Source organism: Mixophyes fleayi, chromosome 6, assembly GCF_038048845.1.
Source record: "Mixophyes fleayi isolate aMixFle1 chromosome 6, aMixFle1.hap1, whole genome shotgun sequence".
In the NCBI taxonomy this organism is placed as follows: Eukaryota; Metazoa; Chordata; class Amphibia; order Anura; family Limnodynastidae; genus Mixophyes; species Mixophyes fleayi.
Genome location: NC_134407.1, coordinates 120,342,058 through 120,630,415, shown reverse-complemented (window position 1 = coordinate 120,630,415; position 288,358 = coordinate 120,342,058). Strand labels below are relative to the sequence as shown.

General features: G+C 42.6%; 2 protein-coding genes across 3 annotated transcripts; both read left to right on the top strand.

The window, feature by feature from the left end:
* Positions 1-25,068: 25,068 nt before the first annotated feature.
* SMTNL1 (smoothelin like 1) lies at positions 25,069-86,091 on the top strand. Of its 2 annotated transcripts, XM_075217205.1 has the most exons (6): positions 25,071-25,762; positions 54,890-55,042; positions 58,912-59,017; positions 81,947-82,098; positions 84,446-84,620; positions 85,887-86,091. In XM_075217205.1, the coding sequence occupies exons 1-5, from the start codon at positions 25,167-25,169 to the stop codon at positions 84,588-84,590; spliced, it is 1,152 nt and encodes a 383-aa protein (XP_075073306.1). In that variant the 5' UTR covers positions 25,071-25,166; the 3' UTR covers positions 84,591-84,620; positions 85,887-86,091. The 2 variants fall into 2 exon arrangements, with proteins under 2 accessions (XP_075073307.1, XP_075073306.1); XM_075217206.1 differs by lacking the exon at positions 85,887-86,091 and having other exon boundaries at positions 25,069-25,762; positions 81,947-82,125; positions 84,446-84,525.
* A 46,968-nt stretch (positions 86,092-133,059) lies between these two features.
* On the top strand, positions 133,060-280,096 carry SERPING1 (serpin family G member 1). The gene is made up of 8 exons (XM_075217204.1): positions 133,060-133,181; positions 133,261-133,385; positions 211,011-211,710; positions 224,826-224,966; positions 225,904-226,107; positions 228,301-228,443; positions 231,869-232,091; positions 279,622-280,096. The coding sequence occupies exons 1-8, from the start codon at positions 133,145-133,147 to the stop codon at positions 279,876-279,878; spliced, it is 1,830 nt and encodes a 609-aa protein (XP_075073305.1). The 5' UTR covers positions 133,060-133,144; the 3' UTR covers positions 279,879-280,096.
* Positions 280,097-288,358: the final 8,262 nt, after the last annotated feature.

Sequence of the window (288,358 nt, the reverse complement as noted above, 5' to 3'; positions counted from 1 at the left end):
ATTTTCACTCCTACGCTATTATTAACCTAAATAACATTCAATAACAAGCATTTCCACTAATTTACAGTGTATTCTGAACACCTCACAATATAGTTATTTGTCCAAAACGTTGCAACGAGGTATCTTTCTGGACTGCGTAGTGGAGTGTTCCCCACAATATAATAAGAAAACCATCAACTGGTCTTAATCGCACCAAAAAATGTACCTGGACTGCGTAGAGGAGTGGTCACCACAATATAATTTAAAAACCCTGAACTTGTATGATTCGCACCAATAAATGTATCCGGACTGCGTAGAGGAGTGGTCACCACAATATAAATTAAAAACCCTGAACTTGTATGAATCGCACCAATAAATGTATCTGGACTGCGTAGAGGAGTGGTCACCACAATATAATAAGAAAACCATCAACTGGTCTGAATCGCACCAAAAAATGTACCTGGACTGCGTAGAGGAGTGGGTCACCACAATATAATTTAAAAACCCTGAACTTGTATGAGTCGCACCAATAAATGTATCTGTACTGCGTAGAGGAGTGGTCACCACAATATATATAATAAGAAAACCATCAACTGGTCTGAATCGCACCCAAAAATTTACCTGGACTGGCTAGAGGAGTGGTCACCACAATATAATTAAAAAACCCTCCACGGGTCTGAATTCCAAAAAAAAAGTTTCTGGACTGCGTAGTGGGGTGGCCCCGGTACACAATTTGATACCGGGGCCACAATACCTCCTCCAAGTTCCAAGTGTAGTGTTTATAACATCTTAACACTACACTAATTCTAGCACGTCAAAACCTTTTGTTTTAAATAATGACAGGGCATTTAACTTTTGATTTAATTTATTGAATTTGTTGGCATTTTCTTTTACTTTTTGAACATGGCAAACGACTGTTGAATGGTCACATAATGCCCAAAAAATTGTTGCAAGATGGAATTGTCCTTGGGCCCTCCCATCCACCCTTATGTTGTTGAAATAGGACATGCACACTTTAACAAACCAATCATTTCAGCGACAGGGCCTACCAAACAACTGTGGCTGAAATGATTTCTTTGTTTGGGCCCCCACACCAAAAAAAAAATTCATCTCTCCCTGTACAAACTAAACAGGCTCTACTGAGGAAAGATGTCGTCCTCATCCTCAACCTCTGATTCCTCTCCCCCTACAGTGTGTACTTCCTCCTCCTCACACATTATCAATTCGTCCCCGCTGGACTCCACAACCACAGGTCCCTCTGTACTATCTGGAGGGCAGTGCTGTACTTCATTGAGGAATTGATTATTAATTTTTATAAACATCATTTTTTCAACGTTGTGAGGAAGCAACCTCCTTCGCCGCTCACTGACCAGGTTCCCCGCTGCACTAAAAACTTTTTCCGAGTACACACTGGAGGGGGGACAACTCAGGTAAAATAGAGCCAGTTTGTACAGGGGCTTCCAAACTGCCTTTTGGAGTTCTACCACGTCACTACCTCTAGTTAATTTAGATTGCAAGGCTTGTAAATACTTTGAAGATAAAAAAAGCAGGCTGCACAGACTGTGGAGCTAGAAAGTGAAATTAAATGGACCACGTTACTTTGGTGGCTATCTATGCCCCCCGCCCCGCCCTACACTTGTAGTTGAATATAAAAAAAGCAGCCTGCTTAGACTGTAGAACTAGAAATTCAAATATACAAAAAAATGGACAAAGGCAGTTTGGTATCTGTCTGCATCAGATCACCTCTCCACTAGGAGTAAAATAGAAAACTATTCAGCCGTTATATAATCTAGAATATAAATAGAAATTGAGAAAGGCAATTTGGTATCTGTCTGCATCATAATCATCCACATCCTCCTCAGCGCCAGCTACATCAATATCCTCCTCCCGGTGTACAACATTCACACCTTCATTAGCGAAATCTGTAACTGGACTGTGGGTGATCCTTCCAGCATATGCAGAGGGCATGCTGCAAATGCTGGATGGAGTCAGCTCTTCCCGTACAGTGATGGGAAGGTCAAGGTTCACAACCAACAACACCCTTGGACTCGCCTTGGGGATTTGTGATGTCATCTGTTTAGAAGGCAGAGTTCTTTGCTGTTTTGTTGTTGTTGCTGACAGCATAACTCTCTTAAATTTTTTGTAGGGGGGGGAGGAGGAGGGCTTAGATCCTTGGGTGAAGCTGGACCACTAGTCATGAACACGGCCAGGGCCTAAGCCGTTCCTTGCCACTTCGTGTCGTAAATGGCATATTGCCAACTTTACGTTTCTCTTAAGATGATTTTAAGTTTCGCTTTTTGCTATTTTTTGAGAACTTGGGCCTTTTGGATTTTACATGCCCTGTACTAGGAGATTGGGCATCGGGCTTGCCAGACGACAATGATGGCATTTCATCGTCTATGTCATGACTAGTGGCAGCAGCTTCAGCATTAGGAGGAAGTGGGTCTTGATCTTTCCCTACTTTATCCTCCAAATTTTGGTTTTCCATTATATGTAGCACAAGATACTGCAGAATGTGTGAACTTGGTAATATTGCAGACAGTACCAATTGACTTATACTGCTGGATTGGTTTTGCAAATTTAGTTATAATTATTTTTTCTTTTAATTTATTTTTTTAGTGTGTTTTTATAACTTTTTTTTTATTTTTTAAAAACTTGGGAATAATGGGTAAATAACTATGCCCTTTGAAGCACAGAGCACAGGACACAGCACCACTGGACTTAACAGGACACAGCACAGGAGCCAGCAGCACCACTGAACTCAGCAGGACAGAGCACAGGACACAGCACCACTGGACTGAACAGGACACAGCACAGGACCCAACAGCACCACTGAACTCAAAATTGACAGAACACAGCACACAGCACCACTGGACTGATACTGCAGAACACAGCACAGCACAGCACAGCGCAGCACAGCACAGCATAGCACAGCACAGAACTAAACAGCACAGCACAGAACTAAACAGCACAGCACGAGATCTACCAGGACAGAGGACCACCTAACACACCCTCCCTCTACCCTGATCAATGCCCGAGTGAAGATGGCGGCGACTAGTGGGGAATTTATAGGTTCCGAGTATCGCGAGATCCGACAACGGGATTATGACTCGGAGCCTCGCTTTCAAGTTTTCATTTGGCGCCAAAACCCGGATCTGTCTCGGATCCGACTCGGATCGGCAAGGTTCGGGTGGGATCGGATTCAGGAAATCCGAGTGCGCTCATCTCTAATTTGTAAGGCACCACAGTGCTCCCCAGCGCCGTACAGTAGGAAAGACAAGGACATACATAAAACAAGACATACGTAAAACAAGAACAGAGAAGGCAGACAAAATGAATGGAGACATGAAAACAAAGGGTATGGAGGACCCTGCATATTCGAGAGCTTACATTCTAAAGGGAAGAGGGCACAGCTGAAACAAGAGGAGCGAGTGTGGCTCAGAGTGGAGATTGGGATAGTTGTGAGGGTGCATTAGTGTGAATAGTGTTATCGAGGATAATGTCACCTTTTAAAAAGAGATAGTTTTTTCAAAGAGCATCTAAAGATTTGAAGGCTGTGGGAAAGTCTGATTGAGCATGGTAGGGAATTCCATAAGTGGGGAGCAACATGGGAGAAGTCTTGAAGGCGGGAGTGAGAGGTGGTTATCAGAGACGAGACAAGGCGCAAGTCAGAGGTAATACCGCTGACAACCTGTTTGAAAAACTAAGGGATGTCATTGCAACATGGCTTATCCTGCTTGGACTCTCCTGATGATATGTGATTTCTGATAACACCACCAATATTTTTAGAGCATTACAGTGGGGGGAATTCCATCACATTTACTATTTTGCTCACACAATCAACTTGGTGGTACAGAACTTTTTAAAAAAATGACAATGACATGCAGGAGATGCTGTCTGTGTCCCGAAATATTTAGGGTCATTTTCGGGATTCTGCAACAGCATGTAGGAGAATGCAGCAGCTGCAAGAAGAATAGAATTTGAGGGGGAATGTACTTTAGTCCAGTGAAGTAGTTACCTGTGAAGAGAGTGCAGACACTGTTAGCTTGAGTGAAATGATTCCCCTAATTAGACTTTTTGAGAAGCAGCTAGAGAAATTGAAGGAGGAAATGAAACAAAGCAAATCCGCTTTCTATATTGGAATTGTAGATTCGCTTTGCCAGGATACAAGAGTTATCAACATCTTGAAATCAGATTACTACATTTTGCCAACTGTGCTTGATCCTAGGTTTAAGAGCTATGTATTCTCTTTCTTTCCAACTGACCCAGATCTCAAGAGATGCAATGAGCTCCTGGTCAAGAATTGCCCAAAAATCGTGACAGCTCTGCCATAAAATGAACTACAAATTCCACGAGGAAGGACATAACAGGCAATTACATCAAAGTACACAGACTTCTGTGATGGTGGATTCCAGGGAGGATGAATTAGTATTGTTTGAGGATGATGTACATACTGATGAGGGTGAATATGATGACAGTGTAGATTACAGGTACTGAAATCTAGCTGAGAGAATGGAGCTACCTGATGCTGGTATGCTTGGTAATATTTTGGGTATAATGGAATCTTGGCAATTTCATTTTTTTCTTCAATAAACATTCACCTTCATTAGAGAGGTTTGTTTTTTCTTTAAAAAGGTACAATCTTTTTATTTACATTTTTGTTTCCCTGACTTAAAACCACTATACACTTGAACATAGGCTTTAGCACATGAGGTAGAGAGATTAGCATCATCCTGACTGGAGAGTGACAAGAACAATGCCTCCTGTTTCTGTATGAGCTATGGCACAGTAGAATGTTACTGGAGACTTTTAAGAACACTGACAGCCCTATTATTACAATTTCTGTTTCAGCACTGAACCCTGCCACCTCTCCTGTTTCTGAGTGAACTATGGTACAGTAAAATGTAACTGCAGCTTTAGACCAAGCCTGCCAGCCCTATTATTTCTATTTCAGCAATGACAATTAGCAATGGAGCAATGAATCTCTCCTCGTGTGTAACCTTTATAACACCGTACAATTTGACAGCTAATTCAGAAGACCAAGTGTCACGGGCACTAGGAGTCTTTACCCAGGGATTACCAGGTGATGGGCTTACCAGAGCAGTATAGATGGTTATATGGTACTCTGGTAGCGGGGTGATCACGGAACAGGAGATAGCAGATGATAGAGATGCTCGTGAAAAGTCTATGACTAGCAGCACTGGTAATATATATGTAGTAGTACACGAGGAACTGAATGGACAAAGGAAACGTGAGGGTAGTCAGTGGTCTGCGGTAGCAAGTTGTACCACTGCTATAGTGAGGAGGAATGTCCAGCAGCAACGAGGAGGTGATGAGAGCCAGCGGTCTGCGTTTAGCAAGTTGTACCGCTGTCTAGGTGAAGGAATGGAATCCAAGTGGAGGTATCCGGGGAGTCAGTGGTCTGCGTTAGCAAGTTGTACCACTGCTATGTGAAAGGATACTGGAACAGGTGACTCAGGAAACAGGGATCAGTGGTCTGCCTCTAGCAAAGTGTACCACTGAATATATATGTGAGGAGGAGCACGGGGAGAGACTGCAATACAGAGGATACACGGGCACACTGAACTTGATCCACGATGACATGCACAATATAGTAATGACTGAACAGCACTGCACAATAATACAAAGTCACAGGAACTATCCGGGCAAAAGATAACACAGTCAATGATGGCAATAGTCTCAGCGGATAGTAAGCTCCAGAGGAGAACAACTCAGTCCAGCAAGATATGCAATACACCAGCACAGTCAATGAGAAGTATGCATACCATGGTTCAGGAGCAGGCTGTCAGACAGGAGTGCAGAGATACCTGAACGGCTGGAGGCTGGCAGGATGCGAAGTCCCAGGAGGGTGAAGCGGTAATCAAGTAGGTGCAGTGCACAGGTAGGTAGACCAGCAGGGATAGCAACAAATACTCAGGAAGCAGTAGTATGTAGAACTGGACTCCTGGAGGACCCTGAAGAGTAGAGATGGTCTAGACGAGATGAAAGCAGCGAGGCGTAGATCCGATGCAGACTGGCGAGTTGACACCGGCAGGAACACTGAGAAGCACGGAGAGCGGATCAGCTGCTGCAGACACGAGTAGAACTGAGGAGTAGCAGCCAGCAGGACTCTGCAGGTACACGGAGGTAGCGGTTAGAAATCAGCAGGTGCAGCAACGATGAAACACAGGAGAGTAGAGCTGAGCTGGAACTGTTGAGCACGGAGAGCAGCAGATAGGAATCAGCTGGTGCAGTCTCGATGAAACACAGGAGAGTTGAGGTAAGCTGAAGACTGTAGTGCACGGAGGCAGCGGATAGGAATCAGCTAATACAGTCACGATGAAACACAGGAGAGTTGAAGTGGTCTGAAGACTGTAGTGCACGGAGGCAGCGGATAGGAATCAGCTAATACAGTCACGATGAAACACAGGAGAGTTGAAGTGGTCTGAAGACTGTAGTGCACGGAGGCAGCGGATAGGAATCAGCTAATACAGTCATGATGAAACACAGGAGAGTTGAAGTGGTCTGGAAACCACAGGAGAGTTGAAGTGGTCTGGAAACCACAGGAGAGTTGAAGTGGTCTGGAAACCACAGGAATCAGCAGAGCTGAATACACGAGGAAACACAAGAACACCTTCAGAGGCTCATGGGGAATGAGACTCCAAGATCAGGCCACGAGGTATGGAACTCAGGTGCTTTAAATAGGCAGTGTTGCCTGATCAGCCAATTAACTAAAGGGAACAGGTACTGAAGATTTGAAAGGGCTGCGCATGCGCAGACCATCAGGATGGTGGACGGCCACGGTTCCTAAACACACGGGAGGAAGCACTCACAGTCTGGTGAGTGACACCAAGCTTGTCAGCCCTAGTATTTGTATTTCAGCAATGACAATTAGCAATGGAGCTCTCCTCTTTGTGTGTAACCTATATAACACTGTACAATTTGACTGCTAATTTAGAAGAACAAGCTTGCCAGCCCTAGTATTTGTATTTCAGCAATGTCAATTAGCAATGGAGCAATGGAGCTCTCCTCTTTGTGTGTAACCTATATAAGTGTAAGGATGCCCTGCAGGTGTCTGTCAGCTGTAGGGAGTGTTTTGGGTGGAGGCATGCTCTGCATCGAGAGCAGATACTGTTTGGTGATGAGCTATGCTCTGCAGGTATCTTTTATGAGCAGGCACAGTCTTGGAGGGAGAAATGCTCTGTAGAGATTTTGTAGTTCTACTTTTTTATGAAGTTGCTCTACTATCTTTTTCAAAGACACCCAGGCCCTAAACTACGATAAAGCTAGACTAAGAAAATGTAATATACTGTATGTGGGTATTCCAGTGAACACACATCTGTTAATTAGCTGCTCCCCCATTTTGTGAGTGACAGCAATCTCACTCCATGATAGTGCTGAATGTGCAGCTAACCACAGGATGTGATGGCATACCATGTCTGTATTGTGCAAGGAACACGTCCATTAAGGTTTCTTCCTTAATTGTTCTAATTCCATTGCTTTTTGGAGTTTGAGTAAAAGAGTTTCAATCATTTTCTTACATTTTAGATGGTGTGTAAGTGTAACAAACCTTAATCAGACATGTTAAACCGTAAGGATTTTTGTCTCTGGAATTTCATAGCTTTTTGCAAAGTGAAAATATTTCTAATTTAAAATTTCGAAACCTAGAACTTCATGGCAGATAAGAATCACTTGGCCCATCTAGTTTCCATTATATTTTTAATCCCTAATAAACAAGAGTGTTTAAATTACTCTATTATAGTAACCTCTGCTACCTCTATTGGATGCCTATCCCACCTATCCAATACTGTTCTGGTAAAGTAATTTTTCCTCTAAACCTAGCACCCTCCATTTCCAGTGCATGTCTTTCTTTCCTACATTCCCCACTACCCACCACCTTTGTGATCACATGCACACACGCCACCATCAACTGCACCAGCTTCTTTTCTCACATCACCTTCTATGTACCAGTCTCTCTCACATGGCACTCCATTCTTACCATCCTTTCTTTACATGTCACCAAATATGCCCAACAGATTTTCTGTCATGTGCCATCCCATATGCCCATAAGTTTTTCTCTCACATTCTAGCCTGTATGCCCACAACTATATCTTATGTGCTACACTAGGCCTGGCTAACCCGTGGCTCTCCAGGTGTTGTGAAACTTCAAGACCCATCCTGCCCTGCTGCCTATCGACTGGATATCTACTGACAAAGCATACTGGGGCCTGCAGTTTCACAGCACCTGGAGAGCCATGGTTTGGCCAGACCTGTGCTACAATGAGTGGTGCAGCATGTATTATGTATGTATGTTCTGACAGCCAGTGGTGGGGTGCAGCATGTATGTATGTTCTGGCAGGCAGTGGTGGGGTGCTGTTCTGGCAGGCAGTGGTAGGTGCATCATTTATGTATTTATGTTCTGGCAGGTAGTGGTGTGGTGCAGCATATATGTTTGTTCTCTGGCAGCCAGTGGTGGGGTGCAGCATGTATGTATGTATGTATGTATGTATGTATGTATGTTCTGGCAGACATTTGTTGTTTGCAGCATGTATGTATGTTCTGGCAGTCAGTGCTAGGGTGCAGCATGTATGTATGATCTGGCAGGTAGTAGTGGGGTGCATCATGTATATATGTTTTGACAGTCAGTGGTGGGGTGCAACATGTATTTATCTATCTATGTATGAATGTTCTGGCAGGCAGTGGTGGTGTGCAGTATGTATGTTCTGGCAGGCAGTGGTGGGATGCAGCATGTATGTATGTTCTGGTAGGCAGTGGTGGGGTGCTGCATGTATATGTGTTCTGACAGGCTGTGGTGGGGTACAGCATGTATGTATGCATGCATGTATGTATGTTCTGGCAGGCAGTGGTGGGGTGCAGCATGAATATTCTGGTAAGGCAATGGTTGGGTGTAGCATGTATGTATGTTCTGACAGGCAGTGGTTGGGTGCAGCATGTATGTATGTTTTGGCAGGCAGTGGTGGGGTGCAGCATGTATGTTTGTAAGTTCTGACAGGCAGTGGTGGGGTGCATCATCATCATCACTATTTATTTATATAGCGCCACTAATTCCGCAGCGCTGTACAGAGAACTCATTCACATCAGTCCCTGCCCCATTGGAGCTTACAGTCTAAATTTCCTAACACACACACACAAACAGAGACTAGGGTCAATTTTGATAGCAGCCAATTAACCTACCAGTATGTTTTTGGAGTGTGGGAGGAAACTGGAGCACCCGGAGGAAACTCACGCAAACACACAAACGCCACACAGATAAGGCCATGGTCGGGAATTGAACTCATGACCCCAGTGCTTTCGGCCAGAAGTGCTAACCACTTAGCCACCGTGCTGCCCGTATGTATGTATGTTCTGGTAGGCAGTGGTGAGGTGCAGCATGTATGTATGTATGTTCTGGCAGGCAGTGGTGGAGTGCAGCATGTATGTATGCTCTGGCAGTGTCACACGCTGCTCATTCGGCTTCCATAGACAAAGACTGAGACATTCACCTGTGTCTCATTAACAGACTTCAAACCTCCAAGTTCTGTTCTGCGCATGTGCAGACTGATTATCTGGCTACTTCTAATTAAGATTCCTATTGGTTCCTATTTTGGCTCCAGACTTAAAAAGGCACTTCCTCCCTTTCCTCTGGGCCTGTTGATCAAGTTACCTGCCTGGTTAGGTTCCTACCTATTCTATTAACTCTCACCTGGATTGTCAGTGCCTTTGCTGTGTTGCTGTTAAGGACTATACACCTCAAGCTGCACCTGTCTCTGCTGTGTGATACTCCATGGGCTATACAGCTCAAGCTGCAACTGTCTCTGCTGTGTGATACTCCACGGGCTATACAGCTCAAGCTGCACCTGTCTCTGCTGTGTGATACTCCACGGGCTATACAGCTCAAGCTGCACCTGTCTCTGCTGTGTGATACTCCACGGGCTATACAGCTCAAGCTGCACCTGTCTCTGCTGTGTGATACTCCACGGGCTATACAGCTCAAGCTGCACCTGTCTCTGCTGTGTGATACTCCACGGGCTATACAGCTCAAGCTGCACCTGTCTCTGCTGTGTGCTACTCCACGGACTATACAGCTCAAGCTGCACCTGTCTCTGCTGTGTGATACTCCATGGGCTATACAGCTCAAGCTGCAACTGTCTCTGCTGTGTGCTTCTCCACGGACTATACAGCTCAAGCTGCATCTGTCTCTGCTGTGTGATACTCCACGGGCTATACAGCTCAAGCTGCACCTTCCTCTGCTGTGTACTACTCCACGGACTATACAGCTCAAGCTGCACCTGCCTCTGCTGTGTGCTACTCCACGGACTATACAGCTCAAGCTGCACCTGTCTATGCTGTGTGATACTCCACGGGCTATACCGCTCAAGCTGCTTGTTGTTCTCTTTTCTGGCTGAACTGTTCATGTATTAATAAAAGTATTAAGGCATTGTATGGTACCGGATCCCTGACGCATTTATTGTGATTATATTACTACCTGGATTGTTACTCTTCCCATTGATGTGTGTTGCTCTATTGTGATACCATATACCATATGCCTTATTCTTTCCACCTTATTGCTGGACTGTTCATTCTATGCCATATCTATATTACATGCTGATTGTTCACATTGCATATGATATTGCCGGTGGCTCCGCCCACCTTGTACTATGCTCCTAGTATATATCAAGACTTTCCTGTTAATTCATCCAGTCATCATTAAACCGCTGATTGTACTTTTATACTGCATCTGTCATCTGTTGACCTTCGGGCTACTACTACCACTTGCCAGTGTGTTATCATACTCTCACTCCCTGAGGATCCGTTCCTATAACACCTATTATTATTATCCTTTATTTGTTGGGCGCCACAAGGTTTCTGCAGCGCCGTACACAGTACAAACAGTAGTACAAAACAGGGTGACAAAGTACAGAACAATAAACACAAAGTACCAATGCTTCAGGAACTCCAGGAAGACATATGGAGTAAAGACAGAGCAGAAGAACCGGTATGGAGACAGGAGGGGAGGGGGCTCTGCTCATAAGAGCTTACATCCTAAGGGAGGGTGAAACAAAAACAGGCACGAAAGGGAGCCAGTGAAGCAGGGGGAGAGAAGAGAGGGGCCAGAGGATAGAGGGAGAACGAAAAGAGTGGATGAGGGTTAGGTGGCTGGTTGGTAGGCTTTAAGGAACAGGTGGGTTTTAAGTGCCTGTTTGAAGGAGCACAGGTTGGGAGAGAGACGGATGGAACGAGGGAGGTCATTCCAGTGTAGGGGTGCAGCTCGGGAGAAGTCCTGGATTCTAGAGTGGGAAGAGGTGATCAGAGTGGAGGAGAGGCGATGGTCATTGGCCGAGCGCAGGGAGCGGACTGGAGTGTAGGTGGTGAGGAGGTTAGAGATATAGGGGGCAGTAGACTGGGAGAGAGCTTTGTAAGTGGTGGTGAGGAGTTTGAAAAGGATCCTGTAGGGGAAGGGGAGCCAGTGAAGGGCGTGGTAGAGAGGGGAGGTAGAGGAGGAGCGGCGTGAGAGAAAGATGATTCGAGCAGCCGCATTGAGAATGGATCGGAGGGGGGCAAGGTGGGAGAGAGGGAGGCCAGTGAGGAGAAGGTTGCAGTAATCGAGGCGGGAGATGATGAGAGAGTGGATGATTGTTTTGGTGGCATCTTGAGAGAGGAAGGGCAGGATGTGGGCGATGTTGCGCAGTTGGAAGGCTTGGGCAAGGGATTGGATGTGGGGGGCGAAGGAGAGAGAGAAGTCAAGAGTGACACCTAGGCATCGGAGTTGGGTGACAGAGGAGATGGTAGTGTTATTGACAATGATAGAGAGGTTGTGATGGGAGGGGAGTCTGGCGAGAGGGAAGACAATAAGTTTAGTTTTAGAGATATTGATTTTGAGAAAGCGCGAGGACATCCAGGAGGAGATGGCGGAGAGGCAGTCAGATACACGAGAGAGGAGAGTGGAAGAGAGATCAGGAGAAGAGATGTAGAGTTGAATGTTGTCAGCATAAAGGTGATACTGAAGACCAAAGGAGGTGATAAGAGTACCGAGGGAGGAAGTGCAGAGCGAAAAGAGAAGGAAGCCGAGAACAGAGCCCTGGGGGACGCCAACCGGGAGAGGGGAGGGGGTAGAAGAAGAGCAAGACATGGAGACAGAGAAGGTGCAGGTGGTGAGGTAAGAGCAGGACCAGGCATGGACTGAGCCAGAGAGGCCAAGAGAGAGAAGAGCTTGCAGAAGGAGGGGGTGATCAATGGTATCAAAGGCCACGGAGAGGTCAAGGAGGATGAGTATGGAGAAGTGACCCTTGGATTTGGCTAATAGGAGGTCATTGGTAACTTTGGCCAGGGCAGTTTCAGTGGAGTGGAGGGAGCAGTAACCAGATTGGAGAGGGTCAAGGAGGGAATGGTCAGAGAGGTATTTGGTGAGGCGACAGCAGACTATGTGCTCAAGTAATTTGGACGCGTAGGGGAGAAGTGAGATGGGGCGATAATTGGCAAGGGAGGTGGGGTCAAGATTGGGTTTTTTGAGGATAGGAGAGATAAGAGCGTGTTTAAAGGAGGAGGGTACTACACCAGAGGAGAGTGATAGGTTGAAAAGGTGAGCAAGGTAGGAGCACGCAGTGGGAGAGAGAGAGCGAAGGAGGTTAGAGGGGATGGGATCGAGAGGACAGGTAGAGGGTGAGGAGGAGAGAATGAGGCTGTGAACTTCTTCGCCAGAAGTAGGACAGAAGGAGCACCAGAGTTGTTTGTTGGAGGGGGTAGGAGGGATGGGGGCAGTTGGAGAAGGGGTGGAGGAGGAGATGTTGAATCTGATGGCCCCAATTTTGGAAGAGAAAAAAGTGAACGGATCCAGAACGGATTAATTGAACGGATCCAGAGTCCAGAATACCAAACCGTGACAGGCAGGCAGTGGTGGGGTGCAGCATGTATGTATGTTCTGGCAGGCAGTGGTGGGGTGCAGCATATATTTATGTATGTTCTGGCAGGCAGTGGTGGGGTGCAGCATGTATGTATGCTCTGGCAGGTAGTGGTGGGTGCAGCATGTATGGTCTGGTAGGTACTGGTGGGGTGCAGCATGTATGTATGTTCTGGCAGGCAGTGGTGGGGTGCAGCATATATGTATGTATGTTCTGGCAGGCAGTGGTGAGGTGCAGTATATATGTATGTATGTTCTGGCAGGCAGTGGTGGGGTGCAGCATATATGTATGTATGGTCTGGCAGGCAGTGGCGGAGTGCAGCATGTATGGTCTGGTAGGTAGTGGTGGTTGCAGCATGTATGATCTGGCAGGCAGCGGTGGGGTTCAGTATGTATGTATGTTCTGGCAGGCAGTGGCGGAGTGCAGCATGTATGCATGCTCTGGCAGGTAGTGGTGGGTGCAGCATGTATGGTCTGGTAGGTAGTGGTGGTTGCAGCATGTATGGTCTGGCAGGCAGCGGTGGGGTTCAGTATGTATGTATGTTCTGGCAGGCAGTGGTGGGGTGCAGCATATATGTTCTGGCAGGTAGTGGTGGGGTGCAGCATGTATGTATGTTCTGGTGGGTGGGGTACGGCATATCTATGCCGAGTACCCCGACAACACTTACCACGACATGATGATTTCGAAGGGCTCCTTACCGACGATCACCGATGACGACTACTGTTGAAAGCGACTTGAACCAATCACTAAGGAGTAAGAAGCCAGCTCCCCTTCATGACGTCATTCACCATGGCGACGGGATTATCACTGTTGTTAATGGGGTAAGTAAGTATGTAAGTATGCGCCTATGTACAATGTACTTTACATACCCTTCTACATTGTACATAGGCTCATGTAGAAGGCGCATGTACAACTAAAAAAGCATCCATTAAATAATTAGCCCCACCTACATTCCACCACTAAATTAATAGGCTACCTCCCACCCAAATTATATTAACATATCCCCCACACGTTATAACTACATACCCCCCCTCACACGTTATAACAGTATACCTACCCTCCCTTGTTACAGCCGTTGCTGTCTCTTGCAGATCTGAACACATGGGACAGCACCTGTCACGTATTGCGCATCCCATGTGATATTTGGCTTTTACGGGCACCAGAGGCACGCAGGGGCGGGCTGGCCCGGGGGGCAGGGGGGCATCGGTCCCCCGGGCCGCTCAGTTACCAGTGCACCTGGGATGGAAAATCACCTGATTTTGACCCGCGGCCGCATAACATGATGCGCCAGCGCACAGGCGGCTGCATCACATGGCACGCGATGCAGCCGCGTCATTGGACGCGGCCGCATCGCGTGTCATGTGATGCTGCCGCTTGTGTGTCCCCTGGGCTGAAATATGCCAGCCCGCGCCTGAGAGGCAGCCACACAAGGGAAGGAAGGGAGGGAGGGACCAATCTTTAGATCCACGGCCACAGGAATGAAGTGGCTGGTCTCGGAGGAGGGACCACCAACTACCACTGTCCTGATTGTAGAATTTAGGAGCAACTATCACGGACAAGTTATTGCTGTCCATTTTGTTTGCATCAGATCTGTTAGACACAGTATGCAGAAAGTTGAAAACGTATCGCAGGATGAGAACTGTATGGTCAGTTATTAGGCAGGAGATGAGCATGGCGACAGAAATCCTATCCTCTTCATTGCTCATGTTTTGGGCCTTGTACAGAGCATCCTGGAGATCTGCAGGCACTATGGGCTCTGGTAACTCTCTGAGAACTGCTTGAGAATGCAAGCTACATCACAAGGAGGAGCATTTGATCTTCTCTATGGAGCTTAGACTTTAGCAGTTTCTGTCACACAACAGATCCAGACTTCCTGAAGAGTCCTTCAGTGTGAGCATGATTCTCCAAGTACCTATATACTTCAACCAGGAACATTCAAATATTTCTGTACTCTGGAAAACATAATTGTGGAAGGAAATAAATAGGTGCTCCAAAGAATTTTCCACTGTGCAGGACTCCTTTCCCAGACTTAGACCGCTGCTTGTTGTTCCAGTTTTTAATTTTGATCCCATATGAACGTAGATGTTGAATAATAGTGATCTTGGCCAGATTGTGATAGTCAGGAGTGTGCTTCATGCTGCTGCTGATGTTGTAGCATGGGCTTGACTGACTGCATTGATAAAGTCGAATATCGTACCAGCAGTATACCAGTCTGTCACCAACGTGCTCTTGCATAGATCAGCATCATACTTGTAAGGGGCTACCCACTACTTCTCACCCTTCACTAAAACCCTTCCTACTTCCATCACCCTTAGTGCCCTTAGATGAATATATGTACACTGCAGAGATTACGTTCCAGTACATGGTAATAAGAGCACCAAGTCACCACTAATCACTTACTGAGTTTTACCCTCCCACCATGTGACCTACAACTGTCCCTTGCCCTAGTGTCCAACACTCACATGCACAATGTAACGCTCAGTATCACTGCCCCCTGTGACTTCAGTCTCCATCCTCTGTTCACTTCCTATCACCGTTTCACTTGCTTTCCCAACTATTCCATACCTTCCCGGGTTATCCCCCCTTCCGTCTCATCCGTTTCCTCACTCTCTTTTCCGCTCTTTCCAAAGAGGCTGGCACCTCTTTGTCTGGGCTCTCAATCCTCCTGCTCTCGCTGCTGTTGCTGGGCAGGGGCAGATCTAGACTTTTCTTTTAGGGGGGCGGTTTATTGCTTAATTCTGACTCCTCCCCCTCTTTTGTCCAGACTCCTCCTGCTCTACAGTCTAAACTCCTGTAGCACCTGTTTCCCACAACACTATGTGTATCACAAATTGATGTATTTTAGGATACAAGTCTGTCAGGTTTGTTCTTCGTTTTATTTTAAGTAAAACACTATATAGCTATTAAATCATAACAATAAGAGAAACAAATAACAGATATGTCTGTCCCATTAATACACTGTGGCCCCCTTCATCACACTGTGGCTCCATTCTGTTTTGTCTGTCAGCTGCTCCTCTCTGCGAAGCTCCTCACTGACACCATCGTGATGTGATGATAACATCACAAAGGGAGGAGGACGCATGAGCGAGGCACTGTCCAATCGCACAGAAGGCGGCAGTGTGCACTGTCGGACTGGGGCATGAAGACCCATGAAATAGTGTGTGTGACACCGCAAAGCCTGAAGGGGGAGCGATTAAAGTAACAGCCCCAGTCAGTTAATCTTAGTGATTCTTCTTTCCTTTGGTACAGTGTCAGAAAGTAAGAAGAATCACTCAGATGACTGGGGCAGGGATTCTTTTTTCGTTCCAACATAATGCATGGGACACATGACGGGTTGAAATGGGATAGTGTGGAGGCAAAAGCAGGATTTCTAGTGGTGGGTTTTCACTCCATGCTGCCAGAGTTGGCATGACCAAACATCATTGGCTATCATTTTAGCCAATGAGAGACTGCATTCCAACCAGTTCCCATGCATTTTAAATACACAGACAATGCTGCATGCACTACTGTTAGGTGCTCACAGTTCGCCTTTCACAAGCACAGTAGTGTGAAGCGGGATATACTACCCAACTGTCTATGCAGCGGGGACAAAGTCCTGACTGAAAGTCACCCACAACAAGAATCAGTACAGTCCTACCTTTTCTTGCAACTCTCCCTTCCAGCTGCTGACGATCTTTTAAACTGTATATGCTTGTCTAGACCCAGAAATGTTCCCTGTTTGGGAAAAAGATAGTTAAATTAAATATGGAAAGTCTAGCAATGAGTTACCCCTCTAGGCCTCCCTCCTCCAAACTGACCTAAGGTTAAATCAATAACACCAACATTTAATACATATGCCTTCCTCCCTGCTACCAGCCCCAACATTAAATCAATAGCACCCACATTTAATATATAGGCTTATTTCCCCCCAACCTGCCCTAACATTAAATATTAGTATTTACAGTTAAAAAATATAAGTATATCACCACCAGCAGCCCCAAAATTAAAATTAAATTGTTAACACAACCATTTAATAGACAAACCTACCCCCTAATCCCCCTCCCCCCACCAAAACCAGCTCTCACATTAAATTAAAAGTCTTACCATTCAATAAAGAGGTCTATTTTCCCCAACCAGCCCCAATATCTTGATAATATCATTCACATTTCCCTGCAAGCCCAGGTATTAATTTATTAGCCCCCCCCCATTTAATAGAGACCCCACACTGCATTAATAGGACCCAACCCCAATACTCCTCCTAAAATACTTACCTGCTCTCCACATGGGATGGTGGATTTGTTCTATTCTATCTATTCTTCCCCCACCAGATTGCTTCAGTCTCTGAAATGTGAGTAGAGGGGAGGAAAGGAGAGGAGAGGAGAGAGAGGGGAACAAAATTATCGCTCCATTGCATTCTCTCCAGCAGAACTCTTTCTACATCCCCTCCCAGAACTATCCAGCACCCCAATTTTCACTGCTTCCTCCGTTCTCTGCAGCACCCCCATTCTCTCTGCTTTCCCCGTTCTCTCTAGCACCCCCATTCTCCCTGCTTTCCCCGTTCTCTCCAGCACCCCCATTCTCTCTGCTTTCCTGTTCTCTTCAGCATCCCTATTCTTTTTTGCTTCCCCCTGTTCTCTCCAGCACCCCCATTCTCTCTGCTCCCCTGTTCTCTCCAGCACTACTATTCTCTCTTCTTTCTCCATCCTCTCCAGCACCCTCATTATCTCTTCTTCCTCCATCCTCTATAGCACCCCCATTCTCTCTGCTCCCACTGTTCTCTCCAGCACCCCATTCTCTCTGCTACCCCTTTCTTTCCAGCACCCCCATTCTCTCCAGCATCTCCATTCTCTCCAGCACCCCCATTCTCTCTGCTTCCCGCATTCTCTCTGCTTCCCCCGTTCTTTCCAGCACTCCTATTACACATTCTCTCCAGCGCCCTCTGTTCTCTCTAGTGCCCCCTGTTCTCTCCAGCATCCCCCTGTTCTCTCCAGCACCCACATTCACTGCTCCCCCTGTTTTCTCCAGCATCCCCAGATACAGGGACGGATTCAGGGAAGGTGATTGCCCCCCCTAGCATACTGCCAGAAGCACCCTGCCAGGATCGAACCACCCACACACATTGTGCGCTTCTCCCTGCACCATGAACACTAGTGGCAGCGATGCGCTGTCATTCTTTAGCTGAGAGGTGTCGAGAATGAGTTGAACCTGACAGGAAGGGCTGTAGGACGACGGTCTTACAGCCCTTCCTGTCAAACATGCTGTTTGAACTATTTTGCCATTCTGAGCATAAGAGAAAGGACCATTGACATTTAAATTATGTTGGCAATCATTATTTATTGATTAAGGGGCAAAATGATTTAATTAACTTACGAGGTACAAAAAAAATCATTCTATTAAGGGGATAAAATTATTTAATTATTAAATTATTCGGACAATATGTAATGACAAATTTTGCCACATAAATAATTATAACCACCATTAACAGTCAATTTATAATATTATATTTTCACATTTCTCACTTAATATAATGCTATAATAGTGTCCCTTTAAAAAAATATATAAAATTTTTTTCTCATAAGTTAATAGTAAATTTATTTTGTTCAATTATCAATAAATAATGATTTTTTCAATTAATTGAAATGTCAATGATGCTTTCTCTTATGTTCTGAATGGCAAAATAGCTCAAACAGTATGCTGTTTGATCAATTACGCCATTCACAACCACCTCTTTCATTTTGGCCATTTGGATGGCTGTTTTGCGGCGGTTTTGAAAACTCCATCTTAGTAAATCCGGCTGTTTGTATGTTCTTCATTGTTAAAATCGGGATGGCAGTTTGTAAAGTGGTTGTTTTAAAAAATGCAAATTCTGGCCGTTTTAATGGTGGTTTGGGCTTTAGTAAATCTGACGGTTTCAAAACCGCCGGAAAAATAGCCAAAAAGCGGAGGTTTGAGCAAATCTAGCTCCAAGTCTTTAAACCTCCTGTACACTGAGTTACGCTCTCCCAAAAAAAATAGGAAAACGATGACTTTTGACAAACCGGGAGCGGAATAAAATCTGCGAGATTTTGAATTTTAGATTATTCCTAATTTGTCATGTTTTATTCTTTTTTTCTGAAATTTGGCATTTGGCATGCATGCCAAATTTCATCTTAATAGCTTTAATACTTTAAAATGTAGCCCCCCCAAACACCATGTCCCCGCTCTCACAGGTTTAACATTGCAGAATGTCGTGCCCTTATGATATATATATATATATCACACTTGCCAACTTTCTCTCTGTCCGGGAGACTCCCGAAATTCGGGTCGGTCTCACGGACTCCCAGGAGAGCAGGCAAGTCTCCCGCATCCTGCAACTGTCTTCCCAAAATAACGCGATTTGCGGTGAATCACGTCATTTTGGCCCAGCCCCGCGACAAAACGGCAATTTGTCGCTGGTGATGGGGCCAAAATTGCGCATTTGATCTCACCCCACACCCTCGCGCCCTCCAGTCACGCCACTCACCCGGACAGAACTTGCCAAAAGTAGGCAAGTATGATATATAGTGCTCTCTGAAAGATCAACTAGATGGTAACTGACCTTGATCAGTAAGTCTTTTGTACCTGCAGTTGGTTCAAACTTTTTTTTTTGTTATTTTTAAAACTAGACAGTGTTGTCCTGATTGCTGGGAAGGTTGGGGGAGATTCTGTCCACTGGGTGTCATGGTTACCAATGAAGGGGTTTGGAGGGGAGCACAGAATAGGGCAGACTAGTGCTTCAAAAACACTAGGCATGCCCCCAGGGCATGACTAGGTCCCCAGCATACCACGGCGACGCTCACATCCCACTGCTGCTGAGACAAACGTTATGAGCTATGAGCTAGTCTCTTTTTACAAAATACAGCTTTTAGTAAAAAATCTGATCCTTAGGTTGCAGCTCGTACATCAAAAAAGATATAAGGGGATTATAGTGGATTTATTAAAATTCTTCAATAAAATATGAAATCAAGTGTGTAGTGTGTGTATTTTTTTTACACTCAATTGTACAGAAAATGCAAACAAACAGGAGACATGTTTGTCCAGTCAGGTTGGAATGTTAGAGGGGAAGGGAGATAACTAATGGACAGCCTAGCGCTTTACAGTGACGTGGCCACGCCACTTATCCCGCTGCCGAGGGATGACATTTTGGGATTTATGATAACACTCTGATTGTAAAACAGAGTGGCACATTGTTGCCATGGGTTCAATCCCAACCAAGGCACTGATAGTGTTGAGTTTGCATGCAATTGCTGTATTTGTGTGAATTTCTGCATGGGTACTCCAGCGTACTCACGTTAGATTGATGAATCATGAGCATAAGAGCAATTAAGGAAAAATATGTAGCCTAACCCTTTGTGTGTGGTACAGAATTTAGATTGGAAGCCACAGGCAAATGCAGGGTTTCCACAGGGACATTTCTATGCAATTGCACCATGCATGGGAAGTGGTTATCAGTTTTGCCAGTGTTATGCTGCTCTCTAACTCCTCACCATCCACTTCAAATACAGGGGCAATGCTATGTGCACTACTGCTAGGTACACATAGCACCTCCTTCATAAGCAGAGTAGTGTAAATCAGGACATGGTCAGGAGTCAGCAGAAAGAAGTCCAGCATGCTATCCTCTCTCTCGAGTGTGGGCCTCCGAATAAATGCCCAGCTTAGCCCTATGAAGGGGAAGATTCATTTCCTGAAAGGAAGGGGTGGATGAAAAGATCTCATGTGCAGGACCATACCATTGTTTTGTAATTGCACGTAATGACTACTTACCTCCAATCTTAAAGCGCTACAAAAAATGATGGTGCTTAAGAAACACTGTATAAAAATTTTAGGTAAAGAGTATTTTTTCAGTTTGTAGGGTCAATTCTGGTTAATTTCTACTATATTAAAAATATGTAAAATGTACAAATGGGTTGAAAAAGCAACAAAAAAGTGCTGTACTGTAAAGGTGGCCCCGGGAGCCCTGGAGCCGGTGCCCGGGAAGAGGGCGAAGATGCCCACTGTTGCTGTGTCCCTGGAGGGACAGAAGATGTCCCTGGTTCCTGTGCCCTACAAGCGGGTGAAGAAAGAAGAACGTTACTTACCGATCCAACGGCGGTGAGTATGGCTTCTTTCCCGCAGGTCTGGGCAGCGGAGGAAGGATAAGCCAATCAGGGCTCACCAATTGCGGCTCACGCCCGGCCGTTTGAAAGATTGGCGCCGCGGCAAGCCAATCAGCGCTCGCGGCGGCGCCTAGTGATGAGGCGAGTATATAAATCGCCGGCCGGCTCCATTTCACCAGAAGTCCATCAGCGGAGAAGAGAGAAGGACGTTGTGGGACGTCCGGAGCGGCGGATCAAGATAAGAAGAGAACATCTATCAACAGAGCCGGAAGTGGCAGGGAGCCCTTGTAAGGGCTAGGAGCGACCCTGCCACTTATAATCACCAACGGAGACGTCGGCGAAGAGCCCTTGTAAGGGCTGAGAGCGCCCCGCCTCCGGAGCAGCAGCAGAGCCCGCGCCGAACGGGAGAAGAGGCGCCGCCGGCTGGAGGGTCTAGAAGACCCGGAATAGAAGGCAGAAGACGGCGTGGCAAGTTGAGTATCCTGCGCAGAGCAGGTAAGTACACTCAATGTTAGGTCGTGCACTAAGCCCGTGGCCATGGTCGGGCACAAGGCCTGGGGGCATGCATTAGGGGCACAAGGCCCAGGGAACAGGGCAATAGGCCCTTGTTAGGTAGTGGGCAAATAGAACAGTAACGTTGTATGGGCACAAGGCCCAAGTTAGTTAGGTAGGGGGCTGAGAGCCCTAGGTGTAAAAGGGCACAAGGCCCTTATAGTTAGATAGTGGCCCAGCGGCCATAGCTAGGAGAGGCCATAGGGCCTAGGCAGAGGGCTATAAGCCCATAGTTTTGCAGAGGCTAGTGTCCCCTTGAGTGGCAGGGCACAAGGCCCTAGTCAGTGGGCTCAGAGCCCAAGGTAGAGAGGGGGCTGAGGCAGCTGGGCAGAGAGGCCCATGGTGTGTAGGGCAGAAGGCCCTGGTGTGTCAGAGACGTGACAGCCTTGTGAGTGTAGGGCGTGGTTCTGTGTGAGGTGAGTACACTGAGAGTAGTAGGCACAGTAGAGCGGAGGCTCCTGTTGGTGCTGTAGCAACCGGCTGGTTGGCTAGCAGCTGTGTACTCCGGTGTAGTGGCTTGCCATATACTGTATATTGTTTTATTCAGTCTGTGCGCCGAATATTGCGTGTATCTTGTATTTTTGGTGTGCTACCCATTTGTTCCAGGTGCAAGACGTCAGGCCCCCATTAAAGGTAGGCTCTTGTTTCCTGTTGTTTTCCTGTACTAACCTGTACTGTGGGGACAGGTGTAGTTACCAGCTTACACATAGTCAGGGAAGAGCACACATAGTTTTCCCATCCCGTAGGTCCCTGGGGTCATGCTGGTCTCCAGAGGGGGTGACTGAGTGAGTCAGTGGCAGTGCAGCACAGCTTGATTCAGTTCCAGGGGCAGCCCATGGTTCTGCCCGAGGGTCCCAAGCCCGAGTGCAGGTTTCTGGCGGTTCCGGGTGGACGGACACGTGTTCGATATCCGGGTGAAGGCAGTCGGGCGGTTCAGTTTTGATCGGCTGTTCTGTGTGGCAGTTGACTCCCGGGTTAGTGGGCTGTTCCAGTGAGCCTCAGTCGAGCCTGGTGCATCCGGTCCTTAGGATCCGTGGGTGACCCCATAGCAAGAAGACAGTCTTCTTGGTTACGACCTGGGTGAGGGGGTTAGGAACCGCCCTCCGGAGTAGTCCGTGAACACCGGCTGGCGTTCCCCGTACTGGTTAGTGAGTAGTTCCCGTTAGTGCACCACACCTAGTTAGTTATAGTTGTTTGGTTTAGTTGCATTGCCGACCATTAGAGGGTTGTAGGGTCAGGTCGCTGTTGTAGTAAGTTTAGTGTTGTGGGTGCACATCTTAGTCTCACTGATAGCATAGAGGGAGGCTGTGTGTTCCTTGTCATCCACAGGTGTCGGGGAGGAGCAGGAGAACAGGACTGAAAGCAGGAGTGTCCCGGTGAGTATCACGCTCGATTCCCCCTTTCGGTTGGGCCCTTACCGGGAGGTGTGCGAGGTACTTGAGGCGGGACTGTTCCTGGTCTCAAGTGCCTGTAGTCCCCCGCGCCTTGGCAAGAGCAAAGTGAGGAGGCGGCAAGTGAGCTTTGACTGAGAGTGTCTTTGTTCATTGCCGTGTTCTCGGACAGCCCTTTCCTGGAAGGCACGGCCGTAATCTCTGTCTCTTTCTTAGAGGGACGTGGTTGAAGGTGACGAGGGTTGCGGTTGCTGATCTGCTGGGATCGGACAGCGGCTGGGACATCGGAAGCAGACTGGAGGTGACCATCGTTTACAAAGTAAGTTCTTCTGTGTGCGTCTGTCCTGTTCCCCGCAGGCGCTACAGTACAATGAAATGTGTTGTTAAAAGAGGTTGACATTATTGCTATTGTTTAAAAAAACAAATCTGTTAGCATTAAAACATATTTTATTTAATCAGTATAATAAGTATGTATTAAAAAAATAAAATAAAACATGTACAAACTATGTGTTAGGTACTGTTGGTGATGCTGACTGGATGGCCGTGTCATCTGTCCAATCAATTCCATTAACTTTAACACAATGCCTTCAGTTTACTTTCCAAATTAGCACACCATTAAGATTAGGTAAAGTAATCTTAAGTAATTTAAGAAAATATGCACCATACTCCGTTAAAGCTGCCAATTAGGTAAAAAGTATTTATTACAAACCAGGTGATGTTGAAGTAGGGGCTAAAATCCATCAAAGTTAAGAAATATTTTTACAAAACACATGTACCTACTTCCGTTCGGCACTGGCCATTTCTCATCTGTTTGCCGCTTTGCTTCCTGCACTTGCGGAACGCACATTACCTGACATGCACGCGTCCCGCATGAGAAATACAGTCAGCTCAAGATAGAGGACGAACAGATATGTAGGATCCATAGTCTCATGCAGTGACCTGTCAATCAATCCCAGACTGGTTCTGGGCAACTGGAAACCCCCCTTAGTGCCCCTCTGTAAGTTCCAGTGAGGCAGGGACTAACGTGAATGATTCAATATTCTCTGGAAAGTACTGCATAATATGGTGGCGCTATAGAAATAAACAATAATAAATAAAATAATATTACACAAACATAAGGAAGCTAAATATTATAATGATATGAATATTTATTGGATATTACGCATACATGCCGACCTTTATAACCTCCCCTCCCCGACATTAAGGAGGGAAAGGTCAAGTTTAGGCGTGGGGACGTGGTGATAACATTGCGTCACCGTGGCTATAATTCCCGCCTCTGCTGGGATCTGCGAGGATGTTTACTCTTTCGGGAGTCTGGAAGGACTCCCTGACATTCTGGACTCTCAAAAAAATTCTGGGAGTAGGCAAGTATGGTCTCATGTATACACCAGAGTTTCCATGTTCTACACCTGCTTAAAGGACAGCTTGTAAACATGCAGCAAGCAGTCCTCTTATTGGGAAGACAGCTTAACCTTTACAGTTGCTAATAGGTTACAAAACTATAACAAGATTAAAAATTCTATTAGACAACAGCTGAACATTGTGCATATTCAGAGATGAGTGTTTACAATGATACTACACCCAATTCTCTAAATATAATTCCACAGTTTAAGTATCCTAAATAAATTAATATAAGGGTTGTTCAAAAACGTGATGAACACACTCTAAGTTTCATATTGTGGTTAAGTGAATATATACTAATTTATATACAAAATAACAGCTTATTGATAAACACATTTGCAGAAAAGATTATATCTTATTTCTAAAGAATTTGAATTAAAAATCAGTTTTATACTTGTTCTTCACCACTATACTCCTCTCTCACCTATTTTGCTGATTACACGGTCCACTGCTTACCCTGATGAATGAAAGTTAGTGCAGATGCTACAACCTATCTCACACATACTGTACACACTAACCAGATGTTGTTCACCTTATTTTAACGCAGGATTATTTTGACAGCATGCATAAACTCATAGAACTGTTTGTGCCAGTATTTATCAGGATACCGAGGGAACAGTGAAAAGTGACATAATACAGAACTGTTTTTAGCTTTCCAGGGACAGAGAATCAAGGTGACAGCTGGCAGAGTGTGGGGGTAGCTAAGGAGGAAGCATAAAGCCAGCTAATCCTGAATAAAAATAGACACCCACCATGCTCAATGATAAGTAGGAGGGAATAAAGGCTGCAGGAGATGACACACACTTCTAAGAGCAGGCAGCAGTTTTGCTAAAAGGGCATTCTACACAGAGATGGTAGAAGAGCAGCCCCCTCTCTTAACAGAGCAACACCTAGAAGAGCTTAGTACAAGTCCCCAAGACTCAGAGGATACTTGTGAAAGCACAGTTAATGAAATGGAAGTTGGGATAAAAGATTGTCATACAACAGAGAAAACTCCTGTGTCAGTCTGCAAAACTGAGTATGATATCACACAAGATGTTGGAGATGTTAGTGTGGACCATGAAGCAGTTAAGACAGGCGACCAGATAGTCGTAACAGGAAAAGAGACATCCAAAGACGAAAGTGAGGAAACTAAAATAGGGAAAGATCCCATTAAATCTACAGGAGAGATGATGGAATCAGGGGACACAGTAAAATCACAAGGACAGGTAACTGAAAGAGAAGGAAAAATAGTTTCAGGAGAAAATGAAGCAATCACATCAAATCAAGAGAAGGTTGTAGAGGATTCGTCCAACCATAACACAGAAGAAACACATGGAGAAGAGTCAGCAAATGCCCAGATAGTATGCACTGGTGTGGATGATGAAGTTAAAGAGGAGCAACATCAACTCCGTGCCACAGAGATAGCAGAGGATGTAAATGGAGGCAGCAGTGCGCCAACAGCAAGGTAACACTCTCTAAAGCCCATGGTGTAAGCAGGCTTTTTATATACAGATATGAAAGTATATTTATAAAGAGGGCCTTTCATCTGGAAATAACTTTTGCAAATTTTACAGATCTGTACATAGCCACCTTCAGTGGAATACCACCAGGCATAGCTACTCTCTGGATACAACTGTTTACAAACGTCCAGCACTACAATTATGGAACATAGATGGTTGCCTAGGCTGCTAATGGTTGGGGTCACTTAAAAAACTGAACGAGTGCCATAACATCACTCTCCAGTGTTTTTAATGCCCCTGTGATGCCCCCACATGGAGCCTGGCTGCTAACAAGAAGGAGAAACAGCCAGCAGCTTCTAACATGTGAGGTGCTGGCTGCTGGTCCTTCATGTCAGTGTTATGCTGTGAGTGGGTGCTTGGCTAAGATGTCAAAGCCAAGCATCCCACTCCAATCCAAGGAGGAGAGGATGCTCCTTCCCCCTCCAGCCTACTAAATTTGGGGGGCGCTGCCTAGGGCATACCAAAGGTTTTTACCGGCCCTGAGTATACAGTGACCGCAGCAGAGGTGTGGACATTACATTGCTCAAGGATGTAAATGCATTGTTAAAAAGCACAAGAACAAGCTAGACATAAACAAAGCTAGGTATTTTGTAAAACTTCTAAGACAGCATTTATGAGCTAATAAATTAAAGTAATCTGAAGGTGGAAATTCCCCTTTAAACTAAAATCATGAAAGAAAGCCATAGAAAGCCTTTGTGTACTAAATTTGTATATTATTAATTTATGAACACTAAGGGGTATATTTACTAAACTGCGGGTTTGAAAAAGTGGAGATGTTGCCTATAGCAACCAATCAGATTCTAGGGGCTAGATTTACTAAGCTGCGGGTTTGAAAAAGTGGAGATGTTGCCTATAGCAACCAATCAGATTCTAGCTGTCATTTTGTAGAAGGTACTAAATAAATGAAAGCTAGAATCTGATTGGCTGCTATAGGCAACATCCCCACTTTTTCAAACCTGCAGATTAGTAAATCTAGCCCTAGGTGTCATTTTGCAGACTGCACTAAATAAATGAAAGCTAGAATCTGATTGGTTGCTATAGGCAACATCTCCACTTTTCCAAACCCGCAGTTTAGTAAATCTAGCCCTAACACTCTAAGCAAAACCCTTGGCAGACACCGTTTTGTATTCTCACAGATTAACTCATAGGATGCAGATGCACAAATAGGATATTAATGGGGATGTAATTAAACTTTCACAATTTCTAAAACAAAAGCTGGAAATGTATACAAACTGCAATAGGCAGGGTGGATTGGGAACTTAAAGTGGCCCTGGAAAAAATTATTGAAGTGGCCTCATGTGGGCGGGACCAAATCAAATGTAGTTGGAGCCAATACAAAAATAGTCGGTATTTAAAAGTACTGGAATTTGGTTGTAACAACATTTAGGAAAATCTAGATGTGATGACTTAAGACTCAGTGGGTCATTTCTAAAGCAATGCAGGGAAAAAGCTGCCAATCCTGTGTTATTACAATACATGAATCCTTTTGCAATATCTGTAACTGGTTTGTGCTCAAACTTGTTTAGTTGCCTACTAACACATCCTTCCAAAACTCCCTTCATAGAAACATATTTGACTTTGGTTAATAAATTTAACTATTATGAAAAATGTTGGCACAATCGTATTTGATCATTCCGCTAGAGCAGCATATAAGCAACTCACCACACTGTTGCATCTTTCCCTGAGATAACAGTAAAATCTGCCTCTCTATAATATATATATATATATATATATATATATATATATATATACACATATACACTGTGTCTATCAAAAAATGCATTTAAGGTAATTCTTTAATTCTTATAATAAATAATAAATGGCTTTATTGGTATTATCAAGGTGAACTGCTTTAAGCATCTGCAACAAAACACTTCTTTTGTAACAATTGTGTATGAGCTCTAAATGTGCCCAGTGATTGGGGGTGGTTTGAATTAATAACAGTGCAGGGAGCGTTGGCAGTGAGATCAGTACAGTGGGGCTGACAATGGTCTGCTGGTGATATAGTAAGTGCAAAGGAGACAGGATTAATGATATTGTCAGTGCAATGGGGAATGGCCGTATGTTCAACAAAGTGATCTGAGAATGGGACCAATGCAAGGTAGAAGGCAGGCCATGGGATAAATGCACTAAAGTATCACCAGAGCTGGATTAAGGCTTAGGAGAGCCCGGGGCACTTAAGACAGAAGGGTTATCACTTTAGACACATTTTAAATAAATTCACAGGCAAAACAGTGTGCACTACTGTAAAGTGCACGCATCTCTGTCTTCAGAAGCACTACAGTGTGAAGCAGGACATACCTCCCAACTGTCCTTGCAGTTGGACCAAATCTTGACTGTCTCGCTTAGTCACACAAATTCTGGACTGCCCTGACAGATTCAGGACAGCTGGCAGACTGTCTTGCTCTCTCCTACCTATTCTTGTCACTTTCACCACCTGTGGCTGCTGGTGTCTTTAGATCAGTTGATGCTTGTCTGGATTCTGGAATGTTGAAGGCCCTATTTTGGAAAAAAATGGATACATGAAATTTAGAAAACTCAAACCAGCACTGGCAAATCAATAACACCCACGTTCAATAATTAGGCCTCTTTCTAGCCCAAACATTTAAATAATAGTACTCACATTTAATAAATAGATCTATTTCCCTCCAACCAGCCCTGACATTAAATAATTAGTATACACATTTAATAAATTAACCTATTTGACTTCCTCCAAGTAGCCCCAGCAATAAATTAATAGCATTTACGTTTAATATATATAACCATTTCCCACAACCATCCCCACCATTAAATAATTCATATTCACATTTAATAAACAGCCCTCCTACCCAACCTCTGCCCCATATTCATTTAATAACCCTAAACCATCCCAGCATTAAATATCCCATCACCTCACCTAAAATTAATAGGTCCCAATATTAATTTAAATAGCCCCATCACCCCACAAAAAAAAAAAAAAAAGTAACACCCATTAAATAAATAACCCCGCCTACACTCAACCATTAAGGGCCTAATTCATTAATAAAGCAAAAAAATAAGTAACTTTGCACCTTGGCAAAGCCATGGTGCATTGGAGGGGGAGGCAAATTTAAAATGTGATGGCAGATTTATAGTTATGGTAGAGCATGGTCTAGATGAAATTTAAATGTCAGTGTACAAGTAAAATTATCAAGTATTTGTGTCCTACATGAACAAACAGCCAGTATTTATGTTATGTGCAAAATAATAAACTAATTTGCACCCCTTGCATTGTAACATGGTTTGTCCAGGAGAAAACTTACTCATTTTTTTGCCTTTCTTCCTTAATGAATCAGCCCTAAATGTGTAGCCTACCTCACACCCACATTATATTAAGACTCCCCCTCCTTTCCTTTACACATTTTAGTAACAAAGACCCCTCATTCCCTCGCATCTCTGACTTTTCCCCCTCATGTCTCTCATTGCTGCTGTCTAGTTCGCATTGCATCTCCTTGCCATAGTAGTTTTTTCCCTAGGTGCAGCCCCTTGCCATAGTAGATTTCCCCTAGCTGCAGCCTCTTGCCATAGTAGATTTCCCCTAGGTGCAGCCCCTTGCCATAGTAGATTTCCCCTAGCTGCAGCCTCTTGCCATAGTAGATTTCCCCTAGGTGCAGCCCCTTCCCATAGTAGTTTTCCACTAGGTGCAGCCCCTTGCCATAGTAGATTTCCCCTAGGTGCAGCCCCTTCCCATAGTAGATTTCCACTAGGTGCAGCCCCTTGCCATAGTAGATTTCCACTAGGTGCAGCCCCTTCCCATTGTAGTTTTCCACTAGGTGCAGCCCCTTGCCATAGTAGATTTCCCCTAGGTGCAGCCCCTTCCCATAGTAGTTTTCCACTAGGTGCAGCCCCTTCCCATTGTAGTTTTCCACTAGGTGCAGCCCCTTGCCATAGTAGATTTCCCCTAGGTGCAGCCCCTTCCCATAGTATATTTCCACTAGGTGCAGCCCCTTGCCATAGTAGATTTCCCCTAGGTGCAGCCCCTTGCCATAGTAGATTTCCCCTAGGTGCAGCCCCTTCCCATTGTAGTTTTCCACTAGGTGCAGCCCCTTGCCATAGTAGATTTCCCCTAGGTGCAGCCCCTTGCCATAGTAGATCTTTCCTAGGTGCAGCCCCTTCCCCTAGTAGATTTCCCCTGGGTGCAGCCCCTTCCCCTAGTAGATTTCCCCTAGGTGCAGCCCCTTCCCCTAGTAGATTTCCCCTAGGTGCAGCCTCTTCCCATAGTAGTTTTCCCCTGGGTGCAGCCCCCCTGCCCCTCACTTAACTTGTGGCGCGCAGCATCGCTCCTTAGATCAGACAGGAAGTTCCTATCTAACCGCACAGCATCGTGGGACCCCATTAAGCAACAAGCAGCCTCGCGATTGGCTGCCTGTTACTTTGCACTGGCCACCAATGTCTTTGATCGGCGCTCCCCCACCCCTCTCCCAACTAAACCAGCAACTCGACACTGCCCTCCCTCTGTGCCGAGTAGCCCCCACCCAGCGTCGGCGCGTGCAGGATGAACTTAAAAAAAAACAAAAAAAAGAATTCATTAGTGAGGCGGCCTCCGGGCCGCCTTGTCAGTGTACCGGCCTACCAGGAATCTTCCCGGTAAAGCCAATCACCAATCCGCCCCTGGCAATAGGCAAGATAAATTAATATAGAAATGACTATGAAAAACGGGAAATATATCCTTATTTTTGTCCACCTTTGAGATATATTTATATAATAATAAAGGGTATATTTAATAAGACATCCGCCCATCCTAAAACTAGATTTGCTATCGCTACATATCTTTCAACTGACAATTTATTAAGAAAATGTCACCTGTTATACTGGCTGGCAGTGGTAACGGGAGTCTTACCACTTGCCAAATCAATCCTGGAACCCTCCACGCAGGGTGAGCCAACATGCTGGCTCGGGTATACGAATAGGAACTGTAAGCCAGGACTTGGGCTTGCAGTCCTAGATTCTGCAAATAAATATTAAAATTAAAAAAAATATATTTTAATAAAGCATTTTTTCCTGTGGGAAACCCCAGCTAAAGCCTTCCTGAGATGGCATTTGCAATCAGAGGAGAACAGCGGTACTTCTCATGGGGAAGAATCGCAGGATGCACCCCGGGGGCGGTAGCCTTTACTGGCCAGGGACTTAGGGAGAAGATGTGAATACTGTTCACTCTCCCTTTAATAAATAGAACCCTAAATGTCACTATGGTGGCCATGTGAAGTTATGCCTCAATATGGCAGAAACTGACAATATACTTCCCAATTATTCATATACTGTGTTTGAAAAATACTTACAGACAGGGCTGCAACTAGGGCTATGCGAGATGTACAGTCCCCAGGTCGCTTATATGAAAGGGGGAGCAATGAATGAATATTATATATTATTTTGGTTACTATTGGCGATTTGGGAGGCGTCATATTTCCTTCTTGTCCCAGGTACTAACATTCCTAGTTACGACTCTGCTTACAGCTACTTCTTTCCACACTTCCTCCTCCATTTACACTTGTACCAGTAATACGCACATACATACCTCCCAGCATTTAACCAATAGCAAAATCGGACAAAATAAGCCCCGCCATTGATCTGGACAAGTCATTCCCCCATCTTGCACAAAACACACCTATATCAACCTGACCAATTCCTTTTGGGGGTGAAAAATGGGGACTGTCCTGCCTAAATCGGGAGAGTTGGGATTTATGCACCTATGTGACAGGGTGAAAGCTTTCCTTTTTCCCATTAAGAAAAAAACAATTTCTCTTTATTGGCCAGGGGCTCTCAGATGTAGCAGGGCATCTTGCTGAAAATGTAGAAAGGGTTTTAGATGGAATTCATTGGCAGATGATGGAGGGTGGAGAGAAATGAGCGTGCAAGTTACTTTGAGATGGTTTTCATTGCTTTTCTAACAGTCCATAAAGGGAGAGTTGGTGCTTAGGAAATTCCTTTCATGTTACCTCAGTGATGTTTATTTAATACCCAGGAGACAGTAACAGATTTGTAGGAAGAAAGTAGGCAGATCTGTGCAGCTGCTTATACTTGATATGGTAAACTTTAGGGAGTAGGAGAATTATGACATCCTTCAACACTAGCAATCTCTAGTATTTTCCTGATGATGATACCATCTCCTGAGGGGAGCAAAAGCAGTGTGCTTTTATCAGAATGCTATCTTATAACCAATCAAATGTAATACTAATATTTACAGCTTGGCCAGTAAGTCAGCCCTGTCTGAAGTTGCAAACAATGGATTGACTTCAGCAGCTGTCATTCAAAAAACATACCTAAGCCATACCTTCAACATAAGTCCCGATGCCAAGTGATTGGGTGCATTATGCCATATATATTTGTTGCTTAGCGATGTAACATTTGTCACATTGCACATTTTGAAATTGTAACATAATGAAATGCAACGCTGTTAATGAAGGCATAATTACTTGAATATGAGGATCAACTGATAGACTTAACTTGTTTGAAAGCAGAAACTTATTTTATAAGAAATAATGTACTTGATATTAAAAGTGAGCCCAGAGTTTTATTGCCTATATAAAAGTATTGTGGTTTATAGTCCTTACATGGGATGGAACTCCTTAGTGACTTTTCATAGCTTTAGAATCTAAAGTATGGTGCTAGATTATTCCCTAAACATATGCATAGTGTACACTGTACACATTCCTATGAAATTCCTAAATGTGCTTACTCTCCAATTATAGGGCAAGTAATTCTTTACATGGATCTGAATATTTTTAGTACATGCCAAATTTCTATTGTGGCCAATGCAGGTTGGCCACAAAAAGGGTTGATTCTTCTGCTTGGCCAAGCACCAAGCTATAGGATCACTGTCCAATTTGGCTACCCACATAGGTGGCTAAATTGTACAAGAGCCAGCATGTTGGTTAACGAGCAGGCAGAGGATGACCGCACACATAGTGCGTGATAGTGTGCATCTTCCAGCTGCCCTTACTAACATGCACAATAATGATTGATTTCGATTAGATCATTATAAGGCAATGTGGAGGTTTTTAGCCCATACACTGCAATATCTGGCCATTTGTCGTCAGAATAAGTATACAATGCAGATCACCCCCATTCTACTGACTAGCATATAATTTGGAATTACAAATTATTTTGGACATGGTACAAGCATTTTGGGATTAAAAGCTGCTGACAAAAGAGGAAGAAATCAGATTGGTAAGTATTTTGGGGTTTTTATTTTTAATAACTGTATGTGGTATGAATGAGGGTGTTTAGTGTATTTATTGGGGTTTTATTATTTTTATTAAAAGTGTGTGGATGTAAACTGGGTGTTGTGGTTTTGTAAACATTATGTTTTGTGGTACTACATGTCTCAGCCAGCCATGGGTGTCAGGGCATGTTGGCACTTGTGGTTCTCCAAGTGCTAGCATGCCCTGGCTGCCATAGGTATGCTGGTGCTTGTAGTTATACAAGCATCAGCATCCCCAGACTGTTTAGGGCACCCTGGCATGGCTGGGACTTTTAGTTCCACAAACAAAATGGTGTCTGTTTGTTTTTTTTCACATAAATTTTGCCGTTATTACCCTACTACCCACAGCCCACGGTGCTGAACAGCCTGGGGTTGGTTGTCATTATGACAGGGGGACCCCTGCCACATGTCCCCCTGCTATAGTGCCACCCACCCCAGGCTGGTTTGCCTAGTGTTGGTTATGTGAAAATCGGGGGAACCCCACGCATATTTTACCCCAATTTTCAAGCAAACAGTAGGCTGGCAGCACTAGGGTTAATAGTGGCCCGGCGGGGGGACCCCATGCTTTTTTTCCCCCAAACTTTTATCTGTTTTTAAACTTTTGACAACCGCGGGGACCTCTGACTGCATAGACAGGCAACGTAACAGTGATGTGTTTACTATACACACTGCTAACAAGCAGCATGCTTTGAAATTGCAGCAAATCGTCTGTAATGACCAGCGATTTTGAAGATCAGGGTAAAAATCGCAGCTTGATACATTTGACGATTTGGGGGCTAAAATCGTGGGTTATCATCCGCGATTTTAAATTGCTGAAAAAAATTAGAGCTTGATACATTTACCCCCTGGTCTTTTCAAAACTTCCTGCATTCTCTTGATTGGCTAATTGCCTGTCAGCTCTGTCTATTTAAAGCACCTGCTTCTCTACCAATTTGCCAGATCTTCAGGTCTCCTTACATGCTAGGACACTGTTCTCTCTGGCTCCTGTCTGCACTTCGGTATCCTGTGTTACCTGTTCCTCGATCAAGACCTGTGGTATCATTGCAAGAACCTCGTGCCTCATCATAAGTCCCGTTCTCAAGCTATTCACTTTCCAGGGATCCCAGTGCATCAGTTCTCTGCAGTTCACTACTTCTCAGTTGGTATCTTGTGTTACCAGTTCCACGATCAAGACCTGCGATATTGTTGCAAAAACCTTGTGCCTCATAATCTGTCCTGTTCTCAGCTATTTGTTTTCTAAATTCGTCAACACTTAGGTTCACTGCCGTTCACCTGAACCTCTGCATTTATCTTCCAGCAGGCCCGCTCCACCCCACAGTTCCATCTCACCCTGCTCTAATCCTCCTTAGAGGGCCGCGACCTGCGGCTATCGAGCAGCTAAATCCTTACTCCCTTGTTGGGATCCCTGGTGAATACCTCTCTACCGTTAGACTCCGCACCTCTCTGGGGGTCTATCTAGAGTGGGGCTTCAAGGTCTGTTCCAAACTCAGGCTCCGTGACACTAGATCACCTCAAAGGCCCCTTTTTCCAAAGTACATAGACCTAGTTTTTATAATCTTTGTAAAATAATCTTTCCACCCTTTATTTGTAAAGTTGCCTGCTTCTGAATAATTTTAAGTTCTCATATGTCTTGCTTACAGTGAGGCGTCCAAAACTGAACCACTTATGAAAGATGTGGTCTAACTAGTGGCTTATACAATGGTAGTACTAGCATCACTTGCATGCATCCCCTTTTTTATGCATCCTATGACTTTTTTTTGCCTTCCCAGACATTGATTGGCACTAAGTGCTGCTAGGGTGCTACCATTCAGTTTTCTGCAAATTAGCATATGCATATACATTTTGGACAGTCAATTAGGCTGTTTTAGACCTATTTGGTCACAAATCAACGCTTGTATGTTCAAAAAACTGCCTTTCGCTATCTACATCTTATGGAGAGCAATAGTCCAGGGGTAAATGTATCACACTGTAGTTTTTGAAAGTCAACAATATTCAGCGACTTTGCAGGGCAAATTTAAAATGGCAGTGTCTTTAAAGGCATGTTTTGACTTTCATGAGGGTGTCCTTTAAGAACTTATGCTCTGGCACTAGGAAACTGATTCAAGGATGGTGCTTTGACTCAGAGAATTCTTTACTCTGGTTCTTTTGCCGGCATGCTTCTGATGTATGCTTAAGCTTCTACCTTCATGCTAGAGATTTATACAAATTTTTTCATATTAGGAATTTCTTAGGAGTTTCCCTCATGTGTGTACGGATTTGCGTGTCCTGTCTGTAAATAAACTCTTTATCACGTTTCGTTTTTTGCGCAGTGCCTCCACCTTAGTCTGAGTACCGTAGGGTCTTTGTGGTGTAACGTTCATGGAATGAGTAACACCAGAGGGAGGTTAAGGAACCCTCTGCTACCTTACTTAATACCACAGACACACACAAATGAGACAGTAATATACCAGGCTGGTCTTTAGAACTCACACCGGCAAGTTTGATGCTAGGCCGTGGGATTCTAAAGGTTTTTTGTAAATTTTATATATCAAAAATATATCCCTTAGGTTCAAACAATGGTTATGGGGAGCTTTGCATGCAGTAAACACTGTAAGGGCACAGCAATTCATATGCAAACATTTGAAGGGTATCTAGAGAACAAGACTAACTAATACCTAACGTGCTATTTATACAGGCCTCACTAGTTCTTTAAAGATGTACCTCTATTCCTTCTAATGACTATCCTGCAATATATTCTCTAACCACGATACCTAGCACTAGCAAGATATATTAAGCACTATCACATTTGATTTAACTTGGCTATCACGTATCATACAAATGCATTTGAATATCAGACAAATGTATGCAATCATGCAGTCCTTGCTAAAAAGCAGTACAAGTACAGATCACTTCTTCTCTTTCACTGGCCAAACAGGCATCATGCTTGCAAATAGCATAGAGCAACTTCACAGTTCCCTGTATTCCTCAATACTTTGCAATCCTACTCTCCTCCAATAAACAGTTACTTTCTCCAGGTGATTTGATAAAAATGCTCCCTTGTTTGCCTTTTCTCCAACTTAACACAAATGCAAAATACAATTCACACCCCAGCTGCTCCCTCTCTTTCTATTAGGCATACGCATACAATCACTTTAGTAAAAGCTGGCTCCTCAACACACAGTTATAGGGCCACAGAAAATAATGCCAAAGAGTTTGGTGCATTTTTCCTCAATTTTGGACTCAGTTTCTATCCCCTAACTATCTTTCCCTACACTGCACCCTTGTTACTATATCACAGTCCCGCAAAAGGGTATTATAAAATATTCTTTAGGTCTCCCCACCTGTTCTCTCCCAGACTAGTAACAAAAATACTCATTCCAAGTAGATCAATAACAAGGTAAACATGGGTTATTTATCCCCACTGGTCTCCAGCATTTGTGTCTAAGATGGCTCCTCTATGCTCAGGTATCTGTTAAGCTCCCCCCCTCTCCACTGTAAAGTTTTATCCATTCTATCAGGATGTCTTTCTATTCTAAATATCTCTGTCTTGCAAACCTCTCAGACTCCTGTTACTCTCTCTCTAACAGGCTGCAGGGGACTCCCTTAGAATGTCTGTCTCCCTGACTGCCTCTCAGAATCTCCAACTGCCATTTGTAACGGCTTCTTCCCACACTCCCCCACTCAGGTTGCTGGTGCTACACATAACATATGCCCTATGCCCAAGCAAGCAACCTTATACTCTATCCTCTCTCCCTAACTCATTGCTTTCCACCATCCCCCATAGGGAAGCTTGTACATACTTTTCAACAACCTTACAGATCTTCTCAAACTTCCATGTATAGTATACTGAAAGGAAAAGTCCGACTTAGCCACGTAAGTGGAGGTTTGATTTTCCCTTTTCACTAACACCTGCTCTATGTCCAAATGTTCAATCTTATAGAGATCTGATCTAAGCTACTTTAAAGGTTGTATCTTGACCCACTTAAGTTCCTTGATTGAGGAATTGTTGGGACAGTGTTACAACTCACCTGTCCTCGCTCCGGCGCCGCGATCCTCTCTTCCTTCCGGGTCGCGGTGGCGCTATCACATGACAGGCGGGGCGGGGAATTCAAATCTGTAGACTACTAAAGTCCTGCTCTGATGCTTGGACAGCGTCAGAGCAACTTCCTATGTACCCTGACTAGGTGCTTCTCGTGTGTCTCCCGTGTACCAGCTCCTTACAGGCTTTTCAGTCATTAACTCCTTGTGTACCAGACCCAGGCTTGCTGACTACATATTATCTCCACTCCAAGTGTACCAGACCCTGGCTTGCTGACTACGTATTATCTTCACTCCAAGTGTACCAGACCCAGGCTTGCTGACTACGTATTATCTTCACTCCAAGTGTACCAGACCCAGGCTTGTTGACTACGTATAATCTTCACTCCAAGTGTACCAGACCCCGACCTGCTGACTACGAATTATCTCCACGCCAAGTGTACCAGACCTCGGCTATCCTGATCCTACCTTCCAGTTCCAGTGTTATCGTGGGCTACCTCCTAAACCCTTACCTCTAGAGGCAGACCAGTGGACCGAGACCTGCGATCCTCCGCAGCAAAGCCCATCCCGGCTTTCGGCGGTTCTTGGCGAACACCAGGGGGTTCGTTAGACTCCGCACCACCGGCCGGCCAGCGCTAATCTAGAGTAAGGCAAGTACTCCATATTCATTACTTACACTATATAATTGTTACAGTTTGCTCTGACCAAAAATATGGATACTTCAGGAGACCCCTCCCCTAGGGATTTGCTCCAACACCTATTAGGAAGAGTAGAGAAACAGGAATCCAATCAGGATCAATTACTAAAATTTTTACAGGGACTATCAGCCCGAATGGATACCTTACAAACAACTTTAGCAGCATCTGGGATGGCATCAGCTCCCGTTCAGGCTCCTCCAGCTGCTCCTTCACCTGCAGGTGCAGCATCATCTTTGCATATTCCTAACCCGCCTAAGTTTGACGGGGAACCTAAATTATGTAGGGGATTTTTAAACCAATGTGCTATACAATTTGAGCTTCTTCCTGGAAACTTCCCTTCTGAAAAAGCAAAAGTAGCATATATAATATCCCTTTTGTCTGGTCAGGCCCTAGCCTGGGCATCGCCACTTTGGGAGAGAGATAATCCCTTATTACATAATTACTCCAATTTCCTTTCTACCTTCAAGAAGGTTTTTGATGAGCCTGGACGAGTCGCTAACGCAGCTACCAGTATTCTTCGGCTCCGGCAAGGAAGCCTTTCTGTAGGTCAATACGCTGTGCAGTTTAGAACAATGGTCTCAGAGCTCCGATGGAATAACGAAGCTTTAATAGCTGCTTTTTGGCAAGGTCTTACAGACCGAATTAAGGACGAATTGATTTCCCAAGAACTCCCTACTTCTTTGGATGACTTAATCTCCTTATGCATTAAAATTGATCTTCGCTTCAAGGAGCGATCCTTAGAAAAAGAACAATCCCGGCGTGGCCCCTTTCGTCTCGCTCCTAGTTTCCAGACCCCTGTTCAGCCTCTGGAAGAACCCATGCAGCTAGGAAGAACCCGCCTCTCAGCTGAGGAGAGAAAGAGAAGGTTCAGGAACCGGTTGTGTTTGTACTGTGGCGAGGGGAGTCATCTTTTGAGTACCTGTCCTAAGCGTCCGGGAAACGACAGAACCTAACGTTAAATAGGGAGGTTTCGTTAGGCTCTTCTGTTCAGATCCTCTCTTCTTTCCACAACAAAGATTGTCTTATTATTCCCTGTGAAGTAGTGGTAGGTTCCAAGGTCCACCCTTTTTCTGCATTATTGGATTCCGGAGCAGCAAGCAATTTTATTTCTTCTACGGCCATCTCTCAATTAGGCATTCCTACCCAGCCCTTAGAGAGGCCCATCTCCCTGACCGCTATTGACGGAGGTACCATTTCTGGAGGACATATTCTATTCAGGACCATACCTTTAACTTTCAGAGTTGGAGCACTTCATGTTGAGACCATTTCTTTTTTAGTAATTCCTAAGGCTATTAACTCCTTGATCCTTGGCCTGCCATGGCTTCGTCATCACTCTCCTGGAATAGACTGGCATACCGGTGAGATTCTTTTCTGGAGTCCGGTCTGTCACAGCAATTGTTTGACTAAGGTAACCCCTGTTTTTTCCAAGATCAGTGCTCAACTGGGCAACCCCCAACTATTGCCAAGTCATTACCAAAGTTTTTCAGATGTCTTCTGTGAACAGGAAGCTACTAAACTTCCACCTCATAGGAGTTGGGACTGTGCTATTAATCTTCAACCTGGTAAACCTATTCCCCGCGGACGCATTTTTCCCTTGTCTGTTCCCGAAACCAATCCAGTATCTGAATACATTCAAGAAAATCTGAAGAGAGGATTCATACGGAAATCATCATCTCCAGCAGGGGCAGGTCTTTTCTTTGTAAAGAAGAAGGATGGGGGCCTTCGCCCTTGTATTGATTACCGTGCCATCAATTCCATCACAGTGAAAAACAGATATCCACTGCCCTTGATCTCTGAGCTCTTTGATCAAATAAAGGGGGCCTCTATTTTTTCTAAGTTGGACCTAAGAGGTGCAGACAACCTAATTAGAATAAAGGAAGGGGATTAATGGAAAACAGCTTTTAATACACGGGATGGACACTTTGAATATTTGGTAATGCCCTTTGGACTGTGTAATGCTCCTGCTGTTTTCCAAAACTTTATGAATGAGATCTTCCAAGATTTACTCTACCAATTTGTAGTTATCTACCTAGATGACATCCTTATATTTTCCCCAGACCTCGCATCTCATCGCAGACATGTAAGAGTAGTATTGAGCAGGCTTCGGAGATATCAATTATTTTGCAAACTCGAAAAATGTGTGTTTGAACAAAATAATCTTCCCTTCCTAGGGTATATTATATCCAAGACTGGCCTTCAAATGGACCCATCTAAGCTTAAAGCCATCCTGGATTGGCCACAACCATCAGGCCTTAAAGCTACTCAGCGATTTCTAGGGTTCTCTAATCATTATCGACAGTTTATTAAGGGTTATTCTTCATTAGTAGCTCCCATTACAGCCCTCACTTGTAAATCTGCCAATCCTAAGATCTGGACTTCCGAAGCAGTGCAAGCCTTTAAGGACCTCAAGACCTTATTTTCCACAGCTCCCATCCTTTTTAACCAGACTGTCAATGGCCCTTTTTTGTAGAGGTGGACGCATCCTCCGTAGGGGTCGGAGCGGTATTATCCCAGAAAGATTCAGGTGGCAAATATCATCCTTGTGGATTCTTTTCTCGCCGGTTTCTACCTGCAGAGAAGAATTATGGAATCAGTGATAAGGAGCTCTTGGCAATCAAATTGGCCCTCTCTGAGTGGAGACATTTACTGGAGGGTGCTCAGTTTCCGGTAACAGTATACACCGATCATAAGAATTTACTTTATCTACGGTCTGCACATTGTCTAAACCCTCGTCAAACCAGATGGGCTCTCTTCTTTTCACGCTTCAATATCAATATTACCTTCCACCCAGGCTCAAAAAATGTTAAAGCGGATGCCCGTTCTCGCTCATTCGATGCTACCGATACCGAAGCTTCAGAGAGAGACAAACCAATCTTGGATACCAACTGTATATTGTCCTTGTCCCCATTGACCGAGAGGAGTTGTCCTCCAGGGAGAACCTTTGTAACCCCACCCCTCCGTGTTAAATTGCTACATTGGGCTCACTCTTCCCTTTTTTCTGGACATGCGGGGATGCGGAAGACCTGGGAATTAGTCTCCTGAAAATATTGGTGTTCTACCATACGCAGGGATGTTAAGTCTTTTGTCTCTGCCTGTTCGAGATGTGCCCAGCATAAGATTCCCAGACAGAGACCAACCGGTCCACTCATGCCTTTACCTGTTCCAAATATTCTATGGTCTCATATTTCAATGGATTTTATTACGGACCTGCCAAGTTCTAAGGGACATACCGTCATCTGGGTCGTCACTGACCGGTTTTCTAAGGTAGCACATTTTGTTCCCTTGAAGAAACTCCCTTCGTCTCCTGTGTTAGCGGATCTTTTTATTAAAGAGATATTTCGACTTCATGGCTGTCCTGCACACATAGTATCTGATCGTGGGTCACAATTTGTATCTAGATTCTGGAGAGTCTTTTGCCAAAAATTAGGAACCAAACTGGATCTTTCATCTGCATATCATCCCCAGACTAATGGGTTGACTGAGAGGACTAATCAAGAATTGGAGAAGTTTCTAAGGTTTTACATCTCTGCCAATCAAGATAATTGGGTTGACCTCCTTCCTTGGGCAGAGTTCGCTCACAACTACCATTTCCATGAAGCAGCCTCCAATTCCCCCTTCTTTATCTTGTATGGTTGTCATCCCAGGCTACCAGCCTTCTCTTCTGTTCCTCACTCAGAAGTACCAGCGGTGGACTCTCTCTTTCGCAGGTTTTCTAACATCTGGGATCCAGTGAAAACCAGCCTGAGGAGATCCGCGATCCGCGCTAAGAAGGCATATGACAACAAGAAGAGGATAGCTCCTCAATTCATCCCAGGGGACAAAGTGTGGTTATCCACCCGTAACATCCATTTGAAGGTTCCTAGCAAAAAAATGGCTTTTAGATTCATCGGCCCTTTTGAAATATCCAAGATTATCAATCCGGTGGCCTTTAAATTAAAGCTTCCTTCGTCATTACGTATTCCTAGTGTCTTCCATGTGTCTCTCCTTAAACCTGTAATTAACAATCAATTCTCTACTGAAGAAAGGCCTCCAACTCCTGTGGTCATTCAAGAACAGTCTGAGTTTGAAGTAAAACAAATTTTGGATTCCCGTCGGTCAAGAGGAGTTCTGTAATTTCTAGTGGACTGGAAAGGATACGGCCCCGAAGAACGTTCCTGGGTTCCTGCTGCTGATGTGCATGCTCCACGACTTCTACGAGCCTTTCATAAGAAATTCCCCACCAAGCCGGTTTAGGTGTCTGGAATCCACCTTTTTTGGAGGGGCTTACTGTTACAACTCACCTGTCCTCGCTCCAGCGCCGCGATCCTCTCTTCCTTCCGGGTCGCGGCGGCGCTGTCACATGACAGTCGGGGCGGGGAATTTAAATCTGTAGACTACTAAAGTCATGCTCTGACGCCTGGACAGCATCAGAGCAACTTCCTATGTACCCTGACTAGGTGCTTCTCGTGTGTCTCCCGTGTACCAGCTCCTTACAGGCTTTTCAGTCATTAACTCCTCGTGTACCAGACCCCGGCTTGCTGACTACGTATTATCTCCATTCCAAGTGTACCAGACCCCAGCTTGCTGACTACGTATTATCTTCACTCCAAGTGTACCAGTCCCAGGCTTGCTGACTACGTATTATCTTCACTCCAAGTGTACCAGACCCAGGCTTGCTGACTACGTATTATCTTCACTCCAAGTGTACCAGACCTCGGCTATCCTGATCCTACCTTCCAGTTCCAGTGTTATCGTGGGCTACTTCCTAAACCCTTACTTCTAGAGGCAGACCAGTGGACCGAGACCTACGATCCTCCGCAGTAAAAGCCCATCCCGCCTTGCGGCGGTTCTTGGCGAACACCAGGGGGTTCGTTAGACTCCGCACCACCGGCCGGCCAGCGCTAATCTAGAGTAAGGCAAGTACTCCATATTCATTACTTACATTGCTATATAATTGTTACAGACAGGGCCTACATTTTCTGGAATTACCCAAACAAAACTCCACTTTGGATTGCTGTTTTCCAAAGGATCTCTGCTCTAGTGATTAATATGGTCCCTTTTACTCTGTTCCACAGAGTTCCCCTTGATTGGAGGAAAGGGTCTAAGTATGTGGTTGGCCGTATACCCATCAGCTATGCAAGTCAAGTAGCATATAAATCACCTTCAATAGAATAACAATCATTGCTAAGTTCCATTCTGTCATGTTCTTTTCTTGCATGATACGTACCACCTTGAAGGTCTTTTGGTGTGAGTTGTGGTCAGGGCCCAAGCCAGTATAGCCAGTTTTATGTGTAAGATTTGCGACCCCGATTTATTGGTATAGATCAATGTGTATGTTAATTCTGCCATTTTTTTATGATCCTTCGTTGTTGCTGTGACTTATGCCTCATTTTTTCCCTTCTGTATCCTTGTCTCTGAAATGAAAGAGCAATGAAAGAAAAAAAACAACAACTACCTGAGGTATCCTCATCATATGGTTTTCTCTAAAATTGGCAGTAAATTAAAATTACTTTTGGGCGGTAGACTAAAAGTGTGAGAATTTTAACAAATTAAGGAATATGTTTATCGCAATTTTATCACTAATTTCTGCCTTCGCCACTTTTTGAACATACTATTTTTGTATTTATTGGCTGACTAAGTTTTATGTACCTGGGATCAAATCCAGAAATGTAGGAGCTATAAAAAAAATTATTACCCAGTTTATAGGAGGGCAAATCCAGGAAGAAAATATTGCTGTTCTTTCCTGTACAAACAATATAAATCAAAAGAATAAACAGCACTATGAAATGCTCCCCTGAATATAGTTAATTAAATTATGTAACCTGAAATACAAAAAATATATGATATAATAACTAAAAAATAATATGTAATAGATAAATTGACCCATATTCTAGAAAATTGGCTTGACAGAGAAGAATGAAAACAAAAGAATTATTACCTCACTTAGAATTCACACAAACCTTAGAAACATCACAAATCACAACTTATTAATCAGATCCATTGCTAGTCTTATGACTTTCTTAAATATGTTTGACGGCACTTATAAAATAGCTTTAAGGTTGGTAATAACTGTTTCCAAGACAAATATAATGCACAACACAACCCAGTCAATCCCTGATAAATACTTGACTCCAAATGCACACAAACAGATAATAATTGCTCACTCCTTGGAATCGCATTCAGTTATCCGGTGTAGCCTGTAATTGGGAGACACACTGTTGCACAGCTTTAGTGAATTGAACAGTACTTGCTTGGAGCAATGGCCACTTTTCTAATATTACTGATATATTGCCAAAAGTTTAAAGTTAGTATCCAACCTTATATTAATAATCATAGATGTAAATATATAGTAAGTGCCAGAGTCTTTGCAATATGGGAGCTGCGGTCAGTTCTCCCCTGACGCATTTCGTTCACCACTCTGAACTTTTTCAAAGCTAAATAACATTTCCTAGTTGTGCCATTATATAGGTGAGGGAGATAAAAACACATCTGCTCATCAATTAATCCACCCCTGTGTCATCATTAGGAAATACAAATTGTGATGAAAATTATGTAACAATGCATTTCACTACCGACATTAGTAGAATATGTATATCATCAAGTTTTGGATTTTAAAACATGTCATGCTACTTGGGATGCAACCAGTCCTCCTGTGCATTTTGTGATACTTCCCTCACTGCCTGTCCTTATTCTTGCACAATTGGAGGTGTACTGTGATAAGGAGAGTATGACATTACACATATACTGTATATCACATTAATAACCACTTGTCCTCCACTATAGCCTGGATATATATCACCACTCTCTCTAATTTTGTTCGGCATAGCCAAAACTTCATACTTTATATAGACTTGTTTTCTGTCATCTTATCTCTCAACTTAGCTGCCTGCCAATTAAGAGTGCTCATCCCAAGTTCAGCTTTAGCCCTTTTTTAGACAGAGAGGATTAGAAAGACTTGTGATTTGTATATGTATTATTATTATCATAGATTTGTATGGCGCCACAGTGCTCCACAGCATCACGTAGTAGGGAAAACAGGACATAGATAAAACAAGGACATACAAGGCAGAGAAAATAAACGCAGACATGAAAACAAAGGGTATGGAGGACCCTGCTCATTAGAAACCTTACATTCTAAGTGGAAGAGGGCACAGCTGAAACAAGAGGAGCGAGTATGGCTTAGAGTGAAGATTGGGACAGCTGTGAGGGTGTATTAGTGTGAATAGTATCATTAGGGATAAGGTAAGCTTTATAAAAGAGATGGGTTTTTAGAGAATGTTTGATATTTGAAGGCTATGGGAAAGCCTGATTGGGCATGGTAGGGAATTCCTTAAGTGGGAAGCAGCACGGGAGAAGTCTTGTAGGCGCGAGTTGGTTACCAGAGACGAGACAAGGCACAGGTCATAGGTAGATCTAAGAGGGTGAGAGGGAGAGTATTTTGATATGAGATTTGAGATCTACGAAAGGGTGATTTTGTTGAGGGCTTTGTAGGTAAGAGTGAGTAATAGGATTCTGGAGGACACAGGTAGTCAGTGTAGGTATTTGCAAAATGGTACAGTAGATGTGGAGCATTAAGAGACGAATATCAGTCTTGCAGCAGCATTTAGGATGGATTGAAGTGTGGATATATGGGTGTCAAGAATGCCAGATAGCAGGAGGTTACAATAATCAAGACGGGAGATGATGAGAGAATGGATAAGAGTTTTGGTAGCATGTTGAGTAAGAAAAGGGTGTATTCTGGCTAGGGATGTGCACCGGCGACTTTTGAGGTCTCGTGTTTTGTGTTTTGGATCCGGATTTTCGTTATTTTTGGGGTTCGGATTTGTCTCGCAAAACACTTGACGAAAGGTCTCGGTTCAGATTTAAGGTTTTGGATTCGGATTTTTTTGGAAAAAAACATAAAAAGTTTAAAAATCAAGTTTTTGGGCTTATTTTCACTCCTAGGCTATTATTAACCTCAATAACATTCAATAACAAGCATTTCCACTATTTTACAGTGTATTCTGAACACCTCACAATATAGTTATTAGTCCAAAACGTTGCAACAAGGTATCTTTCTGGACTGCGTAGAGGAGTGGGTCACCACAATATATATTAAAAACCCTGAACTTTTATGATTCGCACCAATAAATGTACCTGGACTGCGTAGAGGAGTGGGTCACCACAATATATATTAAAAACCCTGAACTTTTATGAATCGCACCAATAAATGTACCTGGACTGCGTAGAGGAGTGGGTCACCACAATATATTAAAAACCCTGAACTTTTATGAATCGCACCAATAAATGTACCTGGACTGCGTAGAGGAGTGGGTCACCACAATATATATTAAAAACCCTGAACTTTTATGATTCGCACCAATAAATGTACCTGGACTGCGTAGAGGAGTGGGTCACCACAATATATATTAAAAACCCTGAACTTTTATGATTCGCACCAATAAATGTACCTGGACTGCGTAGAGGAGTGGGTCACCACAATATATATTAAAAACCCTGAACTTTTATGAATCGCACCAATAAATGTACCTGGACTGCGTATAGGAGTGGGTCACCACAAGATATATTAAAAACCCTGAACTTTTATGATTCGCACCAATAAATGTACCTGGACTGCGTATAGGAGTGGGTCACCACAAGATATATTAAAAACCCTGAACTTTTATGATTCGCACCAATAAATGTACCTGGACTGCGTAGAGGAGTGGGTCACCACAAGATATATTAAAAACCCTGAACTTTTATGAATCGCACCAATAAATGTACCTGGACTGCGTAGAGGAGTGGGTCACCACAATATATCTTAAAAACCCTGAACTTTTATGAATCGCACCAATAAATGTACCTGGACTGCGTAGAGGAGTGGGTCACCACAATATATTAAAAACCCTGAACTTTTATGAATCGCACCAATAAATGTACCTGGACTGCGTAGAGGAGTGGGTCACCACAATATATATTAAAAACCCTGAACTTTTATGATTCGCACCAATAAATGTACCTGGACTGCGTAGAGGAGTGGGTCACCACAATATATATTAAAAACCCTGAACTTTTATGATTCGCACCAATAAATGTACCTGGACTGCGTAGAGGAGTGGGTCACCACAATATCTATTAAAAACCCTGAACTTTTATGAATCGCACCAATAAATGTACCTGGACTGCGTATAGGAGTGGGTCACCACAAGATATATTAAAAACCCTGAACTTTTATGATTCGCACCAATAAATGTACCTGGACTGCGTATAGGAGTGGGTCACCACAAGATATATTAAAAACCCTGAACTTTTATGATTCGCACCAATAAATGTACCTGGACTGCGTAGAGGAGTGGGTCACCACAAGATATATTAAAAACCCTGAACTTTTATGAATCGCACCAATAAATGTACCTGGACTGCGTAGAGGAGTGGGTCACCACAATATATCTTAAAAACCCTGAACTTTTATGAATCGCACCAATAAATGTACCTGGACTGCGTAGAGGAGTGGGTCACCACAATATATTAAAAACCCTGAACTTTTATGAATCGCACCAATAAATGTACCTGGACTGCGTAGAGGAGTGGGTCACCACAATATATATTAAAAACCCTGAACTTTTATGATTCGCACCAATAAATGTACCTGGACTGCGTAGAGGAGTGGGTCACCACAATATATATTAAAAACCCTGAACTTTTATGATTCGCACCAATAAATGTACCTGGACTGCGTAGAGGAGTGGGTCACCACAATATCTATTAAAAACCCTGAACTTTTATGAATCGCACCAATAAATGTACCTGGACTGCGTATAGGAGTGGGTCACCACAAGATATATTAAAAACCCTGAACTTTTATGATTCGCACCAATAAATGTACCTGGACTGCGTAGAGGAGTGGGTCACCACAATATCTATTAAAAACCCTGAACTTTTATGAATCGCACCAATAAATGTACCTGGACTGCGTATAGGAGTGGGTCACCACAAGATATATTAAAAACCCTGAACTTTTATGATTCGCACCAATAAATGTACCTGGACTGCCTAGAGGAGTGGGCACTGGGCACCACAATAAAATATATAAAAAACCTTCAACAGGTCTGCATTACACTACACATACGGCTGCTCCTCCATCCTCTCCATCATATACATGTTGGAGTTTTAGCGTGTGACAACCTCTTGTTTTTGATAATGTCAGTGCATTTTGAATATTTTTCAATTTGCCCCACACCACTGAATGAACTTTATCTATGATACGCATCTATCTATCTTGACTGCGTAGTGTGGTGGCCCCGGTACACAATTTGGTACCGAGGCCACAATATAATTAAAAAACCCTCCACGTGTCAGAATTCCACCAAAAAAGGGTATGGACTGCGTAGTGTGGTGGCCCCGGTACACAATTTGGTACCGAGGCCACAATATAATTAAAAAATTGGGCATCAACAGTCAACGTTGTTTAATATCTGATACACCTCTATCTGGACTGCATAGTGGAGTGGCCCCGGTACCCAATTTGGTACCGGGGCCACAATACCTCCTCCAAACATGGTACAGACAATTCGTCATTGAGATCCCATCAAGTATGTTAAAGACAGACAGGGTCGAAGTGTTATTCGTTGACTTTGTAAACCCAAAAAACTGTCCCTGTTGCACATAGTCGTGCAATGAAGACTGACTTTTTCATTTAAAGGCACGATCTTTCAAGTGTAGTGTTTGTAAGTCTAAGTCATATTATACTTTTGGTAAAATTGGTTTATTTTGTTCCTCTTTATGGTAATTAGTCATAGAATTAAAGTATGAAATAGAATTAAAGTATGAAATAGAATTAAAGTATGAAATAGAATTAAAGTATGAAATAGAATTAAAGTATGAAATAGAATTAAAGTATGAAATAGAGTGGTATAGAGTTGTAGTGTGGTATAGATAGAGTGGTCCACACAATATAATAATAAAACCCTCAACTGGTCTGAATTCCACCAAACAAGTATCTGGACTGCGTAGTGTGGTGGCCCCGGTACACAATTTGGTACCGAGGCCACAATATAATTAAAAAATTGGGCATCAACTGTCACCGTTGTTTAATATCTGATACACCTAAATATGGACTGCACAGTGGAGTGGCCCCGGTAGTAAATTTGGTGCCGGGGCCACAATACCTCCTCCAACTTCCAAGTGTAGTGTTTATAAAGACAGACAGCGTCGAAGTGTTATCAGTTGGCTTTCTTAACCCTAAAATTGTCCCTGTTGCAAATATTCGTGCAATGGACAGTTACTTTTTTATTGAAAGACTCAAGCTTTCAAGTGTAGTGTTTATAAAATATAAACAACAATACAGTAGTTTTAGAGCACGTCAAAAACTCTTGTTTTAAATTATGACACGGCATTTTACTTTTGGTTTAATTTCTTGAATTTTTTAAAATTTGGTTTTACTTTTTGAACATGGCAAACGACTGTTAATTGGTCATATAATGCCAAAAAAAAAGTTCCAAGATGGAATTGTCCTTGGGCCCTCACACCCACCCTTATGTTGTTGAAATAGGACATGCACACTTTAACAAACCAATCATTTCAGCGACAGGGCCTACCAAACAACTTTGGCTGAAATGATTGGTTTGTTTGGGCCCCCACACCAAAAAAGCTATTCATCTCTCCCTGTACAGACTAAACAGGCTCTACTGAGGCAAGATGTCGTCCTCATCCTCAACCTCTGATTCCTCTCCCCCTACAGTGTGTACTTCCTCCTCATCACACATTATCAATTCGTCCCCGCTGGACTCCACAACCACAGGTCCCTCTGTAGTATCTGGAGGGCAGTGCTGTACTTCATTGAGGAATTGATTATTCATTTTTATAAACATCATTTTTTCAACGTTGTGAGGAAGCAACCTCCTTCGCCGCTCACTGACCAGGTTCCCCGCTGCACTAAAAACTCTTTCCGAGTACACACTGGAGGGGGGACAACTCAGGTAAAATAGAGCCAGTTTGTACAGGGGCTTCCAAACTGCCTTTTTTTCCTGCCAGTAACAATATGGACTGTCTGACATGTCTACTTGGATGGTGTCAGCAAAGTAATCATCCACAATTTTTTCTATTGTGACAGCATCCAATGCAGCGAGAGTAGACATGTCTGCAATGGTTGGCAGGTCCTTCAGTCCGGACCAGATGTTATCAGCATCCCCGCCAGTGCCTCTTTTGGGAAAACTGAGCTTTTTCCTCGCAGCCATAGATGTGGAAGAAAATGAGGGTGGAGCTGTTGGCATGTCACGGTCCTCTTCAGAGGACAATCTCCTGACCAGCAGGTCTTTGCACCGCTGTAGACTTGTGTCCGCCGGAAACAGAGACACAACATACGCTTTAAACCGAGGATCGAGCACGGTGGCCAGAATGTATTCCTCTGACTTTAAAAGAGTGACCACCCTCGGATCCTGGCAAAGCGTACGAAGGGCTACATCCACAAGAGCTACATGCTTGGTGTAATCGCAATGGCTTACCAGCTCCTCCCTCACTTTCTCCAGCTGCTTCTGCAACAGCCTGATCAGGGGAATGACCTGACTCAAGCTGGCAGTGTCGGAACTGACTTCTCGTGTGGCAAGTTCAAATGGCTGCAGAACCTTGCACAACACGGAAATCAGTCTCCACTGCGCTTGACTGAGGCACATCCCCACTCCTTTGCCTATGTCGTAGGTGGCTGTGTAGGCCTGAATGGCCTTTTGCTGCTCCTCCATCCTCTGCAGCATATAGAGGGTGGAGTTCCAGCGCGTCACAACCTCTTGTTTGAGGTGATGGCAGGGCAGGTTCATGCTTTTTTGATGTGCCTCTAGTCTGCGGTAGGCACTGGCTGAATGCCGAAAGTGTCCAGCAATTTTGCGCGCCACCGCAAGCATCTCCTGCACACCCCTGTCACTCTTGAGGTAATGCTGCACCACCAAATTAATGGTGTGGGCAAAACATGGGACGTGCTGGAAATTGCCCATATTTAATGGCCGCACAATGTTACTGGCATTGTCTGACACCACAAATCCCCATGAGAGTCTAAGTGGGGTAAGCCACTGGGAGATAATTTCCCTCATTTTCTCTAATATGTTGTCAGCGTTGTGCCTCTTATTAAAGCCTGTAATACACAATGTTGCCTGCCTTTGCATGAGCAGCCATTTTGTAGATGCTGCTACTGATGCAGCTGTTGCTGTTGCTGCGGAAGGGGATGCATCTACCCAGTGGGCTGTCACAGTCATATAGTCCTTCGTTTGCCCAGAACCACTTGTCCACATGTCCGTGGTTAAGTGGACAGTGGGTACAACCGCATTTTTAAGAGCACTGAGGACACTTGATCGTACTTCTCTGTACATTTTTGGTATCGCCTGCCTAGTGAAGTGGAATCTCGAGGGGATTTGGTACCGGGGACACAATACCTCCATCAACCCTCTAAATCCCACTCCACTGATGGCGGACACCGGGCGCACGTCTAACACCAACATTGCAGTTACAGCCGCAGTTATACGCTTTGCAATAGGGTGACTACTATCGTATTTTGTGGTCATGGCAAACGACTGTTGGACGGTCAATTGTTTTGTGAAAGACTTAGCGGTCTTAAGACTTCCCCTCTGGGAAGATGACCGACTAACAGCAGCAACAGCAGCAGTGGCAGTAGTAGGCGTACCGCTGCAGGATTCCTCGGATGAATCCCGTATTGAGGAGGACTCAGTCTGGCTGCTGACTTGGGCTGCAGGACTGAATCTGATGGAGATTGTGGAGGAAGTTGACGAGGAGGGTGTTGCTGGTGTGTATCCAACTGGACCACGGGATTTAGGTGTCCCTGTACCGATGAGGGTCCTAGCCCCAGTTCCTGAACTAACCACTGAACTATGAAGGTTATTCAGGTGACGTATAAGGGAGGATGTTCCTAGGTGGGCAAGATCCTTACCCCTGCTTATTTGAGCTTTACATAAGCTACATATGGCCATACATTGGTTGTCTGGATTTGGATAAAAATAACTCCAGACCGAAGAGGTGCATTTTTTGGTCTTCTGACCAGGCATGACGATGGGCTTTTTCATCCCATGGACATCAGCTGTTTCCCCCCCTGGTGCCTCATTTACAATAACCACATCACCATCCTCATCATCAAGTTCCTCCACAGCGCCAGCTACATCATCAATAGCCTCCTCCCGAGCCACCTCTTCCCGTACAGTGATGGGAAGGTCAGGCTTGACAACCACCAACATCCTTGGACTCGCCTTGTGGATTTGTGATAATTTCTCTTTAGAAGGCAGAGTTGTTTGCTGTTTTGTTGCTGACAGCATAACTCTCTTCAATTTTTTGTAGGGGGGGGGAGGAGGAGGAGGGCTAAGATCCGTGGGTGAAGCTGAACCACTAGTCATGAACACGGGCCAGGGCCTAAGCCGTTCCTTGCCACTCCGTGTCGTAAATGGCATATTGGCAACTTTACGTTTCTCCTCAGATGATTTTAAGTTTCTCTTTTTGCTACTTTTTCTTAGCTTGGGCTTTTTGGATTTTACATGTCCGGTACTACGAGATTGGGCATCGGGCTTGGAAGACGACGTTGATGGCATTTCATCGTCTATGTCATGACTAGTGGCAGCAGCTTCAGCATTAGGAGGAAGTGGGTCTTGATCTTTCCCTACTTTATCCTCCAAATTTTTGGTCTCCATTATATGTAGCACAAGATACTGCAGAATGTGTGAACTTGGTAATATTGCAGTACCAATGGACTTATACTGCTGGATTGGTTTTGCAAATTTGGTTATAATTATATATTTATTTATTTTTTTTTAATTTTTTATTTTTTTTTACTTTTTTTTTATTTTTTAAAAACTTGGGAATAATGGGGAAATAACTATGCCCTTAGAAGCACAGAGCACAGGACACAGCACCACTGGACTGAACAGGACACGGCACAGGACCCAGCAGCACTACGGAACTCAGCAGGACAGAGCACAGGACACAGCACCACTGGACTGATACTGCAGAATGTGTGAACTTTGTAATATTGCAGTACCAATGGACTTATACTGCTGGATTGGTTTTGCAAATTTGGTTATAATTATATATATTTTTTTTAATTTTTTATTTTTTATTTTTTTTTACTTTTTTTTTATTTTTTAAAAACTTGGGAATAATGGGGAAATAACTATGCCCTTAGAAGCACAGAGCACAGGACACAGCACCACTGGACTGAACAGGACACGGCACAGGACCCAGCAGCACTACGGAACTCAGCAGGACAGAGCACAGGACACAGCACCACTGGACTGATACTGCAGAATGTGTGAACTTTGTAATATTGCAGTACCAATGGACTTATACTGCTGGATTGGTTTTGCAAATTTGGTTATAATTATATATATTTTTTTTAATTTTTAATTTTTTATTTTTTTTTACTTTTTTTTTATTTTTTAAAAACTTGGGAATAATGGGGAAATAACTATGCCCTTAGAAGCACAGAGCACAGGACACAGCACCACTGGACTGAACAGGACACGGCACAGGACCCAGCAGCACTACGGAACTCAGCAGGACAGAGCACAGGACACAGCACCACTGGACTGATACTGCAGAATGTGTAAACTTTGTAATATTGCAGTACCACTGGACTTTTACTGCTGAATGTGTGAACTTGGTAATATTGCAGTACCAATGGGCTTATACTGCAGGATTGGTTGTGCAAATTTTGTGGTAATTAAAAAAAATTAAAGTAGTTTTTGGTATTTTTTTAAAAAACTTTTTTTTATTTTTTTAAACACAGGGGAATATTGGGGAAATAACTATGCCCTTAGAAGCACAGAGCACAGGACACAGCACCACTGGACTGAACAGGACACAGCACAGGACCCAGCAGCACCACTGACCTCAGAAGGACAGAGCACAGCACACAGCACCACTGGACTGATACTGCAGAACACAGCACAGCACAGCACAGCACAGCACAGAACTAAACAGCACAGAGGACCACCTAACACACCCTCCCTCTACCCTGATCAATGCCCGAGTGAAGATGGCGGCGACTAGCGGGGAATTTATAGGATCCGAGTATCGCGAGATCCGACAACGGGATTATGAGTCAGAGCCTCAGTTTCACATTTGAATTTGGCGCCAATACCCGGATCTGTCTCGGATCCGACTCGGATCCGCAACGTTCGGGTGGGCTCGGATTTCATAAATCCGAGTGCGCTCATCCCTAATTCTGGCAATGTTTTTCAGGTGGAATCAACAGGACTGGGAGAGAGTCTGGATGTAAGGAATAAAGCAGAGGGCAGAGTCATGTGTGACACCAAGGCAGCAGGCTTGCGAGACTGAGGAAACTGTGGTGTTATTAACAGTGAGGGAGATTTGAGGGGAAGTGGAGACTCTGGCAGGAGGGAAGATAATAAGCTCTGTTTTGGATATGTTGATACATCACACCTACTTCCCTGTTAAAAGGCTACTCGTGAAAAGGAACATCATGAACACAAAGCTGAATTGCCCCAGGCTAGAACTATGCCAAAATCAACATATCCATGTATAGGTGTTTAATCTGTAAAACCACTGGCGAAGTGTGTAATGTGCTCTCCAACTACTATCTATATAAACTTCTAATTAAAACTGAATTGGGCCAGGATTACATCCTCAAAATTCCCAGTAGAAGAAACGGCATAGTTCAGGCCATTCCCCCGGTCACCCCAAGCCACATCGATTTAATGCAAGACTGCTCCCTCTTTTTGGTGGACCTCACCCATTTTGGACATCGGGAGTTGGCAAATATGAGAGGATATCCTTACAAAAGAACTAAGGATCAAATAGGGTTAGAGGTTTTCATAGGTTAGAAAATGTGCAGACTAGATGGCCAAGTGGTTCTTATCTGCTGTCAAACTCTATGTTTCTATATACCAATTTTAAGATTGTGGTTTTAAAAATGACCGAACTAAACTAACCTGTTTGTGGCTTTGTCTAGTAAATGGCAACTAATAACATTTTGTTTAATGTCTTTAAATGTTAATGAATTTATTATATAAAAATGTTGACATTAGCATTCATCTGTTTTAAAAACTTCATTTAAAATCACATTATTTTTTATCGTTTAATTCCTCATTTAAAACACAACTCTAAATACTGAGGCTATGCAATATTCCACATTGCTAATCTGCTCTTTTTTTTAATCTTATTGTTAGTGCTGTAAAGGAAGACATCACTCCTACTTCCAGTAAAGAGGCTACTCGTGAAAAGCAACATCATGAACGCAAAGCTGAACTGCCCCAGGCTAGAACTGTGCCAAAATCATATGGGAGAGCCACAAAGAAAGACATTGCAGAAAAGTTTGGAGGGTGAGTAACTATAATCCAGAGGCCACTGAAGTGTTCAAAGGTAATTTGAGCATTTTTTCTTCAGCTACAAACAGAAACCTGTCTCATTTACAGCATATATGACAGAGCAGATGTAACACATGTCTATTTACAAGCAGGTGGATTTAGGGAGACATTTTATTCAGCCACTTAGCAAATCATTTTTTAGGAATGAGTCTCTGTCTGTCTAGTATTGCTCAGGGTGTAGGACATAAAAGCAGTGAACAATAACTCATAGCAAATAAGCCAGCACCTTACAGCCTTCACAGTCTCTGTCAATACTTTCAGAATTCATGAAAAACCACCTTCAAGCATACATGCTCACTTTTAAGATGTCTCCGGGGGAGAGGTCATGTGACATGGGCTAGGAGGAGGGCGTGGTGACATTTGGCGTCACCATAGCCCTGCCCCACCTATAGGAAAGCCAAAATTCGCGGCATTGAATGGAGGGGGCGGATTGCCATGTTAGTAGGGAGGTTCTTCTCTAGCTGAGTAGGCAGAGTTTTAGTGACAGCTTTGTAGAATTGCTGTGCAGAGATGCACTGTGTGACTCGGTTGATTCATACACTGGGACAGAGCCAGTTATTTCACATTATTGAAAATGAATGTATTCTTAGATTTTTTTACCTGCATGTGACCTCATTCTGTCACTATCCTAAAATGTGGGAGGAGCTTTAGAAGTGTAATTTGGTGTGGAGGTAATTGTTTATTTTTTATAATAATGTCAACTTAACATTGAAAAATGAATATTACCTCATTGTTCCATATCTGTATTTTTTTTTGTTTAGTGGTCCTTTAATGCTAACATATGGTCACATATGCTGACATATGGATAAAGATGTTGGTATTTTATAACCAGAAATATAAAATTTACTTTGCTGAAGCAATGATGGAAAGGGCTTTAACATAGTTTACTTTTCCAAAGGATGTAATTAACCTAGATGAGGTGTGGCCAACTGTGGTGAAACGAGGTATTATTATCACCTCAACCAGTCTGCACCTCGTTTCTCACAAACTGTGGACTATAAAAAAATACTTTTTCTAGCCCTCTTGTTCCCCATATTTGTCAGTCATATTTATACTTGTATATTTTCTATTTGTAAGTAGTTAAAATGTCTGCCAGCATGGCTTTCTTATCTTGCAAACTAGTCCATTGTTTCAGCCTAGGCAAAATGATTATTGTCCACCAGTCCTGTATAAATGTACATTACACAGGAGGTCTCTTGTCTTTGTTTAGCTGTGTGTCTGTGTGTGTTAGCATAGGGAAAAGGTCAACAGATAGATGACTACATTATATATTTAAATGTAATGTATCTGAATTGTATCCTTACTAGTTTAAAAAAACTTCTGCTGTATAGCCACAGAGCAATACCTGTCTCTAATTGTATCTAGAGCAAATTATCTGCTATCTGTGAAAAGGTAAACACAGAAAAGGACCAATCAGACAGGTCCTGGAACTCCAAGGAAGGTAATTTCTGTCTTTAAATACCAACTCCAAAGAACAGCAAATTGGCATTCACTACCCAGTGATAGCTGAAGTTAGGCTGGCATTGAGATCCAGATCTCTGCCCAGATAGGAAAGGGACAATCGGTCCCTGGAGTACTGCCTTTGCCCTGATCTACCTGTCCAGGTCTTGGGGAGCTGTGTGTCTGCCAAAAGCTGAGTGACAGTGACTCAGGACCACTGCCTTTGCTGGTAGCCTTAAAGGAGAGAGGGGGAGAAGCTTAGATGGATAGACAGCAGTCCCTGAGAGTGACTAGGATACTGGTGAGGTGTTTTTATTATACCCTGTATGTTGCCTGTGCGGACTGTGGTGTTATTTGTTGCAGGTTATTATTTAAAGATGTTTATTGCTGTTTGGTGCTACCATTTTGTTAAATAAATGTATTTATTTTATTTTGGATATTTGCCTGGGTGAATTTGAACCTTGGATAAGTTCCCAGTAGGCCACCCGTGCGGCACAGTGGGTTACATTAAACCAGGTATCTTCACAACAACCACTCAGAGACAAGAGACAAAAGATATCTATAGATACGCAAGGAGCCAACTTTACCTTATAAATGTATGTATATACATATTCACAGTATAAACACATTTTTTCTCCAAGAGAGTGAAAAGATGGTATATACTGAAGTATAGCTTTATATGGAAACATATTATCCAATTGAAAACTACTAACATCATTCAGAGGGAATGCTCATTGGAATCTAATTTCTTTAATTTTTTTCTCCTTTTACTTGTTCAATTAGAAGAGCTTCTTATTCAGAAGAACTCCAACTTAATACCACCAAAAAAGAGTAGTTGTTGGGTCAGAGTTCTTCTGAATAAAAGGAACTTCCTATTGAACAAGTAGAAGGAGAAAAAAAAAATCATGACATTATATTCCTATAAGCAATTCCTTTTGCGATTAAGTGAGTGTTTTTCAATTGGATAAATATGGTCTCCTCCCCTCTCTCTCTTACATCAATTCATGTACGAATGCAAATGACACTTATGACAGCCTACAACTTGACAGGCAGAACGGGGGAAGGAAGAGGTGGACTAACGTAGGTCATGTACAGTAAGGGCGTGCTCAGGGCGTTCCACCTCAGATGTGGTTGATTCATGCCTAAGGTTTCTCGTAAGTACAATTTCACTGTATCATTTGCACCAACTACAGAGCAGGTAAAAGTGCCGACTGATAGTGATGAATGACATGGCATAGTCTTTGTTTTAAAAAATACATGTTTGTGTGCCACTAGATAGCACAGTACATGTTATGCAAATAAGATAGACCAGTGGTTCCCAAACTGGGTGCCGCGGTTCCCTGGGGTGCCGCGCCGATCTCACAGGGGTGCCGCGACCAAGGCCGGTGGTAAGCAAAGCAGGGGACTACTTGGTAACTATTTTGGCTTAGGGGTGCTTTGAAAAAATTATGGAGACCCTAAGGGTGCCTCGAACTGAAAAAGTTTGGGATCCACTGAGATAGACTATAAAAATTCATTAAATGTACAGTACTCATTAAAAGCATCTTTATTTATGTATTAATTGTTGAACAAATATTGAATTTTTCTTTTAAATCCATATTTGTATTAATGATTATATTGTTAAGAGTTGTTCATTTATTTTATAATATAATTTTTTTGTATGTTGATGTGACCTTATATGGCATATATGCTTGTGTGTACACTGCAGTCTGTTCTGTCTGTCTACTTAAAGCAAGTACCGTTTAGGCAGAGCATACTCTTCGATTTGAATACGGTTAGAACTATGCTCAAGTTATGTGCACGCAAGTTGGTGAATCAGGCCCCATATGTATGTGTACTGAAATTCAATTATTAACACAAATTGAAAGGGCAGCAAAGAGAAATGTGGTCCTCATGGGTGTAAAAAACTAGTGGTTCTAGTAAAGGAAATGGATTTTTATCTAAGACAACTACCTTTGACAAATAATAGAAGAATCAATTAGAGGGGGAGCTCTCCTGGACTGGTAAGTACCCAAAACTCTGTTAACAACTGGCACAATTGTAAGCATAGCCATCCATTAAGCTACATAGCCTCCCACCTAGGGACCAGTGAGCAGTGAAGAGCCTGGATTACCCTGACATGTTTTTATGTTTTGCTTTTTAAAAATTAAATAAAATGAAAAAAAAGAAGGGGGTGAAGGGGGTTCAAAACAGTATGTTGCCTATGGCTCAATGGAGTCTTAATCTGGCTAAACACATAAATCTATCATGCATTTGATCTATTGTGGGTTTTTCTGATTTTTTTTTTCTTTGATTCTACTATTTGAAATGTATTATTATTTTTAAATAAATCTTTAATGGTGAGTACAGAAATAGGTTGTCAAGTGATGTAAGGTTTCTTGCAGGGTGGCCACTTCTGGGATTCGTGTGCAAAGATCGACAAGCTGTGGTGCAGGTGCTGTGAAGAATATGCTGCTAGAGTGGTGCAGGGCAAAGACTCGGGGGCGCGAGGTGAGAATTTGGAAAAGTATTTCTGCTACAATCAATTGTGATCAGATTAATGACAATTACAGTCAAAATAAAAAAGTGAAAAGCTTGTGTGGGCTTACCAAGGCAGAATGGTTAGTTGCTTTAGTGAGTGCTTTAGTCATGGAAGATAAGATAAATTTGTTTTCATTGGTATGAGAGATGGTAATTGTCGTGAGTTAATTGCTTCTAACCCTCCATCCCTTTATCCCCCCACCAGAGTTAACAGATCCAAAATGTCCACCAATCAATGCATTTTGGACAGATAAAATTTGTCCACAATGTCTGACAACAGGGCTGATCAAAATGTGATGGGTTCTGACATGATAATTGGTGGAAAATCCTGCTGCTCTGTGAATGTACTGCAATCCATTTATTAACCCCACTCACAAAAAGCCCAAATATATGACAATTGTCAATCTACAGGTGTTGCTTAATTGGCCAGTTTCAGCTGCTTGGCAGTGGAAGTGTGGACAGCTTAACACCTGCACAGTGTTGGAAAAATCACATACGGTGTGTAGGGTGATACTCTGAGATCTGTACAGTATCGTCCTGCATAAGTAATTCCACACCAAAAATCTAAATCAACGGAAAGCTACATACAAAAGGTTTTTTCTCCACTTCATATTCATGTTGCAGTCATTTCTTGTTCCCCTCACCATATTCCAATTCCTTGACCACTTTGCTCCCTGGCTCACTTATATCTGACCTACCTGTTATACTATATGGTTTCAACCTCCCCATTGACATCCCCGCCAACAAAACTTCTTTTGATTAATTCCAGCTTAGGTCTCTACCTACCAGTAAATTGGATATTTCCCTGATCTTTACTTCTCCCACTTCTACTCCATCTCTAGTTTCTCTAACTTGGCCTTCTTGTTCTCTGACTGCAACCTCCTTTATTTCAACGTCAAACTTATCTCATGCTACAACCCACAATCAAATCCATATGCACAGAGTGACACCTAAATACTCTCAACCCTATCCACTAATTTTCACTAAAACGACTAATCTTTCCTATAACAAACCTGCCCTACCCTAATCTAACGTCCTCTTTCTACAGCAACAACTCACTGCGTGAAGCCAAACTTCCAGTTCTCTGGGGTTTTAAAGCATGCGCAGTAGCACAATTCGGACATAGTCCCTCTGCCTCACTTCCGCCTCCATTAGACCACCGGGAATCATGCTGCGGTTGACATAGCAACATAGGCAAGGGAGACGGAGCTCCATATAGTAACACTTTTGACCCAGTCTCTCTCTCCATCTACCGCCCTATTACTCTCCTCCAAACTACTTGACCAACTTGTGTACAACTGCATTTTCAACTAGGGATGTGCACCGGCGACTTTTGAGGTCTCGTGTTTTGTGTTTTGGATCCGGATTTTCGTTATTTTTGAGGTTCGGATTTGTCTCGCAAAACACTTGACGAAAGGTCTCGGTTCGGATTTAAGGTATTGGATTCGGATTTTTTTTGAAAAAAACATAAAAAGTTTAAAAATCAAGTTTTTGGGCTTATTTTCACTCCTAGGCTATTATTAACCTCAATAACATTCAATAACAAGCATTTCCACGAATTTACAGTGTATTCTGAACACCTCACAATATAGTTATTAGTCCAAAACGTTGCAACAAGGTATCTTTCTGGACTGCGTAGAGGAGTGGGTCACCACAATATATATTAAAAACCCTGAACTTTTATGATTCGCACCAATAATTGTACCTGGACTGCGTAGAGGAGTGGGTCACCACAATATATTAAAAACCCTGAACTTTTATGAATCGCACCAATAAATGTACCTGGACTGCGTAGAGGAGTGGGTCACCACAATATATATAATAAGAAAACCATCAACTGGTTTGATTCGCACCAATAAATGTACCTGGACTGCGTAGAGGAGTGGGTCACCACAATATATTAAAAACTCTGAACTTTTATGAATCGCACCAATAAATGTACCTGGACTGCGTAGAGGAGTGGGTCACCACAATATATATAATAAGAAAACCATCAACTTGTTTGATTCGCACCAATAAATGTACCTGGACTGCGTAGAGGAGTGGGTCACCACAATATCTTAAAAACCCTGAACTTTTATGAATCGCACCAATAAATGTACCTGGACTGCGTAGAGGAGTGGGTCACCACAATATATATAATAAGAAAACCATCAACTTGTTTGATTCGCACCAATAAATGTACCTGGACTGCGTAGAGGAGTGGGTCACCACAATATATTAAAAACCCTGAACTTTTATGAATCGCACCAATAAATGTACCTGGACTGCGTAGAGGAGTGGGTCACCACAATATATATAATAAGAAAACCATCAACTGGTTTGATTCGCACCAATAAATGTACCTGGACTGCGTAGAGGAGTGGGTCACCACAATATATTAAAAACCCTGAACTTTTATGAATCGCACCAATAAATGTACCTGGACTGCGTAGAGGAGTGGGTCACCACAATATATATAATAAGAAAACCATCAACTTGTTTGATTCGCACCAATAAATGTACCTGGACTGCGTAGAGGAGTGGGCACTGGGCACCACAATAAAATATATAAAAAACCTTCAACAGGTCTGCATTACACTACACATACGGCTGCTCCTCCATCCTCTCCATCATATACATGTTGGAGTTTTAGCGTGTGACAACCTCTTGTTTTTGATAATGTCAGTGCATTTTGAATATTTTTCAATTTGCCCCACACCACTGAATGTACTTTATCTATGATACGCATCTATCTATCTTGACTGCGTAGTGTGGTGGCCCCGGTACACAATTTGGTACCGAGGCCACAATATAATTAAAAAACCCTCCACGTGTCGGAATTCCACCAAACAAGTATCTGGACTGCATAGTGGGGTGGCCCCGGTACCCAATTTGATACCGGGGCCACAATACCTACTCAAAACATGCTCCAGACAATTCGTCATTGACAGACCCCAGACAGACAGGGTCGTAGTGTTACTGTTTGACTTTGTAAACCCAAAAAAATGTCCCTGTTGCACTTGCACATAGTCGTGCAATCAAGACTGACTTTTTCATTTAAAGGCACGATCTTTCAAGTGTCAGAAAGAGAGAGAAGACACAGGAGAGGAGAGTTGTAGCTGGGGACCTGGGGTGGAAGCTCCCAGGCTCCCCCAGCATTGCCTGGAAGTCTGAGCGTGGTGACTGAGCCAGGGCAAGGAATGTGTGCCCTGGATGAGGGGGAGAACTCCATGCCACTATAGTGAACCCAAGAGAGAGGGGGACACTGCACATGGAAGAGGCCCTGGAGTGAGGGCTGCTACAAGAGGCATGGTAGCTGTAGTGTCAGATCCTGAGGCTGAGAGTACACAGAGTGACGTGTCAGAGCACAGGAGACATTATCCCCGCAGAGGAGGGATGAGCTGCAGTTGAGAGGTCTGCTGTTGAAATAGGACATGCACACTTTAACAAACCAATCATTTCAGCGACAGGGCCTACCAAACAACTTTGACTGAAATGATTGGTTTGTTTGGGCCCCCACACCAAAAAAGCTATTCATCTCTCCCTGTACAGACTAAACAGGCTCTACTGAGGCAAGATGTCGTCCTCATCCTCAACCTCTGATTCCTCTCCCCCTACAGTGTCTACTTCCTCCTCATCACACATTATCAATTCGTCCCCGCTGGACTCCACAACCACAGGTCCCTCTGTAGTATCTGGAGGGCAGTGCTGTACTTCATTGAGGAATTGATTATTCATTTTTATAAACATCATTTTTTCAACGTTGTGAGGAAGCAACCTCCTTCGCCGCTCACTGACCAGGTTCCCCGCTGCACTAAAAACTCTTTCCGAGTACACACTGGAGGGGGGACAACTCAGTTAAAAAATAGAGCCAGTTTGTACAGGGGCTTCCAAACTGCCTTTTGGAGTTCTACCACGTCACTACCTCTAGTTAATTTAGATTGCAAGGCTTGTAAATATAAATACTTTGAAGATAAAAAAAAGCAGGCTGCACAGACTGTGGAGCTAGAAAGTGAAATTAAATGGACCACGTTACTTTGGTGGCTATCTATGCCCCCCCCCCCGCCCTACACTTGTAGTTGAATATAAATAAAGCAGCCTGCATAGACTGTAGAACTAGCAATTCAAATATACAAAGAAATGGACAAAGGCAGTTTGGTATCTGTCTGCATCAGATCCCCTCTCCACTAGGAGTAAAACAGAAAACTTTTCAGCCGTTATATAATCTAGAATATAAATAGAAATTGAGAAATGCAATTTGGTATCTGTCTGCATCATAATCATCAACATCCTCCTCAGCGCCAGCTACATCAATATCCTCCTCCCAGTGCACAACATTCACACCTTCATTAGCCAAATCTGTAACTGGACTGTGGGTGATCCTTCCAGCATATGCAGAGGGCGTGCTGCAAATGCTGGATGGAGTCACCTCTTCCCGTACAGTGATGGGAAGGTCAGGGTTCACAACCAACAACACCCTTGGACTCGCCTTGGGGATTTGTGATGTCATCTGTTTAGAAGGCAGAGTTCTTTGCTGTTTTGTTGTTGTTGCTGACAGCATAACTCTCTTAAATTTTTTGTAGGGGGGGGGGGGAGGGCTTTGATCCTTGGGTGAAGTTGGACCACTAGTCATGAACACGGGACAGGGCCTAAGCCGTTCCTTGCCACTACTTGTCGTAATTGGCATATTGCCAACTTTACGTTTCTCCTCAGATGATTTTAAGTTTCTTTTTTTGCTGTTTTTTGAGAACTTGGGCTTTTTGGATTTTACATGCCCTGTACTAGGAGATTGGGCATCGTGCTTGCCAGACGACGTTGATGGCATTTCATCGTCTATGTCATGACTAGTGGCAGCAGCTTCAGCATTAGGAGGAAGTGGGTCTTGATCTTTCCCTACTTTATCCTCCAAATTTTTGGTCTCCATTATATGTAGCACAAGATACTGCAGAATGTGTGAACTTGGTAATATTGCAGTACCAATGGACTTATAATGCTGGATTGGTTTTGCAAATTTGGTTATAATTATTATATATTTTTTTTTTTTTTAATTTTTTATTTTTTTTTACTTTTTTTTTATTTTTTACAAACTTGGGAATAATGGGGAAATAACTATGCCCTTAGAAGCACAGAGCACAGGACACAGCACCACTGGACTGAACAGGACACGGCACAGGACCCAGCAGCACTACGGAACTCAGCAGGACAGAGCACAGGACACAGCACCACTGGACTGATACTGCAGAATGTGTAAACTTTGTAATATTGCAGTACCACTGGACTTTTACTGCTGAATGTGTGAACTTGGTAATATTGCAGTACCAATGGACTTATAATGCTGGATTGGTTTTGCAAATTTGGTTATAATTATTATATTTTTTTATTTTTTTTTAATTTTTTATTTTTTTTTACTTTTTTTTTATTTTTTACAAACTTGGGAATAATGGGGAAATAACTATGCCCTTAGAAGCACAGAGCACAGGACACAGCACCACTGGACTGAACAGGACACGGCACAGGACCCAGCAGCACTACGGAACTCAGCAGGACAGAGCACAGGACACAGCACCACTGGACTGATACTGCAGAATGTGTAAACTTTGTAATATTGCAGTACCACTGGACTTTTACTGCTGAATGTGTGAACTTGGTAATATTGCAGTACCAATGGGCTTATACTGCAGGATTGGTTGTGAAAATTTTGTGGTAATTAAAAAATATTAAAGTAGTTTTTGGTATTTTATAAAAAAAATTTTTTTTTATTTTTTTAAACACAGGGGAATATTGGGGAAATAACTATGCCCTTAGAAGCACAGAGCACAGGACACAGCACCACTGGACTGAACAGGACACAGCACAGGACCCAGCAGCACCACTGACCTCAGAAGGACAGAGCACAGCACACAGCACCACTGGACTGATACTGCAGAACACAGCACAGCACAGCACAGCACAGCACAGCACAGCACAGCACAGCACTAAACAGCACAGAACTAAACAGCACAGAACTAAACAGCACAGAACTAAACAGCACAGAACTAAACAGCACAGAGGACCACCTAACACACCCTCCCTCTACCCTGATCAATGCCCGAGTGAAGATGGCGGCGACTAGCGGGGAATTTATAGGATCCGAGTATCGCGAGATCCGACAACGGGATTATGAGTCAGAGCCTCAGTTTCACTTTTGAATTTGGCGCCAATACCCGGATCTGTCTCGGATCCGACTCGGATCCGCAACGTTCGGGTGGGCTCGGATTTCAGAAATCCGAGCGCGCTCATCCCTATTTTCAACTGCCTCTAACTTTCCTACACACCCTTCACTCGATTGGCTTTTTTAAAAATATTTCTTTCCAGGTTCACGTTTTACCTACCCAACTGCTCCTTCAGCATCCCTACCCCTGGCACATCCTCCACTATACTTCCACTATCTGTTGGCATCCCATAAGGTTTTGCTTTTGGTCATCTGTTTTCCTATCTTTCCACCGCTTATCTTGGTGAACTTATTTACTCATTCACCTCCAATACCACTCTTCGCTAATGACACCGAAATCTGTCTCTCCTTTCCTGACCTCTTCCCTACTATTGTTGTAGGAATGATGGGTGTTATCTATCCTAATAATAATAATAAGCCAAAGTTTACCAATAACTAATATGATTAATTATTGGGGCATAATGAAGCGAGAGCTACTCATGCAACTCCTTTCTTTGGCTGGCTTCTATACCGCCCAAGTTTAACACATCTATTAACCTCCACATACAATAGCTCACAAATCTGTGTTAGTCACTATATCCAAAGTGTTCTCAACTACATTAGAATGTATTACAATTATAGACACACCATCCATTCATCCTTTCTCTGTTATCAGAAACACATAGACAAACATAGGATACAAAATCTTTTACTTTACAGAGATAACTCAAATCATATATACAGTACATATAATCCTTACATACGGTACATTACAGTTTACCAGGCAAGATGTTACTAAACCACCGTGAGAAGTGAGTTCACAATTTAAATCCCAGTATGTGACTTTGTTACCTTTATATTTTAGTAATCCTTTATTTACGTATGCATGTAACTACAGGGATCCTTTAATGTGTATGTATATATGTGTGAAATGTTTATGTATAAATATAGAAGTAATGTGTTTTTGCGTGTGTGTGGCATCAGTCTTTCTTCTCTGTGTACTCGTTTCTATATGTTGAGAGAGCGAGCAAGCATGCATGAGTGCATGTGTGCATGTGTGCATGGAGAAGGGACTTGAGTGAGAATGTGAGCATGTTTTATCATGTTGGATAAGAGAGCGTGTGAGAGCACATGTGTGTGAGGAGAGAACGAGTATGTGAGAGAGTGTGTGTGAAGAAGGATAGATAGGATTAATATAAAAACTTATTGCAGGTGTTAGACATTCAGGGTTAAACTAACAGTATTGCAGAATTATGGTTACTGTATTACATATTGAAGATAGTATAGGGTTATATTGAAGATATCATAGTGGTAATAAAAACAGTGCATTGCAGCAGAACAGTAAATTGCAGATAGTATAAAGTTATAATGCAAGGAATAGTTAGTGAATATTGCAGAGTTAGCACCAAGTAGCGTGGAAGCGTGCTGAAGATGCAGAGTGTACAGGGAAGCATACTAAAGGCATTCTGGAAACAGCTAAGTGTTTTCTGTAGTGCAGTGGTAGAGAGACTGGATCTTATATAGCTTAGGACCAATTCTCCCAGCCTGCTCTGGTGACCTTTACCGCCCCCTCAGATGCATATTGCTAAGAGTGAGGATTCATCAAGCCTTGCTGTTCTCATGTGACCTGTTAAGTATGAACCGGCATCCGGGCAGTTCATATTCTGCACATATGCGGCACATTGCACGTGCTCAGGCTGCAGTTTGTAGCTAGCGGCCATTAAGGTTGTCATGGCAATAGTGTTTCTGGGAACCGTCTCGGGACCCTTGAGGTTAGCTTTGGCAGGGATATAGTGGAAACTGGGAGGCCGAATGAGTTTCTTGCTCATAGGGGTACCTTGATTCCTGTATACCAGACGCTAGGAGGAGCAATACCGGACTGGACTCCGTACTGGAATATTCAACTGGAATTTGGACCTGATGGACTGGAACCTGGACGTGGGAACAGGGAGGGCCGGACCCCACGACCAGAGACTCAATACTGCCAAGAACTCAGAAACTCAGAGGAATATAGTACCACAACTGGGACTGGGAAGAGTCAGAACTCAGGCAGAGACTATACTGGGGGTGGCAACTTCCTGAACAGAATAAACCTGGAGCTGGTCCTGGACAACTCAGAACTTAAAACCTGAGGTAGGCCTGGAACTGGAAGTCGGTACTCCGAGACACAGAGATGGCTCCAGAAAGTGGATGATTCAGAACAACAACCTGCTACCCCAGATAGCCAGTAGGAGAGACAGGAATAGAGTGATGAGAGGAGGATCCACACAGGAAGTAACAGCTGGAAACTATACACGAGCAGATAGAATGAAGGTGATTCCACACGAGAAATAAATAGCCAAAGTCTTTATTTCAGCAAGCAGAGTGAAGCTGAATTCACAAAAAGGGTTAATGGTTTAACGTTTGTATCACAGCAAGCAGAGTGAGGCTGAATTTTGACAAAGGGTTACTGGTTTGAAGTCCATATAACAGCAACAAGATGAAGCTGAATTCACACAGAGGGTTAATGGTTTAAAGTCCATATAACAGCGACAAGATGTATCTGAATGTACACAAAGGGTAAATGATTGAAGTCCATGTATTAGTAACAATATGAAGCAGCAAACAAACAGCAACTGTGGTAGTCTGGAACCAGGAACTAGGAAAGTGTTGCACTGGCAATTTGCTGAGTGTAGGAGGAGATCTTATAGTTTGCAGAGGAAGCTAATTGGTGAATTGGTGGAAGAGATCAGGTGTTCAGACTCAGCAGGATGTTTAATAAATGTCTCACCCAAGATGGCAGCCTCCAGTACTAGCAAATAGAAGTCACACTTGTTCCAGGATAGAATGCTACCTTCGGCCAAAATGGAGATGTACGGTGATATGGTACCGCCGAGTGGTGAAAATAGGACTAAGACCCCGATTTGTGACAAAGGTACTCCCTCCTGGATTTCTGTGTCCTAAACTTCGCTCACTGTGATGATGTCATCAGGGAGAGGCATGCCCACACACTGGAGCTGCATTTCTGGAGCACCGTCTCAACTATCTTGCATGACCAACTGTCTTTTTTACTATCTCCACATAAATGTCCTCGTTCTAAATAAAGTTGAACATAACCAAACAGAGCTTATCATCTCTCTTCCTCGCAGAAACTCCACCTCCATTCAAATCTTACTCACTGTCAGCAACACCTAATTTTTTTCATCTCTCAAACCATATTGCCTTTGTGTCACACTTGAATCTGCTCTCTACTTTACTTGTAATATTCTTATGATACACATTTGTGTTACTCAAGATGCAACCAAAACTCTTATTCATTTTTTAATTATCTCCCACCTTGACTACTGCAATCTCCTCCTATCTGGCATTCCTCTGTCCTTTCTATCCCTGCTTCAATCCATCAGAAATACCATGTCAAGACTGATCTTCCTCTCTCCACTCCACATCCAGTACACCACTCTGATAAATCCTTACTATAGCTCTCCATATCCTCCAAAATCAAGTTACTCACCCTTTCCAACAGATCCTACAACACCACCATCTTTTCATACATCTCAAACCTCATCTCGAAATACTCTCTGTCACAATACTGTTAAAGTTTTTATCCCAATGTCCCCCTAGAGTGTCTGCCCTAGCACACATTATGACTGTGTATTCCGTATGTGTGTTTTCATTCCCATAGCATGTCTGTGCTCACCCCCATACTGTGTTTGAATATTAACTTTAAGATTGGTAATATATGATATTAATAATATATAATATATATTGTATTATGTTATCTATTATACTGTAGGTGAGGTATTCCTATTAGTCTGATGGCCTCCTATTGTTCACTTATGCCAAAGGAGTAAGTCTATGTGTATTCCAGATCTGTAGACACATACATCAATAATTATGTTATCAGGTAGACCAGACTATTGTTTAACAGAAGCTATCTTTGTTTACCTAAACAACAGGAGATCTAGCTATGGTTAGCGTCCCCTCCTCTGTTAAAATCTAGTCAGGCAAGTGTTATGTTTAAAACACAATAGAGTGAATAGTCACCTTTACATTATGATGTAACCATTTATAAGGAGTGTGTATATTTTAACCTGCTATTTACAATGCTAGTAAACCACACGTTACAGGCTAAAAATGAGAAACTGTAATATTGTGATTTTTAGCTACATCTGTAGGCAAACAAGATAATGTTTAGTAGTGTATTCACAAGCCAGACATGGTGGCTTTCTGTGTCTGATTTAAGCACCTTAATTAGGAAATGTGTATTGTATTCCTATGCCTGAATATCCTAAGACCCAGCAGACAGTAAACACACCCCTACAGCCTGAGGCTATTCTGTGGGAATAAAAAAGAGCAGTGGAGTGTCATGGGGGTTAATGGAGGAAAGATCAGTCTGGTGTAGGAGGCTTGGTTCCTGCCAGGTGACGGAGGACATAGATCGGGAGAAGGACTGGGAGGACCCTTGTTCCTCTTCCTTTGAATAAGTAACCCCAGGTCTTGTGAATCTGTGTGCTCGCCAAAAGAGAGGTGACAGTGAAGCCAGACCACTGCCCTGCTGGCAGTCACTGGGGCTATAGTCGCCTATAGTCGGATTTCCCAAGGTGGCCATAATAGGACCGGTATTGTATTGTATGTTCTACTTTTATGTCCATTGTGCATACCTGTAATTGTTACTCCTGTACATATGCTTGTTTTGTGCCTGTTGTTGCTGTTCCATTAATAAAAGCTATCATTGGTTAAGTTGGATATCTGCCTGGGTGTAAGTATTTATTCACATACAGGGGAACTCGGTAGGTTGTTCAGCCTTGGTAGATACCGTTCCCTCATACTCTCTCTCATGCCTTCTTAGACCTACCTCTGACATGCGCTTTGCCTAATGTTTTATTACCACCTCTCACTCATGCCTACAAGATTTCTTCTATGCCACTGCACATGTATCCGATTCCTTACCAAGCCCAATCAGATTCTCCCCAGCTTTCAAATCTTTCAATACTCACTGAAAACCCGCCTTCTAATTAGAACAACTTAGTTCACATTAGTACAACTTCACGACTGTACCACTCTCTACTCTGAGCTATACTTGATGCTCTTCAGTCAACTATACCCTTTTCCAACTCAATTGTAAGGTCTCTTATGGCCATCCCTACCATTTATTTTAATGTCTGCATTTATTTTGTCTACTTTGTATGTCCCTGTTTTACGTATGTCGTGTTTCTCCCACTGTCAGGTGCTATAGAGCACTGTGGCACCTTACATGTAAAGTAAAATAATAATAATATTTCAGTACATGCACAATAGATTGCATTGTTGCTTTGGGGTTGATTCTAGCCAGGGCAATATCTGCTTGCTGTGAAATCCTGCTGGTACTGCATGTACACTTTCTTGGGCTGCCAGGCTGCAGTGTGATACCCCACTCGCTGTTGCCCTCCTCTTTAGCTCTGTCTATGGCGTTGGTGTGGCATCCAAGACCAGATGGTCCTCTGAAAACTCAGATATTTAATACAGGTTGTGTGGAGTGGACACTAGTGGTGGTGCAGTGCAAGATGTTTAAAATAATTAGAGATGGTCACTGACCCCCGTGTTTTGGTTTTGGATTCGGTTTTGGATCTGGATTACCGTCGCGTTTTGGTTTTGGTTTTGGTTTTGCAAAACCGCCATTGCGTGTTTTGGTTTTGGTTTTGGTTTTGTTTGGTTTTGTTTTGCTATTTTTTTGGAAAATCCATGTTTTTGGGCCTAAATTAACCCAATTTAGTGCTCCAACTGTTTTAGAGACAAGTAATCTAATTGTTGAGGTAATAAATCATCCAAAAAAACAGTTTAATTCTTCGTTGGTAGGCCTATTCTACACACAAAACAGATTGTCTTCCTCTCCATTTATGCATATTGGCAATGCAGCCATCGTCTTTGAATGTATATTACACCCTACACTTATAGTTAAATATGTAAAGAAATGGAAAAAGCCAGTTTGGTTTCTGTCTCTCAAGGCCCCCCTCCACTTGTATAAAATACCAAAAAATTCAGCCATTATAGACTGTACAATATTAATTGACATGGAGAAAGACAGTTTGGGGTCACTCTGTCTCTCTAGGCCCCCCTCCACTTGTATAAAATACCAAAAAATTCAGCCATTATAGACTGTACAATATTAATTGACATGGAAAAAGCCAGTTTGGTTTCTGTCTCTCTAGGCCCCCCTCCACTTGTATAAAATACTAAAAAATTCAGCCATTATAGACTGTACAATATTAATTGACATGGAGAAAGCCAGTTTGGTTTCTGTCTCTCTAGGCCCCCCTCCACTTGTATAAAATACCCAAAAATTCAGCCATTATAGACTGTACAATATTATGAAAAATGGACAAAGCCAGTTTAGGGTCACTCTGTCTATGACACCCTACCCTTAAGGATAAATTGCCCTAACAGCAGCCTTTCAAGATGGTATGTGATATGGAAATGCCACAAGTCCCTTTCCTCTTTGGGGGTAGATTGCACCCTACACTTACATAGAAAGTTTTAAAAAGATGTTATCAGCATCATCTTCAGCTTAATCCTCACCCTCATCAGTGTGTACGTCATCATCACAGACTATCAATTCATCGCCGCTTGAATCCGCCATTAGAGAACAGTCAGTGCTTGGATGTCTTGGATGGTGAAGGCCTTCCTCGTGGAAGATGTAGTTCATTTTTATAAACATCATTTTCTCCACATTTTCGGGAAGTAACCTTCTACGGCGATCACTGACTAAGTTCCCTGCTGTGCTGAACACTCGTTCAGAGTACACACTGGAGGGTGGGCAGCTTAGGTATTGCAAAGCAAGTTTGTACATGGGTTTCCAAATGGCCTGCTTTTCTTCCCAGTAAGGAAAGGGACTGTCTGACATTTCCATATCAACTACCTCTTGAAAGTAATCCTCCACCATCCTTTGCATGTTTATACTCATATTGGATGGAGTTATGGGCAAAGTGACACATTTTTTTGAAAAATCCTTCAAACCAGCCCAGATGTTAAATTGTTCTGGTCTGCCCCCTGTGTCTTCCCTGCTTCTTTTTTGGAAATTTAATTTTTTACGAGCAACAGCTTGAGAAAGTGAAGGAGGACACGTCGTCAAGCCGAGGCCCAGTTCAGCGGCCAACTTGCTGAGCAATAGCTCCTTGCAAAAGTTCACATCTCGCTCATTTACAAGTAAAGACTCAATGTAGGTTTTAAACCTTGGATCAAGCACAGTGGCCAAAACGTACTGATCCGAGTTCAAGATCTTAATAACTCGAGGATCATTGTGAAGCGAATTAAGTACTTGATCGACAAGGCCAACATACTTTGCTGAATTGCTTGCTTTCAGCTCCTCCTTCATTTTATCAAGCTGCTTTTCCAATAGTCTAATTAAAGGAATGACTTGGCTCAAACTAGCAGAGTCTGCACTGACCTCACATGTCACAACTTCAAATGGTTTCAGCACCTTGCACAGCACTGAAAGGATTCCCCACTGTGCAAGAGTGAAATACATCCCCCCTCCTTTCCCAATGTCATGACTTGTGCAATATGCTTGGATGGCTTTGCGCTGTTCCTCCATCCTCTGAAGCATGTACAGGGTGGAATTCCACCGAGTTACCACCTCTTGCTTAAGTTGGTGGCAGGGCAAGTTAAACTGCTCTTGGAGCTGCTGTAATCTCCTACATGCTGTGGCTGAATGCCTGAAATGGCCTGAAATTTTACGGGCCACCGAAAGCATCTCCTGCACCTCACGGTTATTTCGTAGGAAGCTCTGCACCACCAAGTTGATGGTGTGAGCAAAACAGGGAATATGTTGGAAATCACCCAGCTGTAATGCTCGCACTATATTGTTGGCGTTATCTGAAATGACATACCCTGGGGAGAGTCCGAGTGGTATAAGCCATGCATCAATCACATCTCTCAGTTTGCGTAACAAATTGTCAGCCGTATGCCTGTTAGTGAAGCCGGTGATACAAAGAGTGGCCTGCCTGTGACAAATGTTACGTAGTGGTGTACATGCTGCTGCTGTTCCTGCTGGTGAAGGTGAATGACCAACCCAGTGGGCTGTCACAGTCATATAGTCTTTGGTTTGGCCACTTCCACTTGTCCACATATCTGTGGTTAAGTGAACAGTGGGCAGAATGGCATTTTTCAGCGCAATCTCTACATTTTTACACACTTTTTGGTATAGTTGTGGAATAGCTTTACGGGAGAAATGGTGTCGCGATGGAATTCTGTAATGCGGACACAAAACCTCAATTAACTGTGAAAAACCAGCTGCGTTTATTGTGGAGATTGGACGCAGATCTAACACTAACATTGCAGCCATGGCGTCTGTGATTCGCTTGGCGACTGGGTGACTGCTGTCATATTTGCTTCCCCTCGCAAATGATTGTTTCACAGTTAATTGCTGAAATGTAGGACTGCTCATTTTATTAACCTGCCTCTGGGATGACGATTCACCCCCAGCAGCAGCAACAGCAGCAGCAGGACTAACGCTTTCTTCAGAGGAATCAATAATAGTGCCGGAGTCATCCAGCCTTAAGTGGGATGCCGGGCTAACTCCGAGCGCTACTGAGGATATTGATGAGGATGGTGTGGTGTGTGTATTTTGTAGCCGTCGGTATGTCGGTGAGCGGAGGGTCTTAGCTGATGAGGGAGTGCTTGTATTCTTTTGGGAAGAACTTTCAGCTTTTCCCAACACTTTGCCATGAACTCTCGTTAAATGGCGTAACATAGACGAGGTTCCAAGATGGTTAAGGTCCCTCCCTCGACTGACTGTGGCTTCACATACACTACAAATGGCTATACAATTGTTGTCTGGATTTGGGTAGAAATAATTCCACACATAAGAAGTGGATTTTTTTGTTTTATGCCCAGGCATGACAATGGCCTTTTTCTTGTCACGTGCCAGAACTGCTGCCACTGGTGCAGGAATTACACAAACAACCTCATCCTCATCAACATCCTCATTAGCGCCCTCGTCGCCTACACAAATCTCCCCCTCATCCTCTTCTAATTCCAAAGTGGCATCCTCAATTTGGGTATCACCGGCTACACTCGGGCTATTAAGGCACACATCAGCAGAATGCTCACGATTAGACATCCCACTGTTGGATGGACTCTCCACAGGGATTGTTGTCATTTGTGAATCAGAGCAAATATTCTCCTGTAATGCCTCACTGTTATCTTGCAGCTCGGCTTTGACGCGTAACAGTAGTTGTGCACCAATTGTAGGCTGGGTAACTTTTTGGGATCTGCCACTAATAGCCAAAGGTGAAGGCCTCATTCTCTCTTTGCCACTGCGTCTGTAGAATGGCATGCTTGCAATTTTTTTTTTATCGTCACTTAACTTTTGCTCAGTTACACTTCTTTTTCGCTTCAATACAGTAAATTTTTTTTTGGTTTTTGTTTTTTGCACTAGTTTGAAAACACTCTGTTGTTTGACATCGCCTTGGCCAGATGACGTACTGGGAACACTAACATCAGGACTGGTGACAGAACCTGGTTGCTCATTCAGATCATATGTGGACTGCTTTGAATCCATTCTGAGCGCAAACCACTGGGGAGTGCTAAAAATTATTTAGTAGATACTGCTGACAGATATGACTTTTGACAGCCAGAAATATTAATGCACAATTAGGGAGGACACCCCAAAAGCACTGAGGAGTGCTAAAAATTATTTAGTAGATACTGCTGACAGATATGACTTTTGACAGCCAGAAATATTAATGCACAATTAGGGAGGACACCCCAAAAGCACTGAGGAGTGCTAAAAATTATTTAGTAGATACTGCTGACAGATATGACTTTTGACAGCCAGAAATATTAATGCACAATTAGGGAGGACACCCCAAAAGCACTGAGGAGTGCTAAAAATTATTTAGTAGATACTGCTGACAGATATGACTTTTGACAGCCAGAAATATTAATGCACAATTAGGGAGGACACCCCAAAAACACTGAGGTGTGCTAAAAATTATTTAGTAGATACTGCTGACAGATATGACTTTTGACAGCCAGAAATATTAATGCACAATTAGGGAGGACACCCCAAAAGCACTGAGGAGTGCTAAAATCTATTTGGTAGATACTGCTGACAGATATAACTTTTGACAGCCAGAAATATTAATGCACAATTAGGGAGGACACCCCAAAAGCACTGAGGAGTGCTAAAAATTATTTAGTAGATACTGCTGACAGATATGACTTTTGACAGCCAGAAATATTAATGCACAATTAGGGAGGACACCCCAAAAGCACTGAGGAGTGCTAAAAATTATTTAGTAGATACTGCTGACAGATATGACTTTTGACAGCCAGAAATATTAATGCACAATTAGGGAGGACACCCCAAAAGCACTGAGGAGTGCTAAAAATTATTTAGTAGATACTGCTGACAGATATGACTTTTGACAGCCAGAAATATTTATGCACAATTATGGGGGACACCCCAAAAGCGCTGGGGAGTGCCAAATATGAAGAAAAAATAATAAACCTCTATCCTCCTCTCTGCACTAGCGATTTTGGTTAGAGCAATTGCAAGAACAATATTGTATTCTCTGTCCCTGCTCTAATTAGCCTATGACTACACCCTGCTCTCTCCCTCTGTCAAATGGCGATGGATTGCTGTGGAGGCGTGTATTTATAAAGTTGAAGTATCGCGAGAACCGAGCCCCGAGATCCGACGACGTCACAATGACGTTCGGCCTCGATTTGGATTCGGAATGGGCGGGAGAGTACTGCTCAGCTCGGTACTCGGATACCCAAAGTTCGGGTGGGTTCGGTTCTCGGAGAACCGGACCCGTCCATCTCTAAAAATAATATTGAGTTCCAGGCCATCTCAGTTCAAATAAAAGACAACATTTACTCTCACTGCTTAACGCCAACTCCTCCAGTTCTTTAGCAGATGTTACATGCTACTGGTGTTGATCCCCCTATGTATATCATCCCTTCAAGAGGCTTTTCATTTATTGCAGCCTCATGGTATCTGCTGAGTACCCCCCTCTGTCTTAAAGGGGCTCTTTTGATTCTTAGGCATCTAGATTCCCTAGTGGAGTCTAAATCCTCTCAGCATTTGCAGCCTCTCAGAATCTGCCGCACCCCCCCCCCCCCCGCTCTGAATCACCCAAAAAAAAAAAACAGAGTATTATGATTCCTTTCTCTCTGGTGCTTTCGAGCTGCACCATAGAACAAGCCTTCACCAATTATAAAGACTACCAAATCAGCACCTCTCTCCTACAGCTTCCCCCAAATTACCTCGCCTGCCTTCACCGACAGGCAATACACTGCAGCATGTATGTACTCCCCATTGTTTTGTCCAGTGCTCTTGTTTCCCCCCCATTGCTCAAAGACATCCTGGTTGATTATTTTGATTTTCATCAGTTTTTGCCCTGGTGTGTGGATGCTTGTGTGTCTATAGGAGAATGTAGACTCCACAGGAGCAGGAACTGATGTGAATAAATAAACATTCTCTGAATATAAAGTTCTGCATAATATAATGGAACTGTATATAAAAAAAGGACAATAATAGTGAAATGTAAAGTTTCACCTGCCCTTTTCAATCAGATGCTGCAGAATCACTTGTGACTACCAAGTGAAAGTGTTGCAGGCCACTTACATTTAAACTTTATATTTATTATACATTAGAGTTTTCTGTAGGTTAGAGTATACTAGACCAAGATTCATTTATGCCATACCCGTGTATACTATTTATATGCAATACATTTATCATGCCTTTTCCTGCGCAATGATGTCACAAAGCATCCTTCCTGACACCAATACACTACAAAAAAATAAAAGCCCTGGGATAGTGGTAGGCATTTTAAAAGCCTTAATCTACCACATACTGGCCCTTACTGGATGGGGTACTATTGTTGGAAAGAAGGAAGTTCCCTCTTTCAAGCAGAGGTGCCCCATACCAGATATTGTCTGTTGATCACTTGTACAAATGTATATCCAAAAAAAAAGAAAAAAGTGTTAATTTTTTTCCAGAAGACCTTCAGCTATTTAGCAAGGTATGGCAATACCTGTTAGGTAAACTTTTGGGAAAAGTTATAAACATATTTTTCATACATCTTGCGCAACTTATATTTGGTAGATAATTTATTTTCCTCGCTATTGTTCCACCTTTTGGAACTAGTGTGCCTTATACCCACGACACTCAATTAATAGCCACAAAGCACCCCAGCATTAAATAGATAGCCTAATCACCCCACCTTAAGTTGATAGACATTACCATGACCCCACTATTAACTTAAATAACTCCCACTATTAAATAATAAATTGCCTCCACCTTTAGATTAATATCTTCCACCCACTATTAATTTATTACACTTCACCGTCACCATTAAATGAATGGCCCAGACTCCATCCTCATTACAGTAAGAGCCCTCCCTCCCTACACATATACATTGTGAATTTCAGTGGCTGACTCTTCTGTCTGCTTCTTTTGTTTCCTGCATATATGGGGCAGCGCGCATGTCAGATGGTGCACCCGACAAGTGACATGCCATCAGTGGAGGAGACGGTGTGGACACATACAGTGGGAAAGGTAGATTCAGTCACATGCAGCAAAGGGGCTGCTCTCAGTGGTGGGACCAACCAGCCAAATATTCTGTCCGGAGGGGGTTTTCCAGGCAACTGGAAATCCCCACTTAGTGCTTGCCTAGCCAGAGAACTTTTAAAGTGTGCCGCTTTAACCTTTTTGCCAACTGGAAGCACTGGTGGATTTCATGGTTCAAGCACAAAGTAAAAGGATGTAGTGTTTCAGATGTCTCCATTCCACCAAGGTCAACTTCATGCCCAAAAATTCTCTGTTACCAATGGAATCAGCAGATGAGAATTTCTTAGAGGAAAAGCCAGAGGTACTTGCCAGATTTATCTTTTTTGGGACAAGACTGCTCAAACTCCAATTGAACAGGCATCAACTTCTTGGAAGCTAGGTTAAGAAATATCAGAAAGACGTAATACAGGAGCTGTAGAACAACGCTGTCTCTAGACACTTAAATGTTGCTAATGTGTCTAGTGGCCAAGTTAGAGAAATAGGGAAACTGATGGAGAAAGAAAACTTACTACATTGGAGATAACTTACAAAGCCAATAAAGCGCTGATAAGCTTGCAGACCAATTAACTGTGACCATTTAAAAATAGCAGACACTTTCACAGTAAACCATGACCTAGGTTAGGTTTATTATGAAACACATTTTCAAGCTTTTTGTAAATCCATATTCATGAAACCACTGGATATTTTACGTGTGCGATATGAGACCAAGGGGTATAGTTACTAAAACATCTGAAAAGAAAAAGTGGATGTGTGACTTGAAACTAGAGATGGTCACTGACCCCCGTGTTTTGGTTTTGGATTCGGTTTTGGATCTGGATTACCGTCGTGTTTTGGTTTTGGTTTTGGTTTTGCAAAACCGCCATTGCGTGTTTTGGTTTTGGTTTTGGTTTTGTTTGGTTTTGTTTTGCTATTTTTTGGGAAAATCCATGTTTTTGGGCCTAAATTAACCCAATTTAGTGCTCCAACTGTTTTAGAGACAAGTAATCTAATTGTTGAGGTAATAAATCATCCAAAAAAACAGTTTAATTCTTCGTTGGTAGGCCTATTCTACACACAAAACAGATTGTCTTCCTCTCCATCTATGCATATTGGCAATGCAGCCATCGTCTTTGAATGTATATTACACCCTACACTTATAGTTAAATATGTAAAGAAATGGAAAAAGCCAGTTTGGTTTCTGTCTCTCAAGGCCCCCCTCCACTTGTATAAAATACCAAAAAATTCAGCCATTATAGACTGTACAATATTAATTGACATGGAGAAAGCCAGTTTGGTTTCTGTCTCTCTAGGCCCCCCTCCACTTGTATAAAATACTAAACATTATAGACTGTACAATATTAATTGACATGGAGAAAGACAGTTTGGTTTCTGTCTCTCTAGGCCCCCCTCCACTTGTATAAAATACAAAAAAATCCAGCCGTTATAGACTGTACAATATTAATTGACATGGAGAAAGCCAGTTTGGTTTCTGTCTCTCTAGGCCCCCCTCCACTTGTATAAAATACTAATAAATTCAGCCGTTATATACTGTACAATATAAATTGAAATGGACAAAGGCAGTTTGGTATCTGTCTGCATCAGATCCTCTCTCCACTAGGAGTAAAATAGAAAACTATTCAGCCGTTATATAATCTAGAATATAAATAGAAATTGAGAAAGGCAATTTGGTATCTGTCTGCATCATAATCATCAACATCATCATTAGCGCCCTCGTCGCCTACACAAATCTCCCCCTCATCCTCTTCTAATTCCAAAGTGGCATCCTCAATTTGGGTATCACCGGCTACACTCGGGCTATTAAGGCACACATCAGCAGAATGCTCACGATTAGACATCCCACTGTTGGATGGACTCTCCACAGGGATTGTTGTCATTTGTGAATCAGAGCAAATATTCTCCTGTAATGCCTCACTGGTATCTTGCAGCTCAGCTTTGACGCGTAACAGTAGTTGTGCACCAATTGTAGCCTGGGTAACTTTTTGGGATCTGCCACTAATAGCCAAAGGTGAAGGCCTCATTCTCTCTTTGCCACTGCGTGTGTAGAATGGCATGCTTGCAATTTTTTTTTTATCGTCACTTAACTTTTGCTCAGTTACACTTCTTTTTCGCTTCAATACAGTAAATTTTTTTTTGGTTTTTGTTTTTTGCACTAATTTGAAAACACTCTGTTGTTTGACATCGCCTTGGCCAGATGACGTACTGGGAACACTAACATCAGGACTGGTGACAGAACCTGGTTGCTCATTTAGATCATATGTGGACTGCTTTGAATCCATTCTGAGCGCAAACCACTGAGGAGTGCTAAAAATTATTGAGTAGATACTGCTGACAGATATGACTTTTGACAGCCAGAAATATTAATGCACAATTAGGGAGGACACCCCAAAAACACTGAGGAGTGCTAAAAATTATTGAGTAGATACTGCTGACAGATATGACTTTTGACAGCCAGAAATATTAATGCACAATTAGGGAGGACACCCCAAAAACACTGAGGAGTGCTAAAAATTATTGAGTAGATACTGCTGACAGATATGACTTTTGACAGCCAGAAATATTAATGCACAATTAGGGAGGACACCCCAAAAACACTGAGGAGTGCTAAAAATTATTGAGTAGATACTGCTGACAGATATGACTTTTGACAGCCAGAAATATTAATGCACAATTAGGGAGGACACCCCAAAAACACTGAGGAGTGCTAAAAATTATTGAGTAGATACTGCTGACAGATATGACTTTTGACAGCCAGAAATATTAATGCACAATTAGGGAGGACACCCCAAAAACACTGAGGAGTGCTAAAAATTATTGAGTAGATACTGCTGACAGATATGACTTTTGACAGCCAGAAATATTAATGCACAATTAGGGAGGACACCCCAAAAACACTGAGGAGTGCTAAAAATTATTGAGTAGATACTGCTGACAGATATGACTTTTGACAGCCAGAAATATTAATGCACAATTAGGGAGGACACCCCAAAAACACTGAGGAGTGCTAAAAATTATTGAGTAGATACTGCTGACAGATATGACTTTTGACAGCCAGAAATATTAATGCACAATTAGGGAGGACACCCCAAAAACACTGAGGAGTGCTAAAAATTATTGAGTAGATACTGCTGACAGATATGACTTTTGACAGCCAGAAATATTAATGCACAATTATGGGGGACACCCCAAAAACACTGAGGTGTGCTACAAATTATTGAGTAGATACTGCTGACAGATATGACTTTTGACAGCCAGAAATATTAATGCACAATTATGGGGGACACCCCAAAAGCGCTGGGGAGTGCCAAATATGAAGAAAAAATAATAAACCTCTATCCTCCTCTCTGCACTAGCGATTTTGGTTAGAGCAATTGCAAGAACAATATGGTATTCTCTGTCCCTGCTCTAATTAGCCTATGACTACACCCTGCTCTCTCCCTCTGTCAAATGGCGATGGATTGCTGTGGAGGCGTGTATTTATAAAGTTGAAGTATCGCGAGAACCGAGTCCCGAGATCCGACGACGTCACAATGACGTTCGGCCTCGATTTGGATTCGGAATGGGCGGGAGAGTACCGAGCTGCTCAGCTCGGTACTCGGATACCCAAAGTTCGGGTGGGTTCGGTTCTCGGAGAACCGGACCCGCCCATCTCTACTTGAAACCAGGTATCATAAATAAAGATATGTATTGCAATAGCGTCTATAATCTGCAAGATTACAATGCTATAGTGTAATGTTTGGAATACATATTTATACAGCAACAAGCTTTGAGTGTGCCCTGAATTAACAACTTCTGTGATGTCAAGATTGTGAAGAACTGAAATGATCATTGGTAGATGGCAGTTGTGTTTCAAGCCACCAAGCTCAAACAAAATATTATATTCTGCAATAGCTAGGCAGATAAAAGACAAAGGTGCCTTATCAAGTGTCATGTGGACAGTATTTTCCAAGGAACTCAATGTTTTCACAAACACTATGCTTCTGTGCTGTGGAATCATATACAGCCTTCACTAACAGATAGCACACAAGTAAAAGTATACTATGTATCTAAAACAACTAAATAGTGCTTAGCACAACAATATATTGTCACTTATGCCTAATCACAGAAACAATAGACATGGTGCAGAATTACATTATAAGCTTACTGTTAACTTGTAACGTTCCTCATCACTATGTTTTCTGTTTTTGACTTTTAGGGAGTAGACATACAGAATTTCTCAAGCAGTTGGAGTAATGGGCTTGCATTCTGTGCCCTTATTGTGGCCTTCTTCCCTGATGCGTTTGACTACGACTCTCTTGACCCCAAGAACAGAAGACAGAACTTTCAGCTTGCATTCAGTACAGCAGAGTGAGGAAGACAGATTGGAAAAGAGTGGTAGGGGTAGCATGGTGAAGAACATAAGGGACAAGAAGAGGAGATGATTGGGAAGAGAAGACTGAGACTTAATGTGGCCATGTAGTTGGAGATCCAGTTGTTTGGCCTTGTCACTGAATGGCAACATCTGTCTCCAAGTTGGCCACAATCTTAAGGGTGGCTAGGTGAACAGAGCTCTCCTTTTATCAGTCAAGCTAAATGGTGCTTTCGGCCAATGAACCTATGAATAGCGGTAACTTGCTGACTGCTAAAGTGGTCACTGGAAGGTTACAAAGATGGTGATACTTTAAGGTGGACACACAGATAGAGTTTGTCTGCCAATTTGTTTGATTTATACCAATTGGTCTGAAATTGTAAAGTATATAGAGCTCCACCAACTACCATATAGGTCTCAAACCATTTCAAATTCTTACATATATTAATTTAGCCCTTGCTGAAATAGAGTAGAACAGTTATTGTTGCCATTATGGCAGTGTGCTGTCATGGGCCTACTACATTAATGGAGCCCCATGGTATCTAGTCATTTAGCCTGACCACCTAGCAGTTACATTTGTCCAGTCTGTCCAAACTGGATTCAGAACTGACTGTTCAGAGATCAGATCAAGCTACTAAATGTCAACCTGTGTGGCCTCCTTTAGAAAGAAATTACTTATTTTTTATGATATCAACATAACATCCCCATTATCCTCTATCTCTTGTTATCATTCTCCTTATTATTGAGTTAATTTATACCTATGCTATTAACATTGCACTATTATCCATGTTCCATCTCTCTATCTATGAATCAATCCAATTTATCATATATTTCTCCTCTGTTAAATTCTCTTATTCTTTGTTCTTCCTGCTCCACCTTTATACTATCTGCTCATCACGTTCCTCACATTACAACCATTTGTTCCTGCTTATTAAAGTACTACATATGTATACATCCACAAATACAAGCACTTTGTGTCATGGAAGTGCACATTACAAACTTCATCAATACCGCATTAAGGCCTCAGACACATAGGTGTCACAAGCCCTGACATGCAGTATTTGTGTTCTATTCATTGCATTAAGATCAGGATTAACTTAGTTTCACACAAAGGGCAAAACCGCAATAAATTTTTACGATTTAGTGTGTGTTTTAGAAAATGCGAGATCTGAATTGAGATTTGGCACATAACATATCATGTTTTAAAACAGCACAGTTTGAAACCGCTGGAGAGATAGCTCAAACCATTTGCTCTTTGTACGTCTTGCCTATCAGAATAGAATAAAAAGTATACATTTAGTTAAAGAAAAAAAATGCCAGATCAGACATCTGGGGGGCAGGGGATGTGATCCTTATTGGGTTCCTGCACCTGGAGAGGCCAATGCTGAATAGCACTAGGCCCCACCTGGTACCGCTGGCCGGTTGGTATTAGGGTAATATTAATAAAATCGCAGAGCCCCCATCCATAGTAATAAATTAGTAATGCTCGCAGTAATAGTAAGTCATTTAGTAGTGCCCCTATTCATTGTAAATAAATTAATAGTACCCCCATTCCTAGTATAAAAAATCGTAGTGCCCACATAATGCTCTAAATAAATTTGTCCAGCTTTAAAAAAAAAAAAAAAAAAAAAAAAAAAACTACCGCCATAATAGATACTTAGAGATGTCTTCTGTCTCTCTTGGTGTCATTATCCAATGGGAAATGAAAATATCCCAGATAGAACAATGCACTCGATTTGAACTGAATGAAGGTCCGGTTGCCCGACTAGTTAATAGCCAGGCATCCAAACTGGAGCAGTCTCTTATCTTGTCTTATATAATATATTTACTAGGAATTGGAAAATGTTATTAATATTGTCCTGGTACCCACTGGCCAGGGGTATCAGGAGGGGCCCAGTGCAATTCAGCACTGGGCTGGGCCTCTCGAGGTACGAGGGACTGAAACATTGCGATTTGTGGCTGAAAACCACATGATGCATGACGGTTTTAAAACTGCAGGAAAATAAACAAACTATGCTAAGTTTCCAGACAAACAATTAATAATGTAAAATACAGCATGGGTATAGAATAAACTACTATATTTATGTCTGTGTTCCATCCATGTGTACAAATTTTCAGTTTTGACGTATAGGTCAATGATCAAACTCAGTCTTCAGTTCAGCTCTCACAATTCTGAGGTGTGTCCAAGGTCTAAACGGCAAAGTATTTTTCATATAGGATCAACTGTATTATATGTGCTATTTTTCTACAATGATATCGTTTCTATTGTCCTTATTTAGGGTCTCATACTGCTAGACCTCCTGTTCCTAATAACAACCACCTCTTTAATACTCACTTCTTCTCCAGGAAGCATGCAGACTGCCCCCCTCTTCTGGATGTGGAGGACATGGTCCGTATGAAGGTGCCAGACTCTAAATGCGTTTACACCTATGTGCAAGAACTGTACCGCAGTCTAGTGGCTAAGGGGCTGGTTAAAACCAAGAAGGCATGAGCTTACCAAAGATGTACAAATAAATATGAGGTAAGAACTCATTACCCTTATACATTAATGATCTGAATGTAACACATGCTTGAACTATAACCAAATTATAGATATAGTGGTCATTTTAAAAAAATGTTAATAAAAAGTTACAGACAAATAAGTATGTCCCTAGCAAAATGCTAGCTAGGCCTGGTACCCTGTAAGGCTAGCTAGCATAAGCGCAGAAGGGGATTATGGTGATTATAAAAGAAGTGGGGATTACTTTCTTGCTGACTTCTGAGTGACAAGTAGACTCAATTTATCTTGAAAATGATATTAAAATGGAACTTGGATCCATAAAGGACATCTGTGAGCAACGGAGTTTATAGGACGTGCCAAATCAACAAAGCACATCAACAAAGCAACTTTAGATCACTTTACTGCATGACAGAGATCAGTAATAGCTCATTGTGAAGTGGGAAATAAGAGAGTAGACTGATAAGGAAGTCACATTTATAGATGAGAGTTAGAAAGTATATGGGATCAAGGTATATTTATTAATCAGCGTTGCTATATAAATAAGCATAGACACAGGGTAATTGAGAAGTCCCGGTGACTTTTGGAAACTAGTACTTACTGTACAATGCCAGGTACACATCATTACAGAAATTTGAATGTCGATTAAAAAGTGTTGGGATAATTTGGTAAACAGATAACAAGGGAGATGGGACCAGCGTGTTTTCCATCGCCCATTGTTCTCTTGTCTCCATTACAAGCCTTTCCTTGCTTTCTTGTTAGCAGCAGTACCATCAGCAGCACATCACCCCCTGAACAATGTCTACTAAAAATTTTGCATTCAATTTATTTTTATAAGGTAAACAGTCCATTTTAATATTGTAAAATTCAAGATTCAGCACCATGATATGGATTCATTTTGACCATTTCATTGTGCTGTTCTTAACGAAATTTGGCTCCTGATGATAATTTAAGTAGAAATGTTAGCTGCTTATTAGCTGTCCCTTTTAGCAGATTGTTGCCCATATTAACCCATATTAGTAGATTGTACATCAGAACAGTCAATAATGTGATGTTCATATGCACAGTCACTTCTTATAGGGGGCAACTACAGTAGTATAACATCTATTAGCACCAGTGGACTAGCACTATGTAGCTGCTCTGTGTTACTATAAGAACCCTGTATACTCACACAAGATATATTAAATAGTAAAGAAGCTATCTCCACTGCCCATCCATGTGCGAGACTCCTTCTTTAGATATGATTTATGTAATAGCACTTAGTGATAACAACCCTTTTTCTTTGCACAGGTTTCATAAACATGGAACTTCATATAAAAGGTCTCTTCAAAGACGCATAAGCAGTCTGCCAAGTTGTCAGATTGCCGCCTCTCCGTTCTTAGAGAAGGACACAAAGTAAAAAACGCATATGCAGTAGAGAGAACAAATTCAGTGTTCATGTCTTGTCTGCAAAAATAGCTTTATTTTTAAATAAAAATATGTCATGTAATGTTGATCTCAGTGTGGAGTGTGGACTTTTGTCACATGGAACATGATTGTGTACTGCTTTCCTTCGATCTGGCTGAATGACTCTCCTGAGTGGGTAGTGGAATATATAGCATCCATATTCCACTTGTCCTGTGGCAATGCTGCCACTTACCATTGGTCACAAATTTGCCCTCTTTGGAAAGAAATGCAGAAGACACTAAGCATCACCCTACACAAACGCGTTATTCATTCTTCATATCCTCAGCCACTACTTCCCAATACTGACTTATCATTCCACATAAACAACTTGCAGTAACGACATTCTCCAATACAAGTCCTATTTTATGGTTTACCATTAATCAGCAATTATTCACTTCTTATGGAAAATGACACAAGATTGTTGTGAATTACTAATTTACCATGTTGTTTCATATTACCATGTTTCAGTATACGTTGGTCATCTACACAGTATTAGTTTCCTGGTAAGGGACTCCACAATTTTACCTCTCTCATATCAATTATTACTGTTATCCCACAGCTGGCATACCTCTTTCAATGTTCTAGTAATTTGATTCCCAACAGACAGCCTTTATCTCCATGCCACACCCTCACTTACTCTCTATGTCCTCCTGAGAAGACATTTACTATTAAGCGGTGGGCTTTAACTCCTCGTATCCTTTACAGGACACCTGGTTACCTAATGATGTATGAATCCTTTAATACAAAGAAGTAATCAATTGTGGTGTGGAAGTGGAAAGGAATAAAGGAACATACACTATAAGCCTGTAATTTGTCATCAAAATCCATAATTAGGTACTCCCGTGTGTAAAATTGTCACAATGTGTGGTAATGTACATATTTGGAATTCATATTTTCTTTTAAAGCAGCATTATCAATATAAAATGACTGCAGAATGGGATGGGGGGCTCAGTGGTGAGTGGGACGATCAATAACATTCATCTACAAATGCAGGATTTGTCAAGCATACTTGTCAGTGAATGCAATATTTTTTAGATAGAAGTAAGCTGGTTCTTCGCAGTTATGAGTGTATGCTGAAAAGTTGAGAATCATCATAATGCATGTAGTAGCAATAAAATAGCTATCCATGGCTTGTTTGTATTTTAAAAATGCAGGAATACTTAGTATGTGGTCATTAATATTGGTAAATAAGACAATATTAGGTAATTTATTTGAGCAGAAAAGGTGGGGACCCTGTGTCGGTTCAATTATCTTATTCAAAGGGGTTATAGAGTTAAAATAATAAAAAGAGAACCCCCACCCATATATAACCCCATAATGGCACTGTATATAATTTTTCTCCCAGCTCCAAGCCTGAATGATAATGACCATGTCTGACAAGATCCCCAATTGAAAAATTTGATGTTATGATGCACTCTACTGTACCTAATTTTATATAGCTCATTATAGTAAAACCTAACACAGTTTATGTCTTTGGCAGAAGACCTGCATATTAACACAGGTCTACAGACCTATTAAATTTGTTGTCATGCAGGCTTGGAGCAATGCTGGATCACATAATAGGTAAGATAAATAAAAAATAAAGGACCATTTTGGTCATAAAGGGGGAGGGGAGGTGGAGGGAAAGCAGTTTAACTTAACTGGAAAATATTTTAGATTAACCAGTTGGAAAATTTTATTTTCAAACATTTGTAGCTCTATTCATATTCACAGAAAAAACACGTTGTCTGATCACAAGCAATGCATACTTAGAAACTAGGTATCACCCGAAACAGAGTTTATCCTAGCTAATTTCCTGGGTATATGCGGGTATTAGGGCAAATATCTGCTGCAATTATTTTTTTTTTTAGGCATCTCCCTTTATGCCCCTTCTCACTGCTACACAGGGGCAGACTGACGAGGAGTGGAAAGTAATGGTTCTTGGGAACAACACATTTGTAAAAGAGAATTATAATAGATATTGCATCTGTGAAGCTAGTGTCCTACAAGTGTTTGTTTTCCTGTTGCAATTCTTCTTGAAGAAAATATAACTGAAATACATTCATTGGTGCTTCAATGGTGACATTTTTCAGCTATTTTATTTCCCTGGCAAATGCAATTAAGCCATACTTGCCTACTTTTTGGGACAAGTATAGGGTCATGACGATGCAACTTGTGATATTGTGATGCGCATCATCAAGCAGCGGAGGCATGCCCCGCCCACTTCATACTAAGGAGGGAGCCCTACTCTGCCAGGAGTCCAGGGGGATTACCAGAAATTCTGTATGCTCACTGACATTCCAGGAGAGAGGGCAAGTATGATTCAAACATGCTCATTTAAAATGAGTGCAGTGGTTTATCCTGCGTTACAGAAAAGAAAGGAAGAAATATTGCCCCATTAAATGATTGTAATGTAGAGATACTGCAGAGTGCCCCTGGAGGAAAAAATTTGTCCTATCCTGATTTCCCCCATTATAAATTCATCCCTTCATTTTACAGCACTGCCCATTCATTTGCCAACCAAATATACTTCAAATCACTTATATCCACTCAGTCTTCTACCCACATTGCCTCTTTGCCAACTTCAACTCACTTCTCTACCCTTTCGCACCTCCTCCCCATCCTCCTTCACAGCCCATGATTTTGCCACCTACTTCAAAGAAAAATCTACACCAGTCGATAAGATATTGTCTCATGCCAAATTCCACCCACTCTAGCCACCTTCGCCTACACTCCCCAATCCAACCACAATGCATTCTCTCCAGTAACAGAAGACAAAGGCTCTGCACCCATCTCATCTTCTACAACTTGGCTCTTTGACCCTATTACCTACAAATTTCTCGACTCCCTCTCCCCCACTGCATGCCCACCTCAAGCTCACCTCTTTAACCCTGTCTCTCTCCATTGCCACTTTTCAATCCTCCTTTAAAGATACACTCATCTGTCCAATTCTAAAGAAACCATCTCTCAATCCAGCCTCTTTCTCCAACTATCAAACTATTTCTCTCCTCCACTTGGCTTCCAAACTACTTTAGCGACTGGTGTACAATTGCCTGTCTAACTTTCTCTCTTTTTTGCCCCCAACATTCCACTGATACTGCTCTCACGAAAGTAATCAATTATCTACTTATAGCAAAATCTGTGGGCGATTTCTTCATACTCAGCCTCTTGGACCTCTCTGCTGCTTTTGACACTGTTGATCATTCTCTTCTACACAACCTTCACTCCATTGGCCTCCATGACACTGTTCTTTCCTGGTTCACTTCTGTCATATGCAAGCAAATTTTTAGGCATAAATCTGCAAATAGGTGTTTGTGAATTACGTCCTAGAAATAGTGTGACATGGTTCTCTTAGAAGCTGTTAGATCAAGGGGTTTTGTGTATGTTAAACCACCCAGAAGGGGCTGGTAAATAAGGATAGCACCTTATACCATTTATGGCAGGACGCAAATGTCTTTGAGGAAGGCCTTTGAGGATATCTCTTGCAAGACAATGAAATCTCACACATGTTTGGGAGGCCCTAGACAGGCCGACTGCAGAGACTGGGTTGTATGTTAATGACAGATTCAAGCTGAATAAGGGCACAGGAAAAGATCATATCATTTTCTCCAATATCATACATACCAGAGGCATGTGTGGTATGCAGATGAAGGGAAACGTATGACCTGTTGTGTGGAGGTAAAATCATGTTTGTAAACCATACTGTTGCAAAGTTAGGACGGTGTAAAGAAAACTTGACTTAAAGGTATTCAAACAGCAAAGTCATAAGACCCTAATTTGCATTCTCCCCCCTGTTGGTTCTGACCTCACAGGAAAGGGGGCTGGGGGGGGGGGTCCTGTAGCTGGGTTTTAAAACTGTACTGAAAATGTAACTCCTGGTTCTCTCTGAGGGAGTCAATTGATGAGGTTTCATTTTTTTCCTGCTTCTCCCGGCAACAGAACCTTGATTAAAACTAGAGATGGGCGGGTCCGGTTCTCCGAGAACCGAACCCACCCGAACTTTGGGTATCCGAGTACCAAGCTGAGCAGCTCGGTACTCTCCCGCCCATTCCGAATCCAAATCGAGGCCGAACGTCATTGTGACGTTGTCGGATCTCGGGACTCGGTTCTCGCGATACTTCAACTTTATAAATACACGCCTCCACAGCAATCCATCGCCATTTGACAGAGGGAGAGAGCAGGGTGTAGTCATAGGCTAATTAGAGCAGGGACAGAGAATACAATATTGTTCTTGCAATTGCTCTAACCAAAATCGCTAGTGCAGAGAGGAGGATAGAGGTTTATTATTTTTTCTTCATATTTGAGACTCCCCAGCGCTTTTGGGGTGTCCCCCATAATTGTGCATTAATATTTCTGGCTGTCAAAAGTCATATCTGTCAGCAGTATCTATTAAATAATTTTTAGCACTCCTCAGTGTTTTTGGGGTGTCCTCCCTAATTGTGCATTAATATTTCTGGCTGTCAAAAGTCATATCTGTCAGCAGTATCTACTAAATAATTTTTAGCACTCCTCAGTGCTTTTGGGGTGTCCTCCCTAATTGTGCATTAATATTTCTGGCTGTCAAAAGTCATATCTGTCAGCAGTATCTACTAAATAATTTGTAGCACACCTCAGTGCTTTTGGGGTGTCCTCCCTAATTGTGCATTAATATTTCTGGCTGTCAAAAGTCATATCTGTCAGCAGTATCTACTAAATAATTTTTAGCACTCCTCAGTGCTTTTGGGGTGTCCTCCCTAATTGTGCATTAATATTTCTGGCTGTCAAAAGTCATAACTGTCAGCAGAATCTACTAAATAATTTTTAGCACTCCTCAGTGTTTTTGGGGTGTCCTCCCTAATTGTGCATTAATATTTCTGGCTGTCAAAAGTCATATCTGTCAGCAGTATCTACTAAATAATTTGTAGCACACCTCAGTGCTTTTGGGGTGTCCTCCCTAATTGTGCATTAATATTTCTGGCTGTCAAAAGTCATATCTGTCAGCAGTATCTACTAAATAATTTGTAGCACTCCTCAGTGCTTTTGGGGTGTCCTCCCTAATTGTGCATTAATATTTCTGGCTGTCAAAAGTCATATCTGTCAGCAGTATCTACTAAATAATTTGTAGCACACCTCAGTGCTTTTGGGGTGTCCTCCCTAATTGTGCATTAATATTTCTGGCTGTCAAAAGTCATATCTGTCAGCAGTATCTACTAAATAATTTGTAGCACTCCTCAGTGCTTTTGGGGTGTCCTCCCTAATTGTGCATTAATATTTCTGGCTGTCAAAAGTCATATCTGTCAGCAGTATCTACTAAATAATTTGTAGCACACCTCAGTGCTTTTGGGGTGTCCTCCCTAATTGTGCATTAATATTTCTGGCTGTCAAAAGTCATATCTGTCAGCAGTATCTACTAAATAATTTTTAGCACTCCTCAGTGTTTTTGGGGTGTCCTCCCTAATTGTGCATTAATATTTCTGGCTGTCAAAAGTCATATCTGTCAGCAGTATCTACTAAATAATTTTTAGCACTCCTCAGTGCTTTTGGGGTGTCCTCCCTAATTGTGCATTAATATTTCTGGCTGTCAAAAGTCATAACTGTCAGCAGAATCTACTAAATAATTTTTAGCACTCCTCAGTGTTTTTGGGGTGTCCTCCCTAATTGTGCATTAATATTTCTGGCTGTCAAAAGTCATATCTGTCAGCAGTATCTACTAAATAATTTGTAGCACACCTCAGTGCTTTTGGGGTGTCCTCCCTAATTGTGCATTAATATTTCTGGCTGTCAAAAGTCATATCTGTCAGCAGTATCTACTAAATAATTTGTAGCACTCCTCAGTGCTTTTGGGGTGTCCTCCCTAATTGTGCATTAATATTTCTGGCTGTCAAAAGTCATATCTGTCAGCAGTATCTACTAAATAATTTGTAGCACTCCTCAGTGTTTTTGGGGTGTCCTCCCTAATTGTGCATTAATATTTCTGGCTGTCAAAAGTCATATCTGTCAGCAGTATCTACTAAATAATTTGTAGCACACCTCAGTGCTTTTGGGGTGTCCTCCCTAATTGTGCATTAATATTTCTGGCTGTCAAAAGTCATATCTGTCAGCAGTATCTACTAAATAATTTGTAGCACACCTCAGTGCTTTTGGGGTGTCCTCCCTAATTGTGCATTAATATTTCTGGCTGTCAAAAGTCATATCTGTCAGCAGTATCTACTAAATAATTTGTAGCACTCCTCAGTGCTTTTGGGGTGTCCACCCTAATTGTGCATTAATATTTCTGGCTGTCAAAAGTCATATCTGTCAGAAGTATCTACTAAATAATTTGTAGCACACCTCAGTGCTTTTGGGGTGTCCTCCCTAATTGTGCATTAATATTTCTGGCTGTCAAAAGTCATATCTGTCAGCAGTATCTACTAAATAATTTTTAGCACTCCTCAGTGCTTTTGGGGTGTCCTCCCTAATTGTGCATTAATATTTCTGGCTGTCAAAAGTCATATCTGTCAGCAGTATCTACTAAATAATTTGTAGCACTCCTCAGTGCTTTTGGGGTGTCCTCCCTAATTGTGCATTAATATTTCTGGCTGTCAAAAGTCATATCTGTCAGCAGTATCTACTAAATAATTTGTAGCACACCTCAGTGCTTTTGGGGTGTCCTCCCTAATTGTGCATTAATATTTCTGGCTGTCAAAAGTCATATCTGTCAGCAGTATCTACTAAATAATTTGTAGCACTCCTCAGTGCTTTTGGGGTGTCCTCCCTAATTGTGCATTAATATTTCTGGCTGTCAAAAGTCATATCTGTCAGCAGTATCTACTAAATAATTTGTAGCACACCTCAGTGCTTTTGGGGTGTCCTCCCTAATTGTGCATTAATATTTCTGGCTGTCAAAAGTCATATCTGTCAGCAGTATCTACTAAATAATTTTTAGCACTCCTCAGTGCTTTTGGGGTGTCCTCCCTAATTGTGCATTAATATTTCTGGCTGTCAAAAGTCATAACTGTCAGCAGAATCTACTAAATAATTTTTAGCACTCCTCAGTGTTTTTGGGGTGTCCTCCCTAATTGTGCATTAATATTTCTGGCTGTCAAAAGTCATATCTGTCAGCAGTATCTACTAAATAATTTGTAGCACACCTCAGTGCTTTTGGGGTGTCCTCCCTAATTGTGCATTAATATTTCTGGCTGTCAAAAGTCATATCTGTCAGCAGTATCTACTAAATAATTTTTAGCACTCCTCAGTGCTTTTGGGGTGTCCTCCCTAATTGTGCATTAATATTTCTGGCTGTCAAAAGTCATATCTGTCAGCAGTATCTACTAAATAATTTGTAGCACACCTCAGTGCTTTTGGGGTGTCCTCCCTAATTGTGCATTAATATTTCTGGCTATCAAAAGTCATATCTGTCAGCAGTATCTACTAAATAATTTGTAGCACTCCTCAGTGCTTTTGGGGTGTCCTCCCTAATTGTGCATTAATATTTCTGGCTGTCAAAAGTCATATCTGTCAGCAGTATCTACTAAATAATTTGTAGCACACCTCAGTGCTTTTGGGGTGTCCTCCCTAATTGTGCATTAATATTTCTGGCTGTCAAAAGTCATATCTGTCAGCAGTATCTACTAAATAATTTTTAGCACTCCTCAGTGTTTTTGGGGTGTCCTCCCTAATTGTGCATTAATATTTCTGGCTGTCAAAAGTCATATCTGTCAGCAGTATCTACTAAATAGTTTGTAGCACACCTCAGTGCTTTTGGGGTGTCCTCCCTAATTGTGCATTAATATTTCTGGCTGTCAAAAGTCATAACTGTCAGCAGAATCTACTAAATAATTTTTAGCACTCCCCAGTGGTTTGCGCTCAGAATGGATTCAAAGCAGTCCACATATGATCTAAATGAGCAACCAGGTTCTGTCACCAGTCCTGATGTTAGTGTTCCCAGTACGTCATCTGGCCAAGGCGATGTCAAACAACAGAGTGTTTTCAAATTAGTGCAAAAAACAAAAACCAAAAAAAATTTTACTGTATTGAAGCGAAAAAGAAGTGTAACTGAGCAAAAGTTAAGTGACGATAAAAAAAAAATTGCAAGCATGCCATTCTACACACGCAGTGGCAAAGAGAGAATGAGGCCTTCACCTTTGGCTATTAGTGGCAGATCCCAAAAAGTTACCCAGCCTACAATTGGTGCACAACTACTGTTACGCGTCAAAGCCGAGCTGCAAGATAACAGTGAGGCATTACAGGAGAATATTTGCTCTGATTCACAAATGACAACAATCCCTGTGGAGAGTCCATCCAACAGTGGGATGTCTAATCGTGAGCATTCTGCTGATGTGTGCCTTAATAGCCCGAGTGTAGCCGGTGATACCCAAATTGAGGATGCCACTTTGGAATTAGAAGAGGATGAGGGGGAGATTTGTGTAGGCGACGAGGGCGCTAATGATGATGTTGATGATTATGATGCAGACAGATACCAAATTGCCTTTCTCAATTTCTATTTATATTCTAGATTATATAACGGCTGAATAGTTTTCTATTTTACTCCTAGTGGAGAGAGGATCTGATTCAGACAGATACCAAACTGCCTTTGTCCATTTCAATTTATATTGTACAGTATATAACGGCTGAATTTATTAGTATTTTATACAATTGGAGGGGGGCCTAGAGAGACAGAAACCAAACTGTCTTTCTTCATGTCAATTAATATTGTACAGTCTATAATGGCTGAATTTTTTAGTATTTTATACAAGTGGAGGGGGGCCTAGAGAGACAGAAACCAAACTGGCTTTCTCCATGTCAATTAATATTTTACAGTCTATAATGGCTGAATTTTTTGGTATTTTATACAAGTGGAGGGGGGCCTTGAGAGACAGAAACCAAACTGGCTTTTTCCATTTCTTTACATATTTAACTATAAGTGTAGGGTGTAATATACATTCAAAGACGATGGCTGCATTGCCAATATGCATAGATGGAGAGGAAGACAATCTGTTTTGTGTGTAGAATAGGCCTACCAACGAAGAATTAAACTGTTTTTTTGGATGATTTATTACCTCAACAATTAGATTACTTGTCTCTAAAACAGTTGGAGCACTAAATTGGGTTAATTTAGGCCCAAAAACATGGATTTTCCCAAAAAATAGCAAAACAAAACCAAACAAAACCAAAACCAAAACCAAAACACGCAATGGCAGTTTTGCAAAACCAAAACCAAAACCAAAACACAACGGTAATCCAGATCCAAAACCGAATCCAAAACCAAAACACGGGGGTCAGTGACCATCTCTAATTAAAACACATCAATTCTGTGTTTTATCCTTTTTATTTTATAAGAAACAATTGCACTATATTTGTCTGTCTTTTATTATCTTTTTATCTTAAGCATTGTGGATGTATTTTCCATATTAAATTACACTTAATAAGTTCAAGTCTCTGTGTTCTTACAAATTCACACGACAGTTTGGTCCAGACGCTACCTAATTGAAACTGTGCAAACCTTGTGGTTTATGTGAACTCTGATTAAAGTGACTTGTGCTAGATTAATGCTAGGGAGAACCGAAGGCTTCCTAAATAAGAGTGTCAGCTCTTGTCCGAAAAACCTTGGTGGTGGTAATTAGTATCGCAAAGCTAGTGTGTGGCATAGATAGGGAAGGATTTAATCATTTTAGACAGACCAGGTGGTTGTTGTTTGGTTAACCCTGTGTCACATAAGCGTCACGCAGACTCAGGTGAGTGCTGTTCGTGACAACTTCCTACCTATCAAAGCACTCATACAGCGTTTCTACCTCTGGTGCATACTCCCCTCCATTCCCACTATCTGCTGGGGTCCCACAAGGTTCTGTTCTCAGCCCTGTTTTTTTCTCACTGTACACCTTTTCTCTTGAGGAACTACTTTGCTTTTGCGTCTCCCAGTACCACCTATGCTTGTAAACAGTTGCAGTGGTGTGCCAGGGCTGTGGTCTGTAAGGGATAGGTGAGGGGTCGTGGTCTGTAGATCTGGTTGGTTCTTTGTTTCTAGAACTAGGGTTAGAGAGGTAAAATCGGTAGTTAAGAGATAAGTTGTTATCAGGGTTTAAATATGGATGTAGATCAAGATGGTGTAGTAGTGCTGGAGGATTGGGGGGAAGTCTAGGAAGGGGTAAAGGTAAGAGGGATGAAATGTTTGGGTTTGTATTGGGGTGTGGTGAATTTATGGGGTATTGGCGGGTGGGAAAATTTAAGGGTGTGGATGTGTCTGAGACTAGTAGGGAGAGATTGGTAATTAGAATAAGCTGTTGGGGTAGGTAGTGTGAAGCAGAAGTAGTGTGAAGGGGAAGAGTGTTTTACATAGTGACAAATTGGAAGAAGTGGGCTAGGGTGAAGTATTGTATTATCGGTATTAGATGGGGTGGATTTAATGGGATTTAATCTGTGTATTTGTTAAAGAACAAGGTTAAGATAGTGAGATAGTGGATGAGACACTTATGGTACATTAAATTGAATTGAGAACATGTTCCTTGGCAAACACCATGTGCTACACTGTTACACTGTGAACATGCTCTTAAAAACTATTGTCCATTAAATATATTGTGTCATGTAGGGTAACACTTATTTTAAAATTTTTGACTGCCATGTTTTATTGGTTAGGAACCTACAAAATCTGTGTATATTTATTTTTCTCTTTGTTCTATCAATGTAGAGCACAATGTAGGGCACTATGTGTCCAGTTGATCTGCAAATAATGGCTCTGCCAAGAGATGGCAGTGTGGTTGAAAATTCTGCAGTTAAACCTTTATTTGTCATGTAAAAAACATTCTGGCATTAAGTATCTGCTAACGACTGATCAAGGGCAGGCTGGGCTGGGGGGCTGGACGGCATATGCCTCCCAGTTCAGACCCATAGTGGGCTACCATGGGCTGGGCCACTGGGCCACCTGCATTTTTCCCCTTTAAAATGTTCCTAATAGGCTGCTAAGTCGAGTTTTGTTAAAATTTGCCAGCCCTCCTCTGTGACTGATCCACTATTAACAGGTTTCAGTTTAAAGATCACTTTTTTAATTGAGACACCATTTGAAACAACACTAAACATCTGTGGATAGTTAAGATGCTTTTCTGAAAAGTTTTCTGTAATCTAATTCTATTTTTGTGACTTAGTCCTCTTATAATATTTATATCTATTATTATTATTATTAATATTAGGTTACAACAAAGAAAGGGTACAATCGATCCTATACAAAAGAGTTTACAATCTATAAAATAGGTTTTTTTTTGTAATTATTAAAATCAAGAATCGGTTTTCCCTATGATTTAATGACTATATTTTAGCTAACTAACACAGCAGGGAGTTTAACAATGCAGAGTATATTTGATATCAAAGCAATCTAGCAGTGAAAAAACCAAGAGATGAAACCAATTAACGTGACTTTTATGGAGTATAAGGTGTAGGACATTACACAAGATTTACACAAGTTTAGCTCAGTCGCTTTTTATCAATCATTTACTTATACAGCTATTTACAAATGGCTTTGCAAATATTGGTGAGAAAGGGACAAAAGTAAAATGAGAAAACATCAGTACAGTATGCTAAGCTCAAAGTCTCATATAGCAGGGAAGGGAGAGAAATCCAGTCCAGAAAATGAAGGCAGATTATAGACAATATTCAATGGTTGGATATTTCAATGTTAACATCTACAGCTTGGCAACAATCATCTTTAATAACAGAACTGCATATGTAACATTTTCCATTTTTTTATGTTCAACAAAAAGTATAATAGACCTTCTAATGGTTTCATTTTCATCCAATATAGACTATTAGACCTTCAGTATAGTTACAGATTCAGGACCTGATTTAGAGTCCGACGCAAGTCCTTCTGTTCAGCGTAAAAAATACTTTTGGCCAAAGATCCGTCTCAGTTTGCACTCCGACTGAGACGGCTTTCCCCGTTGCACCTCTCTGCAGAGCGGTGGGACAGGGAAGGTTTTTTAAAATGTAATTATATGCTTTACAGGGTGCTATGCACGATACACTTGCACGTTGGCCCATAAGGCAGATAAAGAGGCGTGTTTGTGCAATTTGCACAGTATTCTAAGTCGCACGGATCTAAATATCTGTGCCACTCTAAATACTGTGTAAATTACAAGATGCAATTTACACTTACGATTTCAGTGTAAATTGCGTTCGACTCTAAATGAGGCCCTCAATGAGGTCAAGTGATGTGATAGTATTTCGCCCTCAGTGTACTTGCAGTTGCAAAGTAAATATAGCGGCATTTCTGATGTAGGCCCCGCCGGGCGCCTCAGTACTCCTTGAGGGGTATTCAACATTATGGTTTGGGTTGTCTCACCTTATCCTGATTTTTTACAGCACAATACTTCCACCTGAGACGATCTTTCTCTTCAGAATTGTGGGTACTTGCAGGGTTGTCTTGGAAAACCGTTACCTGACTCTGTAAACAACTTGTAGGAAGACACGCACACACTCACAAGTAAAGGGGCAAGCCATTTAGCAGTATTATTGAAAAGGGCTAGAGCCTGGGCAGTGAATAACAAATTGTTAAACTCTGAAACAGTAGTAATGGAAAAGGGGCAGAGTGATATAACTGTAAGATGGATTTTCAGTAGTAGTAATAAAATGCAAACACTTGTATAATGATATTCTTTGAAGCAGTACAATGCCAATAACTAAATACAAACTACAATATATGTAAAATACAATAGAAGATGAATTATATTAAATATGTAATATTACTTTAGAAGACAAAGTGTAGACAATGAGGCTGCAGCTTGGATATTATAACTGGCTCTTTAAGTATGGTAATGCACCCAGCTCACGGACAGGAAATTACGTAATCTTAAACTGTAGATAGGAGGGTCTCGTGTTTATTAAACGATTTCCACTCTGTAAATACCTATGCATGTGCTCCTAAAGCAAAGGGATTAAATTCTAGCAATATGGGCAGGATGGAGAAGCTAACACAAAGGGAATGTGTACATCTTAGACAAACAATGTACTCGGAATATGAGGCCGCAATAACAATTTTTCAAACTTAATAGTGTTAAGGAATGTTATAAATTTAGAAGAATATCTCTAACACTAGATACCTCACAAAATGCAGAAAACAGTGATAATGGGTGTAGTAGTATACAGACTGCAGCCCCAGTATAGAAGTTAGAATAAGATGGGTTTTTTTTGGTGTTACGCAATATGTTCAAGTGTGGGGATAATGAACATTCATCACACCAAAATAAGAAGGAGTTGTCTCAGCAGAGTAAGCAATGCAAGGGAGTACCTGTGTTCATGGACAAATAGCTCTGGGTGTTGTGTACTCCAATGGTAGTGAAGTTACTCAGAAATGCAGCATACACTGATTCTCCTCACCATAAGGAACTGTGATGGGTGTAGTAGCAATACCAGCAGCTGGAACCTGAAATAATGGCAAAAAGACAGGAAAAGCTGCAGGCATTTGGACACTGTCTGGATATCTGTGGTGAGCCTTCACTTTCAAAATTAAATTGGATTGTTGTCTGTCTCTCTCTTCCGCTGGATTGGTATCTGGTTCCCTATGTTCAGCGGGGTTAATATCTGACTTTCTCTTTTCTTCTGAGCTAGACCTGGCTCCCCCTTTTTATCTGGCAGCTTGTTCAGGACTCTTGGCAAATTAATCCCAGTCTGTGGCAGACACCCTTATGGCTTTGGCACTTCATCATCATCATCATCATCATCACCATTTATTTATATAGCGCCACTGATTCCGCAGCGCTGTACAGAGAACTCATTCACATCTGTCCCTGCCCCATTGGAGCTTACAGTCTAAATTTCCTAATATAGACACACACTCACAGACAGACTCATACAGACAGACAGAGAGGGAGACAGACAGGTAGAGACTAGGGTCAATTTTGATAGCAGCCAATTAACCTACTAGTATGTTTTTGAGTGTAGGAGGAAACCAGAGCACCCGGAGGAAACCCATGCAAACACAGGGAGAACATACAAACGCCACACAGATAAGGCCATGGTCGGGAATTGAACTCATGACCCCAGTGCTGTGAGGCAGAAGTGCTACCACTACGCCACCGTGCTGCCCTTACCTCTGAAAGTCTTGCATCCAACTCTAACAATCTTGCAGCTCTCCCTGATAGATTGGCAGCTTTAGTGACTAGACTTGCAACCTTGTCTGTAAGGATTGCAGCTTTGTCAGTATGGCAGCTTTTTCTGTAAGACTGGTGGTTTTGACTATAGAATGCAATGCCCTTCTCATTTCTCATCTCGTCTCAAGATGGGGTATAAGCTCTCTACTTTCCTGTCTGGCTCTAGGATTCTCATACACACAGTACTCATACGGTCCATGTGTTCTTTTCTTCCCGGCTGTCATAGTATCCAAATGCTGTATACACTATCTGCTTCCCTGTGTAGCTCCAGGACTGTCAAACATGCAGCAGTCACCCTTACTATGTGTTTCTCCCTCCTCTGCAGACTCAGCAGCTGTGCATGCACTTGTAGTTATGAATTAAGTAGAGAATCCTTGCAGTCTTATGACAGATTGCTGATTTAGCTATGAATTTAAAATTTCCCAGCTAATTACATGACACATTCTATATCACAGCAGGTCATTCACTACATATTTATACATTTGCTCCCTCTGTACGCCTTCCTGAGGTCATCTGATGTTCACTTGACAATGTCATGATGTGAGCAGGGGTATAGAAACAAGTAGACCAGTAACTGAGTTTGATAGAAAACGGTCCTACAAGAGCACAGAGTAATAATCTGAGTCTTCTATCAAACTGATGATGGAAGACTGTAGCGTGAAATGCAGCCCTACATGAAGCACTGCATGAAGTAATACTTAGAAATGGGTAGATAAAGGATTGTTATTTTTTATCATTCAAATGTCTACAGACCTCTCTGAAACAAAAACAAAGTTAGAAATTGCATGCCCTGTATACAGCCTTTTGTCAAAGACCTGTTCTGTGTTGCTCATGTTTTGATATAAAACTGGCCTATATGGCCATGTTACCATCCTTGTCATATACTGTATATATTTCATCATCCACTCTAAGTTTCATGTCTTGCTGGAATTAGCTAATGTGGTGAGTTTTCTCTTCAAGATGTTGGTGGAACCCTGCTACTTTGTTCTAACTCAGGCATGGCCAATCTGTGGCTCTCCAGGTATTGTGACACTACAATACCCATCATGGTTTGCAAGTCGATAGCCAGCCAATAGCAAACATGGTATACTGGTATTTGTACTTTCACAACACCTGATAGCCACAAGTTTATCAGGCCTATTCTAAATAAAGTAGATACATGTAAATGCATTGAGAGGTAATTGAAGTACCCCCAAAATTGTGCAATGCATTTTTATTTTTAAGGTGCTTTCTACTAGGCTCAGAGCTCTTCATCTTCTGTATCTCTCAGTCTATTGTGTGATTATGTTAGTGGGGGCAAAGCTGCCTGTGACAGGGAAAGTGGGATCTATTTAAGAAAGGGCACAAATCACAGAGTGGTAATGTGAGGCTGCTATTCAACTGATTATGGAAGATTGTGGTGTAAATGCAGCTTTAAATGAAACAAGATAATACATCCAACTTATTCCACTAGAGGTGGCCTAAATTGGGATTTTTTTTTACGAGATGTATTTACTCTATACCCTTTGTCTCTGTTTGGATGTGTATCTGTTTGGTTTTTGTGTTATAAACTAAAAAAGAATGAAGAGAATGTGACAAAGACCAGTACCACAATAACTTATTCAGAAATCCTAATTTTCTTACAAGTTTTGTTGTTGTTTTTTTAAATACACAATAGAACAAACTGAGCAGCCATCTGACGAATCATCAGCCTTCACCAATCAGCTTCTTTTTTTATCTATCACAAATCAAGCAACACCTCTTGTAAGCAGACAGACTTTATGAAAATAAGGTGGATCAATTCAAGCAAACGTTCAAAAGCGATTCAGTTACAAACACGCAAAACTGTGCCTGGCACAGCACAAGTATCATTTGTATCTATTTTTGGACACATGCATCAGATTTTATACAAAGAAAAAGGATTTTAAAGTAAACGTGGTATCATCTCCTGGGGTATAAACAATTTGTTTTGATGGGTATAGAAGGGCAGATGAGGGCATCTAAACTCCCACATATGTCTGCACCAGTATTTTATCCTATGCCATGTAACCTCTTTCTTCAATATTTCTGTAATTTGTAGTAAAAAGTAAACAATAAATCATGTGATTCTCATATTGAGAAATAGAAATATGTAATCTTCATATGTTTGCAATGTTTCTAATAATACCATCTTATTTTACTTTCTCCTTTGTCAGTTTTTCCCCTTTCTCCCCAATAACCTGGGTCAGACACGGAATAATGAACATGGTTTCAACCCTTCACATCGCACTTTGGTCCTGGGTATATCCCAGGTAGCCGCCTTTCACACTAGAATCGTGTCTGCCCTGCATTGTCAAGTTGTCATTAAAAGAAGACAGTAGAGGCCAGAGCCGTAACTTAGAATTCTAGCGCCCTGGGCGAGAAAGACAAATTGCGCCCCCCTAGCCCTCAATTTTAACCAAATTAACCTAAAATATTCCTAAATTGAGCCCCCCTTCAGCGTTGCGCCCTGGGCGGTCGCCCCTGTCGCACAGCCCTAGTTACGGCCCTGGTAGAGGCTCATACGTAGCAGAGGTCAATGAGCTGTTTTTAACAGAATCCGGTTAGGATAACCCGGGAACACCTTTCAGACCGCAGCATATCCAACATGGGAATAAACCTGGTAGCTACCAGGGACGTGGACATGGGGGGTTATCCCCAGGTTCATGTCTCTGTGTGATTTAAAGGGGTATATTTATTCATACTGAGGAGGAAAATAGGAGGGTGCTTTCCGAATACTAATATCATACACTACCACAAAAAACAAAGAACAGCAGTATTCTTCTATGGAGGCACTCAGATTCCTAATCACTTATTGTTTATATGTGGCTCAAATGCTATTACTATTAAAACTTCTTCACTTTATTATCTTTGTTTATCCATTCAACCCCATCTAAAATTTTGCTGCAAATTTATTACACAATCACAAGTTAAAATATAGTTATTGAAATAAAAGAAAAGAAAAAGAAAGTGAGCTCCCCCTTTCCTTACCAGTGCATTTTCGCAAACTATTTTGATTTATACTGAAGACCTGATTATTTATTTTCCATAAAGAGATCCTATGTAATGAATTGGGGAGAGTTGTCTACTATAGAATAGTTCCAGTATTCAGATCCCTTTCTATTACACATTTCATCAGTGATTAATCAAGATTCCCAGTAGTACAGGGCTGGGTATGTTGTAATAAATTCTCTTTTACTTGTTAATACATTAGTATGGGTATATAATATTGATTTGGACTGTGACAGTTACCGGTACTTCTATTAACCATTAACTATTGTAGAGTTCAAAAAATTCCGAAAGTGCATATAACTAAAAATGTCCTCCTATCCTTTAGATTCTTATTGTATAATATATATATTGTTTGTATCAAACTCTGTGCTACCTTCATAAATATCCAAAACACAGATTTTTTTTCTCTGTCCTCAGAAAGTCCAAATGATTATAATCAATGTATATTATAATGAATTTGAGCCCATTCATTAAGATAAACGTGTGGGGTATGTAATTTGTTATTTTCATAATCACTTTTCATCCCATGTAATCCTTATTCCTTTATTCCATTTTCCAATGTGGGTATGTGGTGCTATTTGAGAGTATTACTGTTGCATTTTATCTACAAACTTCTTGTTACAAGGTATCATTATAGTTTGGAATTTATATACTGTTTCACATTAAATATCAGTCCAGATCAGGGCGTTTATTGCTGATGGTGGAATAAAGGTATGAAGGTTCCTATATATGCATCCAAACAATATTTTTTCAAGATATGTTTCATTAAATGAGATTCGAAGTGTGGAAACGCAGGAGGTGTTCCCTGTTTTCCAGGAGGAATTTTTTGTTCATGCAAAAAGGATTTGATTTTATACATCCTATTTTTAATGAGATGCCCTTTACACCTTACAGAACATTTTAATAAAACATTTAAATACACAAAAATGACACACATATAAAGAGAGTGCCAATGCCCCATGAAAAATTTAAGACATTACTGAACTGAGCAGCAGTTTATGAGAAAAACAAGTAAAAGTTTAAATAACTTAAGGGAGTGGTAGTAGGTTAGATGGTGAAGTTACATTGTTATGTTTTTGCCAAATCTTTTACAGGGGCAGTTCTAATAACTAGAAATTGGGCATGCACTTGAAATGTGCTTGGTGGACAAATAGGGGAGTAACAAATGTCTCAAATTAGCACATCAATGAACATGCAAATATGAATTATTAGTAACATTCAGTGGTCAGGCTCCCTATATGGATAAATTATAATCTTTTCCTGCCAGGGACTAATCACCTGCCCATATCAACTATTGTTGGGTCTGGTGGAATATTTCTGGTGACTTGATATCTCTAATAAGCAGAAGAAATATGCAATCAGATAAGGGACATTCTAATGCAGGCAAAGAATAGTTGGACAGAGCAGGAAACGGCAGGTGACAAGCAGCGATGGTCAAAGTTCATGAAAAAGTCAACAGTGAGGAAGCAATAATGTTTGTAGCTCTGAAGTAAAGCAGCATACCTAGTAGCAAAGTACTAAAATTGGTCAAAGACTATAAAAATAGGTTTAAGCAAATACAGTCAGAGTCTGAGATTATCACAAGGAATGAAAAGTGTTTCACTAGTCCACATAACAAATTTTGGGTAAGTGCCTGGAGGTGTCACTCTAGCCTCAAAAAAACAGATTGGGGCCCCATTATCAGAAACATCTAGTATGCCATGTGCTGCAAACAGCTATTTAAATCATCATCATCATCATCATCATCATTTATTTATTAATATAGAGCAACTATGTCCGCAGAGCTGTACAGAGAACTCACTCACATCAGTCCCTGCCCAGCAGATAACCTACTAGTATGTTTTTGGAGTGTGGGAGGAAACATGAGCACTGCTAAAATGGCCACAGCAGATGTTTGAAAAGAGATTAAAATTGCTTGTGACCATTTTCAGTAATAGACCAGCACTATGAGGAAGTTCTTTGCTTGGAAAAAAACAACAAAACCTCTATGAAGTCTGCATCAAGTCTTAGTAATCTTCTAAGGGAAAACTGGTGCTGTTGACAAGAAGTCTGGCAAGTATCACAAAGATGTAAAACACGACTAGGATAACTGCATCTTCCTTCAGGTATAGCTAGTTAGCCTCCACAATACAAACTTGAGCAAATAGTGCATGTTTACAGCTTGATTATGGTGGGTAGCATGGAGGCACAGTGGTTAGCATAGCTGCTGAACAAACCTGGGGTCACATGTTCAGTTCTGACTAGGGCCCTATCTGTGTGGAGTTTGTATGCAGTGTTTGCATGAGTTTCCTTCCTCAGCCAAAAAACATAATGATAGGTGTCACAAACACGCTCCCAGCTGCCGTTACTTTGGGGTGATTTGCTGTATGTGGTCACATGATTCCAGCCCGCAGTCTCTCTTTACCTATTACACAGGTTATAGATCTACTGGATTGCCCCAAACAGCGGTCACACCTCACACACTTCAGGTTTGCCACCACCTATTGAATACGGGCAATAGGACCCCAATATCCTGTCCCACACTGGCACACAAGGCTTCTAGCTGCTCATCGACTAGCAAGATCCACACCAGCAAGCAAAGGGGTAACTCTTCAAACCTCCAGACTGTTACACAAATATAAATGCAAGCACATCTAGCTTGTTAATCAAATGTATCAACAAATCACACACTAGCAATCAAAGGGTTAACTTGGCCAAGCTATTTTCTTTTTAACAGGCTAATAGATTTGTTAGAATATCAAGGACACAACATATTAAATTTTAGATTTAATATACAAGTATAGTGCATACAGATATAAAAATTAATTAATAAACAATTAATAGATTGACATACACAAGCAAAACAATTTAAAATAGAAGGGTTACATTCAGAATAGCACTTACTTGAGTTGCATAATCTGTGCCATGGAAATTGGCTAGATGGACAGCTTATCAAAGTGAACTGATTTCCCCAAAAAGTCTGACCCTTTTCTTTAGCTGGTCTCTGCCTTTAAAAGACACTGCCACACCTCTTTCTACCCCCAGGGGTTTGTGGCTTGTGACACTTTTTTCAATCACCATTTGCATGTTGCCTGATTTACTGACCAATTCTACTATGGGATCTAAGTTTTCTGTGGAGCGTCACACAGATCCCATTTTATCATTAATGAATCCCATATGACTCTGTCCATTTTTTTATACCAAACACGAAGAAATTTTGACACTGTGACAGACCTTTTCCAAAGATATGTGATTTTAGCTGTTCCCAGATACCACTCGTACCTGTCACTCACAACCCTGGGTGATTTGTGCTCCTCAGTATGGAGTGACACCCGGAATTCTGGAATCGCTGCAGGGGGAGCAATGGTTGCAGGAGGTGGTAAAGAAAATGGCTGCAGGGGGAGCAATGGCTGCAGGAGGTGGTAAGGAAAATGGCTGCAAGGGGAGCAATGGCTGCAAAGGGGGTAGTGAAAATGGCTGCAGGGGGTATTTTAAAAATAGAGCAGCTTTGGGGGGCATAATCTCATGATTGTGTGGCGGTTACATGGATGCTCTCTGTGGTCTCAGCAAGCACTAGGGGCCTGATTCATTAAGGATCTTAACTTAAGAAACTTCTTATTTCAGTCTCCTGGACAAAACCATGTTACAATGCAAGGGGTGCAAATTAGTATTCTGTTATGCACATAAGTTAAATACTGATTGTTTTTTCATGTAGCACACAAATATCAACTTTAAATTTCAGTGTACAAATAAACTAACAAGTATTTTTGTGCTACATGATAAAACAGTCAGTATTAAACTTATGTGCAAAACAGAATACTAATTTGCACCCCTTGCATTGTAACATGGTTTTGTCCAGGAGACTGAAATAAGAAGTTTCTTAAGTTAAGATCCTTAATGAATCAGGAGCTAGAATAATAAATATTAGTGAGATGGGGCTGATAGAGGTTTGTATTTGATTGACCACAAATGTTCAGATATTGCTTTTATATGCCTACAATGGGGTACTTTTAGCAGGCCATAATGGAGTATTTTGTTTTAACTAAAGGGCGCAATCATTCAGGGTTTAACATTTTGCATTATAATAAATATTTTGCATTTTCAAAACAGGACTCCAACTTTCCAGAAGCCAGCGAGAGGATAACAAAGCTGCAAGAGAGAAGAGCAAGAATAGGTAAGAGACAATGGCACAATCTGTCTAAATTTGAATGCTGGAGAATACACCTGAACATTCATATTCAGGAGTATTCCTATACACCTATATACTCGGGGGGGGGGGGGGGGGGGGGGTGTATTAGCCTAAGGCGGCCAGAACCCTTAATCAGGCCCTGTGCACCACTGGTCCCAGTATATAATTCTTTATGAATGGCCGGTGCTAAATCTGGCATTAGAGTGACTACACCCCTTCTGGACTCACAAAGACGTGTTCACTCAGAGCAAGTTAAGGGCTTCTCCGAACAAAAGGGCCAAGAGACAGGTTACTTTGAAGGGGGCTTTAACCTGTGGCCAATCAGCGGTAGCACCGTATGTATTAGTCACAGACTGCAATGCTCTCCTGCCAAAGCTGTCACCTTTAACGGACTCACAGTCCACCTTAAAGTGACCAAACTAAAGTCCCCAACCACCAATATATTTGCTCTATAAAAAGCTTTAGAGGTTCAAGATGATAAAGTAGGGACTCATTGACTATGTTAGTGTCATCCTTATGATAAATATATTACCACGAAGTAGGAGTGTAGGATAATCGATATATGCAATAAAATAATGCCAATATGAAATACCTATGTCTTGTTTAAAATACTATATAATATGTTCTAATCTTCCTACAAAAATCAGTTAATCAGTTTAATAAGCCTATTTATTCACATGATAAAGAACATAATAACATAATAAAGTTAGTATCTATTGCTAAAAACAAATCCCAAACGGGGGTTCCTAAAATCAACCATTCAGAAGATCAAAGCAAAAAAAATAATAATTTGGCATAAAAATAATTCCAATAGATTCAACGTATATAAATAGTCCAAGGTTGACCACAATATAAATACAAATCAAACCGTAAACCACACTCAGCTTCCAATAGTGGATCCAGTAAAATAAGCGAAGGTTTGTGCAAATAACAATATCTTTATGTCCAGTTCAAAAATTTCCGATTTTCGTGTTCAGTTAAACAAGATGAATAAATCCAATTGGGATCTGTACATATCCAGCATATCTGCGGTTTATAATGGTAGAATCCTAGATGTGGTCTCAGAGTCTGGTGTTCAATATACAATAGTTGTAATTCTCTTTAAAGTGCACCAATAACAGTGAAAGGTAACAGGGATGCTTGCTATTAGCAGTCCGGGTGCTTTTCGGCTGGGTACTCAGATGTCAGCTCCCACAGGTTGTGGTTGATCAAGTTTGCTGCGTGCATTCCACTGTGGAACGCATGGGCTGACATCTGGATACATAGCTGAAAACCACCCGGACTGCAATAGGAGGTATCCCTACACTGTTCAGTTTTTTCCTAGTGTCCCGCCATAGGGATTTCATGGGCATCTGATATCAGTTGCGCGCGAAAGCCACGTGGTACCACCAGTTGAACTTGTTCCCAGATTGGTCTATCCCCATCTACCTTCCTAGCTACACGGTACAACAACCCTTTATGCCAGGTCACACTCCCCACCTTCATCCCTGGAAGGCCACTGCCAGCTTGGCTCCTCATGGCTTCCAGCGAGGGATCAGAGAGCTGAGTTACCCTGAACTCTTCCCTGCGGCCCTCACTATCGTCTAAGTCAGAATACACTGCAGGGAGGTCAATGTTGGGGTTACTAAGGTCAATGTTGGGTCAGTGAAAGGGCGGTCACTGTGGTAAGCTATACTCACCGCCGGAGCTGGCATACTGCTAGGGACAGAAGCATCACCGGGCACCCCCACAAGATCAGGTTGGCAGGAGACAACATACTCTCGTAGTCTTTCCAGAGGCAAAGAGCTGGCTGTTACCTAAAGAAATAGCAGATGGAGTCTTTTCCTCTGGGCTGACTGAAGCTGTGATTGTTGGCGATGGCTGTTGTCTAGCAGCTGTGGTCTTTTACTCTGGGCTGGATTGTGCAGGTGTAAATACTGAAGACAGTAGTCAGGCAGCTTGGCTCCGGGTAATGGAGTTGAGAAATGCAGTCACAATTCCACCCCCAACATCATTGCCCAAGATAGCATCTGTTGGGAGGCCATCCATAACAGTGACATCTTGCGACAGGCACTTCTTTCTTCAGTACATCTGCCACAGTAACTTTAGCAATGCGACCCTGCAATATTGCAGAAGGTTTAATAAGATGGGGGCTCACTACAGTTATGGAGGTCTCTGAATCTCTCAGTCTCACTCCCTGCAGGGTTCCCACTTGGGCTGGCTGCAGGTTTCTCCACATATTTTTGGGGGTTCATTTGGACACACAGGTGACTCTTCCCTCCAAAATCACCTTCAGACACGCTACACTCCGTTAGGCTGGCAGGGGTGGAAACAGTCTCTAATGGCTCACCTTTGCCAGTTAAGCAAGTCAGCCAAGGCTCAGGATTCAGATTAGGGGCACAAGTCTAGGGTGCTGGGGCTGTGGGACAGTCCATCCGCAAATGACCGGTCTTCCCGCAGCTGTAGCACTTTCTCTCCATCCGGGGCTCTGGTGGTCTCTGATAACTCCCAGGAACAGGGCGGGGCGGTGGCTGGCGAGGGGTACCCGAAGGGTTAGGTACTTGCTTTTGGGGGTGAGTAGAAGAGGGGTGTCCCCGATTGTACAGTCCTTTGGTGTTGGCTGCACGCCTGGCACTTCTGCCAGTGTGGCCTCACTGTCACATACTGATCCGCCAACTGTACGGCTGCTGCCATGGTGCCTGGCTTCCTGTCCAGCACTCATTCTTTCACCTCCAGTGTGCACTGGCGGTGAAACTGTGCTTGGCACATCAGATATATTATATTAACGCATCCATGGTCTAGGCACCTGCTCTGCAAACCCTCTTCCTGGCAGACTCCCGCAGCAGGTTGGCAAACTCCTCATGGGTAGTGTGGATGTTCTTGGTAAGGTCCTGGAACTTCAGACGATAGGTCTCTGGGGTAATAGTGTACCATTTAAGGAGTGCCCTTTTCACTATATTATAGTTTGCACAGTACTCAACAGGCACTCTACGGTAGGCCTCGATTGCGCGTCCTTGAAATGTTGGCACAAGATGCTTGACCCATTACTCTCAGGGTACAGGGTGTAGCCTGCAGGTCCTTTCAAATACCTGCAAGTGCTCATCAATAGTCCCAACACAGTCCTCAAATTTAGGGCAAGGTAGAGATCACAGTCCTGATCCCATAGGGGCTGCTTCCCACCTAGGCTACATGGCTAGCACTGTTCCCACATGACGCCATGCCTCAATGACCTGTGTGCCCGCAGCTGCAGTCGCATTGTCCCCTAAGGCCGCCAGCTGGATCTTTATCCCGACGTCCCTGCGCTCATCATAAGACAGAGGGGCTGATTGTGCGGGTACAGTCTCATGAGTATGGGTCTCTGCAGTCTGGGGATCTGGTTCAACTAATTCCCAGTTGTCATATGGGCCATTGCCCTGGCCACTGCCACCATCAGTTTCCTCCGCCTGGGTACCATGCTGTCAGCGCCATTCCCTCAGCACCTCTCTCATCTCAGCCCTGTTTGGCGAATGACTGATGTCAATGCCCTTGGCACTGCACAGAATCTCATGGTCCGCCCTGGACACGTTGATGTAATCAGACATCCTGTGCGTTCTCCTGGCTGCAGTTATTCCTCTCCTGAATAACTCAGCTCTCTGGACTGGTGTACGAAAAGCCACCTTGGGTTATCCCACCACTTGCCACCAGAAATCTGTGACAGGATGGACCGCCTATATCACCCTGCCTGTTGTTGCTGGGAACCAGCTGGGCTTAATTTGCCACCATTCCCTTTCTGTATCCGAAATGCGCCCTCTAACCGCAGTAGGAGGGGCTTAAGCTGCTGCCATCACTGGACTCCTTTACGGTATCCAGAACCGCGATCCTTCTTGGTGTCGCTGATAGTGTACCCCCTTGCTGATGCACCTAAGGCTGGAACGCCTGACTTCTTCCTATAGAACAGGGTTGCTGTGGATGGATAACCACTGGCCTATCACACTGGCCAGAGCTGCTAGGTAGCAGACAGGGCGGTGGTACTGGAAAGCTGGGTCCAAACCTCAGAACAGCCAGAAATGGTTTTGATTTTGGTCTAACCTGTAGGTCACAGGAAATACAGCAGGGAAGAAGTTGACAAAGCAGGATCTTGAAGCAAGTGATGTTTATTAGCTCCAGTGTCCTGATAAGGACAGTTCACAATGGTTGAAGGCACCGGAGATCAGAAAGTCAGATGGAACAATAATGATACATTTCAGTACAAACCAGTACTGTTTTATACAGTTTTGGACACAGCCTCCTGAACTCTTTGCTGGCCCCAAGAAGTCTGAGTTATTATTACTATCAGGATGCAATATGTTTCCCCAAACATGGATTTAAATGCAATTTATACTTCACAAAATTTACACTTATCTGTGATATCCTACATCAGATGCTGTTTACAATGTTCAGACAGGTTCTAACATTCTGGACAAAAGGCCACTCAGGAACAACAGTAACAACCTCCTGTGGTGCATTTAGACTAAAAAGGACATGTTGGTTACTAACATGAATATTATTATTATTATTATTATTATTATTACCATTTATTTATATAGCGCCACTAATTCCGCAAAGCTGTACAGAGAACTTATTCACATCAGTCCCCCATTGGGGTTTACAGTCTAAATTCCCTAACCCACACACACACACACACACACAGACTAGGGTGAATTTGTTAGCAGCCAATTAACCTACCAGTATGAGTGTGGGAGGAAACTGGAGCACCCGGAGGAAACCCACGCAAACAAGGGGAGAACATACAAACTCCTTACAGATAAGGCCATGGTCAGGAATTGAAGTCATGACCCCAGTGCTGTAAGGCAGAAATGCTAAGCACTTAGCCACCGTGCTGCTAATTAATAGACTTAATTAGCCTAAATGAGGACTTCCTCTTAAAGCTACACAACAGACTTCCTCAACAAATACTTATTGCATTAGACATATACCTCAGAAATGAATGCCTTTTCTATACAAAGTGCCACACGATACAACAACACCAGTACATCTGCAATCATATAAATAAGCGCACTGCACTATTTCCGTTAAATAAATTTATACAATAAGCTATTTATAATTGTTCCAATTATATTACAGATTTAAGCTGTGGCTGGAAGTCATCTCAGTGCTACTTGGTTTCTTTTGCAGAAATGCAATTTCTGGATAATGACAGATTGTAATGGAGAAATGTACAATCTGATTTAGAGTAATGAGGTAGCGTGGCCCAAATCTAAAATGTAGTGCGAAAACAGAGCTGGTCAGTATGTACCTTGAACATGCAACTGCATGCAGTATTTTCCCAGCATGGAAAAAAAATTGCCTTTGCACACCTTCCAGTGAAACTTAGTTTGCTCAGCTGCAACTTCTGCACCTATGTAAAATTTGCACCATACGCTAAATCAGCCCCCAAAAGTCTATGTTTTTGAAATAGCTGAAGTAGTTCGCAAGTATATGAATACAAATGTTGTAGCGCCAAAGATTATTATTAGCAACACTGTCCTTTGCTGCTCAGAATTCTCTGTTGAGCAAATTCTTCAAAGCAGAACCTTTTTTTATCTGTTGTCAATGTACTCTGTGTCTTAACGAACAGCTGTAACCCATCCTTGATGCCACAAATGTGTTTGGTCCCCTGTGGAAGTTGTGCTGGAATAGCATCTGCTTCAATTTTGCACACTGATAATTATAATATCTATATATCTATATCTATATACATATATATATACACACACACACACACACACACACACACACTATACTACGGGAAGATAATAAATCATACAAACAGGAGGAAGGAAATAAATGCAACAAGATCACAGAGTAGAACATATACTATATACCCAGAACTACAGCTTCTTCTTATACACAACACATACCCTTACTGGAAAACGATTACTGAATTAGAGTACTATTTTGGGACCAAAGATGTAGATATATAATAATAATAATATATTGGGTCTATGCACTGGCCAGCCACCTCACAGCAGTGGTGAAGTCATACTTCCTGTCACCTCTGTTGTCACAGATTCATAGTGTGGAGATCATTCATCATTATGAGCTACTTGACTTTATGCAAAGTGGGACTTCCCAGCTCCTCCAATACCAATTAGTTCCAGTTCATTCAGGGGTATGCATAGCTTGAGGAGGATTATTGTGCAATACATAGCAAGAAATCATCATCGACATCATCACCATTTATTTATAGAGCGCCACTAATTCCGCAGCGCTGTACAGAGAACTCACTCACATCAGTCCCTGCCCCATTGGAGCTTACAATCTAAATCAAGAAATGGGTGAGCAATATATGTTCATCAGTTGGGGTTAACTCTGTGCAATACATTAATCAGCAACAGTTGGGGGGACATCTCTATGCAATACATGAAGATACATTTTGGTGGAGGTATCTATGGGCAATACCTTTGCCAGCAATATATGACTGGCAATAAACTGTTTCTCTGTCCAATCTATATGGCTGGTAAGTGGTATTTATGTGACTAGAAATGAGTGGGTGGGGGTTGATGTGATTGTGCAATATATAACCAATAATTAAGTTGAATCTTTGTGCAATATAAGTATACCAACTGGAGGGAGAGCTTATGTGCAATATATTGTTGCCAATGAGATATTAATGGTTGATGACATTTCTGTGCAATATATCATGACAATGGAGTTTCTCTCTACTGTTACCTCTCCTACCAGTCACATGGTCCCACCATGTGACACATGGGACTGTGTCACACCATCATTACCATACTAGATTTGGGCATTTGAACTAAATGGGCCTGTTGGCTTGGCTACCTGCTAGCATGTTTGTTTATAAAGAGGTATAAAAATGTACAGTTGGGTCTGGCCTATAGTATATATATTTTTGCCATATCGTGAGCATTGCATATATACATTTTTGGTGATGATGACATCTTTGTACATTAAAGAACAAACATTCATATTCTTTGTCTTGAATATACTACTGTAACTATAAAATTATATTATTTTTACTACAGCGCACATTCACTTTTATGTATAATATGTACATCCTGTATCACCATGCTGTAATAGGAACTTCAAATGTCAGCAGAAAATGTATCTGACTGTTGTTCAAAGTGTATACTACACTGATTGAGGAACCCATGGCAATTCTTAGGGTCTTCGTCATATTTAACTGGTGTGGGAAGAAAGAGTCTGGACGGAGCAGAGTGAAGCATTTCTTACTGGGTTGGGTGGTTTATGAGTTGATGGTTGACGAAGGATACCTGCAATGTATCCATGCGCGTAAACTAATCCTGCAGGAATCTCAAAATTTGCCCCTGGTTAATTTTTTGCCGCTCGATGTGCTCAGCTGTGACTTTGTATACCACTGTAATTTAACACATTAATACATTACAGCCAAACAATGTAAATATATATATCCATATTTGAGACTACTAAGTGATGAAGTGTCTTATAAAAAACTTGCTAAAGATCCTACAGTAGTTTTTGTTGAGGAGCTGAAGGTTATATTATATGAGGCGCTAAAACTTAATATACTTACTCGTGATGAATTTCAATTCCTCTTGCAGGAATCACCAATAATCCCAATTTTCTATCACTTGCCTAAGGTGCATAAATCTCTAGAGAAGCCTCCTGGGAGGCCCATTATAGCAGGGATAGGTTCTCTTACATCTCATGCTTCACAGTATGTTGATTTCTTTATTAAGAAATACGTGAATCATTTACCAGCATTCCTGAAGGATTCCACTTCTTTGTTACAACTTTTGGATGGGATCCAATGGGAACCCAGTTTCAAATGGGTAACGGTAGATGTACAGGCCTTGTACACTTCCATTGATCACACCAAAGGGATAGAAGCCATCAATAACTTTCTGCAATTAGATAGTGATTTAGATGATCGTCATAAAGAGTTTATATGCAAATTAATTGGGTTCATACTATCTCGGAATTATTTTAAGTTTTTGGACGAATTTTTTCTGCAAATCTGCGGGACGGCGATAGGGACAATATTTGCCCCTAGTTTCGCCAACCTTTTTATGGGTAAGTGGGAAATGGACTACATCTTTGGTGAAAATAACCCCTTTGTTGCTAATATTATTGTCACTCACCAGACTGTGAGTGCTTCTTCCCGTGTGTTTAGGAACCGTGGCCGTCCACCATCCTGAGGGTCTGCGCATGCGCAGCCCTTTCAAACCTTCAGTACCTGTTCCTTTTAGTTAATTGGCTGATCAGGCAACACTCCCTATTTAAAGCACCTGTTGTCTATCCTCGTGGCCTGATCTTGGAGTCTCATTCCCCATGAGCCTCTGAAGGTGTTTCCTCGTGTATTCAACTCTCCTGTGGTTTCCAGACCACTTCAACTGCCCTGTGGTTTCCAGACCACTTCAACTCTCCTGTGGTTTCCAGACCACTTCAACTCTCCTGTGATTTCCAGACTACTTCAACTCTCCTGTGTTTCATCGTGACTGTATTAGCTGATTCATATCCGCTGCCTCCGTGCACTACAGTTATCAACTCACTTCAACCCTCCTGTGTTTCATTGTGACTGTATTAGCTGATTCCTATCCGCTGCCTCCGTGCACTACAGTTATCAACTCACTTCAAACTCTCTTGTGTTTCATCAAGACTGCTCCAGCTGATTCCTATCCGCTGCCTCCGTGCTCAACAGTTCCAGCTCATCTCAACTCTCCCGTGTTTCATCGTGACTGCACCTGCTGATTCCTATCCGCTACCGCCATGTACCTGCAGTGTCCTGCTTGCCGCTATCCTTCAGTTCTACTCATGTCTGCAGCCAGCCGATCCGCTCTCCGTGCTTCTACAGTGTTCCTGCCTGTGTCAACTCGCCTGTCTGCATTGGATCAACGCTCCGCTGCTGTCCTCTGTTTGGATATCGCTTCTACTCTTCAGTCATCTCCCGGTGACCAGTCCTATATACTACGGTCTCCTGAGTATTGTTCCATCGTTGCTGGCCTACTTACATGTGCGCTGCACCTACTTGGATACCGCTTCCATTTTCCTGGGACTTCGTATCCTGCCGGCCTCCTGCCGCTCAGGTATCTCTGCACTCCCTTCTGACAGCCTGCTCTTCTGAACCACGGTATGCATACTTATCATTGACTGTGCTCGTGTACTGCATACCTTGCTGGACTGAGTTGTTCTTCTCTGAAGTTGCCTATCCACTGAGACTATTGCCATCATTTGACTGTGTTACCTTTTAGTCTGGATAGTTCCTGAGACTTTGTATATTTGTGCAGTGCTGCTCTGTTATTACTACTTTGTGCAAATCATCGTGGGATCAAGTTCAGTTTGCCAGTGTATACTCTGCATTACATTTATCTCCCCGTGCTCCTCCTCACATATATATTTCAGTGGTACAACTTGCTAGAGGCAGACCACTGATTCCTGTTTCAGTATCCTTCCATATAGCAGTGGTACAACTTGCTAACGCAGACCACTGACTTCCCGGATACCTTCACCTGGACTCCGTTCCTTCACCTAGACAGTGGTACAACTTGCTAAACGCAGACCGCTGACTTCTATCACCTCCTCGTGGCTTCTGGACATTTCTCCTCACTATAGCAGTGGTACAAATTGCTACCGCAGACCACTGACTACCCTCACGTTTCCTTTGTCCATTCAGTTCCTCGTGTATTACTACCTATATATTACCAGTGCTGCTAGTCATAGACTTTCCACGAGCATTCTCTACCATCTGCTGTCTCCTGTTCCGTGATCACCCTGCTACCAGAGTACCATATACCATCTATACTGCTCTGGTAAGTCCATCACCTGGTGATCCCTGGGTAAAGACTCCTAGTGCCCGTGACAGTAAGACCAGGCCATGACAGACCCAGATTCGGAACCTACAGCTAAAGAGATGCTGCAGCATCTGGTTACCCGTGTGGAGCAACAGGATGCTCGCCAACAGCTGTTACTACAATGTTACCAGGTGTTAGCCTCCCAAGGAACATCTGGACAGAATGTTACAGCTAATGTTGAAGCTCCTGTGCTTTCCTCCGTTTCCCCAGTGCCATCCCAGGTGTCTACGGCTTCTATGCTTCACCTGCCTACTCCGTCAAAGTATGATGGAGACCCCAAAACTTGTAGGGGTTTTCTCAACCAATGCTCAGTTCATTTTGAGCTCCAACCTCAAAATTTTTCTACCCATCATTCCAGAGTGGCTTCTATCTTATTTCATTGTTTTCTGGACAAGCTCTGGCTTGGGCTTCCCCTCTGTGGGAGAGGAACGATCCTGTATTACAAGATAGTGCCAAATTCATTTCTATGTTCCGAAGTGTATTCGATGAACCAGGTCGTGTGACCTCCGCTGCTTCCAGCATTCTCCGTTTACGTCAGGGTTCTCGTACAGTAGGCCAGTACGTCATTCAATTTAGGATATTAGCCTCTGAACTTCAGTGGAACACTGAAGCATTAATTGCCGCCTTCTGGCAGGGGCTCTCCGATAAAATTAAAGATGCACTGACTACTCAAGAGCTACCTACGTCATTAGAAGATTTAATTTCCCTCTGCCATCGTGTAGACATGAGGTTTCGTGAAAGGGAATCTGAAAAAACAACTTCAGTTAAAGCACCTCTTCGCTCAACCCCTCAACTTTGTCCAGCTTCATCTCCTGTGATCCCCATGGAGATAGGACATTCCAAATTAACTTCTGAGGAGAGGAACCGAAGAGTAAAGAATAGACTTTGTATCTATTGGGCTGATTCCACACATATGCTCAATTCTTGCCTTAAGAAATCGGGAAATGCCAGGCCCTAACTAGTTCTGGAGAGGTGAAGTTAGGGTCCCTGGAGTCCTCTCCATGTTCTACGAAATTAAAAGTCTGCGCTTTTGATGTTACGATTTCCTTTGCTACCAACTCCTTTGAGTCCCAAGCACTGATTGATTCTGGAGAAGCAGGAAATTTCATTTCTAAATCCCTAGTGAATCAATGGTCCCTACCAGTGATTACTTTGAAAACACCGATTACTGTGACTGCTATAGATGGATCACGTCTCATCAATGGTCTCATCACCCAGAGTACGTCCCCAGTAACGCTTCAGATTGGTGTGCTACACCATGAAGAGATTTCGTTTTTAATTCTTCCTGTTACAACAAGTCCGATTGTTTTAGGCCTTCCAGGGCTTCAATGTCATTCTCCCCAGATTGACTGGCGCACTCCTCAAGTTACGTCTTGGGGAGCTGAATGTCATCATCGTTGTCTTTCCCAAGTCATTCCTCTGAAAATACAGCAATCTTCCATCTCATCTTCCTCACCGGGACTTCCTCAGTATGCTTCATTTGCCGATGTTTTTGATAAAGCTCAGTCTGAACGTCTTCCTCCTCATCGTTCATGGGATTGTCCGATCGATCTTCTCCCTGGCAAGACTCCTCCTAGGGGTCGGGTGTATCCACTTTCGTTACCTGAAACTCAAGCTACATCTGAATACATCCGAGAGAATCTCCAGCGAGGTTTTATTCGACCTTCCACCTCTCCCGCTGGAGCCGGGTTCTTCTTCGTGAAAAAGAAGGATGGATCACTACGCCCCTGCATAGAATTTCGTGGACTTAACGCCATTACTATTAAAAATCGGTATCCCATTCCTCTGATTACTGAGTTATTTGATCGCATTAAGGGAGCTCGGATCTTTACCAAGTTGGATCTTCGTGGTGCCTATAATTTAATTAGAATCCGGTCCGTTGACGAATGGAAGACAGCTTTCAACACCAGAGATGGGCATTATGAATATTTAGTAATGCCTTTCGGGTTATGTAATGCCCCCGCTGTTTTCCAGGGCTTCATTAATGAGATCTTTCGGGACTTGTTATATATATGTGTCGTTGTCTACCTGGACGACATATTGATCTTTTCACAGGACCTGCCTTCTCATCACCAACATGTGGCAGAGGTTCTTTCCAGACTCCGGAAAAATTCATTATTCTGCAAACTAGAAAAATGTTCATTCGAGTTGCCCCAAATTCCATTTTTGGGTTATATTGTCTCCGGAGCTGGTCTACAAATGGATCCAGAAAAGGTGAATGCTGTGTTACATTGGCCCCAGCCAACTACTCTTCGTGCCATTCAGTGTTTTTTAGGTTTTGCCAATTACTATAGACGCTTCATTCAAGACTTCTCGTCCATTGCATCTCCTATTGTGGCCCTGACTCGTAAAGGGGCCAATACTAAGCAATGGTCATCTGAGGCTCTCCAAGCCTTTCAATTTCTTAAAGAGTCCTTCTCCTCTGCTCCCATTCTTCGACAGCCTGATGTGACACTTCCCTTCTTCCTAGAAGTAGATGCCTCTAATGTTGGCTTAGGAGCCATTCTCTCCCAACGATCGGAGCAACAAAAATTCCATCCTTGTGCCTTTTACTCTCGGGGTCTTCTGCCTGCGGAGAGGAATTACACTATCTAGAGGAGTGGAGATACTTGTTGGAAGGAGCTCGTCACCCTGTGACGATTTTCACGGATCATAAGAACTTGTCATATCTACAGTCTGCCCAATGCTTGAATCCTCGTCAAGCAAGATGGTCTCTTTTCTTTTCTCATTTCGAATTAATCATAACCTTCAAACCAGCTGCCAAGAACAAGAAATCTGACGCTCTATCCCGAGCTTTTGTGACGTCCTCTGACGTTGAAAAGGTTTCCAACCACTCTATACTAGACCCCAAATGTATTTCGCTGGCTGCTTCTTCCACTAAAGTGCTACCATTTGGGAAGACCCTCGTGCCTCCTACTCTTAGGAGGAAAATCCTTTCGTGGTTCCACTCTTCTCGTTTTTCTGGACATGCTGGTGAACGCAAGACCCTTGAGATTCTCTCTCGAAGTTACTGGTGGCCCTCAATGAGAAGAGACGTCAAAGAGTTTGTAGCTGCTTGTGAATTGTGTTCTCAGTTTAAGTCCTCCCGCAGAACTCCAGCGGGTTTGCTTCAACCACTACCCATTCCATCCAAGCCCTGGACCCATATTAGTATGGACTTTGTTACTGATCTTCCGCCTAGTAAAAATTGTAATACTATTTGGGTAGTGGTAGACAGATTTTCGAAGATGGCTCATTTTGTCCCTTTGTCTGGTTTGCCTTCCTCATCTACTCTGGCTGAACATTTCGTCAAGGAAATCTTTCGTATTCATGGATGTCCGTCTGAGATTGTGTCAGATAGAGGAGTACAATTCGTTTCCAGATTCTGGCGGGCCCTTTGTAAAACCTTGGGCATACGATTAGCACTCTCATCTTCCTACCATCCTCAATCAAACGGACAAACGGAAAGGGTCAATCAAGATCTTGAGACCTTTATAAGGATGTTCTCATCAGCCAATCAAGACAACTGGGTAGAATTGCTTCCCTGGGCTGAATTCGCATGTACCATGAGTCATCTTCCAAAACTCCATTCTTTGTGGTTTACGGTCACCATCCGTCTTTTCCGGGATTTCCTGCCCTCCCTCCCACCCAAGTTCCTGCTGTAGAGACTGTTTGTCAGACCTTCAAAAATATCGGCTCCTCCTTCAGCACCTCAGCCAGTTCAAGTTCATCAGGAGGAAGATTTCGAGATTACTCATATATTGGACGCAAAAATTTCGCGAGGAGTTCTTCGTTTCCTCGTTCATTGGAAGGGCTTTGGTCCTGAGGAGCGTTCATGGATCAAAGCTGAAGATCTCAATGCTCCAACTCTTCTTAAGAAGTTTTATTCCAAATATCCGGACAAGCCCGGTTCTGTGCCCACCTTTAAAAGGGGGGGGGTACTGTCACTCACCAGACTGTGAGTGCTTCTTCCCGTGTGTTTAGGAACCGTGGCCGTCCACCATTCTGAGGGTCTGCGCATGCGCAGCCCTTTCAAACCTTCAGTACCTGTTCCTTTTAGTTAGTTGGCTGATCAGGCAACACTCCCTATTTAAAGCACCTGTTGTCTATCCTCGTGACCTGATCTTGGAGTCTCATTCCCCATGAGCCTCTGAAGGTGTTTCCTCGTGTATTCAACTCTCCTGTGGTTTCCAGACCACTTCAACTGCCCTGTGGTTTCCAGACCACTTCAACTCTCCTGTGGTTTCCAGACCACTTCAACTCTCCTGTGGTTTCCAGACTACTTCAACTCTCCTGTGTTTCATCGTGACTGTATTAGCTGATTCCTATCCGCTGCCTCCGTGCACTACAGTTATCAACTCACTTCAACCCTCCTGTGTTTCATCGTGACTGTATTAGCTGATTCCTATCCGCTGCCTCCGTGCACTACAGTTATCAACTCACTTCAACCCTCCTGTGTTTCATCGTGACTGTATTAGCTGATTCCTATCCGCTGCCTCCGTGCACTACAGTTATCAACTCACTTCAAACTCTCTTGTGTTTCATCAAGACTGCTCCAGCTGATTCCTATCCGCTGCCTCCGTGCTCAACAGTTCCAGCTCATCTCAACTCTCCCGTGTTTCATTGTGACTGCACCTGCTGATTCCTATCCGCTACCGCCATGTACCTGCAGTGTCCTGCTTGCCGCTATCCTTCAGTTCTACTCATGTCTGCAGCCAGCCGATCCGCTCTCCGTGCTTCTACAGTGTTCCTGACTGTGTCAACTCGCCTGTCTGCATTGGATCAACGCTCCGCTGCTGTCCTCTGTTTGGATATCGCTTCTACTCTTCAGTCATCTCCCGGTGACCAGTCCTATATACTACGGTCTCCTGAGTATTGTTCCATCGTTGCTGGCCTACTTACATGTGCGCTGCACCTACTTGGATACCGCTTCCATTTTCCTGGGACTTCGTATCCTGCCGGCCTCCTGCCGCTCAGGTATCTCTGCACTCCCTTCTGACAGCCTGCTCTTCTGAACCACGGTATGCATACTTATCATTGACTGTGCTCGTGTACTGCATACCTTGCTGGACTGAGTTGTTCTTCTCTGAAGTTGCCTATCCACTGAGACTATTGCCATCATTTGACTGTGTTACCTTTTAGTCTGGATAGTTCCTGAGACTTTGTATATTTGTGCAGTGCTGCTCTGTTATTACTACTTTGTGCAAATCATCGTGGGATCAAGTTCAGTTTGCCAGTGTATACTCTGCATTACATTTATCTCCCCGTGCTCCTCCTCACATATATATTTCAGTGGTACAACTTGCTAGAGGCAGACCACTGATTCCTGTTTCAGTATCCTTCCATATAGCAGTGGTACAACTTGCTAACGCAGACCACTGACTTCCCGGATACCTTCACCTGGACTCCGTTCCTTCACCTAGACAGCGGTACAACTTGCTAAACGCAGACCGCTGACTTCTATCACCTCCTCGTGGCTTCTGGACATTCCTCCTCACTATAGCAGTGGTACAACTTGCTACCGCAGACCACTGACTACCCTCACGTTTCCTTTGTCCATTCAGTTCCTCGTGTATTACTACCTATATATTACCAGTGCTGCTAGTCATAGACTTTTCACGAGCATTCTCTACCATCTGCTGTCTCCTGTTCCGTGATCACCCCGCTACCAGAGTACCATATACCATCTATACTGCTCTGGTAAGTCCATCACCTGGTGATCCCTGGGTAAAGACTCCTAGAGCCCGTGACAATTATATTCTACCGCAGATATATAGATGATATCATTTTGATATGGGATGGCACTTTACAATCTCTGAAGGACTTCTTGTGCTATATTAATATGAATGAACTGAATTTGAGATTCACATCAAAGGTTAGTGATACAAATATAGAATTCTTAGATTTAGATCTCCGATGTGAGGGTGATAAGATCCATACAAAAACATTCATTAAAGAAGTGGACTCTAACAGCTATCTACATTATGATAGCTGCCATCTTGTTAAGTGGAAAAATAATATTCCTAGATCTCAGTTTAATCATGTTAAACGGAACTGTTTTGATGAAACTGTATATAGAGAACAATCACATGTTTATGCTGAAAGATTCAGAGATAGATGTTATCCTGAGCAGATCATCTTGGATGCGCTATCTAAAACTGATGGTATAGAGAGAAATGATATGCTGGTGTATAAAAATAAGAATGAGAAAGGGAAAAATGAAATTGTCCCATTTATTACAGAATTTAGTAGGGACGAGAAGAGGATTAAATCGGTTTTAAATAAACATTGGAAACTGATTCTTATGGATCCAGTTTTGGGTTCTATGGTTTCACAAAAACCGGATATTGTATTCAAGAAAACTAAAAATCTGAAGTCATTGTTAGCACCTAGCCTTCTGAGAGATGCAAAGGGTACTAAGGAAACCTTCCTAGCTGAACTAGGGAAAGGTGCTTACAGGTGTAATAACCGTAATATGTGTAGATTATTATCTCCTCTTAATAAAACTTTCATGGATTCCTCAAATCAAAGAGAATTTAAAATTCAAGATCGAATTGACTGTAAAACTACTTCAGTCATCTACTTATTAGAATGCCCTTGTGGTAAGGTATATGTAGGGAAAACTAAAAGGGCTTTAAAATTGCGCCTCCAGGAACATGTGAGGGCTATTAAAAATAAGTCCGAACTACATACTGTTTCTAGACATTTCCTTACATGTCATAATGCAGATCCGAGTGGTCTGAGGTTTAAAGGCATTGAACACGTGGTGTTGGGTGCACGTGGTGGAGATTTGGCTAAAAAACTTGAGTAGTAGAGAAATGTATTGGGTCTATAGACTTGACACTAGCGCCGAAAGGCCTAAATGAAGCTTTTGAAATGACATCTTTTCTCATCTAATGGCCTTTTTTGAGGTGTTTTTGATGATATGCTATTAATTTTCTCCTTTTTTTGTAGGTCAATTCTGCTTTAATATGGGTAATCATACAATCGGTATGATTGATTCATGCCCTTTGTTTGTGTATTATTAATTGTTATGCTATCTTGATACTATTATCCTACCCTCATTATGTATTTTTGTGTAGTTAGGAGCCATATGTATTAGACAGGATTGTGTTGCTTGATTTTCACTATCTTGTGATTACCATTTAATTGACTATATAAGATTAAGTGGATTTATTGTTATTTATTCTCATGTCCAACAGTACTTTGAGCCCTTCCATTGCACAGTATGTGTTTTTGTGTAGATAGGAGTTATATGTACTAGATAGGGTTGTATTCTATATGTACCCCATTGTGATTGTTATTCATCTCCTTGAATATGTATGATTAATTATTTCCTTTGGCTATTAATAGTAATGGAAAGTGGTTCCTCCTTTTATCTAGCTTTGTCTCGCTACTTGTTTATGACACAGGTCATTGCATGCGCTGTTATGCGTTTGCACTTGTTCCAGTCTTTTTTCAGTTGCTTGTCAATCTTTGCAACTTTATTTACATTGTCCGCCGACCGGAAGTGAGATACCGGAAGTGAGGTATCGCGCTTGTTGGACTCCGCCCATCTCCCGACGATATCCTAATTAGGAGGATTCTCTGTCTATTTAAGATCAGCGTGGATGTACTAATCTTATCCCTTGAGAAAGTCTTTATTGAAAGGACGAAACGCGTTGGAAATTCGTTTTGCACGCTGTTCCGGACTGGTGCATCAGTGTGGTTTTACTGGCTAACTTTGCCCTGCATGCTGTTTCATCTTTGCACGAGAGACTGGACAGATAAGCTGTTTTATTTTGTGTTTATACGAGCATATTATACTTAAGCTGCATTTGAGGCTATATTGCCTCTTTTTGTATTAAAATTTTCTATTACATTTCACTTGTTGTGATGGTATTATACTATATTGGCTTCTTTTTGAGTTCTAGCCAATTCAAAGTGGTGCTATTATTTTGGGAGAAGACCCTGCTGGAGTCAGGACGGTACATTACAGCGGTCCGTTACAGACCACATTCATGTGAAGGTCTATGAGCACTTATTCAAGGCTATTTGAATTTGAATTTCTGGTACGGGAATTGCACATTTGTGGACTATCCCAAAGATGTTATACATTTAATGCACTATGTTGGCGCCCCTTTCTCTTTTTGTATTTTATTAGGCTGATACCTGCAGATAGGTGTTGATTGTATTGGGAGCTGCCATCTCATGTACTGAGTATACAAATTATTTTTTTGTCACTATCACTTTGTGGTTGCACACTTATAAGCGCCTGTGTAGCTTAGAAATTTGGTGGGTATATATATATATATATATATATATATATATATACACAAATTCCTACACACTATAGCCAGTAGGACAACATCTTGTATTAAATGGGGCATGGAATCAAAAGGGAAATATCATATTGAAATGTTAAAAGTGTATATATGTCTAATAGCATGTAAACATATAGGTAATAAAAATACTCTTAACTCTCAATAAGTCCGTTCATTTTATTCAGAGATGCATGAGTTGTAATTCTAAAATTGTCCATTATAATCTGATTGTAGCTGTGGCCTTCAATATGTAGGTCACACTATTAATAACTTAAATACTTATTGCTTGGAAAACCATAGAGATGTTCTGGAGGGATATGTCTTGCACCGTGTCACAACACTTCTATAATAAACATTCAAAGTAACCTAGCACTCTAAAAAGGTACACTTGCAATCTTATGTTAAGTTCTTTTTGCATACATATGACTGTAAATAAGTTATGGCAACATATGACTGTTAAATCATATAATGCAAATAAAGGCAGTGCTATAACCTGGAGAGGTCAATCTACAGTCATCCAATCGGAGGCATTTAGCTAGTGGTACTGATTGTCATTATTATTATTATTCTTTACTTATATGGCCCCATAAGGTATCCGCAGCGCCGTACAAAATACAAAAATACAGTATAGACAGTATACAGACAGTATACAAGGGTACAACAGTACAGAGTAAAATGAGGATAGCCCAGATTTCAAAATCTCCAAGCATAGCAAGTACAGTGGTGTAAGAGTAGAAGAAATGGTACTGAAACAGAAGGGAGGAGGGCCCTGCTCATATGAGCTTACATACTAAGTGGAGGGGAAACAGACAGCAGGAACATGGGGAGTCAGTAGAGGGGATCAAGCACAAGAGGAGACAGGAAAGTGGGAGGTGGTAAGAACAAGGAAGGAGAAGGTTATGTGGATGGCTGGTAGGCCTTGAGGAACAGATGGGTTTTGAGCTCGTTTGAAGGAGCCAAGATTAGGGGACAAACAGGTGGAGGGAGGAAGGTTGTGCCAGTGGAGGGTGGCAGCATGGGGGAAGTCTTGAATTCTGGCATGGGATGAGGTGATCAGTGCAGACGAAAGGCAATGGTCATTGGCCGAATGCAGGAAACGGGCGGGAGTGTGGATGGAGAGAAGGTTAAAGATGTAGGTGACAGTGAGAAGATTAAAGAGGATTCTGCAGGGGAAAGGGAGCCAAGGAAGAGGAAGAGCGGCGTGAGAGAAAGATAAATCTCGCAGCCTCATTAAGAATAGAGCAAAGAAGGGCGAGAAGGGAGGGGGGAGGCCGATGAGGAGAAGGTTACAGTAATCTAGAGAGGAAATAATGAGACCATGGATGATGGTTTTGCAAGCATCCTGAGAGAGGAAGGGCTGGATGTGGGCAATATTCTGTAGTTGAAAGCCACATGATTGGGCAAGGAATTGAATGTGGGGGGCAAAAGAGCAGGAAGACTTGAGGGTGACAGCAGAGTTGGGGAACATCAGAGATGGTGGTGGTAGTAACGGTGATAGAAAGTTGATGGTGGGTAAAAGATTTAGAAGGAGGGAAAACAATGAGTTCAGTTTTCACAATGTTGATTTTGAGAAAACGTGAAGACATCCAGGAGGGGATGGTGGAGAGGCAGTTGAAACACGAGAGGGGGGGGGGTCAGAAGAAGAGATGTAGAGTTGAATGTCATCGACATAGAGGTGGTACTGGAGACCAAAGGAAGAGATGAGATCACCCAGGGAGTTGGTTTGCAGTGAGAAAAGAAGAGGACCGAGAACAGAGCCCTGAGGGACTCCAACAAGGACGGCAGAAGGGGGTGAGGATGAGTCAGGAGTGGAAACAGAGAAGGAGCAGTTGACAAGGTAAAAGGTGAACCACGTCAGGACAGTGCCAGAGAGGCCAAGAGAAAGAAGGGTCTGCACAAGGAGAAGGTGGTCGACAGTGTCAAAGGCCACAGAGAGGGCCAAGAGAATGGGCAGGGAGAACTCGCCCCTGGATTTGACCACATGGAAGTCATTCGTAACTTTGGCCAGGGCAGTTTCAGTAGAGTGGAGGGAGCGAAAACCAGATTGAAGGGGGTCGAGGAGGGAGTTAGCGGAGAGGTGACTGCAGAGCCATTTATAGTCAATCCTCTTGAGTAGTTTGGAGGCAAAGGGGAGAAGTGATATGGGGCGGTATTTAACTAGAGTGGTGGTGTCAAGGTTAGGTTTCTTAAGAATGTGGGAGATAAGGGCATGTTTGAAGGAGAAGGGTACAATGCCAGTAGAGAGTGACAGATTGAAGAGGTGTGCAAGGTGGGAGCAGGCAGTAAGGGAAAGGGAGCGAAGGAGATGAGAGGGGATAGGATCCAGGTGGCAGGTAGATGGAGGAGAAAAGAGATTGAGAGAGTGGACTTCATCACCTGTTGTGGGGCGAAAGGAGCACCAGAGTTGGTTATTGGAGGAAGATGGTACAATGACAGTGGCTGGAGTATGTGACAAGGAGATCTCCAGTCTGATAGCCTAAATTTTGGAGGAGAAAAAGAAGGCGAAGTCAGTGGCAGAGAGGGAGAGCGGGATGGGGGGGAGGGGGGAGAGGAGAGAGTTATCAGTGAATGATGAGTTGTCTTCATTAAAATCAGTTTGTATATTTGCACCAGACATCCAGCACATGCAAGTGCTATGCCTGATGGGTGTATATGCATTTCCATGCATGTCTGTATGAGTGGCAATAGTTGCACTGCATTAGACCATGCCTTCCCTCCTCCATTCTGCCACTCTCTGCATGTGTCAGATGCAATCAAATCTGCATATGCACTTTGGCATACCACCTTCTTTTGTGGGAATGTGCAGTAAGGAGAAGTATAGTTTAGACTAAACAAATGGGTGTAGGTCCATGGCAGCATTAGCCCTATTATATTCAGATACAGTACATGTACCCTATGCAAATGTACAGAGTTCCTGCATATAGTATACATGCACTTTTTTTTCCAAGTTTATTTAATTTGTATTCTGTTTTCACAGCATAAACTTCATAAACATGAGGTGCATGTTTGTAAATGTAATGCTAATTATGATGGTTACATGTTCCCACTAGATCCTGGCTGTCAGAGAGTAAAGTTTTATTCCTAGCCCTCAGATCATTGAACACTGTGTTGTATGCTGGTCTCATCTAGATTTTTAAACAATAGTCTCATCACCATGTAATACCACCAGGGCTGCCATCAGGGGAGTACATGGAGTACAGCAGTATGGGAGCCACCTGCCCTGGGCCCAAACAAATTTAGTAAGAGAGAGGGCCACCGCAGTCAATTAAGGTAGGTAGCGGGCAACATTTCTAGGCAGCAGCTGATCCTAGGATGTGAGAGGTTTTGGGGGGGGGGGAAGATCACTGCGCGTAATTAAGGCTGCGGCGGTGGGTCCCCTTGAATGCAGCATGTCTGCCTCCACTCCCAAGATATCGGGCCCCGCAGTTACCACCATTTATTATTTTTTTTTTTTATAATTCTTTATTTTAAATGGTCAAGCAATACAAGGCATGCAAAATACGAAATCTGAAAGTTACAGTGTGCACATAAAAAGACATTTACATTGTAATAAAATCCAGGAAAGACGTCCACAGGGAACTTGAGATGTAAACTGACCAATTTTTTATGTTATTTCTTGCTTTACCTTACATAAAACAGACAATACAAAAATAGTTTGGGGAGGATAAAGGGGGGATAAGAGGGGGGAGGGAAGAAGAAAGACCACAAAAGCTAGGCAAGAGTGCGGTCAGAAAGAAGATAATGAGAATGTGTTAGAAAGTCAAGGGCTGGTAGAGCAGGAGCAGGGTCCCACTCACCACACATGGGCCACCACGAGGCTATTAAGTGTCAGAGGGGAACGTGCTCTCCGCCGTTTGCCATGGAGCCCAAACTTGGTTGAAAGCGTAACCTCTGTCGTGTAAGTGGTAAGTAATCTCTTCCATTGCTGCCACATGCCAGGTTTGTTTTTTAAGGGCCGAAAAAGATGGAGAAGAACTGCACTTCCAGTTGAGTGCAATAAGGGATTTGGCGGCTGTGAGGATGTGTGCTGTCAATTTTTTAGAAAATGTATCAAGATCCGGGGGAGGGTAACAAAGGAGAAAGATCCAAGGGTTCTTCGCAATTGGAGTCTCAAATAAGGTATTGATAAAGCCGTGGATCGCATCCCAGAAGGGAGCAATAATTGGACATGTCCCTTTAGATATGTATCATAGATCCCTTGTGGCCACACCCCCGCCAGCAGTCAGGCGACGAGGAGAGGAACATTGTATGAAGTCGGGTGGGGGTATAGTACGAGCGATAGTAAATTTTATAGGATGTTTCTTTTAGTCTGGTCGATATAGAGCTTTTGGCTATCCCCAGTCTCATGTCCTCCCAGGCCTGCTCATCCAGCGGAGGGCCGAGATCTCTCTCCCATTCAACCTCATGGGGAGCTGAGAGTGAAGAGTGGAATCAAGAAAGATACTAGAACGCTGTGATATCATACCTTTAGACATGGGGTGAAGTTTGCATAGGTTCTCAAATGGACTGAGGGGATGCAGTAAAAATGTGGGTGGCAGGGATCGCAAAAAATGGCCTATTTGGAAAAACTCGAAGGGGCTAAGCGTCCGGTCTGGGGAGTGAGACTGAAGCTCAGCCAGTGGAAGCCACTGACCTTGTTTCGAGAAGTCTGATGGGAATTTAGTCCAGAGATGGTGTCTCAATCTAGAGAGGCCAGGAGGAAATATGGGATTGAACCAGATGGGGGTCAGGGGAGAGAGGGCAGATGTGCATTTTAATTTGAAGGAGTAAGAGTCCCAAACCTTAATGTCAAATTTAATGGTGGGAAGGAGGCCCCAAAGTAGAGTCAGATCAGGGAGGGCAATATGCGCCGCCTCCAGGTCAAGCCATGACATGAAATCTGAGGGGGCATATGATGCAACAATTTGGGAGAAGTGGGAAGCCAGGTAGTAAATCTTAATATTGGGTAGACCCCTACCACCAACGGGGATAGATTTCTTCAGGACAGCAACCGAGTACCTTGGAGGCCTATGATTCCAGATAAACCGAGTAAGGGCCTTCTGGAAATTGGATAGGAGGGTAGCAGGGACAGCAACTGGTAGGGTTTGAAAGAGGTACAGCCATTTGGGTATGATATTCATTTTTACTGCAATGATCCTACCCAGCCAGGAGATAATAAGGCAGTTCCAAGAAGCCAAATCAGATTGAGTTTTGGAGAAGAGAGGTGGGAAGTTCTCTTGGTAGAGGAGATCGTATCGGGATGTGAGATAGACTCCCAGATATTTTATTTTCCTAGTCTGCCATTTAAATTTGAAAGAGGACAGTAACACTTCGACCTCCTGGGGGGGGAGACATGGAGCAATAGGGCCTCTGATTTTGTATAATTTATTTTATAGCTAGATACGTCACCATAGGCATGAAGAACATTATACAGGTTGGGGAGGGAGATTGCTGGTTGGGAAAGTGAAAGCAGGACATCGTCCGCAAAACGTGAAATTTTAGAGTAGATGTCCCCCACCTGAACACCATAAATATTAGAATTATAACGGATTTGAGAGGCCAATGGCCTCAAGAGCCACCTTCATAAAGCCCCAAGAGATCCTATCGAACGCTTTTTCAGCATCCAGAGAGAGGATTATAGTGGGAGATCTCCTGGTGTTTGCAATGTCTATAATACCAATGGCCCTTCTGGTGTTGTCCCTCGCCTGGCGCCCCGGAATAAATCCCACCTGGTCGTAGTGGATCAACGAGGGGAGGAATTGCCAGAATCTTAGTGAAAATCTTTAGATCCAGGTTGAGAAGGGAGATGGGTCTGTAGCTGGTACAATGAAGTGGATCCTTTCCATCTTTTGGGATCACAACAATTCTAGCTTTGAGCATTTCGGGTGGGAAGGGGGTTCCTTGAAGGACACCATTGTACAGGGAAAGCAGGTGGGGGGCAAGCACACTCGAAATTTTTTTATAATAAGCTGCTGTAAATCCATCTGGGTCTGGGGATTTTCCATTTTTTTGTGATTTAATAGTAAGCTGAATTTCATCTAATGTAATTTCCTCGTTGAGGAATTAGAGGGCCTGTGGGGACAATTTAGGAAGTTTAGATTTAGCAAGGAAGTCTGATATCAACGAGGCGTGGGATAGAGACAGGGGGAGATGGAACATTATAAAGGGCGGAGTAATATTTCTGGAAAGCCTCTCTGATTGCAGCAGGGTCATGGAGGAGCTGGTTATTAGAATCACAAATCGATATAATATTTTTGTGGGTCCTTTCTGAACGAAGCCGTGCAGCGAGAAATTTATCCGCCGTATCCCCCTTTTCTTAGAAGGATTGTCGGAGCCATTTAAGGCATTTGGCTACCTGCTTGGAGAGAAGAAGATCTAATTGGGCCTTAGTCTCCCGGAGGGCTAGCAGAATAATGTTATTAATTTTAACTGGAAAAAGTGACACAGCAAATATCTGAAAATGTGTTTTGTTATTGAGGTTCAACTCCAAAGCAAGCAGCCATTTTATGTTGCTTTACAAGCAATGTTAAGAAAAATAAAAAATGCTGAGATCACTTTAATTATTGTGCTTAACCAGACTATTTACAAAGTAATGCAATGACTAATTATCAACAAACATCCCAATGAAATATTCACTAAAGTGCATATATATCAAACTGTTTTAGTCTTTCAGTTATAAATTCATAGGTTCTACTAAATACATTCACTCAAGCTCAGGGCCGGATTAAGGGAATGGAGGCCCCTGGGCTAAGGGCGCCTCCATTTCACAGTGAGGTCCCCAATGTGAGCCACCCGCTCCCCCCCAAGCGCTTACCTGTCACTGTAGTCCTCCGTCCCCGGCGCGCTGTAAGCTCCTTACTGAGGAGATCTCGCGAGAGTTCACTCGCGAGATCTCCTCAGTAAGCAGATTACTGAGCGCCAGGGACGGAGGACTACAGTGACAGTGCTCAGCAGCATTGATCAGGCTGGGGGCGCCCCCGCCCCCGGACTGATCAATAATGCTGCTGAGAACTTTGAAGGGCCCCCTGGATGCCCGAGGCCACTGGGCTATAGCCCAGTTAGACCTCGGGTTAATCCGGCCCTGCTCAAGCTCCATAAACATCTCAATACAGAACTCTTGTATTTCCTGGACTCTGCCAGAAATCAAATCAGGCTGACTGCAAATGAACCTGAAAATGGTTTGTATAACCCCATATAAACTGAAAGTTAAGTAGTTCACGTACACTAATTATTATAAAGCATGGTTTATTATAATAATAAATAGGGTGTATGCTATTCTAAATAAAGACAAACAGGCACATTCAGTGCAAGTGGAGTTTAATCATGATTTAAATAATCAGACTCAAAAGAGCAACAATCCAGAAAGAGGAATGTTGGCTCAAAAATAGGACAGCTGGGATTTATACATTTATGGAAAATTTTTAAATAATAAGTGCTTATACTTCTCCCTGCATACAGAAAGAACCTTTAAAAATGGACTTAGAAGGATTTAGTTAAACTCTCTCTGTTCAGTAATAAACAAGGCACAAAGTGTTACAAAGTTGCTTTACAATGAACCTAAGATGAAACTAAAAGAATCAAAACAAAGTTTGTGGTTTTGGAACACCGGGGGAGGAACTATTCAGTAGTCAGTGAATTTACAGGAATTTGAGAGAATATTTAACTATTAATCTCTATATCCCAGCCAATGAAACTCTGTAAATATAAGCTTGTATCACTGATTTGGGATGATATGTACACTGTTTTTAAGAGATAACACACAGAGTGAAGAGGTACACACAAGACTATATACATAGGCCTGCTGATGATCATAAAGCTTACTTCAACCCACATTAACAGAGGTAAAACTCAGATACATTAATACACTGTTGTCAATCTAATGAGAACTGTACTGAAATTAATACATTTTCTCTTTTTCAGAGATTTATTGTTTTACCTCTACAATGCATCTTTTCATCGGTGTCACTTTTCTTCTTGCAACTGCAATCCCTACGCCCCATTCAGCCCAAGCCGAGACTGATCTCAGCACAGTGCAAACAGCAAAGGTCAGAACTATTCAATATATTTATTAACATATATAGAAATTGTATTTGATCTTTAATGAAAGGGAGAATAAAGCTACATTTCTAAATGTCTATCGAGGTACAAAAGGTAAAACATAGAATATGTCTCATCCTCCTTTTATATTAATGGCTCATTGTCATGAAAAAATTATTTATCTTAATAATGTTTAAATTCTTTTACCACTGTGCTTTCAACTACATCTGCTCAAACTTTGTTTTTAGCATTATCTATACTTTCAGTAAAATTATATTTTCTTATATTATTCCCAAACTTTCTACCCACCAGTTTTAGACACTATCCTCTTGTTTTAGAATTTAATTTATGCTGGAAAAAGTTGTTTGCTGAAATTATGTTATTATGTAGGCAAGTATGTGCTGTTGTCATTGCTTTGAGTGGCTCCCCTCCTGTGTACTTCAGTACTTGCAGACAAGAGAACTGATGTACATAGAAACAAATACTTCCTACATCACAGTAGAATAAATAAATTTACAAGTAGAAAATATAGATGGGAAAAGGTGGTCATTGTTGTTGGAATGGGATTTCATGATGCACTAGTTTTTTGTTTTGTTTTTTAAATGTATATATTAGAAACCAGTAAGTGATTTAGTACCAACTGTTTCCAATCCAAATACACAATAATCTTTAATATATACATGTTTGGTTATTGTTTCCAGTTATCATTGATAAAGTCATGTATCCCACAAGTTTATTGGATCACTAAAACGTGGGGCCTACTGTCACATCCCCTGGCTTTTGCTAGCCACTCATGGATGTACCGCAAGCAGAGTACCTGATCCCATTGGAGGGCTGGTTTGTGAGTGGCTCTGGGACTAAGAAATTCTGGATTGCATATAAGTCAGAAAAGATTTCCTGCAGATCTCCATAGCAAAATAAGAGAGTGTAATCATAGTTAAAAGAATAGACAAGGTTAGGTCAGGTAGTGAGATAAATTAGGCAGTAGAGAAGGCCTCATTGTTAGCTTTAGTCAAACCAGTGGTTGAAGTGAAAATATAATAGAATCCCTCTGATCCGAAACGCGTTGGTTGAACGGAGAGGCGTCTTCTTAGGACTATCTGGGGATCCATTCTAGCTGTTTGAGAGTTTACTGGAATCGGATAAACCAACTTTTCCTCTCACCCTAAATGCTGTTTGAATCTTCTGTTGTGGTACACTCCTAGAAGCACATCAACCTTTGTTTTTATATTTTATATATTTTAATAAATGATATCATGCTACGAATTTTTTTATCTTTGTGATTATGTTTTCACCGTTGGAGTGTTTTGTGGAGGAAGATATCGCCTTTACCATCAGATGTGATTAGATGTGCTGTGTTTCAAGAATTCATCTTGTTAGCCTATTCCCTGCGGGGACCCCCTCACGTGGCTATATTTATCATCTGGCCACCTAAGACACACTTGGAAGAGGGATAAAGTCCCCAGGGCCACTTTAGAGATCTTTTATCACTCTGTTGGGACAATATTGCTCTATGTATTTCTCTATGTGTTACAGTGATCCATTTTCGTGATGCTGGCATTCATGTATATGTGATCCATCTAGCGCCATGAGCTATACTTTTTGTCTATGTATATGTTTCTATTTGAGAAGCAGGTGGCTTCTTTTGTGTATCTTAGGCAGCTCCTTGGAAATACATCAGCGCCCATGCTTGATATAATTCTGTTTAGAAGTGAAAATATAGATGTGGCAGTAGGAGAAGGGGCGTTATGGCATACTACCATATAGCAGCCCACTTCAAGCACTGAGTCAAGCACTAGCATCGCACCAGAAACCATGGAACAGGACCTCTAATTAGGTAGTTAGCAAACCATACTTCCGAGATTAAAAAAAAACCTAAACAGGTAGAGGATGACTGAGGTGAATGTGAGTCAGCAATGTTATTTCATTCCTCTACTGATTTCTATGGTTAAGAGGCTTGCCTAGCAGGTTAGGTCTCTGCATTTGCTTCCTGTCACTGTGATCAGAGTTTGTGCTAGAGAGTGGAAAAAGAACCTTGTGTGTAGATACAAAGAAACATGACAACCTGCGTTCACAAAAATATGAGCAGATCTAACACATGGTGAGTAAGAGAAGCAAGTCTGTTGTATAAAATTAACCACCACCCTACCTCCTAACGACCTACAGCATGAAATCTGCATGGGCATTGTTTGGGGAAAGCACTCAATAACCTGGGGGCATAATAATTTTCAGATTTGAACCACAATCTTTCCTCAGGACCTTTCTAGAGTACAACATGGAAACATGGTGAGTATCTAAGGGTGAAAGGTAACCAATTCTGTACTCACTTTAACTTTGGGCTCCTATGTCTTCCAGGTTTCCCATGACAGCATGTTACATTTCATACTCTAAAACTGATGCATCAGTTTTTCTGCCCTATCCAGTTATTTTGTATGTTCAAGGCTACACCATGATACCAATTATTAGCGTAGGGAGCTCTGTCCTTATCCCTGGCTAGAAGAGCTGTACTACTGAATAAAGTCCATGCCTATTGGCCAAGTTAATTATAGCCTTAATTGGCAGACTCAGTGCAGTCTACATCATTTTCCAGTTTGGCCACCCTGCTAATATCACCCCATATGATTGGTCCAGTCATTCAATTACCTATTTGAATTTATGGCAGGAATGTAAATTGCACTTGGCTCTATATAAAACTGGTTAATAGCCCAAGCTAGTGTGTAACCTTCAAGTTGTGTGTGTAACAAAACAGCTCACATAATAACTAGATGAGCAATAAACTCCATCTACATTAAGATCCGGCTTTGTTCTGGTGAGAAGGCTGTTCTACTGACTTCCTGTCAGATTAACTAACTGACTCTGATCCATTCATCGACTGTCCTCATTGAGCCCTGCCTTCTGTCTTAGTGCTCTGTTCAGGGAACTGCTGTCAAATTTTAGCAGCCTATCTTTAAGGAAAATAATGCAGGTGGCCCAGTGACCGAGCACAAGGTAGCCCACTATGGGAATGGCATATGCCCCCCTGTCCCCCAGTCCAGCCTGCCCCTGATTTAAACAGATACTACAACAGGTACACACTACCTGGAAGTATAAGCGTTTCATTTACCCCCTATGACCGACGCTGCAGAACCCTTGTGGTGCCTTATAAATAAATCATAATAATAATTTTGGTTGACATTTGCACACAGTTAGTGACTGGTTTTACCAAGCAGCACCTTTAGGAGTGATTAATGACAACAAGCTGATATTTAGTGAACCCACATAGAGCATGGTGGACGATTGTGCGCGGCAAAAAAGCCCATTCCATCATACACACACAAAAAAAGCAGACTATATGGTCTTTTCTTTTCATCCACTAAATTCAATGTTTTCTATTTATTTTGGTGTTCACAAGGTGGCACCATCATTTCACACACCAATCATGAGCACAACTTATTTTCCGCAAACACAGTGTTCTTGTTACCAAGAATTCAGCACATACATGAATGTACTTTCATTAACTAGGTTGAAGTGGCAGGGTAGAAACCTCCAGTACTGAAGTTGGGAGACAAAATAAAGTTTTTCATTTTACAGACAACTTTCTTAAGTTGCTTTTTTGCTTAAAACTCTTCCTCTCTCTCTTTCTCTGCAACTGTCTCTCTATACGCTTTTTGTGCTATACAGCTGTCCTTATTTTATCTTACTTTTTTCTGCCTGTTGAGTGTGTTCTTTCTCTCACTGCTTCCCTCTAAACTGCTCTATGTTTTCTACTTTATAATTGTTTTTGTCTTTGTTCCCTTCTCTTTATCTCCTGTATTGTGTCTTACTTTCTCTGCCTCTTAGCACCTTCGATTTTTTTTCCTACTCACTCTACACAATCCCTTCTGCTCGTTCAATTAAGACAAGAGCACGGGGAAAACAGCATCCAGACCCCAGAGCTGTGGACATAATGACGCTTATTCAATTAGGAAAGTAAAGCAAAAAAAGGGAGAACGTTTGCTCCTGGTAAAATATTGTTACAATGCAAGGGATGCAAATTAGTTTATTATTTTGCACATAAATTAAATACTGGCTGTGTTTTCATGTAGTACACAAATACTTCCTATCTTTATTTTTACACTGAAATTTAAAGTTTATCTAGGACATGTCCTTCTCCAAATATAAATCTGTCACTATATTTTAAATTTACCTCCCCTCCAATGTAAGATGGTTTTGCCCAGGTGCAAAGTTACTCCTATTTTTGCTTTACTTTTCTTAAAAAAATCAGGCCCTATGTGTTCTTCTAGTACCTATTCAGAATTCCTTTTCATAGAATGCAGCTCTATAAATAAACAGTTCCCTCTGTGAAGGGAGTCGTGAAATTACTTCTCTTTATATGTTGACTTCAATTGGTGGTACGTTTGGAGCAAGTCTTTAACAGCTCAACATTCCAAGAACACTTTCCCTTCCATTAAGTATGATGTGAGAGCAGAATGCTATAGGAATGTTTTTCTGCTTCAGGACCTGAAAACACTGGTTGCTATTACCAAGTAAATAGAACTAAAAACACAGTTACTGTGACACATGATGTGCAGTTTTTGCTTATGGATATTGTATTTAGTTCAGATAGAAACATTAGGCAAGTAAAAGCAGAAGATTAATGTTTGCTATACTAGGACTGGCGTCTGCAGTCTGGAAATAAAGTAAATATGATGCATGAACATTTAACATTTATGGAGCACTTCTGTGTTATGATGGAGAATAACCCTTTACAATGTGCTGAATTATGAAGTGTTGCTTCAGAGAAAGACATTTAAAGCACAAAAAGAAAATGAATTTAAAAATATTGTGGTCAGTGTATAAGTGGGGTGCTTGGTCTGCCTGGAGTGGACAATTTGACAACAGAAGAGTATGATCATATAAACCAAGTTCCACATGAAACACTTTGTGGTATTTGGAGAAAAATCAATTGCTGGAAGAAATAATTATGTGATTTAAAATAGCAGTGTTATAAAATACATGTGTTCAGAAATTATTAAAATACTACAGAATTACCTGTTTTCCTTAAAAAAAAAAAAAAGGAAAGAAAGAAAACTCATGTGGTCAAGAGGAAAACATGAGAAAGATTGAATAAAAATAATGTCTTGAAGTATGTTTGTAATAAAGGCTCTTAGAGGAGTGTTTTGCAGTCCTAACAAGAGAAAGAGCCTGCCCTAAAAACCTGTGTGAAAGTATTCTGATTGCACCAAAAAAAGAGCAATAAGTTGTGGTGTTGAATCAAAAACTTATTGTAAGTCTGCAAGAAGTAGAATAAATTAGAGCATGTTTAAAGAAAGGCTAAAGCAAAATAAAGCGCACATCAGAGAAAGTAGCATATCAAACCCTGATATTGAAAAAAATACACTCTTTTTCAATTAACTCACACACCCCAAGGGGGGAATTTAATTCCCCCCAGAACATCGCTGTGTTAAACATATTGCCATTAATATGGTAAATGTAATGCAGACTCCTGCTCACGGTACTTATGCGCACTATTACTGTAGTAACGGTAATAGTGCACAGGCTGCGTTACTTTAGTCAGTAACGCGTCCAATTAAATTTTCCCCTCAAGAGTGCTTTGAAAAAAAAAGAGAAATGCATCACTTATTGCAGACTCATGCTGAGTGGGTAAAAGAGAGAGAGTCTGCACAAGAGAATGATGGAGAAATCTGCAAGAAAGATAAAAAAGTTATATAAATATGAAGCACCGGTAATAAAATTGGTTTGGCAAGATGCCATGAGAGAAGGCCGAGCAGTCACATATCGCATGCTTAAGAAACACGGCTTCATCATCATCATTTATTTACATAGTGCTGTACAGAAAATATTTGCCACTCACATCAGTCCCTGCCCCAATGTAGCTCACAGTCTAAATTCCCTAACACACACACGGGCTAGGGTTAATTTTGTCAGCAGCCAAATAACCAACTAGTATGTTCTTGCAGTGGGTGAGGAAGCAGGAGCACCCGGACAAACCGATGGAAACACGGGGAGAACATACAAACTCTACACAGATAAGGCCGTATTTGAGAATCAAACTCATGAACCCAGCACTGTGAGGCAGATGTGCTAACCTCTGGGTCACTGTGTTACCTCGCCACCAAGGAGCCTCACAGTCATCATGGAGAAACTTCCTAATGTGAAAAGAATTGTAATGAGAATTTGAGAAATTCCAATCACAAAGATAAACAGCTGTTAATTTTGCATATGAGAAATGAAATGCAGCTTGGAGAGCTCAGAAAAGGGTCAAGTGAGGTCTACGTATGTCTGAGACAGCAGAGTTCCAGTAGAGACCAGGAACCGAGAGACTAGAGTTCTCAGCAGATTAGTTGCATATGTGTTAGAAAGTGTTGATGAAGTAAGGCAGTGTCCTGAATGGGGGCTAGGTGTTTATTATTTTCAATTTGTGGTCTGCTGTGAATGAAAGCACCTTCATGTTTAAAAATTTTTTGGCTGGAGACCCCTAAATGGCGCCCAAACACTGCACCACTGACTTAGGCTGCATGCTTTGAGTCACACGGCGCTCATTCTGCTCACAACCGAAGACCGACACGCTCACCTGTTCCTCATTGATTTTTACTTCAGCTGCTGGCGTCCTGGCTTTGGTTTTGCACATGCGCAGACTTCTAAACCTTTGTATCCTCTGCATGTTTTCCATTGGCTATCAGCTTGGCTCCAAACTTGAAAAGGCATTTTTCCTCAGTGCCTGTTGATCAAGTTACCTGCCTGATTAGACTTTGTCTTGTCTCCTGAGCGTTCACCTTGGATCCTCAGTGCCTCCTTGTCCTCGTTACCTTGCTGGCTGGACTGTTCACGCTGCACTTGTCTCTGCTGTGCTGCTGTACTACAGGCTGTACTGCCCAAGCCGCACTAGTTCCTGTTATCCTGCTGGCTGAATTGTTCACCCTGCATCTGTCTTCACACTGCCATTTGGCTGAAGAGTTTACGCTCCACCTGTCTCCATCGTGCCGCTGGCCAAAGAGCTTACACTCCATCAGTCTCCACTGGCCCGCTGACCAAAGAGCTTGCACTCCATCTGCCTCCATTGTGTCTCTCTATAACATCATATCTTCTTACTCCCCTAGAGTCTCACCTGACACTCCTGGTAGGTGCTGCGGTCTGCGGGCGGACGCCGCTAAGTCCAAATCACCTTGCGGTGGTCACTGGTGAATACCATCCGTCCGTTAGACTCCGCGCCCTGCTGGGCAGACCCAAGAATCCAGGTTACCAAACAGTGACAGTATCAACAGGCTATGATGGATTCTACTGGAGAGCCTTCTGCCAAAGACATGCTTCAACATTTACTTAACCGACAACAACTCCTTCAGTGTTTGCAAACACTTTCTTCCAGAATGGATTCTATTCAAGTTGCTGCTTCCACACCTCCTGCTGTCATTCCAGAGCCCGAACCTCCTGTTCTCGAGATACCCGCCAACTCCACCTCTACTCTTTGGATTCCTTCTCCTTCTAAGTTCGATGGGGACCCCAAGATTTTAGAGGTTTTCTCAACCAGTGTTCGATTCAATTCGAACTACAACCTCAGAATTTTCCTACCCAAAAGGCTAAAGTCGCTTATCTAATATCCTTGCTTTCTGGTCAGGCCCTGGCCTGGGCTTCTCCCCTCTGGGAGCGGGATGATCCACTCCTTTCTGACAGTGCTGCCTTTATAGTTGCATTTTGAAAACATTTTGATGAGCCTGGTCGTGTTACATCTGCTGCATCTAGTATCCTTAGACTATGCCAGGGGTCATGATCCATGGCTCAATACGTCATCACTTTTTGCACTTTGTCATCCGAGTTGCGGAATAATGACCTTTTGGCAAGGACTATCCGATAAAATCAAGGACGCTCTGGCCTCTCAGGAACGTTCTGTGCCTAGGACAACACCTAGTTACTGTTCTTCAACTTCTGAGGATGAACCTATGCAACTAGGACAGTCATGCTGGAGTCCAGAGGAGCGCAACCGAAGATTTAAGAACAAACTGTGTATTTATTTTGCCGATCCGTGTCATATGCTTAACAACTTCCCCAAGAAGTCGGGAAACGCCAAAGCCTAATTTGCTCCGGAGAGGTCAGATTGGGTAATATTAAATCCTCTCCTCAGTCCAGTTTACCTAAGGTCTGTTCCTTCCCCATTACATTGTATGGCCCATCAGGTCCCATCCATTTCTATGCCTTATTGGATTTAGGAGCTGATGGGAACTTTATTTCTCTTTCCCTCGTGTCTCAAAGTTCTTTGGCTACATCTTCCCTAGAGCATCCTGTTTCTGCTACTGCTATTGATGGATCCCGTATCTCCAACGGTCTTATCAAGATCAGCACGAAGCCTATCCTTTTGCAAGTAGGAGCACTACATAAAGAGATGATATCTTTCCATGTTTTACCGTCCTCTACCAGTCCGGTCATCTTGGGGCTGCCCTGGCTCCAACAACATTCGTCTCAAATGGATTGGTCTACTTCCTAAGTCTTATCCTGGAGTCCAAACTGTTTTCAAAATTGTCTTTCTCGTGTTCACCATCTGGCCTCTACTAGCATTTCGTCAGAAGTCAAGGATGATCTTCTTAGAAAGCAATATTCATCATTTTTGGATGTTTTTGATAAAACCAGTTCTGAACACTTTCCTCCTCATCGAGCCTGGGACTGCCCTATTGACCTTCAACCTGGTCAAATTCCTCCTCAAGGCCGTGTGTACCCCTTATCGTTGCCAGAGACCCTAGCCATGTCTGACTATGTTCAAGAGAATCTCCAACGTGGTTTCATCGACCTTCTTCTCCTGCCGGGGCCGGATTCTTTTTCATTAAGAAGGACGGTTCTCTCCGACCGTGTATTGATTTCAGAGGCCTTAATGCTATAACGATTAAGAACCGATATCCCATTCCACTCATTACTGAACTCTTTGACCATATAAAGGGGGCCAAGATATTTACCAAGTTGGACTTTAGAGGAGCCTATAATCTTATCAGAATCAAAGCAGACGATGAATGGACAACGGCCTTTAACACCCGTGACGGCCACTATGAATATCTGGTGATGCCCTTTGGTTTGTGTAACACCCCAACGGTGTTTCAGAGTTTTGTTAATGAGATTTTTAGGGACCTCCTCTATGTCTGTATTGTAGTCTACCTAGATGACATCTTGATTTTTTCTCAGAATATCCAGTCACATCATCTTCATGTGGCAGAGGTTCTCTCATGACTCCGCAAGAATCAACTTTTTTGTAAACTTGAAAAATGTTTGTTTGAACAACCACAGATGTCGTTTCTTGGCTATATAGTTTCTGGCACGGGACTGGAGATGGATCCGGCGAAAGTGCGAGCCATTATTAAGGGGTATTCTACCATTGTGGCACCCATTGTGTCCCTTACACGGAAGGGCGCCAATCCTAAATCCTGGCCTCCGGAGGCCCTAAAAGCCTTTGAATTTCTTAAAGAAAAGCATTCTCTTCAGCACCTATTCTTCAGCAACCCAACACCTCTCAACCGTTTTTTCTTGAAATTGATGCCTCAAATGTAGGAGTAGGGGCTGTTCTTTCTCAAAAAATCTCATCTTAATCAGTTTCATCCCTGTGCGTTTTTTCTCCAGGAAATTTCTACCGGCAGAGAAAAATTATGCTATTGGAGATAAAGAGTTACTTGCTATTAAAATAGCCCTGGAGGAGTGGCGCTATCTGTTGGAGGGAGCTAGACACCCCGTCACTATTTTTAAAGATCATAAAAATCTTCTGTATTTGCAATCTGCGCAGTGTCTAAATCCTAGACAAGCTAGATGGTCTCTTTTCTTTTCTTGTTTTGATATCCGTAGCACATGTAAACCTGGAGAGAAGAACAAACGTGCTGACGCCCTATCTCGGGCTTTCAGTGTTGATGCTAATAAGGAGGAAACATCATCTCATCCTATTCTGGATCCCAAGTGCCTACTCACATCTACTTTGACTACTGTCTGTTCACCACTGCCTGGGAAGACTTTTGTTCCAGCTAATCTTCGGAGAAAACTTCTAACATGGACTTTATTACCGACCCACCCCCTAGTAAGAAACATAACATCTGGGTTGTGGTAGATCGGTTTTCAAAGATGGCTCATTTTATTCCACTCATTGGCCTTCCTTCCTCCTCAGTCCTTGCTGTGCAGTTCATTAAGGCGATCTTTCGATTGCATGGTTACCCCGCTGAAATTGTCACGGATCATGGCGTCCAGTTTGTGTCTAAATTCTGGCGAGCCTTGTGTAAACTTCTTGGCATCCAATTGAATTTTTCATCTTCCTATCACCCTCAGTCTAATGGACAGACTGGGCGCGTTTATCAAAATTTGGAGACCTTCCTCAGAATATTTTCCTCTGCTAATCAAGATGATTGGGTATATCTTCTACCTTGGTCTGAATTTGTACATAACAACGCACTTCACGAATCAACTTGTGCATCGCCCTTTTCGATTGTTTATGGCATCCATCCATCCTTTCCTAAGTTTACTTCCCTCCCTCCCACGCAGGTTCCTGCCGTTAATACCTTTCAGTGCAGATCTGTGTCAATTTGGCATCAAATAAGGAATTGTCTCAGGAAATCTTCTAAACATTATAAGTTTGCGGCTAATAGGAAACGCCGGGCTACACCTGCTTTCAAGATTGGTGATAAAGTATGGCTTTCTACAAAGAATATTCGCCTCAAAACTCCTTGTATGAAGTTAGCTCCTCGATTTATTGGCCCCTATGCCATTTCCAAAGTCATTAATCCAGCATGTGTTAAATTATCTCTACCAGCCGCCCTTCGGATTTCTAATTCCTTTCATGTCTCGTTGTTGAAACCACTGATCATCAACCGCTTCTCCTCTACCCGTACTTCCTCTACGGTGCCCAATGTTCATCTGGATCAGGAGTTCGAAATTAAGCAGATTTTGGATTCAAGATTCTGTAAAGGAGGATTTAAGTATCTAGTAGACTGGAAGGGTTTCGGTCCCAAGGAGTGCTTCTGGATCCGCGCAGCGGATGCTCATACTCCGATTCTTCTTAAGAACTTTCACAAGAGATTCCCACTGAAGCCGAACCCAAGGTGTGCGGTGCCCACCTTTAAAGGGAGAAGGTACTGTCAAACGGCGCTCATTCGGCTTCCACAACCGAAGACCAACACGCTCACCTGTTCCTCATTGATTCTTACTTCAGCTGCTGGCGTCCTGACTTTGGTTCTGCGCATGTGCAGACTCTAAACCTTTGTGTCCTCTGCATGTTTTCCATTGGCTTGGCTCCAAACTTGAAAAGGCATTTCCCCTTTCTCCTCAGTGCCTGTTGATCAAGTTACCTGCCTGATTAGACTCTGTTCACACTGCACTTGTCTCCGCTGTGCTGCTGTACTACGGGCTCAACCGCTCAAGCTGCACCTGCCTCCATTACCTTGCTGGCTGGACTGTTCATGCTGCACCTGTCTCCGCTGTGCTGCTGTACTATGGGCTCAAGCAGCACCTGCCTCCATTATCTTGCTGGCTGGACTGTTCACGCTGCACCTGTCTCCGCTGTGCTGCTACACTATGGGCTGTACTGCTCAAGCTGCACCTGTCTCCGTTACCCTGCTGGCTGGACTGTTCACGCTGCACCTATCCTCATTGTGCCGCTATACTGCGGGCTGAATTGCTCAAGCTGCACCTGTCTTCGTTACTCTGCTGCCTGGACTGTTCACGCTGTACCTGTCTCCATTGTGCTGCTACACTACAGGCTGTACTGCCCAAGCCGCACTAGTCCCTGTTATCCTGCTGGCTGAATTGTTCACCGTGCATCTGTCTTCACACTGCCATTTGGCTGAAGAGCTTACACTCCACCTGTCTCCATCGTGCCACTGGCCAAAGAGCTTATACTCCATCAGTCTCCACTGGCCCGCTGACCAAAGAGCTTACACTCCATCTGCCTCCATTGTGTCTCTATATAACATCATATCTTATTACTCCCCTAGGGTCCAGCCTGACACTCCTGGTAGGGGCCGCGACCTGCAGGCAGACGCTGCTAAATCCAAATCACCTTGCGGTGGTCATTGGGGAATACCATCCGTCCGTTAGACTCCACTCACTGCTGGGAGTAGCGCCAAGTTGGGGCAGACCTAAGAATCCAGGTTACCAAACCATGACACTTTGTTTATAAAAGAGGCTCAAATTTATGTGACCTGTTGGTCAAAACAGACTACACAATTAAACCCATATCTCATGCCACGCACAGGCTATCAGTGCGCTGACTGTGTCAATTGTTAAAAATCTCATCATGTGTCAAACGTTTACACATTCCAATATCCATCATAGAGAGTCAGGAATCAGTACCCCCCTGCCCCCCCCGGTCCAGCCCGCCCCTGAGTTTTGGAATCATTCTGGAGCCAGAATGCAGACTGCACTGTCAGAGCTGGATTAATAGCAAGGCTGAAGCAAGACTGTAAACTGCTGGAAACCAGGTTGGCGTGTGAAATACAACATTGCAATGGCAACAGGTAAGGGCTCCAGAAAGTCCTTTTATAGTTGTTGTTGATTCCTGATTGGAGACTGTGGGGAAAATCAAATTAGATCTATCTTTTCAAAACATTGGGATATACTCAGAAGAGATCCTATATTGGGTACTTTATTACCTGATAAACCAGAAATTAATTTTTATAAAAGCAAAAAATTTAAAAGATCTAATAGCACCAAGCGTGCTTCAAAAAAAAGAAAACTAATCTAATCTTTTGGAATCCAAAGATAGTATTAAATGCAATAACTGTAGTATATGTAACTACACAAGTGTCATTAGTAAGGTATTTTATAACTTTGACAATAGTAAAAGTTATAATATTAAAGATTTGATGAATTGTGTTTCATCATCAGCATTTTACCTTTTGGAATGCACTTGCGGTCTGAGATATGTGAGAAAAACCAAAAGATTATTAAAACTGCGGATTCAAGAACATGTAAGAAATCTAAAAAATAAAATAGCGAGTCATACTGTGTCTAAACATTTTCTGGATTTTCCGAAATGTGTAAAATTTATGGCCATTGAACACGTTGTATTGGGCCCGAGAGGGGGGGACATCCAGAAAAAATTAGCACAACGGGAGATGTTCTGGCTCTACAAATTGGGCAAATTATCTCCTCAAGGGTTAAACGAGGGTTATGAGGTAGTCCCATTTTTATAGATAGAGCCCAATATATAAGAATTGCGTCGATGTCCCAATATTTATGGACTTGACTGTATATATATATATATATATATATATATATATATATATATATATATATATATATATATATATTATGATTCCTCCCCCATTTATGGAGGTTCCTTAAATTATTTGCTGGCTTAATTGACAATTCTTCATTTGAAAGACCTGGAAGTAGCTCGCGGACATACCCCGTAATAATTGCGACCATACACATTCTGGGGAATGCAGACCTCTGCCGTCCCTGGCATAAATTGTCACTGCAGCAACACAAAGGGGGTACATTTATGTGGATACATTTGTTATAAATGTAAGTGACAACATTGCAAGGAATATACAGTGTTTTTATAAAGGATAATGTGATATAGATATTTTTTTCCTCATTTGGCTCTCTGGGATTTCAAACCTTTTAATAAGAACACTACAAACCATGTCAGTTGGAGAAAGCTGCAATCTTACTGATATATGTGGATTGAGAGAATAAGATTGTATATGAAGGCTCATTCTTTTTCTAACATGTGAGTGACATGAAGTTTAATTTTATCCAAGAATATTATTGTCAACAGGACTCTATGGGGGGTATTCAATTGTCCGCGGGTTCGAGCGCGGAAAAACTATTACCGTTAATATGGTAATCTCTCGCTGGATTTCAGCTCGCAGCTCCCTGAGCTGCGAGCTGAAATCCAGCGAGTAAATCCCGGGTAATCCTGGGTAATCCTGCGCGGACCGCAGGATCTTCGGCAATCCCGCGGACAATTGAATATGCCCCTTTGAGGAGTCTAAAAACGACATGGGGATAATTTGTTTAAAATGGATATATTCACTTGTGGATTTATATTTTGGACTGTCCATGAGACCCAAATGAAGGAATAAAAGCAGAAAATTTGGGAACTTCATACGAACATTTGAAAAAAATATTATATTAATGACTTAGCTGGGTATTCACAAAGTGTATAATATATTATAAGTTGGTATTTAAGGATATAAGAAATACCCAATGGCCATTTCAGTACACCTATGGTACCTTTATCAATGACTGCTGTATGTGTAGAAACTAGGGGTGTGCACCGGCCACTTTTGGGGTTTTGGGTTTTGGGTTCTGATTAGCTTGAGGTTTTGGGTTCTGATTTGTTTTGCCAAAACACCCCACGAAAGGTTTTGGTTCTGATTTTGGGTTTTGGGTTCTGATTTTTTTTTTAAAAAAAAGCATAAAAAGTGCTAAAATCCATATTTTGTTTTTTTTTTTCACTCCTACACTATTACTAACCTCAATAACATTCATTTCCACTAATTTCCAGTCTATTCTGAACTAGAGATGAGCGCACTCGGATTTATGAAATCCGAGCCCACCCGAACGTTGCCGATCCGAGTCGGATCCAAGACAGATCCGGGTATTGGCGCCAAATTCAAATCTGAAACTGAGGCTCTGACTCATAATCCCGTTGTCGGATCTCCCGATACTCGGATCCTATAAATTCCCCGCTAGTCGCCGCCATCTTTACTCGGGCATTGATCAGGGTAGAGGGAGGGTGTGTTAGGTGGTCCTCTATCCTGCTATATCTCGTGCTGTTCAGTTAAGTTCTGTGCTGTTCAGTTAAGTTCTGTGCTGTGCTGTGCTGTGCTGTGCTCAGTCCAGTGGTGCTGTGTCCTGTGCTCTGTCCTTCTGAGGTCAGTGGTGCTGCTGGGTCCTGTGCTGTGTCCTGTTCAGTCCAGTGGTGCTGTGTCCTGTGCTCTGTGCTTCTAAGGGCATAGTTATTTCCCCAATATTCCAAAGTGTTTAAAAAAATAAAAAAAAGTTATTTAAAAAAAATACAAAAAAATAATTACATTTTTTTTTTTAATTACAACAAAATTTGTACAACCAATCCTGCAGTATAAGCCCATTGGTACTGCAATATTACCAAGTTCACACATTCAGCAGTAAAAGTCCAGTGGTTCTGCAATATTACAAAGTTCACACATTCTGCAGTATCAGTCCAGTGGTGCTGTGTCCTGTGCTCTGTCCTGCTGAGTTCAGTAGTGCTGCTGGGTCCTGCGCTGTGTCCTGTTCAGTCCAGTGGTGCTGTGTCCTGTGCTCTGTCCTTCTGAGGTCAGTGGTGCTGCTGGGTCCTGTGCTGTGTCCTGTTCAGTCCAGTGGTGCTGTGTCCTGTGCTCTGTGCTTCTAAGGGCATAGTTATTTCCCCAATATTCCAAAGTGTTTAAAAAAATAAAAAAAAGTTATTTAAAAAAAATACAAAAAAATAATTACATTTTTTTTTAATTACAACAAAATTTGCACAACCAATCCTGCAGTATAAGCCCATTGGTACTGCAATATTACCAAGTTCACACATTCAGCAGTAAAAGTCCAGTGGTTCTGCAATATTACAAAGTTCACACATTCTGCAGTATCAGTCCAGTGGTGCTGTGTCCTGTGCTCTGTCCTGCTGAGTTCAGTAGTGCTGCTGGGTCCTGCGCTGTGTCCTGTTCAGTCCAGTGGTGCTGTGTCCTGTGCTCTGTGCTTCTAAGGGCATAGTTATTTCCCCATTATTCCCAAGTTTTTAAAAAATAAAAAAAAAGTTATAAAAAAAATTAAAATTAAAAATTAAAAAAAAAAATAATTATAACCAAATTTGCAAAGCCAATCCAGCAGTATATAAGCCCATTGGTACTGCAATATTACCAAGTTCACACATTCAGCAGTAAAAGTCCAGTGGTACTGCTATTACAAAGTTCACTGATTCAGCAGTGTATAAGTCCAGTGGTACTGCTATTACAAAGTTCACTGATTCAGCAGTATAAGTCCAGTGCTACTCTCCTGTGCCACATATAATTTTTAAAGGCTTTGCCGAGTGTGTGTGGCTTAGGGGTACGCTCTCTTGTGCTACATATAATGGAAAACCAAAATTTGGAGGATAAAGTAGGGAAAGATCAAGACCCACTTCCTCCTAATGCTGAAGCTGCTGCCACTAGTCATGACATAGACGATGAAATGCCATCAACGTCGTCTGGCAAGCCCGATGCCCAATCTCCTAGTACAGGGCATGTAAAATCTAAAAAGCCCAAGTTCTCAAAAAATAGCAAAAAGAGAAACTTAAAATCATCTGAGGAGAAACGTAAAGTTGGCAATATGCCATTTACGACACGTAGTGGCAAGGAACGGCTTAGGCCCTGGCCCGTGTTCATGACTAGTGGTCCAGCTTCACCCAAGGATCTAAGCCCTCCTCCCCCCCTACAAAAAATTTAAGAGAGTTATGCTGTCAGCAACAACAACAAAACAGCAAAGAACTCTGCCTTCTAAACAGATGACATCACAAATCCCCAAGGCGAGTCCAAGGGTGTTGTTGGTTGTGAACCCTGACCTTCCCATCACTGTATGGGAACAGGTGACTCCATCCAGCATTTGCAGCACGCCCTCTGCATATGCTGGAAGGATCACCCACAGTCCAGTTACAGATTTGGCTAATGAAGGTGTGAATGTTGTACACTGGGAGGAGGATATTGATGTAGCTGGCGCTGAGGAGGATGTTGATGATTATGATGCAGACAGATACCAAATTGCCTTTCTCAATTTCTATTTATATTCTAGATTATATAACGGCTGAAAAGTTTTCTGTTTTACTCCTAGTGGAGAGGGGATCTGATGCAGACAGATACCAAACTGCCTTTGTCCATTTCTTTGTATATTTGAATTTCTAGTTCTACAGTCTATGCAGGCTGCTTTATTTATATTCAACTACAAGTGTAGGGCGGGGGGGGGGGGGCATAGATAGCCACCAAAGTAACGTGGTCCATTTAATTTCACTTTCTAATTCCACAGTCTGTGCAGCCTGCTTTTTTTATCTTCAAAGTATTTATATTTACAAGCCTTGCAATCTAAATTAATTAACTAGAGGTAGTGACGTGGTAGAACTCCAAAAGGGAGTTTGGAAGCCCCTGTACAAACTGGCTCTATTTTTTAACTGAGTTGTCCCCCCTCCAGTGTGTACTCGGAAAGAGTTTTTAGTGCAGCGGGGAACCTGGTCAGTGAGCGGCGAAGGAGGTTGCTTCCTCACAACGTTGAAAAAATGATGTTTATAAAAATGAATAATCAATTCCTCAATGAAGTACAGCACTGCCCTTCAGACAGTACAGAGGGACTGTGGTTGTGGAGTCCAGCGGGGACGAATTGATAATGTGTGAGGAGGAGGAAGTACACACTGTAGGGGGAGAGGAATCAGAGGTTGAGGATGAGGACGACATCTTTCCTCAGTAGAGCCTGTTTAGTTTGTACAGGGAGAGATGAATTGTTTTATTGGTGTGAGGGCCCAAACAAACCAATCATTTCAGCCACAGTTGTTTGGTAGGCCCTGTCGCTGAAATGATTGGTTTGTTAAAGTGTGCATGTCCTATTTCAACAACATAAGGGTGGGTGGGAGGGCCCAAGGACAATTCCATCTTGCAACTTTTTTTTTGGCATTATGTGACCATTCAACAGTCGTTTGCCATGTTCAAAAAGTAAAAGAAAATGCCAACAAATTCAATAAATTAAATCAAAAGTTAAATGCCCTGTCATTATTTAAAACAAGAGGTTTTGACGTGCTAGAATTAGTGTAGTGTTAAGATGTTATAAACACTACACTTGGAAATTGGAGGAGGTATTGTGGCCCCGGTATCAAATTGGGTACCGGGGCCACCCCACTACGCAGTCCAGATACTTGTTTGGTGGAATTCAGACCAGTTGAGGGTGTATTTATTTTATTGTGGACCCGGTATCAAATTGGGTACCGGGGCCACCCCACTACGCAGTCCAGATACTTGTTTGGTGGAATTCAGACCAGTTGAGGGTGTATTTATTTTATTGTGGCCCAGGTATCAAATTGGGTACCGGGGCCACCCCACTACGCAGTCCAGATACTTGTTTGGTGGAATTCAGACCAGTTGAGGGTTTTATTATTATATTGTGGGGACCACTCTATCTATACCACACTACAACTCTATACCACTCTATTTAATACTTTAATTCTATTTAATACTTTAATTCTATTACTAATTCCCATAAAGAGGAACTGCCGCTTCTATTTAATACTTTAATTCTATTAGTAGTTACCATAAAGAGGAACAAAATAAACCAATTTTACCAAAAGTATAATATGACTTAGACTTACAAACACTACACTTGAAAGATGGTGCCTTTAAATGAAAAAGTCAGTCTTCATTGCACGACTATGTGCAACAGGGACAGTTTTTTTATTTACAAAGTCAACCAATAACACTTCGACCCTGTCTGTCTTTAACATACTTAATGAGATCTCAATGACGAATGGTCTGTACCATGTTTGGAGGAGGTATTGTGGCCCCGGTACCAAATTGGGTACCGGGGCCACTCCACTATGCAGTCCAGATAGAGGTGTATCAGATATTAAACAACGTTGACTGTTGCTGCAAAAATTTTAAATAATATTGTGGGGAACACTACACTACGTAGTCCATAAACTTTTTGGGTGGAATTCAGACCTGTGTAGGGTTTTTTAATAATATTGTGGTGACCCACTCCTCTACGCAGTCCAGGTACATTTATTGGTGCGAATCCTACAAGTTCAGGGTTTTTATTTTATATTGTGGAGACCCACTCTTCTACGCAGTCCAGGTACATTATTCGGTGCGATTCATACCAGTTGATGGTTTTCTTATTATATATATTGTGGTGACCCACTCCTCTACGCAGTCCAGATACATTTATTGCTGCGAATCATACAAGTTCAGGGTTTTTAATATATATTGTGGTGACCCACTCCTTTACGCAGTCCAGGTACATTTATTGGTGCGAATCATACAAGTTCAGGGTTTTTAATATATATTGTGGTGACCCACTCCTCTACGCATTCCAGGTACATTTATTGGTGTGAATCATACAAGTTGATGGTTTTCTTATTATATATATTGTGGTGACCCACTCCTCTACGCAGTCCAGGTACATTTATTGCTGCGAATCATACAAGTTGATGGTTTTCTTGTTATATATATTGTGGTGACCCACTCCTCTACGCAGTCCAGATACATTTATTGGTGCGAATCATACAAGTTCAGGGTTTTTAATTTATATTGTGGTGACCCACTCCTCTACGCAGTCCAGGTACATTATTGGTGCGAATCCTACAAGTTCAGGGTTTTTAATATATATTGTGGTGACCCACGCCTCTACTCAGTCCAGGTACATTTATTGGTGCGAATCCTACAAGTTCAGGGTTTTTAATTTATATTGTGGAAACCCACTCTTCTACGCAGTCCAGGTACATTATTCAGTGCGATTCATACCAGTTGATGGTTTTCTTATTATATATATTGTGGTGACCCACTCCTCTACGCAGTCCAGGTACATTTATTGGTGCGAATCATACAAGTTCAGGGTTTTTAATATATATTGTGGTGACCCACTCCTCTACGCAGTCCAGGTACATTTATTGGTGCGAATCATACAAGTTGATGGTTTTCTGATTATATATATTGTGGTGACCCACTCCTCTACGCAGTCCAGGTACATTTATTGCTGCGAATCATACAAGTTGATGGTTTTCTTGTTATATATATTGTGGTGACCCACTCCTCTACGCAGTCCAGGTACATTATTGGTGCGAATCATACAAGTTCAGGGTTTTTAATATATATTGTGGTGACCCACTCCTCTACGCAGTCCAGGTACATTTATTGGTGCGAATCATACAAGTTCAGGGTTTTTAATATATATTGTGGTGACCCACTCCTCTACGCAGTCCAGGTACATTTATTGGTGCGAATCATACAAGTTGATGGTTTTCTTATTATATATATTGTGGTGACCCACTCCTCTACGCAGTCCAGGTACATTTATTGCTGCGAATCATACAAGTTGATGGTTTTCTTGTTATATATATTGTGGTGACCCACTCCTCTACGCAGTCCAGATACATTTATTGGTGCGAATCATACAAGTTCAGGGTTTTTAATATATATTGTGGTGACCCACTCCTCTACGCAGTCCAGGTACATTATTGGTGCGAATCCTACAAGTTCAGGGTTTTTAATATATATTGTGGTGACCCACGCCTCTACTCAGTCCAGGTACATTTATTGGTGCGAATCCTACAAGTTCAGGGTTTTTAATTTATATTGTGGAAACCCACTCTTCTACGCAGTCCAGGTACATTATTCGGTGCGATTCATACCAGTTGATGGTTTTCTTATTATATATATTGTGGTGACCCACTCCTCTACGCAGTCCAGGTACATTTATTGGTGCGAATCATACAAGTTCAGGGTTTTTAATATATATTGTGGTGACCCACTCCTCTACGCAGTCCAGGTACATTTATTGGTGCGAATCATACAAGTTGATGGTTTTCTGATTATATATATTGTGGTGACCCACTCCTCTACGCAGTCCAGGTACATTTATTGCTGCGAATCATACAAGTTGATGGTTTTCTTGTTATATATATTGTGGTGACCCACTCCTCTACGCAGTCCAGGTACATTATTGGTGCGAATCATACAAGTTCAGGGTTTTTAATATATATTGTGGTGACCCACTCCTCTACGCAGTCCAGGTACATTTATTGGTGCGAATCATACAAGTTCAGGGTTTTTAATATATATTGTGGTGACCCACTCCTCTACGCAGTCCAGGTACATTTATTGGTGCGAATCATACAAGTTGATGGTTTTCTTATTATATATATTGTGGTGACCCACTCCTCTACGCAGTCCAGGTACATTTATTGCTGCGAATCATACAAGTTGATGGTTTTCTTGTTATATATATTGTGGTGACCCACTCCTCTACGCAGTCCAGATACATTTATTGCTGCGAATCATACAAGTTCAGGGTTTTTAATATATATTGTGGTGACCCACTCCTCTACGCAGTCCAGGTACATTTATTGGTGCGAATCATACAAGTTCAGGGTTTTTAATATATATTGTGGTGACCCACTCCTCTACGCAGTCCAGGTACATTTATTGCTGCGAATCATACAAGTTGATGGTTTTGTTATTATATATATTGTGGTGACCCACTCCTCTACGCAGTCCAGGTACATTTATTGCTGCGAATCATACAAGTTGATGGTTTTCTTATTATATATATTGTGGTGACCCACTCCTCTACGCAGTCCAGAAAGATACCTCGTTGCAACGTTTTGGACTAATAACTATATTTTGAGGTGTTCAGAATACACTGTAAATTAGTGGAAATGCTTGTTATTGAATGTTATTGAGGTTAATAATAGCGTAGGAGTGAAAATAAGCCCAAAAACGTGATTTTTAAACTTTTTATGTTTTTTTCAAAAAAAATCCGAATCCAAAACCTTAAATCCGAACCGAGACCTTTCGTCAAGTGTTTTGCGAGACAAATCCGAACCCCAAAAATAATGAAAATCCGGATCCAAAACACAAAACACGAGACCTCAAAAGTCGCCGGTGCACATCCCTATTCTGAACACCTCACACCTCACAATATTGTTTTTAGTCCAAAAGGTTGCACCAAGGTAGCTGGATGTCTAAGCTAAGTGACACAAGTGGGCGGCACAAACACGTGGCCCATCTAGGAGTGGCAGTGCAGTGGCAGACAGGATGGCAGTTTGCAAGAGTTTGCTAGAGGTGCAAGATGGAATTGTCCTTGGGCCCTCCCACCCACCCTGATGTTGTTGAAATAGGATATGCGCACTTTAACAAACCAATCATTTCAGCGACAGGGCCTACCAAACTACTGTGGCTGAAATAATTGGTTTGTTTGGGCCCCCACACCAAAAGAGCAATTCATCTCTCCCTGTACAAACTAAACTGGCTCTACTGAGGCAAGATGTCGTCCTCATCCTCCGATTCCTCGCCCCCTTCAGTGTGTACCAGTGTGAACCTTGCACAACACCGAAATCAGTCTCCACTGCGCTTGACTCAGGCGCATGCCCACTCCTTTGCCTATGTCGTAGGTGGCTGTGTAGGCTTGAATGGCCTTTTGCTGCTCCTCCATCCTCTGCAGCATATAGAAGGTGGAGTTCAAGCGCGTCACTACCTCTTGTTTTAGTTGATGGCAGGGCAGGTTCATGCTTTTTTGATGTAGCAGGAACAGTGAACGTAGTTTAATATCTGATACTAATATTTCTGCACTGCAGGAACAGTGAACGTAGTTTAATATCTGATACTAATATTTCTGCACTGCAGGAACAGTAAACGTAGTTTAATATCTGATACTAATATTTCTGGACTGCCTAGTGAAGTGGAATCTCGACGGGATTTGGTACCGGGGACACAATACCTCCATCAACCGTCTAAATTCCACTGCACAGATGGCGGACACCGGACGCACGTCTAACACCAACATAGCTGTTATAGCGGCAGTTATCCGCTTTGCCATAGGATGACTACTGTCGTACTTCGTGCTCATGGCAAACGACTGTTGGACGGTCAACTGTTTGGTGAAAGACGTAGCGTTCTTACGACTTCCCCTCTGGGAAGATGACCGACTACCAGCAGCAACAGCAGCAGCGGCAGTAGTAGGCGTACCGCTGCAGGATCCTCCGGAAGAATCCCGGATTGAAGAGGACTCAGTCATGCCGGTGACATGGCCTGCAGGACTATCTCTGATGGAGATCGTGGAGAAAATTGACGAGGAGGGTGTTGCTGGTGTGGATACAACAGAACCAAGGGATTTAGGTGTCCCATCTAGGAGTGGCACTGCAGTGGCAGACAGGATGGCAGTTTGAAAAACTAGGCCCCAAAGAGCACATAATGCCAAAAAAAGAGTTGCAAGATGGAATTGTCCTTAGGCCCTCCAACCCACCCTGATGTTGTTGAAATAGGACATGCGCACTTTAACAAACCAATCATTTCAGCGAAAGGGCCTACCAAACTGTGGCTGAAATGATTGGTTTGTTTGGACCCCCCCAAAACGAGCTGGCAATGAAAAAAAAGAGGTGCAAGATGGAATTGTCCTTGGGCCCTCCCACCCACCCTGATGTTGTTGAAATAGGACATGCGCATTTTAACAAACCAATCATTTCAGCGACAGGGCCTACAAAACTGTGGCTGAAATGATTGGTTTGTTTGGGTCCCCACACAAAAAAAGCTATTCATCTCTCCCTGTACAAACTAAACTGGCTCTACTGAGGCAAGATGTCGTCCTCATCCTCATCCTCTACTTCCTCATCCTCACACATTATCAATTCGTCCCCGCTGGACTCCACAACCACAGGTCCCTCTGTAGTCTCTGGAGGCCAGTGCTGTTCTTGATTGAAGAATTGATAATTCATTTTTATGAACATCATTTTTTTAACGTTCTGAGGAAGCAACCTCCTTCGCCGCTCACTGACCAGGTTCCCCGCTGCACTAAAATCTCTTTCCGAGTACACACTGGAGGGGGGACAACTCAGGTAAAATATAGCCAGTTTGTACAGGGGCTTCCAAACTGCCTTTTTTTCCTGCCAGTAAAAATAAGGACTGTCTGACATGTCTACTTGGATGGTGTCAGCAAAGTAATCCTCCACCATTTTTTCAATAGTGACAGCATCCAATGCAGCGACAGTAGACATGTCTGCAAAGGTTGGCAGGTAATTCAGTCCGGACCAGATGTTCTCAGCATCCCCGCCAGCGGGTCTTTTAGGAAAACTGAGCTTTTTCCTCGCAGCCACAGGTGTTGAAGAAAATGAAGGAGGAGCTGTTGGCAAGTCACGGTCCTCTTCAGAGGACAATCTCCTGACCAGCAGGTCTTTCCACCGCTGTAGACTTGTGTCCACCGGAAACAGAGACACAACATACGCTTTAAACCGAGGATCCAGCACGGTGGCCAGAATGTATTCCTCTGACTTTAAAAGAGTGACCACCCTCGGATCCGGGCAAAGCATACAAAGGGCTTCCTCCACAAGAGCTACATGCTTTGTTGAATCGCAATGCTTTACCAGCTCATCCCTCACTTTCTCCAGCTGCTTCTGCAACAGCCTGATCAGGGGATTCACCTGACTCAAGCTGGCAGTGTTGGAACTGACTTCTCGTGTGGCAAGTTCAATCGGCTGGAGAACCTTGCACAACACGGAAATCAGTCTCCACTGCGCTTGACTCAGGCGCATCCCCACTCCTTTTCCTATGTCGTAGGTGGCTGTGTAGGCTTGAATGGCCTTTTTGCTGCTCCTCCATCCTCTGCAGCATATAGAGGGTGGAGTTCCAGCGCGTCACAACCTCTTGTTTGAGGTGATGGCAGGGCAGGTTCAGCCTTTTTTGATGTTGCTCGAGTCTGCGGTAGGCACTGGCAGAATGTCGAAAGTGTCCAGCAATTTTGCGGGCCACCGCAAGCATCTCCTGCACACCCCTGTCACTCTTCAGATAATGCTGCACCACCAAATTTATGTGGGCAAAACATGGGACGTGCTGGAAATTGCCCATATGTAATGCCCGCACAATGTTACTGGCGTTGTCTGACACCACAAATCCCCAGGAAAGTCTAAGTGGGTTAAGCCACTGTGAGATTATTTCCCTCAGTTTCTCTAAGAGGTTGTCAGAGTTGTGCCTCTTATTAAAACCGGTGATACACAACGTTGCCTGCCTTAGAATGAGCAGCCATTGTGGAGATGCTGCTACTGATGCAGCTGCTGCTGTTGCTGTGGAAGGCGATGCATCTACCAAGTGGGCTGTCACAGTCATATAGTCCTTAGTTTGCCCTGAACCACTTGTCCATATGTCCGTGGTTAAGTGGACAGTGGGTACAACCGCATTTTTCAGAGCACTGAGGACACTTGTCCGTACTTCTCTGTACATACCGGGTATCGCCTGCCTAGTGAAGTGTAATCTCGAAGGGATTTGGTACCGGGGACACAATACCTCCATCAACCGTCTAAATCCCACTCCATTGATGGCGGACACCGGACGCACGTCTAGCACCAACATAGCTGTTACAGCCGCAGTTATCCGCTTTGCAATAGGGTGACTACTGTCGTACTTCGTGCTCATGGCAAACGATTGTTGGACGGTCAACTGTTTGGTGAAAGACATAGCGTTCTTACGACTTTCCCTCTGGGAAGATGACCGACTACCAGCAGCAACAGCAGCAGCGGCAGTAGTAGGCGTACCGCTGCAGGATTCCCCGGAAGAATACCGGATTGAAGAGGACTCAGTCATGCTGGTGACATGGCCTGCAGGACTATCTCTGATGGAGATCGTGGAGGAAGTTGACGTGGTGTGTATACAACAGGACCAAGGGATTTAGGTGTCCCTGGACTGCTGATGGTCCTAGCCACAGGTCCTGAACTAAACACTGAGTGGTGAAGGTTCTTCAGGTGACGTATAAGGGAGGATGTCCCTAGGTGGCCAAGATCCTTACCCCTGCTTATTTGAGCTTTACATAAGGTACATATGGCCATACATTTGTTGTCCGGATTGGGATAAAAATAACTCCAGACCAAAGAGGTGGATTTTTTCTTCTTCTGACCAGGCATGACGATGGGCTTTTTCATCCCATGGACAACAACTGTTTCCCCCCCTGGTGCCTCATTTAAGATAACCACATCAGCATCCTCCTCGTCAAGTTCCTCCTCAGCGTGAGCTACATCAATATCCTCCTCCCGGTGTACAACATTGACACCTTCATTACCCAAATCTGTAACTGGACTGTGGGTGATCCTTCCAGCATATGCAGAGGGCGTGCTGCAAATGGTGGAAGGAGCCACCTCTTCCCATACAGTGATGGGAAGGTCAGGCTTCGCAACCACCAACACCCTTGGACTCGTCTTGGGAATTTGTGATGCCATCTCTTTAGAAGGCAGAGTTGTTTGCTGTGTTGTTGATGACAGCTTAAGTCTCTTAAATTTTTTAGAGGGGGGGAGGAGGAGGGCTTAGATCCTTGGGTGAAGCTGACCCACTAGTCATGAACACGGCCAGGGCCTAAGCCGTTCCTTGGCACTCCGTGTCGTAAATGGCATATTGGCAAGTTCACATTTCTCCTCAGATGATTTCAATTTTCTGTTTTTGCTAATTTTAGTGAACTTTGGCTTTTTGGATTTTACATGCCCTCTACTAGGAGATTGGGCATCGCCCTTGGCAGACGACGTTGATGGCATTTCATTGTCTATGTCATGACTAGTGGCAGCAGCTTCAGCATTAGGAGGAAGTGGGTCTTGATCTTTCCCTACTTTATCTTCCAAATTTTTGTACTCCATTATAGTTAAATCTCTGGTACTAATATTTCTGGACTGCAAGAACAGTGAACGTATTTTAATTTAGCAGTACTAATATTTCTGGACTGCAAGAACAGTGAACGTAGGTAAATATTGCAGTACTAATATTTCTGGACTGCAAGAACAGTGAACGTAGGTAAATATTGCTGTACTAATATTTCTGGACTGCAATAACAGTGAACGTATTTTAATTTAGCAGTACTAATATTTCTGGACTGCAAGAACAGTGAATGTATTTTAATTTAGCAGTACTAATATTTCTGGACTGCAAGAACAGTGAACGTAGGTAAATATTGCAGTACTAATATTTCTGGACTGCAAGAACAGTGAACGTAGGTAAATATTGCAGTACTTATATTTCTGGACTGCAAGAACAGTGAACGTATATTAATTTAGCAGTAGTAATATTTCTGGACTGCAAGAACAGTGAACGTAGGTATTGCAGTAATAATATTTCTGGAAAAGACAAAAAGTTGCGCAGAAGTACCTAATAGAAATTGAATAATACAATCTCAGAAACCTGTACAAGGTTCATATATCAGATATAAAAAGCCACAAAATTGTGGTATGGCATATATTGTGTATACGCTAGCCCTTCTAAAATAAAATAAAGATTCCGGTAAATCTCAATTGAAAACAGACCGCATAACCACATGGAAATGCATATGCATACATATATTGTAATGTTACCCAATATACCTATCTATCACCAGCTGGTAAACGTAATTGGGATATCTACACTTTTAGATCCTGTAGGGTATTAAGAACAACAGAGAAATTCTCTCTTCAGAGATTAACTAAAAATAAAAATAAAACATTACATGTACATGCAGAACTTTTCTTTTTGGAGTTAGATCTTCAAAAACTGTCCTCACTTTAGATGGTATCCAGTGAACAGACAAATGGAGATAATTGAATAATATTGGTAATCAACAAGATGAAGTCTCTTGCCGCAGTCGCGGCTAGAATACAATTACGATCCTGTATGTAGAACCACACTATGTGTGTAGAATATCCAACAGAGGCACAGCTTCTTACCGCTTCAGCGGCTATTAGATATCAAATACCACATACCTCCGGGAATAGCAACAGTTCCGTAATTACGGATCAAACATAGATAATATCCGGTAAACAGACAAATGGAGATAATCGAATAATAATGGTGGTTATCAGTAAGATAAAGTCTCTTGCCGCAGCTGCGGCTAGAATACAATTCCGATCCTGTATGTAGAACCACACTATGTGTTTGAAGCATCCAACGGAGGCCCAGCTTCTTACCGCTTCAGCGGCTATCAAAAATCAAATAACCACATACCTCTGGGAATAGCATCGGTTCCGTAGTTAGGATCAGCTGATGACGAGTGCCTGTCAGCAATAGCAAAGGTAAGAACACCTTACCAGAGAGCGGGTCCAGGTAAAAAAAATTCCTTTGGTGCGCACCATAAATCCGGATCCGAACACACAGCATGCGTGTGAATGGTTGGTTCCACTGATGATAAAGATTCCAGCTCGATAATAGCATTCAGATTACTCGGGCACTTAGAATGTGGCAGGCAACATAAGACAAGGTGACGCGTTTCGTCTGATAGACAGACTTTTTCAAGCAGTATTAACCCATCTGGATAGTTGCCCTTTTTAAAGGGAGTATTCCTTCATCTAATTACGGTCATCTGTTGAGATCTTTGGAGTCTTAAAGGTACAAATGTCCTTTATTGCACTTAAGAAGAATGCATATAATTGTCCGATCTTTTCATGCATATAAATGAATTCATATATATAGGAAGTCAAGGATTATCCTCATACTAGTGAATACATAAAAAGAGAGAAAGTGTGCATAACTCCTAATATATGTAAGAGCATGTAAAATCATAGAATCCTCAAAATAGAATTCCTAATAATACAAATATACACTATTTAAATCAGTATGGGAAAAAACAGAAAATTAAAACATATATGCATGCATATATAGCCCAAATCAGATGCATATGCAACTAACATACACGCATATGAAATAAAATAATAAAAATAAAAAAATATATGTACTTATAAAAATAAATATAAAAATAAAAATAATACTAATAATAATAATAATAATAAATATAAATATAAATTAATACATAAATTTAGATGTAGGAATCCCAATCATTGAATTCTAAGGTTTCATTCAAACCTTCTGGATATAGGGTTTGTAGTTTGAAAAACCATGACACCTCACTTTTGCATAATTTCTTATAACGGTCCCCCCCTCTTTCTATTCCAGTTATCTTCAAACCCTTCGGATTATTAGCATGTAATTCTGAGAAGTGCCTAGATACACTGTGTTTCATATAGCCCTTCATGATATTTTGTCTGTGCTCTCTGAATCGACGATTTGGATCTTAAAAACGAATGGGAAAAGACTCTAGATTTATGCTCTATCAATTTGATGAAAATCCTTATTAGATATAGGGAGAAAAAGATTAAGAAAACTGTAGATGAGATTGAGGCTGTTAAAATTACTGTAGCCCAACACAAAGACTGTCCAGACTTCTCAAAGAGGGACATAGAAGTAAACAAAAAAGTACAATTATTTGAAAATGAAATCTTAAGTAAAAATAGACAAAAATTTTCCAGGGATCTGGAAGATTATCAAAGAGGGACTATTAAATCCTATAATAAGAAAGTCTTTAAGGAGGTACCTCCTAATACCAACTATCCTAGAAGGACGCTAGATTCTGGTAGAGAAAGGATTAGATCTCCCTATAATAGATATCCAAGGAGAAGTTCACCTGAAGTTAGTGCTAAGCATAGTCCTAGAGAGAGAGATAGGGATAGAAACTATAGAAATCTACGAGATAATGATTATAAAAGAACTTCTGGTGCCCAAGATCGTCCACCAGATAATAATATTGAATCAAGGAATCTAGGTGCGAGACCTAAATCTTTTTCCAATGGTTATAAACCACATTTTTTAGAGAAAACCAATCCATGGGAGACTTTTCAACATCGAAATTGATTCGATGCCCTAGCCCCGAGAACACCAAAACGCACAAGAGAACACGAAGAAAGAGAGGGGGGAGGGGACCAAAATAGAATCCAAAAGGTATCAGAGGATGTAAAGGAGATTTTTAATTTGTCTACAAAAATTCTAGACAATGGCCAATTGCAGTTACTGAAGAAAGGTCTTTCATTTGCTCCCAGTACAAATCCTAACTTGTTTGATCTATACACCGAACTGAACAGATATATTAGAACCTTATGTCGACAGAGGTACTTTGCATCAAAAAATCTGATTAGAAAACGCACAGAAGGTTCCCCCATATGTCTAGATGTTCATGACGATAGGGGGTTGGAAATCTTAGAGGATCTGTGGAAAGAAAATAATGTTCTAGATGCAACTATTTGTGATCCTGTAGCCCTTTATGATGTTAACTATAAGAAAAATATCAACAAATTTAAGAATAAGTCTGAATTTACCCTGTTCATCTATACAATTATTTTACAAAAAAACACGGGATGAGTTTAAGATATTGTGCAGCAAGTCCCTTGGGAGAGAGTTAGGGAGAAATCATTTATCTTTACAAGAAAGAAAGGCTCTCTTCTCCCTACAAAATGATGTCTCAGTGGTTATTAAAGCGGCGGACAAGGGAGGAGGGGTCGTGATTCTGGATAGGGACGATTATTATACAGAAGCCCTTAGACAACTTAAAGATACCGAGTTCTATAGAACTTTGGATAAAGACCCCACTACTTCTTATACAAAAGAATTGCAGATTTTGTTGAGTCGAGAACTATCGGAGGGTATAATTACTAAGGATGTTCATAATTTTCTTGTCACTCACCGGACTGTGAGTGCTTCTTCCCGGACATTTAGGAACCGTGGCCGTCCTCCATCCTGAGGGACTGCGCATGCGCAGCCCTTTCTAAACCTTCAGTGTATGTTCCTTTAACTTAATTGGCAGATCAGGCAACACTCCCTATATTAAGCACCTGTGGTCAACACCACGTTGCCTGATCTTGGAGTCTCATTCCCCATGAGTCTCTGAAGGTGTTCCTGTGTTTCCTCGTTTATTCAGCCCAGCTGATTCCTGTGGTTTCCAAACCACTTCTACCCCTGTGGTTTCCAAACCACTTCTACTACTGTGGTTCCCATACCACAGCTACCCTTCTGTGTATCATCGTGACTGTGAGCTGATTCCTATCCGCTGCCTCCGTGCACTACAGTCTTCTACCACTTCAACTCTACCATGTATTATTGGGACTGTTAGCTGATGCCTATCCGCGGCCTCCGTGCACTACAGTCTTCCATCCACATCCACTCACCTGTTCATCATCGTGACTGTTAGCTGATTCCTATCCGCTGCCTCCGTGCACTACAGTCTTCAACCTGCAACTCGTCTGTGTTTCATCATCGTGACTGTTAGCTGATTCCTATCCGCTGCCTCCGTGCACTACAGTCTTCAACCTGCAACTCGTCTGTGTTTCATCATCGTGACTGTTAGCTGATTCCTATCCGCTGCCTCCGTGCACTACAGTCTTCAACCTGCAACTCGTCTGTGTTTCATCATCGTGACTGTTAGCTGATTCCTATCCGCTGCCTCCGTGCACTACAGTCTTCAACCTGCAACTCGTCTGTGTTTCATCATCGTGACTGTTAGCTGATTCCTATCCGCTGCCTCCGTGCACTACAGTCTTCAACCTGCAACCCGTCTGTGTTTCATCGTGACTGTTTGGCTGATTCCTATCCGCTGCCTCTGTGCGCTTCAGTCTTCAGTTCTTGTCAACTCTCCCGTGTTTCCTTGAGACTGCTGCCACTATTGCTATCCGCTACTCTCCGTGATCAACAGTTCCAGTTCAACTCTGCTCTCCCGTGTCCCATCGTTACTGCACCTGCTGGTTGCTATTGGCTACCTCCGTGTTTCCGCAGAGACCCGCTGCTGCTACTCCTCAGCGCTACTCATCCATCTACTGCTGATCCGCTCTCCACGCTTTCCTGTGTTCCCTGCTGGTCTACCTACCTGTGCGCTGCACCTACTAGACCACCGCTTCACCCATCCAGGGACTTTGCATCCTGCCGGCCTCCTGCCGTTCAGGTATCTCTGCACTCCTGTCTGACTGCCTGCTTCTGAACCACGGTATGCATACTTCTCATTGACTGTGCTGTGTATTGCATACCTTGCTGGACTGTGTTGGTTCTCCTCTGGAGTTTGCTATCCGCTGAGTCTATTGCCATCATTGACTGTGTTATCTCGTGCTGGATTACTTCAAGAGACTTTCTATATTGGCAGTGCTGTTCAGTCATATATACATATATATTGTGCATATTACTGTGGATCAAAGTTAAGGTGCCCGTGTATATCTTGTGTTGCAGTCTCTCCCCGTGCACCTCCTCACATATATATTCAGTGGTACAACTTGCTAGTGGCAGACCACTGATCCCTGTTTCCAGTTTCACCTGTTCCAGTATCCTCTCACATAGCAGTGGTACAACTTGCTAACGCAGACCACTGACTCCCCGGATACCTCCACTTGGATTCCATTCCTTCACTCTGACAGTGGTACAACTTGCTATCCGCAGACCGCTGACTCTCATCACCTCCTCGTTTCTGTTGGACATTCCTCCTCACTATAGCAGTGGTACAACTTGCTACCGCAGACCACTGACTACCTTCACGTGTCCTTTGTCCATACAGTTCCTCGTGTATTATTACCATCATATTGCCAGTGCTGCTAGTCATAGACTTTCCTGAGCATCTCATCATCTGCTATTTCCTGTTCCGTGATCACCCTGCTACCAGAGTACCATATTACCACCTATACTGCTCTGGTAGGCCTATCACCTGGTGATCCCTGGGTAAAGACTCCTAGTGCCCGTGACAGTAAGATCAGGCCATGACAGACCCAGATACGGAACCTACCGCTAAAGAGATGCTGCAGCATCTGGTCAGCCGTGTGGAGCAACAGGATGCTCGCCAACAGCTGTTACTTCAATGTTACCAAACGTTAACCTCCCAAGGAACATCTGGACAGACTGTTACAGCTAATATTGAAGCTCCTGTGCTTTCCTCCATTTCCCCAGTGCCATCCCAGGTGTCTACAGCTCCTACGCTTCACCTGCCTACTCCGTCAAAATATGACGGGGACCCCAAAACTTGTAGAGGTTTCCTTAACCAATGTTCAGTCCATTTTGAGCTCCAACCTCAAAATTTTTCTACCCATCGTTCCAGAGTGGCCTATCTTATCTCTGTCACGGGCACTAGGAGTCTTTACCCAGGGATCACCAGGTGATAGGCTTACCAGAGCAGTATAGGTGGTAATATGGTACTCTGGTAGCAGGGTGATCACGGAACAGGAAATAGCAGATGATGAGATGCTCAGGAAAGTCTATGACTAGCAGCACTGGCAATATGGAGGTAGTAATACACGAGGAACTGTATGAACAAAGGACACGTGAAGGTAGTCAGTGGTCTGCGGTAGCAAGTTGTACCACTGCTATAGTGAGGAGGAATGTCCAACAGAAACGAGGAGGTGATGAGAGTCAGCGGTCTGCGGATAGCAAGTTGTACCGCTGTCTGAGTGAAGGAATGGAATCCAAGTGGAGGTATCCGGGGAGTCAGTGGTCTGCGTTAGCAAGTTGTACCACTGCTATGTGAGAGGATACTGGAGCAGGTGAAACTGGAAACAGGGGTCAGTGGTCTGCCACTAGCAAGTTGTACCACTGAATATATATGTGAGGAGGTGCACGGGGAGAGACTGCAACACAATATATACACGGGCACCTTGACTTTGATCCACAGTAATATGCACAATATAAATGTATAAATGACTGAACAACACTGCCAATATAGAAAGTCTCTTGAAGTAATCCAGCATGAGAACACAGTCAATGATGGCAATAGACTCAGCGGATAGTACACTCCAGAGGAGAACCAACACAGTCCAGCAAGGTATGCAATACACAGCACAGTCAATGGGAAGTATGCATACCGTGGTTCAGGAGAAGGCAGTCAGACAGAAGTGCAGAGATACCTGAACGGCAGGAGGCCGGCAGGATGCAAAGTCCCTGGATGGGTGAAGCGGTGGTCTAGCAGGTGCAGCGCACAGGTAGGTAGACCAGCAGGGAACCCAGGAAGGCGTGGAGAGCGGATCAGCAGTAGATGGATGCGTAGCGCTGAGAAGTAACAGCAGCGGGTCTCTGCGGGAACACGGAGGTAGCCAATAGCAACCAGCAGGTGCAGTAACGATGGGACACCGGAGCAGAGTTGAACTGGAACAGTTGATCACGGAGAGTAGCGGGTAGCAATAGTGGCAGCAGACTCAGGGAAACACGGGAGAGTTGACAAGGCTGAAGACTGAAGCGCACAGAGGCGGCGGATAGGAATCAGCTAAACAGTCACGATGAAACACAGACGGGTTGCAGGTTGAAGACTGTAGTGCACGGAGGCAGCGGATAGGAATCAGCGAGCAGTCACGATGATGAAACACAGACGAGTTGCAGGTTGAAGACTGTAGTGCACGGAGGCAGCGGATAGGAATCAGCCAAACAGTCACGATGATGAAACACAGACGAGTTGCAGGTTGAAGCCTGTAGTGCACGGAGGCAGCGGATAGGAATCAGCTGGCAGTCACAATCATGAACAGGTGAGTGGATGTGAATGAAAGACTGTAGTGCACGGAGGCAGCGGATAGGCATCAGCTAACAGTCCCAATGATACAAGGTAGAGTTGAAGTGGTTAGAAGACTGTAGTGCACGGAGGCAGCGGATAGGCATCAGCTAACAGTCCCAATGATACAAGGTAGAGTTGAAGTGGTTAGAAGACTGTAGTGCACGGAGGCAGCGGATAGGAATCAGCTCACAGTCACGATGATACAGTAGATGGTAGAAGTGGTATGGGAACCACAGTAGTAGAAGTGGTTTGGAAACCACAGAGGTAGAAGTGGTTTGGAAACCACAGGAATCAGCTGGGCTGAATAAACGAGGAAACACAGGAACACCTTCAGAGACTCATGGGGAATGAGACTCCAAGATCAGGCAACGTGGTGTTGACCACAGGTGCTTAATATAGGGAGGTTGCCTGATCTGCCAATTAAGTTAAAGGAACATACACTGGAGGTATAGAAAGGGCTGCGCATGCGCAGTCCCTCAGGATGGAGGACGACCACGGTTCCTAAATGTCCGGGAAGAAGCACTCACAGTCCGGTGAGTGACAGTACCCCCCCTTTTAAAGGTGGGCACAGAACGCCTGGAACCGGGCTTGTCCGGATTTTTGGAATAAAACTTCTTCAGAAGGGCAGGAGCATTAAGATCTTCAGCTTTGATCCATGAACGCTCTTCAGGACCAAAGCCCTTCCAATGAACGAGGAAACGGAGGACTCCTCGCGAAATTTTTGCATCCAATACCTCAGTAATCTCGAAATCCTCCTCCTGATGAACTTGAACTGGCTGCGGTGCTGAGGGAGGAGTCGAGAAACGGTTGATGATGAGAGGTTTGAGCAAGGACACATGGAAGGCATTGGAAATCCGAAGATTCTTAGGAAGAAGAAGTTTAACACATACTGGATTGATAACTTGAATGATCCTATATGGACCAATAAAACGAGGGGCGAATTTCATAGATGGAACCTTCAAACGAATATTTTTGGTAGATAACCAGACACGATCTCCAATTTTTAGTGGTGGAATAGCCCGCCTCTTCTTATCTGCGAAAGACTTATATTTATTAGATGTCTTCTTTAAACAGGTTTTGACCTGAGACCAGATATTTTTGAAGGTCTGACAAGCAGTCTCCACAGCAGGAACTTGGGTGGGCGGGAGGGCAGGAAATTCCGGGAAAAGACGGATGGTGACCGTAGACCACAAAGAATGGAGTTTTGGATGATGACTCATGGTACATGTTGTTATGGGCGAATTCAGCCCAAGGGAGCAATTCTACCCAGTTGTCTAGGTTGGCTGAAGAGAACATCCTAATAAAAGTCTCAAGATCTTGATTGACTCGTTCCGTTTGTCCGTTAGATTGCGGATGGTAAGACGATGAGAGAGCTAATCGTATGCCCAAGGTTTTACAAAGGGCCCGCCAGAATCTGGAAACGAATTGTACTCCTCTATCCGACACAATCTCAGACGGACATCCATGGATGCGGAAGATTTCTTTAATGAAATGTTCAGCCAGAGTAGACGAGGAAGGTAAACCGGACAGAGGGACGAAATGGGCCATCTTCGAAAATCTGTCTACCACTACCCAAATAGTATTGTGATTCTTACTTGGTGGCAAATCAGTAACGAAATCCATACTAATATGGGTCCAAGGCTTGGACGGAATGGGTAGCGGTCGCAGCAACCCTGCTGGAGTTCTGCGGGAGGATTTGAACTGAGAACATAAATCACAGGAAGCAATAAACTCTTTGACGTCTCTCCTCATTGAAGGCCACCAGTAACTTCGAGAGAGAATCTCAAAGGTCTTGTGTTCACCGGCGTGTCCAGAAAAACGAGAGGCATGGAACCACGAAAGGATTTTCCTCCTCAGAGTAGGAGGCACGAGGGTCTTCCCAAATGGTAGCATTTTGGTGGATGAAGCAGCCAGAGAAATACATTTGGGGTCTAGAATAGTATGGTTGGGAACCTCTTCTACATCAGAGGACGTCACAAAAGCTCGAGATAGAGCGTCAGCTTTCTTGTTCTTAGCGGCTGGTTTGAAGGTTATAATTAATTCAAAACGGGAAAAGAAAAGAGACCATCTTGCTTGACGAGGGTTCAAGCATTGGGCAGATTGCAAATATGACAAGTTCTTATGATCCGTGAAGATCGTCACCGGATGGCGAGCTCCTTCCAACAAGTATCTCCATTCCTCTAATGCAGCTTTGATGGCCAGCAACTCCTTGTCCCCGATAGTATAATTTTTCTCTGCGGGCAGAAGACCCCGAGAGTAGAAGGCACAAGGATGTAATTTTTGTTGCTCCGAGCGTTGGGAGAGAATAGCTCCTAAGCCCACATTAGAGGCATCTACTTCTAGGAAGAAGGGGAGTGTCACATCAGGCTGTCGCAGAATGGGAGCAGACGAGAAGGCCTCTTTGAGGATTTGAAAGGCTTGGAGAGCCTCAGATGACCATTGCTTAGTATTAGCCCCTTTCCGAGTTAGGGCCACAATGGGAGATGCAATGGATGAAAAGTCTTGAATGAAGCGTCTATAGTAATTGGCAAAACCTAAAAAACGCTGGATGGCACGAAGAGTAGTTGGCTGAGGCCAATGTAGTACAGCATTTACTTTGTCTGGATCCATCTTCAGGCCAACTCCGGAAACTATATACCCCAAGAATGGAATCTGGGGTAACTCGAATGAATATTTTTCCAATTTACAGAACAACGAGTTTTTCCGTAGTCTGGAGAGGACCTCTGCCACATGTTGGTGATGAGAAGGCAGGTCCTGTGAGAAGATCAATATGTCGTCCAGGTAGACAACGACACATACATATAATAAGTCCCGAAAGATCTCATTGATGAAACCCTGGAAAACAGTGGGGGCATTACACAGCCCGAAGGGCATTACTAAATATTCGTAATGCCCATCTCTGGTGTTAAACGCGGTCTTCCATTCGTCACCGGAACGGATTCTAATTAAATTGTAGGCACCATGAAGATCCAACTTAGTAAATATCCGAGCTCCCTTGATGCGATCAAATAGCTCAGTGATCAGCGGAATGGGATACCGATTCTTGATAGTAATGGCGTTGAGTCCACGAAAATCTATACAAGGGCGTAATGATCCATCCTTCTTTTTGACGAAGAAGAACCCAGCTCCAGCGGGAGAGGTGGAAGGTCGAATGAACCCACGCTGGAGATTCTCCTGTATGTACTCAGATGTGGCTTGAGTTTCAGGTAACGAGAGAGGATAGACCCGACCCCTGGGAGGAGTCTTGCCAGGTAGAAGGTCGATCGGACAATCCCAAGAACGATGAGGAGGAAGACGTTCAGACTGAGCTTTATCAAACACATCGGCAAATGAAGCATACTGAGGAGGGAGTCCCGGGGAGGAAGATGAGATGGAAGATCGCTGTACTTTAAGAGGAATAACTTGAGAGAGACAACGATGGTGACATTCAGACCCCCAAGACGTAACTTGAGGGGTGCGCCAGTCAATCTGGGGAGAGTGACACTGAAGCCATGGAAGGCCTAAGACAATCGGACTTGTCGTAACTGGAAGAATTAAAAACGAAATTTCTTCATGGTGTAGTACACCAATCTGAAGGGTTACTGGAGACGTACTCTGGGTGATGAGACCATTGATGAGGCGTGATCCATCTATAGCCGTCACAGTAATGGGTGTTTTTAAAGTGATCACTGGTAGGGACCATTGATTCACTAGTGATTTAGAAATGAAATTTCCTGCTGCTCCGGAATCAATCAATGCCTGTGACTCAAAGGATTTGGTAGCAAAGGAAATCGTAACATCAAAAGCGCAGACTTTAGATCTCATAGACAATGGAGAGGACTCCAGGGACCCTAACTTCACCTCTCCAGAACTAGTTAGGGCCTGGCATTTCCCGATCTCTTAGGGCAAGAGCTGAGCATATGCGTGGAATCAGCACAATAGATACAGAGTCTATTCTTTACTCTTCGTTTCCTCTCCTCTGAAGATAATTTGGAACGTCCTATCTCCATGGGAATCACAGAGGATGGAGCTGGACGAAATTGAGGGTTTGAACGAAGAGGTGCTTTGACAGCCGTTGTTTTCTCAGACTCTCTTTCACGAAATCTCATATCTACACGATGGCAAAGAGAGATCAAATCTTCTAGTGACGAAGGAAGCTCTTGGGTAGTCAGTGCATCTTTAATTTTATCGGAGAGCCCCTGCCAGAAGGCGGCAACTAATGCTTCAGTGTTCCACTGAAGTTCAGAGGCTAAGATCCTAAATTGAATGACATACTGTCCTACTGTATGGGAGCCTTGTCGCAAACGAAGAATGCTGGAAGCAGCGGAGGTCACACGACCTGGTTCATCGAACACACTTCGGAACGTGGAAATGAATTTGGCACTATCTTGTAGAATTGGATCGTTTCTCTCCCACAGGGGGGAGGCCCAAGCCAGGGCTTGTCCCGAAAACAATGAGATAAGATAGGCCACTCTGGAACGATGAGTAGAAAAATTTTGAGGTTGGAGTTCAAAATGGACTGAACATTGGTTAAGGAAACCTCTACAAGTTTTGGGGTCCCCGTCATATTTTGACGGAGTAGGCAGGTGAAGCGTAAGAAGCTGTAGACACTTGGGATGGCACTGGGGAAACGGAGGAAAGCACAGGAGCTTCAATATTAGCTGTAACAGTCTGTCCAGATGTTCCTTGGGAGGTTAATGATTGGTAACATTGAAGTAACAGCTGTTGGCGAGCATCCTGTTGCTCCACACGGCTGACCAGATGCTGCAGCATCTCTTTAGCGGTAGGTTCCGTATCTGGGTCTGTCATGGCCTGATCTTACTGTCACGGGCACTAGGAGTCTTTACCCAGGGATCACCAGGTGATAGGCTTACCAGAGCAGTATAGGTGGTAATATGGTACTCTGGTAGCAGGGTGATCACGGAACAGGAAATAGCAGATAATGAGATGCTCAGGAAAGTCTATGACTAGCAGCACTGGCAATATGGAGGTAGTAATACACGAGGAACTGTATGGACAAAGGACACGTGAAGGTAGTCAGTGGTCTGCGGTAGCAAGTTGTACCACTGCTATAGTGAGGAGGAATGTCCAACAGAAACGAGGAGGTGATGAGAGTCAGCGGTCTGCGGATAGCAAGTTGTACCGCTGTCTGAGTGAAGGAATGGAATCCAAGTGGAGGTATCCGGGGAGTCAGTGGTCTGCGTTAGCAAGTTGTACCACTGCTATGTGAGAGGATACTGGAGCAGGTGAAACTGGAAACAGGGGTCTGTGGTCTGCCACTAGCAAGTTGTACCACTGAATATATATGTGAGGAGGTGCACGGGGAGAGACTGCAACACAATATATACACGGGCACCTTGACTTTGATCCACAGTAATATGCACAATATAAATGTATAAATGACTGAACAACACTGCCAATATAGAAAGTCTCTTGAAGTAATCCAGCATGAGAACACAGTCAATGATGGCAATAGACTCAGCGGATAGTACACTCCAGAGGAGAACCAACACAGTCCAGCAAGGTATGCAATACACAGCACAGTCAATGGGAAGTATGCATACCGTGGTTCAGGAGAAGGCAGTCAGACAGAAGTGCAGAGATACCTGAACGGCAGGAGGCCGGCAGGATGCAAAGTCCCTGGATGGGTGAAGCGGTGGTCTAGCAGGTGCAGCGCACAGGTAGGTAGACCAGCAGGGAACCCAGGAAGGCGTGGAGAGCGGATCAGCAGTAGATGGATGCGTAGCGCTGAGAAGTAACAGCAGCGGGTCTCTGCGGGAACACGGAGGTAGCCAATAGCAACCAGCAGGTGCAGTAACGATGGGACACCGGAGCAGAGTTGAACTGGAACAGTTGATCACGGAGAGTAGCGGGTAGCAATAGTGGCAGCAGACTCAGGGAAACACGGGAGAGTTGACAAGGCTGAAGACTGAAGCGAACAGAGGCGGCGGATAGGAATCAGCTAAACAGTCACGATGAAACACAGACGGGTTGCAGGTTGAAGACTGTAGTGCACGGAGGCAGCGGATAGGAATCAGCGAGCAGTCACGATGATGAAACACAGACGAGTTGCAGGTTGAAGACTGTAGTGCACGGAGGCAGCGGATAGGAATCAGCCAAACAGTCACGATGATGAAACACAGACGAGTTGCAGGTTGAAGCCTGTAGTGCACGGAGGCAGCGGATAGGAATCAGCTGGCAGTCACAATCATGAACAGGTGAGTGGATGTGAATGAAAGACTGTAGTGCACGGAGGCAGCGGATAGGCATCAGCTAACAGTCCCAATGATACAAGGTAGAGTTGAAGTGGTTAGAAGACTGTAGTGCACGGAGGCAGCGGATAGGCATCAGCTAACAGTCCCAATGATACAAGGTAGAGTTGAAGTGGTTAGAAGACTGTAGTGCACGGAGGCAGCGGATAGGAATCAGCTCACAGTCACGATGATACAGTAGATGGTAGAAGTGGTATGGGAACCACAGTAGTAGAAGTGGTTTGGAAACCACAGAGGTAGAAGTGGTTTGGAAACCACAGGAATCAGCTGGGCTGAATAAACGAGGAAACACAGGAACACCTTCAGAGACTCATGGGGAATGAGACTCCAAGATCAGGCAACGTGGTGTTGACCACAGGTGCTTAATATAGGGAGGTTGCCTGATCTGCCAATTAAGTTAAAGGAACATACACTGGAGGTATAGAAAGGGCTGCGCATGCGCAGTCCCTCAGGATGGAGGACGACCACGGTTCCTAAATGTCCGGGAAGAAGCACTCACAGTCCGGTGAGTGACAATCTCATTGTTTTCTGGACAAGCCCTGGCTTGGGCCTCCCCTCTGTGGGAGAGAAACGATCCAATTCTACAAGATAGTGCCAAATTCATTTCCACGTTCCGAAGTGTGTTCGATGAACCAGGTCGTGTGACCTCCGCTGCTTCCAGCATTCTTCGTTTGCGACAAGGCTCCCATACAGTAGGCCAGTATGTCATTCAATTTAGGATCTTAGCCTCTGAACTTCAGTGGAACACTGAAGCATTAGTTGCCGCCTTCTGGCAGGGGCTCTCCGATAAAATTAAAGATGCACTGACTACCCAAGAGCTTCCTTCGTCACTAGAAGATTTGATCTCTCTTTGCCATCGTGTAGATATGAGATTTCGTGAAAGAGAGTCTGAGAAAACAACGGCTGTCAAAGCACCTCTTCGTTCAACCCCTCAATTTCGTCCAGCTCCACCCTCTGTGATTCCCATGGAGATAGGACGTTCCAAATTATCTTCAGAGGAGAGGAAACGAAGAGTAAAGAATAGACTCTGTATCTATTGTGCTGATTCCACGCATATGCTCAGCTCTTGCCCTAAGAGATCGGGAAATGCCAGGCCCTAACTAGTTCTGGAGAGGTGAAGTTAGGGTCCCTGGAGTCCTCTCCATCGTCTATGAAATCTAAAGTCTGCGCTTTTGATGTTACGATTTCCTTTGCTACCAAATCCTTTGAGTCACAGGCATTGATTGATTCCGGAGCAGCAGGAAATTTCATTTCTAAATCACTAGTGAATCAATGGTCCCTACCGGTGATTACTTTAAAAACACCCATTACTGTGACGGCTATAGATGGATCACGTCTCATCAATGGTCTCATCACCCAGAGTACGTCTCCAGTAACTCTTCAGATTGGTGTACTACACCATGAAGAAATTTCGTTTTTAATTCTTCCAGTTACGACAAGTCCGATTGTCTTAGGCCTTCCATGGCTTCAGTGTCACTCTCCCCAGATTGACTGGCGCACCCCTCAAGTTACGTCTTGGGGGTCTGAATGTCACTATCGTTGCCTTTCCCAAGTTATTCCTCTTAAAGTACAGCAATCTTCCATCTCATCTTCCTTCCCGGGACTCCCTCCTCAGTATGCTTCATTTGCCGATGTGTTTGATAAAGCTCAGTCTGAACGTCTTCCTCCTCATCGTTCTTGGGATTGTCCGATCGACCTTCTACCTGGCAAGACTCCTCCCAGGGGTCGGGTCTATCCTCTCTCGTTACCTGAGACTCAAGCCACATCTGAGTACATACAGGAGAATCTCCAGCGTGGGTTTATTCGACCTTCCACCTCTCCCGCTGGAGCTGGGTTCTTCTTCGTCAAAAAGAAGGATGGATCATTACGCCCTTGTATAGATTTTCGTGGACTCAACGCCATTACTATCAAGAATCGGTATCCCATTCCGCTGATCACTGAGCTATTCGATCGCATCAAGCGAGCTCGGATATTTACTAAGTTAGATCTTCGTGGTGCCTACAATTTAATTAGAATCCGTTCCGGTGACGAATGGAAGACCGCGTTCAACACCAGAGATGGGCATTACGAATATTTAGTAATGCCCTTCGGGCTGTGTAATGCCCCCGCTGTTTTCCAAGGCTTCATCAATGAGATCTTTCGGGACTTATTATATGTATGTGTCGTTGTCTACCTGGACGACATATTGATCTTTTCACAGGACCTGCCTTCTCATCACCAACATGTGGCAGAGGTCCTCTCCAGACTACGGAAAAATTCATTGTTCTGTAAATTGGAAAAATGTTCATTCGAGTTACCCCAGATTCCATTCTTGGGGTATATAGTTTCCGGAGTTGGCCTGAAGATGGATCCAGACAAAGTAAATGCTGTATTACATTGGCCTCAGCCAACTACTCTTCGTGCCATCCAGCGTTTTTTAGGTTTTGCCAATTACTATAGACGCTTCATTCAAGACTTTTCATCCATTGCATCTCCTATTGTGGCCCTGACTCGGAAAGGGGCTAATACTAAGCAATGGTCATCTGAGGCTCTTCAAGCCTTTCAAATTCTCAAAGAGTCCTTCTCGTCTGCTCCCATTCTTCGACAGCCTGATGTGACACTCCCCTTCTTCCTAGAAGTAGATGCCTCTAATGTGGGCTTAGGAGCCATTCTCTCCCAACGCTCGGAGCAACAAAAATTACATCCTTGTGCCTTCTACTCTCTGGGTCTTCTGCCCGCAGAGAAAAATTATACTATCGGGGACAAGGAGTTGCTGGCCATCAAAGCTGCATTAGAGGAATGGAGATACTTGTTGGAAGGAGCTCGCCATCCGGTGACGATCTTCACGGATCATAAGAACTTGTCATATTTGCAATCTGCCCAATGCTTGAACCCTCGTCAAGCAAGATGGTCTCTTTTCTTTTCCCGTTTTGAATTAATTATAACCTTCAAACCAGCCGCTAAGAACAAGAAAGCTGACGCTCTATCTCGAGCTTTTGTGACGTCCTCTGATGTAGAAGAGGTTCCCAACCATGCTATTCTAGACCCCAAATGTATTTCTCTGGCTGCTTCATCCACCAAAATGCTACCATTTGGGAAGACCCTCGTGCCTCCTACTCTGAGGAGGAAAATCCTTTCGTGGTTCCATGCCTCTCGTTTTTCTGGACACGCCGGTGAACACAAGACCTTTGAGATTCTCTCTCGAAGTTACTGGTGGCCTTCAATGAGGAGAGACGTCAAAGAGTTTATTGCTTCCTGTGATTTATGTTCTCAGTTCAAATCCTCCCGCAGAACTCCAGCAGGGTTGCTGCGACCACTACCCATTCCGTCCAAGCCTTGGACCCATATTAGTATGGATTTCGTTACTGATTTGCCACCAAGTAAGAATCACAATACTATTTGGGTAGTGGTAGACAGATTTTCGAAGATGGCTCATTTTGTCCCTCTGTCCGGTTTACCTTCCTCGTCTACTCTGGCTGAACATTTCATTAAAGAAATCTTCCGCATCCATGGATGTCCGTCTGAGATTGTGTCAGATAGAGGAGTACAATTCGTTTCCAGATTCTGGCGGGCCCTTTGTAAAACCTTGGGCATACGATTAGCACTCTCATCTTCTTACCATCCGCAATCTAACGGACAAACGGAACGAGTCAATCAAGATCTTGAGACTTTTATAAGGATGTTCTCTTCAGCCAACCAAGACAACTGGGTAGAATTGCTTCCTTGGGCTGAATTCGCCCATAACAACATGTACCATGAGTCATCATCCAAAACTCCATTCTTTGTGGTCTACGGTCACCATCCGTCTTTTCCGGAATTTCCTGCCCTCCCGCCCACCCAAGTTCCTGCTGTGGAGACTGCTTGTCAGACCTTCAAAAATATCTGGTCTCAGGTCAAAACCTGTTTAAAGAAGACATCTAACAAATATAAGTCTTTCGCAGATAAGAAGAGGCGGGCTATTCCACCACTAAAAATTGGAGATCGTGTCTGGTTATCTACCAAAAATATTCGTTTGAAGGTTCCATCTATGAAATTCGCCCCTTGTTTTATTGGTCCATATAGGATCATTCAAGTTATCAATCCAGTATGTGTTAAACTTCTTCTTCCTAAGAATCTTCGGATTTCCAATGCCTTCCATGTGTCCTTGCTCAAACCTCTCATCATCAACCGTTTCTCGACTCCTCCCTCAGCACCGCAGCCAGTTCAAGTTCATCAGGAGGAGGATTTCGAGATTACTGAGGTATTGGATGCAAAAATTTCGCGAGGAGTTCTCCGTTTCCTCGTTCATTGGAAGGGCTTTGGTCCTGAAGAGCGCTCATGGATCAAAGCTGAAGACCTTAGTGCTCCTGCCCTTCTGAAGAAGTTTTATTCCAAAAATCCGGACAAGCCCGGTTCCAGGCGTTCTGTGCCCACCTTTAAAAGGGGGGGTACTGTCACTCACCGGACTGTGAGTGCTTCTTCCCGGACATTTAGGAACCGTGGCCGTCCTCCATCCTGAGGGACTGCGCATGCGCAGCCCTTTCTAAACCTTCAGTGTATGTTCCTTTAACTTAATTGGCAGATCAGGCAACACTCCCTATATTAAGCACCTGTGGTCAACACCACGTTGCCTGATCTTGGAGTCTCATTCCCCATGAGTCTCTGAAGGTGTTCCTGTGTTTCCTCGTTTATTCAGCCCAGCTGATTCCTGTGGTTTCCAAACCACTTCTACCCCTGTGGTTTCCAAACCACTTCTACTACTGTGGTTCCCATACCACAGCTACCCTTCTGTGTATCATCGTGACTGTGAGCTGATTCCTATCCGCTGCCTCCGTGCACTACAGTCTTCTAACCACTTCAACTCTACCATGTATTATTGGGACTGTTAGCTGATGCCTATCCGCGGCCTCCGTGCACTACAGTCTTCCATCCACATCCACTCACCTGTTCATCATCGTGACTGTTAGCTGATTCCTATCCGCTGCCTCCGTGCACTACAGTCTTCAACCTGCAACTCGTCTGTGTTTCATCATCGTGACTGTTAGCTGATTCCTATCCGCTGCCTCCGTGCACTACAGTCTTCAACCTGCAACTCGTCTGTGTTTCATCATCGTGACTGTTAGCTGATTCCTATCCGCTGCCTCCGTGCACTACAGTCTTCAACCTGCAACTCGTCTGTGTTTCATCATCGTGACTGTTAGCTGATTCCTATCCGCTGCCTCCGTGCACTACAGTCTTCAACCTGCAACTCGTCTGTGTTTCATCATCGTGACTGTTAGCTGATTCCTATCCGCTGCCTCCGTGCACTACAGTCTTCAACCTGCAACTCGTCTGTGTTTCATCATCGTGACTGTTAGCTGATTCCTATCCGCTGCCTCCGTGCACTACAGTCTTCAACCTGCAACTCGTCTGTGTTTCATCATCGTGACTGTTAGCTGATTCCTATCCGCTGCCTCCGTGCACTACAGTCTTCAACCTGCAACCCGTCTGTGTTTCATCGTGACTGTTTGGCTGATTCCTATCCGCTGCCTCTGTGCGCTTCAGTCTTCAGTTCTTGTCAACTCTCCCGTGTTTCCTTGAGACTGCTGCCACTATTGCTATCCGCTACTCTCCGTGATCAACAGTTCCAGTTCAACTCTGCTCTCCCGTGTCCCATCGTTACTGCACCTGCTGGTTGCTATTGGCTACCTCCGTGTTTCCGCAGAGACCCGCTGCTGCTACTCCTCAGCGCTACTCATCCATCTACTGCTGATCCGCTCTCCACGCTTTCCTGTGTTCCCTGCTGGTCTACCTACCTGTGCGCTGCACCTACTAGACCACCGCTTCACCCATCCAGGGACTTTGCATCCTGCCGGCCTCCTGCCGTTCAGGTATCTCTGCACTCCTGTCTGACTGCCTGCTTCTGAACCACGGTATGCATACTTCTCATTGACTGTGCTGTGTATTGCATACCTTGCTGGACTGTGTTGGTTCTCCTCTGGAGTTTGCTATCCGCTGAGTCTATTGCCATCATTGACTGTGTTATCTCGTGCTGGATTACTTCAAGAGACTTTCTATATTGGCAGTGCTGTTCAGTCATATATACATATATATTGTGCATATTACTGTGGATCAAAGTTAAGGTGCCCGTGTATATCTTGTGTTGCAGTCTCTCCCCGTGCACCTCCTCACATATATATTCAGTGGTACAACTTGCTAGTGGCAGACCACTGATCCCTGTTTCCAGTTTCACCTGTTCCAGTATCCTCTCACATAGCAGTGGTACAACTTGCTAACGCAGACCACTGACTCCCCGGATACCTCCACTTGGATTCCATTCCTTCACTCTGACAGCGGTACAACTTGCTATCCGCAGACCGCTGACTCTCATCACCTCCTCGTTTCTGTTGGACATTCCTCCTCACTATAGCAGTGGTACAACTTGCTACCGCAGACCACTGACTACCTTCACGTGTCCTTTGTCCATACAGTTCCTTGTGTATTATTACCATCATATTGCCAGTGCTGCTAGTCATAGACTTTCCTGAGCATCTCATCATCTGCTATTTCCTGTTCCGTGATCACCCTGCTACCAGAGTACCATATTACCACCTATACTGCTCTGGTAGGCCTATCACCTGGTGATCCCTGGGTAAAGACTCCTAGTGCCCGTGACATTTCTTTTCATGCATCACCCTATCACACCAGTTTTTTATTATCTACCCAAGATTCACAAATCCCTCACCACACCTCCTGGGCGTCCCATTATCTCTGGTATTGGTTCCCTCACATCTAATTTGTCTTATTATGTTGATCACTTTCTCCAGGATTGTGTTGTCTCGCAGAGATCTTACCTACGAGATACCATGCACTTCTTGAATTTGATTCAGAATATAATCTGGCGTCCAGGTTGGGGGTTCTTGACACTGGATGTCCAATCACTATATACACACATTCCCCATCAGAGTGGTGCACAGGCAGTTAAAGAGGCTTTAACTAAGAGAGGTGAGATCTCTGGGAGATATCTTGATTTCATTGTTGATGCGATTTTATTTATACTTACGCGCAATTATTTTTTGTTTGAGTCAGTGTATTATTTACAGATACTTGGAATGGCCATGGGCACCAGGTTTGCCCCTACCTTCGCCAACATATCTATGGGGGCGTTGGAGGATGACCTCATTTGGGGTTGCCCCTATGGGGCAAACCTGGTGCTCTATGGCCGTTACATAGATGATTTATTTATTATTTGGGATGGAGGTGCTCAATTGGCCTCAGAATTTGTTTCTTTTCTTAACACTAACACTTATAATTTATTTTTCACTCACCAGTTCAGTTGTTTTACTGTGAATTTCCTAGACATTACCCTGACGATAAAGGAAACTAATAATAGAATTATTTCCAATAATTATAACAAACCTGTAGACTCCAATACGTACTTACATTATAAAAGTGGCCACTACAAACCATGGATCAGAAATATCCCCAAGGGACAATTATGTAGGATTAGAAGGAACTGTACTCTTAAGAATGATTATGAAGTACAAGCTAATAAAATGCAATTGGAGTTCTCTGAGAGAGGATATCCATCAGATCTGTTAGAAGAGGCCAAAGAATATGCATCTAAACTAAAACGAAGCAAATTATTAGTCTCAAAAAACAAAATTCAATCTGATGATTCCACTAAACAGAAAGGTTTTGATAATTCTCTCATTTATATTTCAAAATATAACAATAAATCTCATTTGGTTTAAGCGTATCATAACGAACAACTATAAAATTCTACACCAGGATAATATTCTGAGTAATATCCTGGATGAGACTCCAAGAGTAGTGTATAAGAAAAACAATAACCTAAAAAACTTATTAGCACCAAGTGTATTAAGATCTAAAAAAAATGATCCAATAAACAACGGAAAGATGACTGCTCAATCCTGGTTACCATCTAAAAATCCAGGGTGCTATGGTTGCAATAAGAATGTTTCTTTAACATGTGATTTTATTCAGAAAGCGGTTACCATCAATAGGTCCACAGTGAATGAATTGGTTTTTCCCATCTCACAATATATCAATTGTGAGACAACTTTTGTTATCTACGTACTGGAGTGCCCTTGTGGACTCCAGGACGTGGGTCGCACTACTCGCTCTCAGAAAAGTCGATTCAGAGAGCACAGACAAAATATCATGAAGGGCTATATGAAACACAGTGTATCTAGGCACTTCTCAGAATTACATGCTAATAATCCGAAGGGTTTGAAGATAACTGGAATAGAAAGATTTGATCCCACAGATAGAGGGGGGGACCGTTATAAGAAATTATGCAAAAGTGAGGTGTCATGGTTTTTCAAACTACAAACCCTATATCCAGAAGGTTTAAATGAAACCTTAGAATTCAATGATTGGGATTCCTAGATCTAAATTTATGTATTAATTTATATTTATATTTATTATTATTATTATTATTATTAGTATTATTTTTATATTTATTTTTATAAGTACATATATTTTTTTATTTTTACTATTTTATTTCAGATGCGTGTATGTTAGTTGCATATGCATCTGATTTGGGCTATATATGCGCACATATATGTTTTAATTTTCTGTTTTTTCCCATACTGATTTAAATAGTGTATATTTGTATTATTAGGAATTCTATTTTGAGGATTCTATGATTTTACATGCTCTTACATATATTAGGAGTTATGCACACTTTCTCTCTTTTTATGTATTCACTAGTATGAGGATAATCCTTGACTTCCTATATATATGAATTCATTTATATGCTTGAAAAGATCGGACAATTATATGCATTCTTCTTAAGTGCAATAAAGGACATTTGTACCTTTAAGACTCCAAAGATCTTTTATATGGAGTGCTGGTCCCCAGTCTTGTTTGACAGGAAGTTATGTGTAACTAAGATACAGAAGATGGTAAGTTTTTTTGCACACCTTAAATAACGCCAGGCTCAGAATTTTCTGATGATAAAATTCCAAAAATCAAATATTTAAGATTATATAATTAATTATATCACTGATGAACTCTGTCATTGTTAATAACAATTACAGTTCCACAAAGTAAATGTAATCAGTATAGTGGAATAATCCATCTTGCCTGCTGCAACAAATCTGAATTACATAGTGCTCTGTTGGCTCTTCAGGGATACAGCAAGACTTCATAGCTGTGAATTTCTTTTTTACTATAAAAGTGGATGGTAGAATGTATTTCGACTTTATTATTGTTGATGTCATGTCATCAAAATCTGTGTGATTATGAGCTTTATACTCAGTGTTATAGGGGTTATGTAATACATAATATTAATGCTGATTTTAGAAATAATAATATTCAGTGAGGTTTGGGCTTAATGAAGATTCCTTGCAACCCTAGTAGTGAAATATTTTTCTTTGTTTTTTATTTTTTCGATATAACCTCAAAGAGTGGATTTAAAGTCCCGATTTGAGTGCTCTGTCCCACCTTCCAGATAAGGACAGCTTTGTTGGGAAGGTTTGTACATTCACTGCTACTCTGCGTGGCAATTAAGGTGCTTGGAGTTGAGGGAAGGAGAGAACAGGGCAGCATAGCGATTCAAAAGCGCTAGGCATGCCCACAGGTTACGGCCATGTCTCGATCGTGACGGGACACTCGCCATTGTAACCTGGACACGCCTCCTTCCCCGACACAGGCTATCCAAATGTTGGGAAATATGCTATTGGGAATGTGCATAAAAATGCATGCATAATGGTTTGTGGCCCTCCGAGCCATCACCTGCAGCTCCCAGCTTATCTTGCTTTATTACTTGTAACTCTTGTTTAAATAGCCTGTTGATATTATGTTTTTACAGATATGTGTCTATTTCCTTGAATAAATGTATTGTTTTGACTTATTACTGAGATTAAGGGTAATGTGTGGCTCTTGAAGTGTATCAAGTTGAATATCACTCGTCTATATAGTGGATTCATTCAGGCTATACAGAAGATGAGGCCAGGGCCGCCTTCAGCAATCATGGGGCCCAGTACGGGGCTCCCGTGTCCCCCAGCCCCCCCCCCCCACGATGAGCGCCCATCTTATAAGCAACAGCAACACATACTTACCTGGGGTCCTGTGGTCTCCACTACTCTGTCTTCTGCCTGTGACAGCCAGATCACATGATTGCAAAATCCTCCACCCCTGCGACCGCATCCTGAGGCCTTACTGTCACGGTGACAGCCAGGCTGAAGACAGAGTTGCGGAGACCACCGGGGCCCCAGGTAAGTCTGTGCTGCGCTGTTGTACCGGGCCCCCTGGTGAGCCCGGGCCCGGTACAACAGTACCCCCCGTACCCCCCCTGATGGCGGCCCTGGATGAGACAGTAATGATTATGCAGTAGGAATGCTAGTGTCTATACAGTGGATTCACAGAGGCAGGGACGAATTGGGAACTTAAAGTGGCCCTTGAAAAAATTCTTGAAGTTGTCTCATGTGGGCATGACCAAATAAACTGTGGGTGGGGCCAACACAAAAGTAGGTGGAGTTTAGAACTTAGAATTTGGTTGTAGTAACATTCAGGTAAACCTAGATGTGATGACTTAAGACACAGTGGCTCATTTCTAAAGCAATACAGGGAAAAAGTTGCTAGTCCTGTGTTATAAAAATACATGAATTCTCTTGTATTATCTGCAATAGGTTTATGCCTCTGTGCTCAAACTTGTTTAGTTGCCTAATAACACATCCTTCCAATAATACCTTCATAGAAACATATCTGACTTTGTTTTTAATAAGTTTAACTATTGCAAAACATAGAGCAGCATATGAGCACCTCAACGCACTGTTGCATCTTCCCCTGATGTCAAGAGATGCAAACTACCAGCCAAACTTCTCTCTTTAATATACTATAATGTGTACTGTGTGTTTAAAAAGTGCATTAAAAATAAGCCTTATAATAAATGGCTATCCAGTGCGATCCCCACAAAGGTGAAATACTTCAAGCAACTGCAAGAAAACACTTCTTTTTTTTTAACAATTGTGTATAAGCCCTAAATGTGCCCAGTGATTGGTGGTGGTTTCAATTGATAATAGTGCATCGAGGGATGGAAAACAATGGCATAAGTGAAGGGGAGAGCTATTACAAGGCCTTGCTAGTGATATAGTAAGTGCAAAGGAGGAAGTATTAATGATATTGCCAGTGCAATGGTAGAAGGCAGGTAATGGAATCAATGCAAGAACCACTAAAGTATCAAAAGAGCTGGAATAAGGCTCTGGGGGGGGGGGCTGGGGCACTTAAGACAGGGGGTTATTTTAGATACATTTTAGACAAATACACAGGAAAAACTGTGTGAACCACTGTTAGGTACACGCAGCTCTTCCGTCACGAGCAGTACAGTGTGAAGCAGGACATACCTCCCAACTGTCCTTGTTGTCGGACCAAAGCCTGATTAAGCGAGACAGATGCCCAAATTCAGGGCTGCCCCACAAGATTCCGGACAGTTGTCAGACTGTCCTGCTCTCTCCTACCTGTCAGTGTCACTTTCACCACCTGTGGCTGCTGCTTTCTTTAGACTGGTTGCTGCTTGTCTGGATCCTGGAATGTTGGGGGCTCTATTTGGAAATGAAAATGGGTTCATAAAATTTAGAAAACTCCAACCAGCTCTGGCATAAAATCAAAATAGCACCCCCATTTAATAATTAGGCCTCCCTACAGCCCCAACATTAAAAACGGGATTTATACTTACGATAAATCTTTTTCTCTGAGTCCATCTGGGGGACACTCCTTAACCATGGGGTTGAGTCGGGGAGAGGAGTCTGGCACCCAAAGAGTTAACTTTTTTCAACTGACAGCATATCACCCCCGCCAATTCCCACATACCTCAGTTTGATTACAAAAGCCATTAGGAAGATAGGCCAATCAACCAAGACACACCACTCAACAGAGGGGGGAGTGGAGACAAAACAACGAAAAGAAGGGGGGGGATCGGAGTGTCCCCCAGATGGACTCAGAAAAAAAGATTTATCGTAAGTATAAATCCCGTTTTCTCTTTCATCCATCTGGGGGACACTCCTTAACCATGGGGACTTACAAAAGCAATCCCTCTGAAGGGTGGGACCGCTCTGATCTCCTTGCACGCAGAACACTACGGCCAACGGAGGATTCCCCAGACGCAAATATATTAAATTGGTAGAATTTCGTAAAGGTATGGACCGAGGACCAGGTGGCTGCTCTGCACAGCTGGTCCGCCGTGGCTCCATTACAAGCCGCCCAAGATGCCCCAACTGACCGGGTAGAATGGGCAACAATATGTTTCGGCACAGGGAGATTAATACTTTGAACATAAGCCTCCCTGATAGTCAGGGTAAGCCATCTGGCAATAGTTTGCTTAGATGCTGGCCATCCCCGTTTGGAAAAGTCAAACAACACAAATAGAGTCTCTGTCTTACGTATCTTTGCAGATCTCTTAACATATATACGTAATGCCTTCACTACGTGCAAATATTTATTTGTCTTTGTTCCAGGAGTCTGAGGGTCCTCTCTCTACGGGACCCTGTAGGGCAGGTTTTACCTGCAGCCCCAAGGCCTTGCTAGGACGTCCCTTACCAGTGGATCCCTTGTTCTTGCGCAGAACTCTGGGACTTCCCTGTCTTTTGTTCGGTTCTTGTCCAGCGACCACCAGCTGAGGACCTACCTCCTCCACTGGTACCTCGAACACGGGAATGCTCCTCTGGGATGGGACCCTGCCCAGGGTAAGGTCGCGAAAGATGTCACCATCTTTCCCAGCAGCTTCAAAGACCTGGCTACTGACAGCCTCTTGTCTGACAGGATCCTGCCTGATTAGAGGATCTGTGGAAAGAAAATAATGTTCTAGATGCAACTATTTGTGATGCTGTAGCCCTTTATGATGTTAACTATAAGAAAAATATCAACAAATTTAAGAATAAGTCTGAATTTACCCTGTTCATCTATACAATTATTTTACAAAAAAACACGGGATGAGTTTAAGATATTGTGCAGCAAGTCCCTTGGGAGAGAGTTAGGGAGAAATCATTTATCTTTACAAGAAAGAAAGGCTCTCTTCTCCCTACAAAATGATGTCTCAGTGGTTATTAAAGCGGCGGACAAGGGAGGAGGGGTCGTGATTCTGGATAGGGACGATTATTATACAGAAGCCCTTAGACAACTTAAAGATACCAAGTTCTATAGAACTTTGGATAAAGACCCCACTACTTCTTATACAAAAGAATTGCAGATTTTGTTGAGTCGAGAACTATCGGAGGGTATAATTACTAAGGATGTTCATAATTTTCTTTTCATGCATCACCCTATCACACCAGTTTTTTATTATCTACCCAAGATTCACAAATCCCTCACCACACCTCCTGGGCGTCCCATTATCTCTGGTATTGGTTCCCTCACATCTAATTTGTCTTATTATGTTGATCACTTTCTCCAGGATTGTGTTGTCTCGCAGAGATCTTACCTACGAGATACCATGCACTTCTTGAATTTGATTCAGAATATAATCTGGCGTCCAGGTTGGGGGTTCTTGACACTGGATGTCCAATCACTATATACACACATTCCCCATCAGAGTGGTGCACAGGCAGTTAAAGAGGCTTTAACTAAGAGAGGTGAGATCTCTGGGAGATATCTTGATTTCATTGTTGATGCGATTTTATTTATACTTACGCGCAATTATTTTTTGTTTGAGTCAGTGTATTATTTACAGATACTTGGAATGGCCATGGGCACCAGGTTTGCCCCTACCTTCGCCAACATATATATGGGGGCGTTGGAGGATGACCTCATTTGGGGTTGCCCCTATGGGGCAAACCTGGTGCTCTATGGCCGTTACATAGATGATTTATTTATTATTTGGGATGGAGGTGCTCAATTGGCCTCAGAATTTGTTTCTTTTCTTAACACTAACACTTATAATTTATTTTTCACTCACCAGTTCAGTTGTTTTACTGTGAATTTCCTAGACATTACCCTGACGATAAAGGAAACTAATAATAGAATTATTTCCAATAATTATAACAAACCTGTAGACTCCAATACGTACTTACATTATAAAAGCGGCCACTACAAACCATGGATCAGAAATATCCCCAAGGGACAATTATGTAGGATTAGAAGGAACTGTACTCTTAAGAATGATTATGAAGTACAAGCTAATAAAATGCAATTAGAGTTCTCTGAGAGAGGATATCCATCAGATCTGTTAGAAGAGGCCAAAGAATATGCATCTAAACTAAAACGAAGCAAATTATTAGTCTCAAAAAACAAAATTCAATCTGATGATTCCACTAAACAGAAAGGTTTTGATAATTCTCTCATTTATATTTCAAAATATAACAATAAATCTCATTTGGTTTAAGCGTATCATAACGAACAACTATAAAATTCTACACCAGGATAATATTCTGAGTAATATCCTGGATGAGACTCCAAGAGTAGTGTATAAGAAAAACAATAACCTAAAAAACTTATTAGCACCAAGTGTATTAAGATCTAAAAAAAAATGATCCAATAAACAACGGAAAGATGACTGCTCAATCCTGGTTACCATCTAAAAATCCAGGGTGCTATGGTTGCAATAAGAATGTTTCTTTAACATGTGATTTTATTCAGAAAGCGGTTACCATCAATAGGTCCACAGTGAATGAATTGGTTTTTCCCATCTCACAATATATCAATTGTGAGACAACTTTTGTTATCTACGTACTGGAGTGCCCTTGTGGACTCCAGGACGTGGGTCGCACTACTCGCTCTCAGAAAAGTCGATTCAGAGAGCACAGACAAAATATCATGAAGGGCTATATGAAACACAGTGTATCTAGGCACTTCTCAGAATTACATGCTAATAATCCAAAGGGTTTGAAGATAACTGGAATAGAAAGATTTGATCCCACAGATAGAGGGGGGGACCGTTATAAGAAATTATGCAAAAGTGAGGTGTCATGGTTTTTCAAACTACAAACCCTATATCCAGAAGGTTTAAATGAAACCTTAGAATTCAATGATTGGGATTCCTAGATCTAAATTTATGTATTAATTTATATTTATATTTATTATTATTATTATTATTAGTATTATTTTTATAAGTACATATATTTTTTTATTTTTATTATTTTATTTCATATGCGTGTATGTTAGTTGCATATGCATCTGATTTGGGCTATATATGCGCACATATATGTTTTAATTTTCTGTTTTTTCCCATACGGATTTAAATAGTGTATATTTGTATTATTAGGAATTCTATTTTGAGGATTCTATGATTTTACATGCTCTTACATATATTAGGAGTTATGCACACTTTCTCTCTTTTTATGTATTCACTAGTATGAGGATAATCCTTGACTTCCTATATATATGAATTCATTTATATGCATGAAAAGATCGGACAATTATATGCATTATTCTTAAGTGCAATAAAGGACATTTGTACCTTTAAGACTCCAAAGATCTTTTATATGGAGTGCTGGTCCCCAGTCTTGTTTGACAGGAAGTTATGTGTAACTAAGATACAGAAGATGGTAAGTTTTTTTGCACACCTTAAATAACGCCAGGCTCAGAATTTTCTGATGATAAAATTCCAAAAATCAAATATTTAAGATTATATAATTAATTATATCACTGATGAACTCTGTCATTGTTAATAACAATTACAGTTCCACAAAGTAAATGTAATCAGTATAGTGGAATAATCCATCTTGCCTGCTGCAACAAATCTGAATTACATAGTGCTCTGTTGGCTCTTCAGGGATACAGCAAGACTTCATAGCTGTGAATTTTTTTTTTACTATAAAAGTGGATGGTAGAATGTATTTTGACTTTATTATTGTTGATGTCATGTCATCAAAATCTGTGTGATTATGAGCTTTATACTCAGTGTTATAGGGGTTATGTAATACATAATATTAATGCTGATTTTAGAAATAATAATATTCAGTGAGGTTTGGGCTTAATGAAGATTCCTTGCAACCCTAGTAGTGAAATATTTTTCTTTGTTTTTTATTTTTTCGATATAACCTCAAAGAGTGGATTTAAAGTCCCGATTTGAGTGCTCTGTCCCACCTTCCAGATAAGGACAGCTTTGTTGGGAAGGTTTGTACATTCACTGCTACTCTGCGTGGCAATTAAGGTGCTTGGAGTTGAGGGAAGGAGAGAACAGGGCAGCATAGCGATTCAAAAGCGCTAGGCATGCCCACAGGTTACGGCCATGTCTTGATCGTGACGGGACACTCGCCATTGTAACCTGGACACGCCTCCTTCCCCGACACAGGCTATCCAAATGTTGGGAAATATGCTATTGGGAATGTGCATAAAAATGCATGCATAATGGTTTGTGGCCCTCCGAGCCATCACCTGCAGCTCCCAGCTTATCTTGCTTTATTACTTGTAACTCTTGTTTAAATAGCCTGTTGATATTATGTTTTTACAGATATGTGTCTAATTCCTTGAATAAATGTATTGTTTTGACTTATTACTGAGATTAAGGGTAATGTGTGGCTCTTGAAGTGTATCAAGTTGAATATCACTCGTCTATATAGTGGATTCATTCAGGCTATACAGAAGATGAGGCCAGGGCCGCCTTCAGCAATCATGGGGCCCAGTACGGGGCTCCCGTGTCCCCCAGGCCCCCCCCCCCGATGAGCGCCCATCTTATAAGCAACAGCAACACATACTTACCTGGGGTCCTGTGGTCTCCACTACTCTGTCTTCTGCCTGTGACAGCCAGATCACATGATTGCAAAATCCTCCACCCCTGCGACCGCATCCTGAGGCCTTACTGTCACGGTGACAGCCAGGCTGAAGACAGAGTTGCGGAGACCACCGGGGCCCCAGGTAAGTCTGTGCTGCGCTGTTGTACCGGGCCCCCTGGTGAGCCCGGGCCCGGTACAACAGTACCCCCCGTACCCCCCCTGATGGCGGCCCTGGATGAGACAGTAATGATTATGCAGTAGGAATGCTAGTGTCTATACAGTGGATTCACAGAGGCAGGGACGAATTGGGAACTTAAAGTGGCCCTTGAAAAAATTCTTGAAGTTGTCTCATGTGGGCATGACCAAATAAACTGTGGGTGGGGCCAACACAAAAGTAGGTGGAGTTTAGAACTTAGAATTTGGTTGTAGTAACATTCAGGTAAACCTAGATGTGATGACTTAAGACACAGTGGCTCATTTCTAAAGCAATACAGGGAAAAAGTTGCTAGTCCTGTGTTATAAAAATACATGAATTCTCTTGTATTATCTGCAATAGGTTTATGCCTCTGTGCTCAAACTTGTTTAGTTGCCTAATAACACATCCTTCCAATCAGTGTCGGACTGGGGCATGAAGGGCCCACCGGGGAACTGCAACGCTAGGGGCCCACCATAGGGGGTGTGGCCAGTCATCATAGAGGCGAGACTCGACGCTAGAGGGGGAGTGGTCAGCCCACGAAGGACAGCTAGCACCATAGTGTAGTATATAATGAATGCAGTGTGTGTATAAAGAGTACACAGTCTGACCTGCCCCTTAGATTGGGCAGAACAGTCACCTAAATCGGGATTGTCCCACTAGACCAGGCTTGGCTAACCTGTGGCACTCCAGGTGTTGTGAAACTACAAGCCCCAGCATGCTTTGCCAATATATAGCAGCTTATTGCTGGAAGGGTGTGCGGAGACTTGTAGTTTCACAACACCTGGAGTGCCACAGGTTAGCCAAGCCTGCACTAGACTCAGAATATTTGACAGACTGTCCTACCTGTTCGTGTCACTTTTACCCCCTGTAGCTGCTGGTTTCTTTAGTTGCTGCTTGTCTGGATCTTGGAATGTTGAGGGCCCTATTTGGAAAAAATAATGGGTACATTTAGAAGATTCCAACCAGCCCTGGCATTAAATCAATAGGACCAACAATTAATACTTAGGCCTTCCTCCAGCCCCAACATTAAAGTTATATTATTCCCATTTAATAAACCTATTTCCCTCCCTCCAGACAGCCCCTGCAATAAATCGCATTTATGTATAATACGTATAATAAATATACCTATTTCCCGCAACCGTCACTGCCATTAAATAATTCATATTCACATTTAATTAAAAGCCCCCAAAGCACCCCATCTTAAATTAAATTGTCCCACCTTCACCCTACAAAGAAAATAGCACCCATTATTTAGCTACCACCTACCACATACACATTACATTGCCACAAGCCCGCTGTGCCATCACACACACATTACTGTGCCCCTTAATCACCATGCTGGGCCTCTTTATGATCACACTGCGCCCTCCATGCTGTTTTTGCCCCCCCTTCATCACCCTGTTTCATGCTGCTTTTGTTCCCCCCTTCTCCTGGCCCCCCTTAACTCTGCCTTCATGCTTCCCCTTCACGCTCCCCCTTCACTCTGCCTTCATGCTCCCCCTCCACTCTGCCATCATGCTCCCCCTTCACTCTGCCATCATGCTCCCCCTTCACTCTGCCTTCATGCTCCCCGTCCACTCTGCCATCATGCTCCCCCTTCACTCTGCCATCATGCTCCCCCTTCACTCTGCCTTCATGCTCCCCCTCCACTCTGCCATCATGCTCCCCCTTTACTCTGCCATCATGCTCCCCCTTCACTCTGCCATCATGCTCCCCCTTCACTCTGCCATCATGCTCCCCCTTCACTCTGCCATCATGCTCTCCCTCCACTCTGCCATCATGCTCCCCCTCCACTCTGCCTTCATGCTCCCCCTCCACTCTGCCTTCATGCTTCCCCTCCACTCTGCCTTCATGCTCTGCCATCATGCTCCCCCTTCATGCTCTGCCATCATGCTCCCCCTCCACTCTGCCTTCATGCTCAACCTCCACTCTGCCATCATAGTTTGCCTTCATGCTCCCCCTTCATGCTCCGCCATCATGCTCCCCCTTCACTCTGCCATCATGCTCCCCCTTCACTCTGCCATCATGCTCCCCCTCCACTCTGCCTTCATGCTCTGCCATCATGCTCCCCCTTCATTCTGCCATCATGCTCCCCCTCCACTCTGCCATAATGCTCCCCCTCCACTCTGCCTTCATGCTCTGCCTTCATGCTCCCCCTTCATGCTCTGCCATCATGCTCCCCCTTCATGCTCCCCCTTCACTCTGCCTTCATGCTCCCCCTCCACTCTGCCATCATACTCTGCCTTCATGCTCCCCCTTCATGCTCCCCCTTCATGCTCTACAATCATGCTCCCCCTTCATGCTCCCCCTTCATGCTCCGCCATCATGCTCCCCCTTCACTCTGCCTTCATGCTCCCCCTCCACTCTGCCATCATACTCTGCCTTCATGCTCCCCCTTCATGCTCTGCCATCATGCTCCCCCTTCATGCTCCCCCTTCATGCTCTCTTCTTTCTTCCATTCCCTCACTTACCTTTTCTATCTGATTCTTTCTTCTCTTCTGTCTTCTGTCTTCTGTCTGCGGCGCTCCTCACTGAATGTCGGGCGTGATGACGTCACGCCCGGCATTCAGTGCGCACGGAGCCGGCGCCGCAGACACGCAAGGTTTTTTTTTGTTCTTTTTGTCTTCAGTTATTCGCTCCCCCACCAACGAAGAGGGGAGCGATCAGGGTCGGGGCCTACCGGGGGATAGACCGGTCCCCCGGCGGGCCAGTCCGACCCTGCTTCCAATAATACCTTCATGGAAACATATCTGACTTTGTTTTTAATAAGTTTAACTATTGCAAAACATAGAGCAGCATATGAGCACCTCAACGCACTGTTGCATCTTCCCCTGATGTCAAGAGATGCAAACTACCAGCCAAACTTCTCTCTTTAATATACTATAATGTGTACTGTGTGTTTAAAAAGTGCATTAAAAATAAGCCTTATAATAAATGGCTATCCAGTGCGATCCCCACAAAGGTGAAATACTTCAAGCAACTGCAAGAAAACACTTCTTTTTTTTTAACAATTGTGTATAAGCCCTAAATGTGCCCAGTGATTGGTGGTGGTTTGAATTGATAATAGTGCAGGGAGGGATGGAAAACAATGGCATAAGTGAAGGGGAGAGCTATTACAAGGCCTTGCTAGTGATATAGTAAGTGCAAAGGAGGAAGTATTAATGATATTGCCAGTGCAATGGTAGAAGGCAGGTAATGGAATCAATGCAAGAACCACTAAAGTATCAAAAGAGCTGGAATAAGGCTCTGGGGGGGGGGGGGCTGGGGCACTTAAGACAGGGGGTTATTTTAGATACATTTTAGACAAATACACAGGAAAAACTGTGTGAACCACTGTTAGGTACACGCAGCTCTTCCGTCACGAGCAGTACAGTGTGAAGCAGGACATACCTCCCAACTGTCCTTGTTGTCGGACCAAAGCCTGATTAAGCGAGACAGATGCCCAAATTCAGGGCTGCTCCACAAGATTCCGGACAGTTGTCAGACTGTCCTGCTCTCTCCTACCTGTCAGTGTCACTTTCACCACCTGTGGCTGCTGCTTTCTTTAGACTGGTTGCTGCTTGTCTGGATCCTGGAATGTTGGGGGCTCTATTTGGAAATGAAAATGGGTTCATAAAATTTAGAAAACTCCAACCAGCTCTGGCATAAAATCAAAATAGCACCCCCATTTAATAATTAGGCCTCCCTACAGCCCCAACATTAAAAACGGGATTTATACTTATGATAAATCTTTTTCTCTGAGTCCATCTGGGGGACACTCCTTAACCATGGGGTTGAGTCGGGGAGAGGAGTCTGGCACCCAAAGAGTTAACTTTTTTCAGCTGACAGCATATCACCCCCGCCAATTCCCACATACCTCAGTTTGATTACAAAAGCCATTAGGAAGCTAGGCCAATCAACCAAGACACACCACTCAACAGAGGGGGGAGTGGAGACAAAACAACGAAAAGACGGGGGGGATCGGAGTGTCCCCCAGATGGACTCAGAGAAAAAGATTTATCGTAAGTATAAATCCCGTTTTCTCTTTCATCCATCTGGGGGACACTCCTTAACCATGGGGACTTACAAAAGCAATCCCTCTGAAGGGTGGGACCGCTCTGATCTCCTTGCACGCAGAACACTACGGCCAACGGAGGATTCCCCAGACGCAAATATATTAAATTGGTAGAATTTCGTAAAGGTATGGACCGAGGACCAGGTGGCTGCTCTGCACAGCTGGTCCGCCGTGGCTCCATTACGAGCCGCCCAAGATGCCCCAACCGACCGGGTAGAATGGGCAACAATATGTTTCGGCACAGGGAGATTAATACTTTGAACATAAGCCTCCCTGATAGTCAGGGTAAGCCATCTGGCAATAGTTTGCTTAGATGCTGGCCATCCCCGTTTGGAAAAGTCAAACAACACAAATAGAGTCTCTGTCTTACGTATCTTTGCAGATCTCTTAACATATATACGTAATGCCTTCCGTAAGTGGAAATATTTATTTGTCTTTGTTCCAGGAGTCTGAGGGTCCTCTCTCTACAGGACCCTGTAGGGCAGGTTTTACCTGCAGCCCCAAGGCCTTGCTAGGACGTCCCTTACCAGTGGATCCCTTGTTCTTGCGCAGAACTCTGGGACTTCCCTGTCTTTTGTTCGGTTCTTGTCCAGCGACCACCAGCTGAGGACCTACCTCCTCCACTGGTACCTCGAACACGGGAATGCTCCTCTGGGATGGGACCCTGCCCAGGGTAAGGTCGCGAAAGATGTCACCATCTTTCCCAGCAGCTTCAAAGACCTGGCTACTGACAGCCTCTTGTCTGACAGGATCCTGCCTGTCCACTCCATCTAGGACCACAACTTGTCCTGTGGAGACAACCTTCTGCTGCGTACCAAGTCCCTCACTAGTCTCAAGAAACTCATTCTTAGACAAGGGATTCTCTGTGACCCTTTCAGACTCTAGAAGTTCGGTCATAGACTGAACTCGTCTAGCCTTACCACCCTGAATGGGTGTGACTAAAACCTTTTCCCTTACTGGAAATTCTAAGCCTGTATAGCTTCGTCTGAACGAAGCAAATCGACAGCCCTGAGCTCTTTCTGATTTGACAGAAGCCAGCGAGGTAATTTTTTCCAAAACCTGAGGTGAGCTGATCCCATGAATTCTATCACGATATTCTGGACCTACTCGTCTACCGAGGACCCTGTCTGCTGCTGGGCAAACCCAAGCAGCCATCCTCCCACCCCACCCTCTGGAACCAGATGTGGGTGGTAGTCATGCCGCTGGTCTATCTGGCAGCTTGGCGGAAGAAGCTCTCCGCGCCACAGGGGCAAAGGATGACCTTCCCCTACGGGACTGTCTCCTGGATTCCACGGCCCCTGGATCGGTAGTCTGGCCTCTGCCAGACCCGCCCCCGCCTAGCCCTAGGTCTTGGAGTATTTACAGGCAAGGACGTCTTCTTGCCCCCTGAAGCCTGTAAAATCCAAGAGTCTAATTCTGGACCAAATAACATCCCACCCGTATACGGGATGGATTCTAATAATCGTTTAGACTCTGAATCCGCATTCCAAGCCCTTAACCATAACGCCCTTCTAGCTACTACAGCTGTAGCTGAAATAGACGAAGCTATGGAGGCCGAATTATGGGCCGCTTCATACACATAGCCTGCTGCCTCCCTTAGCTGCATGGCCAGAGGCAGTAAATCTGAATCCTGCAAGGCAGACTCTAACTGCCCTGCCCAGACTTCCATGGCCCTAGCTACCCAGGTAGAGGACAATGCTGGCCTGAGGCTAATACCGGCGGCCGAGAAGATCGACTTCAGCAGGGATTCTAATTTCTTGTTAGTCGCGTCCTGTAAGGTCGCTGACCCAGGTACAGGTAGTGTAGTCTGACGAACCAATCTCGCCACAGGTGTATCTACCTTTGCCACCTGTTCCCAACGGGTCATATCCTCCTCCTGAAGGGGATACAATACGCCAAACTTCCTTGGCATAACCCTGTTTGCAAGCATAAATAAAATGCATCAAAGAGCCAAGATTGATGGGGAAGAAGGATGAGGATAGGATGTAGTGTTAAAGATGAATAATAAATATGCTGCAGAGAGCAGGTAACATTGATAGGACTACTTGCAGAGGTTTGTTTTCAGGACATATTTGAATCTTTAAAGGTTAGGTTAAGGTTAGGTTTGGTTAGTTTGATTGGAGGAGGCAGTGCATTCCAGAGTATAGGTTTTGCATATGAGAAATCTTGGAGTGGTGGCACAGAAAAAATGTAGTGTAGGACATTGGCAGATTGATGAGCACAGGGAGGTAACTAGATCCTGGAAAATGGAAGTCAATGAAGTGACTCGAGGAGAGTGAATGCATTAGAATGCATTAGTAAAACACTAAGGAAAATCAAATTGGCAGAGGCATTCAATATAGATTAAAGTGGTCAGTTTCATTGATGGAGGAATGATTAGTAAGTGGTTACAATAGTCAACACAATGAGAGCATAGTTAGTGTTTTAGTTGTGTGGTAAAGGCAGCTGTGAGACATATTATGGAGATGATCCTGCAGGGAATTTAATGCCAAGAGAGAAAGATAGTTCACAATCAATTATTACCCCAAGGTAAGGCTGATGGTACGACTCACAGGGGTAAATTTACTAAGGCGATTTTCTTTTGTGGTTTGCACCTCCAAACCACAGGATTTACTGTCCTGCGGTTTGGTTTGGAGGGTGAAAATACAAGCCACTTGTGATTTAGGCTAAACAGAATTGGTAAAACCAAATGTAAAACGTTTTTACTAATAGTATTCTGTACCATAGTGCAAGTACTTGTGGCACTGCAAGTACCAGTATGCACTTACAGGCTAGCATGAACATGGTCTACAGTGCATTTCTAGTGCCTCAAGTGTGCACTAACAGTTTTGTGCCCCTAGCAAATTAAAAATGATTGCCCCATCAGAAAACAGATAATGGTCACAATGCTAATAAAAGAAATCATGCCCACTCTCTTATTAACTATTACCAATTATTTTTGACCTTAATACTAAAAAAAAAAAATGCAACCATAATAAATACTTCATTCACTTTGGGGGTATATTTACTAAACTGCCGGTTTGAAAAAGTGGAAATGTTTCCTATAACAGCCAATCAGATTCTAGTTATCATTTATTTAGTACATTTTACAAAATGACAGCTAGAATCTGATTGGCTGCTACAGGCAACATATCCACTTTTTCAAATCTGCAGTTTAGTAAATATACCCCTTGATCCGAAGTAGTCCAATATGAAATTTGAAAAACAAACCCAGATGGAATGGACACGGGCCCAATTCTGATTAGTCTGGCCTGTTATGTTTTACATTGGGAATTAATTTCAGAAAAGATCGCTCAAACAGCATGTGGTTTGAGCTTTTCGCCTATTTGCATATCCAACCTTTTTTCTGGCGGTTTGAATGGTACAGATTGTATACTTGCCATTTAAAAAAAAAAATTCAGACTGTGTGGTTTTAAAACATGCTATTTTATGTGCGGTTGTCCTAATTCTCTCTGTTATTATACCGCACACAAAAAAAATCGCCAAAAAACATGCGGTTTGGCAAAACCGCAGATTAGTAAATTTACTCTATAGCGTTGCTTATAACATAGAGATTTCTGTGGTGGACTGTTAATAGAAGTAGGGAATATAATGGGCCTGATTCATTAAGGAAAGTAAGCCAAAAAAATGAAAGTTTTCTCCTGGACAAAACCATGTTACAATGCAAGGGGTGCATATTAGTTTATTTTTTTGCAATTGAGGAAAATACTGGCTGTTTTTTCATGTAGGACACAAGTACTTGATAGCTTTATTGTTACACTGACATTTAAATTTGATCTGGGACATGTCATATACCAATTATAAATCTGTCCCACATTAAATTCATCTCCCCCTCAAATGCAACATGGTTTTGCCCAGGTGAAAAGTTACTAATTTTTTTGCTTTACTTTCCTTAATGAATCAGGCCCAATGAGTTCAGTCTTATGCAGATTAAATTTTAGGTTTGTGTTTCCACTAGGAGAAATTTAAAGAGAAAAAATGGAATCTAGTTATGATCCCTGAGATACTATAACTGATAAATGAAGGTTTCACCTGCAAAACATACACTAAAAGAAGGGTTGAAGGGGTAGAAAGAGAAACAGAATATAACTGTGCCCTATAGGCCAGAGCAGCTCATGGTTTATATGAGCTGGGGATGATTTTCAATATCAAAGGCTGCAGAAGTATTAATAATGAGTCATGACCCTTAGACCCTTTGGCAGCCAGAAGATCATTAGAAACCTTAGTAATAAGAGCAGCTTCAATAGAGTACAATGCACATAATCCAAAACAAAGTGGGGCCATCAGACTGTTAATGGTGAGATAGCAGATTGAGCCAGTATATATTCAGACATTCAAAGAGTTTTGATGCAAAAGGGAAGGTTGGAGACATTGGCAGCCTGAAATTGAAGATGGGTCAAAAATTGCTTATTTACAATGTGAATAATCAATGCATGTTTGAAAGAAGATGGAAAAATTCCAAATGGGAGGGCAGATTAAAGATTTATATTACAAGGGGAAACAGCTGGTGACATAGCTCAAAAAAGTTGAGCGCTAGCAAGAAATAGCTGGACCAGCTACTCTATGCAAGACATTGCTGTTTCAGTTACTTATACGCTTCTGCTGATTTTTGTGGTACCATATAAATAAATGATATTTAATAATAGTAATAATAATTAATATTAGATCCATTTTGCATTGGATATATAATACCCCTTTCACACAGAGGTATGGACCCGGGAGTAACCCCGGTCCTGTGTCTGTGTGAATGGGTCATGCTCCAGGGTTATTCCCAGGTTGGAGCCGGATACGCTGCGGTCTAAAAGCTGTTCCTGGGTTATTCAACCCAGGTTCAGTTGAAAGCATCTCATTAGAGGGGCGGAAACGCTCTCTGATGACGCCTTCTACATGCTGCAGATCGACAGAAAGGAAGGGAAGGCGAATTGGCAGAAGTCAGACAGCTACTTGCTGTAGGAGTGGAGGAGGAGATAAAAAAATTAAATTACTGACACAGTGAAAGATGCCATTATTTATGGGAACATTGCAAAGATACTGAGTGATCAGAGGATCAAGCGCTCACAGCAGCAAGTTGTCAACAAGCTCAAGGTCCTCAGAAAGCAATAGAGCAAAGTTCATGACCACAAGAAAAAGAAAAGTGGCAACGGTCGCATGGAGTGGCCATATTATGACTTGTGCAATGTTGTATTTGGCATCTCAACCCTATCCAACCCCATTTGCCTTTCTTCATCAAGCTGTGTTAACAGTAATGCAACCCCTGAAAGCAGCAGTGCTGGCTCACATTCGTCACAGATGGTGGCTGAAGAGACGGCAGACTATAGTAAATATGATTCATCTATTAATGAAGACCTAGGGAGTATTATTGAAGAAGCAGCAGAGCAGACTGATACACAGCCTTTGAATTCAAACAGTAAGTTAACTCCCTTTGTACTAATAATTGCTTCTCTGCTGCGTTTTTTTGTGATACGTTTTGGTAATGGATATTTTCAATCATAATGAAAATATCCACGCTATATAGTAAGTGTTAATTATCATCATTTTGTAGGGCTGGAATCTGACTCTGCGCATGCCTCCCTAGCCTTACTGCGGATTTTCTGTGTTATTATTAATATTACTTTTGTTTTCATTTGTAATAGTTCATTTGTAAATGTTCCACCAAGAAAAAGGAAGAGCACAAAGATGGAACAAGTCACTAAAGCAATGTCTACCATGTTGGTGACGCAGCTGAGGGAGATGAATTCGGCTATGCAGGCACAAGAAGATGCCCGTCTGCAGAGGTTCTTGGAATATGAACGGGAGCCACAAAGCAATTTTGTGACGCAACTAATGACCATGCATGAACGTATCAGTAGAGAAAATAGAGTCAGATGTTTTTCCTAGATCATATGATTACTAGAGTGCAAGGGGTCACAGCACATCCACACCCTTCCCAACACTGTACTGTAGGAAATTATTCCAATTACTTTACACCAAGCACAATGGACACTTTTCACAATTCTGATGTAAATATGTACATGCAGTAGCAATAATTTTATTGTTTTCCCCATTATAATTGTTTTTTATAAAAATATATTTGATTTGTGATTGCGTAAATCATGACAAATGTTTTGTTGTTGAACGTTTCTTTATTTAAAACACAAGGTACATAGGCTATTGTGTACGCAACCATATTTACAATTAGACACATTAATGTTCATGTTTTTCAAATAAAATTTGTTAATAAAAATGGTCTAAACCGATGCAAAGTGCACTTTTGCACAAGTGTGACTTGATAGCAATAAAAAAACGTTTGATTAGTATTTGCAATGTGTCTTAGCAATCTTTCCTAATGATGTCTATGTATCTAGCATTTCAGTGATGTTGGCAGTAATAATGTTACTGATGAATTCAGCACTGTTAGGTAGCTCCCACTCATAGGTGATTGCACCTACCTGACTGTCAGGCAGTTCAGGCTCCTCTATATTCCACTCTGGAAGAAACTTCACTTTTTGTATTTCACATATACTATTTAAAATGCAACAAATAGAAACTACATCTGGCATTAGGTTGATGTCAATGTCATTCCTCTTTAACAAACAACACCAATGCCCTTTTAGTCATCCAAATGCATTCTCAGCCACCATCCAGGCAGAGTTTGGGTGAAGAGCATCTGGAAAGATTCAATTTTACTCCGCACCAAGCTGGCAAACCCCTTATATATTGAATTTTCAATTATAACTTGGTATCTAAGGGGAGGTGCTCCTATACTAACATGTCAATATTGTAAATGTCAAAGGAGAGAGAAAGAGAAAATAGTACTGACGGAGCACTCTTTGAACCAGATAATTTGGTATTGGTAGAAGTCTATAATTTAAACTAAACAATCTTTATTGATATATATTAAAATGATCAAAGCGAAATATTTAAAAAGTGATATAAATTTTTGTGAACCAAATAAATAAACAATTAAGAGGTAGATTAACTACCACGCTGGCTTGCTATTGTGGTATTATATCACTAAGGCTGATAGAGAATACTATTATAACCTGACTTATTGTTAAATAACTAGGAGATATTGTATTGGGACCTAATAATGTGTCCCGTTACCAGGGTAGGAGAAAGGTCATACTTCTTATATAGTGAACCGTAAAATATTCCAGTAATCTATCCGTATGGTCCTACTATTTTTGTTGGGTGAGTATCCCCCGTTTTAAGTTAGTAATGTACTGCTGTGCAGTTTGTATAGTTGTTGATCGTGATTAATTAATAACTTAGTATCAAGTAGTAGTTAGTGGCCCTCGATAATGTCAAGATCTCATAAGTGTGATAAATAGAGCTCCAGCTTACTGATAAGCCCTGTAATGTTTTGGTCTTGGGCTTGGCTTTACAATATTCACCTATGAAACATTAGCTGTAGCCTCAATTTAATGCTACATATGCGGATAGGTCACTGCTAGCAGATCTGGTGGACTCCTATGGTAATCTGTCCGTGTATTACTGATGTTGTTATATTGTGTAAAACTCCCCCACTGTGAGTTAATTGTATACTGTTTGTATAGTTCTTGGTCTTAGTTAGTAGGTATCTTAGTATCACTTAGCAATTCGGTAACCCTCGATAATATTAGAGAGTCACTGATATGATAAACAGAGCTCTAGCTTAATAATTGATCCTTTAGTACCTATGTGACAGGCTTGATATTGCAATATTAACCTGTGCAGCCTGTACTATAACCTTGGTTTTTGCTAAAGATACAGATAAGTCCCTAATAACAGATCCATAATAGATAGTTATATTGTCGCTATTGAGTAAACTCCTATAGTAATAACCCTGGAAATTGTTCTCTCAAAGATAGAGAATTTGTTTGCGCATCTCCTAATTATGCAGACGTTTCTCATCAGCCTAGTTCTAAATATATTCAACCCACAGCATGAAGCTCAGCGTTACGCCGACGCGCGTTTCGCTTGTGAGCTTTAACAAGGCCTTTGACATTTACAGTGAAGAGCATCTGTTCAGGTGAAAGTTGTTCGGTGTATCCTTTCCTTAACCATCGCATTAATGGATACGCAGCATCGCCAATAATATGGACTTGGATCTCCACTCCCTGGACCATCTTGGATTTCTGAAAAACAATAAAGCAGTGTTAATGAAACATATGGGAATGTGTTAGTTCAAAATATGCAATATGCAATCCATGCTGTTAAATTCTAAAACAGGTAGGACTAAAAATATAAAATAAAATTGCAAACAAATTTAATGACCAGCACTGTAGGTTAAATATTACTTGAAAGAGAGGCGGAACTAGCAAGCTGTGGACCTTGGTGTAGGGAGGAGGGACCCTCTGCATCTGGGCCCCATTATCTCCATGGGCACCGGTACATGGCACCTGCTGTACCAATGGTAGTTCCGTCACTGACTTAAAACATCCTACACTTTACATTTCAGACCTATTTTGACAAAAAATTACATTTTACCCCTCTAGGGAAAAGCCAGCCAAATTGCTCCTCATCAATTTGGTAGAGGTCCCAATTGGAAAGCACTCTGGCATTGTGTGCATGATCAGGCCACCTTATATAAACATCTATGAAACATACATAACATATTATCTATTTTTTAACCAAAACATCAAGAATATATGATGCTTACCAGAAATTGTGGTCAACTACAGCCTTTAGAATAATTGAATGCCAGCCTTTTTGGTTGTAGTAGACTGTAGTACTGTGTCCCATATATGGCTCCAGCACACTGGATATCCACATTGTTTGAAACATTCTACAGTGTCATCTAGGCGCTGTCCATGTGGCATGCAGATGAGACGGTGGTACAGGCTTTTCACCAATGCTGCGGGTCACTTTGTGTACCTGAGTGCAATCAATGGATAGGCCTACACTGAACAAACATGAAATAGTGATGTATTCTCCCGGGGTTGCATTCCACCACAACACAATGGCTAGTCTCTCTTACTTGGTTCAATGGTTTTTTTGTAGTTTGTTGTTTGTTTTACTAGAGCTGAGGTGATGAGTTCTAGCAAATAGTTGAATGTTGCATGCGAAAGTGTGCCATACTCTGCTCATCATCAAAACCGTCCACAGTACATCAGAAAGCTTGTCCATTACGTCGTTCTCTGACCCGCATTCCTCAGTTTGCTGCAGTGCTGAATTTTAGTATGGTGCCAATTGTGGACAACATAAAGGCTCTGCTCTTGTGTAACTTTAGCCCTCACAGCAAAAAATTCCGACCTTCTACTGCAGAAATAACACTGTGCCAGATTACAGACTGTAACCAGCTGCATTAAGCTGTCATTTGCATCCATAAACATAAGGAATCCACGATAATACAGGAACTCCATACTGCAAAGTTGCTTCTCATATCTCTTGTCGGCCATGATTACAGCAATGCAGTCACTGGCCACTTTTAAAGACTCATCTATAATAGCCTGCTATGTCATCTATATGAGTCTCTGCTGTCCCCTTTTAATGACTGTGCTTGAAAATTGCATGGCAGACACGGGTCCAGTATGAAAGGCGGTGACCCGGGATATACCCAGGTCCAAAGTGCTGTTCATTATCCCGTGTCTGACCTGGGAATTTGGTGAGAAAGGGGTAATGGTAATAAAAAATAGACAAATGTATTTCAGCTTCTTAGAACTCCTCTATATATCTGTATTAATTAATGATAGCTTGCACTGCAAAGGGAAAGTAATTTTATCATGTACTGTGCATGTCTCTCTATTACAATGTAGGTTAAAGTTGAAGCATCTGTTATGCATGTCAACAGTTTTGAAAAATGATGTAAAATAAACCTTTGCATTCTAGATAGAGAGCTATCCACATAACAGGGACCCAGATCTGTTCTTACCCTAGGGTATGTAATGTCCGTAATTATCGTCACCAATAAAGATTGTCCGATGCAATCAGAGTGGTGGTTCCAAAACACAAAGATATTTGATAGCAAAATATAGCAAAGCATAACCAATACATACGCGTGCGCAATGGATCCAGTAACTGCTCATAAACCTGTGCCAGTGGCTCGGTTTTATACAGCTTGGGTTGAAAGAAAACAGTGATGTCACAATATACACAAAGATTACACTATCATTCTTCATTTGTTCAGGGTTTAAAATCGTCTAGTACAATACAGGTTATAGGTCAGTTTAAACAATGCTTCTCCAAAGGTGGGGGCAACTCCCTCCAACAGCTGTGAATGTGTCTTGACTCAGGGAACTGCCAAAAATCTTGTTTAAACTAACCCATTAACAGAGTATTTTTGAATATTAATCTTATACTAATCATAACTAGCGATTGCAATGTGCGATTCCCTTATCCAATGATACCGGATTCCTGTTGGTGAAATGTGGATTAATATAAGACCAAACACAATACATTTCTTATGACCTGAACCATAAATATTTTTAATGTAGGTTTACCATTGTGTAATAAATTATTAAATTAATTTATATGGATAATAAAAGAATGTGAGTTGTAAACTTTATTAAAAGTGAACTTTTTGCAAATGTAAGTGTGAATGTAAGTGTATTTACTGTATTTTTCTGTGATTGCGTATTTAATCTTTGTATGCTATTGCTTACTAACCGTAATCACGCAGGAAACTAGAACAACCAATATTTATTCATTGAAAAGGACTTCATCCAATTATTTGACTTCAACAGGTGTCATCACAGAGAGGTACAAAAAAGTGGACATGGGACACAAAATGTAAATCAAGGTGTCAATGCTTATCTCTCTTTAGGGTTTTTTACTTTTCCAAAACCAGGTGGCGACTTGTAAAACCTTCATAGAGAAAGGTAAACTGGTAGTTTATTCCAGTCTGTTTCCCCATTTATTTATTTATTGTTTACTTGATTTGGTTTTCAGCCAGGTTGTTTTTAAGGCTCTTTAGGATGAAAAGGGAGTTGGTCAGCTGTTTTAGGGTGCATGGTTTATCAAACGATTAATGGCTGACCATTGCTTTGTGGTGGTATGAGTATGAGTTGGACGTGCTGTTGTTTATATGTGCCTAGTATGTTAGCATCCTCTTCTGTGCTGAAACTGCCCATCTTGGCCCTGCATGTACTGTTTGATATGCTTGGAGGAGGTTATTCCAGATGTAATAATTCCGTTGAACTCTATTTCACTTCAAAGGGTCTGCTATAACGATAATGATGCTGTCAAAGATTTTACGCCTGACTTTTAATGTTGGTTTGAGGAAATACAGCTGCCGGTATTAAAAGTTCTAGGTGCTTTTTCTTTCTGAGCCATTATAGCTGGTTTAAAGATCCCTGATTTGTTGATTGAAGAAGAATCATTTCATTTTACTTTTTCTCTGGAATACCATTACTTTAATTTTGTTGATTGGCCTCAGACAATTTACAATAGGGTGGGTTCCATTTGGAAGGCTTTCCACAAGATGTTGGAGTATTTCTGTAGGAATTTGTTCCCATTCATTCTGTGGATCATTTATGAGGTCAGACGCTGATGTTGGACGAGAAGGCCTGGCTCGCAATCTCCATTCAAGTTCATCCCAGGTATTGGATGGGGTTGAGTTCAGGGCTCTGTGCGGGCCAATCAAGTTCTTATAAATAGAACTCATCAAACCATGTATTTGTAGTCCTAGCTTTGTGCACTGGGGCACAGTCATGTTGGAATAGAAAAGGGCTTTCCCCAAACTGTTGCTGCAAAGTTGGAAGCATATCATTGTCCAAAATGATTTGATATACTGAAGCATTAGGATTGCCCTTCACTGGAGCTAAGGGGCCCAGTTCCTAACTCTAAACAACAACAACAACCCCATACCATTATCCCTCCTCCACCAAACTTCACAGTTGGCATAATGCAGTCAGGCAGATAACGTTCTCTCGGCATCTGCCCATCTGACTGTCAAACAGAGAAGCATGGTTCATCACTCCACAGAACACGTTTCCACTGCTCATCATCATTTATTCATATAGCGCCACTAATTCCGCAGCGCTGTACAGAGAACTCAATCACATCAGTCCCTGCCCCAATGGAACTTACAGTCTAACAGACAGACTAGGGTAGGGATAACAGCCATTTAACCTTATAGTATGTTTTTTTTTTAGAGTGTGGGAGGAAAGCGGAGCACCAGGAGGAAACCCACGCAAACACAGGGAGAACATACAAACTCCACACAGATAAGGCCATGGTTGGGAATTGAACTCATGACCCCAGTGCTGTGAGGTAGAAGTTCTAACCACTAAGTCACCATGCTCCACAGCCCAGTGTCGGTGTGCTTTACACCACTCCATCCTACGCTTGGCATTGGTCTTGGTGATGTGAGGCTTGCATGCAGCTGCTCGACCATGGAAACCCATTCCATTAAGCTCCTGTCGCACAGTTTTTGTGCTTACATTAATGCCAGTGGAAGTTCGGAACTCTTAAGCTATGGAATCAGCAGAGCCTTGATGACTTTTACGCACCATGCGTTTTATCAGTAGTTGAGCCCGCTCTGTGATTTTATGTGGTCTTCCACTTCATGGCTGAGTTTCTGCTGTTCCTAAACGCTTCCACTTTTTAATAAACTCACTTACAGTTGACTATGGAATATCCAGCTGGGATGAAATTTCATGAACTGTCTAATTGCAAAGCTCTACAGAAAGATCCATTTTGTATCACAAATATTTGCAAATGGAGACCAAATGGCTGAGCGCTTGATTTTATATACCTCTGGCAATGGGTCTGATTTGAAACACCTCACTTCAATAATTAACAGGTGTGGCCAAACACTTTTGTCCATATAGTGTATATATACACATGTTTGTGTATGTATATATATATATATATATATATATATATATATATATATATATATATATATATATATGGAAATGTGTTCTGTAGAGTGAAGAATCACGCTACTCTGTTTGGCAGCTAGATGGGCGAGTCTGGGTTTGGTAGATGCTGGGAGAACGTAACCTGCCTGCCTGCATTATGCCGGCTGTGAAGTTTGGTGAAGGAGGGATAATGGTATGGGGCTGTTTTTCAGGATTTGGGCTGGGACCTTATCGCCAGTGAAGGACAATCTTAATGCTTTATCATGCCAAGTCATTGTGGACAATGCTATGCTTCCAACTGTGTGGCAACAGTTTGGGGCAGGCCCTTTTTTCCCCCAACATGACTGTGCCCCAGTGCACAAAGCAAAGACTACAAAGACATGGTTTGATGAGTTCGGTGTGGAAGAACTTGACTGGCCCACACAGAGCCCTGACCTCAACCCCATTGAACACCTTTTGGATGAACTGGAACGGAGATTGCGAGTCAGGCCTTCTCATCCAACATCAGTGCCTGACCTCATAAATGCTCTACAGAATGAATGGGAACAAATTCCCACAGAAATACTCCAACATCTTGTGGAAAGCCTTCCAAGAAGAGTGGAAGCTGTAATCACTGTAAAAGGGGGACCAACTCCACAATAAACTATATGTATTTGAATACAATGTCTTTACAGTCCCTGTTGGTGTAACGGTCAAGCATCTGAATACTTTTGCTGATATAGTGTGTGTGTGTGTGTGTGTGTGTGTGTGTGTATTGTAACAAAAGGAGGCATTTAGCTGGCAATATGCAGAGAAAGCAGGGATGTAGAGTAAAACATTTGTGCAGTAATGCACCTAGATTGAATGTGAAGACTTATGTATGAAAAGCAATAGTTTAAGTTTGGTTAAACTTACATGATTTGAAATCCTTCCTCTCAGCAAACAGACCGGGTGTGTCTGTTAGTGCAAACAGAGCCAGGGATGGGCGTTTTCTTTTAAAGAGAAGGTGGGTGTGTCACCTGTCCATCAAGCTAAGGCTGGGGGAGGAGTATCAGGTATAAAAGCTTGTTAGTATCATTTGTGCAGGGAGACCAACGCTGGGGTAGCTGGCTGGTCTTGAGAGAGCTGAGCTATGTCTAGCTATCATTTAGGGTCTCCAAGAAATGCTGTGAAATCTGTACGGTGTCAAAACATTTACCATCCTGACAATAAAAACTACATAAAAAGGAAGAAGTTGTTCACGTGTGCTTCTGCAGTAGTGGGCTCTTGCCACAATATATACATATATATATATATATATATATATATATATAATATATACTGTATATATTTTGACAGAGGCACTGGGAAAGTAGTAAATGGCAGGTATATAAGTCCTGAATTTCTGTCATTTGTGATTTGTGTTTTAAAACCACAGGGAGATTGTTTATGGTTGGGAAAAGCTTCCCAGAGATTGTCTTAAGTTGTAAGAAAAACTGGTAAGGTTCCCTGGGGTATAAATGGCGGGCTCCATTTATATGGCCCATTTTGGCTTCTCCAGAGAGCTAGCAAGTTGCTGGCCAATCAGGAGTTGTACCTGATGGGGTGCTGTTAAAAGGCTACTAATTCAGTTCATTCACTCTCAATACCTGGGAAAAAGGTCAGATGGCTCTTGCGAAATACTGCAATTTATGATCTATAAGTTCTGTTGTTTTGTATATGTGTGACCCCTCACTTTAGAGGATATATATATATATATATATATCTATAATATAAAAGCCTAGCGGCGTGTGTTAGTCTGTGTGTGGAAAAAACTACCGGGTGACAGAGTGCTCAAGCTGCAGCACCACCTACTGGGCGGAGTTATATACTGCACTGGTATACTACACTGGTACTGTGCTGTTTCACCTTGTACTGTGCCATTTTTTGTCCTTGTACGGCGCTACGGATACTTTGTGGCACCCTATAAATAAAAATTAATAATAATAATAAAAATAATAATACACTGACCTACTAAATTCTTAGCATTATCTAATGTATAAAAGTAAAAGCCTAGCGGCGTGTGTTAGTGTGTGTGGAAAAAACTATTTTCTCAGAAAAGACTCATCCAGTTGACCTGAAATTTGGTATACTGACATTATTTGACAAAAAAATTAGAATAGTGAAGTCAGTTAACTTCCATCATCCCCCCTTCCCCCCGTGGGAGGGGTAGTAAAGGCTAAATTTACGAGTTGAGGGCTCAAACTCATTTTCGTGAGGTAATTTTACCTCATGAACACACATGTGTAGCGGCGTGTGTTAGTGTGTGTGTGTGTGTGGAAAAAACTATTTTCTCAGAAAGGGCTCATCCAATTGACCTGAAATTTGGTATACTGACATTATTTGACAAAAAATTAGAATAGTGAAGTCAGTTAACTTCCATCATCCCCCCCTTCCCCCCGTGGGAGGGGTAGTAAAGGCTAAATTTACGAGTTGAGGGGTCAAACTCATTTTCGTGAGGTAATTTTACCTCATGAACACACATTAAAAAGAACGCTTGCGTCAGGAAGTAACGCTCTTCCCCTGAGGAGGCCTGGGCTAGGTCCAAATGCATGACAAGAACCTTTTTAAGTCCTTAAGTAGCTTGATTTGACTAGGATGCATGAGTATCATGCACGAGTTAACTTGTGTATATATATATATATATATATATATATATATATATATAAATAAAATATAGTGAAATGGTGACTGGCTAAGTCTGTGAAAGGTGGTATTTTTGCTGTCAGGACATTTTCATGTGTTTTAGAAGGGATTCATTAAGAAATCACCTGTGGTGGACACACTGGGTAAGGCAGGCATTTGTTTTCTGTTAGTTAGAGCTCAGACAAGCAAGAGTTATTTTATGTTCCTGTTTGATTATGCACAAACCAGAAGCATGGTACTTCCATCAGCAGTTAAATAGATTTTCAGATTTTCACCTTATATCAGCACTACGCCTAGGGATAGAAGTGGGCAGCCTCTCTTTTTAGTACGTCAAAGGTGTCAGGTTAACAGTAGGGGAAGTCTGGTGTGGAGGTCTTTGTTGAACAGATATAGATAGACTCAGGAGGTGAATATGGAGTTTTTTATTTTTATAAAGATATTGCATTCAGCTCATTTGACTGCTTTAATATTCTCTTCAAGCTCTTCCTTATACCATATTAATATTCCAGGGATCTGCTCGTGAGAATCCCTAAAGAGGAGGCGGAAAGATATGATGTAAGGAAAAACTGGATAGTTCAGTAATTTAATAATTTCCTCCTGCTCTATAATGAAATCCCTCTATAAATGCTGATATACTGCATGTACATACAGTCTGCCTCAAGTACTGCAGCATCACAGTGGCTAAGTGGTTAGCACTTCTGCCTCACAGCACTGGGGTCATGAGTTCGATTCCCGACCATGGCCTTACCAGTGTGGAGTTTTTATGTTCGCCCCGTGTTTGCGTGGGTTTCCTCCGGGTGCTCAGGTTTCCTCCCACAATATAAAAACATACTAGTAGGTTAATTAAATAGATCCTAGTCTCTGTCTGTGTGTGTGTTAGGGAATTTAGACTGTACGCTCCATGGGACAGGGACTGATGTGGTGAGTTTTCTGTACAGTGCTGTGGAATTAGTGGCGCTATATAAATAGCTGATGATATATATATACACATTATGCTGCACATATATACAGTGTGCCTCACGTACTGCACGTATATACAGTGTGCCTCACATATATGCAGTGTGCCTCACAAGCTGTTATTGTAGTAAAAGCCTTTGCATGCTCTGACAGCAATGTTTTGTCTATCCCTGACTTACAGTCTCATCTGTTTTTCCTCAGGACCCTTTGACATTTCATCAATCAAAGGACCATTCAGCAAAAAAGGTGGAAATAATTTCACCTGAAGAGAATGGTCAAAAGGCAAGCAGAGAAGACCAGACAGACGGTGTCACAAACAAACACTCAGAGTCAAAGAATGAAGTTCCTGCCAGGTCAAATGACATTGACTACACAAAAGGCACACAGGCATCTAATAGGCAGTCAGAAAAGCAAGAGAAGGAGAGAAGTGAAACAAAAACGCAGTCTCTTAGTATAGATGCACAGATGGAAAACGCAAGTGTGACACAAGCTGATGTTTCAGAAAAAAACCAAGTTCCAGAGCTAAAGGAGAATGAATTGCATACTGCAACCCAAAATGTCACTAATATAACAAACAGAACAGATTTTAGCAAAGAAAATGAAAGTCTGTCAATTAATGATTGCATAGAAGACCAAACAAAAGAAATTGAGCAAACTACTGACGAAGCTGTTACACAAACAGATCTGCCACAGTTGAAGACAAAGCCAACTGAGCCCCCTTGTCCTCTTATGTGGCCAGAATGCACAAAGCAAAATTTAGATAATGCCACTGAAGATGTTGCAAGAGAACTAACCACATTTGCACTGAAGCTATTCCAAACTCTATCCCCAAAAAATACCAAACCGAATCTTGTGGTTGCTCCAATTAGCATTGCGCTGGGGCTTTCACATCTAATGTTAGGTAAGTTACACACATACTGCATTCTATTGTAAAGATACATTTTTATGAATTATCTTTAATATACAAATGCAAAATACAAGAAACATTAATTTGAAAATGGTAATTTACATCTCACTTGCTTGTTTCCCTCTGCCCATTTGAAAATGTTAATTTTAGAAAATAGATGAGCAAAATTTACAAACCTGCTAAGCAACATATTCTCTTGTCCTGCATTTGGCCACATAATATTGCACATACAGAGTAGAACAAATTAGAAATGTTCAATGACCCCCGTGTTCTGGTTTTGGTTTTGGATCTGGATTAACTTTTTGTTTTGGTTTTGGCAAAACCGCTCTTGCGTGTTTTGGTTCCCATTTTTTTTGCTAAAATCACAGTTTTGCTCTTTTTTTTTCATACATTATTATTAACCTCAATAACACTAATTTCAAGTCATTTACAGTCAATTTTGAACACCTCACAGGTCACAATATTGTTTTCATACACTTTCAGACAAAGACTGCAGCGACCTGGCTGGATGCTAAGTGGCAGAGCAATGACACAAACACACAGCAGTTCATAGCATATCTAGGAAACATTGCCACACAGCAGTGGCAGAAAAGAACAGTTGTGCAAGATGGAATTGTCCTTGGGCTCTTCCACCCACCCTTATGTAAGATATTGATAAGAATAAGTACAGTTTAACAAAGCAAGCACTCCAGCAACAAGCAGTGCCACTTATCTGGCTGAAGTGCTTGGTTTGTTTGGGCCCCCACAAAACAAGCTACCAATAGCTTAGCTTCCTTAAGCCTAACAGTGCTCTCGATGAATTCTACATTATTAAACCATGTCTGCTCATGCTGCATCTTTAATCTACTTCTCCTCTGTGAATACCTCTCTCTCATCCATTAAGAACTGCCAAACTTATGTAGACACAGGAATGGATAATACAACTGGAGTGGCATTAGATCTTCTTCAGTCAGACTGTAACACGGAACATGTGGGCAGCATGGAATCTGTCATGTTGAAATACGCTGCATTGAACAGAGATTTAAACCAATATATAGACGCGGTTGAGGAGGCCGTACTTAAGTTAAAACTTGACCCTCCGTATGAGATACACTGCTCTTCAGAAGAATAATACAGAGATGGCCCTGAGGTAGAACGATAAATATGTCCAGTTTAAAGAACCCGAGAAAACAAAATGGGTGTGTCACTGGCCCCTGCAGACTAAACTTTGGAAGATGAAGACGAGGAGATATCCATCACCCTGAGCACATGGCCAGTACAGTAAAACTGTGAATGAATCATCAAATCAGTTATGGTTCATATGATCGCTCCACCTGTTCCTTGGATAACTGTGGTAATTCTACAGCCAATACATAGCAATGAGCTCTGACACCCCCCCCCCCCCCAGACAATGCACTAAAAAGAGCCATTGAAATTCAAAGCAAAAAGCAAGTTCATCATTGAGCTTCAAATCACCCCCAATTCCCCAAATATTATAATATAGTAAGGTACCTTTGACGTAAAGTGCAGATTACAAACACTTTGTGTGCAATATTGATGAAAGAGCAGCAAAGTGGAAGGTTTGAATAATATATATACACGTCTATTTAGACATCCATGCTTACATTACTTCTGCAAGCAATGTTGTTCTTTGTTAATAAAACTGTTGTCTTTATTCTGTTTGTGACAGGATGGACCGCCTATGCCACCCTGTCTGTTGTTGCTGGGAACTAGCTGGGCTAACTTTGCCATCGTCCCCTTTCGTTATTCCGAATATGCCCCTCCTGCTGCAGTAGGAGGAGCCAGCTGCCACCATTGGGCTCCTTTATGGAGCCCAGAACCACGTTCCTTCTGAGAAACTGTCACTGCTAGTGTACTCCCGTGCTGGTACACTTGGACTAGTACCCCGGACCGCTTACTATGGATCTGGGTGCTGTTGATAGATCCCCCCTGACCCATCACACTGGCCAAAGCTGCTGGGTAGCGGCAGAGCGGTAGTACTGGAGAGCTGGGTCCAACCTCAGAGACAGCCGGAGAACGGATTAGATTTAGGGTCTAATCTGCGGGCCACAGGATTACAGCAATATTGAAAAAGTTGTCAAGCAGGGTCTTGAAGCAAAGAGTGATGTTTTATTTCGCTCAGGTGCCCTGACAAGGACAGTTCCACTGATTAAAGGTATCAGTGGTCAGGTCAGATGGAACATCAGAATGATACATTTAGGTGTACAAGTGCGTTTTATACTGATTTGGACACAGGCTATTTTCAGAATCAGGATGCAATGTGTTTACACAAACATGGATTTACATACATTGCAAAGCTAATAATATTTACACTTATCTTTGAAATTTTAGAAACGCTGTGATGTCCCGCATTTTGTTTTTAGACGCAGCAAATCAAATTAATTAAACCTTCCTGTCTCCAAGTGGACCCTCACACATCAAAAGATCCAATCAACATGAATCATTACTTCAGACAGTCGCAGAATACACATTTCTTCCAAAGAAAATAATTCCCCAGGAAAAAGTTGTAAACCCCAAACAAGACATTTCCTTACACCAAGATATACAAAAGGCTTTCAAAACAAAGGCTTATTGTATCAGATATATACATCAGGAATAAGACATTTCCTTTAGCAAGGTTAAAACAGAAAAAGCCGAATTTCCTACCCCTATATTTTGATATAGGAAATCTTTATTTCTGAAACCAGGGGTAGAAAATTTGCTTTTTCTGTTGCATTGGCAATTATAGAAATAAGCGCCCTGCGTTATTTCCCTTAAATAAATTTATACCATAAGTTATTTATCAGTGATCCAGACACACCGTTCAAAAAAATTAAAAATAGTCCCACACCATTGTTTGTATGTTGATAGTTGATTGTAGGATCAGGTGGAGTTACAATAGAGGTGTCACTAATTTTGGTTAATTCTTTTACAGTAGACAAGACTAGATGTCAAAATGTTGTTCTGAGTCATCTGCATCATCCATGGGTCTCCTGGGAAAGCTAAGTTTTTTCCTACCAGCAGTTGACTGAGAAACTGAAGGAGAAGACGTCGTCCTGTTATGTAACACTTAAGCTGTCATCTTGCTCACCAGGAACTCCTTGCATTTCTTGAGATGTGTGTCAGTTGGAAACAAAGAGAAGACATCGCTCTTAAACCTAGGATCAAGCACAGTCGCCAAAATGTAGTGATCTGATTTCAAGATTTTGATAACTCTTGGATCCTGGCGAAGTGAATAAAGTACTTGATCTACAAGTCCGACATACTTGGCGTAATTGCTTTGTTTCATCTCCTCCTTCAGTTTCTCAAACTGCTTTTCCAAAAGTATAATTAAGGGAATCACTTGGCTCAAGCTAGCAGTGTCTTAACTCACTTCACAGATGACTACTTCGAATGGCTTCAGCACTTTGCACAACACGGAAAGTATTCTCCACTGCGCTTGAATAAAATACATCACCCCTTCTTTCCCAATGTCATAACTTGGGGAGTAAGCGTGGATGGCTTTTCACTGTTCCTGCATCCTCAGAAGCATAACAAGGAGGAATTCCACCTTGTTACCACCTCTTGCTGGTTGGTGGCAGACAAATTAAATTGCTCTTGTAGCTGCTGCAATCTCCTACATGCTGTTGCAGAATGCCGGAAATGTCCAGATATTTTATGGGCCACAGACAGTATCTCCTGCACGTCCCTGTCCTTTTCTAAAAAGCTCTGCACCACCAAGTTTATTGTGTGAGCAAAACAGGGAATGTGATGGAATTCACCCAGCTGTAATGCTCTCACAATATTGGTGGCATTATCAGAAATTACATATCCTGAGGAGAGTCCAAACGGAATAAGCCATGTTGCAATGACATGCCTTAGTTTTTGTAACAGATTGTCAGCTGTATGCCTCTTAGGGGCTGATTCAATTCTGCCGCGAATAATGCGGAGTTAACAGTATTACCGTTAATACAGTAATTTTAACCTGGATTTAATCATTGAAATTACCATATTAAGGGTAATTATGCGCAGTTTTACCAAAATAATGGTAATACTGCTAACGCTGCGTTATTTGTGGCAGAATTGAATCGACCCCTTAGTGAAGCCTGATACACAGAGTAGCCTACCTCTGAAAAAAATGACATACTTGGGTACAAGCTGCTGCTGTTTGTGGTGGGGAAAGTGAATCACCAAGCCAGTGGGCTGTCACAGTCATATAATCTTTAGTTTGCCCAGTTCCACTTGTCCACATATCTGTGGTTAAGTGTACAGTGGGTAGAATGGCATTTTGTAGCCCAATAATTACACTTTTACGAACCTTCCGGTAAAGGTGAGTAATAGCTTTTCTAGTAAAATAGTGTTGTGATGGAATTTGGTAACGGGGACACAAGATCTCAAGTAACTTTCTAAAAACAGCTGTATTAATAGTAGATATTGGGCACAGAACTAATACTAGCATTATCGCCATGGCGTCTGTGATCCACTTTGCAACTGGGAGACAGCTTTCATACTTGCTTCTTCTTGCAAAGAATTAACAGTCCATTGTTGTAAACTACTAGTAGTCTTCTTCTTGGAGATCCACCCCCAGCAGCTGGACTAATGCTCAAGAATTCTTCTGAGGAATCCAGGATAGTCGAGGAGTCATCGAGCCTTAGCAACTTGGATGCAGCACTAACTCCAATCGTTACTGAGGATATTGATGAGGATGGTGTTGTGGGTGTAGATTGCAGGTGTCGGGATCTAGCTGAGAAAAGGGACCTAGCTGATGCTGGACTTGTTGTTATTATTTTTAGCAAAAGTTTCCGATTTTCCCAACAGCTTGTCATGAACTCACTTCAAATGGCGTCACATGGATGAGGTTTCTAGATGGTTAAGGTCTCTACCTTGACTGATTGTGGCTTTACAAACGCTATAAATGGCTAGACAACTGTTGTCAGGATTTGGGTAAAAATAATTCCACACATAAGAGGTGGATTTTTTTGGTCTTATGCCCAGGCATGACAATGGCCTTCTTCTTATCACTGGCAAGAACGGCTTCCACTGGTGCAGGACTTACACAAACAACATCATCCTCATCAACATCCTCATTAGCGCCCTCATCAGCTACACAAATATCTCCCTCATCCTGTTGCAATTCCAAACTAGCATGCTCAATTTTTGTATCACCAGCTACACTTGGGCTGTTCATGCACACAATCTGCAGAAATGCTGAAAGGGGCCTTCTTTATGGGTACACTATCAGAAAGGTCAGGCTTACACATAGAAATTTCCTCCGGGATATGTGTCATTTATGTTTTCTTCCAGCTCGGCTTTACACTTAAAAGTATGTGGGCACCACTTTTTGAGTCAGAATATCAAGGTCTTGCTTGGCCATGACTGACCTTACAAGAAGATGCCTCAGTGACAGTTGCAGAACTAGCACTCATAGAGAAAGGCAAAGGCCTCATTCTTTCCTTGCCACTGCGTGTCTAGAATGGCATGTTGGCAATTTTATTTTTTTCTGGATTACAGGTCTTTTTTTTCTTTACCAAGGTAAAAGGTGTTTTGTTACATTTTTGTTTCCCTGACTTAAAACACTATGCACTTTAACATAGGCTTTAACAGATGATATAGAGGGATTACTATCATCATGACTGGTGCTAGCAGCTGCTTGGAGCTCCTGGTCTTCTGTGTACTGCTGTGAATCCATTTTGCTAACACAGTACAATGTGACTGCAGATTTAGACCAAGGGCTAGATTTACTAATCTGCGGGTTTGAAGAAGTGGAGATGTTGCCTACAGCAACCAATCAGATTCTAGCTTTCATTTTGTAGAATGCACTAAATAAATGACAGCTAGAATATGATTGGTTGCTATAGACAACATCTCCACTTTTTCAAACCCGCCGTTTAGTAAATATAACCCCAAGACTGCCAGCACTATTATTTCTAATTCAGCAATGACAATTATCAATGGAGCTCTCCTGAATGTCACTGGAGACTTTGAAGAACACTGCTACCCCTCCTCTTTCTTTTCTACTTATGAAGCTACCCAACTGCACTAGAGACTGCTAAGAAATGAGCTAGCCCTTCTGTGTCGCTCTGTGAAATGGCGTTGGATCGCCGTGGAGGGCGGTACTTTTAGAATCCAAAACTCGCGAGATCCGACGAGGTAACAATGGCATTTTGCCTTGTTTTGCCTCGTTTTCAATTCCAAGGGTGCGTGAAAGTACAGAGACGGCTTGACTCGTTACTCGGATTGGCAAAGTTCAGGTGTGCTCTGTTCTCGGGGAACAGAGCCTGAGTATCTCTAGAACCAGTACACCGCCTTTGTCCCAGCCCTACTCTTTCTGTGAAATGCAACTTTATAAATACAGGGCCTAATTGAAATCTGAAAGTATCTTGCAAGTAAATTGCTTTTAATAAAACAATACGGAAATTGAGCATAGTTACGAAAGTCCAAGGCAAATCCAAGCAGATCTCGAAATACATTTTGATTTGAATCTGGGTGGTAGTATGCTCTCGCTAAACAGTGCTTGTCATATGTAGACACGCAAAACATGCTGCAGTATAGGTCACATCAGAAAGCATTAAAAAAAACTGATATTAAGTATAATATCATTATAAATGATATTAAGTATAGCAACAATTCTTAACAGTGTAATCATTTCTATAAATATTTATTTTTTTACGTGAAACACATAACTAAGGAGGTTTGCAATGCGTACTGCACATATAATGCATTTTTATAGTCTACATTATTTGCATGCACAGTGGCATACATATGTTTACTTTTTAATTCAAAGACTATGCTGTGTCAGTCATGACTGTCAGTCGGCACTTACACCCGCCCTACTGGTGCAAATGATACAGGTGAAGCCAAGCATACTTACAAGAAACCCACAACTTGCATTGGTTAATTCTGCATCAAAATGCCCATAATGTACATGCACTACATTAGACTGCCCCTTCCTTCACTCGTTCTACTTCTCAAGTTGTAGACAGTCATAAGTGTAATTTCCGTTTGGACATGAATTCATTGGCAAAAGGTCCATTACTGAGCTATTTCATGCAACATACATAAGTCCGAACATGAATCAAGCCCACAGTGTTGTATGGCATAAAATGCTTAACGGTTGTTCAACCATGACATGACTCCCCAAAACCATAACTAGAGGTCAAGTTTATTAACATGAGAAAACATATGGCAGAGGAGAAAATATAGGCAGCTCAGTTAGAACCAATTCCCATCATATCACAATGAGGGTCACTTACCCTCTTGATATAAATCAACTGGGGGACATTTTTCTTCCAAACGCACAATTTTACTATAACTAGGTATCCATAAACAACAAGCCTTAAAGGACCCACATACCCTATGTGATAGCTGAACACAACCAACAAACCTGCCCCTGAGAGCAGTGCCCATAACTGAAACCAAACCCTGATACTTCGAATGGATGTGGACTCTTCAGACTAATAATATAACTATTGTGTGCCCATCAGGTATTGGCATCTGGTTGCTTACGCCATAAGGGACCAAGGCCCACTGCCATATTAACCTAACAAAATCTCCTCAAGCTGTCATAAATGCCCTCAATAAAATTGTCTAGACCCCTCTCCGTCAAGTGCACACCATCGGGCCTATAAAGATGTGGAAAGTGAAACATAATCCACGGGTGCTCAATCAGTATACCAATGATGGACCGAACAAACACGAAAACAACCAAATTTACCTTTCTCCACATCTTGTCTACCATGCTACTGTCAGAACTATTCCTCCAAATCTGCTTAATATCATACCAGCAGATAACAAGAAGAGGTCATCTGGAAACCACAGAAGTCAGATCCACTTTAATTCTCAAAACCAGACAAATTGAAGTGCCATGGTCAAAATAAATACCTCCTAAATGAATGACTACACAATGAGGCACACAAATCCTAGCTATTTCCTTATGAAAGAGGGTCCAAACAACAGACCAACACAGACCCCTCTGCCCCTACCAGACAACAACCACCTGCCCAGGAAAGGAAGAAGTGTCCTCCGCCAACCAATAAAAAGCAGACCAATGCACAAAGGCATAGCGAATCACCCATATTTCCAGTGGCCTCCAGTGACCTATAATGCAGGAGAAAGAGCCCAAATTTCACAACCTGATAACTAGAGCAGACTGCAAAATCAACAGCAAAAAGGGAGCATGGAACACAAGGATTTGCATGCCAAGCAAGCAGCCATTGCAGCCTTGGACGTACTACCACGACACTTAGTCCGAATAAAGGTGAGTTGGTATCGCTCTGCCTGGCATATGTGGACCTTCCACAAAGTCACTTTGGTGGATCACCGGACTTCTGCAATCATTGTCTGAAGCTTATCCACCTTATCATGGAGGAGACAGCACTGCCCCAGAGCAGTTTTGATTTCAGTGCCTACATAAAACAAACAGGTAGTAGGACCTTAAGCCTTATCGTGGGCGATGAGAACACCAAAGGAATAAGAAAGCGTAAGCATGGAAAAAAGGGCATCCATGCAGGTGGCAGAATCACAGTCATTCGACCGCAAGGAAATCCTCCAGGTAATGGGCGATACCCTGATTACCATTACCCATCCGAAAACACTATTGAAGAAAATGCGCAACCCATAGTGAGGCATTAATCCACACCCATGGAAGGAAACAAAGCGAGGTGTAAGGGGAGAAGGTGGAAAGTAGATTCAACATCCATCTTTGCCAATAGGGCCCCCTAACCAAAACCCTGAACCATCTCCAATGCCAAAACAAATAGGGTCGTAAACCCCCCACCCCTCCTTGGCGGAAAGAAAAGGTGCTGTATCAAATGGAACTTTCCCAGCAGCTGTCTTAGGTAGCACCCCAACTGGGGAGATCACTTTTTTTGGCAGCAAATCTACAAAGAAATGCTGTATGAATGGGCCACCCATTCGGCCCAAAAAAACCTCCTTACAAACTCTGACCGCAACCCTCTTCTGAAAAAGCATCGCCGACTACCCGTTCCCGACACAGACAAGGACTGATCGGCCCAGTAATAGGAAAGCAGAGGCCAAAAGGAAAGCATGAAAAAATTCAACCTTGTCCCCTTCAGGGTATCGGTCTTTCCACCAACATAGGCATTCCAAATTGACCGTGGATCATTCCTCACTATGAAATGCGGGGCCAGCGTATGGGGGCTCTTAGCTTTGGTACTTGCTGCAAGCTTATTGCAGGACTAAGCGGCATGGGCGCCACCACAAAGCAGGCAGGAGTGCAAAAACGGTACGTCGCCCCTGGAAACAATGATAATTATTGCAATTTGTGTTTCGCAGGAGGGGCATGCCAGTCCTCCCCAGCGCACCAGACTTGTGGCATTGAAAGCCTTCAGCATCCACCCTACCTGTCTGGGAAATCGTAAGCCAACCCTCAACTTCTTTAAACCCAAAAAGCAGGCTCGGATGGCCATCATACTTTGCCCTGAACTCCTCATCTTCCTCATAAGCCCACCAAGCGGCAGGTTTAGAGGGTAGGTACAGGTTATGCGTTATATGTATGCTTTTAAACACATCCAGGAACTCATGGGATCAAGTGTACAGATAATATGCAGCAAAAACAAACATGCTCAACCATTTGTGATAGGTCTTATAATTTTTGGCGTCACCCCCATCCTTCGCACTAAACTCAGCCACCATCACCTTCAACTTGTTGGTTATAGCGACCATTTGCACAAACCAGCCATTCCTGATCCTGTCCTTTACGCTTAGACGTACCCCACTAAAAAATTGACTTATTGGCGCAGCACACCATCTCTTTGCCCGTAATCCCGGATACTCAGCTGGGGACCGCCCTCCAAAATATGTACACGTACCTTAAGCAACTTATTCGGGCAGACCTGACACCCAAAGAATCCCCACTAGAACTGGAACAGTCAGAAAATTCAGACAAAAAGCATCATTGCAAGTAATATCATCCTCACACACTTTTTGGCCTTCACCAAAAACGCCAACCGAAATCTGGTCCACTGCTGCCTACTCAGCTCAGTTTTTCCGCTCTTGCAGACACGAAGCCTCCAGCACCTCAATCACTTATAACACCTCCTTGTAATGATGAATATCTTCAATCCCTTTGTGGCTATTGTGCTACAACATGACTTCACTGCTCACTGCTCTGGGGAGAAAAAAGATCCCTAAGTCAATAATGTTGCAACCCAAAAAAACCTCAATGTCGCATCCTCTTTGCTCCATTCACACTGACTGTCGGACGTAACGTTGACGTCATCACGTCTGACATTTTCAGTGAAGATTGTCGCTGAGAGGTGTCACAAGCCTGAAGAAAGAAGACAGGGAAAGTGAATAAAACAGAAGAAATCAAGCCACAGAAAGGTAAGTAAGGGAATGGATGGGCACAGTGTGATGATGGTGGGGCAGTGTGATAAAGATGGCACCATGCTACAGTGTGATAAATGTGGAAACTGATTTAGAAGAGCAAAAGCATGATTAAGGGCACAATGTGATGTTGAAGGGGCCCAGTGTGAGCATAAGGGGGCACAGTGTGATGATAAAAGAGCACAGTGTGATTGAGGGCATAACACATTACACACAAATAACATAACGTACATTATATGTGCTTGTGTCTATGTATCTAATTACATAGATTTAATTTTTTTCCGTTCTGCCATTAGAGCAGTGAGTAACTCTTACTGTGTAGAAGAGATAGGCACAAGACGCTATTGAAATTGAAGAAAGTTTTGTTATGGGGAAGGGAGGTTAATCATAGTTTTTATGTTATATATTTATATTCCTTATACTTGAAATTTGAAGTAAACAAAACAGAGGATTCTATGGGGGGGGGGCGGGGGGGAATTTTTGCACTTGGTCCCTCAACTCACTAATTCCGCCTCTGGCTGTACTATATCTACAACATCAGTATTAAACAATGTGCCACAACAAGGGCACTAAATGGAAGATATACTTCAGGTAAATACAAATGAATCCATAATTTATTAGATAAATGTAGGGGGCCCCAATATGATCACAGTAAGACTATTCCAGTTAATTTAAAAAAGATATACAGATTCAACAATTGCCCAGATAAATATAATTTAGAAGAAAATCTCAGTCAAAGCTATGTAGCTTATGCCATCATAATAATTACTTTATTCTATCTGATATTACATTGCCATTGCTAGCATCAGGGGAATATTTATGAAAACTGGTGCATACGAATAAAAAGGTTGTTGAAATCTGAAAGCCACTAATCAGATTTTGCATTTTTGTAGTGCAATTGAGGAAATAAAAGCAAATGTCTGGTTGCTATGGGTTCCACAATATCTTCCTCTACATCAGTATCTGCCAGAAATTATTGTGGTATAAAAACTAAAAAAAAAAAAAGCTTACTGAAAGAGACTGTGAGGTTAACATAAAGGATTTTCTCTCACCGGCATTTATCAATAGATCATCATCGGGGCAGTTGAGCGACACTCAGCTCCTTGACGATACTGGCTGTTAGTTGTAAGAGGAGTAGTATTACCATGCCAGTGCTGGGACCCTCTGTGCATTCATGAGCTGGTTTGCCAGTGTGGTGCCCACGGGAAAGGACAGACGTACACAAAGTTCTTACCTTCTATACGATCAGTCCTCCTACCATTCGTACCAGCTCCTCAGCATCACACTCCACACGCCACTTTGATCTAGGAGTGAAACCACAACAATTACTGGAGTGCAATAATCTAGAGTGGAAGGAAAAGGGTCTCAAAGGTGATTGCCAGAAGTAGAGACCTTGCACTCTACTCCTATTGCTGACACCTCAATTTGGTCTGAGCCTGGGAGTGGACTACAGATATCCGGGACAGGGAAGAATCCCGCCCGAATAGCCTACTCACTAATGTACTGGTGAGGGCCCAACCAAGAGAAAGACGAAACCGATAAGTGATACTCACTGGATAATCACTGTCTCCTCTTGATGGTCGTCTGTAACACCCAGGATCGGCACCGAGGAAAAGGGTGACACACAACAGCTCACCTACAGAGATATCTACTGAGCTAGTATGTACTACCCACTCTAGTGCTAGCTACGACAGCAATACAACAGCAGTGCCCTGGCCCTAACATACCTACTACGTGACCAGTATGCTGCGCAACTTTAACTCCTAGCACTAGGTATAGTGTACTACCCTAACAACCATTCACACAGTTCCAAGACACCAATATACAGAATGCAGACAACAAGTATAATAACAGATACCAAAAGCCTACCTTTAATGTGGGCCTAACTTCTGAGTGCAAGGGCTCACTAAAGGCATATGCACAGTACTGTAAGAGACCCCCACACACACAATGGGCACCTGAGATTAACTGTACAAATAGGATCAGACCGGGCTTGGTCTCACAATGACAGGCGTACCTCCTGTGCCAGGCGTAAGACACTATTTTGCTTTTGGGAGCTGCCACCATAAGATGTTCTGTATAATCTTTAACAGGATTAGAAGTCCAGAGTAAAAATGCCACTTTAAAGTCCTGCCTACTATCATTCAAAGACCACTCTTTTCTATATTTCAACTTTTTCATTTTCCACCAACAATTCTCTTCCATTGAGCCTCTGAGAATGAGAGAGCATCAGGACAAGTGGCACTAATTATTTTTGAATGTTTTTATTATATTAGCAGAATTGCACTTATAATTGTGCTTTTCTGTTTAAAGTGTGCTTATAAGGTACAAAAGGTCCTGCATGAGTGCTGTGCATATGTAAAATTTTGATCTACAGCGCCTCAGAGAACGTACAAAAATTAACTCCTTGTTCAGACACGTGCTAACCTGGCATTTCCAACTAAATGTGCACTCTGTACCCATCTAAGCTCATTTTAATATTGTAATTGTAAACGACAACACAAAATATAGCTTTCGTATATGGGGATAGTACAAAGTACATGAACCCGGCAGTTCATGTACACACACATTCACTAACTTTTAGTCACCCACTTCTACCATAAGATTGAAGTATTGTCTGCATAAATAAATGTATTTGCGCAAAAATGACGTGTTAAGTCAAAAAGCTTCATTTACAATGTGGGCCTGCATTGTTGCAATTACTCTTACATTAGAGACTAAGCATATATGAATTTTGCTTGTGATCTTATTTACCTCTCACTGTACTGTAATCAAAACAGATTATTTTTTTTTGCTGTGTGCAGGAGCTGGTGGGACAACAAAGGATGAAATGCTGAAAGTAATGTACGGGGAAGTAAAAGAATTGCAGTGTGTGCATGATGCTATACAGAATTTGACCAAACATGATTCATTACTAACTGCAAATGAAATTTTCTACAATAAAGGTGAGAGATGGAAGGGAAGTAGAGATAATGAAAAGAAGTGAAAACTACATAAACATAACTTCCAACTGCCTTTCTTTTGGACCTATATACTTTGTCTCAGCCTCCTTCCAAATTGCGCCTCTTTCCGATCTAATGTAGGGGTATGAGTGGATAAACTCTTGGACCTGTAGCTCCTAAATTTTCAATGTCAGCTACATTGTATATAATTGCTTGTCACAGGCATAATGGTGTTTGTAGCTGTACACTGTGTCTAGCAAGATGTGTTTTATAATTTTGTTTAGTTAGACAATCTGACGATTTGTCTACAAATAAAAAAATGAGCCTTTTTATAAGAAATGTTATGTGTCCTCTTTAACCGTTCTACATGTTATGAGGTATGATCTAATTAAAAAATGATAGGTTAATATAAACATAATTTAGCTATAGTTGCTAACATTAGAAATGTTTTACCAGGGACACTTCTGGTGCCAAATCAGAGCAATGGTTGGACTTGGGGGAGTGTAGCAATATCCAGCACTTACGGGGAATTAAGGGGTGGTTGGTATTCAAAATAGTGGGTGGGGCAACAAAAGTATATATTTCCAATACCTAATCATCCACATAAAAAAATAACTTTTTGAATGTATATTGTAGGTTATTAAATGCACAATAATATTGCCAGACATGACCATAAACAATTAGCAAGATAATACACAATGGCACAGCTCTCCATTTTTTTTAGTCTTACATGTCCCGCTTTCACTATTAAGTGCACTGGCTACAGTATTAAGTTGCAGAAAGGCACATACAAACCAGCAATTAAAGTTGTCTGAAAGTGGTAAACTCATTTAAACACTTTGTTAAGGTAACATTCGACCATGGTTTGTAGGTGTGTGAAATTCTTCTAGTGTTCTATTTAAAGTATAACAGGTACATAACACATTATGTTTCTCCTCAGAACTCTCTCTAAATGGCCACTTCATTAGTCAATCTTCAAGATTTTATGGAAGTAAAGGGCTACCATTATTCAAGGATAAAAAGAAAAACCTGAAAAAAATTAATTCTTGGGTTTCTGATAGAACAAACAATTTAATCCCAGAGTTGCTGAGTGAGCTTCCTCCTGACCTACAACTGATGCTGATCAATGTGATTTATTACCAAGGTAATCTGAATTAATGATGTGTAATGGTTGGGCAACCAACCACAAATCATAGCCGGACTAAGTTCCCAACTAGGGCACTGAGATTACCCTAACCTGTTTTAGGTTTTGCTTTTGACAAATGAAGAAAGAAGGGGGCCCAAACCAATGTGCTACCTAGGGCCCAATGGGAATTTAATCCGGCTCTGCCTCAAATGCTTTACTGACAAAATATGATTGCATTGATTATGGTGAGAAACCATAGGGCTTCTGAAAACCAAGTCGTCATTTTGCTTGCTCTGCATATACTCATTTTAAAAAAAACATTTAATTGCAATATTTAAAGAATGCAGCGGTTACATTTGATATATGTACTGAATAGTGCTACTTAGATAGGGCTACCATGCTTCCCAGTTTTTCCAGGATTCATCCCATGTTTCCGTCCTAAACTCACAATGATAGCTTTCCCATAATTCTGACTTCTTGCACCCAAAGTAACAGGTCAGATATGACCCAAATTTCAGATTACATCAGTGCCCCGGATTTCATTTTACAATTAAGGGAACCCTACATGTGGTAAATCATTTTTAAGGTAATCAAAAAGTGTTAATTAATGAAAGTATAGCAACTCAGGTGACAAGATGTAAACACATGTGAGAACATTTATGAAATTTAGACTTATTTGAGGATTCACTGCTCACAATTATGGAATTCTCAAATAAATCCACTTCTTACCGTAGATTTTCATTAATCCCATTGCTTAATTGTACCCTATATAATTTATTTTTAATATATTGCACATGGTTCTTTATTGGGTTTACCAGCCAACTGGGTCTTATTTTATAAATACATTTCAAATTGAAGTCAGGATTGCTTATAAATGATTTCACATTAACCATAAGATGTACAATGTATTTAGTTTTGCTGTACTATACATTGTGGGCCTGATTCATTAAGGTACGCAAAACAAATGTATTGTGCGTTTATTTTAAAAATGCATGTAATTCAGGCATACGCACGTCTATATACAACTACAAGCGGATCTGAAGAAACGCTTCTTGTTGAATACAAGTCTAGGTACGCTCCGTTCTGACAGACACAATACACTGCAGGATATGTACAATACATATGTGAAATATAAAGTCCCAGCAGAACACACAGAAAAAAAGTATTCAATTATTGTCACCTGTTAATAATATAGTCATTAATGAAAAAAAAAACAATTCTAAAAAAAAAACAAAAACATTTTTTGCATGAAATACATTTATCATGATGTTACCAACGTCTACTGTACATAAAATACATTTTTACAGTTGCTCTTGGTTATAAACACATGGTCTAACATACGTGACCATCCTCATTATCACTTGGCAATTACACCAGTCCTGTAGCTGGTGCAAGTGATACGACAGAAAAACACATACCTGAAAGATGCCCAAAGGTTGGATAAGGTGCTGCTGCGTGCGCTCGAGCTTGGCATACTAAATTGTAAATTGACTGCATGCATATGCCCATTACCCTCCCTGTTCCGTCCATGAAATTGTAGCTTGTTGCAAGTGTCCCAGTCACTCGAAAATGAATTGCATACATTTGAGTTCTGGGAATAGCAATTTAATGCAAAAATACGGCACGTATCTGCATTTACGTTTCTTTAGGAACCAGCCCTATGTATAAAAATGTATTACCCTGGGGCCTGGAACATGGCTTAGAAGCTGCTCATCTTTGTGTCAGACCCCCCTGCCAATGGCGGCTCCACAGATTTCAGGTCCACAAAAAGGAACTCTTGAAAGGAACCTAATCAGTGGTGATTTAGCAAGAGTATTGTTCCAGGGTTGACCCCTTTCTAGATAGTCTACAGATGAACACTTTTACCCAGGAGGACTACATGTCTTTAACAGACATAGGGAAGTATTCAATTAGGTTTCCGGTCCGCGGTAACGCACGTTACCGCGGAACCTGCACAGTATTGCCGGTAATACGGTACCGCAATAACACAGATTTTCCTACGCAACCCTATGGGGTGCGCACAAAAATCCACGTTATTGCGGTACTGTCAATTGACTTCGCGGACCGTTCCGGCGTGTTCCCGCGGACCGGAAACCTAATTGAATATGTCCCATACAGTTGAATGTAAAGGTTCTGCATATAGGTGATATATTATGGGTTTTTTTTCCATTAAAATGGCTACTTTTTCTTTTACTACATTATTTTCTACAGGGAAATGGATTTCTCGTTTCGATCCAAAGCATACAAAGAAAGATAGATTCAAGTTGTCACGGACAAGTTCAGTTGATGTCAAGATGATGCACAGTCACAAGTATCCCCTGCAAAACATTAGAGATTCATACCTGGATGCTCAAGTATGTAACAGCAAATGAAGTTAGTGCTTACGACACTGTTGCCTTATTATACAAGTTGAGGTGTTCTCTAGTCTGCATGAGGAAGCAACTGAATTGCAGTCTTTCTCTGGCCTTACACAAATCTACTCTCATAATATTACTCTTATTTCCAAACCTTCACTCCAAGATTCTTGTTAAAGTAGAAATACCTTGAAAAAATAAGGGAATTCTTTTTTTTCTTTTTTTTTTTTTAACATATATCACTGTGGCAGACGATAAGAAGAAGCTTGGTAATTATCATTTTTGTTTCTTTAGGCTGCTATTAAGGAGCTAGAATTCAGCATTGTTGGCAAATTGACTAACATGGCAACCACAATTAACATTATGTAGTGTGCAGAGAGGCTTTGGAAAGCCTCTCTGAGTTCAATCTGTTCTGTGCACTGTAAAAATGCTCCTCCTCCTCCTCATCCCTCTGCTGTCACATAACACCCTAAAACCTGTGAGTCTGTGTGTGTATGACAGGTAGCCATACTCTGCCTCATTAAAAAAAATTCTGAAAAGATGATAATGATTTGAAGGAGGACAGCTAAGAAAAATGCATGCTTTAAAAAGGTATTTAACATGCTATTTGAAGAAAAAAGGCTATGTGGGTTTGCTGCTTTAAATTACATTTAAAATTCTTGCTTTACCCTGCTTTGATTTTTATTATGTCATGATTCCCCTTGTAGGGGAGAATTTCTTAGAAAACTTGGCACATGAATGAACATCACATCGCCTATACAACTCCTTATGCTTGTTGTGGAAGGCAGGGGGCCTGCAAGCGTAGACCAAGTACAGTAAGGGCATATATGTGACCTATATAGACCTGAACGCAGATGCAGATACACCTGTCAGGAAGTATATCTATTGTGGGAGCTCTACCTCTGGTTAAGATACATACAATATTAATGACGATCAGCCGAAATGTGCTTGACTCTGTATGTTAGTTAGAATGTGTTTTTTTCTTACTCTATTTACTCCTGCGTTTTAAACGTAAATTCTACAACTCTACATAAGACCCAAAGGCTCTGTCAGATTTTTACAATCTTTGTCAAATTCCCCAGACCAGGCCACATGAGTTATTTTTTTTCCTCAGTGATACCATGATGGGATCAATGATAGAGACAAAATGTTTGCTAAGCAGTCAGGAATATTTAGAACCCCCCACAGTCAAGATTCTTGGGTTGGTCTAACTCCAAACCAAAAGCCAGTGTCTAAAGTTTTTTCTAATAAGATGGTAATGATTAGTCAAAATCTTTTTTATAATAGGTGACCAGATCTAAATTTTGCTTCTTTTATGAAAAGAACTAAATTTTTTTCTAATTACCAAAAGTCAGTAAGAGACATCTGGTGAGCAGCGTCTTCCTGGGCACCTGATGTACATGTCCAAAACCATCTGAATTAGCAAAAATCCTGCTTCCATGTTGGTTGTTATAATGTCACAAATGGCTCCTGTATTCTCCTTCAAAATCACCTGGGATCCTTTACTTCAGTGTGGTTCTTTCATATAGCAGCCACCTTTAGGTCAGCATGACCCACTGGAACTCAGATGGTTTAGGATTATAGTACATAGTCCTGAATGTTCTCTAGAAGAATAGGCAGACCTCAAACATTAATATCAAGAGAAAATGTGCATTTGCTGGCCCAGGTTAAAGGCTAATCAGGATGCAAAGGATAGGCAGAATTCAGGCGGGAAACAAAGTCATTAACAGGTAAGAGTATGTACACAGCAAGGACAAACCAGAAACTTAAGATTCAGGTACCTAATGGCAGAGCTTGTAAGTCAAAGTACAAATACTGAAATGTGCACACATTAAACATCATATAAAACCACAGCGTGCATGAACGTAGCTAGGGTGACACTAGTAGTGGAAAAAAAGAGTATGTCCATCAAATGTGGTGGCATAAATAGTTGCAAACCAGCCGTTTTTAAAAAAAATGTTTTCCCGAAGATATACTAAGCAGTTCTGGTTGATAGATTGAGAAAATGATCATCATCAACATCAACATTTATTTATATAGCGCCAGCAAATTCCGTAGCGCTTTACAATTGGGAACAAACATTAATAAGACAAATACTGGGTAGTACATACAGACAGAGAGGTAAGAGAACCCTGCTCACAAGCTTACAATCTATAGGACAAAGAGCACATTCAGATTACCAGTTAAAAGCAGGAATTTAAGGGAAGCTTCTAAGAGCATTTTATCTTTTTACACCTCTCTCCTTATCTGATTTGCTTTCAGTAGACCAATGGTGTAGGGATATTTAGCACAGCAGCTTAAAGCCGCCTTCTCACCAGACCTACATGACACACTGACTCTGAGCTAAGCTCCATCTATAAAGGACCAACTAATCCAATCCCTATGTAATCCACTGTGTTTATTTAAAACTTATTAAACATAATATAAATTATACTGCAGATGGATAATTATTTTCTACATATTATCTATTACTTTATAAAATAAAGTTCTTTCATTAAATAGTAAATAAAGTGGTTATTTCATAAATTCTTAATCATGGAATTCTGAAATAACTCCCCTATTATACTCTAGGTTTCTATTATCAATTTTGATAAGTGTTCCCCAATGTACACACAATTACTGGTAACCAACCTCTCATGCCGTTCAAGGTAAAGTATTCTAGTCACCCATACTGAAGATTCTCAGGCCCTGGTGCTGCTTTCACTTCGGCCCATCCCCTTTCATTTATGAAAGTAGAAAGGCCATACATAAATACCATAAGATATGACACCACTGGTATGAATCAAGTTATGCTATCCACCCTCATCAGGATGATATGGTGGGTTTGGGGAGTCACCAGGTGGATGGTTAACTCTCAGCCCTATGCAGCTTCAATTAATCTGACCTGGAGTGTAGTGAAAATGCTATGATGATATCATCACCCTAAAAGTTCAGTAGATATCACTGTATAACGTTTATAGCAACATAGGCAGAGATAGATGTTTGTTAGATTAGATGTTAAGTATGTTATTTATATGTTGTAACTAAAAAATCTCAATAAAAATACTTTATTGACTTCGGCCCCTCCCCAGTTTGTGACCTCATGGACTCCATTCCCTCCTCCAAGGCTGCTCAAGCATTTCGGGCAATACACAATGCTACACATGAAGCCTAGGAGGGGTGTGAATGTGTGGACCAATAGGAAGCTAGTCACTTTCATGTGGCTCAGCTAGGGTCACTTCAGCCAAATCCACCCCCACCATAATCTGCCACTACCAGGCCTTCAAGGCTTAATGTAGACTTTGCTTCTACTAGACAGCCTGCTTTGCAATATTGCAATCATGGGATAAGCACTGCAACCTGATGTAATGGTAAACCACAATGTGTCACGTTGTAAGATGAAGTGAATCTGTTTTCTTTGACACTCTTGTTTACTATCCAATCAGGTGGCCCGATTCCCCTTGTCAGACAACTGCAGCCTCTACATCTTTGTGCCTATGTCAAATGCAGCAGGTGCTCTGAAGAAAATGGAGAACAGTCTCACTCAGGAGATTGTGACTCTATTAATGACCCAGCTGGGAACCATTGTTCCACGAGCAACATCTGTGTCCATCCCACAACTAAATCTTGACTCGGACCTTGAACTAAATGAAGTGTTAAGTTTACTTGGTGAGTAAAGTCTGAAGTTAAAGTGAAAAAAAATTATTGAAGTTTATGAACAAATTTATACTAGGGCCACAGATGCATGTCTTGCTAAGGGATGAAATGTGTTCACATCCATCAGTACTTCCATGCTAATTCACATTGACATTTTGTTAGCAGAAGACAGCCTAGGATATTGTCTAGACATGTTCCAGTTAAAGAAGATGTTTTTGTTATAGAGCCTAAGTCTAATAAGCTGCTTCTTAGAGTGCAGCAACATACATCTCAATCAGTTGTCATTTCCTATCTCCAATATTTTTATTTTCTGTACAGTAGATCTCACAATAAACATATAAATAAGCCTTATTCTAACACCCCAGTCGACAATTACTTGTTATGTGAGTCCCATCACAGGGTTGAATTATTCAAGCTTGGGGCTTGGTAGTGAGTGACTTTGTCCAAGTATCAGCTATTATCTTGCCAGTCTCACAGTAAATAAACACAGTTTAATCACATTTCTACAGGTCACATTGGTGGTGATCCTGACAACAATATGATTGGTTCTAGCATTGATCTCACTATTAGCAAGCTTGATACACCCTTAGATGTCTTCATATATCACGTTTGATTGAGTTGTTCAGAGATCCACTAACAGGAAATTTGATAAGTACAGGCTTTTCAAGAACCGCCTTGGCTACAGCTATAACAGACAATGAGACTGAGCTCCCTGCTCTTTCTTGTACTCCCATCAGAAGGCCCCATAATAGGTGATTTGATGCAGTGCTATCACATGATGGTACTGCCCTGTCTGCCCGGCTGCTTCCTTTGCAACCAGGTGAAATGGAGGGGGGATTACGTTGGAGCGCGTCTAACACTATGAAAAAACACTTTTCTAGTACATGTGGCTGTCTGTTGATTATTTTACTTCTACAGCCTATTCATTCTAGATTTTCAAACTCAGTAATCAACTTCTAGGGTAGCAAAGATTAAGTATACAATACATTAATGTGTTTCATGTTGCTGACTGAAATTATTTGCCCTCTCTTGGGTCTAATGAGGATTCTGCTCTGGGCACATGGCTTGCACTTTTGTTTTCCAATTGTATGCATCCACAAGCTTGCCTTGGACATATTATAATGTGAGATTATCATCTGGTAGATCATCAAGACCACTGGGTTGCAACACAGCTACTTGGAAGTCTTTGATTTTTTTTTATACAATATCATGTAAGCCCTTTAGCATGTCTAAGGTATTCATTATGTTGTCCTGCATATGTTGACCCTTAAATCATCTTACTTTGATAGTTTTCTGATTAAATGCAATGTATTGTTGAGAGTTGGGAGGGGAGTTTGTGGACCCATGCCAAAATTTTGCTATAGGGTCGTCTATTTCTAGTTATGCTCCTGTCTGAGCCCACATGTTAGCAGCAGATAAATCAGGACATTGTCCAGATATATTTAAGTTAAATATATGTTTTTATTAGAAGGCAAATCTTACACGCTGCTTCTTCCACTGCAGCAATACACAACTCAGCCAACTGTCAGTTTATAGTTTCCTGTTTTCTATCTTTGTGACATTGATTGTAAAATTGAAGCCAATGCACTTTTGCTAGGTTTTAGCTAAGCCAGTGTTCCATACACTGTGGGTTTCTAAATGTGATGCCCATTTTCATTGTCACTCAAAAGGGAAAAGGCAAATTATGAAATGATTTTCCTTGGCACCACCATTAAGATAAGCTATTCCTTATTCAAATGGAAACTAGAAGATGAATACCTCCTCCCAGAACTTCATGTTTCATGTTCTAGAGCCTTTCTTTATATTAGCACTGTCGGTACAGATTTGGTGATAACATACATCATACATCTCAACTTTTAGTATGGAATCAGGACAGTGTGCGTGTATCAGAAATGGCATAATCAAGCTTCATGGGGCCTACCACGTATAACCACATAATTTTGGGGTCTACCGCAGCCCACAGAGACCCTTCCAAAGCACTGTGCACCTAGCCCATCCCCAAAAAATACCCCTTCAGTGTTGCACAGCATTAGAAACTGTAACAAAAGGAGGCATTTAGCTGGCAATATGCAGAGAAAGCAGGGAAGTAGAGTAAAACATTTGTGCAGTAATGCACCTAGATTGAATGTAAAGACCTATGTATGAAAAGCAATCGTTTAAATTTGGTTTAACTTACATGACTTGAAATCCTTCCTCTCAGCAAACAGACAGGGTGTGTCCATTTGAATTACAGAGCCAGTGATGGGCGTTTCCTTTTAAAGAGAAGGTGGGTGTGTCACCTGTCCATCAAGCTAAGGCTGGGGGAGGAGTATCAGGTATAAAAGCTTGTTTATATAATTTGTGCACTGAGATCAACGCTGGGTAAGCTGGCTGGTCTTGAGAGAGCAGAGCTATGTCTAGCTAGCGTTTAGGGTCTCCAAGTATTGCTGTGAAATCTGTACGGTGTCAAAACATTTACCATCCTGACAATAAAACTACATAAAAAGGCAGAAGTTGTACGCGTGTGCTTCAGCAGTAGCGGGCTCTTGCCACAAGTGGTGTCAGGAGTGGGATGCTCCGGGAAGCAAGTTTCCACTACCCAACCCGCGCAGACGTCAACATGGAGGAAGTACTGAGAACCCTCGTGAATGTGGCCGCTGCGCACCAACAGCAGCAAGCTCAGATGCTACGAGTTGCCCAGGCACATGTGGAAAACACAAGGCTCTTAAGAGAAGAGTTAAGCCAGGTGAGAAATGACAGAAATTAACCACTTGGTGCTGTTATCCAGAAAATGTCGCCAGGTGATGACATAGAAGCATATCTGGTGTCCTTTGAGAGACTTGCAAAAAGGGCAAAATGGCCTCCTAAATATTGGGCTGAGAGGCTGGTGCCATATCTGACTGGTGAAGCTCAGCGAGCTTATATGGATCTAGATGAGAAACGGGCCTCTGACTATCTGTGCCTAAAGTCTGAGATATTGGCTCGCATTGGAGTTTCCGGGCCAGGCCGAGCCCAGCGCTATCACCAATGGCGATATGTTAAAGAAAAAACGGTCAGAGCGCAAGTGGCTGAGTTTTCTAAAATTTTAAAGAAATGGCTGCAACCTGAGGAGAATTCGCCTTCTCGGATTATTGAAGTTCTGGCGATAGATCACTGCATCTGGGGGCTGAACCGCAATTTGCAAAGGTGGGTTCTGCAATCAGACCCACAAACTTATGAAGAGCTTGCCACCGTGGTAGAAAGGTTTTGTGCGCTACAGCAAATGACTAAAGAACCTGCATTTGTGCCAAAGCCGCTACCACGCCAAAAGCCAGGTTTGACAATCCTTGCTACGGACAGAGGGCCAGGTGCAAAGCCGTCTAATCTGAAGTGTTTTGAATGTGGTGAGCCAGGCCACTTTAAGGCAAAGTGTCCTAAACTACCGGAACCCATGGACTGTTCCGTGGCACATATTGGGCCTGCTTTTCCAAGCTGTTTTACCATGAGTACACATCAGGAAGTCCTTGTTTGTTCTAGGTGACTGTGCTAATCAACCAGAACCTTGTTCTGGCCTTGGTTGACTTGGGGAGTGAACTCTCATTGGTTTCCAGCTCTGACTTACCCGAAACCATAACTTCTCGGTTGCCCAAGGTGAAGGATCTTTGCGTACATGGCACGACAGAGGAGTATGAAAGAACAATACTACCAGTCACACTCAAAGACAAAACTGTTATGGTGGTAGCTGCCATAGCACCTAAACTCCCATATCCACTCATTTTGGGGCGAGACTTCCTACTGTTTAATGATGTCCTCGGTGAGCGGATCCGGCCAGACATGCCGGCAACTGATGCAACGGTCGGAAGCTCGGTCTTAAAGGAACTGTCTAAAGATCCACAACATCTGGACATCGATCTTTGGAAACCGCCAAACCGGAATGCCATCCTGGGAGTCACAGCAGGAGTTCCACAAAAGCATCCACCTGCGGAGAAACATGGACAGTCCAAACTAGCATTGGTCGGTGATGTCGCAGATGAGCCCACCCCGCCTGTCAGTGAGGATACGGACTGGTCCGCAATACCAATTTTGTTCCCTCTGCAGGACTTTGCTCGACACCAACTTAATGATGCCACTTTGGAACATGCCTTTAAAAGTGTGACTGAGGTAAATGGGGTAGCGAAAGCCGCCCAGCCTGCAGAAGGTATACCATATTGTATTGTTAAAAATAATTTCCTGTATAGAGTTGCTAATGTGCAGGGGGAAAAAGTAGAACAAATAATGGTTCCTCAGGTCCATGTACCCCTAGTGTTAAAAGCAGCACATACACATGTCTGTGGGGGACACCTAGGGGAGGATAAAACAAGGGAACGAGTTCTGCTTAGGTTTTACTGGCCCGGTGTACACATGGCAGTGAAAAAGTATTGCCGGTCCTGTCCCATTTGTCAGAGAACCTGTCCCAAACCCATGTACAGGGCACCTCTCATTCCTATACCAATAGTACAAGTTCCTTTTTAACGGATAGCCATGGACCTTGTGGGGCCACTGGAAAAATCCACACGTGGGCACCAGTATAAACTAGTGGTGCTTGACTATGCAACCAGGTATCCAGAGGCAATTCCCCTACGAAACATAAAGTCCAGCACCATAGCTAGAGATCTTGTATTGATGTTTACAGGCTTGGGAATACCCAAAGAAATTCTCACAGATCAGGGTACTCCATTCATGTCTAAACTGATGAAGGACATGTGCCAGTTGCTAGGGGTTACGGCGCTTCACACCTCTGTATACCATCCACAAACAGATGGCTTGGTGGAATGCTTTAACCGCACATTAAAGCACATACTCAGGAAAGCAGTGGCTCAAGAGAAAACAGATTGGGACACTCTTGTTCCCTATTTGATGTTTGCCATCCGTGAGGTACCTCAAGCTTCAACAGGGTTTAGTCCCTTTGAGCTATTGTTTGGGAGACAGCCCAGGGGTATCTTGGATATGTTAAAAGAAGGGTGGGAGCAGCAAGGTCCCAGGGAGCCAAATCTGGTACAATTTGTGTCCCAAATGTATGAGAGGCTAGGAAAGATAGGGCCCATTGTGCAGCAACATGTAAAAGAGGCTCAGGAACGACAGAGGAAAAGTTATGATAAAAGTGCTGTTGTTCGATCTTTCAAGCCTGGGGACAAGGTCCTAGTCCTGGTTCCCACCCAGGAAAGCAAACTTTTCGCCCATTCTAGAGGCTATCGGTCCTGTCAATTACAGAGTCCGCCAGTTAGGTAGGAGAAGGGAGGAGCAAATATATCATGTTAACCTTCTTAAATCTTGGCATGATGAGGAAACCTCTCCTCAGGTCATGAGTACTGCCATTGAAAAGTCTGAAGTGCCCATAGAGCCAGCTTTGTCCGTTCAGCAGAGACAACAGACTAAAGAATAATTCGCCGGAACAGGGATGTCTTCTCTTCCGTTCCTGGGCGCACTACCTTAATCGAACACGACAATGTCACTGCGCCAGGAGTCATTGTATAGCAGAAGCCGTATCGTATTCCAGAAGCCAGACGGGTGGACGTGAGAAAGGAGGTCGAGAAGATGCTCCAGTTAGATGTGATTGAAGAGTCCACTAGTGAGTGGAATAGTCCCATTGTGCTTGTCCCGAAACCCAATGGGACAATTAGGTTCTGCAATGACTTTAGGCGCCTAAACAGTATGTCGCAGTTTGATGCCTATCCAATGCCACGTGTGGATGAACTAGTGGAAAATCTTGCTGGTAGCAATTATTTGACAACCCTTGATCTAACAAAGGTTTATTGGCAAGTTCCCCTGACTTCCACGGCCAAGCCAAAGACTGCATTTTCCACCCCTGATGGTCTCTATCAATATAAAGTTCTACCCTTTGGATTGCATGGGACACCTGCCACCTTCCAAAGGACCATGAATAAATTGCTACGACCTCACACAGCTTATGCAGCCGCTTACCTGGACGATATAGTGATTTATACCCCAGACTGGGGATCACATTTAGCCAAAGTTGAGGCGGGCTTAGCTTCATTAAGGTCAGCAGGGTTAACAGCTAACCCAGAGAAATGTGCCATAGCCATGAGAGAAGCCAAATATTTGGGGTACGTTGTAGGTCGAGGGCATGTCAAACCCCAGCTAGACAAAGTGGAGGCAGTCAAAAATTGGGCAAGACCAGAGAAAAAGTCACAGTTAAGAACCTTTTTAGGCTTAGTAGGTTACTACAGGCGGTTTGTAAGCCACTTCACCACTAAAGCTGCTCCACTAACAGACATGTTAAAAAAAAGTTGTCCAGATAGATTAACCTGGTCTGACTCTGCAGAAACCGCCTGGTCTGATCTTCGGTTAGCTCTTTGTTCCTCTCCAGTTCTACAAGCACCGGATTTTACCCAGAGGTTCTTCCTCCAAACTGATGCTTCTGGTGTTGGCTTAGGTGCAGTCCTGTCACAGGAGAAGAATGGAGTAGAAAATCCTGTCCTGTACCTAAGCCGTAAGTTGCTTCCAAGGAAACAAAAATATGCCACTGTGGAGAAAGAATGTCTCGCCATAAAATGGGCTACAGAAGCTCTGCGCTATTATCTCCTAGGCAGAGAGTTCACCTTAATAACAGACCATACACCATTGAGATGGATACAGAACAACCGGGAGGTAAATGCCAAGGTAACCCGCTGGTTCTTGGCACTGCAACCTTTCAAGTTCTCAGTAGAACATAGACCCGGGATTCTACACAAAAATTGCAGATGCGTTGTCACGAAAATATGCGCTCCTCGCGAAGTCCGCGTCCCCCTACTTGGAGACGCTAGAAAGAGGGATATGTAACAAAAGGAGGCATTTAGCTGGCAATATGCAGAGAAAGCAGGAAAGTAGAGTAAAACATTTGTGCAGTAATGCACCGAGATTGAATGTAAAGACCTATGTATGAAAAGCAATAGTTTAAATTTGGTTTAACTTACATGACTTGAAATCCTTCCTCTCAGCAAACAGACAGGGTGTGTCTGTTTGAATTACAGAGCCAGTGATGGGCGTTTCCTTTTAAAGAGAAAGTGGGTGTGTCACCCGTCCATCAAGCTAAGGCTGGGGGAGGAGTATCAGGTATAAAAGCTTGTTTATATAATTTGTGCACTGAGATCAACGCTGGGTAAGCTGTCTGGTCTTGAGAGAGCTGAGCTATGTCTAGCTAGCATTTAGGGTCTCCAAGTATTGCTGTGAAATCTGTACGGTGTCAAAACATTTACCATCCTGACAATAAAACTACATAAGAAAGAAGTTGTTCACGTGTACTTCAGCAGTAGCGGGCTCTTGCCACAAAACATAGAAACATAGAGTTTGATGGCATATAAAAACCGCTTGGGTCATCTAGTCTGCCCATTGTTTTATTAACCTATGGTAACCTTAAAACCTTATTTAATCGCTTATTCTTTTTAAGGATATTCTTGTCTATCCCAAGCATGTTTAAACTGCTCTACTGTAATAGCCTTTACCACATCTGATGGGAGGCTATTCCATTTATGTGAAGTAGTTTTTCCTCAAATTTCCTCTGAACCTACTTCCCTCCAGTTTCAGTGAATGTCCTCATGTTCTAGGACTTCTCTTCCTTTGAAGAATTTTTCCCTCATGTATCTTATTCAAACCCTTGATATATTTGTTTCTATTATGTCCCCCCTTTCCCTTCTCTGCTCCAAACTAATTAATTTAAGGGACATCTGTAACACTTGTGTAACGTGCAGGGAAATAGATAATAAATATGGAGTACTTGCCTTACTCTAGATCAGCGCTGGCCGGCCGGTGGTACGGAGTCTAACGAACCCCCTGGTGTTCACCAAGAACTGCCGCAAGGCGGGATGGGCTTTGCTGCGGAGGAACGCAGGTCGCGGTCCACTGGTCTGCCTCTAGAGGTAAGGATGCAGGAGGTAGCTTGCTGACTCGCTGGAACTGGAGGATAATATAGGAACCACTCGGTGGTCAGGATAGCCGAGGTCTGGTACACTGGATATAGAGATATGCGTGGTACAAAAAGCCTGGGTCTTGTACACAGGAGCGGAGACATAGACATAGTCAGCAAGCCAGGGTCTGGTACACTGGAGCAACGAGATTACGTGGGATACACTGCAGCAACGAGATAACGTGGTCAAACAAGCCTGGGTCTGGTACACTGGAGCAGAATCTGGAAGGTCAGCAATGTACACTGGGAATCACCGGAAATCGCTAAGTCAGGAGAAGGAGAAGTTGCTCTGACGCTGCCCAGGCGTCAGAGCGGGTTTTTTATAGGGCACTTTTGAATTCCCCGCCTGCAGGGTCATATGACAGTGCTGCCGAGACCCGGAAGTAGCGGAGATCGCAGTGCTGGAACGGGGACAGGTAAGTGTGCAACAGTACCCCCTTCAAAAAAGGTGGACTCCGGACACCTATACTGGCTTGGTGGGAAATTTCTTACGGGAAGCTCGCAGGAGTAGTGGGGTCCATGATAAAGTCCATTGAAATGTGAGACCATGGAATATCAGGAATAGTTAATGGTATAAGCAGACCAGTCGGCTTCTCTCTGGGAGTTTTATGCTGGGCACATCTTGAGCAGGCAGAGACAAAAGACTTGACATCCTTACGTATGGTAGGCCACCAATACTTCCGGGAGATTAATTCCCAAGTCTTCCGCATACCAGCATGTCCAGAAAAAAGGGAAGAATGAGCCCAATGCAATAATTTGGCACGAAGAGGTGGGGTTACAAAGGTTTTACCCGGATTACAACTTCTCTCAGTCAAGGGGAACAAAGCCAATATACAGTTGGTATCCAAGATTGGTTTGTCTCTCTCTGAGGATTCGGTATCAGTGGCATCAAAAGAACGAGAGAGGGCACCTGCTTTAACATTTTTAGAGCCTGGGCGAAAGGTAATATTGATATTGAAACGCGAAAAGAAGATGGCTCATCTGGCTTGACGGGGGTTTAGACAATGTGCAGACCGTAGGTACAGTAAATTCTTGTGATCAGTGTATACTGTTACCGGAGCCTGAGCGCCCTCAAGTAGATGTCTCCATTCAGAAAGGGCCAATTTGATCGCCAAGAGTTCCTTATTGCCGATTCCATAATTCTTCTCTGTAGGGAGAAACAGACGAGAAAAGAACCCACAAGGATGGTATTTACCACTTTAGTCTTTCTGAGATAGTACCGCTCCGACTCCCACGGTGGATGCGTCCACCTCTACAAAAAAGGGCCGTTGACAGTCTGGTTGAAGAAGAATTGGAGCTGTAGAAAATAGCTTCTTGAGATCCTTGAAGGCTTGAACTGCTGCAGGAGTCCAGAGTTTAGGATTGGCGGATTTACAAGTGAGGGCTGTAATGGGAGCTACTAATGAAGAGTAACCCTTCATAAACTGTCGATAATAATTAGAGAATCCTACAAATCGCTGAGTAGCCTTAAGGCCCGATGGTTGTGGCCAATCCAGAATGGCTTTAAGCTTGGATGGGTCCATTTGAAGGCCAGTTTCAGATATAATATATCTTAGGAAGGAAAGGCTCTTTTGTTCGAAAACACATTTTTTAAGTTTGCAATATAACTGATATCTTCAAAGCCTATTCAATACTTCTCTTACATGTCTGCAATGAGATGAAAGGTCTGGGGAAAAAAATAAGGATGTCATCTAGGTGGATAACTACAAATTGAAAGTAAATCTTGGAAGATCTCGTTCATAAAGTTCTGGAAAACAGCAGGAGCGTTACATAGACCAAAGGGCATTACCAAGTACTCAAAGTGTCCATCTCGCGTATTAAAAGCTGTTTTTCACTCATCCCCTTCTTTTATTTTAATTAGGTTGTATGTCCCTCTTAGGTCCAACTTGGAAAATATGGAGGCCCCCTTTATTTGGTCAAAGAGCTCAGAGATCAAAGGTAGGGGATATCTGTTCTTCACCGTGATAGAATCGATGGCACGTTAATCAATACAAGGGCAAAGGCCCCCATCCTTCTTTCTTACAAAGAAGAGACCTGCTCCTGCTGAGGATAATGACTTTCGTATGAATCCTCTCTTGAGATTTTCTTGAATATATTCATATACTGCGTTGGTCTCAGGAACAGATAAGGGAAAAATACGTCCGCGGGGAATGGGTTTACCAAATTGGAGATTAATGGCACAGTCCCAGCTTCTATGAGGTGGAAGTTTAGTGGCCTCCTGTTCACAGAAGGCATCTGAAAAACTTCGGTATTGAATTGGCAATAATTAAGGATTGCCCAGTTGATCCTTAATTTTGGAAAAAATAGGGGTTATTTTAGTCAAACAACTACTGTGGCAAGCAGAACTCCAAGAAATAATCTCACCAGAATACCATTCTATCCAAGGAGAGTGAAGACGAAGCCATGGCAGGCCCAGGATCAAGGAGTTAATGGCCTAAGGAATTACCAAAAAAGAGATGGTCTCAACATGTAGCGCTCCCACTCTGAAGGTTAGAGGTATGGCTCTAAACAGAATGTGTCCTCAAGAAATAGTGCCTCCGTCAATGGCGGTAAGGGAGATGGGTCTCTCTAGGAACTGGGTAGGAATACCTAATTGAGAGATGGTAGCCAAAGAAATTAAATTACTAGCTGCCCCGGAATCCAGTAGTGCAGAAACAGGGTGGACCTTGGAACCTACCACTACTTCACAGGGAATACTAAGACAATCTTTACTGTTGGAAGAAGAGAGGATGTGAAAAGAGGGACCTAATGAAACCTCCCTATTAAACGTTAGGTTCTGTTCTGCGGGGCGCTTAGGACAGGTACCCAAAAGATGACCCCCCTCGCCACAGTACAAGCACAATCTGTTCTTGAACCTTCTCTCTCTCTCCTCAGCCGAAAGGCGGGTTCTTCCGAGCTGCATGGGTTCCTCCAGAGGTTGAACAGGGGTCAGAAAACTGGGAGCAAGTCGACAAGGGCCACGACGGGATTGTTCCCTCTCCAGAGATCGCTCCTTGAAGTGAAGGTCAATCTTAATGCATAAGGAAATTAAATCATCCAAAGAGGTAGGGAGTTCCTGGGAGATTAATTCATCCTTATTTCGGTCTGTAAGACTTTGCCAGAAATCAGCTGTTAGGGCTTCGTTATTCCACCGCAGCTCTGAGGCAATTGTCCTAAACTGTACAGCATATTGACCTACAGAAAGACTCCCTTGTCGGAGATGAAGGATACTGGTAGCTGCATTGGCGACCCGATCGGGCTCATCAAAAACCTTCTTAAAGGTAGAAAGGAAATTTGAGTAATTATGTAATAAGGGATCATCTCTCTCCCAGAGCGGGGATGCCCAGGCTAGGGCCTGACCAGACAAGAAGGATATGATATATGCTACTTCAGCCTTTTCAGATGGAAAATTTCCGGGAAGGAGCTCAAATTGTATAGCACATTGATTCAAAAATCCCCTACATAACTTAGGGTCCCCATCAAACTTAGGTGGGTTAGGAATACGTAGAGATGAAGATGCACCTGTAGGTAAAGAGGTGACAGTAGGAGTCTGTATGGGAGCTGAGGCCATCCCTGACGCTACCAAGGTTGCCTGCAAGGTATCCACCCGGGCTGACTGTCCTTGTAAAAATTTAAGCAACTGATCCTGATTGGTTTCCTTTTTTTCTACCCTTACTAACAAGTGTTGGAGCAAATCCCTAGAAGTATCCATATTATTGGTCAGAGCAAACTGTAACACTTGTGTAACATGCAGGGAAATAGATAATAAATATGGAGTACTTGCCTTACTCTAGATCAGCGCTGGCCGGCTGGTGGTGCGGAGTCTAACGAACCCCCTGGTGTTCACTAAGAACCGCCGCAAGGCAGGATGGGCTTTGCTGCGGAGGAACGCCGAGGTCTGGTACAGTGGATATAGAGATATGCGTGGTACAACAAGCCTGGGTCTGGTACACAGGAGCGGAGATATAGACGTAGTCAGCAAGCCTGGGTCTGGTGCACTTTAGCAACGAGGTAACATACTCAATCAAGCCTGGGTCTGGTACACTGGAGCAACGAGGTAACGTGGTCAATCAAACCTGAGTCTGGTACACTGGAGCAACGAGTTAACGTGATCAAACAAGCCTGGATCTGGTACACTGGAGCAGAATCTGGAAGGTCAGCAAGGTACACTGGGAATCACTGGAAATCGAAAATAGTAGCCCCAGGTAAACAAAAGCTGGTTGTAATACTAATGCTATTCAGTGAATATTACCCATTTGTTTAAACGTCTCCATCAGTCACACTCACATGTAAGAACAATGCATCTAAATTAAATGTAAAATAAGTATTTCCTTTTATTTATGTTTAGTTTGACAACAGACTGTGTGGAGCTGGTCGGCTGTGGAACCCAGTGTCCAGGTGATAGTAGGTCTTTTAAGGGAATATGAAATATGGCAGACCCACTTGGCTACATTTAAGTATAGAAAAGCCATATTATTACAAATAATGTGCATATACATATATGATGACAGGGGATGTCAAGCAGACTTAAACTTTATTTTTGATAGCACGGCTCCAGCTCTAGCCACAGGGACCTGTGCATGGAATTACTATTAATCAGTAGACAGGTGGGGACAACGGGTTAAGAAGACGGGGTGTAGAGAAATCACACTTAGGTCAGCACTGAAAGACAAAGGAAATCTTCATAGGCAAACTGTCACCCTGGACACTGACATGCATAAGCACCTGAGCTGGCCGCCAATACTTTGTGGAGACCATGTGAACAATTTCCTAATCAAAGTAACCAGAACCTGGGTTGATCAGAATCAAGTTATTTTTAGTAAAAAGCAGCAGTAACACCCCCCTTTCAGGCACCTCACCCTCAGGCACCACCCCGCCCTTTCACAGCTTACTTGTGTAACGTGAGGAGGGTGGCATCTTTTGCTTCTTTGTTAGACTGCAAGTGTACACACTGGACTGTAACATCATTGCCCTATGCCACATTCCCAACCTGCATGCAGGAGCTGCAGCAGCCGGCAGCTTCATAAAAAAGACTCACTGTTGCTTCTTCTTGTTAGCAGTCAACGCTCAGTTTGGGGGTGCAATAAAAACACTGAAAAAGTGATACTATCATCAGTGATTTCTCTAAACCTTGGCGACAGCTTAAGTTCATCTAATAGTTGCACCGGCACTGTTTGTGGCTATAGCAGCCACATTTTCCCTCGAGACATGGCTTTGGCCTTTGCCATCAGGACTTAACTGCACAAGAAACTCCTATCTATAGTATGGTGACGGAGACTCGAAACTGGAAACATAGGTAAAAAAGCAGATAAAAGAGGGTAAACAGTAAATCAAGGAACGGGCTGCACAGACAATGAGATGGGCAGAGCAAAAATAGCAGGTCAGAAAAACAGTATATGCAAACAAGAGAGACAAGGCAAACCAGAAACAAATAGATTGTACAGAAACAGGAACCAAATGAGTGGACTGAGATTTAGTGGCATATTTATGGAATTACGAGAAGCCTACAGCCAGTGAAAATTGGCTTTCAGTTCCAGCTCATGCATGTGCTCAATTGGAGAGACTGGCTAAGTGAAGCGGTAAGTTAACTCTTACTGTTCCGAGCTGGTATCGCCATTGTAACTTTATTTTACCACACAGCTACTCCAAACTGGCAGATAAGCACAAAAGTGCATATGTAGCACAAAAATGAAATCAGTCTCCAAAGCCAGAAGAGGAAAGAGTGTTAGTTAAGATAAATAATGAAGGACATTTATGGTTGCCATCAGCCAACTATCTTAAGATTTCTATACTGTCCAGTTCCTCTTTCATGTCTCCACCTTCCACAGTCTCTCCTTGTTTCAGCTGGACCACATGAATGATAGTTGCACATAAATGCCAGGCAGAAATTGCTACTTTCTTATTGGTGAAACCTCAAAGAGTGCAGCGATTATAACCAAATAACTATTTTAAATTTAAAAAAACGTGCACAATATGCACATATATACACAATTTTCATATAGCATGTGCAACACCACGTGAATCTAAAACACAATTTATTTATTCATATAGCATAACAAAACATATATTATCACTAAAAAATATATATAAAAAAATAAAAATTCAAATACATGCCACAACACAACATGTATAATGACAAACTTGAGAATTTGGAGCTCAAGAATACAGTATCTTAGTAACATTCCTAGTGAGAATATACAAACATAGCAAAATGTATAGTATATATGTCCAGATTCTCTGTTGTTAATCTGTGGAATCATAAATGGCTTCAGATTTAGCACTTAGCCACATGTATTAGCTGTAAATGTAGACAGAGTTGGATATAGCTGAATGATAGCACAGTCATTATTATCCAGCTGGTATAAATGTGCTCTGAAAGACCAGCGTGTGGTAACTAAAAACTGTCTCTGATGTTTGCTCTTTATTTGTATATGTTGATCACTATGACCAGATAGTTTTACTACTTGAACTGCAGGTTACTCTCCAGGTTATAACACATCATACGTCCATTATATATTTGAGTGCACTCTGTACTGTAGCAGGTAGATTTACTACTCACATACACCAGAATAATATGGCAGCCTCCTCACTCTGGGTTTGAGCCACATAAGCTCTAATGTTCTGCTGTATTGGTGAGACCATCCAGCAGGACCCTCCGGCGGCTCACATCCCGGGCACGGCTCTCCACTATTTCTAAGTGCGCAGACTCCTAATTCAGAGCTTTAGATGAGTGAGTGAATTGCCTGGTGCAATTGGTGCCTGTATTTGTGGACAGTCATATGAAAGTAGAGATGGTCCCTGACCCCCGTGTTTTGGTTTTGGTTTTGGTTTTGGATCTGGATTACCTTCGTGTTTTGGTTTTGGTTTTGTTTGGTTTTGTTTTGCTATTTTTGAAAAAAATAAAATAAATTTGGTCTAAAATAACCTAATTTAGTGCTCCACCAGTTTCTTAGATAAGTGAGGTAATTCTAAAGCTAATAAATTATGAAAAAAACAGTTTAATCCCTGGTAGGCCGTCCTTAATTCGAACACTTGTCTGCAAATTATACAGACAAACCTGGTTGTCTACCTCCTCCATCTTTGATTATTGGCAATGTAGCCATCGTCTTTGGGTGTATATTACACCCTCCACTTGTAGTTGAATATAAAAATAAGCAGCTTGCACAGACTGTGGAACTAGAAAGTAAAATTAAATGGACCACAGTAGTTTGGAGGCTATCTATGGACAAAGGCAGTTTGGTATCTGTCTGCATCAGATCCCGTCTCCACCAACACACAAATTTGTTCATATTGCACCTGCATTACTCCACTCACCTCTATTTAACACCCATGAACTGTTGTCCTATTTATTATCTCTAACAAGTACAGCCTCCACCTGTCGCCAGAAAATAAAAGGCCACACATCTTACAATCCCCTTGCCTATCTTTCGCTCACTCTGCTTCTATTAGCTGGTGATATATCACCTAATCCAGGTCCCCCACACTCCTCACACACACATACATCAGAACACTACCGTTCTATAGCAAACCTCAAACACATCACCTGTCTACCCTCTCTTCCCAAGTCCTTTAAATGTGCCCTTTGGAATGCACGATCTGTTTGTAACAAACTTACCTCCGTTCATGATCTCTTCCTCTCAAAAAACCTCAACCTTCTGGCAATAACAGAAACATGGCTCATGCAGTCAGACACTGCCTCACCCGCAGCCCTTTCACATGGTGGCCTCCATCTCACCCACACCTCCAGACCTGAAGGCAGACAAGGAGGTGGGGTTGGACTACTTCTCTCCCCACAGTGCACATACACAGTTCTACCAAATGTCCCATCACTCACGTTCACATCTTTTGAAGTACATGCTATTCGCATTTTTAATCCATTCTCCCTACGTGTTGCGGTGATCTATCGTCCCCCTGGAGCACACCAACAATTTATTGAGGATTTCTCTGCATGGCTCCCTCACTTCTTATCTTCAGACATCCCCACCATCATCATGGGTGACTTCAACATCCCCATTGATAACCCACCTTCCAAAGCTGCTTCCAAACTACTCTCTCTAACATCCTCACTTGACCTCTCCCAGTGGATTGAATCATCTACTCATAAGGATGGCCACTGCCTTGATCTTGTTTTCTCTAGACTATGCTCAGTTTCTAATTTTATTAATACACCCTTCCCCCTCTCGGATCATCACCTTATCAGCTACACTCTCACCCCCACTGCTCTAACCTCTCTACTGTCTAACTCTACCAAGCCTCCTCATACTCGTAGAAATCTTAATTCTATTAATCTTTAACAATTTTCCACCTCTCTCCAACACCTTCTCTCCCCTATCTCTACATTCTCATCCCCTGAGATGGCAGTACCTCATTTTCACCTAACCTTAGCAACGGCCCTTGATCAAGTGGCTCCAGCGACACTTCATTCTACACGTCGACTTCGATGTCAACCGTGGCACACCAAGGCAACACGAAATCTTCAAAAACTGTCCCGTAAAGCAGAACGTCACTGGCGTAAATCTCGAAGCTCTAATGACTTCTTCACATATACTTCTGTCTACCACTCCTATCGAAATGCTCTGGACACTGCAAAACAAACATACTTTCAATCTCTTATCTATGCTCAGGCTTCTAACCCCAAACGCCTTTTCAATACATTTAATCATCTTCTCAATCCTCCCACCCCGAACCCTCCATCTACTATCAGTGCTCAGGATCTTGCTTCCTACTTCAAGGACAAGATTGACAAGATCAGACTAGAAATGGTATCCTCCTCCTCAACAAGCCATCAGCTCATTTCCTTCCCACTACCCTCTGACACCCTTTCTTCATTTGACCCCACAAATGAAGAGGAAATTTCTACGCTCTTCTTATCTTCCTACTCTACCTCCTGTCCTCTTGATCCTATTCCCTCGCAAATTGGTAGATCCCTGTCTTCTGTGCTCATTTCACCTCTAACTCAAATCTGTAATCTCTCACTCTCTACTGGCATCTTTCCATCACTATACAAGCATGCAGTGATTACTCCTATTCTAAAAAAAACAAAACTCCGACCCAAACTCTCTCTCAAATTACCGTCCCATCTCTCAGCTCCCTTGCCCCTCCAAGCTTCTAGAGAGACTTGCCTACACTCGCCTCACACGCTTTCTTTCCGCAAACAACCTGTTGGATCCTCTTCAGTCTGGCTTTCGTTCTCAACACTCCACAGAGACTGCGCTGACCAAGGTTGTTAATGATCTGATCACTGCTAAGACTGAACGCCATTACTCTCTCCTAATTCTCCTTGATCTCTCGGCTGCATTTGACACCGTTGACCACTCTCTTCTCATACAAACGCTGCAATCCCTAGGTCTTCAAGACACAGTTCTATCCTGGTTCTCATCTTACCTCTCTAATCGCTCTTTCACTGTTAATTTCTCTGGAGCCACATCTGCTCCGCTTCCTCTATCAGTTGGAGTACCACAAGGCTCGGTGCTAGGTCCTCTGCTGTTCTCTATCTATACCGCTTCTCTTGGAAATCTAATAAGTTCCTTTGGCTTTCAGTATCATCTCTATGCGGATGATACCCAAATCTATCTATCCTCTCCTGATATCTCGACATCTGTGTTGTCCCGTGTAACTGACTGTCTTTCTGCCATTTCATCTTGGATGTCCTCTCGTCAACTCAAACTTAATCTTTCTAAAACAGAGTTAATAATATTCCCACCCGCCAACAAGAGCATACCTGACATTTCTATCTCTGTTGATAACATGACCATAAATCCCACCCCACAAGCTCGCTGCCTAGGTGTAATCCTTGATTCACGCCTATCCTTTGTTCCCCACATTGACTCTATATCTAAATCATGTTACATACATCTAAAGAACATTTCCAGAATCCGCACATATCTCACACAAGACACTGCTAAAACCTTAATTCATGCACTAATCATCTCCCGCATTGACTATTGCAATTCCCTCCTTACTGGTCTTCCCAAAAACAGACTCAAACCCCTAAAATCTATTTTGCATGCTTCGGCAAGACTGATTTTCCTTGCAAATAGCTATTCCTCTGTTGAATCACTCTGTATGTCTCTACACTGGCTGCCTGTCTTCTACCGAATCCAATATAAAATACTTTTACTAACCTACAAGGCCATCAACAAAGCTGCACCAACATACATCTCCTCTCTTGTCTCAAAATATCTCCCAACTCGGCAACTCCGTTCTGCAAAAGATCTGCGTCTCTCATCCACCCTCATTACATCCTCCCATTCCCGGTTACAGGACTTTTTTCGGGCTGCACCCACTCTATGGAACTCTCTCCCTCGCACAATAAGACTCTCCTCTGTTCTACAAACTTTCAAGCGTTCTCTGAAAACCTACCTATTCAGACAAGCTTATAATATTCCTCAACCACCATCTTAACCTTACTACCTTTAGCCTGTTACACAATTTCACACAAGACAACTACCCCCGGACCAACATTGTTGTGTGACAGGATCATTTAGCTTATGAGTCACCCTACCTTTGCAGTCTGGCTGGGCCAAGATGCAAAATGTATACTTAACCTCATGTGTCAATCTCCCATTGTCCCATAGATTGTAAGCTTGCGAGCAGGGCCTTCTCACCTCTTTGTCTGTTTTACCCAGTTTGTTTATTAGTTTATTACGTTTGTCCCCAATTGTAAAGCGCTACGGAATATGTTGGCGCTATATAAATAAATGATGATGATGATGATGATGATGAGTAAAATAGAAAACTATTCAGCCGTTATATGATCTAGAATATAAATAGAAATTGAGAAAGGCAATTTGGTATCTGTCTGTATCATAATCATCAACATCCTCATTAGCGCCCTCGTCACCTCCACAAATCTCCTCCTCATCCTCTTCTATTTCCAAAGTGGCATCCTCAATTTGTGTATCACCGGCTACACTCGGGCTGTTCAGGTACACATCAGCAGAACTGCTGAAAGGGCCCTTCTTTATGGGTACACTAACAGAATGCTCACGATTAGACATACCACTCGTGGATGGACTCTCCACAGGGATTGGTGTCATTTGTGAATCAGAGCAAACATTATCCTCTAGTGCCTTACTGTTATCTTGCCGCTCGGCTTTGACGCGTTACAGTAGTTGTGCACCAATTGTAGGCTCGGTAACTTTTTGGGATCTGCCACTATTAGGCAAAGGTGAAGGCCTCATTCTCTCTTTGCCACTGCATGTGTAGAATGGCATGTTGGAAATTTCTTTTTTATCGGCACTTAACTTTTGCTCAGTAACACTTCTTTTTCGCTTCAACACAGTAAAAAAAAAAATGTTTTTGTTTTTTGGACTGATTTCGAAACACTGTGTAGTTTGACATCGCCTTGCCCAGATGACGTACTGGGAACACAAACATCAGGACTGGTGACAGAACCTGGTTTCTCATTCTGCTCATATGTGGACTGCTTTGAATCCATTCTCAGCCCAAAGCACTAGTAGTGCTAAAAATTATTTGGTAGATACTGCTGACAGATAGTAATTTTGACAGCCAGAAATATTTATGCACAATTATGGGGGACACCCCAAAAGCACTGGGGAGTGCTAAAAATTATTTGGTAGATACTGCTGACAGATAGTATTTTTGACAGCCAGAAATATTTATGCACAATTATGGGGACACCCCAAAAGCACTGGGAGTGCTAAAAATTATTTGGTAAGATACTGCTGACAGATAGTAATTTTGACAGCCAGAAATATTTATGCACAATTATGGGGGACACCCCAAAAGCACTGGGGAGTGCTAAAAATTATTTGGTAGATACTGCTGACAGATAGTAATTTTGACAGCCAGAAATATTTATTCACAATTATGGGGGACACCCCAAAAGCACTGGGGAGTGCTAAAAAATATTTTGTAAGATACTGCTGACAGATAGTAATTTTGACAGCCAGAAATATTTATGCACAATTATGGGGGACACCCCAAAAGCACTGGGGAGTACTAAAAATTATTTGGTAAGATACTGCTGACAGATAGTAATTTTGACAGCCAGAAATAGTTAGGCAAAATAATGGGGGACACTCAAAAAGCACTTTGAGTGCCAAATATTGAAAGAAAATCCTCTATCCTCCTCTCTTCTCTAGCGATTTTTGGAATACAATTGGAATCAGAATATTGTATTCTCTGTCCTTGCTCTAATCAGCCTGTGACTACACCCTGCTCTCTCCCTCTGTCAAATGGCGATGGATTGCTGTGGAGGCGTGTATTTATAATCTTTAAGTATCGCGAGAACCGAGCCCCGAGATCCGACGACGTTACGATGATGTTCGGCCTCGATTTGGATTCAGAACGGGCGGGAGAGTACCGAGCCTACTCGGCTCGGTACTCGGATACCCAAAGTTCGGGTGGGTTCGGTTCTCGGGGAACCGAGCCCACCCATCTCTATATGAAAGCAACTTGTCCTGAAACCTGGAGATGATAGTCGCAGCTCTGTCCTCCAAACTTCAAGAGATTATCAGTTCAATATAAGGTTGCATTAGTGAATCATCTATACAATCAGAATGAACTCCTTACGCGTATCGTTATAAAATAACTTCATCAGAGGAGAAAATTACCATGTCTAGAGTCACACATAGAATATGGTTAAATAAACACATCAATTAAACAATCAATGAATTAAGCGATTTGATTTGTTATTGGTGGCTAATATTGTTTCTGCCTACAGTACACACACTTTCCTCACCACCAGCTACAATTCTTATTCCCGTATCTTATACATTAATTGTCCACCAGATCATAGATTGTAAGCTCATTTGGGCAGGGCTATCTTTACCTTCTTTGTCATATCATTGTATGTTATTTGTATCATGATCTCTTCAATGTATAGTACTTTGTAATGCATTGGAGCTTTATAAATGAAGGATAATAATAGTGATAATATTTTGAGGCGGGGGAAATGGAGAGGTTCCCCTTATGAAGTGGATGTCATGTTTTACTTTATTTTGTGTTCAAGCTGTCTTCCATAGACTTGAAAAATTGGTAAAAGTTATATACTTTATTTAAAGAAAAGCACACGTCACAGAAGCTTCATTCAGAAATTTTCTGTCAGGGTTTAGAATAAGAGTAACATCAAAAAAAGTTCAGAAAAAAGATCACTCTAATTTGTAAATTGCTCTATATTAAGTTTTCCCAGGAATTTTCAAAGAAATAAAATATGATGTTCCCCTTTGCCAAAAGCAAGGCCTGCTCTTCCAGAAGTCCAGGAGACTTCTGCTATTCAGAGGAGAGGAGAGTAGGCGAGTACTATTAAAATATTTAAAAATAATACTTTGTAGGTAGTGTGTGCAGTGAGGAATGTTAAATGAGCTGAAGGAAGTTTCTGCTAAAATTGTTTCTTAATTCTGTCTTAAATCGTGGCCAAACTTATCTCCAACCACAATGTCCGAAAAGGCAGGTACGGAAGTGCTGCTGGAAGACTGGACATGAAGTTAACAAGGGAGAAAAGAACAGATTCTGATTGGGGCACTCTTTGTTGCAGACCAAATTTTATTAAAATGTTATACTTTATATTTTCCTAATAAATGTGCCCCAATCAGAATCTGTTCTTTTCTCCCTTGTTTACTTTGTTAACACAATAAATTCTGGGGAGCACCACCTATTAAAAGAAATATATTGAAAATTATTGACCCACTGATTGAATTTTTATATATATCTCGAAATTACAGGTTAACTTTAGTGCAGATTCACTCTTTTTGTATGGAACCATTAAAGCTTGAGCTATAGTAGTTTCTGTGTGTACTTGGAGGTGTGTCTGGATGTGTTTTGTGATTGGATATAGCCAGGGCCAGACTGGGACTAAAAACCAGGCCTGGCATTTAAAACACACAGGCCCACCCGCTGTGGGCTCCATGCATGATATTGTTGCACGCTCAAATGGCATTGCTGGTGTAGTGCAACATAAAGCATCAGCACAAACTTGTGTTTTATGCTTTGTCTTCTGCCCACCCTGATCAATTTCCTTGTTGTGCAAATCACCTGGAGCACCGTGAAAATGCACAAAACCATAATTATTTAAAATAAATGTATATAGTTAAAATACAATGTATAATAGCAATTTATCGAGTTATAACATATTATATGTAAGTAGAGATGGGTGTGCTCGGTTTCCTTGAAACCGAACCCACCCAAACTTCGGGGATCCAAATACCGAGCCGAGTCGGCTATTCGGTTTCCAAAACGAGGCAAAACATCATTGTGATGTCGTTGGATCTCGCGATTTTTAGAATCAATAAATACCCTCCATGGCAATCTAGCGCCATATGAGGGAGGGACAGAGAAGGGTTAGGTCACAGCATAGCACAGGAATAGAGCAGTATAGAGTAGTATAGAGCAGGCATTTTTCTGAATTTGCACTACAAAGTGTTTGGGGTCTTCAATCCCCCCTTCCAAAAAAAACTGTATTTGCTGAGTGCTGAAATTGTAATATAGCAGCACTGTATATTTCTGAGTTTGCACTACAAAGTGTTTGTGGTCTCATTAAAATGAATTCACAGCAGTACACATATGAGCAGGAGCAGCAAGCAGCTGCTGCCACCAGTCCTGATGGTAGTCTTCCCTGTACATCATCTAGTAAAGTCTATGTAAAAGTACATAGCCTTTTGAAGTCAGGGAAAAAATCCAACAAAAAAAAAGACCTTTTATCGTGTTGAAGAGAAAAATAGCTGTAATACAGGAAAAGTGAACTGCAGATAAAAAAAAAATTCCAACATGCCATACTACACACGCAGTGGCAAAGAAAAAATGAGGCCTTCGCCTTTCTCTATGAGTGCGAGATGTAAAAATGTTACTGAGGCTTCTTCTTGTAAGGTCACTCGTGACCAAGCAAGACCAAGTAGTTCGGAGTCCAAAAATGGTGCACAACTACTGTTACGTGTGAAAGCCGAGCTGGAAGAAAACAGTAAGGCATTAGAGGAAAATGTATTCTCAGAATCAGAAATGACACCAATCCCTAAGGAGAGTCCATCCACGAGTGGTATGTGTAATCGTGACCATTCTGGTAGTGTACCCATAAAGACGGGCCCTTTCAGCATTTCTGTGATGTGTGCCTGAACAGCCCGAGTGTAGCCAATGATGCACCAATTGAGGATGCCACTTTGGAATTGGAAGAGGATGAGGGGGATATTTGTGTAGCTGATGAGGGCGCTAATGAGGATGTTGATGAGGATGAGGTTGTTTGTGTAAGTCCTGCACCAGTGGAAGCAGTTCTGGCACATGACAAGAAGAAGGCCATTGACATGCCTGGACATAAGACCAAAAAAGCCACTTCTTATGTGTGGAATTATTTCTACCCAAATCCTGAAAACAACTGTCTAGCCATTTGTACTGTATGTAAAGCCAGAGTCAGTAGAGGGAGAGACCTTAACCATCTTGGAACCTCATCCATGTTACGCCATTTGACGCAACTTCATGGCAAGGTGTTGGGAAGACCTGAAAGTTATGGTAAAAAAAAAAACAACAAGCAGTCCATCATCAGCTAGGAACCTTCTCTCACCTATATCCCAACGCCTGCAATCTACACCCACAACACCGTCCTCATCAATATCCTTAGTAGCGATCGGAGTTAGCCCTGCGTCCAACTTGGTAAGGCTCGATGACTCCTGCACTATAATTGATTCCTCTGAAGAATTCTTGAGCGTTAGTCCCACTGCTGCTGCTGTGGGTGGAATCTTCCTCCCATAAGCAGCCCAAGAAGAAGAGCACTAGTACTTTACAACAATTAACTGTAAAACAATCTTTTGCTAGAGAAAGCAAGTATGACAGCAGTCACCCAGTGGCAAAGCTGTTAAGTGCGTATTGTCGCTAACCAATAACGATTGTCGAATCTCGATTTGTGTTTCCAATGCACAAAGATTTATTCTCAAAAGGTAGCAGAATATATTCAAGCGAAGTAATAATAAGTACAGCCGTTACTTATCGCAGGCGCTCTGGATCCAGTGTACAGTCATTCAATCCTGAAGTCTGGGGACGAGATGTCTGAACACTAGATGAGGAGCTGCTGCCTATATGCACACAGAAATACAATAAAACAATGCAGATGGTATAGCTTGCTTCTATTGGTCCAGGTTTCAGGAAGGTCCAAGGGGTTGTCAATCATTGGCTAGTTTAAGCTCAGGAATCCAAAGGAGGGGGTCATCTCTCCAGGGGATGAGCTCTGATCTTCCCGCCAAGATTACTCAGTCATAATAGTCCATAATTCCTTAACATTAATAACTTGCGTATGCACTCTGCGATTCCTTCGCAGAGTGAACCGGACAGTCGCAAATGCGAAAGGGATAAGTATGATACCACACATGACTAGATTCCTTCAACGTGTACCATATGTTTTACTGATATGCATATAACTTATAATAATATATATAAATACTACTATATTTCGACATAAATGACTATGTGTTGCAACTACCATTAATGTGTACTATTTTACAAGTGTGCGTGTTTGTGCCAATGTATGTAAAAGACTAAATACTGTTGTTGCCACGTGTTGTAGCTGTGTACGCCCTCTTACGCCATAGCGTGCCCTTTTACGCCGTAGCATGCCGTACGCATCTTTTCAGACAAAGACAACCAAGTTTGCTCGATTTTAATTGAAACGACCAATATGCTGACTTCGACAGCTCCACCCTTTGATAGTGTAATAAACTATCACCTAATCACCGTTTCAAGTTCAGGGTTATACAACACCTCTTCACAGACCATGATCTCGGTATCTGGTACCACCCTTTCAGTTTCAATCTCAGTGTTTCTCCTAGGAGACCATTTTCCACACTTCAACACAGTAGGAACACATTTGACACATAAACCAATCGCTAAGATGACACCCAGTATAAGGAGAAGGAGCTTACATACACTAGCAACCATTTCCTGTACCCACTCCCCCAGACCGGAGAACCATTTCACAAGGTTCAACCATGAGAACCAACCTGCCACCTTTTCCCCGACCTTATATAATGAAGAATTATGGTTCCTTCGAAATTCCCATTTCAGTTACAGAATTTCATCCATCTTCCGGTCTATAACCTCCTTAGGGTCATCTGTATTATTGGTGATGTACGTGCAACATTTGACACCGAACTGGGTGGCCAGTGTTACACAGTACCCACCAGTAATAGAGGTGAGATAATTTAGTACCAGTCTATGTTGCACCAACTGCTTCTTGTATGCTTGTAGCTCCCTTCCAGTATACCTGAAAGTGTCATCATACATCTCGGTGATATTATCTATTAATTTAGCTAGGTCTTGGATATATTTAAAGTTTAATGTTCCCCGAGCGGTCCTGGTGAGATCTAAAGCAACCATAACTTGAAATCCAGCGGTTTCACTAATCAATTTTGTAGCTATGGGCTCCTCACCAGGAATCATATTTCTCTTGCCACAGTGTTTATACTGTGTGTGTATGTGATGTAGTCTTGTGAATACCAACCATTTCTTCATGAGTAATAGTCATGATTTCAGGAACCAGTTTAGCTAAGAAACACAAGCCCTTGGAACTCGGAGTCACCCAGGAATAAGCATTTCTTCCACAAACAAGATACACATCATCAGGGAGAACATAAGGAACAGTATGCCCATTAATTATATCACACAGAGTTTTGATAAAACTACCCATGCCCAGTGTCTTCATTTGCTCAAGACACGTGTCCGCATGGATGACATTCTTACAATTATCTATAGAGACTTTTCCAATGGATACTTTCTTATGTTTGGTTATACGCCCTAATTTGTGACTTCCATCAACATTCCTGCCTATTGGTGACCTTGTGAGTCTCCCTCTAAAATGAGTGTGGCGAGCCATTGTCTTATCTGATGGGTCATCTTCCCAATTCTCCAGACGTTTTGCATGAGAGATATTCAGGCACAGCAAAAATCTGTCTACAGAGTATTGTCGAAGCGTTAGACTATGGGACCTAGTGTTATTGTACCTCCCTCTATGGGCCTCCAACCCCTCAATTCGAGTACTTCGGAGATGTTTAATGGGAATGGCACTAGTCCTATATTATGCTGCCCCTGCGGCACGTGAGAGCACACCCAGCATTCGGTTTGGTTTAGCACCTTACCCACCAGGGAGTGATAATCCTCCAAAGGATGCCCGCCCACATTCAGATTACCGGTGGACTGACATCGCTGGATGCATCTCTCTTCAACGAGGGAGTCGCAGAACTTGCAGAAACAATACTCATCAGACAATAGCCCCTCACACTGCCTCAGAGTTCCCGAGCTAGCAGACCTTTTCATAACCCCTGGACCAAGCTTGATAATGGGCTGTTCTGAGTATTCTACTAACTTTTCGTTGACCTCCGTTTCATCCGTATCACTGCCAGAACCTTCCTCTGTCCTCCATCCTCCTTCACAAAAATAGAATGTCCTGGAAAAAGTAAAAACAAGGAAGATCCTGGAACAAAAGAAAAACAAAAACCGCCACTCCATCGCTGGACAGATAGTTCTGAGGCAACGTCTCTGGTTCAGGTGTCTCGACTGCAGGCTTTAGGTCTCCCGGAACAGACTCACAAGTGACAGATCTATGTCGTCGGTCTCAGTTTTATCTTGCACTTTCTCCGGGTTACGGGCTCTCCTGCAGTGGGTGCAATGGACCCAAGTGTCTCTCTCTGCAACTTTCAGTGATGTAGTACTGGTCAGCAGCACTTGGTACGGGCCTTCCCAACGGTCTGTTAAACAACCTGAACGTAAGAAATTGCGGATCATAACATAGTCCCCAGGTTCAACATCATGACAGTTCGTTTCTGGCATACCAGGTGACAGCATTTTTAGTTTTTGTTGTTGTTGTTTTAGCTGTCTACTCATTCTTATAAGATATTGTACAGTCACTTCATTATTACACTTCAAGTCGTCTTGTGGACTCACGATCAAATGAGGTTGTCGTCCGAACAGTATCTCAAAGGGGGACAGATTAAGAGGAGGTCTAGGAGTGGTTCGAATGCTGTGGAGGACTAGTGGCAAAGCTTCAGGCCATGCTAACTCAGTTTCAGCCATTACATTACCAAGCTTGTTCTTAATGGTACCATTTACGCTTTCCACTTTACCACTGGCTTGTGGTCGGTAAGGGGTGTGAAGTCTGCTACAGATTCCTATGAGTTTACATATATTCTGGAAGATATCACCAGTAAAGTGGGTACCCCTATCACTTTCAATGATTCTAGGGATACCGAACCTACATACAAAATCTTGTACAATTTTCTTTGCAGTGAACACAGCAGTATTAGTGGCTGCTGGATATGCTTCTACCCAACCGGAAAACACATCAATACACACTAACACATACTTTAAATTCCTGCACGGTGGTAATTGGATATAGTCAATTTGTATTACCTGAAAAGGTCCGTCTGTAGGAGGGATGTGGGATGGCTCAGTTGGAATAGTTTTCCCGACATTTTTCCTCAAACAAGTAAGACATGACATTGCTTTCTTACCAGCCTGAGAGGAAAATCAAGGAGTGCACCAGTATGCTCTCACCAGTTTGCACATACCTTCTTTACCCAGGTGAGTCAGACCGTGTGCTGCTTCAGCCAGGCTTGGATAGTATGTTCGGGGAGCTACAGGCTTACCTTGTCCATCCCTCCAGAGTCCTGAGGACTCTTGACCACGTCCCTTCGCCTCCCAGACCGCCTTTTCCTGCAGGGAACACAAATCTTGCATTTCAATTAATTTCTGCATGTCTAATGTCTGAAAAACCATCATAGTCTCGGTCGATACAGTCATAGGTTGCCCTGCTGCCCATTTAGCAGCTTCGTCTGCCCTGTTGTTGCCCAATGACACTGGGTCTTTTTCAAAGGTATGGGCTTTGCACTTTATGACGGCTATTGTTCTGGGTAACTGTATCGCTGTCAGAAGTCCTTTTATGTGTTGTGAGTGTGCCACTGGCGTACCTGCTGCTGTCGTAAAGTTTCTAAGACGCCAAAGGGCCCCAAAATCATGCACTACCCCGAAGGCGTACCTGGAGTCAGTATATAAATTAGCTGATTTACCTTTTGCCAACTCACAATCTCTCCTTAATGCTACTAGTTCCGCCACCTGGGCTGAGTGAGGTGGGCCAAGGGGTTCAGCTTCTACCACATCCTGATCGCCTACAACAGCGTAACCGGAACATAGCTCTCCCGTCTCTGTCTGTCTATGACAACTTCCGTCTGTATAAAACGTGAAATCTACATTTTCTAAGGGGGTGTCACGTATGTCGGGCCTTGCAGTAAAGGTCTGATTTAGGTGTTCCATACAGTCATGCGTGTCAGTACTCTTGCCTAACTCATCATCAATCAGGGTCTCCTCACCTCCCACTCTTTGTGTCTCTAGAGACACATATGGAAGGTATGTAGCTGGATTTAAGGTGCTACATCATTTGATGGCGATGTTTGAGGGTGCCATCAGGGCTAGTTCCCACTTTGTGAATCTAGCTGAAGAAACGTGTCTGGTTTGGGCTGAATTTAGCAGAGCTGATACAGCATGGGGTGTATAGACAGTTGAATTATGTCCTAATACTACGTCTTCGCGCTTACTTACCAGAAGAGCAGTTGCTGCTACACTTCTGAGACATGTTGGGAGTGATCTTGCCACATTGTCCAATTGTGCACTGTAGTATGCTACCGGTCTGCTAGCGTCACCATGTTTCTGCGTGAGGACACCTGCTGCACAACCATCAGCTTCCGTACAATATAACTCAAAAGGCTTTTCGTAATCTGGTATTCCCAATGCAGGTGCTTTAGTCAGACTTTTTTTAAGGTTAAAGAATGCTTGCTCTGACTCTTCTGTGTGTACAACACACTCTGGTTTTGAAGAAGAGACTAGCTCCTGCAATGGTAATGCCAGAATAGAAAAACCTGGGATCCAGGATCTACAGTATCCACACATCCCCAGGAAGGTACGAATCTGCTTCTGGCTCTGCGGCAGAGTCATGTGTTGTATAGCCTCAATTCTGTCAGTTGTCAGGTGTCTTAGCCCCTTAGTGAGGCAGTGTCCTAAGTATTTTACCTTAGTCTGACATGGCTGTAATTTGTCCTTTGCCACCTTGTGCCCTGTTTGTGAGAGATGGAGCAACAACAATTTAGTATCATGTAGACATGACATAAAAGAATCAGAGCACAGCAACAAATCGTCCACATATTGAATTAGAACAGACCCATTGTGGGGTTGAAAGGATTGCAAACAGTCATGTAAGGCTTGGGAGAAAATACTGGGACTGTCAATGAACCCCTGGGGCAGTCTGGTCCATGTGTATTGCACTCCCCGGTAGGAGAATGCAAAAAGGTATTGGCAGTCAGGGTGAAGAGGGACTGAGAAGAAAGCTAAACATAGATCAATGACAGTAAAGTGACTAGCAGATGGCGGAATCTGCATGAGGATGACAGCTGGATTCGGCACTACGGGGAATTGGCTCTCAACAACTTTATTAATTCCCCTTAAGTCCTGGACTAATCTATAGCCCCTCCCCCCACTCTTCTTCACAGGGAAAATGGGACTATTTGCTGTACTGGCTGTACGAATTAAAATCCCTTGTTGTAACAGCCTCTCAATAACAGGATATACCCCTAGTTCCACCTCCGGTTTTAATGGATACTGAGGGATTTTTGGAGCTATCCTACCACTTTTTAGATTGACCATGACAGGGGCTACGTTTGCCATCAGTCCAGTGTCCTGTCCATCTCTGGTCCATAGGGAACCTGGTATTTCCAGCAACATCCCCTTTACTTGAGATGGACTTTGTTCTATAACAGGAGAGTGTAACATTAACCTTTGAGGGGTGTTCAATATATCCTGTACCTCATGTGCAACCTTCTCTGGTATATCTAAGAACACACCATCAGAAGTACAGTATATGACACATCCCATTTTACATAACAAGTCTCTCCCTAGCAAGTTAGTAGGAGCCGCTGCAGCCAAGAGAAACGAATGCTTAGTATGCAGAGGCCCGATAGTAACTTCAGCGGGTTTAGTTAGAGGATAATGTAACAATTTTCCCGTTACCCCCATAGCTGGAATAGTTTTACTGGTCACCTGTAGATTAAAAGGAGAGGTTATCACAGATCTGGCCTCCCCTGTAAAAAAAAGTTTGTTTCCTACCAGCTATGTCAACTATCATGGTTGGTTCTTCCTTCTGACTCTCAGTTAACCTCACTGGCTGTAGACTACAGGTATGACCTGACCCCTAGCGCTGACTATCGCTTTCCCGCACAGCATTTGCTGCTATAATATGCGCGGGTAGATGTGAGTCTTCTAATCCATGTGAAGTCCTCCTTGGAGGATATCTATGTGACCCACCCCTCTGTGCATTGAATCTTTCCTTTTTACAATCTCTCATGTAATGTCCTTCCTCATTACAGTTGAAACACCTGATCACTTTAGGTTTCTTGTTATATGGGTTGTATGCTGGTGGTCGTGTATGCATCCCCTCTAGAGCCTGTATACTTACCGTCATTAACCTATCACTTTTCTCTTCCTTTTTTCTAAAAAGGTTTTTGTCATGCTCCACAGCAGATTCCCTAAGAGAATCTACTGTGATGCCTTTCCAATTAGGTAATGTGGTTTGTACTCTCGTCTTTAAATTTTCTCTGAGGCCATCCATTAATACTCCTACAGCTACCTCTCTGTGATGTGGGTCCTTACCTATGTTGGATATCCCAGTGAACCGTGTTATTGCTGCTATAGCTCTAGCAAAGTAATCTGAGGCTGTTTCACTATCCTTTTGTTTTATGGTGAAAATCTTACTCCAATTTACTACTACTGGAAAAAAGATGGCTAAGTGTTTGACAATTTGTTCTATATTTTCTTGGTTAATATCATCAGTCAAGGTGTCATCTTCATCCAACAAACAGTCTTTAATAAATTTTTGTATGTCAGTATTGGGAGGAAGACACGCCCTCAACACTACACGCCAATCCTTATCGGTTGGTTCATGTCCATATCCTAAGTCTTTAACAAATTTCTGACACTTTGCCAACTCTTGTCTAGGATTTGGGAATTTAGTCATAATGGAACGTAATTCTGATCTAGTCCAGGGACAATGCATTGTAACATTCTTTAAAGGAACTACACCATCCTTGTCCGCCTTCCCATTGGGAACTGATATTGTGCGGACTGGATACGCACCCACTGGTTCACTGTCTTCAGGAGACACTACAGGATTTGCTGTATCAATACTTAGACTGCTATCACTCCTAGTGATCACACTACTCTCACCTATCTCAGCAGTTGCTCCTTTCCCATACTTACGCTGAACCTCTAGCATATTAACAGCATGAGCAATGGCTGAAATCAAAGTGGGTTCATCTTCATCTTCTGATACACTGGTTTTAAACTGGCTTAAGACAGGGTATAACTTAGCAATTTCTTTTTTTTCAGTTTTAATAACGGCTGTACTTACCCCTCCCGCCACATAAGGTGGTGGGGGGGCGCTTGCGCTGAGTTCGCCACGCTTCTTAACGACTACTTCCGCCGTGCGCATGCTTTTCGCCACGCCTACTTCCGCTGTGCATCCGCTGCTCTGTTACCTTCCATTTGCCACAATTTTAAACAATCATTATGTCTATTTCTCTTTTTCGTTGACTTAATCAACCACACTTTATCTTTTACAATATTTAGTACCTCTTCATTAAAACTTCCTATTGTTGGGAAAGGCCTATCACAATCTTTGGTCATCTTGACCCACGTGTAACAATACACAGTTGCGTATGCACCATATTTCTTACACATGAGAAACCTCGCTGAACCAATAGGCCCTTCCCTAGGCAGTACACTGGCCATCTCTAGCATATGCTTAGCACCTGTCACTCACCGGGCTGTGAGTGCTACTTCTCGTGTGTTTAGGAACCGTGGCCGTCCACCATCCTGAGGGTCTGCGCATGTGCAGCCCTTTCAAACCTTCAGTACATGTTCCTTTTAGTTAATTGGCTGATCAGGCAACACTCCCTATTTAAAGCACCTGAGGTCCATACCTCGTTGCCTGATCTTGGAGTCTCATTCCCCATGAGCCTCTGAAGGTGTTCCTGTGTTTCCTCGTGTATTCAGCTTCTGCTGATTCCTGCTGTTCCTTGTGGTTTCCAGACCACTTCAACTCTCCTGTGTTTCATCGTGACTGCACCAGCTGATTCCTATCCGCTGCCTCCGTGCTCTACAGTTTCCAGCTCACTTCAACTCTCCTGTGTTTCATTGTGACTGCACCAGCTGATTCCTATCCGCTGCCTCCGTGCTCTACAGTTTCCAGCTCACCTCAATTCTCCCGTGTTTCATCGTGACTGCACCAGCTGATTCCTATCCGCTGCCTCCGTGTATCTACTGTATCCTGCTCAGCTTAACTCTCCCGTGTTTCATCGTGACTGCACCAGCTGATTTCTATCCGCTGCCTCCGTGTATCTGCAGTGTCCTGCTCATCGCTACCCTCCAGTACTCCTCGTGTCTGCAGCCAGCTGATCCGCTCTCCATGCTTCTACAGTGTTCCTGCCTGTGTCAACTCGCCTGTCTGCATTGGATCAACGCTCCGCTGCTGTCTTCTCTGCCATACCACTTCTACTCTCCAGTGATCTCCAGGTGTCCAGTTCTATATACTACTGCTTCCTGAGTATTGTTTCCATCATTGCTGGTCTACCTACCTGTGCGCTGCACCTACTTGGATACCGCTTCCATTTTCCTGGGACTTCGTATCCTGCCGGCCTCCAGCCGCTCAGGTATCCCTGCACCTCTTTCTGACAGCCTGCTCTTCTGAACCACGGTATGCATACTTATCATTGACTGCACTGGTGTATTGCATACCTTGCTGGACTGAGTTGTTCTCCTCTGGAGTTGCCTATCCACTGAGACTGTTGCCATCATTTGACTGTGTTACCTTTTAGTCTGGATAGTTCTTGTGACTTTGTATATTTGTGCAGTGCTGCATAGTTATTACTATTTTGTGCATTTCATCGTGGGATCAAGTTCAGTGTGCCCATGTATACTCTGCATTACATTTATCTCCCCGTGCTCCTCCTCACATATATATTTCAGTGGTACAACTTGCTAGAGGCAGACCACTGATTCCTGTTTCCTGAGTCACCTGTTTCCAGTATCCTTCCACATAGCAGTGGTACAACTTGCTAACGCAGACCACTGACTTCCCGGATACCTCCACCTGGATTCCGTTCCCTCACCTAGACAGCGGTACAACTTGCTATACGCAGACCGCTGACTCTCATCACCTCCTCGTTACTTCTGGACATTCCTCCTCACTATAGCAGTGGTACAACTTGCTATCCGCAGACCACTGACTACCCTCACGTTTCCTTTGTCCATTCAGTTCCTCGTGTACTATTACCTATATATTACCAGTGCTGCTAGTCATAGACTTTCCATGAGCATTCTCTACCATCTGCTGTCTCCTGTTCCGTGATCACCCCGCTACCAGAGTACCATATTACCACCTATACTGCTCTGGTAAGTCCATCATTTGGTGATCCCTGGGTAAAGACTCCTAGTGCCCGTGACAGTAAGATCAGGCCATGACAGACCCAGATTCGGAACCTACAGCTAAAGAGATGCTGCAGCATCTGGTTACCCGTGTGGAGCAACAGGATGCTCGCCAACAGCTGTTACTACAATGTTACCAGGCGTTAGCCTCCCAAGGAACATCTGGACAGAATATCACAGCTAATGTTGAAGCTCCTGTGCTTTCCTCCGTTTCCCCAGTGCCATCCCAGGTGTCTACGGCTTCCACGCTTCACCTGCCTACTCCGTCAAAGTATGATGGAGACCCCAAAACTTGTAGGGGTTTTCTCAACCAATGCTCAGTTCATTTTGAGCTCCAACCTCAAAATTTCTCTACTCATCGTTCCAGAGTGGCCTATCTTATTTCATTGTTTTCTGGACAAGCTCTGGCATGGGCTTCCCCTCTGTGGGAGAGGAACGATCCAGTATTACAGGATAGTGCCAAATTTATTTCCATGTTCCGAAGTGTATTCGATGAACCAGGTCGTGTAATCTCCGCTGCTTCCAGCATTCTCCGTTTACGTCAGGGTTCTCGTACAGTAGGCCAGTACGTCATTCAATTTAGGATATTAGCCTCTGAACTTCAGTGGAACACTGAAGCGCTAATTGCCGCCTTCTGGCAGGGGCTCTCCGATAAAATTAAAGATGGACTGACTACCCAAGAGCTACCTACGTCATTAGAAGATTTGATTTCCCTTTGCCATCGTGTAGACATGAGGTTTCGTGAAAGGCAATCTGAAAAAACAACTTCAGTTAAAGCACCTCTTCGCTCAACCTCTCAACTTCGTCCAGCTTCATCTCCTGTGATCCCCATGGAGATAGGACGCTCCAAATTAACTTCTGAGGAGAGGAACCGAAGAGTAAAGAATAGACTTTGTATCTATTGTGCTGATTCCACACATATGCTCAATTCATGCCCTAAGAAATCGGGAAATGCCAGGTTCTAACTAGTTCTGGAGAGGTGAAGTTAGGCTCCCTGGAGTCTCTCCATATTCTACGAAATTAAAAGTCTGCGCTTTTGATGTTACGATTTCCTTCGCTACCAAATCTTTTGAGTCCCAAGCACTTATTGATTCTGGAGCAGCGGGAAATTTCATTTCTAAATCCCTAGTGAATCAATGGTCCCTACCAGTGATTACTCTGAAGACACCGATTACTGTGACTGCAATAGATGGATCACGTCTTATCAATGGTCTCATCACCCAGAGTACGTCTCCAGTAACGCTTCAGATTGGTGTGCTACACCAAGAAGAAATTTTGTTTTTAATTCTTCCTGTTATTACAAGTCCGATTGTTTTAGGCCTTCCATGGCTTCAATGTCATTCTCCCCAGATTGACTGGCGTACTCCTCAAGTTACGTCTTGGGGAGCTGAATGTCATCATCGTTGTCTCTCCCAAGTCATTCCTCCTAAAATACAGCAATCTTCCATTTAACCTTCTTCACCGGGACTTCCTCCTCAGTATGCTTCATTTGCCGATGTATTTGATAAAACTCAGTCTGAACGTCTTCCTCCTCATCGTTCATGGGATTGTCCGATCGATCTTCTACCTGGCAAGACTCCTCCTAGGGGTCGTGTGTATCCACTTTCGTTACCTGAAACTCAAGCTACATCTGAATACATCCAAGAGAATCTCCAGCGAGGATTTATTCGACCTTCCACTTCTCCCGCTGGAGCCGGGTTCTTCTTTGTAAAAAAGAAGGATGGATCACTACGCCCCTGCATAGATTTTCGTGGACTTAACGCCATTACTATTAAAAATCGGTATCCCATTCCTCTGATTACTGAGCTATTTGATCGCATTAAGGGAGCTCGGATCTTTACCAAGTTGGATCTTCGTGGTGCCTATAATTTAATTAGAATCAGGTCCGGTGACGAATGGAAGACAGCTTTCAACACCAGAGATGGGCATTATGAATATTTAGTAATGCCTTTCGGGTTATGTAATGCCCCCGCTGTTTTCCAGGGCTTCATTAATGAGATCTTCCGGGACTTGTTATATGCATGAGTCGTTGTCTACCTGGACGACATATTGATCTTTTCACAGGACCTGCCGTTTCATCACCAACATGTGACAGAAGTTCTTTCCAGACTCTGGAGAAATTCATTATTCTGCAAACTAGAAAAATGTTCATTCGAGTTGCCCCAGATTCCATTTTTGGGTTATATTGTCTCCGGAGTTGGCCTGCAAATGGATCCAGAAAAGGTGAATGCTGTGTTACATTGGCCTCAGCCAACTACTCTTCGTGCCATTCAGCGTTTTTTAGGTTTTGCCAATTACTATATACGCTTCATTCAATACTTCTCTTCAATTGCATCTCCTATCGTGGCCCTGACTCGTAAAGGGGCCAATACTAAGCAGTGGTCATCTGAGGCTCTCCAAGCCTTTCAATTTTCTTAAAGAGTCCTTCTCCTCTGCTCCCATTCTTCGACAGCCTGATGTGACGCTTCCCTTCTTCCTAGAGGTAGATGCCTCTAATGTTGGTTTAGGAGCCATTCTCTCCCAAAGATCGGAGCAACAAAAATTCCATCCTTGTGCCTTTTACTCTCGGGGTCTTCTGCCTGCGGAGAAGAATTACACCATCGGGGACAAGGAGTTGCTGGCTATTAAAGTAGCATTAGAGGAGTGGAGATACTTGTTGGAGGGAGCTCGTCATCCTGTGACAATTTTCACGGATCATAAGAACTTGTCATATCTACAGTCTGCTCAATGTTTGAATCCTCGTCAAGCAAGATGGTCTCTTTTCTTTTCTCATTTTGAATTAATCATAACCTTCAAACCAGCTACAAAGAACAAGAAAGCTGACGCTCTATCCCGAGCCTGTGTGACGTCCTCTGACGTTGAAGAGGTTTCCAACCACTCTATACTAGACCCCAAATGTATTTTGCTGGCTGCTTCTTCCACTAAGGTGCTACCATTTGGGAAGACCCTCGTGCCTCCTACTCTTAGGAGAAAAATCCTTTCGTGGTTCCACTCTTCTCGTTTTTCTGGACACTCTGGTGAACGCAAGACTTTTGAGATTCTCTCTCGAAGTTACTGGTGGCCTTCTATGAGGAGAGATGTCAAAGAGTTTGTAGCCGCTTGTGAATTGTGTTCTCAGTTTAAGACCTCCCGCAGAACTCCAGCGGGTTTGCTTCAACCACTACCCATTCCGTCCAAGCCTTGGACCCATATTTGTATGGACTTTGTTACTGATCTTCCTCCTAGTAAAAACTGCAATACTATTTGGGTAGTGGTGGACAGATTTTCGAAGATGGCGCATTTCGTCCCTTCGTCTGGTCTACCTTCCTCTTCTACTCTGGCTGAGCATTTCATCAAAGAAATCTTTCGTATTCATGGATGTCCGTCTGAGATTGTGTCAGATAGAGGAGTACAATTCGTTTCCAGATTCTGGCGGGCCCTTTGTAAGACCTTGGGCATACGATTAGCACTCTCATCTTCCTACCATCCTCAATCAAACAGACAAACTGAAAGGGTCAATCAAGATCTTGAGACCTTTATAAGGATGTTCTCATCAGCCAATCAAGACAACTGGGTAGAATTGCTTCCTTGGGCTGAATTCGCTCATAACAACATGTATCATGAGTCATCTTCCAAAACTCCATTCTTTGTGGTTTACGGTCATCATCCGTCTTTTCCGGAATTTCCTGCCCTCCCTCCCACCCAAGTTCCTGCTGTAGAGACTGTTTGTCAAACTTTCAAAAATATTTGGTCTCAGGTCAAAACCTGTTTAAAGAAGACATCTGCCAAATATAAGTCTTTTGCAGATAAAAAGAGGCGGGCTATTCCACCACTGAAAATTGGAGATCGTGTCTGGTTATCCACCAAAAATATTCGTTTGAAGGTCCCCTCTATGAAATTCGCTCCTCATTTTATTGGTCCGTATAGGATCATTCAAGTGATAAATCCAGTTTGTTTCAAACTTCTACTTCCTAAGAATCTTCGTATTTCCAGGCCTTCCATGTGTCCTTGCTCAAACCTCTCATCATCAACCGTTTCTCGGTCCCTCCTTCAGCACCTCGGCCAGTTCAAATTCATCAGGAGGAAGACTTTGAGATTACTCATATATTGGACGCAAAAATTTCGCGAGGAGTTCTTCGTTTCCTCGTTCATTGGAAGGGCTTTGGTCCTGAGGAGCGTTCATGGATCAAAGCTGAAGATCTCAACGCTCCAGCTCTCCTTAAGAAGTTTTATTCCAAATTTCCGGACAAGCCCGGTTCCAGGTGTTCTGTGCCCACCTTTAAAGGGGGGGGTACTGTCACTCACCGGACTGTGAGTGCTACTTCTCATGTGTTTAGGAACCGTGGCCGTCCACCATCCTGAGGGTCTGCGCATGTGCAGCCCTTTCAAACCTTCAGTACATGTTCCTTTTAGTTAATTGGCTGATCAGGCAACACTCCCTATTTAAAGCACCTGAGGTCCATACCTCGTTGCCTGATCTTGGAGTCTCATTCCCCATGAGCCTCTGAAGGTGTTCCTGTGTTTCCTCGTGTATTCAGCTCCTGCTGATTCCTGTTGTTCCTTGTGGTTTCCAGACCACTTCAACTCTCCTGTGTTTCATTGTGACTGCACCAGCTGATTCCTATCCGCTGCCTCCGTGCTCTACAGTTTCCAGCTCACTTCAACTCTCCTGTGTTTCATTGTGACTGCACCAGCTGATTCCTATCCGCTGCCTCCGTGCTCTACAGTTTCCAGCTCACTTCAACTCTCCCGTGTTTCATCGTGACTGCACCAGCTGATTCCTATCCGCTGCCTCCGTGCTCTACAGTTTCCAGCTCACCTCAATTCTCCCGTGTTTCATCGTGACTGCACCAGCTGATTCCTATCCGCTGCCTCCGTGTATCTGCAGTGTCCTGCTCATCGCTACCCTCCAGTACTCCTCGTGTCTGCAGCCAGCTGATCCGCTCTCCGTGCTTCTACAGTGTTCCTGCCTGTATCAACTCGCCTGTCTGCATTGGATCAACGCTCCGCTGCTGTCTTCTCTGCCATACCATTTCTACTCTCCAGTGATCTCCAGGTGTCCAGTTCTATATACTACTGCTTCCTGAGTATTGTTTCCATCATTGCTGGTCTACCTACCTGTGCGCTGCACCTACTTGGATACCGCTTCCATTTTCCTGGGACTTCGTATCCTGCCGGCCTCCGGCCGCTCAGGTATCCCTGCACCTCTTTCTGACAGCCTGCTCTTCTGAACCACGGTATGCATACTTATCATTGACTGCGCTGGTGTATTGCATAGCTTGCTGGACTGAGTTGTTCTCCTCTGGAGTTGCCTATCCACTGAGACTGTTGCCATCATTTGACTGTGTTACCTTTTAGTCTGGATAGTTCTTGTGACTTTGTATATTTGTGCAGTGCTGCTCAGTTATTACTATTTTGTGCATATCATCGTGGGATCAAGTTCAGTGTGCCCGTGTATACTCTGCATTACATTTATCTCCCCGTGCTCCTCCTCACATATATATTTCAGTGGTACAACTTGCTAGAGGCAGACCACTGATTCCTGTTTCATGAGTCACCTGTTTCCAGTATCCTTCCACATAGTGTCACGGGCACTAGGAGTCTTTACCCAGGGATCACCAGGTGGTAGGCTTACCAGAGCAATGTAGATGGTAATAGGGTACTCTGGTAGCTGGGTGATCACGGAACAGAAAATGGTAGATGATGAGATGCTCAGGAAAGTCTATGACTAGCAGCACTGGTAATATGGAGGTAATAATCTACGAGGAACTGTATGGACAAGGGCACGTGAAGGTAGTCAGTGGTCTGCGATAGCAAGTTGTACCACTGCTATAGTGAGGAGGAATGTCCAACAGAAACAAGGAGGTGATGAGAGTCAGCGGTCTACGGATAGCAAGTTGTACCGCTGTCTGAGTGAAGGAATGGAATCCAAGTGGAGGTATCCGGGTAGTCAGTGGTCTGCGGTAGCAAGTTGTACCACTGCTATGTGAGAGGATACTGGAACAGGTGATACAGGAAACAGGGATCAGTGGTCTGTCATCAGCAAGTTGTACCACTGAATATATATGTGAGGAGGTGCACGGGGAGAGACTGCAACACAGGATATACACAGGCACCTTATACACGATCCACAGTAACATGCACAATATATATAAATGACTGAACAGATCTGCAAATATAGAAAGTCTCTTGAAGTAGTCCAGCACAAGTTAACACAGTCAATGATGGCAATAGACTCAGCGGACAGCAGACTCCAGAGGAGAACCAACACAGTCCAGCAAGATATGCAATACACCAGCACAGTCAATGAGAAGTATGCATACCGTGGTTCAGAAGCAGACAGTCAGATAGGAGTGCAGCGATACCTGAGCGGCAGGAGGCCGGCTGGATGAGAAGTCCCAGGATAGATGAGGCAGCGGTCTAGTAGGTGCAGCGCACAGGTAAGTAGACCAACAGGGACACGAATCCACAGGAATCAGTAACACGTGGAACTGGACTCATGGAGGACCCAGGAGAATGGAGATGATCCAGCAGAGGAGTAGTTGATGAAATACGAATCCAATGCTGACAGGAGGGTAGAGACCAGCGGGACACGTGAAGGCGTGAAGAGCGGATCAGCAGTAGATGGACGATAGCGCGGTCAGCAGCAGCAGGACTCTGCGGGTACACGGAGGTAACCAGTAGCAACCAATAGGTGTCAGTAGCGATGGAACACGGGAGAGCAGAGTAGACCAGGAGCTGTTGATCACGGAGAGTAGCGGATGGCAATGAGAGCAGCAGTCTCGAGGAAACACAGGAGAGCTGAGAAGAGACTGCAGTGCACAGGGGCAGCGGATAGGAATCAGCTAACTTGTCACGATGATGAACACAGGCGAGTTGCAAGCTGGAGGCTGTAGTGCACAGAGACAGCGGATAGGAATCAGCTAACAGTCACGATGATGAACACAGGCGAGTTGCAAGCTGGAGGCTGTAGTGCACGGAGGCAGCGGATAGGAATCAGCTCACAGACTTGATGAGGAACAGGTGAGTGGATGTGAAGTAAAGGCTGGAGTGCACGGAGGCAGCGGATAGGAACCAGCAAACAGTCACAATGAAATATAATAGCGTGATGTGGTTTAGAGGACTGTAGTGCACGGAGGCAGCGGATAGGAATCAGCAAACAGTCACAATGATATATAATAGCGTTGAAGTGGTTTGGAAGACTGTAGTGCACGGAGGCAGCGGATAGGAATCAGCAAACAGTCACGATGATACAGTTGATGGTAGAAGTGGTATGGGAACCACAGTAGTAGAAGTGGTTTGGAAACCACAGAGGTAGAAGTGGTTTGGAAACCACAGGAATCAGCAGCGCTGAATACACGAGGAACACAGGGACACCTTCAGAGACTCATGGGGAATGAGACTCCAAGATCAGGCAACGTGGTGTTGACCACAGGTGCTTAATATAGGGAGTGTTGCCTGATCTGCCAATTGAGTTAAAGGGACATACACTGAAGTATAGGAAAGGGCTGCGCATGCGCAGACCCTCAGGATGGAGGACGGCCACGGTTCCTAAATGTCCGGGAAGAGGCACTCACGGTCCGGTGAGTGACACATAGCAGTGGTACAACTTGCTAACGCAGACCACTGACTTCCCGGATACCTCCACCTGGATTCCGTTCCCTCACCTAGACAGCGGTACAACTTGCTATACGCAGACCGCTGACTCTCATCACCTCCTCGTTACTTCTGGACATTCCTCCTCACTATAGCAGTGGTACAACTTGCTATCCGCAGATCACTGACTACCCTCACGTTTCCTTTGTCCATTCAGTTCCTCGTGTACTATTACCTATATATTACCAGTGCTGCTAGTCATAGACTTTCCACGAGCATTCTCTACCATCTGCTGTCTCCTGTTCCGTGATCACCCCGCTACCAGAGTACCATATTACCACCTATACTGCTCTGGTAAGTCCATCATCTGGTGATCCCTGGGTAAAGACTCCTAGTGCCCGTGACAGCACCCATGTTGAACACTACCTTTTACACGGAACACAGACACACCGCAATGCTCTGTTCCTTCCGGCCAACAATACCCTTTTAGGTGGAATACAGACACACCGCAATGCTCTGCTCTTTCCACCCAACAATTTCAACCCTGTTGCTACAATCACCACTAGAGATCTCTAATGGCCGGTGGACGTATTTCCATTAGCAGCGTCCACTCTCTTCTTTCTCGCACCAGGCGAGGACCCCTAATACAGAAATATCACTGTGGGCCCCAAGGGCTATCAGCTCCTCGATACCCTGGCTCACCACAAAATCTGCTGAGTTTATTATCGCTGGGAGCGCAAGTTGATAAAATCAACCTGCCTTTCCAGTATAATTCCTCCTAGCTGCTTCACCAATTCGCACTGACGGTTATCGTGCGGTTAGATCGCACAGCCTACTAATACTAGTTATTAGCAAACCTTGCGATCTTTTGGTAGTGCTTTGCGAAAACCCAGTTTTCGCATTCGGGATACCTGCCCTGTATACCGTCCTTCAGTTGGGCAACCCGCCTCGTCAGACAGCAACTGAGCACAATGAATAATAAACAGTGTATCTACGTTGCAAAATCACACACTATACACCTTTTCTGCGCAGAAAATCAAAAGTTCCCAACAATAGTAATAATGTCTCAGAGGTTTTCACAAGTAATTATACTATGCACATATAATAACTATCAAAATGATTGTTTAACCACGAGGCAAATCTACCGGAAGTTCGCGTACGCACAGCAGGAAATACACATACGCAAAGCAATGCAATAAATTTAAAATGCACAATGACAAAAAAAAGAAAAACAGTTTTCTCTTTTGTCCCTAGGTTCTAGTTAGCGTGCCCTAGACAATGCAAAACGGACATTCGGTTTCACAACAGAGTAAAATTCAGGTTTTGAACACATTGCGTTCTTACCCGTATATGACGCGTCTCCATACTTTGTTGGGGAACCGAAATCCGTTGGTCTTGCGTATCGTCCGGCAACGAAACCTCCAAAACTCACGAGCCCCCAAATTGTTAAGTGCGTATTGTTGCTAACCAATAACGATTGTCGAATCTCGATTTGTGTTTCCAACGCACAAAGATTTATTCTCAAAAGGTAGCAGAATATATTCAAGCGAAGTAATAATAAGTACAGCCGTTACTTATCGCAGGCGCTCTGGATCCAGTGTACAGTCATTCAATCCTGAAGTCTGGGGACAAGATGTCTGAACACTAGATGAGGAGCTGCTGCTTATATGCACACAAAAATACAGTAAAACAATGCAGATGGTATAGCTTGCTTCTATTGGTCCAGGTTTCAGGAAGGTCCAAGGGGTTGTCAATCATTGGCTAGTTTAAGCTCAGTAATCCAAAGGAGGGGGTCATCTCTCCAGGGGATAAGCTCTGATCTTCCCGCCAAGATTACTCAGTCATAATAGTCCATAATTCCTTAACATTAATAACTTGCGTATGCACTCTGCGATTCTTTCGCAGAGTGAACCGGACAGTCGCAAATGCGAAGGGGATAAGTATGATACCACACATGACTAGATTCCTTCAACGTGTACCATATGTTTTACTGATATGCATATAACTTATAATAATATATATAAATACTACTATATTTCAACATAAATGACTATGTGTTGCAACTACCATTAATGTGTACTATTTTACAAGTGTGCGTGTTTGTGCGAATGTATGTAAAAGACTAAATACTGTTGTTGCCACGTGTTGTAGCTGCGTACGCCCTTTTACGCCGTAGCGTGCCGTACGCATCTTTTCAGACAAAGACAACCAAGTTTGCTCGATTTTATTTGAAATGACTTTATCCAATATGCTGACTTCGACAAAGCGGATCACAGACGCCATGGTGACAATGCTAGTGTTAGATCTGCGTCCAATATACACTATAAACGCAGATGGTTTTTCACAATTAATTGATGTTTTGTGTCCCTGTTACAAAATTCCATAGCGACACCATTTTTCAAGAAAAGTTATTCCTCAACTGTACCAAAACGTTCATAAAAATGTAGTAATTGGGCTCAAAAATGCCATTCTACCCACTGTACACTTAGCTACAGATATGTGGACAAGTGGAAGTGGCCAAACCAAAGATTATATGGGTTGGTCATTCACCTTCACAAGCAGGAACAGCAGCAGCATGTACACCACTACGTAACATTTCTCACTTGTTCCAAATAGTCAACTGTCTTAACTATCAAAATCCTGTCCAGAACTCCAGTATGGCCATTCAGTGAGCAGCTCTTTACATCTGTTGCTGTTCATGTCAGTGCAAATGGGACATCTGATTTTCCAGATCAGCCATGTAAATCCTGATGTAAGAATTATATAGTGCATTGCTGCACTACAATTAGTTAACATACATGCTACATAGTAAAAACTGCAGGTATGACTCTTTCAGTGTTAATTTCTATGTATCCACCTCTGCTCCACTTCTTTTATCAGTAGGAGTACCACAAAGCTCAGTACTAGATGTATACCACTTTCATGGAAAATTAATAAGCTCCTTTGGATTTCAGTATCATCTCTATGTGGATGATACCCAAATGTATCTACCCTCTCCGAATCTCTCGCCATCTGTGTTGTCCAGCGTTACTGACCGTCTTTCTGCCATTTCATTTTGGATGTCCACTCGCCAACTCAAACTCAATCTATAATAATATTCCCACCCATCAACAGAGGTTACCTACCTGACATTTCTTTTTCTGTTGACATCATGACCATAAATCCCAGCCCGCAAGTTCGCTGCCTAGGTGTAATCCTTGACTCAGAACTTTCCTTTGCTCCCTACATCGACTATATCTAAATCGTGTTATATACACCTAAAAAACATTTCCATAATACGCACATCTCTTACACAAGACACTGCAAAAACTTTAATTCATACACTTATCTCCCACATTGACTATTGCAATTCCCTCCTTACTGGTCTTCCCCTAAACAGTCTCTCACCCCTACAATCTATTTTGCCCCCAGACTGATTTTCCTTGCAAATCATTCTTCCTCTGCTGAGCCACTCTGTCAGTCTCTACACTGGCTCCCTGTTTTTTAACAGAATCCAATATAAAATTTGTCTATTAATATACAAGGCCATCAACAAAACTGCAGCAGCACACATCTCCTCACTTGTCTCAAAATATCTCCCAACTCGACAACTCCGTTATGCACAGGATCTGCGTCTCTCTTCCACTTCTCATCACATTCTCCCATTCACATGACTTTTTTTGAGCCGTACTCACTCTGTGGATTCCCTCCCTCGCACAATAAGACTTTCTTCTTGTCTACAAACCTTCAAGCATTCTCTAAAAACCCACCTCTTCAGGCAAGCTTATAATATTCATCAACCACCCTCTTAACCTCACTTGGTTAACCTATAACCACCCTTTACACAATTCACACAAGACAACAATCCTCTGACCGCAGACCAACATTGCTATGTGATTGGCTCATATATAATACAAATCACTTTTTATCTTTGGAATCTGGGTGGACCAATATGCAATATGTAGATTTAACCTCATGTATCGGACTTCCATTGACCTAAAGATTGTAAGCTTACGAGCAGAGCCCTCTTAACTCTTTGTCTGTTTTACCCAGTATTTTTTATTACAGTGTTTGTCCCTACCGGGTTTTCTGGCCCAATTCTACCCACTTCACACTGGCTGGCCACCCACGGTGCTTTACTATGCCAGGGAAGTCTACCCAGTATCTTCTAGGGCTCTCAGTCACTTAGGCAAATGCAGGTAGAAAGTAAAACAATACATTTATTGTAACAACAGCAATCACTATATTATATACATACAGTAAATAAATACCAGTCAGGTTTACCACACCATCTGTCCCTTACCCCACTAGCTTAAGGAGTTACAGCCACCTGGCCGCCCAGACTTGACGACCCATTCATCTCTCTCAGCTGCATATGTAGACCCTCATAGAGGACAACTCAAAATCAGACCTTGCACCTTCCAAGATTTAAATCATAGAATGAACATTCCCCTCCCTCCCTTCCCCCGGAGTGGTTCCTTATATCTACAGTCTAATATCTACAGAGCTTTTCCCTCTCTTGGCAAACCCCTGGGCCTCTCTTTGTTAAACATTGGTCAGTGCTGGACATGGGGGGGTTGGAGAGGGGAGTGAAGATGAGCTGTCCTTCCACAGAATCTCCCCTGCTGGATGAAATGTCTGGACTAGTCTTGTGAGAAGAATAGAACTAATTTCTAATATAGTTTTACCCCTCCAGTATCTTGCAACCTGATCCCTACCCATAACCCCCTGGCTTCACTTTAAGGACAATGAATAACAACCTCACTGCTACATCACCAATATACAATAAACAATATACATATTTACAATGAGCTACAATGTCCCCTTATCCACATGTAATTAGACACTGTAGTTGTACTCTTTCCAGCTGGGGAACAAAAGCAAGGGCTATAAAAAGTACTTGCTATAATATACATTATGTGAGAAACGAGGAACAGGATGGTTACAGTGTTCTCAAACTCATTATGTCACAGTCCCGAATTGTAAAGCGCTATGGAATTTTCTAATGCTATATTAATGATTGTTTGATGATTAACTAATTACAGTGCAGCCATGCCACGTGTATAATTCACATGTCTAGAGTTACATAGCCAAATTGTTAACCTTAGGACTGCTTGATTTTATTACATTCCTAACATGTGTCATACAAAAATAAGGTGTACAGATGTTACTGTAATCCTATGCTTGTTATTCCTAGAGTCATTACAGAGGAATCTTCATGAAAAAATGTTTTTATGCATTTCTACTGAATAATTTACATGCACATATGTTATAACACTGCATGCGAATCACTGTACCTACAGCGCACGTTTGTTCCTTCCATTCTTGGAATTTTTAAATGAATATACCTGTATAAGATCACACCTATAATGCAACCGTCACAAAAGAGAATTCCTTTCAATAGTAACAGATATGATTCAATGTTATTGGTCAGAGGCAAAATCCAAAAGTTCACAGAGAAACTAAATTCAGAATGACAAAACTATTAGTTTCATATTCTGTCACATATAGATATACCTGCCATACAATTATAAGGTCTTAAGATAATTTAGCTAGTAGGGGGTACTACTGCATTGAAGTTTATGGCTGATATGTCTGCTGTGCCAAGAATGCAACAAATCAGTTATGGGCAACAGGCAGTCTTATGGTCGCCTCCGAGCCTCCACATGCGGCCCTCCTCTTTCCATCTTTATGCACCGTTAGTCATTTTAACAGCTTTACATGTGAACAGACATTTTCTGTCAGGCGGCACATTAAGAAAACAACCACAACAGGTTGATGAAAAAAAACCTGTCTACATAATTGCATTGTGCCTGTCCCAACCTGACACCTATCTTTCAAAATTTGGCAGGAAAACTGGTCACTCTGAATTTACAGTGAATTATTATATCTGTTTGTTACAGCTTGTTACACTTGTTTATCTTACAATAAAATGCCTGCTCATATGGTATTACAGAGTAGTGCATCTCTCTTTGATTAAATGTATTGTTTTAATTTATCATGAAGATTAAGGATAATGTGTGACCCTTTTAAAATCAGTCCTTAAAGTGTATCTGGTTGCTTATCACTGACATAAATGAAAGCAACAACACATTTTAGCACAAGTTTTTCCAACACAGCCCTAGAAATGTTTAACTCTGAATTTTCCAATTTGCCATAATTCAGACTCCCAATGCACCAAAATTAACAGGATAAGTGGGATATGATTTCTAATATGATTTCTAAAACTGTTCTACAGTATTTGGCCTCGAAAGAATATATGGGATGGATTTTAGGCTAAATTTACATGAGAGTTCTTTTTCCCCCAAAAAATTATGTGAACCCCAGATTTTACTTGCAAAATGCACAGTATTGTGTACAGAAATGTGCAAATAGAAATATTGAGACAGAACAGGATTACTCCGTGTACTAGGCAGCCAAGGAGACAAAGTTTACTGCTAACATGTGGTAGTCATTTCTGTAGATCTTGATGGGTGCACATCTTCCCTAGCTCCTAAAAATATCCATGACTCAGTGACTCCTAGTTCTACATTATTCTGCTTAAGACAATGGTATTGAGATTCAGAAAACAGGTGGAATATGTTAACTAGTGTGATACATGTCCGCCCGCATATTTCATATTTCTATGATCTCTTTACATTATAGGTCTCTATGATCTCTTTGAGTACCCAAATTTTTGTGCGCTATCAAACAGCACAGATCTTGCCGTAAGCGATGTCCGTCAACGTGCTGTTCTGGAAGTCAAAGAAGAAGGTGTGAAGGCAGCAATTGCTACTTCGATAAATGTTGCACGCACTGTCTCAGTCTTTGCCGCACAAAAGCCTTTCCTCTTCATTCTGTCCAGTGATATAAACAGAGTTCCCATCCTTATAGGACGTGTTACAGACCCCAGTCAGAAATAAGAAAGAAAAGGGCTACAGCTGACAACTGGTGATTATATGCTGTATCTGTCATTGCTTAACTACAAATCCAGTAATTATCCATAACCAAAATGTAAATAAATTTGCATATCTGGATTTGTTTTGTTTAAAATAAATAGATGAGATCATGCTAAATAAAGTTATACATACATAAATGCAGTACCCACAGGATTTCTTACATAATAAAGACTCAGCAATGATCATTGCCTCTTATTGTCCTTCAATATTTAATGCTTGGAGTCTGATTTTGGTGTCGAACAAATACTACAGGCCAGCAATGGTCAGTTGGTCACTCAGGGATCAAATACAATCATTCAAAATTTTAACCTGTTATCCTTCTAAGTAGGAATAAGTATGTAACGTGTGCTCCTTGTAAAGTGGTACATTCACACATCACATGTATTTGCATTAAGTCTTCCCAGCTAGTGACTAGCATGAGTAACAGATTATAAGCTGTAGTTTCATAGGCATTAATTTGTCACACTGATGTTCTGAAGTAATAATGAAGGTTGATCGTGCCATGTTAGATCCAGTGCTATTGTATTTGGGTCTACACAATTTTCCAATTTTCTATTAAGCATATAAAATATATTATGTTGTCCACCACTATAGGTCTTTGGTTTCACAAGGGGAAGGGGGGGTGGCAAGAGATGGGAAAACAGGTCCAGACATACCGTGGGGGCTTGGCAGTGTTGATTAGGTAGGGGCACTGATGGTAGCCTTTTAAGACCCAGATTGTTGGCAGAAAAATATCTTCCTTTTTAAAAGCTGTGCATGCAACTGCACCAAAGCCCAGGAATGCTCTCAGTGGCTCTAGGTATCACCACTGTGTGAAAACCATAACAGTTTATTTTAGAGTCTAAAATACAGTGACCGCAAAGTTATAAGTGTACAACCAACATATTTTTATGCTTCAGAGTTATCAAACTGTAGATATACAGGTTCTAAAACATAGAATACAATTGTGTAAGTAATTAGAGTCTTCAGAAGTATACTGAAAGCAATAAAATAATTTTGGAGGGGCACCATATGCACAGGCAAGCACAAGGGGGGCTTACAGGTGTCCAGAATTCCCCTTCTATACTGTTTAACATAAAGGAACTGTTACATTGAATATTCTAGCAGTAGTAAATCACAGATTTTTTTTGCAGGACAATGAAAATGGTAATATTTTTCAGAAAATTTTGTATCTAATGTTTGGTATAAACACTGTATGAAATATATGTATATACACACGTAGAATACAAATATTATGGTGAAGGTCAAATTTAGAAATCCTCTGCTTACCTATGGAATGGAATACTTATGTGTAAGTAATACAATTCTAAGATAGAAAATAGCAAAATAATAGCCAACAAAGTCTATAGAATATATTTATATTAATGGCTGAAGCTAAACAATGAATATAGGTAGCCAAACAAAACAAAAAATTCATAAATAGTCATGGTGATGTATAAGCAAAAACAACAGGTGTGGGGATTTTATTTTTTTTATGTGGGAAAGATGCTGTTTACCACTACAATGGTCAAGACAATGCAGGCATAATTTATACCATTACCACAGGTGTACACCAAGGCAGAAACGTCTGTTTTTGCTCTATAAAATAACAGCCCAATTGTATCACAAGTATACATACAAAATGTAAAATTACTACCACTTCAATCTATTTTATGAATTAATGAGACCAGTTACAGTTGGATGTAAGCCTTTTTTTTATGTAAGAGACGCTTTTTTAGTACTGCATATGCCCACCAAAAAAATGTAGACATAGGTCCGTATCTAGTTTTTGGTTGTAGTTTTTTTTGCATATCCTTGACTTACATCTCATTTTGCCTGTGAAAAACAGAGCGAGAGATGGAAGAAAATGGGCAATAGCAAAGTACAGTATGTGACACCATTAGAGGTGGATGCATCCAAAATATGCCTGTCAGAAGGCATCTCTCTTCCTGGTGCTTGACCCCTGGAGCAAAGAGCATAAGCACAGATCTTTGATGTGTAAAACATTTCTCCCTCCAAAAAATAACCAAGCACCAGCACTCATAGGCTGGGTTCCCCCACAAAAGCCAGGCTGGGCTAGTCACACTATAAACAGGGTAACACAGAGGGTAGTCTTCCTGTCATAGTGGAACACAGCCCCAGCCTGTGGGGACACCTTTTTAGATACCTTGGATCTATCACTGGCATGGAGAAGGAACATTATTATACACAAATTATAAAACCTAGATTTTGCAAGTGCATTATATTTAACCACAATTTGGTGTCACTTGTTTATTAATGGTACACACTATACTATTCTTTATCTCTTTTAGGTCCTTCTGCCATAGTACATTGAACAGAACACGATGTGTACAAGAGTCTTTTTTTTTTTTTTTAAACATATTTTATTAAGGAGATTTTTCAGTTTTCAAAACAGTGTAAAGGTTAAGTTACATTGATCAAACAACAAGTACCTTGCAAATGAGAAGAACAATGTGAACTTTGTCATTCAAAGTAAAAACATAGAAAGGGAAAGAGAAGAGAGAAAGCAGGGAACAGGGGGGGGGGGGGGAGGAAAAAGGGGGAGGAAAGGAAGAAATGTTAGTGTGGTAAGAGGGGGAAGGAAAAGGGGCACCTGACCTGGCATCTAGATGTATTACATGTATATATCATATATTGAACATCTTCTAACTCTATATTCAATAGTTTCCATTCTAAGTGTACTAGAGTCTTAAAGAGTACCTAGGTCTCCCTGGGCAATCATTTACAGAAATATACAGAGAAAGGACACACATGTAAAGCACTGTCCTGTGCATACTGGAAAGGTAAATGGATAAAAAGAAGAAGGTAGAATAGGACAGGAAGGCAGGTGGATGGGGATGGCAAATTCTTTAGCTGGATTATGATACACATTTATTCTGCATGAAATTGACCCGTTTCCTGTAAAGAAATGTTTGAATGACAAATACTTTTTTTTTTGTTTAAGATTATTTTCATAACTTTTAAATATATTTCATAAGGTGTTTTACCTGCACCTCAGCACCTGAATTTAATATCTTAACGTAATATGGCCACTGAAGTCCTTAGTACCATCAATAGTGTTACCGAGATTGTGTGACGCCCGCCTTGGGGAATACAGCATTAATGTGGAATTTGCTTTTTACACAATATTACAATAAGAAAAACCATATGACTCTCATACACTCACATATACAGATGGCTAAAGGCTATTATATACCCTAAAAAGCATTATTCAATTAGTATATCCTGATCAGCAGAAAGTGGCCAGCCATTTGCCCTTAGGGTTGGGAGGGATTGCTCAGTCAGACGAAGCAAGCATGAGTGCAATTGTACATTCTATAACGTGGTAACGTCCCAATGACTAGAAAGGCAAAGGAGTGCATCTAAAACACATATTAGAGTGGTATAAATCAAAAAGGTAAAAAGTTATTATAGACAAAGGGAATGACAGCATGTCAAAATTGGGCAATGGGCAATGTCGTATACATTAAACATGCCGATGAATTTTAATAATTCTAGCAGAGAAGATTCTGTATGTAAAAATAGAGTCATAGAGGTGAGATATATACTCCATAAAGGTAACACATTTGTACTCAATTGTCCCTGGAGCAGATCATTGATCCCATGTATGACCTCCATGCAGAGGTGGAACTAGCGACCTGTGGGCCCTGGTGCAGGGAAGTGGGGAGGAGGTAACTCGGGCCCACAACTTGCTACTTCCAACCCTCTGCATCTGCCGTGCAGTGGGCCCTATTATCTCCATGAGCCACAGTGCACGGCACCTGCTGCACCAATAGTAGTTCCGCCACTACCTCTATGTAGTCCTTAAGTATGACATTAAATTAAGTAATAAAGGTTGGGATTTAAGCAATGTAGAGTGTCACTTCAAGCATGGTGATTAATAGTAACTCCCAAAGTCTACCAACCTGGAGGTAACAGCCTGGTGCAGGCCTCCTACTATGAATCCACATATACGTAGACATCATGACTATCAGCTTCATATTTTATCAAGCTGCAGAAAATCCTTTCACTCTCATATAAAAGGCACTTTTTTGTATTAAATCTGTTGTGGCCCAATCTGTAACCATAAAGAAAGCAACACAGACAAACAGCAACCAGATTCTGCAGTTTTCTACCCAGGTTAGAACATGCAGGTATTTTTACAATTGGGCGGTATCAGCAGCCGCGGGCACCGCCGCGACTCTCTGTCCTCTGTTGGTGGCCGTGCCGGCCGTCTCCATGCCTGAAGCGTCATGGTTGTTGCCTAGACAACCGGAACGCTTCAGGCTCCCTGCCGCCCCGCCCAGCCAGCTGTAAAACAGCCGGGAGCGTGCGCGCAGGGCTGTTTAGGCTCAGCCAATTATGGCTGATTAGATTAATACGCAGCTGGGCACTCTGCTCTTTTCATTGGCCCGCAGTGCCAGTAATTAATTAAGCAAGCTCTGGGAGTACTTGCAGGGCTTTGCCCTGATTGACTCTCAGTACTAATTAAGGCATTGAGGACTGAGCCTCACTGCCGGTTATAGCGTTCTATTTCAGTATTGCCTGCTTCTGTGCTGTGTTGGTGTTTAAAACCTTAGATTGCTTTCCCATGTATGACCTCTGCCCGTTCCTGGACTCTAAATCTTTGCCTGTGACCCTGACCTTCTGCCTGTACCCGGACTCTGAATCTTTGCCTGTGACTCTAACCTTCTGTCTGTACCTGGAATCTGAACCTTTGCCTGTGGCCCTGACCCAACTTGTACCCAACGTCTCCACCTGTGCTCTGTCCAGTCCGCAGATCTCTGGCCTGTCCCTACTCCGTGTATTACCTCCTGTACCTGTGCGCTGCCGTGTGAACATAAAGTTGTACTACACCAAGTCCTGGGTGCATCCGAGTACCTGTGAGCATAACCAGTGTCTACGGGAAAGGTGGCTGCTATAGGTGAAGACCTCTGCTGCTAAAGTTCTACAAGTTTATGCCGCACTGTTTGCCATAACAGTCGGTGTGGGCAATTTCATCTTTTTCCGTTTGTACCAGTTTAAATACATGACTTGAATACTGAAGTAAATTCAACCCTGGGTTCATGTCTAGGTATGTTGCAGATTCTCAAATACTATTATGTGGGTGATTTTTAACTGTTACAAGCACTCCCTTTTTTGGTTTCTGGGTTCCAATACAGACTCTTGCCTGCTCATCCACTCATAAGGCTTCCAGCCAACGAGAAACTATCTTAACACCTTCATTACCTCACTCTCTGTGGGACAGACAAATTCTTACTATATTGTTCCTATTCTTCAGGCATCTTCCTCTGGTGCACCCCAATGTCCTCTTCAAGATCTCCAACTTCCTTCACTTACTAGTACAAGTTTTACTACCTCACAATAACACTTGTAGTACTATACACAATAAAATAGTACAATTTAAAACTTCTTCCAGGTGAAGTTTTCTGCTATCAACACAAACTCCACTTTCTTAACTTGCTTAAGTATAATTTGTTACCCTTATAATCCTAAAAAGGTCAATAAATTTCAGACCCAACTCGACAGTCTTTTGACAAAGATTAATGTTCTTGTTAGATATCCAGACAATGTCAAAGAATTTCTTGGCTTGTACCGCATTTTGAGATCAGGCCTTATGGGCTTCTCTCCAGACTGATTGGAGAGTTTTCGCCATGTCATGAATCTCAGCAGGGCAAAGAATTGGACTCGGGATGAACACCATAAATGCAATAGAAGGACGAGATACCAAAAGCAGAATGGTGAAAGTTATTATATGCAAACTCTGCACAATATATATTCTGGCCAATCATCTGGAAAAATAGAGGTATAGCATCTCAAGTACTGCTCCATGGTTTGATTTACCCTGTCTACCTGTTTATCTGAGGGTGATATGAGGATGAGAAATTGAGGTTCATACCAAGCAGATTGCAGAAGGCCTTCCAGAACCATGCAGTGAATTGCACACTCCTTCCAGAAACAATGTTTTCAGGGATGCTATGTAGTCTCAGGATATGCTTAACAAAGAGTAGTGCCAGAAATTCAGCAGATGGAAACCAAGGAAGCGGAATAAAGTGAACCATTTTGCTAAATATGTCCACTACCACCAAGATGATGGAACAGACATCTTGGTGGTAGTGGGATGTTGAAGCTCCCTCATAAAGTCCATGAAAATACGTGACCATGGCCACTTAGGTATTGGTAGAGGATTTAGCAGACCATAAGGAGAGCCTTGTTGAACCTTGTTGCAAGAGCATAACTCACAGGAGAGCACAAAGTCATAAATATCTCATCTTCAAGTTGGCTACCAAAGTAAACTGGAAAAAGAGTTGTCATTTGCCATATCCCAGGATGCCCAGTCAGACAGTCTATGATCATGAAACTCAGCACTTGTTATCAAACGGAGTCGGGAATGAACAAACGGACCTCTAGCATTTCCGGAGGAAGATCATAACAATGAAGACTTCAGACAGATCAGAAGTTAATGCAGCTAGAATCATTGCGGATGGCAAGATTGGTGTTTTGTCTGGGACATCACAATAGATTGGTAAGAAATTTCTAGAAAGTACATCTGCTCAGATTTTTAGATGCAGGTCTGCAAGTAATTACAAAGTTAAATCTTGTGGGGAAAAAAAAGAGAGTCCATCAGGTTTGTCTGATTGTTAGTCTGTTAGTGGATTTAATATATTCCAGAATTTTGTGATCTGCAAGTATGGTTACCTTGTTTTCAGTACGGTGTCTGCAGCCCATCTTTGAAACTCAGAGCAAACTCAGTTCAGCTGGACGATGACCTTGCCTCATAACAGAGAGGGAGGATTCAGCACATGCACTTCTATCAGGGTTGACATTTAAGAGATAAAAGCAGAAAAGAAGGCATCAACAGTCTGCAGCACGGGATGATCATCTCTTAAGAAAAAGGCTCAGGAGGAGCTGGATGACCAGACCCACCTGTTGAATCTCAGTGCCAGATGATATTGGTCTTGTGCGAAAGTACAGTTTGCAACTGTTCATGAAGTTACTAAAACAATCTCTATCCCCGTTGAACCAATCAGTTAGATGCATCTTTGTTTCAAGAGCAGGCAGTAGGCATAGGAGCAGACAGGTTGGGCCTTTCTTCTTGAGCAGTCTACTGACAGTCTGGGCCAAACTATGGTTTTCAGGCCATTTCTCCACAGTAACACACACTTGCATTTCTTTTTTTCTTGGCAAGTGATAATGGACAGAAGCCGTGCAATTTCATTGAGTATTCTCATCTCTGCCAATGTGGATAAGCCACTATTTACAATGGTGGTAAGCAGGGCCGGATTTACCGCTAGGCAACCTAGGCACCTGCCTAGGGCCTAGCGGCTCTCGGGGGGCACAGCTGGGGGGGGACAGAAGCAATTTAAAAAAAAAGAAAAAAAATCGGCCCCTCCCCCTCCTCGGGGGGGAGGGGGTGCCGCGAGTCGGGGGAGGGTGGTCGGGTGCCGCGAATTGGGGAAGGGGGGGTCGGGTGCTGCGAATTGGGTCCCGGCAGCCTCTTCTCCTCTCAGTGTCTCAGTGATAGAGAGAGGAGGAGAGGCTGCCGGGACCCGACGAGCGATCACGTGACTCTTTCTTTTTTTTTTTTTTTTTTTTTACATCTGGACTGACGGAGGAGGAGCAGCGCGCAATAGAAAGGTAAGTAAAACAAGGGACAGAAGTGGTGATGGTGAAGGGGCACAGAAGTGGTGATGGTGAAGGGGCACAGAAGTGGTGATGGTGATGGGCACAGAGGTGGTGAAGGGCACAGAGATGGTGATTGGCACAGAAGTGGTGATGGTGATTGGCACAGAAGTGGTGACGGTGAAGGGCACAGAGGTGGTGATGGTGAAGGGCACAGAGGTGGTGATGGTGAAGGGCACAGAGATGGTGATTGGCACAGAAGTGGTGATGGTGATTGGCACAGAAGTGGTGATGGGCACAGAGGTGGTGATGGTGAAGGGCACAGAGGTGGTGATGGTGAAGGGGCACAGAATTGGTGATGGTGATTGGCACAGAGGTGGTGATGGTGATTGGCACAGAGGTGGTGATGGTGAAGGGCACAGAGGTGGTGATGGTGAAGAGGCACAGAGGTGGTGATGGGCACAGAGGTGGTGATGGTGATTGGCACAGAAGTGGTGATGGTGAAGGGCACAGAGGTGGTGATGGTGAAGAGGCACAGAGGTGGTGATGGTGATTGGCACAAAAGTGGTGATGGTGTAGGGCACAGAGGTGGTAATGGGCACAGAGGTGGTGATGGTGATTGGCACAGTGGTGGTGATGGTGATTGGCACAGAGGTGGTGATGGTGATGGGCACAGAGGTGATGGTGAAAGGGCACATGTGATATTGTGAAGGGGCAAAAGTGACAATGAAGGGGCACAGTGTGATGATAGAGGGACAAAAGTGACAAGAGCACATACTTGGATTTATGCGTATTATTTTTGCAAACAACTTAAGTAAGTAATTCTGCCCTGACTTCAATAT

Bases quoted from the DNA above. Each gene is read 5' to 3' on its own strand.
- SMTNL1 (XM_075217205.1), top strand. From the start codon at position 25,167: ATGGTAGAAGAGCAGCCCCCTCTCTTAACAGAGCAACACCTAGAAGAG. The intron at 25,763-54,889 runs GTAACACTCTCT...TCTTATTGTTAG, and splicing joins AGCAGTGCGCCAACAGCAAG to TGCTGTAAAGGAAGACATCA. The intron at 55,043-58,911 runs GTGAGTAACTAT...GGTTTCTTGCAG, and splicing joins ATTGCAGAAAAGTTTGGAGG to GGTGGCCACTTCTGGGATTC.
- SERPING1 (XM_075217204.1), top strand. From the start codon at position 133,145: ATGATCATAAAGCTTACTTCAACCCACATTAACAGAG. The intron at 224,967-225,903 runs GTGAGAGATGGA...GTTTCTCCTCAG, and splicing joins TGAAATTTTCTACAATAAAG to AACTCTCTCTAAATGGCCAC. The intron at 232,092-279,621 runs GTGAGTAAAGTC...TTTACATTATAG, and splicing joins TGAAGTGTTAAGTTTACTTG to GTCTCTATGATCTCTTTGAG.